Here is a 211,889-nt window from a genome sequence, read left to right on the forward strand (position 1 = left end):
TTGGTTCCATGTCTCTGCTATTGTGAGTAGTGCCTCAATGAATATATGCATGCATTTGTCTTTATGGTAGAACAACTTATATTCCTTTGGGTATATACCCAATAATGGGATTGCTGGGTCTAATGGTAGTTCTGTTTTAAGTTCTTCAGGAAATCTCTCCAACTGCTTTCAGTTGTAATTGTAATTTAATTGTAATTTTCTTTTTTTTTTTTTTTAGTTTATTTTCTTTTTTTTTTTGAGACGGAGTCTCGCTCTGTCACCCAGGCTGGAGTGCAGTGGCGCAATCTCGGCTCACTGCAAGCTCCGCCTCCCTGGTTCATGCCATTCTCCTGCCTCAGCCGCCCAAGTAGCTGGGACTACAGGCGCCCGCCACCACGCCCGGCTGATTTTTTGTATTTTTTAGTAGAGATGGGGTTTCACCATGTTAGCCAGGATGGCCTCGATCTCCTGACCTCGTGATCTGCCCACCTTGGCCTCCCAAAGTGCTGGGATTACAAGCGTGAGCCACCGCGCCCGGCTAGTTTATTTTCTTTTAGACTGAGTCTCACTCTGTTGCCCAAGCTGGACTGCAATGGTGCGATCTCGTCTCACTGCAACCTCCGCCTCCTGGGTTCAAGCGATTCTCCTGCCTCAGCCTCCTGAGTAGCTGGGACTACAGGCGTGCGCCACCACACCTGGCTAATGTTTGTATTTTTTTAGTAGAGACGGGGTTTCGCAATATTGGCAAGGCTGGTTTCAAACTCCTTTTTTTTTTTTTTTTGAGATGGAGTCTCGCTCTGTCACCCAGGCTGGAGTGCAGTGGCGCGATCTCGGCTCACTGCTAGCTCCGCCTCCCGGGTTCACGCCATTCTCCTGCCTCAGCCTCTCCGAGTAGCTGGGACTACAGGCGCCCGCCACCACGCCCGGCTAATTTTTTTTTGTATTTTTAGTAGAGACAGGGTTTCACCGTGGTCTCGATCTCCTGACCTCGTGATCTGCCCGCCTTGGCCTCCCAAAGTGCTGGGATTACAAGCGTGAGCCACCGCGCCCGGCCAGTGGTCTCAAACTCCTGACCTCAGATGATCCACCCACCTCAGCCTCCCAAAGTGCTGGGATTGCAGGCATGAGCCACCGCACCCGGCCTTCATTGTAATTTTCAATTACAATAGCTGAAGAAATTTACATTCCCACCAGCAGTGCATAAGCAGTTCTGGGGTTTCACTTTATTCTTGGAGGTGGGGGAAAACACTGTAATCATAATAGGTTCATTGTCTATTAGGCACATGAATGCCTAGAGATAACATGTTGCAGCAGAGAAAGAAGTTTAATCCTAGGGCCACCAAAAGAGGAGATGAGAGGAAACCTCAAATCCACCTCCTCACGGAATTCGGGGCTAGTGTTTTTTTGTTTGTTTGTTTTTTGAGACGGCTCTGTCTTGGTACTGGTTTCGCTGGAATTCAGAGATCTGAAAAACATCTTAAGGGTTCCTTAAACAAAAGCCTTATGATTCTAAAGTCAGAGATCCTGTCTATAGGAACAATGGAGATTCAAATCAGTTTTTTTTTTTTTAACCAGAGTCTCACTCTGTTGCCCAGGCTGGAGTGCAGTGGCAGGATCTCGGTGCACTGCATCCGCCTCCCGGGTTCAAGCGATTCTTCTGCCTCAGCCTCCCTAGTAGCTGGGATTACAGGCACCCACCACCGTACCCAGCTAGTTTTTGTATTTTTAGTAGAAGTGGGGTTTCACCCTGTTGGCCAGGCTGGTCTTAAACTCCTGGCATCAAGTGATCCACCCACCTCGGCCTCCCAAAGTGCTGGAATTACAGACGTGAGCCACTGCACCTGGCCGCAATCAATTTTTTTTTTGGAGACGGAGTCTCGCTGTGTCACCCATGTTGGAGTGCAGTGGTGCCGTCTTGGCTCACTGCAGCCTCCGCCTCCCGGGTTCAAGCAATTCTCCTGCCTCAGCCTCCCGAGTAGCTAGGACTACAGGTGCCCACCACCATGCCCAGCTAATTTTTTTTTTATTTTTAGTAGAGACGGGGGTTTCACAATGTTGCCTAGGCTGGTCTCAAACTCCTGACCTCATGATCCGCCCGTCTTGGCCTCCCAAAGTGCCAGATCAATTCTTGAACAGTCTTAGGACCCTAATGTCAGAAATCCTACCTGTAATCCCACGTTGAGGGATTGGCATTCCCATTGGAATGTTGACCCTATACATTTGGAATTGGTGGCTATCCTCAAGCTTTGGAATGTTTGAGGATAAATAAACATAGTAAACCATACTTAATCAGGGTAAGTGCAGTGGCGCACGCCTGTAATCCCAGGATCTGTCCTAAAACAGAATTGATTGGCATCCCTATTGCTCCTATAGAGAGGATCTCTGTCTGTAGAGACCCTGTCTCTAAGGGAAAAAAAAAAAAGATATGAAGCAATTAGCCAGGTTTAGTGATAGTACTTGGGAGGGTGAAACAGGAGGATCACTTGAGCCCAGGAATCAGAGGCCAGCCTGGGCAACATAGCAAGACCCTGTCTCTAACAACAACAACAAAAAGATATGGGATAATTCATTATAGCAATAGGTAATCAGAAAAACCTATAACCTGTGACAATACTATGAGTATTTTATACTCCCCATGAGTTATCTGCAACATATGTTGATAAATGAGTTGTGGAATTAAATAATTCAAACGTAAAGCTATTGGAGCTTTTTTGTTGATATTATTATTTTTTAGAGGCAGGGTCGGTGTGCAGTGATGCAATCATAGCTCACTGCAGCCTCAAACTGCTGGGCTGAGGCAATCCTCCAGCCTCAACATCCCTGGTACTGGGACTACAGGCACCAGCCACCACGCCCAGCTGCTGTTGGAATTTTAAATGATCCTGAAACTTGAGAGGAATGTAGTTATGCAGCATGAATCACATGGCGAGCAGCTGTACCTTCTGCCCCTTTTACCCTAGAAATAACTAAGACCAAACAGGGCAGAGATAAGACTTCCTCAGGCGGGTACACCCCTCACAGAGTAATAAAGCAATCTTCCTTGGAATGTAGCATCCTATAGCTAGTCAAGCCACTGTAAGGATTGTATGTCTCTGCCTATATAAGTGAAACCGTAACTTCTCCACTTTGGAATGCTTTTTTTGTGTTTTTGCTTTCGTTTTTGAGACAATATCTCATTTTGACACCCAGGCTGGAGTGCATTGGCCGGATCATGGCTCACTGCAGCCTTCCTCTCACCTCAGCCTCCCAAGTAGCTGGGACTTCTAGTTGACAATGCTCAACTAATTATTTTATTTTTTGTAGAGACCAGGTCTCACTATGTTGCTAAGGCTGGTCTCAAACTCCTGGGCTCAAGTGATCCTCCCACCTCAGCCTCCCACAGTGTTGGCATTATAGGCGTGAGCCATCATGCCTGGGCCCCACTTTGGAATGTTGACCCTATACATTTGGAATTGGTGTTTCTGGGTGGCTATCCTCAAGCTTTGGAATGTTTGAGGATAAATAAACATAGTAAACTATACTTAATCAGGGTGAGTGCAGTGGCGCACGCCTGTAATCCCAGCACTTTGGGAGGCCAAGGCAAGTGGATCATCTGAGATCAGGAGTTTGAGACCAGCCTGGCCAACACGGTGAGACCCTGTCTCTACCAAATGTACAAAAATTGGCCGGGTGTGGTGCCTCATGCCTGTAGTCCCAGCTACTTGGGAGGCTGAGGCATGAGGATCGCTTGAACTCAGGAGGCTGAGGTTACAATGAGCCGAGATCGTGCCACTGCACTCCAGCCTTGGTGACAGAGTAAGACTCGGTCTCAAAAAACAAACAAAAACTATACTTAATCACATTTTCCTGAATCTCATTATTTCAGATTGACAGAGCACAGCCAAGAGTGAGATAAAGTACACAGGATGCTTCCGTTTATGTTAAAAGAAAACATGAATAGCTCAATGTATTGTGGCTATTACAGCATGATGTATGGATACAGTAAGTACATCCACAAATATACTCTAATATACGTATTCTATCTCCAGTAAACTCCCCAAAGTAACAGTGGCTACCACTGATCAAAGGACACTAGGATGGGAGGATACATGTACCCAGCATTATACCATTAGAATTTTTTGTTTTTGCTGGGCTCAGTGGCTCACACCTGTAATCCCAGCACTTTGGGAGGCCCAGGTGGGTGGATCATTTGAGGTCAGGAGTTCAAGACCAACTTGGCCAAATGGTGAAACCCCAACTCTACCAAAAATACAAAAATTCGGCAGACGTGTTGGCGTGCGCCTGTAATGCCAGCTACTCTGGAGGCTGAGGTAGGAGAATCGCTTGAACTCGGGAGGCAGAGGTTGCAGTGAGCCGAGACTGCGCCAACTGCCCTCCAGCCTGGGCAACAGAGCAAGACTCCGTCTCAAAAAAAAAAAAAAGTCCAGGCACTGTGGCTCATGCCTGTAATCCCAGCACGATCACGAGGTCAGGAGATCAAGATCATCCTGGCTAATACGGTGAAACTCTATCTCTACTAAAAATACAAAAAAGCAAAATTAGCTGGGTATGGTGGTAGGCGCCTGTAGTCCCAGCTACTGGGGAGGCTGAGGTGGGAGAATGGCGTGAACCCAGGAGGAGGAGCTTGCAGGGAGCAGAGATTGCGCCACTGCACTCCATCCTGGACAACAGAGCCAGACTCCGTCCCAGAAAAAAAAAAAAAAAGAATTTTTTGTTTTTAGCTACATGCATGGTATTCTGTCCAAAACATTTTTGCTAGTGTCTTAGTTTTCATTTTGAAGGTTCTTGTATGTTTTAGCCCCTTTCCTGCCTTGAGAAAGGAATCTCCCTGCTTCTTGAAGCTCTACAGCACCCCAAGGTCATCATTTGACCATCTACTGTCATTGTGAATGTAAATGTAGATGTTTAAAGTAAAGAAGGTTGGGGCCGGGCATGGTGGCTCATGTCTGTAATCCCAGCACTTTGGGAGGCCAAGGCGGGCAGATCACCTGAGGTCAGGAGTTTGAGACCAGCCTGGCCAACATGGTGAAACTCCGTCTCTACTAAAAATAGAAAAAAATGTAGCCAGGTTTGGTGGCACTTGACTATAGTCCCAGGCACTCAGGAGGCTGAGGCATGAGAATCAGTTGAACCCGAGAGGTAGAATTTGCAGTGAGCCAAGATTGTGCCACTGCACTCCAGTCTGGGCAACAAAGTCTCTCTCTCAAAAAAAAAAAAGAAAGAAAGTAAAGAAAGTTGGGCGAAGTGGCTCAAGTCCATAATCCCAGCACTTTTGGAGGCCACGCTGGGAGGATCACTTGAGCCCAGGAGTTCAAGACCAGCCTGGGCAACATGCCAAAACTACCTCTACAAAAAATACAAAGATTAGCCAGGCATAGTGGTGAGTGTAGTCCCAGCTACTCCAGAGGCTGATATGGGAGAATCAATTGAGCCCGGGAGGCAGAGGTTGCAGTGAGCAGAGTTCGTGCTATGGCACTCCAGCCTGGGTGACAGAATGAGACACTGTCTCAAAGAAAAAGGAAGAGAAGCCAGGTGCAGTGGCTCACGCCTATAATCCCAGAACTCGGGCAGATCACCTGAGGTCAGGAGTTCGAGACCAGCCTGACCAACTTGGAGAAACCCTGTCTCTACTAAAAATACAAAAATTAGCTAGGCGTGGTGGAGCATGCCTGTAATCCCAGCTACTCGGGAGGCTGAGGCAGGAGAATCACTTGAACCCAAGAGGCAGAGGTTCCGGTGAGCCAAGATCATGCCATTGCACTCTATCCTGGGCAACAAGAGCGAAATTCTGTCTCAAAAAAAAAAAGTGAAGAAAAGAAAAAGTAAAAGAAAGTAAAAAAGACTGGGGACAAATTCATATATTCAGACAAAACACCCAAGTCCATGATTTTATTTCTGTATTACTCGTAATTTTCTTACTGCATGTAGCTTTAAAATAGGCAAAGAACACCCAATAACTTTATTTTATTTTTTTGAGACTGAGCCTTGTTCTATCGCCCAGTCTGGAGTTGCGGCATCATGGCTCACTGCAGCCTCCGCTGCCCGGGTTCAAGTGATTCTCCTGCCTCAGCCTCCCGAGTAGCTGAGATTATAGGTGCCACCATACCTGGCTAATTTTTGTTTTTTTCAGTGGAGACAGGGTTTCTCCCTGTTGTCCAGGCTGGTCTCAAACTCCTGACCTCAAGTTATCTGCCCTCCTCGGCCTCCCATAGTGCTGGATTACAGGCATGAGCCACCGCACCTGGCCACCACATAGCTTTTCTTTTCTTTTTTTTGAGACAGGGTCTCATTCTGTCGCTGGAGTGCAGTGGCACGATCATGGCTCACTGCAGCCTCAACCTCTCCAGGTTCAGGTGGTCCTCCCATCCCAGCCTCCCAAGTAGCTGGGACTGCAGACATGCACAACCATGCCTGGCTAATATTTGTATTTTTTGTAAAGAAGCAATTTTGCAGTGTTGCTCAGGCTGGTCTCAAGCTCCTGGGTGCCAGTGACCCTCCCACCTCAGCCTCTCAAAGTGGTGGGATTACAAACATAAGCCACCACACCCAGCCCACATACCTTTCCTTTCTTTCTGTTCTATTTATTTATTTTTTAGAGACAGGGTCTCAGTCTGTCACCCAGGCTGGAGTGCAGTGCAGCCTCGAACTCCTGGGCTCAAACAATCCTACTACTCTAGCTTTCTGAATAGCTGGGAATACAGGTATGTGCCACCAAGCCTGGCTAATTTTCCTATTTTTTGTAGTGACAGGGTCTTGCTATGTTGCCCAGGCTGGTCTTGAACCCCAAGGCTCAAGTGATACTTCTGCCTTGGCCTCCCAAAGCTCTGGGATTACAGGTATGAGCCATGGTGCCTGGCCTCTTATTTATGTATTTATATTTATGGCAGGGTATAATCCAATATATAGGATAGCTTTCTTTCTTATTCAGACATGCAAGAAAGTGCAAATCTCAGGACCTTATGAGGAAACTGTAGCTAGGAAGATGGGCTGAATCACCTGGGCCCAGTGTCATTCCTTCCTCTGGGTCCATGCATGGGTGCTGGCAGTGTGATGGTCACTCATAACATGCACAGAAACCCACCCAATGTGCTTTGAAAACAGTATCGCTCTTTTTTTTCTTTTTTTTTTTTTTGAGACTGAGTCTTGTTCTATTGCACAGGCTACAGTGCAGTGGCACGATCTTGGCTCACTGCAACCTCTGCCTCCTGGGTTGAAGTGATTCTCCTGCCTCAGCCTCCCGAGTAGCTGGAATTACAGGCACCTGCCACCACACCTGACTAGTTTCTTCGCATTTTTAGTAGAGACAGGGTTTCATCATGTTAGTCAGGCTGGTCTTGAACTGACCTCCAATGATCTGCCCGCCTTCGCCTCCCAAAGTGCTGGGATTACAGGCATGAGCCACCACACCTGGCCAGTATCACTCATTTTTATCTTTTTTTTTTTTGAGATGGAGTCTTGCACTGTCACCCAGGCTGGAGTACAGTGGCGCAATCTTGGCTCACTGCAACCTCCTCCTCCCAGGTTCAAGAGATTCTCCTGCCTCAGCCTCCCGAGTAGCTGGGATTACAGGCGCCTGCCACCACACCCAGCTAATTTTTTGTATATTTAGTAGAGACGGCACTTCACCATGTTGACCAGGCTGGTCTCAAACTCCTGACCTTGTGATTTACCTGCCTCAGCCTCCCAAAGTGCTGGGATTACAGGCGTGAGCCACTGCACCCAGCCCATTATTTTCCTTTTTAAAATATAACATGTATGTTCAGCAGGACATGGACTAAAATTTAAGAAAAAAAAATATAATGTGCATAAATCATGAGCACATGGTTCTATGCATTTTTGTTGTTTATTTATTTATTTATTTTAATTTTTATTTATTTATTTATTTTTTTTGAGACGGCGCCTTGCTCTGTCACCCAGGCTGGAGTGCAGTGGTGCGATCTCAGCCCACTGCAACCTCCACCTCCCAGGTTCAAACGATTCTCCTGCCTCAGCTTCCCGGGTAGCTGGGACTACAGGCATGTGCCACCATGCCTGGCTAATTTTTTGTATTTTTAGTAGAGATGGGGTTTCACCGTGTTAGCCAGGATGGTCTCCATCTCCTGACCTCGTGATCTGCCCGCCTTGGCCTCCCAAAGTGCTGGGATTATAGGCGTTAGCCACCGCGCCCGGCCCTAAAGAGATAGGGCTACTTGGGAGGCTGAGGCAAGAGAATGGCGTGAACCCAGGAGGCGGAGCTTGCAGTGAGCTGAGATAGTGCCACTGCACTCCAGCCTGGGCAACAGAGCGAGACTCTGTCTCAAAAAAAAAAAGAGATAGGGTCTTGCACTCTCGCTCAGGCTGTAGTGTCGTAGCGCCATTGTGGCTCACTGCAGCTTTGACCTCCTGGCCTCAAGTGATCCTCTCACTTGGCCTCACAAGCAGGTAAGACTACAGGCGGGCACCATCACGTCCAGCTAATTTGTTTATTTATTGTAGAGAAAAGGTCTCTTTATGTTGCCCAGGCTGATCTTCAGCTCCTGAGCTCAAGCCAATCTCCTATCTCAGCCTCCTGAGTAGCTGGGATTACAGGCACAAACCACCACACTGGCCTGGTTCTTCGTATTTTCACAGAGTAAACGTATCTGTGTAACAAGTAGATCAAGAAATAGAAAATTTCCAGAATCCCAGAAGCAAGAATCCCATAATGGGTTAGTTTTGTCTATTTTGTACTTTATATAAAATGGAGGCTGGGCATGGTGGCTCACGCTTGTAATCCTAACACTGTGGGAAACCGAAGCAGGTGGATCACCTGAGGTCAAGAGTTCAGGACCAGCCTGGCCAACATGGTGAAATGCCATCTCTACTAAAATTACAAAAAATTAGCCAGGCATGGTGGCATGCGCCTGTAATCCCAGCTACTTGGGAGGCTGAGGCAGGGGAATCGCTTGAACCCGGTGGGTGGAGGTTGCAGTGAGCAGAGATCTTGCCATTTCACTCCAGCCTAGGCGAAAGAGCAAAATGCAGTCTCAGAAAAATAAATAAATAAATACAAATAAGATGGAACGATACGGTATTTGTGTCTAGTTTTCTTTGCTCAATAATATTTTTGTGACATTTATCCATGATGTTGCACATAATAGCAATGTGTTAATTTTCATTGTGTGCAATTTTCTATTGTGTGAATATACCACCATTTACACTCATTTGTTCTATAGTGGACTGGCATTTGGGTACTTTCTAGTTAGAGGCTATTTTTTTTTTTTTTTTTTTTGGTTTTTAGAGATGGGGTCTCACTGTGTTGCACTGGCTGGTCTCATCAACTCCTGGGCTCAAACGATCCTCCTACCTCTGCCTCCCTAAGTGCTGGGATTACCGGCATGAGCCACCACACTTGGCCTGGCTATTTTGAATAATGCAGCTGTGAACATTCTGGTACCTGTTTTATGGTAAATAGATGTATGCATTTCTGTTGTGTATCTACCTAGAGTTGGAATTTCTGGATCATAAGTTGCATGCATATATTTTTTTTGAGATGGAGTTACACTTTTGTCTCCCAGGCTGGAGTGCAATGGCGTGATCTTGGTTCACTGCAGTCTCCGCCTCCCGGGTTCAAGTGATTCTCCTGCCTCAGCCTCCCGAGTAGCTGGGCTTACAGGTATCCACCACCATGCTCAGCTAATTTTTGTATTTTTAGTAAAGAGCGGGTTTCACCATGTTGGCCAGGCTGGTCTTGAACTCCTGACCTCAAGTGATCCACCCAACTCGGCCACCCAAAGTGTTGGGATTACAGGCATGAGCCACGGCACCTGGCCAGCATATGTTCTTTAGTAGCAAATGTCAAACAATTTTCCAGTGTGGTCATCCCAATTTACACTCCCATAAGCAATATATGAGATTCCACAGTCTCACCAGTACTTGGTATTGTTTGCCATCCTGTAATTCATTTATTCTTTATTTTTATTTTTATTTTTTTATTTTTTTTTGAGACAGGGTCTCCATCTGGGCTCACTGCAGCCTCGACCTCTCAGGTTCAAGCAATCCTCCTGCCTCAGCCTCCCAAGAAGCTGGGACTACAGGCACCTGCCACCACACCTGGCTAATTTTTGTATCATTTGTAAAGACACAGTTTCACCATGTTGCCCAGGCTCGTAATTCATTTATTTTTAATCCACAGTCACTTCCTCCCTATATGTCAAAACACTTTTCCTTTTAAGTAGTAGGGAACAGTGTAATACAGTATAGTGTATAACATAGCATCAGACAGCCCTGACTCTGCCACTTAGGAGGCTAGTGACCTCTGAGGCTCAGCTTCCTTCTCTGTAAAAAGGGGATGATAAAGTACCTACCTCATAGGGTTGTGGGAGAACTGAGCTAATGCATGCAATGTACTTAGGACAGCACCTGGCACGGAATAAGTATGCAGGAAATGACAGCTATGTGTAAGAATTTATTGTAGGCTGGGCGCAGTGGCTCACACCTGTAATCCTAGCACTTTGGAAGACCAAGGCGGGCAGATCACGAGGTCGGGAGATTGAGACCATCCTGGCTAACACGGTGAAACCCCGTCTCTAGTAAAAATACAAAAAATTAGCCGGGCGTGCCGGGCGCGGTGGCTCACGCTTGTAATCCCAGCACTTTGGGAGGCCGAGGCGGGCGGATCACGAGGTCAGAAGATCGAGACCACGGTGAAACCCCGTCTCTACTAAAAATAGAAAAAAATTAGCCGGGCGTGGTGGCGGGCGCCTGTAGTCCCAGCTACTCGGAGAGGCTGAGGCAGGAGAATGGCGTGAACCTGGGAGGCGGAGCTTGCAGTGAGCCGAGATTGCGCCACTGCACTCCAGCCTGGGCGACAGAGCGAGACTCTGTCTCAAAAAAAAAAAAAAAAAAATTAGCCGGGCGTGGTGGAGGGCACCTGTAGTCCCAGCTACTCGGGAGGCTGAGGCAGGAGAATGGCGTGAACCCGGGAGGCGGAGCTTGCAGTGAGCCAAGATCGCGCCACTGCACTCCAGCCTGGGCGACAGAGCGAGACTCTGTCTCAAAAAAAAAAAAAAAAAAAAAAGAATTTATTGTAGACTGGGCGTAGTAGCTCACGCCTGTAATCCCAGCATGTTGGGAGGCCGAGATGGGTGGATCACTTGAGATCAGGAGTTCAAGACCAGCCTGATCAATATAATTTAGCCTGACTAAAAATACAAAAATTAGCCAGGCATGGTGGTACACACCTAAGATCTCAGCTACTCGGGAGGCTGAGGCAGGAGAATAGCTTGAACTCAGGAGGCAGAGGTTGCAGTGAGCTGAGATCACACCACTGCACTGCACTCCAGCCTGGGGGACAGAGCAAGACTCCATCTCGAAAAAAAAAAAAAAAAAAAAAAAAAAAAAAAAAAAAAATATATATATATATATATAGTAAAGTGGGGAAAACTGAGACCATGAGGGCCAAAAGGGTGTGGCTGAGGAGACTTTGAGCCTGCTGAACTTGATGTGGTCCTCTCTAGTTGGTGTTCCTCCATGGCACCAAATGGCTTCAATTTCTGAGAATTTTAATTTTTTTCTTTTTTCTTTTCTTTTTTTCTTTTTCTTTCTTTTTTTTTGTTTTTTTGAGACGAAGTCTCGCTCTGTTGCTTAGGCTGGAGTGCAGTGGCGCCATCTCAGCTCACTGCAACCTCCACCTCCCAGGTTCCGCCATCCTCCTGCCTCAGCCTCCCCGGTAGCTGGGACTATAGGCGCGTGCCACCATGCCCAGGTAATTTCTTGTATTTTTAGTAAAGACGGGGTTTCACCATATTAGCCAGGATGGTCTCTATCTTCTGACCTCGTGATCCACCCACCTCGGCCTCCCAAAGTGCCGGGATTACAGGTGTAAGCCATTGCGCCTGGCCAATTTTTTTTTCTTTCTTTCTTTCTTTTTTCTTTTCTTTTTTTTTTTTTTTTGAGACGGAGTCTCGCTCTGTCGCCCAGGCTGGAGTGCAGTGGCGCAATCTCGGCTCACTGTAAGCTCCACCTCCCGGGTTCACGTCATTCTCCTACCTCAGCCTCTCCGAGTAGCTGGGACTACAGGCGCCTGCCACCACGCCCGGCTAATTTTTTGTATTTTTAGTAGAGACAGGGTTTCACCATAGTCTCGATCTCCTGACCTCGTGATCCGCCCGCCTCGGCCTCCCAAAGTGCTGGGATTACAAGCGTGAGCCACCGCGCCCGGCCATTTTTTTTTTCTTTCTAAGACAGGGTCTTGCTCTGTAGCCCAGGCTGGAGTACGGTGGTGTAATCTTGGCTCACTGCAGTCTTGAACTCTTGTGCTCAAGAAATCCTCCTGCCTCAACTTCCTGAGTAGCTGGAACTGCAGGCATGTGCTACCACTCCTGGCTCTTTTTCTTTTTTTTTTTGAGATGGAGTCTCACTCTGTTGCCCAGGCTGGAGTGCAGTAGCGCGATCTTGGCTCACAGCAACCACCACCTCCTGAGTTCAAGTGATTCTCTTGCCTCAGCCTCCTGAGTAGCTGGGATCACAGGCACCCGCCACCACGTCCAGCTAATTTTTTGCATTTTTAGTAGAGACAGGGTTTCACCATGTTGGCCAGGCAGGTCTCGAACTTCTGACCACAAGTGATCCCTCCGTCTCAACCTCCCAAAGTACTGGGATTACAGGTATGAGCCACTGTGCCCGGCCACTCCTGGCTAATTAAATTTTTTTGTAGAAATGGATGTTTCAGTATGTTGCCCAGGATGGTCTTGAACTCCTGGGCTCAAGTGATCCTCTTGCCTTGGCCTCCTAATGTGCTGGGGATTACAGGTGAGAGCCACTGGGCCTGGTAATTTCTAAGAATTATTTTTACAAAAATTGCAAAATGGGCCAAGCACGGTGGCTCATGCATGTAATCCTAGCACTTTGGGAGGCCGAGACAGGTGGATCACCAGAGATCAGGAGTTCAAGACCAGCCTGGCCAACATGCTGAAACCCCATCTCTACTAAAAATACAAAAAATTAGTGGGGCGTGGTGGTGCATGCCTGTAATCCCAGCTATTAGGGAGGCTGAGGCAGGAGAATCACTTGAACCTGGGAGGCGGAGGTTGCGGTAAGCTGAGATTGTGCCACTGCACTCCAGCCTGGGCGACAGAGGGAGACTCCGTCTCAAAAAAAAAAAAAATTGCAAAGTTGAGTTTACTATTTGCAGTGAATTTTATTCATTCAAGGATTATCTTATAATTTCTGCATTTAATTTGGCAAACTTCATCAGATTCCCCAAGAGAGGATGTATGTCAGGCTGCCCTCAAAAACCAATGTTCCTTTTGTCAACAAGAAGGTCTTAGGATGTGACACTTGAATTTTACTTGGAGGAACTGGGTCCCTGGACAGGCAGCCACCTGCTGACCTAAACCAGATGGTAAAATGAGACTTAACAAAACAGTTGTTTGCAGTTGAGATTTTAATCTTTTGCATAGCTCAGAAGTTCCCACCCAGCTCTTTTGTTAGTAGCACAGGGGCTTATGGGTGGTTCTTGTTGCACAGACCACCAATGGGGTTGACAAATAGGAGGTGAGATGCTGCTGTCCTGTTGGGTCAGCGGCAGCAGTTCTAATTTCCTGGTCAAAGTGAGATCAGAGATAAAAGAACAGACTTGTGGGTACCACTGCGATGAGTCATGAGAATGTCTAAAGATGGCTGGTTCTGTGCAGCTGTATCCCCAAGCACTGACACTCAGATGGCTCACATGGCCAGGAGATGCCCCGCTGGGACTCACACACAAAGAGGTGCCCGTTTTCCTCTGAAGATGCTCAGGAGGTAGTCTTTGGGTGGGCTGGTGTGTCTTTAATACCACGCGTCCTTTTCTTACTCTTCATCCTTTTTATTTTTTACATTATTTATTTATTTATTTATTTACTTACTTATTTGAGACACAGTCTCGCTCTGTTGCCCAGGCTGGAGTGCAGTGGCCCGATCTGGGCTCACTGCAACCTCTGCCTCCCCGGTTCAAGCGATTCTCCTGCCTCCGCCTCCTGAATAGCTGGGATTACAGGCGCATGCCACCATGCCCGGCTAATTTTTGTATTTTTAGTAGAGACAGGGTTTCACCATGTTGGTTAGGCTGGTCTCAAACTCCTGACCTCCTGATCCTCCTGCCTCGGCCTCGCAAAGTGCTGGGATTACAGGTGTGAGCTACCATGCCTGGTCTATTTATTTATTTATTTTATTATTATTATTTTCTTGAGACGGAGTTTTGCTCTTGTTGCCCAGGCTGGAGTGCAATGGCGCGATGTTGGCTCACTGCAACCTCCGCCTCCCAGGTTAAAGCAATTCTCTTGTCTCAGCCTCCTGAGTAGCTGGGATCACAGGCTTGTGCCATCAGGCCCAGCTAATGTTTTGATTTTTTAGTAGAGACGGCGTTTCACCATATTGGTCAGGCTGGTCTCATACCCCTGACTTCAGATTATCCATCCGCCTCAGCCTCCCAAAGTGCGGGGATTACAGGCATGAGCCACCGTGCCTGGCCTATTTAGTTATTTTTAGACGGAGTCTTGGTCTGTTGCCCAGGCTGAAGTGCAGTGGCAACGATCATAGCTCACTGCAGCCTCCACCTCCTGGGCTCAAGGAATCCTCCTGCCTCAGTCTCCTGAGTAGCTGAGACTACAGGCATGCGCCACCATGCCTGGCTTAGTTATTTTTATTTATTTGTTTATTTGAGACAGGGTCTCACTCCTGTTGCCCAGGCTGGAGTAGAGCGGTGTGATCTCGGCACTGCAGCCTGTGCCTGGTCTCTTCTTCCTTTTTAACAAAAGGAACAACTCAAAAAGGCAATGATATCTGGCTAGATTTAATAATATACTTTGCCCTTTATTGTATTCACTTTTATGTTTCTCCTCTAACAGGGAAAGTATCACTGGTTTTCCCCTTATGGTTGTGATATAGTTGCCTTTTAAAATAAAATTTGGGCCAGGCACAGTGACTCATGCCTGTAATCTCAGCACTTTAGGAGGCCAAGGCAGGAGGATCACTTGAGCCCAGGAGTTTGAGACCAGCCTGGGCAATATAGTGAGACCCCATCTCTACAAAAATTTAAAAATTAGCCAAGTTAGTGGTGCACACCTGTTGTCCCAACTACTTGGGAGGCTGAGGCAGGAGAATTGTTCAAGTCCAGGGATTGGAGGCTGCAGTGAGCTATAATCATACCAATGCACTCCAGCCTGGGCAACAGGGTGAGACACTGTCTCAAAAACTAACTAAATAAATTTAATTAAATTTGTTTAAATAAAGTAATTAAAAAAAGATTATTGGCCAGGCGTGGTGGCTCATGCCTGTAATCCCAGCACTTTGGGAGGCTGAGGTGGGAGGATCACTTGAACTCAGGAGTTCCAGACCAGCCTGGGCAACATGGAGAAACCCCGTCTCTATAAAAAATAAAAAAAAAATTAGCCGAGTGTGGTGGGGCATGCCTGTGGTTCCAGTTACTTGGGAGGCTGAGGTGGAAGGATCATCTGAGCCTGGGAAGCAGAGGTTGCAGTGAGCCAAGATTGTACCACTGCACTCCAGCCTGGATGACAGAACAAGACTGTCTTAAAAAAAAAAAAAGATTATTAAGTTAACAGTAGTACAAATGGCATTATATGTGACAAATTGTAAAGGCAATTTGAGCTTTAAGTTGGCAGAAAAAGATGGCAAAAATCCAAAGGCGGTAGGGAATGACCTCAGCCAGCAAGGGGACTGCTGGTGGCCACTTCATTGCTCTGAGCCTTGCTCTTCTCATCTGTTAAATGAAGGTTATTGCTTTTATTTGCAGAAGGGTCTCAAGAACGAAACATCGTATCTATAAACTCCCTGGCTAGAGTAGAGGCTCTATTATTGATAAGTTTATTAGTATTACAAAGGTAAGAGAGTGGCCCATAACTTCCTGATCCTTTAAACAGTAGTAGCTGTTTACAAGTAATAGTGTGACCTGCGAGTGGTGAAATTAGATTGATAGTTGCTTCTTCTTTTTTTTGTAATGTAATTTTTTTCCCCTAGAGGAGTTTTTCTTCATTCCTCAAGGCCTCAGCTCCTAAGGGGCTTTGGTGGAGGTCCTGGGGCAGCACCTGCAGGATTAAATCCGGATGCGAGTATTCTGTCCTTTCAGGCTACAGGAGCTAATTTCCTGATTAGATTTCTGTGACTGGCACAACTCACCCAGTAATTGCAATTACCTTTGGACCAACCCAGTAGCTTCATATGCAGTTTGGGAAGCACATAGGCTCGAAGGCACTGGCTTCAGAAATGTTCCTGACAGCTGCAACCTCTACTATGTTTCCAATGACTAACTTTTTTTGTTGTTTTGAAACAAGGTCCCACTCTGTCGCCCAGGCTGGAGTGCAATGGGCAGTCTCAAGGTCTGGGTTTGGCTTACTGCAACCTCTGCCTCCCGAGTTTTGAGTGATTTTCCTGCCTCAGCCTCCCCAGTAGCTGAGATTACAGGCGCCCACCACCACGCCTGGCTAATTTTTGTATTTTTAGTAGAGACGGGGTTTCACCATGTTGGCCAGGCCAGTCTCAAACTCCTGACCTCAGGTGATCCTCCAGCCTCAGCCTCAGCCTCAGCCTCAGCCTCAGCCTCAGCCTCGGCCTTCCAAAGTGTTGGGATTACAGGCGTGAGCCTCCGCGCCCGGACTTTTTTTTTTTTAAGATATGTTAACGCTGGGCTTGTTTTGCAGCACATTGCATTCTGTTCCACCTGTGACATCTATCGCGACCGCTGAGGGCGGTCCCTTTGCTGCGGGAGAAGCAGTTGTAACAGTAAGCAGCGGCTGGGAGGAGCATGGCCCGCGGGCTGGGTGTCCCTGCTTAGGTGGCAAGGTCCGGGCTTCACGTGCTGCCAGGTGTCTGCCCACAGAGTCTAGCAGCCAGCAGGAGGTTGGTGGGAGACTGATACAAACCCTGTCCCCATGGGTCACCCTTTCTCCCCTAAACTAAGTTCATTCCTACTTTCCAACACTCACTTTTGCCCTACTACCCTCCATCAGCCCGAGAAAAAAAGAATCCAAGAATAATAAAAGAGTCCCATTTTGCAGCCTAGAAAACTGAGGTCTGTAGTGGTGCTCTACGGCCGGGTGCGGTGGCTCACGCATGTAATCCCAGCACTTTGGGAGGCTGAGGCGGGCGGATCACAAGGTCAGGAGATTCGGACCATCCTTGGCTAACATGGTGAAAACCCCGTCTCTACTAAAAATACAAAAAAATTAGCCGGGCGTGGTGGCGGGCGCCTGTAGTCCCAGCTGCTTGGAGGCTGAGGCAGGAGAATGGCATGAACCCGGAGGGTGGAGCTTGCAGTAAGCCGAGATCGCGCCACTGCACTCCAGCCTGGTCAATAGAGCGAAACGAGGGAGGATCACTTAAGGTCGGGAGTTCGAGGCCAGCCTTGATATCATGGTTAGACTCCGCATCTATTTAAAAACAAAACAAAAGCTGGGCGCGGTGGCTCACGCCTGTAAGCCCAGCACTTTGGGAGGCAGGCTTAGGTGGGCGGATCACAAGGTCAAGAGTTCAAGACAAGCCTGGCCAACAAGGTGAAACTGTCTCTACTGAAGATTAGCCGGGTGTAGTGGTGGACGCCTGTAGTCTCAGCTACTCGGGAGGCTGAGGCAGGAGAATCGCTTGAACCCGGGAGGCGGAAGTTGCCGTGAGCCGAGATCGCGCCATTGCACTCCAGCCTGGGTGACAGGGCGAGACTCCGTCTCAAAAAAAAAGGCCGGGTGTGTTGGCCCGCGCCTGCAGTCCCCGCTACTTGGGAGGCTGAGGCTGGAGCATCGCTTGATCCTGGGAGGTCGAGGCTGCAAAGAGCCGAGATCGCAACACTGCTCTCCAGACTGGGCGACAGAGCGAGGTCCCATCTCTTAAAAAAAAAGAACTGTGCTCAAGGGCATCTGCCGTGTCTGGGGCACAAAACCCCTCCTGGTCTCCTCTCTCAGGGCCGTCCGCGAGTCCAGCGGATCCCACTCGTCTTTGCAGCGGGGACGGGGGATCGGCTGAGTTGATCCCATGCCAACAAGCCCAAGTAGTCCGGGCAAGACGCTCGGCGGCGCAGTCAACGCTCCCTCGGCCATGGGCTCCCCTCTTGGGAAAAGCTTTTCCAAACCGCCGGGCCCAGGGCCCAGAGCTCCAGCCGCGCCCTCGACGTGGCGTCGAGTCTGGCCCCTTCCACCGCGGCGCGCGGGCTTCACCCAGCAGGGACGCGCCTGGATCCACGCCGTCACCACTGACTCCCCGGGCTCCAGGGCAGGGCGCAGGTCCACAGCCAGGGCTTCGCTGCGGCCCCTGAGACCCCCGTGCCTTCCCTGCGCTGTGGCGGCATTCGCAAAGTTGAGCCAGCCACGACGCCCAGAGACAACCCCGAGGCGCCGCGCCCAGGGCGCAGGTCTCTGGGTGACGAGCCCCGCAAGGGGCGCGGGTTCGGGGCCCGCGACGGGGCGGGGCGCGGCGCGTCTCCAGAGCTCCCGTGCTCGGCCCCAGGCGGGGCTAGAAGGGCCGCGGGACGGGTCGGGAGTGGAGGGGCGGGGAAGGGCGGGGCAAGGGGCGGGGCCGCACGTCCTCTCCGGCCAGCCTCAGCCGCCGCGCCACAGTCCGCCCTCAGCGCCCGCGCCGCTAGCATGACCGACGCGCTGTTGCCCGCGGCCCCCCAGCCGCTGGAGAAGGAGAACGACGGCTACTTTCGGAAGGTGGGTGGCTTCGAGCGGGCGGGGACCTGCGGGCTCCAGACCTCCTTTCCCCCAGGCCCTGCAGGGGCCGTGGGAGCGCGCAGTCGGGGTCCACCAGGCTGGGAGGGGGAGGGGGCGCACTGGGCCGGCGCTGGCCGGACGGAGGCCGGCGGGGAGGAGGTGGGCGGCGATGTCCCCGGCGTCCCGAGCAGGTGGCATCCGGGACTGGGCGGGGAGTAGGGGAGGCGCATGTGGCCGCCCCGCGCAGGTGCGGGCGGAGGACCTGGAGGGGTGCTTGGGTCTCCCCCCTCCCAGCCCCCCGCCACCCCTCGCTTGCGATCCCTGGTGCCTGGGGAAAGGACCGGTTCCTGGCTGCGCTGGCGCCCTTGGCCTCTGGGCGCGTTGCAGGAGCGCTTGGTGGGAGCGCGGGTGGAGACAGACCATCCCAGGCGGGTTGGCGGTCTCATATTTATTTTAGGCGCTCTGTCGCCCAGGCTGAAGTGCAGTGGCGCGATTATAGCTCACTGCAGCCTCGACTTCCTGAGCTCCAGCGATCCTCCCGCCCCAGCCTCCCGAGTAACTGGGACTGCTGGCGCGCCACCTTGCCACGCTAATTTTTTGTAGAACTGGGGTATCGCTCTGTTGCCCAGACTGGTCGCAAACTCTTGGGCTCAAGGGATCCTCCCGCCCCGGTCTACCAAAGTGCTGGGATTACAGGCGTGAGCCACTGCGCCCGGCCGGCGGTCTCTTTTTTGCCTCCAAAATGCTTCCAACGTCCGCCTGTGGGACTTTTCAGGGAGCAGGGGAGAGCTGCTGGTGGGAGGGAGCCTCCGGCGTTGCCCCCTCCTCGGCTCCGGGTCGTCCAGGAGGGCGTGAGCACCGCAGGTGAGGCCCACGGTCTTGTGCGTCTCACTGTGTGTCAAAGCGGATTTGTCTTGTTGTCCGGGAGACTTGGCGGGGGCTGGCGGCGGGCGGCGGGTGCGGGCCTCGCGGGCTCTTGGCATGTCCAGGAGCTCTTGGGCTCACACTGCGGAGTTCTGCCCAGAAGATAACAGTCAGGGAGCTGAGTCCCTCAAAAGCGACCCCAGCCTGCGGAGCAGGGGCCCTGGGATAGCCGCAGGCGTCAGGGCCTGGGCTACAAAGATGCTTTGGAGCCCGGAGTCATGGTTATACCTTCCACGCCTTCCTCTCTCTAGGTCCCGAGCAAGTCTAAAAATAGCTTTTGGCCCTTGGCCAGGGATCACTGAGAGGGTGGAGAGATTGTTGTTGATTTTCGTTTTTATAATACATACGACAGTGCATAATTATAAATAGGGAAGTGAAACTTTCCCATAAACGAATCAATTCTTAATTGTTCAAAGCCTTAGGATCCAGTTCCTAAATGGTCTTGGCATCTTCCTCCTTCTCTCAGGTGACACAGAGAGACTGGGCTTTGCTAACTGGTGAGGAGCCCTGGGCAAGACAGTGTGGGGCAGAGTGGGAAAACTTAGTTTTTGTGAAGTTGCTTTTAGCATTAAAAAAAAAAAGTAGTTTTGAGGTATATTTAAGTTCAAAGATGTCATCATGGAATTACAGGATTATAACTTCTAATTATGTGTGGCGTTTGGGACAGAGGATCACAGGCCATGGAATTGCAGCAGGAGGCCTGGCCTGGGAATTCCTATGTCTGTCCTCAGGCCCCAGGGCCTGACTGCCACTCCCACAAAATTGCTGTGTGGCCTCCCCCAAGTTGCTGCCTCTTTCTGGGACATTTCCTCCCCAGACTGTTCTCTGAGCAGATGTAGCTCTGGAACTCCAGCAGCACCTGGGGGAAAATGGCAGCAAGAGGAGCACACCTGTGAGGGGTGGTCCCAAGCCTCCCAGAACACGTTTTCCTGTGGGAGCCCTCCATGTCTGTGAGCCCAGGGGAGGACTTCTTGCTCCACACTGGGAAAGAGTGGATGGCAAGAGAGCTAGGAAAGGCGCACAGTTGGATGTTTTTCATTTATTTATTTATGATGATGATGACGATGATTATGATGATGATGATGAAACAGAGTCTCACTCTGTCGCTTAGGCTGGAGTGCAGTGGTGTGATCTCGGCTCACTGCAACCTCTGCTTCCCGGGTTCAAGCATTTCTGCCTCAGCCTTCCAAGTAGCTGGGATTACAGGTGCCTGCCACCACGCCTGGCTAATTTTTTGTATTTTTAGTAGAAATGGGGTTTCACCATGTTGGCCAGGCTAGTCTTGAACTCCTGACCTTTAGCGATCCACCCGCCACGGCCTCCCAAAGTGCTGGGATTACAGGCGTGAGTCACTGCGCCCGGCTACAGGTTTTTTTTTTTTTTTTCCCCCTGAGATGGAGTCTCTCTCTGTCGCCCAGGCTGGAGTGCAGTGGCACGATCTCAGCTCACTGCAACCTCCACCTACCAGAATGAAGTGATTCTCCCGCCTCAGCCTTCCCAGTAGCTGAGACTACAGGCTCATATCACCATGCCCGGCTAACTTTTGTATTTTTAGTAGAGGCAAGGTTTCGCCATGTTGGCCAGGCTGGTCTTGAACTCCTGACCTCAGGTGATCTGCCCACCTCGGCCTCCTAAAGTGGGGTGTTTTTTAGATGCAGTTTCTCTGGTGTTGGATGAGAGAATCGGGGTGCAAAATAAGAGGAATCATTGCTTTACAATTAAAAGCATCAATTTTGAAAATGAGACCTTGTAACAATTGTTGTGCTACTCCATGTTAAGTCATACCAGTTCAAAGAGTCTATTTGTCCTAGGAAAATAAAAGGTGTTGATGCTGAATCTTTCCTGATCTCTGACCTGAACCAGTTTGATCTAAAGCAAATGAGGGCTGGGTGTGGTGGCTCATACCTGTAATCCCAGTAGTTTGGGAGGCCGAGGCAGGCGGATCTCTTGAAGCCAGGAGTGCCAGACCAGCCTGGGCAACATAGCAAGACCTTGGCTGTATAAAAAATTTTAAAAATAAAAATGAAAACAAAACAAAACCAAATGGCTGAATGAAAGGCAGGTGCTGACCAGGTGTGGTGGCTCACACCTGTAATCCCAGTATTTTGAGATGCTGAGGCAGGTGGATCACTTGAGGTCAGGAGTTCGAGACCAGCCTGGCCTACATGGTGAAACCCTGTCTCTACTAAAAATATAAAAATTAGCCGGATGTAGTGGCAGGCGCCTGTAATCCTAGCTACTCGAGAGAGTGAGGCAAGAGACTCGCTTGAACCCGGGAGGCGGAGGTTGCAGTGAGCTGAAATCACACCACTGCACTCCAGCCTGGGCAACAGAGCGAGACTCCATACCCCCGCAACCCCCATCAAAAAAAAGATCCCAGCACTTTGGGAGGCCAAGGTGGGCAGATCACGAGGTCAGGAGATCGAGACCTTCCTGGCTAAAACGGTGAAACCCCGTCTCTACTAAAAATACAAAAAATTAGCTGGGCGTTGTGGCGGGCGCCTGTAGTCCCAGTTGTTCGGGAGGCTGAGGCAGGAGAATGGCAGAGCTTGCAGTGAGCCGAGATCGCGCCACTGCACTCCAGCCTGGGTGACAGAGCGAGACTCCGTCTCAAAAAAAAAAAAAAAAAAAGGCAGGTGCTGTCCAGGTGAAAGGAGAGAAAGAGCCCTTCAGGAAGAGGGAACAGCTTGGACAGAGCTGTGGACTTGTGAGTGCTTTGTAGGCACCCCCGGGGTGTGGAGGTGTTAGTGGGAGCCAGGCAGTTCAGGGTCATGCATCTTGCTTGACCTGGGAACTGTGGAATCCATCAAAGTATTTAAAGCAGGACCAGACCTGTGAGATTTGTGTAAGAAAAAGACCACTTTGACACATGAATGGTGAAAGGGTGGTGGATGGGAAAGAAGCTATGGTGGAGCCAGGCAGGGAGGCATTGGGAGGATTTAGCTACTTGTAATACCTATCATCTTTGCCCTTCCTTCTCTGTTACGGACTACTGATGATGCAGTCAGTGACAGTGCTGTGAGTGGGGTGCAGTGCCTCACACCTGTAATCTCAGCATTTTGGGAGGCCAAGGTGGGAGGATTGCTTGAGGCCAGGAATTCAAGCCCACTCTGGGCAATATAGCAAAACCCCATCTCTATAAGAAGTTTAAAAATCAGCCTGGCATAGTGTTGTGTTCCTGTAATCCCATATACTCAGGAGGCCTAGGTGGGAGGATATCCGGAGCCCACGAGGTTGAGGCTGCAGTGAGCTGTTATCATGTCACTGCACTCCAGCCTGGATGACAGAGTGAGACGAGACCCTGTCTCACAAAAAAAAAAAAAAAAAAAGAAATAGCCATGTAAACACAGCCTCAATCACCCATTCTTTCCACCAGCTTGCACCCTTAGCTCAGAGCAGGGGTCCACACAGAAGGCAGAGATTCCAGTGATGAGGAGGTTGGAATGATAGAGCTGGAGAAAAGGCAATATCTGGCAGAGAGGGAAAGAACTGATGTGACAGGTTATGGCAGGGAAGGAGCTGCCAATGAGAATCCAAAATGCCTGCCTATTAGCCAGGTGTAGTGGCACCCAGCTGTGGTCCCAGCTACTCAGGAGGCTGAGGCAGGAGGATCGCTGAGCCTGGGAGGTGGAGGCTGCAGTGAGCCGAGATCACGCCACTGCATTCCAACTTGGACAGCAGAATGAGACCCTGTCTCAAAAAAAAGTCACAATGCCTGCCTGAGGCGTCTGGTCATGCGCCCCCTCGAGATCCATGAACGTGGGTGAACGTGGGGGCCAGTGCGTAGACTTGATGGCCCTCGTGGGATATCCATGTGGCGGTCCCAGCAGAGAGCCCACTCCATGGGCCCAGCAGCCATGCAGGCGCCCTGGCTGGAGATGCAGTTTTGGGTGGCACCAATTGGGAGGCAGTTGGGGTATTGAGTGAAAGGATCTGGGCTAGAAGGGAATAGTTCCTCCGCTTAAGAGATGGGTAGAGAGGTGGGAGGAAAGCCAGAAGGGTGGCCAGGTCTAGGAAGCTGAGAGGTCAGTCTTGTTAGTGGAGCGAGGCTTGACAAGTCAGAAGAATGCTGGAAGGTCCTGGATTTAGTCCTTTAGGAGTCGTTAGGAAATGCATGATTGGAGAATTGGGGACAAAAGTCAGTGTGACAGGGTACAGGAGGAGAAGGGCAGGGAAGATATTACTGGAGAAAGAGGGGAGCTGAGAAGAGAGAAGGCAGCTTTGTTTTAGAATGTGGAAGTCCAGAGCCGGTTAAAGACAAAGGTGTGGCAGGGCACAGTGGCTCACACTGTAATCCCAGCACTTTGGGAGGCCGAGGCGGGCAGATCACCTGAGGTTAGAAGTTTGAGAGCAGCCTGGCCAACACGGTGAAACCCTGTCTCTACTAAAAGTACCAAAAATTAGCAAGGCGTGGTGGCAGGCACCTGTGATCCCAGCTACTCGGGAGGCTGAGGCAGGAGAATCGCCTGAACCCGTGAGGTGGAGGTTGCAGTGAGCTGAGATTGCGCCACTGCACTCTAGCCTGAGCAGCAGAGCGAGACTCCGTCTCAAAAAAAAAAAAAAAAAAGATAAAAGAAAAAAACAAAAGTGAAGAAGTTGGGTGGGGAATGGCTGGAGATTCAGGGAGAAGGTGAGCTGGGGATGGGTCCCAGGAGTCGAGGAAGGGGTGAAGATTGCCAACAGCTGCTGCATTGATTGGGTGTCTGAGCCACCCGGGGGCAGTGAGTGAGAACCCATGAGGCTTCCGATCTTGTATTTTTTTTTTTTTTTTTGAGACAGAGTCTTGCTCTGTCCCCCAGGCTGGAGTGCAGTGGCACAATCTCAGCTCCCTGCAACCTCCACCTCCTGGGTTCAAGCGATTCTCATGCCTCAACCACCTGAGTGGCTGAGACTACAGATGTGCACCACCATGCCCGGCTAATTGTATTTTTTAGTAGAGACAGGGTTTCACCACGTTGGTCAGGCTGGTCTTGAACTCCTGACCTCAAGTGATCCACCCACCTTGGCCTCCCAAAGTGCTGGGATTATAGGTGTGAGTCCCTGCACCTGGACCTGTATTTTGACTATTGGGATTTCTTTGTTGTTGTTGAGACGGAGTCTCGCTCTGTCACCAGGCTGGAATGGAATGGCGCGATCTCGGCTCACTGCAACCTCCGCCTCCCGGGTTCAAGTGATTCTCCTGCCTCAGCTTCCCGAGTAGCTGGGACTACAGGCGCGTGCCACCATGCCCAGCTAATTTTTGTATATTTAGTAGAGTTGGGGTTTCACCATGTTGTCCAAGATGGTCTCAACCTCTGGACTGCGTGATCCGCCTGCCTCGGCCTCCCAAAGTGCTGGGATTACAGGCATGAGCCACCGCGCCTGGCGACTATTGGGATTTTGTGCACACTTAAGGATCAAATGAATTTCCACTGAAGTCAAGCTTCTCTTTCATCCTGTTCTCTGTGTCATGCCTTCCCTCCCCTTTTCTTTAAAATGACATTATGCTCCATTCATCCGAAAAGGATTTATGGAGCGACAGCTCAGTGCCTGACCCCTCCTCAGGTTCTGGGGCATTCCGGACCCTGACTCGATATGGTTTCTTTGACAGCAGTTCCCAGCAGGTCTCGTTTCCTGGAGTGCTGAGCAGTGCTGGGAATTGGTGCTTTGTTGGGATGGCTCTGGCCATGCTTGAAAAGGAATCAGCCTCTTGGCTTTTTTTGTTTCTGAAACGGGGTCTTGCTCTGTTGCCCAGGCTGGAGTGCAGTGGTGCACTCTCGGCTCACTGCATCCTCCACCTCCGGGGTTCAAACAGTACTCCTGCCTCAGCCTCCCAAGTAGCTGGGATTATAGGCGCCCGCCACCATGCCCAGCTAATTTTTGTATTTTTAGTAGAAATGGTGTTTCACTATGTTGTCCAGGCTGGTCCTGAACTCCCGACCTCAAGTGATTTGCCCGCTTTGGCCTCCCAAAGTGCTGGGATTACAGGTGTGAGCCATGGTGCCTGGCCTGGAATCAGCCTCTTGGCTTTAGTTTAGAGAGCAAAAAGTGGGGTGGTCCACGGGCCTTAATCAGAGCTTCAACTGTGCTTTGTGCACCTAATTGCTCAAAAGTCCCTTATGTGGGCTGGGTGTGGATCCTGAATGTGTAAGACAGTCACTGGTGGGAGATGGAGGGAGTCCCCTTTTTTTTTTTTTTTTTGAGACAGAGTTTCCCTCTTGTTGCCCAGGCTGGAGTGCAATAGTGCAATCTTGGCTCACCACAACCTCCACCTCCCGGGATCAAGCGATTCTCCTGCCTCAGCCTCCCCAGTAGCTGGGATTACAGGCGTGCACCGCCACGCCCAGCTAATTTTTGTATTTTTAGTAGAGACGGGGTTTCTCCATGTTGGTCAGGCTAGTCTCAAATTCCCAACCTCAGGTGATCTGCCCTCCTTGGCCTCCCAAAGTGCTGGGATTACAGGGGTAAGCCAGTGCACCAAGTCCAGGAGTCCCCTTGTTAATTGGTCTTTTTGGAATCAGGTAGGATGACTTGGCTGTACAGAGCCTCAAGACGTAACTTAGCCTCAGGTTGGAAATGGACACCCCCAGTACAGACCTCCTGGTCTGGGCTGGCACCTTGGGAGGTCTCTGAAAAAAGAAACCTTTCAGGTCTATTTTTTTTTTTTCTATCTTTTTTTTTTTTTTTTTTTTTTGAGACGGAGTTTCACTCTGTCACCCAGGCAGGAGTGTAGTGGCGCGGTCTTGGCTCACCACAACCTCTGCCTCCCCGGTTCAAGTGATGTGCCTCAGGCTCCTGAGTAGCTGGGATTACAGGCATGCGCCACCATGCCTGGCTAATTTTGTATTTTTAGTAAAGACAAGGTTTCTCCATGTTGGTCTCGAACTCCAGACCTCAGGTGATCTGCCCGCCTTGGCCTCCCAAAGTGCCGGGATTACAGGCGTGAGCCACCATGCCCAGCCTCAAGTCTATTATAAAATCATGTCTCTCACTTTTTTCTTTTCTTTTTTTTCTTTCTTTTTTGACAGAGTGTTGCTGTGTCATCCAGGCTGGAGTTCAGTGGCATGATCATGGCTCACTGCATCCTCAACCTCCCTGGCTCCAGCGATCCTCCTGTCTCAGCCTCCTGAGTAGCTGGGACAACAGGCATGAGCCACAAAGCCTGGCTAATTTTTAAATTTTTTGTAGAGACAGGGTCTCACTGTGTTGCCCGTGCTGGCCTCGAACTCTTTTTTTTTTTTTTTGAGACAGAGTCTGGCTCTGTTGCCCAGGCTGGAGTGCAGTGGCGCCATCTCGGTTCACTGCAAGCTCCGCCTCCCGGGTCAACGCCATTCTTCTACCTCAGCCTCTGGAGTAGCTGGGACTACAGGTGCCCGCCACCACGTCCGGCTAATTTTTTTTTTTTTTGGTGTTTTTAGTAGAGACGGGGTTTCACCGTGTTAGCCAGGATGGTCTCAATCTCCTGACCTCGGACTCCCAAAGTGCTGGGATTACAGGCGTGAGCCACCGCGCCCGGCCTGGTCTCGAACTCTTTGGGCCCAAGCCTCAGCCTTCCACAGTGCTCGGATTACAGGCATGAGCCACCGCACCCAGCTTTCCCTGGCTTCTCACTATATTTTTTCTTTCTCATTATGTTACTGTGTTTAAACAGAGGTACAGCTCTGTAAGATTACTATAAATTACTTTCTCAACTTATATTACTATAAAATTATTTCTCAAGAAGTGGAAATGCAACTTCTTTTCCCCAGATTTTTATGCTCTTCCTACTGAAAATCTTGGAAGAATTATTGTTCTCTGGCCTGTAGTTAAATGCAAAGTAATGTAATTTTCTAGAATGCTGCATCCTGATAGCAATTCCTTTTCTGCAACTGCCCCTGTACCCCATAGTACTAAAACTCACAGGAAAATCTGTTCTTGGCCATGAAGAAAAGCAGCTGGAAGGCCGGGGGTGGTGGCTTATGCCTGTAATCCCAGCACTTTGGGAAGCTGAGGTGGGTGGATCACCTGAGGTTGGGAGTTTGAGACCAGCCTGACCAACATGGAGAAACTCCGTCTCTACTAAAAATATAAAATTAGCTGGGTGTGGTGGTGCATATCTGTAATCCCAGCTACTCAGGAGGCTGAGGCAGGAGAATGGCTTGAGCCTGAGAGGCAGAGGTTTCAGTGAGCTGAGATCATGCCATTGCACTCCAGCCAGGGCAACAAGAACAAAAAACTCCATCTCAAAAAAAAAAAAAAAAAAAAAAAAAAAGAAAAGAAAATAAAAGCAGCTGGAAACAAACTAGAGAAAGCCTTTCCCCAGGGCCGTTGAAAGGCCCGAAATGAAAGGTCTTGGCACTATGTGGAAGAGGAGAGTGAGTACACAGTGAGGCATTGTCACTTCTTATCTCTGCCTCTTCATCCTTTGGGAATGCTAATGCCCCCAAATGAATTTAGCTCCATTGTTTTTACTCAAGAGCTGTAGGAGAAGTTGTTTCTTGTTCACAGAAACCTCCAGCCTGGACAGGGCCTCCGGGTTCATTGTGTCCTGTTTTATGGTCCCTGTTGACTCTGGGCTTCCTGGAGGCTCCGGCAGAGAAGGAAGGAGAATTTTTGTTTATTGTTTTTTTTTTTTTAACCCAGAAGCTCCTTGCAGTCTTCTCTCTGCAAGGAGCAGGGATCTACTCTTTGATGAATGAGCAGCATTCGTCTTAGGGAGGGCTAATTTCGTGTTAGACACTTGTGTGCATCTTTTATGAGCGCACGTGTGGATGAGGAAGCCTTCTGATGGGTTGAGTCCACCAGGCACAGCGTGGGTCATGTGGGATCAGCAGCTCCAGCTCTATTGGTACTGATACTACCCCTCCGGCTGTTTAGATCCATCCCCTTGGAGGCTTGAGTCAATTCCCAGGTGGAGAGGGAGGGAGGCAGAGGAGAGTAAAGGTTGGTGATGCTGACCCTACTCCTGATTCCCCATCATGGTCTAAAACGGTTTTTTTCTGTTTTCTTTCTTTTTTTTTTTTTTTTAAAGATGACAGAATCTGGCTCTGTCACCCAGGCTGACGTGCAGATTACTGTAGCCTTGACCACCTTGGCTCAAGTGATCCTCCTGCCTCAGCCTCCCAAGTAGCTGGGACTACAGGCATGATTAAAAATCGCCACACCTGGCTGATTTTTATTTTTATTTTTTGTAGAGATGGGGTCTTACTGTGTTGCCTAGGCTGGTCTTGAACTCCTGCCCTCAAGCAATCCTCCCGTCTCAGTGGTGGGCTATTACAGGTGTGAACCACTGCACCCACCCCTAAGCCAGATCTTGAAGACCAGGCTGGATCCAGGCTGACTGTGGCCTTGGAGAGGGTCTGCCCAGCTGCATGGTATCCGCCATCAGCCCCGAGGGCCTGCCTGACCAACAGTCTTCAACTGTGGGATCCTGGCTGGGGGGTATCCCCTGGCAGAAACAGAATTTTCAGGGTGACTCAGAGGAGAGACAACATGATGACCTGTAACACTGTAAATGTCCCTTGTTTCCTGGGGCCATTTGGATGGTTGCCACGACACCACCTGATGCTACTGGGCATTGGCTTTAGCCTGATCAACACTTCCTCCTTTGGCTCAGGTACCAGCGTCCCATGACACAAAGGCTGCATTGGAGGTAGCCATAGGACACAGTCGAACTGCAGGTACTGCTCAGCCAGAGGCTGGGTGTCTGGCAGAGCAGCAGTAATGGGTGCCAAGTGAGGACAAGGTTCCCCACTTGGAGCACCAGGGACGGAGACACCACGGTGAATGATATGAGTCCCTCAGGGCTGCCCATTCAGACCCTCGGAGTTCCCTATGGCCAGGTTTCCATTTGATTGTAACGAGAAAAGGGGACCAGCCCAGTGGCTCACGCCTGTGATCCTAGCACTTTGGGAGTCCGAGCCAAGAGGATCATTTGAGGTCAGGAGTTCGAGACCAGCCTGGACAACATGGTGAAACCCTGTTTCTACTAAAAATGCAAAATTAGTCGGGTGTGGTGCTGCATGCCTGTAATCCCAGCTACTTGGGAGGCTGAGGCAGGAGAATCGCTTGAACCTCGGAGGTGGGGGTTGCAGTCAGCTGAGATTGTGCCACTGCACTCCAGCCTGCTGGGTGACAGAGCAAGATTCTGTCTCAAAAAAAAAAAAAAAAAAAAAAAAACAAAGAAGAAAAAAAGGGCAGGTGGTAAAAAAAAGGCTGGATGTAGTGGCTCACACCTGTAATCCCAGCACTTTAGGAGGCCAGGGTGGGCAGATCACATGAGCTCAGGAGTTCAAGACCAGCCTGGGCTGCATCAACAAAACTCTGTCTCTACAAAAAATACAATAAAATTAGCCAGGTGTGGTGGTGTGGACCTGTAGTCCCAGCTTCTTGGGAGGCTGAGGTGGGAGGATTGCTTGAGCCCCGGGATGTTGAGGCTGCTGTGAATGGAGATCTCGCCACTGCACTCCAGCCTGGGCAAGAGAGTGAGATCCTGCCTCAAAAACAAGAGGCTGGGTGCAGTGGCTCACACCTGTAATCCCAGCACTTTGGTAGGCTGAGGCGGGTGGATCACCTGAGGTCTTAGGAGTTCAAGACCAGCCTGGCCAACACAGTGAAACCACGTCTCTAGTAAAAAATACAAAAATTAGCTGGGTGTCCGGGTGCAGTGGCTCACGCCTGTAATCCCAGCACTTTGGAGGCCAAGGCAGGTGGATCACGAGGTCAGGAGTTCAAGACTAGCCTGACCAACATGGTGAAACCCCATCTCTACTAAAACTACAAAAATTAGCCAGGCATGGTGGCGCGCACCTGTAATCCCAGCTACTCTGGAGGCTGAGGCAGGAGAATTGCTTGAACCTAGGAGGCAGAGGTTGTAGTGAGCCAAGGTCGCACCACTGCACTCCAGCCTGAGCAACAGAGCGAGACTACGTCTCAAAAAAAAAAAAAAAAAAAACTGTTAAAACTATTGTTGAGTGTGTCCTACCAGTTGAAATAAGCAGATCATTGGTCTGGAAATACAGTTGATTCATGGAAATGTTGACGATTTGATGTGGTGGGAGGCACAGTAAAAGCCTAGTTATTCAAGGCTAGGCGCAGTTGCTCACACCTGTAATCCTAACACTTTGGGAGGCTGAGGTGGGTGGATCACTTGAGGCCAGGAGTTCGAGAGCAGCCTGGCCAACATGGTGAAACCTCGTCTCTACTAAAAAAAAAAAAAAAAATATATATATATATATATATATATATAAATTAGCCAGGTGTGTTGGCACATTCCTGTAATCCCAGCTACTCAGGAGGCTGAAACAGGAGAATCACTTGAACCCGGGAGGTGGAGGTTGCAGTGAGCTGAGATCACACCACTGCACTCCAGCCTGGGCGACAGAGCAAGACTTCGTCTCAAAAAAAAAAAAAAAAGTTATTCAGCATATTGAAAAATAACTGTGATTGGCACACAGTAGGGGTTTACAGAGATTTCTGGAACAGACTGAAGGGAGCTCGTAACTAAAGATTATGGCTGTGTTGATTCATATCGAGCCCCCCTCCACCCCCGTGTGAATGGATTGGGATTCCCGGGGGAGGCGGCTGGGCCCTAACCTCCAGCCCTGACACCTGGCAGAGATCCTGGAAGGGCAGGAGGGCTGTTGACAAGTACTGAATTCATGTTTTCATTTTTATGGACATAGACAAGCTACATTCTTTCCACCCAGCCTGCCCCGAATCTCCATTCTGGTGAAAAGTTAAATTAGATGTATGTGTGTATTGCAGGGTACTGCATGCTATTTTCTGTGCTTTCTCATTAATTGCTCTGGCTGACTTATAAACAAGCAATTCTGTTTTCCAGAGTTTGGTGGTTGAGTGAGGGATTGCGTAACCAGGAAGGAGTGAGAAAGGCAGAGAAAATAATCTTTGCTGGAGAAGCAGCTAAAAACACCTGCCTTCCTGTATCCCATGGGAAGGTCTCTCTGGCTGGGAGCTGGCCCAGCCCTACCGTGTCGTCTCTCACTTAGTTTTATGCCTGAACCTTTAGATCCCAAGCTTGCACATTGTCCTAAATTTGCTGGAAACACCTCTGCATGTGTGAGCTTTATCTTTGGCTGTGCAGAAGAAGGGCCCATACTGTTACCTGTAGTGGAGGGGAAGCAGGCACCAGGGACTGCCCAGAATGGAGCAGGGCACCCATAGGGGAAGAAAAACTGCCCTGTTCCAGGAGTAGCTTGACCACCCTTTCCTTTCTTCCTAATTAAGTGCTTGCCTCCAGTTTTATTTATTTTTTTAATTTAACATAAATTTATTTTTCACAGTTCTAGAAGCTAGAAATCCAAGATCAAGGTGCCAGCACGGTCAGTTTTTGGTAAGGGCTCTCTTTCTGACTTTAATTCTTTTTTTTTTTTTTTGAGACAAGGTCTCACTCTGTCACCCAGGCAGGAGGGCAGTGGCGAGTTCTCGGCTCACTGCAACCTCTGCCTCCCGAGTAGCTGGGACTATAGACACACGCCACCACACCTGGCTAAGTTTTGTATTTTTTGCTTGAGACGGGGTTGCACCATGTTGGCCAGTCTGGTCTCAGACTACTGACCTCAAGTGATCCGCCCACCTCAGCCTCCCAAAGTGCCATGATTATACACGTGAGCCGCCATGCCAGGCTTTTTTCTGATTTTAGACAGCCACTTTCTCACTTTGTAAGAAACTTGTAACAGTGGCAGAAATGTCACTGTAGCTGTGATCTGTCTGTTCACTGAACAGATTTCACCTAGGATAACATTCTGAGGCTTTTCTCTGTGTACACATTTAGTTGTTACACCACATTATTTAGGTGTTTTATGAGCTCAAGAACAGTAGTTACAAGCAAGGTGAATCCGCATTTCTGCACTCAAAGCTTTCAGATAGGCGTGTGCCACACTAATATAAATGGTTGCTGTGCACATTCAGAGAAAATTCTCCAGTAACGAACTGTAGAAATGATCCCTGGAAGTACAGTCTTCCTGCCTGTGGGCTTTGTCTAGGTGCTGCTCTTAAATACTTGTCTTACAGGTGAACAATCTGACTGTACATTAAGGGCATGTAAGTGACCTGTAAAGAGAGTTTTCACTCTAGGCCAGTGCAGTGGCTCGCACCTGTAGTCCCAGCACTTTGGGAGGGTGAGGTGGGCAGATCAATTAAGTCCAGGAGTTTGAGACCAGCCTGGCCAACATGGCAAAACGCTGTGTCTACTAAAAATACAAAAATTAGCCAGGCGTGGTGGTGCGCATCTGTAATCCCAGCTACTCAGGAGGCTGAGACAGGAGAATCGCTTGAGTCCAGGAGGCGGAGGTTGCAGTGAGTTGAGATCATGCCGCTGCACTCCAGCTTGGGTGACAGAGTGAGACTCTGTCTCAAAGGAAAGAAAAGAGTTTTCACTCTAGGTAAACTTATTTGAGTTAGTACTTTTTTAGTTGCAGGTGCTAGAAAATTTAATCCAAAATAGCTTTGGCAGATAAACACACCCTAGTACGTTCCTCCAGTAGAATTCTATCCCACAATAAAAAAGGAACACACAAATTAGCTGGGTGTGGTGGCGGGTGCCTGCAGTTCTAGCTACTCAGGAGGCTGAGGCAGGAGAATCGCTTGAGCCTGGGAGGTGGAGTTTGTAGTGAGCCAAGATCACACCACTGTGCCCCAGCCTGGGCAACAAGAGCGAAACTCTGTCTAAAAAAAAAAAAAAGGAACAAACTACTGGTAAATGAAACAGCATGGGTGAATCTCAAAACATGGTATTGAGCAAAATAAACCAGACACAAAAGTCTGCATCCTATCTGATTACATTTACATAGTTCAAAAGCAGACAAAAATATGTGGTGATAGAAATCAGAGTATTGGTTGCCTGGGGATGATGGAAATGTTCTGTGTTCTGTATTTTGATAGGAGTGATGGTTACACAGGTTTATATGTTTGTTCAAACTCATTGAACTATATACTTAAAATATGTGTATTTTATTATATGTAAATTGTACCTCAATTCAGAAAATGGCTTAGGCAAAGAAGGGAATGAATTGGTTGCTGTAAATGAAAAGTACAGAGGGATGGCTTCAGGCCTGGCTTGATCCAGGGCTCAGATGACATTGCCAAATCTGTTTCTCAGCTCAGCCCACCTGCGGTTGGTTCCATGTCTAGGGAGGCACTCTTCTGCTGGTGGTAAGGTGGCTGCAACTGCTCAGTGTCACAGCCTCCCAGGTTCAAGGCCAATGAGGACCTCTTCCTGATGGGTTTTGATTGACCCTCATCTTCAGGCTTTCGTTTTCTAATGGGCCAGGCAGAAGTCAGATGTTCTTCCCCTTGGAAAGGATGTTGGGGGAGCATGGATTTACACACACACCCCTGCCCCCGACCAGGCCATCGTGGGCTATGAGGTGGGAGAGTGGGCTGGTGTCATTGTTCCCCCAAAAGATGTGGGGTGATGGTGGGCAGCCATCACCCATGAAGGGGTGTCTGGGGGTTGCATGCATTCCTACCGCTCACACCACCTCACCGCTCATCCTGGAGCAGCAGGAAGGACAGGGTCTTAAATCCCACCCTAACTTTTACTGCCCGCCTCTAGGATCTCAAGTTGCTCATATAACCTCCTTGCTGCAGAACCATGGCATCCGAGATGCTGTACCAGGGTCCACATAAGCAGGCCGACCCCAGGAGTTGCCTGTAAAGCTGGTGATGACACAGGGGTTCACTTAGTGCCTGCTTTTCTTGGGTGTTGGCTGTCTGCCCACTCTTCAAGTTTCGGGACTGACGGAAATGTGTGAACCTTAGTGTGGGAAGGGAATAGACTCTGTGGAGGAGAAAGTCTCACTTCACTGTAGAACTTGTCAACAGCAGACCCCGAGGTCAGGACAGCTCAGTTGGCCCCACAGGTGTGAGGGGTTTAGCCCCAGTCCCTGGTGCGAACCCTCACTCCAGTTTCAAAATGCCTAAGCCATTTTCTGAATTGAGGTACAATTTACATATTCTCAACAGTTTGTTCTGTTGAGAACCAATCCCTGTCTCTGAGTTGCAGAGGCTATTCTGGAAGCTGTTTGTTCAGGGCTAAGTTCTTGTTATTAGACAAGATAAGGGGTGGGGTGAGAAATGTATGGGTGGGGATGGTGGACCCGCCACCTTGTCCCGTTCAGAGCAGCCCCTGGCAGGGGCTAGTAGATGGCCAATAGTTTCTGATGATGCCAGGGAGTCTTTCTGACAGCCTTGTCCAGATTTACCTCTCAGGGAAGTTTCCACACACAGCCCTGTAGGTGTTTCTTGTGTTCCCCAGCAAAGCCCAACATTCCTACCTGTCAGGAATAAGTAATGTGGTTTCGGGCCCAATTACTCAGTCAAATCTAACCCTAAGTGTTCCTATGCCTTATCTAGAAACTTGACCACATATCTGTGGGCTGGTTAGGGCGTACTGATTCCAGGCCAGCAGAAGTTGGGGAAAGTATACGAACAGAAAAAAAACATTCTTATCCGTAGTTTGGAATAGCTGCTTATCTGAGCTCTGGGAATGTACGTAAAGGAATTAGTTATTCAAGCTTCCCTGTAAAATGAAACACAGCAGTGGTGATCCAGGTAATTCAGAGTCAAACTGAATCGTCGTCATTTTTGGAAGTGGAAAGGATAGAGACGAACAGTTATTTTAGTTCTTTAACATTTAATTATAATAACTTAACATTAAAGTTTTTTTTTTTTTTGAGACTGAGTCTCGCTGTGTCACCCAGGCTGGAGTGCAGTGGTGTTATCTTGGCTCACTGCAACCTCTGCCTCCCGGGTTCAAGTGATTCTCCTGCCTCAGCCTCCAGAGTAGCTGGGATAGGCGCATGCCACTACGCCCAGCTAATTTTTATATTTTTAGTAGAGACGGGGTTTCGCCATGTTGGCCAGGCTGTTCTCGAACTCCTGTCCTCAGGTGATCTACCCACCTCAGCCTCCCAAAGTGCTGGGATTACAGGCGTGAACTACCACACCTGGCCAAAGATATTTTAATCTTAAATCTGAAGAAAGACAAAATTGGAAACCGTTTAATGCTTTAAACGATATTAATTTTAAAATCCATTCCAGGGCTGGATGCCATGGCTCATGCCTGTAATCCCAGCACTTTGGGAGGCCGAGGCGGGTGGATCACTTGAGGTCAGGAGTTGGAGACCAGCCTGGCCAACACGGTGAAACCCCATCTCTACTAAAAATAGAAAGATTAGCTGGGTGTGGTGGCGGGTGCCTGTAATTCCAGCTACTCAGCAGGCTGAGGCAAGATAATCACTTGAACCCAGGAGGCAGAGGCTGTACTGAGCTGAGATTGTACCACTGCACTCCAGCCTGTCTACAGAAGCCAACTCGAATTCTGAATATCTGTGCAATTTGAACTTGGGGGAAGTGTCCTTGCAAGACAGGGAAAATTAAGTTGTGGGGCTATGTGGGGGACAGGTGGTGGTGACCTGATGGGAAATGAGAATGAGAAGTCTTTTATTTTTATTATTATTTTAAAATTTTTATTATTATTTGTAGAGACAGAGTCTCACTCTATTATCCAGGCTGGAGTGCAGTGGCACAATTGTAGCTCACCGCAGCCTCAAACTCCTGGCCTCAAGCGATCCTCTGGCCTCAGCCTCTCAAAGTGCTTAGGATTAGAGGTGTGAGCTACCATGACCATTCTGGCCAAGAATGAGAAATCTTTGTGGAAGGAGAATATTGGGATTCCTGAGGAGGTTTCCGCTATAGATAACTCACATCTCCCTCAGTGGGGTCCAGGCCATGGGTGTGGCTTGGGCAGAGGTCGGAGAGGCCAGGTGTGTGCAGGCCTGAGATGTGACTCAGTGAGAGAGAAAGGGCAGTCTCTTCACCACGTAATACTACCCGCCAGACCGCTCCCAGGGAGTAACCGCAGTGGGCAGGACCTAGAGATAAGCGTCAAAGAGGAATGTGGGCCTAACCCAGGTCCTGAGGCTTCTGCCTGTCTGGGGTGGGAAGAACACCATTAAGTTAAAATGCAACTTTTATTCTGATCTTAAACTTTTAGCATGAAACGCTGTAATCCAAATACACCAGGGCACAATGGTCAGAGAACACAGACAATTTGTTGAAAAAGAAATTAAAGTGTCAAGATTATATGGAAAAACCTTTACCTTCACTGTTATAATAAACATACAAATTAGAAGAATGAGCTATTTATTTTTGCATGTCAACTTGACAGAAATTAAAAATAATTTTCTTTTTTTTTTTTTTTTTTTTTTTGAGACGGAGTCTCGCTCTGTCCCCCAGGCTGGAGTGCAGTGGCGCAATCTCGGCTCACTGCAACCTCCGCCTCCTGGGTTCACGCCATTCTCCTGCCTCAGCCTCTCCGAGTAGCTGGGACTACAGGCACCCGCCACCACGCCCGGCTAATTTTTTGTATTTTTTTTAGTAGAGACGGGGTTTCACCGTGGTCTCGATCTCCTGACCTCGTGATCTGCCTGCCTCGGCCTCCCAAAGTGCTGGGATTACAAGCGTGAGCCACCGCGCCCGGCCTAAAAATAATTTTCAACTAGACAGTTAAAAAGACAATCCAGTTTAAAACTGGGCAAAGGAGGGCCGGGTGTGGTGGCTCACACCTGTAAGACTAGCAGTTTGGGAGGCCAAGGTGGGCAGATCACTTGAGGTCAGGAGTTCAAGACCAGCCTGGCAAAAAAATGGTGAAACCTTGTCTCTACCAAAAAATACAACAATTAGCCGGACGTGGTGGCATGCACCTGTAGTCCCAGCTGCTCAGGAGGCTGAGGCAGGAGAATCACTTGAACCCAGGAGGTGAAGGTTGCAGTGAGCCAAGATCACACCACTGCAGCAGTCCAGTCTGGGTGACAGACTGAGACCCTGTTTTAAAAAAAAAAATGGGCAAAGGATCTGAATTGATATTTCTTCGAAGAAGATATACAGTTGGCCAATAAGTTCATGAAAAGATATTCAACATCATTAACTGTCAGAGAGACACAATTCAAAACCACAGTGTGAGACAGCACACACATAAGATAGCTGTAATAAAAGGATAGACCAGCAGCTGTATTGGTGAGATGCAGATGAATTGGAACTCCCATGCTGTTAGTTGGATTGTAAAATTGTATAACCACTTTGAAGAGCCTGATAGTTCCTCAAATCATTAAACATAGAATAAATCGTATGATCTAGATGGGGTGCAGTGGCTCACGCCTGTAATCCCAGCATATTGGGAAGCCAAGCCAACCGGATCACTTGAGGTCAGGAGTTCGACACCAGCCTGGCCAACATCATGAAACCCCCCCCCTCTACTAAAAAGACAAAAATTATCTGGTCATGGTGGTGCACGCCTGTAATCCCAGCTACCCGGGAGGCTGAAGCAGGAGAATCGCTCAAACCCGGGAGACAGAGGTTGCAATGAGCCGAGATCGAGCCACTGCACTCAATCCTGGACGACAGAGCAAGTCTCTGTCTCAAAAACACAAAAACAAAATAAAAAAACCACCTGATCTAGAAATTTTATTTCTATATTTATAGCCAAGAGAAACAAAAGCATATATCCGTATCAAACCTTGTACGCACATAAACAGCCTTATTCGTAATAGTCAAAAAGTGAAAACACTCCCCATGCCCATCGTATGATGAATCGATAAAGTACACAAGTGTGGTGTATCTGTATAATGAAATCTTATTCAGGGACAAAAACGGACAAAGTTCTGATACATGCTACAACCTGGATAAACCTTGAGAACATCATGGCAAATGAAAGAAGCCAGAGGCAAAGGCCACATATTATATGATTCCATTTATATGAAATAATCTTGAATAAGCAAACCTGTAAAGACAGAAAGTAGATTTGTGGTTGCCTAGGGCTGGGGTTAAGGGGAAAAGGAAATGGGGAGTGATGCTAATGACTACTTGCTTTTTTTTTAGGGTGATGAAAATGTTCTAAAATCAGATAGTGGTTGATGGGCGTGGTGGCTCACGTCTGTAATCGCAGCACTTTGGGAGGCTGAGGTAGGCAGATCACTTGAGGTTAGGAGTTCAGGACCAGCCTGGCCAACATGGCAAAACCCTGTCTCTACTAAAAATACAAAAATTAGCCAGGCGTGGTGGTGGGCACCTGTAATTCCAGCTACTCGGGAGGCCGAGGCAAGAGAATCACTTGAACCTGGGAGGCAGAGGTTGCAGTGAGCCGAGATTGTGCCACTGCACTGCAGCCTGGATGACAGAGCAAGACTCCATCTAAAAAAAAAAAAAAAAAATCAGATAGTATTGATGGTTCTGTAACTCCTGAATATACTAAAAACCAATGAATTGTTTATTTTAAAAGGGCAAAATGTATGGTATATGGATTATATCTCCATAAAGCTGTTACTAAACAAAAAAGTAGGCCAGGCGCAGTGGCTCACACCTACCATCCCAGCCCTTTGGGGAGGCCGAGGCAGGTGGATCACTTGAAGTCAGGAGTTCAAGACCAGCCTGGGCAACATGGCGAAATCCTATGTCTACTAAAAATACAAAAATTACCTGGACATGGTGACATGCAACTGTAGTCCCAGCGACTTGGGAAGCTGAGGCATGAGAATCACTTGAACCCAGGAGTCGGAGATTGCAGTGAGCTGAGATTGTGCCACTGCACTGCATCCTAGGCACACTGCGAGACTCCATCTCAAAAAAAAAAAAAAAAAAAGTAGATACTCAGTAACAGTGAGGGGGAAAGCAGTCACAAGGGTGTGTGTGCCTTTCTGTCCTGGAGGATGATTGGGCTGGCCCATGGGTAGCCCTAAAAGGTTTGATCTTATAACTCTGCCCTAGAGATATGTCTTTAATTAATTTATTTATTTTTTGAGACAGTGTCTCACTTTGGTTGCTGAGGCTGGAGTGCAGTGACGTAATCTCGGCTCACTGCAACCTTCACCACCCAGATTCAAGCGATTCTCGTGCCTCAGCCTCCTGAGTAGCTGGGATTATAGGCGCCCACCACCACACCTGGTTAATTTTTTGTATTTTTAGTAGAAACAGGGTTTCACCATGTTGGCCAGGCTGGTCTTGAACTCCTGACTTCAGGTGATCCACCCGCCTTGGCCTCCCAAAGTTCTGAGATTACAGGCATGAGCCACAGTGCCTAGCTCAGACCTTGTCTCTAAAATAAATTAAAACAATAGATGAGAAGGAGAGACCAATTCACAGTGGCTATTTTGCAATTGTGTTGTTATGAGCGACTTTTCTTTATACTTTTCAATATTTTCTAGGTAGCTGCTTTGTTTTCAGAAAAGATTATTTTTAAAGTTAAACATTTTCCATTATATTAAACCCTGTCATCATTTTTAGAGTGGCCAACCTCTGAAGGGGCATCTCTTATTTTTCCTCAGGGCTGTAATCCCCTTGCACAAACCGGCCGGAGTAAATTGCAGAATCAAAGAGCTGCTTTGAATCAGCAGATCCTGAAAGCCGTGCGGATGAGGACCGGAGCGGAAAACCTTCTGAAGTAGGTGTCTTCTGGCTTCCCTGCCTCTCCCAAGTCCTAGCCATCTGTTCCCTAAACTCCCAGGCCAGGCTCTTGGTTTCAGCTTTGGGTTTCCTCCTCATTTCTGGCATCTGGAGTCGTCCCCTTCTTGCCTAGAGCTTGGTTATGTTGAAAACAGATATTTTACCCCGCCTGTTTGTGTGTTTGGGGATTGGGTGGGTGGGAGATAGATGCAGACGGTGTGGCGTTTGGCTTCAATTCAGTCAGCCATCTTGATGGGAAGCCCAATTTTTGTCTCGAGATTTGTTTTCTGGCTTTCTCTGGGACTTGTCTATTTTCTCCACTGCCTGACACTATGCCTGGTGCAGAATTTGCTTGGTAAATGTTTATTGAATATATAAAGGAAAGAAAAGCAGAAAGGAGGGAGAGGGAACATTTCTATTGCCAGTGTCCACCTTGCTAATGAGAGTGCTCAGTACACCCCTGTGCTCTAGGGCACTCATTAGTATGCTCTGGTGGTAAAACAGTTACTTATCCAGCATAGAACTCAGAGAAACCTTACCTGTGTCTAGACCTCTATAAACCCTCTCCAGGCAATGAAATGCAACAAAAGACAATGTGCCAGCTTCCTTCTGTTTACAAAGAGTGCAGAGTTTCTTCTTCCTTCAGAGTTCTACTGGAGACTATGGTTAGCCCCGTGCCACCTTTTTTTTTGTTTGTTTGGAGACAGTCTTGCTCTGTCACCCAGGCTAGAGTGCAGTGGCGCGATCTTGGCTCAGTGCAACCTGTGCCTCCTGGGTTCAAGCGATTCTCCTGCCTCAGCCTCCCGAGTAGTTGGGACCACAGGCATGCACCACCATGCCTGGCTAGTTTTTTGTCTTTTTAGTAGAGACAGGGTTTCACCATGTTGGCCAGCCTGGTCTTGAACTCCTGGCCTCAAATGATCCGTCTGCCTCCACCTCCCAAAGTGCTGGAATTACAGGCGTGAGCTACTGCGTCTGGCACCACGCCTCCTTTTTTCTTTTTTTTTCAGATGGAGTTTCACTCTTATTGCCCAGGCTGGAGTGCAATGGTGCAATCACAGCTCACTGTAGCCCCCAACCTCCTGGGCTCTTCAAGCAATCCTCCTAACAGCCTACTGAGTAGCTGGGACCACAGGCATGCACCACCATGCCCGACTAATTTTTTTTTTTTGAGATGGAGTCTTGCTCTGTCACCCAGGCTAGAGTGCAGTGGTGTGATCTCGGCTCACTGCAACTTCCACTTACCAGGTTCAAGTGATTCTCCTGCCTCAGCCTCCTCAGTAGCTGGGATTATAGGTGCCCGCCACCGTGCCCGGCTCATTTTTGTATTTTTAGTAGAGACGAGGTTTCACCATCTTGGCCAGGCTGGTCTCGAACTCCTGACCTCGTGATCCACCCGCCTCAGCCTCCCAAAGTGCTGGGATTACAGACGTGAGCCACTGTGCCTGGCCAATGCCCGACTGATTTTTTAAAAATTATTTGTAGAGACAGGGTCTTGCTGTGTTGCCCAGGTTGTTCTTGAACTATTGTCCTCAAGTGATCCTCCTGCCTTCGTCTCCCAGAGTGCTGGGATTACAAACATGAGCCCCTGTGCCTGGCCTGTGTTGCTTTTGTTACTCACAGAATACCTGATGACTTGAGGTCCTGGGTGGGAAGTTTGTCCGGGAATCTCTTCTCCAGCTCCTTTTGCAACTGGGTGCAAAGGAGGTTGTTACTGGAGGAGGCTAGGAAAAATACAGTAGCATTCTGGCCTTTAAAAAGTCAAGCAGTGTCCCTGTCCCAAGACAAGTCTGGACATGGGAATTGTCCACTCCCATAGCAGAGAGGAACTCATGTCGTCTGTGTAACGTGGGAGAGGCCCCCAATTTTGGGACTCCCTGTCATGTGCTGGGAAGGCTGTGGTGTGTTTTGTGGCCTAGGGTTCTGGTTGACCCTTGGACAGGCCTGCTTTGTGGCCAAGGGGGCAGGTGGGCAGCCTTGATGCTGTGTGGCTTTCCTAGGAGTGGACAATTGATTTACCTATTCATGGATTCATTGAGCACCTTTTTTTTTGAGACGGAGTTTCACTCTTGTTGCCCAGGCTGGAGTGCGATGGCGCAATCTTGGCTCACTGCAACCTCTGCCTCCCACGTTCAAGTGATTCTTCTGCCTCAGCCTCCCAAATAGCTGGGACTACAGGCACGTACCAGCACACCCGGCTAATTGAATTTTTTAAATTTTTAGTAGAGACAGGGTTTCACCATGTTGCCCAGGCTGGTCTCAAACTCTTGGCTTCAAGTGATCCTCCTGCCTCGGCCTCCCAGAGTGCTGGGATTTCAGGAGTGAGCCCCTGTGCCTGGCTATTGAGCACCTGTTAAATGGCAGGCACAGTTGAGGTGCATGAAGATCAGGCGAGGCCCTGCTTTTGTGATTTCTCGTGTTGGGGGATGGGAGGAGACTTTTATAGACAAGTAAACAAATCAGATCACCTAGGGAAGTGATGTTTTCTAGGGAGTAATGAACTCTGAATGTCATAGAGGTTGGCCCAGGGTGGCCAGCCTTAGAGACAGAGGGTGGTCGGAGAGGCCCCTGTGAGCACAGAACTTGGAGTTTCTCAGGCAGGAACTAGGGCAGTTTTGTGTGCCTTGTTTTCTTAATGACACCAGCAGTCACCCTTTCTGAGGCCCGAGCCTGACTCAAGCTTATTGTTAAACTGGCAGTGGTTGGGTTGGCAGGGGTAGGGGTTGGGGGTTGTTAATGATTCTCACAGTGGCCCAAAGGTTCAAAGTACCCCTTGCTGGAGAATGTTGTCAGAGGAAACCCTGAAGGTATTTATTAATCTGACTCAACAAGCACCAACGGTTTCCCGAAAACAAATAGGGCATTTTGCCAAGCTCCGCTCTGGCCCCTCAGTGTCCCTGGGCGACCCATTACGTGGCTGTCTCTGCAGGCCATGGGTGGTTTCAGTTGTAAATTAGGCCCTACTTTCCTTCTGTTTGTCATCTGGTTCCCAGGTTTCCTACCGCAGTCCCCAAAGGAAGGTAGATCCGTTGGAATAGGGGTGGGGGATGTTTGGAGACGTCCCCAGAAATGCAGGAATGGAAATGGGGGTGCTAAGCCCTTACCTGAGGACTGTCAGAGGGTATCGTGGCTAGGCAGGCACTTGAAAAACCAGATTTTGTGATCCTTCAAAGTCTTCCCCTTCTCTGATCATTCCAGCTGAGAGTCCATGAGCTTCCTGGAGTTTTGTTAGGAAGCCATCAAATATTTCAAATGCACTTTTTTCAGGTTTTTTTTGTGTTTTTTTTTTTTTTTTTTTTTTTTTGAGATAGAGTCTCATTCTGTCTCCCAGGATGGAGTGCAGTGTCGAGATACCAGCTCACTGTGCAACCTCTACCTCCTGGATTCAAGTGATTCTTGTGCCTCAGCCTCCCGAGTAACTGGGATTGTAGGCATGTGGCACCATGCCTGGCTAAATTTTATACTTTTAGTAAGATGGGGTTTCACGGTGTTGGCCAGGCTAGTCTTGAACTCCTGACCTCAGGTGATCTGCCTGCCTCAGCCTCCCAAAGTGCTGGAATTACAGGCGTAAGCCACCATGCCTGACCGTACTTTTTCATTTAGGCCAACCAGAGACAATATTCTGTCTTCTCCCAGCTTCCCTCCCTTGAGAAAAGCTAGGGTAGAAATGTGATGAAGTTTATCTGAAATTGAGGCAGTCCTTGTGAAATTTAAAGCAGGGCCGGGCATGGTGGCTCACTTCTGTAATTCCAGCATTTTGGGAGGCCGAGGTGGGAGGATCACGAGGTCAAGAGATCGAGACCATCCTGGCCAACATGGTGAAACCCCATCTCTAAAACTAAAACTAAAAAAATTAGCAGGGTGTGGTGGCACGTGCCCATAATCCCAGCTACTCGGGAGGCTGAGGCAGGAGAATGGTGTGAACCCGGGAGGCGGAGCTTGCAGTGAGCCGAGATCGCGCCACTGCACTCTAGCTGAGGCCACAGAGCAAGACTCCGTCTCAAAAAAAAAAAAAAAAAGGCAGGTTGCCTAGTTTTAACTAGTTTTAGCTAACTAGTTCTTTGAACAAGAGCAGGTCATTTAAGCTCTCTGGGCTTCAGGTTTCCCTGTTGTGCTGAGAGTTGTTGGGCTAGATCAGAAGTGACCTGCTCCGAGGTTTACAGGGATCAGGTGGGCTTTAAATGAGTGAATGGGGCTGGATTCTGTGCTGTGAGACAATAGGGAGTGGTGGGGACTGTGGTGAAGTGCACAGCATATGCCCTCTCTGGATGAGGCAACTGCAGTTTGCCTCATGGAGGGTAGGGCCAGAATTGCTGTATCTTCTAATTTTTTTTTTTTCCAGGAGAAGTTAGGAATTTTTTTTGTTTTTAATCTGATGGATTGTTGAATTTTTTTTTTTCTTTTTGAGACAGAGTCTTGCTCTGTCACCCAGGCTGGAGTGCAGTGGCGTGATCTTGGCTCACTGCAACCTCCGCCTCCCGGGTTCATGTGATTCTCCTGCCTCAGCCTCCCGAGTAGCTGGGACTACAAGCATGCACCATCATGCCCGGCTAATTTTTGTATTTTTAGTAGAGACAAGGTTTCACCATGTTGGCCAGGCTGATCTCAAACTCCTGACCTCAAGTGATCTGCCTGCCTCAGCCTCCCAAAGTGCTGGGATTATAGGCATGACCCACTGTGCCTGGCCGATTGTTGAATTTTTAAGTTTTGGGGACTCGTTTCAGAGAGAGGATAGTAACATCCTGAGAGCCAGGTGAACAAGTCCCTCAGGCCTTCAGTTTAGTTTGTGACCTCTGGACGGGGGTGATGAAATTCTGGGTCAGGAGTGATGTGAGGTGGCCTTGGCTGTCATGACAGTGGCTTGAGGTTAATGACAGCTCACACCGTCAGTTGTGGGAGGGCTGGTGTGTGTCTGTGGTGGGGTTTGCAGGCCCTCCATAGCCTTTGGGGCTGACATCAACATCAAGGCCCACCTTCCTCCATCGAGAGACAGGCTGGGAGCAGATGTCCTGCCGGTCTGGCTGATCAGCCACCTCAGCAGGGGATGGGACAGTCCTCACTCCAGCCTCCTGAAACCCTGGCAGAGTGGGATTTGGGATCAGATGGACTAAGGCTAAGCTGGTCTAATAAGGTCGAAGCTGCGGCAAGTCACTGTGTCAATGTGGAGCTTATTCCTGGAAGGATAGTTTTATTAAAAGACTTGGGAGAGAAATAATTACACGAAAACAAATGGGGACAGAATGCAAAATACACATGCATTACTTAAAAAAAAAAAAAAAAACTTTTTAGACCAGGCGTGGTGGCTCAAGTCTGTAATCACAGCACTTTGGGAGGCTGACGCGGGCAAATAATTAGAGGTCAGGAGTTTGAGGCCAGCCTGGCCAACATGGTTAAACCTTGTCTCTACTAAAAATACAAAAATTAGCCACGCGTGGTGGCACACATTGTAATCCCAGCTACTCGGGAGGCTGAGGCTGGAGAATCACCTGAGCCCAGGAGTTCGAGGTTGCAGTGAGCCGAGATCACACCGTTGCACTCCAGCCTGGGTGACAGAGTGAGACTCTGTCTCTTAACAAAAAGAAAAGAAAATTAGCGGGGTGTGGTGGTGTGTGCCTGTAATCCCAGCTACTTGGGAGGCTGAGGCAGGAGAATTGCTTGAACTAGGGGTATGGAGGTTGAAGTGAGCCACAATCATGCCACTGCACTCCAGCCTGGGTGACAGAGCGAGACTCAGTCTCAAAATAAATAAATACATAAATAATAAATAAAATTTTTATATTTATTCATTTTGAGGCAGGGTCTTGCTCTGTTGCCGAACCTGGAGTTCAGTGGTATGATCACAGCTCACTGCAGCCTCAACCTTCTGGGCTCAAGCTGTCCTCCCACCTCAGCCTCCACAGGTGTGTACCACCATACTAGGCTAATTTTTTTTTTTTGAGATAAAGTCTCGCTCTTTCGCCTCCTGGGTTCAAGCAATTCTCCTGCCTCAGCCTCCCTAGTAGCTAAGATTACAGGCACGCACCACCATGCCCAGCTAATTTTTGTATTTTTAATAGACAGGGGGTTCACCATGTTGTCCAGGCTGTTCTCAAACTCCTGACCTCAAGTGATCTGCCCACTCGGCCTCCGAAAGTGCTGGGATTACAGACATGAGCCACCACACCTGACTGGCATTCAGCTAATTTTTAAAATTTTTTTGTAGAGACTGGGTCTCCCTATGATGCTCAGGCTGGTCTCAGACTCCGAGGCTCAAGCAATCCTCATGCCTAGGCCTCCCAGAGTGCTGCGATGACAGGTGTGAGCCACCATGCCTATTTATTTATTTTTTGAGAGGAGGTCTCACTCTGTTGCCCACACTGGAATGTAGCAGTGCAATCCTAGTGTGTCCGGAATTGGTGGGTTCTTGGTCTCAGTGACTTCAGGAATGAAGCCGCGGACCCTTGTGGTGAGTGTTACAGTTCTTAAACGTGGCGTGTCCGGAGTTTGTTCCTTCTGATGTTCGGATGTGTTTGGAGTTGCTTCCCTCTGGTGGGTTCATGGTCTCGCTGGTTCAGGAGTGAAGCTGCAGACCTCCGCAGTGAGTGTTACAGCTCATAAAGGCAGTGTGGACCCAAAGAGTGAGCAGCAGCAAGATTTATTGCAAAGAGTGAAAGAACAAAGCTTCCACAGTGTGGAAGGGGACCCGAGCGGGTTGCCACTGCTGCCTCAGGCAGCCTGCTTTTATTCTCTTATCTGGCCCCACCCACATCCTGCTGATTGGTAGAGCTGAGTGGTCTGTTTTGACAGGGTGCTGATTGGTGTGTTTACAATCCCTGAGCTAGACACAAAGGTTCTCTATGTCCCCACCAGATTAGCTAGATACAGATTGTCGACACAAAAGTTCTCCAAGTCACCACCAGAGTAGCTAGATGCAGAGTGTCGATTGGTGCATTCACAAACCCTGAGCTAGATACAGGGTGCTGATTGGTGTGTTTACAAACCTTGAGCTAGATACAGAGTGCCGATTGGTGTATTTACAATCCCTTAGCTAGACATAAAGGTTTTCCAAGTCCCCACCAGACTCAGGAGCCCAGCTGGCTTCACCCAGTGGATCCTGCACCAGGGCTGCAGGTGCAGCTGCCTGCCAGTCTGGCACCCGTGCCTGCACTCCTCAGCCCTTGGGTGGTCGATGGGACTGGGCGCTGTGGAGCAGGGGACAGTGCTCATTGGGGAGGCTCGGGCCACACCGGAGCCCACGGAGCGTGGGGGGAGGCTCAGGCATGGTGGGCTGCAGGTCCCGAGCCCTGCCCTATGGGAAGGCAGCTAAGGCTGGGCGAGAAATTGAGCACAGCAGCTGCTGGCCCAGGTGCTAAGCCCCTCACTGCCCAGGGCCAGCGGGGCCGGCCATTGGCTCCAAGTGCAGGGCACGTCCAGCCCATGCCCATGCCCACCCGGAACTCGCGCTGGCCCGCAAGCACTACGTGCAGCCCTGGTTCCCGCCCACGCCTCTCCCTTCACATCTCCCGGCAAGCTGAGGGAGCCGGCTCCGGCCTTGGCCAGCCCAGAAAGGGGCTCCCACAGTGCAGCGGCGGGCTGAAGGGCTCCTCAAGTGCTGCCAAAGTGGGAGCCCAGGCAGAGGAGGCGCTGAGAGTGAGCGAGGGCTGTGAGGACTGCCAGCACGCTGTCACCTCTCACTAGCCCACTGCAGACCCAAACTCCTGGGCTCAAGTGATCCTCCTGCCTTAGCCTCCTAAGCAGCTGGGACTATACATGTATACCACCATTCCCAGCTAATTTTCATTTTCAAATTTTCTGTAGAGATGGGGGTCTCCCTAGATTGCCCAGGCTGGTGTTGAACTCCTGGCCTCAAGTAATCCTCCTGCCTCAGCCTCCCAAGATTGTGCCACTGCACTCCAGCCTGGGTGACAGAGCAAGACTCTGTCACCAAAAAAAAAAAAAAAAAAAAAAAATTGATTTTCTTACTTATTGTATTTTGCAGGAATCAATATTATTATCTTTTTCTTTTTTTGGAGATGGAGTCTGGCTCTGTCGCCCAGGCTGGAGTGCAGTGGCCTGATCCCCGCTCACTGCAAGCCCCGCCTCCCAGGTTCATGCCATTCTCCTGCCTCAGCTTGCCGAGTAGCTGGGACTACAGGCACCCGCCACCACGCACAGCTAATTTTTTTGTATTTTTAGTAGAGATAGGTTTTCACCGTGTTAGCCAGAATGGTCTATTTCTCCTGACCTCATGATCTGCCCACCTCGGCCTCCCAAAGTGCTGGGATTATAGGCGTGAGCCACGGTGCCTGACCAGATATTCTTATCTTTAAAGCAAAATTGAGGAATGCCTTTGTTCTCCAGATATCGGGATATCTGGACACCCCCAGGTCTGGGTCTGTTTTAGAAAACTATTAATTTGTTCCCTTTACTGTGAACATTTAGAGGCTAGGAACGGCTAATTTTCTGAGAATGCAGCCCAGCAAGTCTCAGCCTCTTTTTCCAGCCGTCACTCAAAATGGAGTCGCTCTGCTTCGAACGCCTCTGACATACACCTGTGCTAGCAATGAAGCTCAGACTCCAGGGTTGATTTCTCAATCATGGTTGCACCAAAGGTCAGCATTACAGAAACCAACGCTGAGACCCCACCTGGCTGCCAACAGTTTCAGTGTGACCCACGTAAAGAGGTCTACGTCTTAAGGGCAGCTCATTGATTTGTTGGAAATGTATTTAAAAAAATTTTTTAGGCTGGGTGTGGTGGCTCAAGCCTGTAATCCCAGCACTTTGGGAGGCCGATCCTCAAGAATCACTTGAGGCCAGGAGTTCAAAACCAGCCTGGGCAACATGGTGACACCCTGTCTTTACTAAAAATACAAAAATTGTCTGGGTGTGTTGGCTCACGCCTGTAATCCCAGCACTTTGGGAGGCAGAGGCAGGTGGATAACTTGAGGTCAGAAGTTCAAGACTAGCCTGGCCTACAGGGTGAAACCCCATCTCTACTAAAAATACAAAAAATTAGCTGGGTGTGTTGGCACACACCTGTAACTCCAGCTACTCGGGAGGCTGAGGCAGGAGAATCGCTTGAACCTGGAGGCGGAGGTTGCAGTGAGCCAAGATTGTACCATTGCACTCCAGCATGGGTGACAGAGCAAGACTCCATCTCAAAAATACTGCATCTCAAAAATAAAAACTAAAAAAAATACTTGTTTTAGTTAGAGACAAGGTCTCACTATGTTGCTTCGGCTGGTCTTGAACTCCTAGCCTCAAGCAATCCTCCTGCTTCAGCCTCTCAAAGCACTAGGATCATAGGCATGACCCACTTCACCTGGCTTTCTTGTAAATCTTTTTTTTTTTTTTTTGAGATGGAGTCTCGCTCTATTGCACAAGCTGGAGTGCAGTGGTGTGATGATCTTGGCTCACCACAACCTCCGCCTCCCAGGTTCAAGTGATTCTTCTGCCTCAGCCTCCTGAGTAGCTGGGACTACAGGGGTGTGCCACCATGCCCAGCTAACTTTTGTATATATATATATTTTTTTTTTTTTTTTTTTGAGACGGAGTCTCGCTCTGTCGCCCAGGCTGGAGTGCAGTAGCGCGATATCTGTTCACTGCAAGCTCTGCCTCCCGGGTTCACGCCATTCTTCTGCCTCAGCCTCCCGAGTAGTTGAGACTACAGGTGCCCACCACCACACACAGCTAATTTTTTTGTATTTTTAGTAGAGACAGGGTTTCACTGTGTTAGCCAGGATGGTCTTGATCTCCTGACCTCTTGATCTGCCCACCTCAGCCTCCCGAAGTGCTGGGATTATAGGCGTGAGCCACCGCGCCCGGCCAACTTTTGTATTTTTAGTAGAGACGGGGTTTCACTGTGTTGGCCAGTCTGGTCTCAAACTCCTGACCTCGTGATCTGCCCGCCTTGGCCTCCCAAAGTGCTGGGGTTACAGGCGTGAGCCACCGTGCCTGGCCTTGTGGCAAATCTTAAATCAAAAATTGTTGCCAGGCCAGGTGCGATGGCTCACACCTATAATCCTAGCACTTTGGGAGGATGAGGCAAGAGGATTGCTTTGTCTTAGCAGTTTGAGACCAGCCTAGGCAATATGTTGAGACCCCTGACTCTATTAAAAAATATATAAAATTAAAAAAAAACTATTTTGCCAAGCTGGGAGCGGGGAGACATGGCAAATTTATATATAAAGGTGGAAAAATAAAAAGTTGGCATTACGTGGAAGCTCTCCAGGGATTTTGGTGGGGTTCTTAGGGTCTCAGTTTTTATTTATTTTTTTCTTTTTTGAGACGGAGTTTCGCTCTTGTAGCCCAGGCTGGAGTGCAATGGCACAATCTCCGCTCACCGCAACCTGTGCCTCCCGGGTTCAAGTGAGTCTCCTGCCTCAGCCTATCGAGTAGCTGGGATTACAAGTGCCCGCCACCATGCCCGGCTAATTTTGTATTTTCAGTAGAGATGAGATTTCTCCACGTTGGTCAGGCTGGTCTCTAACTCCTGACCTCAGGTGATTTGCCCACCTCGGCCCCCCAAAGTGCTAGTATTATAGGTGTGAGCCACCGTGCCTGGCCTATTTTAATTTTTTATTTTTTTCTGAGATGGTGCCTCGCTCTGTCGCCAGGCTAGAGTGCAGTGGCGTGATCACTGCTCACTGCAACCTCCGCTTCCCAGGTTCAAGTGATTCTCCTGCTTCAGCCTCCCGAGTAGCTGAGAGTACAGGCGTGTGCCACCATGCCCAGCTAATTTTTGTATTTTTAGTAGAGATGGGGTTTCACCATGTTGGCCGGGCTGATCTTGAATTCCTGACCTCAGGTTATCTGTCCACCTTGGCCTCCCAGAGTGCTGGGATTACAGGCGTGAACCTCCGTGCCCGGCCTTAGTTTTTATATTTAAGTTGAACCTACTGTAGTGCTAAGAACCAATCAGCTCCCTCGCTGCCTGGAGAGAGTAGTCTTCACTCTGTCATTTGTTCTTCCATGAACTAAAATTTGTTCAGCGCCCCCATGATGTGGAAAGGGCTATGCCAGGTTCTTTTTTTTTTTTTTTTTTTTTTTGAGACGGAGTCTCGCTCTGTCGCCCAGGCTGGAGTGCAGTGGCGCAATCTCGGCTCACTGCAAGCTCCGCCTCCCAGGTTCACGCCATTCTCCTGCCTCAGCCTCTCCGAGTAGCTGGGACTACAGGCGCCCGCCACCACGCCCGGCTAATTTTTTTGTATTTTTAGTAGAGACGGGGTTTCACCGTGGTCTCGATCTTCTGACCTCGTGATCCGCCCGCCTCGGCCTCCCAAAGTGCTGGGATTACAAGCGTGAGCCACCGCGCCCGGCCATATGCCAGGTTCTAGGAAAAAAATACCAAGAGAAAGAAGACATGTCCTCTAGGAATTATAATTGAATTATAATTGTTTATCTTCCTTCATTTTAAAGTAGATTTGAAGTACCTTAACATATTCATACAACATGTAAGATTAAATCAGGAGTGAATGAAGATATGAAGGCAAGAGAAAGAAGAATAAAGGAGAGATTTAGCTGGAGGTAAGGCTAGTGCATGCCACAAAGTCCTATATACTTTGTGAAATGTGAGCCATGGTTTGTCTCTGAGCTTCCTAGCAGGCAATAGGGGGAAGGGAATATATTTGGAACACATTTTATATTCACTAGCCAAAAGGAATCCCATTTGTAAGAAGAAATGAACCCATTCCTGATACTGAGGGATGGGAGGATTCCCCCCACCCCAATCCTTGTGAACATTATCAGCTACAGAATCAGTCGTTTTCTCAATAAGCTCTTTGTAGCACAGGTTTTACAAGCTGCAGATTGTGACCTGTGGTGTGTAATGACATCAATTCAGTGCGTTGCTGTGGCATAATAAAAGATAAATATTTGGTCTTTGTCCTGCTCCTGTGTTCCTGGCACAGAGCTCCTGAGTGATAAAAGTATCTTTTGTATGCTAATGAGATCACTCTTGGTGGGAGGCTTTAGAATGGATGCTGATCCGCAGAAAGCACAAGCCATGGTGAGAGGGCTGGAAATTTCAGCTCCTCCCTACACCACCTCTGGAGAAGGGAGAGAGGCTGGAGATCGAGCTCAGTCACCAGTGGCCAATGATTTAATCATCTATGCGTAATGAAGCCTCCATAAAAAACCCTGCATTAGGCCGGTCACGGTGGCTCACGCCTGTAATCCCAGCACTTTGGGAGGCTGAGGTGAGTGGATCACCTGAGGTCAGGAGTTGGAGACCTGGCCAACATGGTGAAACCCTGTCTCTACTAAAAATACAAAAATTAGCTGGGTATGGTGACAGGCGCCTGTAATCCCAGCTACTCGGGAGCCTGAGGCAGGAGAATTACTTGAACCTGGGAGGTGGAGGTTGCAGTGAGCTGAGATCGCACCACTGCATTACAGCCCGGGGGAAAGAGCAAGACTCTGCCTCAAAAAAAAAAAAAAAAAAAACAAAAAAAAAGACCGGGCACGGTGGCTCACGCCTGTAATCCCAGCACTTCGGGAGGCTGAGACAGGCGGATCATGAGGTGAAGAGATCAAGACCATCCTGGCTAACATGGTGAAACCCCGTCTCTACTAAAAATCCAAAAAATTAGCCGGGCATGGTGGCGGGTGCCTGTAGTCCCAGCTACTCAGGAGGCTGAGGTAGGAGAATCACTGTCCCAGCTACTCGGGAGGCTGAGGCAGGAGAATCACTGGAACCTGGGAGGCGGAGCGTGCAGTGAGCAGAGATCATGCCACTGCACTCCAGCCTGGGCGACATCATCTCAAAAACAAAACAAAACAAAAAAAACCACCTACATTAGCCGGGTGCAATGGTGCATATCTGTAGTTCCAGCTACTCAGGAGGGTGAGGGAGGATCACTCAAGCCCAGGAGCCCAGGATTTGGAGGCCAGCCTAGGGAACATAGCAAGACACCATCTATACAAAAAATAAAATAAGGCTGGGCGTTGTGGCTCACACCTGTAATCCCAGCACTTTGGAAGCCTGAGGCGGGTGGATTGCTTGAGCCTAGGAATTGGAGACTGGACTGGGCAACATGGTGAAAAAAATACAAAAATTAGCCGGGTGTGGTGGTACATGCCTGTAGTCCCAGCTTCTTGGGAGGCTGAGGTGAGAGGATCATTTGAGCCCTGGAGGGCGAGGCTGCAGTAAGCCATGATCATGCCACTGCACTCCAGCCTGGGTGACAAAACAAGACCCTCTCCCAAAAATAGAATAGAATAGAATAGAACAGAATAAAATTCTAAACGATGAGGTTCAGGGAGCCTCTGGGTTGGTGAACACATTGAGGTGCCTGGAGTGAGCATGGAAGCCCTGCCCGTCTCCCACCATAACTTGCCATGTGCACCTCTTCCAATTGGCTGTTCCTGAATTGAATAACATGAACCAGTACTGGTCCATCAGGTGCTTTCCTATGTTCTGGGAGTCTTTCTGGTGAATTACCCAACCTGAGGAGGTGGCAGTGGGAACCCTTGATTGGCAGCTCATCAGTCAGAAGCACAAGTATCCCCCTCTCTCCCAGGATGTGTGACTGGTCCCTAAAATGGGGGCAGCCTCATGGGACCGAGCCCCTACTCTGTGGGGTATGTGCTTACCCCGGGAGCTGGGGTCAGAATCGAATTGAATTGTTGGATACCCAGTTGGTGTCAGATAATCAGAGAGTTGTAGGGTTGCAAACATAATTGTGTTTTAAAAAGAAGTTATTAGAGTAGACTAGAATATGCTGCAGTGGATCACGCCTGTGACTTCTGTGAGACTTTTGTTGGAGGGGCATGTGTCTGTGTGTGTGTGCATGCATGTACTGAGTTGTAAAATAAAATGTATTTCTTTTTTCTTTTTTCGTGACGGAGTCTTGCTCTGTCACCCAGGCTGGAGTGCAGTGGTGCGATTTCAGCTCACTGCAACCTCCACCTCCCGGGTTCAAGCGATTCTCATACCTCAGCCTCCTGAGTAGCTGGGACTACAGGCATGTGCCACTATGCCTGGCTAATTTTTGTCTTTTTAGTAGAGACGGGGTTTTACCATGCGGTCCAGACTGATCTCGAATTCTTGGCCTCAAGTGATCCGCGTGCCTTGGCCTCCCAAAGTGCTGGGATTACAGATGTGAGCCACTGCGCCTGGCCTAAAATGTATTTCTTACTGGTGCCATAGCCATACACGCACAAAAATCTCTAAATTGATGAAATTCACCAAGCTGAGCCTCCAGTATCTTATTTTCTGGGGGAGTCCAAATGTGCATGTGTGTGGACTTCCAGGGCCACAAGAGGAAGAGTGTTGTCACACGTGACGAGGGCGGAAACTTCGATTTTAAAAGTGTTCTCACCCTTCCCAGACTGATAAGATTGACTCACTGTGCCTGAACTGTTTGTACAAATGGTATGGTTTATGTGGAACCACTTGCCTTCCCTCTGGGAATCCAGAATTTTGGAGCATGCTAGGCAGAGGTGCCTATGCTATCAGCCCCCAGTAAAAACCCTGAACACGGAGTCTCTGAGCTTCCTTGGTAGATGGCATTTTGCGTGTGTTGTCACAACTCCTTGCTGGGGGGATTAAGCACGGTCTGTGGGATTCCACTGGGAGAGGACCCCTAGAAGCCTGGGCCGGGCCTCCTCCCAATTTCACCCCGTGTGCCTTTCCCTTTGCTCATTATGCTTTGTATCTTTTGCTGTAGTAAACCATATCCATGGCTTTTGCAAGTACTCCTAGATTAACACTGAACTTCGGGGTTGTTTTAGGGACCCTGACGTACCTATGGATGTCAACCTGCTTTAGCACTATTTGTTGAAACAATAATGTTTTCCACATTGAATTGATTTGGCACTTTTGTTCAAAATCAATTGTAAAGATTTACTACATAAATGTAAACATTTATTCCTGGACTCTTTTTTTTTTTTTTTTTTTTCTGAGACGGAGTCTTGCTCTGTCACCCAGGCTGGAGTGCAGTGGTGCGATCTCAGCTCACTGCAAGCTCCGCCTCCTGGGTTCACACTATTCTCCTGCCTTAGCCTCCCGAGTAGCTGGGACTACACGTGCCCGCCACCATGCCTGGCTACTTTTTTGTATTTTTAGTAGAGATGGGGTTTCACCGTGTCAGCCAGGATGGTCTTGATCTCCTGACCTCGTGATCTGTCCATCTCGGCCTCCCAAAGTGCTGGGATTACAGGCGTGAGCTACCACACCCGGCCTATTCCTGGACTCTTATTAGGTTTCATTGCCTATCTTTATGTCAGTACCATGCTATCTTGATGACTATGGCTTCTTAGTAAGTTTATTTATTTATTTATTTTTTTTGGGGGATGGAGTTTTGCTCTTGTTGCCCAGGCTGGAGTGCAGTGGCACGATCTTGGCTCACTGCAACCTCTGCCTTCCGGGTTCAAGTGATTCTCCTGCATCAGGCTCCCGAGTAGCTGGGATTATAGGTGTCCACCACCACGCCTGGCTAATTTTTTGCATTTTTAGTAGTGATGGGGTTTCACCGTGTTGACCAGGCTGGTCTCGAACTCCTGACCTCAGGTGATCTACCCGCCTCAGCCTCCCAAAGTGCTAGGATTACAGACATGAGCCACCATGCCCAGCCCAGCTTCTTAGTAAATTTTAAAATCAATATGTCTTCCAACTCTGTTCTTATTTTTCAAAATTATTTTGCCTATTGTAGGTTTTTTTTGCATTTCCACATGAATTTTAGGATCAGCTTGCCGATTTCTAATAAAAAGGTTAGTGGTGGCTGGGCACGGTGGCTCACCCTTGTAATCCCAGCACTTTGGGAGGCCGAGGTGGGCGGACAACGAGGTCAGGAGATCAAGACCACGGTGAAACCCTGTCTCTACTAAAAATACAAAAAATTAGCCGGGCGTGGTGGCGGGCGCCTGTAGTCCCAGCTACTCGGAGAGGCTGAGGCAGGAGAATGGCGTGAACCTGGGAGGCGGAGCTTGCAGTGAGCGGAGATCGCGCCACTGCACTCCAGCCTGGGTGACAGAGCAAGACTCCGTCTCCAAAAAAAAAAAAAAAAAAAAAAAACTTAGTGGGATTTTGATTGAGGTTGCATTGAATGAATGTACCAACTAAGGAGGCTTGACATCTTGACAATAATGAGCCTTCCCATCCATAAACATGGACTAGCTCTTCTTTTAATATATCTCAGCATTGTTTTGTAGTTTTCAGTTTACATGTGTTGTGATTCTTTTGTTTATTCCTGAGTATTTTATTCTTTTTGATGCTATTGTGAATGGAATGGTTTTCTCAATTTCAAGATTGTTCATTGCTAGTATATAGAAATAGAATTGGCCAGGCACAGTGGCTCATGCCTGTAATCTCAGCACTTTGGGAGGCTGAGGCAGGAAGATTGCTTGAGCCCAGGATTTCTGGGCCAGCCTGGGCAACATAGTGAGACTCCATCTCTACAAAAAAATACAAAAATTAGCCAGCGTTGTGGTGTGCACCTGTAGTCCCAGCTCCTTGGGAGGCTGAGGCTGGAGGATGGCTTCAGCCTGGGTGGTTGAGGTGGTAGTAAGCCATAATGGTGACATTGCACTCCAGCCTAGGTTACAGAGTGATACCCTGTCTAGAGAAAAAAAAAAACATTGATTTTTGTATATTGATTATACCCTGTGACCTTGCTAAATTTATTAGTACTAATATTTGTTTTATGGATGCCTTAGGATTTTCTATATATAAGATAGTGCCATCTGTAAATAAAGACAGTTTTATTTCTTCCTTTCTAATCTGGATGCCTTTAATTTCTTTATTTGCCTCATCGATTAGAAATAGCAAAAGTGGGCATCTTTGCCTTGTTCCTGGTGAGAAGAGGAAAGCAGTCATTCACCACTAAGTGTGATGTTAACTGTGGGTTTTTGTAGGTGTCTTTTATCAGATTTCATAAATTCTCTTTTATTCCTACTTTGCTGAGAATTTTTATTATGAATCTGTGATGGATTTTTTTTTTTTTTTTTTTGAGACGGAGTCTCACTCTGTCCCCCAGCCTGGAGGGCAGTAGCGCAATCTCAGCTCATTGCAAGCTCTGCCTCCCAGGTTCACGCCATTCTCCTGCCTCAGCCTCCCTAGTAGCTGGGACTACAGGCGCCTGCCAACACGCCCGGCTAATTTTTTGTATTTTTAGTAGAGACGGGGTTTCACCGTGTTAGCCAGGATGGTCTCGATCTCCTGACCTTGTGCTCCATCCACCTCGGCCTCCCAAAGTTCTGGGATTACAGGCTTGAGCCACCACGCCTGGCCTGTGAAGGATTTTGTCACATAGTTTTTTCAATATCTGTTGAAGTCACCATGTGTTTTTTGTCCTTTATTCTGTTATTATAATATATTATATTGATTTTCAGATGTTAAACCAACCTTGCATTCCTGGGATAAATCCCACTTAGTTATGGTGTATAATCCTATTTATATGTTGCTAGGCTTGGGTTGCTAATACTAGTCTTACAGAATGAATTGGGAAGCATTACCTCTCCCTTCATTTTCTCATTCATTTATTTTATTTTACTCTCTATCTTGTATGTATATATTTTTATATTTCATTTCATTTTATCTTATTTTAGTTTTTAGAGACAGTGTCTTGCCCTGTCACCCAGGCTGGATTGCGGTGGTGTGATCATAGCTCACTGCAGTATCAACCTCCTGGACTCAAGCGATCCTCCTGCCTGGGACTACAGGCATGCACCACCATGCCCAGCTATAATCATCCATTTCTTTCTTTTTTTAAAACAAATTTTTATGTTTATTTATTTATGTATTGTGATTTCTCCTACCGAAAGAAATCATTCATTTTTTTTTTTTTGAGAGGGAGCCTTGCTCTGTTGCCCAGGCTGGAGTGCAGTGGCACAATCTCAGCTCACTGCAACCCCTATCTCCCAGGTTCAAGCCTCAGCCTTCTGCATAGCTGGGACTACAGGCATGCACCACCACACCCAGCTAGTTTTTGTATTTTTTAGTAGAGACAGAGTTTCACTGTATGTTGGCCAGGCTGGTCTGAACTCCTGACCTCAGCTGATCCACCTGCCTCGGCCTCCCAGAGTGCTGGGATTACAGACGTGAGCCACCACGCCTGGCTGGAGTCATTCATTTCTTTTCAAGTGGGTATCTTACGGTATTCTAAGGCATGGCTGGGAGCAGTTTTGTTTTCTCTTCTCAAGACTGAGTTTTTGCAGGATGTCATAGAGTTCATGTCTGCAGCTCACAGTGTCATTGCCTGTGTCCCCAGCTCCACGTACTGGCAGGTATGCTGCAAGCTGGGCAGGTGCCCTGTGTCCCTGGGATACCTTACCTGACACTCCTGGCCCTCCTCTGCAAGCCATGCCCTGATCCTCCCTGCAGGGACTGGGGATTGGGTCTGCTTACCCAGAAGCCGGGATACCTGGCTGAGGGCACATCTCTCCCTCTTCTCTTTGAACAGAGTGGCCACAAACCCAAAGGTGCGGGAGCAAGTGCGGCTGGAGCTGAGCTTCGTCAACTCAGACCTGCAGATGCTCAAGGAAGAGCTGGAGGGGCTGAACATCTCGGTGGGCGTCTATCAGAACACAGAGTAAGTGGGAGCAGCACACCTTCCAGAAGCCTCTGAGCCAGAGATCCTTCGTACATCCAGGGTGCTGCACAAAGAGGCCAGATAGGGTTCTAGACTGGGGTGTGGCAGCCCCCACTTTCGGAAGTGAGAGAACCATCAGGTTTGGGGTTGAGTGAGGTGCTAGACTGGAAGGGATGAGCCCATTTGTTGGGAAATACCTGCAGTGTTGAACAAAAAGGCATTTGTGAGGCCGGGCACGGTGGCTCACTCCCATAATCCCAACACTTTGGGAGGCTGAGGCGGGTGGATCACCTGAGGTCAGGAGTTCGAGACCAGTCTGGCCAACATGGTGAAATCCCGTCTCTACTAAAAATAAAAAAAAATAGCCAGGCATGGTGGTGCACACTTGTAATCCTGGCTTCTCAAAGGCTGAGGCAGAATTGCTTGAACCCGGGATTTGGACGTTTCAGTGAGCCGAGATCACACTATTGTACTCCAGCCTGGCTGACAGAGCAAGACTCTGTCTCAAAACAGAGAAACAGACAAAAAAAAAAAAAAAAAAAAACAAATGAAGACAGTATAAAATCTAGTGTAAATATACGTGATGAACCAAGATAAGTTAACAGTTAGATGCCTTGGATTTTATAGTTAATTTTCAGTAATTCCACGTAGTCACATTTCATAGACACGCAAACATTAGCAAGATATGTTATTAAATTCAACTGAACAGACATTGAGCAAGGATATTTTAGTCGGTCACCATAATTTTCCTAAGAAACATTAAAGGGACATTTTTAGGACAATACCTTTCCAATGTTGGCTAATGATTTCCTCATTTATTTGCCAAGGAACAAAAAGCATACACAAATACTTTGGGATTAAGGCCAAAGGCCAAAATTGACCCTGTAAGGGAGGCCACTATGCACATACAGAGATTCTGTGCACCGTACTTAGGTTGGACTGCAGTCTGTTTCCTAGCTGGAGGTGACAAACTGAAACAGAAAAATCCAAATTAAAACAAAGTAACACACCAGTCTCCTTTTAAGGTTGTATTTCCTTTTTTTTTTTTTTTTTGACACAGAGTCTCACTCTCTCACCCAGGTTGGAGTGCAGTGGCGCGATCTCAGCTCACTGCAATCTCCACCTCCTGGGTTCAAGCGATTCTTGTGCCTCAGCCACCTGAGTAGCTGGGATTACAGGCGTGCACCATCACACTTGGCTAATTTTTTTTTTAGTAGAGACAGGGTTTCATCATGTTGGCCAGGCTAGTCTTGAACTCCTGGTCTCAAGTAATCTGCCCGCCTTGGCCTCCCAAAGTGCTGGGATTACAGATGTGAGCCACTGTGCCTGGCCCCTAGGTCAGTTTTGAAGGCACTCTATCGTATCATTCTCCATAACTCAATTTTAGAATCGATTTCTTCAAGGTGAAAGCCAACAACGTCCCTCAGAATTGCAATACATCTCCAAAAATGGAGATCTAACTATGAAAGAAATGCCCCTCTTGCCTCATGCCTGTAATCCCAGCTCTTCAGGAGGCTGAGGTGGGGGATCGCTTGAGCCCAGGAGTTCAAGGCCAGCCTGGGCAACATAGTGAAACACCATCCCTACAAAAAATAAGAAAATTAGCCGGGCATGGTGGTGCACACCTGTAGTCCCAGCTACTCAGCAGGCTGAGGTGGGAAGATCACTTGAGCCAGGGAGGTCGAGACTGCAGTAATGGCAACAGAAAGAAGTCCTCTCTCAAAAAACACAAAAACAAAACAAAACCCTAAGTGAAATGCTTCTTTTTAAGGAGAAATAACTTTGAGACAGTTCAGAGAAGGGTTTATGTGCTTTTTCAGTGTGGGCATGAGACTTCTCAAAAAGTAGGTGGGCCCCAGGGGAAACTCAGTTGGAAAATAGCTCCCTGGATTTGGGAACCTTGAGTCACCTATGGAATGTGTGTTTCCTGGTGCTGGTCCTCTGCAGGGCACCAGGGTGGTTTCAGAGCCGGAGGGGAAGCGTCAGTGTGTGAAACCTCGCTGGCTCTTCCCTTTGTGACACACCATGTCTGGCTTACCTGTGGGCTCCTGTACGGTTTTTATTGTTTGTTTGTTTTATTTATTTATTTTTTTGAGATGGAGTCTCTCTCTGTCACCCAGGCTGGAGTGTAGTGGCACGATCTCGGCTCACTGCAACCTCCGCCTCCCAGGTTCAAGCAATCCTCCTGCCTCAGCCTCCTGAGTAGCTGGGACTACAGGTGCATGCCACCATGCCCAGCTAATTTTGTGTATTTTTAGTAGAGACGGGGTTTCACCATGTTGGCCAGGCTGGTCTTGAACTCCTGACGTCGTGATCCACCCACCTCAGCCTCCCAAAGTGCTGGGATTACAGTCATGAGCCACCACACCCGGCCTCCTGTGCAGTCAGTGTGACAGCTAATGGAAGGTTCTCCCAGCCTATGCTCTGGTGTTCACTTCCAGTGTTTGTCCAAAAGGTTCAAGTTCTGGAGGAGGCAAGATGGGGCCAAGGTTTGGTAATAAATGTCGGCTGTTCCACACTCGCATTTGCTGTGCTGAAGAGCAGGGACGTGCAACACAGGGCTTCCCACAGAGTGAACCGACGGTCTCTGGAGTGGTCCCTGGGCTCTAGAGTGGCCAGTCACTGCCCTGTGTCATTGGGAAGAGGGAGAGCTGTGCAGATTCAACATGGCACCATGCATTTGGGTCCTGCACTCTTCTGTTTTCTTTTTTTTCTTTTTCTTGTTCTTTTTTTTTTTTTGTCTTTGTTTTTGATTCTACGCTGACGTCCCCACTGCCCCTTGGTGTGGGGCGCTGTTCAGGCCCAGGTGTTTGCGTCCAGCAGGCAGAGCTCCTGGGTGGCTGCTCAAAGCCACATGTGGTCCTAGGCCCTGGAGTTGGAACTCACAAACCGCAGACCCTGCTGTGAGGAGTGAAGAAGAGCGAGGAGGAAGACCAGAAGGACAGGCGAGGGAGGGAAGTGGGAGGTGGGACCGGCTTCCCAAAGAGCTGGGATTACAGGCGTGAGCCACCATGCCCAGCCCTGTTTTCAAAGTAGATTGTTTCTTTCTTAGCATGGTTGATCTTTTTTTTTTTTTTTTCTGAGATGGAGTCTCGCTTTGTCGCCCAGGCCTGGAGTGCAGTGGCGTGATCTTGGCTCACTGTTACCTCTACCTCCTGGTTGAAGTGATTCTCCTGCCTCAGCCTCCTGAGTAGCTGGGATTACAGGCACACACCACCATGCCCAGGTAGTTTTTGTAGTTTTAGTAGAGACGGGGTTTTACCATGTTGGCCAGGCTGGTCTTGAACTCCTGACCTCAGGTGATCTGCCCGTTTCAGCCTCCTAAACTGATGGGATTATAGGCATGAGCCACTGTGCCTGGCCTGCACTATTCTGTTTTCAAAGTAGACTGTTTCTTTCTTAGCATGGTTGATCTTTACAGTCTTCTAGGAGGTAGGCGGGAAAGAAATAACCTCATGGTGCAGATGGGAAAACTCAGGGAGGCTAGAGGGCACTGTCAGTGCCCCGTTGGGGCTGGGGTGCCCTGGAGCTGGGACTCAGGACACTCGCTCCTCCTCTTCTCGTTGCCTGGACAGCCGCAAACCTGGCTTCCCGCCCTGCGTAGCCTGGAGGAGCCTTCAGCAGGATCCGGCTTTCCATGCCCCCGGGATGGGTCTCACCTGGCCGTAGCACAGCTGCGCTGCAGAGCCAGGTTCAACTTAAAGCTGCATTGTCCCCTCGCCCTGCCCAGCCTTCCTGGCCTTCTTGTGGGGCTGGGCTGAGCAGCCCAAGGAGGTCTTCTGTTACAAGTCAGGGAGCTCCATTCACTTCCAGCCTGGGCTCCATTCACTTCCTGCTGGCCCTGCCCGTAGGAATGTAGGCTCAGGGAGCACTCCCCAGGCGACCTGTGGTTACGGAGTGGTCAGCTGGGGGAGAGGAGGTAGAGGGTGTCCGACCCTGGGCTGGGAGGCAGGTGCACTTCGGTGTCAGATGGGGCTCCTGCCCTGACGGCATCTCCTGTGCTGGTGGTGGGACGCCTAGACACTTCCCGAAGAAGAGGCCCCTAAGAACCCAGAGTTGCAAATGTGAGGGTGTTGGAGAGCTGCCACAGCTGTGGGGCCTGCTGAGGTGGGCAGAACAGGAGGGGGTGAGGAGCTGACAAAGGAGGCGCAGGGCAGCAGGGTGGTACACCCAGGTGGGAGCAGCAAGTGCACCAGGCACAGACCCTGGCACACAATAGACTCTCAGCACAGCTACCAAAAGAAGCATTGAGACTGAGCTGGGCGTAGAGGCTTGTGCCCATCATCCCAGCACGTTGGGAGGCCAAGGTGGGCGGATCACTTGAGGTCAGAAGACCAGCCTGGCCAACGTGGTCAACATGGTAAAACCCCATTGCTACTAAAAAAATATACAAAAATTAGCCAGGTGTGGTGTCATGTGCCTGTAATCCCAGTTACTCGGGGGGCTGAGGCAGGGGAATTGCTTGAACCCGAGAGGCGGAGGCTACAGTGAGCTGAGATTGCGCCATTGCACTCCAGCCTGGGTGACAGAACAAGAGTCTCTCAAAAAAAAAAAAAAAAAATTAAATAAAAAAGGAGCCATTGAGGCATTGAAACTGGAAGATAAATCAGTGTGAAGATGCCAGGGGCCTGATGTGTTAGGCGGGGTGGTCCAGCAGTCTTAGGGAGCGGGGTCAGTTTTAGAGCAGAGGGTGGGGCATGACCAGAGTCATCCTTATGGAAAATGAGCCTTTCAGCCAGGTGAGTACTGGATGGGGCAAGGAGGGGGCACACACCTGAGCTGGGTTGCTGAGGGCAAGGCCGTGGGTTGCACAGGGGTCCAGTTGGGGGTGTTCATACATACCTTGTTGTGTTCCTCATAGGGAGGCATTTACGATTCCCCTGATTCCTCTTGGCCTGAAGGAAACGAAAGACGTCGACTTTTCAGTCGTCCTCAAGGTAAATCTCAAAGCCATGGGCACCAGACTCAGTGTTTAAAATGGAAATAGGCCATTTGCAGTGGCTTATGCCTGTAGTCCCAGTTACTTGGGAGGCTGAGGCAAGAGGATCACTTGAGCCCAGGAATTGGAGGCTGCAGTGAGTTGTGATCATAAAACTGCACTCCAGCTTGGGCAACAGAATGAGACCCTGTCTCCAAAAAGAAAAAAAAGAAAAAAAAAAGAAAAAAATGGAGATTGAGAAAATATGTATCCCTTGCAATGGCCTTAGGCTCAACAGGCAGAGTCACTTGATATCTACAGAGTGACCCTGAGGCCCTTCTCAGCCAGCTACATGCATAATTTATATGTTTATTCCTGCCATATTTTTGTTGTTGCCTTTGATGGCTTCTGAAGCTCCTCCTGGGTCTTGGACAAGGCAGGTTGGAAACCCAGGAGGGCCTTCCCCGAGAGGCCAAGTCAAAGAGGGTCTGTAGTGGATATGCTTTGAAATTTAAAACGTATATCCTCTTTTATTAATAGTGTATTTTTTTCTTAAATCATGTAACCAGTTTAGGTTATGTCTTTGGAAGAGTAGCTAAAGTTTTTTCTCTAACATTTTATTATGAAAATTTCCAAACTTTTCAAAAAATTTTAAGAATTTTATAGCAAACCCCTGCATACTCACTTCTTCCGAGAACATACTGACAGCATTGCTTCCTGACATATTTGTCCATCTGTGCATTCTTGTGTCTGTTAGGTTGGTTTGAAGGTAATTGCAGTTTTTGCCATTGAAAGTAATGGCTAAGGCCGGGCACAGTGACTCACGCCTATAATCCCAGCACTTTGGGAGGCTGAAGCAGGCGGATCACTTGAGCTCAGGCGTTGAAGACCAGCCTGGCTAAAATGGTAAAACCCCTGTCTCTACTAAACGTACAGAAATTAGCTGGACATGGTGGTGCACACCTGTAATCCCAGTTACTTGGGAGGCTGAGGCAGGTGAATCATTCGAACCCGGAAGGTGGAGGTGGAGGTTGCAGGGATCCGAGATCACACCACTGCCCTCCAGCCTGGGCGACAGAGTGAGATCCCATCTCAAAAAAAAAAAAAAAAAAAAATTAGCTAGGTATAGTGGCATATGCCTATAATCCCAGTTACTCGAGAGGCTGAGGCACGAGAGAGTCGCTTGAACCCAGGAGGCAGAGGATGCAGTGAGCTGAGATTGTGCCACTGCACTCCAGCCTGGGCAACAGTGAAACTGTGTCTCAAAAAAAAAAAAAAAAAAAGAGAACGAAAGTAATGGCTAATATCAGTCTGTCTTATTTGTGATGCAATTTCAAAGGAAATCAAAGATGTCAATTCACTCCCCTTAAATATTTGAATAACCAGAGTCTTTGCTTGTGTGTCCCCCTGCCACGTTACTGGGTATCTGGACTCCTCTCCCATTTGGCAGATCGTCATAAGCCCACCTGTGCCTGGCACTGTGCTGGGTGCCAGAGGTGCCACAAGCCCTGCCTGCAGGGCCTTTGGGTCAGTGGGGGTTTCAAGTGGGAAGTGGAAGAGGTGCTTCAATGAAGAACACAGGAGAGACCGTGCCCCGAGGCTGGGGCCGGGAGACTGTCCTGTGCCTGGAATACCGTCCTCTTCCTTCCCTCTTCAACTGCATCCGTTTGAGTTTTTAACCAGTTGCCTCCAAATTCCGTCAAGGAGGGGAAAGGGGATGAGGTGCAGAGTGGCCCAAGTTTGCGCCATGCAGCCTAGGCATTGGTTATAGGAATTAATCCTAGCATCGTGAAAATTGCTTCGAAGAAATATTTTATGTTCTTCTTTTTTTTCTTTTTCTTTATTATTTTGAGACAGCGTCTCACTTTTTCACCCAGGCTGGCATGCCAGTGGCATGATCTTGGCTCACTGCAACCCCTGCCTCCTGGGCTCAGGTGATCCTCCCACTTCAGCCTCCTGAGTAGCTGGTACTACAGGCGGGTGCCACCGTGCCTGGCTAATTGTTGCATTTTTCTTTCTTTCTTTCTTTTTTATTGAGATGGAGTTTAGCTCTTGTTGCCCAGGCTAGAGTACAATGGCGTGATCTCGGCTCACCACAACCTCCACCTCCTGGGTTCAAGCGATCCTCCTGCCTCAGCCTTCCGAGCAGCTGGGATTACAGGCATGTGCCACCATGCCCGGCTAATTATGTATTTTTAATAGAGACGGGGTTTCTCCATGTTGGTTAGGTGGGTCTCGAACTCCTGACCACAGGTGATCCACCTGCCTTGGCCTTCCAAAGTGCTGGGATTACAGGTGTGAGCCACCATGCCCGGCCAATTTTTGTATTTTTTGTAGAGACAGAGTTTCCCACTGTTGCCCAGGCTGGTCTCAAACTCCTGGGTTCAAGCAGTCCTCCTGCCTCGGCCTCCCAAAGTGCTGGGATTATAGGCATGAGCCACTGTGCCTGGCTTATTTTACTTTCCATGATAATCCTCTTAGTTGGCTTATCTTGGACTACTTTTAGTTTAGAAAAGAACACATCTTATGACATTTTGACTATTACTTTTTTTTTCTTTCTTTCTTTCTTTTTTTTTTTTTTTTTTGAGCTGGAGTTTCGCTCTTGTTGCCCAGGCTGGAGGGCAATGACGGCATCTCGGCTCACTGCATCCTCCGCCTCCCAGGTTCAAGCAATTCTCCTACCTCAACCTCCAAGTAGGTGGGATTACAGGCACCTGCCATCATGCCTGGCTAATTTGTATTTTTAGTAGAGATGGGGTTTCACTATGTTGGCCAGGCTGGTCTCGAACTCGATCCACCCGCCTCAGCCTCCCAAAGTGCTGGGATTACAGGTGTGAGCCATCACTCCCGGCCAACTACTACTTTTAAAAGCAATTGGTTAATACTTTGGAAGCACTTGACCTTCATTCTCAGAGACGGTGAGTTGTTTGACATAAATAGAGGCCTTTTTGACTGCTTCCTTGTTTAAATCCTGTGAGTTTGGGGTTTATTTTGGAATTGGAGAAGGGAACTTGGTATTCTGAGTGTTTCAGGACTCAAATTTACCGGAAAGTTTAGATTCTGGGTAGAAAGCAATGAAAACAATCCAGGAATTGCAGCTTTATGCCACACTGTCACAGCCTGCCTAAACTTTTACGTGAGACTTATGCCCAGATGCAATGGCACACGCCTGTAATCTTAGCACTTTGGGAGGCTGAGGCAAGAGGACAGCTTGAGGCCAGGAGTTCGAGACCAGCCTGGGCACCAGAATGCGACCTTGTCTCTCTCTCTCTTTTTTTTTTTTTTTTGAGACACAGTCTCACTGTGTTGCCCAGGCTGGAGTGCAGTGGTGCAATCTCAGCTCACTGCAACCTCCACCTTCTGGGTTCAAGCGATTCTCCTTCCTCAGCCTCCTGAGTAGCTGGGACTACAGGCATACACCACCATGGCCAACTAATTTTTGTGTGTATATATGTATTTTTTTGAGATGAAGCCTCTCTCTGTCACCCAGGCTGGAGTACAATGGCGCGATCTCGGCTCACTGCAACCTCCACCTCCCGAGTTCAAGCAATTCTCTGCCTCAGCCTCCTGAGTAGCTGGGGTTTCAGGTGCTCACCACCACGCTGGCTAATTTTTGTATTTTTAGTAGAGACAGGGTTTCACCATGTTGGCCAGGCTGATCTCGAACTTCTGGCCTCAAGTGATCCACCTGCCTTGGCCTCCCAAAGTCCTGAGATACAGGCATGAGCCACTGTGCCTGGTCAGTTAGATAATTTTTTATCCCACTAAGTACCTTAATCTACCCTAGTTTACTAAGTTTCAAATTCAGGATCACATATATAATTTAATCAAAATCCTCTGTGACTTTTATGAGGTGAACATAAGATTGGAGTGCAGTGACGTGATCATGGCTCACTGCAGCCTCAACCTCCTGGGCTCAAGTGATCCTCCTCCTGCCTCAGCACGCCTGGCTAAGTTTTTATTATTTGTAGAGATGGGGTTTCACTATGTTGTCCATGCCGGTCTCAAACTCCTGGTCTCAAGTGATTCTCCCACCTTGGCCTCCCAAAGTGCTGGGATCACAGGCATGAGTCACTACACCCGACCCCTTTTAACCACCATGCCCAGCTATTTTATTTTTTTATTTTTTTAATTTTTAATAGAGTCGGGGTTTCACCATGTTGGCCAGGCTGGTCTGGAACACCTGACCTCAAGTGATCTACCTACCTCAGCCTCCCAAAGCGCTGGGATTACAGGTGTGAGCCACCATACCCAGCCCATGGCCAAGTTTAAAGAAAAGAGGCATAGTCAGCTGGGTGCAGTGGCTCATGCCTGTAATCCCAACACTTTGGGAAGCTGAGGTGGGAGGATCACCTGAGGCCAGGAGTCCGAGACTAGCCTAGGCAACATAGGAAGACTCTGTCTTTACGAAAAATAACAATATTAGCTGAGTGTGGTGGTGCACACCTATAGTCCCCTCTACTGGAGAAGCTGAAGTGGGAGGATGACTTGAGCCCAGGAGTTCAAGGCTGCGGTGAGCTATGATTGCACCATTGCACTCCACCCTGGATGACAGAGCGAGACCCTCATCTCTTAGAAAAAGAAGGCACAGCAAAATTGTATATTTAGTACAAATCCGTTTTTGTAAGACAAGTGTTTGTGTGTCTGTACGTTGAACACACAAAAACAGGAGGAGCTTTAATGTAGAAGTTGTGTAAAGAGGTTACTCACAGTCACTTGGGAAGACATAATTGAGCAATCTATGTGATCACCTTTCTTGCAGCTTGAGGGAGCCAGCACTTGTAGGGGCGGGGGTGGGGCGACAGGGCAAAACCCCATCTCTATTAAAAAATACAAAAAATGAAATTAGCTTGTGGCACATGCCTGTGGTCCCAGCTACTTGGGAGGCTGAAGTAGGAGGACTGCTTGAGCCCGGAGAAGTCGAGGCTGCAGTAAGCTGCGATCGCACCACTGCACTCCAGCCTAGGCAACAAAGTGAGACCCTGCCTCAAAGATAAAACAAAATAAAATAAACTAAAATGCCTTTATAACACGGTTAAGGGTCTTCTTGGCAAAGGAAACTTGTTTCTGGGGACTGTTATGACAGTCCTACCCCTCAGGGTCTGTGCTGGGAAACTGGTCCGGGTCCTGAGGGAGGCCTAGAATTGCAAGTATGAGCCCCTGAATATCTGCGGTGTTTGCAGTATAGTTGAATGTATAGGCCATAGGCTGGTCTCGAACTCCTGGGCTCAAGTGGTTTACCTGCCTGGTCTTCACAAAGTGCTGGGATTACAGATGTGAGCCACGATGCGCAGACACAAAGACATTTTTAAGCAAAAAATTAACTTCAACTCTCACTTTTACTGAAGCAACACAACATTTAAAAACATAGGCGTGGGGTGCAGTGGCTCACACCTGTAATCCCAGCACTTTGGGAGGCTGAGGCAGATGGATTGCTTGAGCCCAGGAGTTTGAGACCAGCCTGGGCAATGTGGTGAAACCCCATCTCTACTAAAAATACAAAAATTAGCTGCGCATAGTGGCACATGCCTGTAATCCCAGCTACTTGGGAGGCTGAGGCATGAGAATCACTTGAGCCTGGGAGGTGGAGGTTACAGTGAGCCAAGATCGCAAGATTGCACTGTAGCCTGGCCAACAGGAGTGAAACTCTGTTTTTTGTTTTTTTTGTTTTTTTGTTTTTTTAAACAAAACAAAAAAAACAAAAAACTATGGCCGGGCATGGTGGCTGACATCTGTAATCCCAGCACTTTGGGAGGGCGAGGTGGGGGGGATCACCTGAGGTCAGAAGTTTGAGACCAGCCTGGCCAACATGGTGAAACTCTGTCTCTACTAAAAATACAACAATTAGCCAGACATTGTGGTGGGTGCCTGTAATCCCAGCTCGAGAGGCTGAGGAAGGAGAATTGCGTGAACCCGGGAGGCAGAGATTGCGTTGAGCCGAGATTGAGCCACTGCACTCCAGCCTGGGCTACAAAGAGAGACTCCGTATTAAAAAAACTACATAAATTAAGAAAATAAATTCCCCCACTTTGAAAATCACTGTAAGTTTTTCTTTATTCTGCCTTTTTAAAAACGGGTTCATAATTGACATATTACTATTATGCACATATGTGGTTTTCAATCACACTTTATAATATCTGACCTCATTTTTCTTTAAGGATTTTATTCTGGAACATTACAGTGAAGATGGCTATTTATATGAAGATGAAATTGCAGATCTTATGGATCTGAGACAAGTAAGTTTTTGTGGGCAGCAGAGAGGGGAGGGTGGCTTTTCCGAGTCTTCAGGGAACCCCATTATTGCATGCTTGTGGTCTTAACAGAATTGTGGGTGGATAGAGGTGATGGTTGGGGGGTGCTGGAATCATCCATTCCACTTGCTGCATAAGAAAACCGTAGAAGGAGGCTGGGTGCAGTGGTTCACGCCTGTGTAATCCCAGCACTTTGGGGGATGGAGGTGGGCGGATCACCTGAGGTCAGGAGTTCCAGACCACCCTGGCCAACATGGTGAAACCCTGTCTCTACTAAAAATACAAAAATTAGCTGGGCGTGGTGGTGCATGCTGGTAATTCCAGCACTTTGGGAGGCTGAAGCGGGTGGATCACCTGAGGTCAGAAGTTTGAGACCAGACTGGCCAACATGACAAAACCCCGTTTCTACTAAAAATACAAAAACAAGCCAGGCATGGTGCTACACGCCTGTAATCCCAGCTACTCGGGAGGCTGAGGCAGGAGAATCACTTGAACCTGATAGGTGGAAGTTACAGTGAGCCAAGATCGCACCACTGCACTCCAGCTTGGGTGGGTGACAGAGCAAGACTCCTTCTCAAAAAAAAAGGAAAACCATAGGAAGGGAGAGACCTGCCTCCTGGCAGGGCTGGCACTGGATTCCAGGATTTCTGACTTCCTCCCAGGTTCTTTCCACCCCTCCCAGAGTTTACAATGCCAGCAGCGAGGTCATCATACTGCAGAAATAGTTACAGGCACCTGCTGGTATGTGCAGGGCACCTTCCGGGAAGGGCCGTCAGCTGTGACCTCCTCTGCTCATGCCCTCTGGGGTTATTTTCCTCGCAGGCTTGTCGGACGCCTAGCCGGGATGAGGCCGGGGTGGAACTGCTGATGACATACTTCATCCAGCTGGGCTTTGTCGAGAGTCGATTCTTCCCGCCCACACGGCAGATGGGACTCCTGTTCACCTGGTAGGTGCTTGAGGTCTGCGCTGGCACTTCACGTGTTATGGCAGCCACAGTTTCGGAGCCTCAGCATCACAGACGCCCCTCTGTGGGCGCCCCTGTGCACCTCAGCCCCCTTTCCTATCTTGCATTTATCCGGGGAAGTCTCGAAAGATGTCAGTACATTGGTATTTATTTATGAAGGTGATCTGAGGGGAGATGGCTCCAACAGACTGTGGCCTCTTGCTTCTCAGAACAAGCGAGCCAAGGAGAAGAGACATTTTTTTTGCTTGTTGTATCACTGGGGAAGCACGGGGGCTCTGAAGTGGAATTAGCCAGAAGCAAGATTCTTGTCTCAGATTGGACAGGGGCATGCGTGTGTATGTATGAGTGAGAGAGAGAGTAAATCAGGTCTTGTCCAGTGAGACAAAAGCACCAAACAAATAGATCAGGTTTCTTTTGAAACGGGGTCTCACTGTGTTGCCCAGGCTAGTCTTGAATTCCTAGGCTCAGGTGATATTTCTGCCTCAGCCTCCTGAGTAGCTGGGACTATAGGCATGAGCTACACACTCAGCTTAGATCAGATTTAAAGAAAGGAAGTAGAGCATTTGATTCTTCTCCACAATTGGTATTTTCAGACAAGATCAGGCACGTCAGGATGGTATGGCTGTAGACCCAGTTGGTATTTTCAAAGGTTAGTATAGTTTAAATACTTGGGAGGCCGGGTACAGTGGTTCACACCTGTAATGCCAACACTTTGGGAGGCTGAGGCAGGCAGATCACTTGAGCCCAGGAGTTTGAGACCAGCCTGGGCAATGTGGCAAAACCCCATATCTACAAATAATACAAAAATTTGCTGGGTATGATGGTATGCACCTGTTAGTCCCAGCTACTTGTGAGGCTGAGGCAGGAGAATCACTTGAGCCTGGGAGGCAGAGGTTGCAGTGAGCCGAGATCACACCACCGCACTCCAGCCTGGGTGATAGGAGTGAAACCCTGTTTCAAACAAGAAAAAAAAGGCTGGGCGTGGTGGTTCACACCTGTAATCCCAGCACTTTGGGAGGCCGAGGCATGCGGATCACGAGGTCAGGAGTTCAAGACCAGCCTGTCCAGTATGGTGAAACCCCGCTTCTAGTAAAAAGTACAAAAATTAGCAAGGTATGGTTGTGCGTGCCTTGTAGTCCCAGCTACTTGGGAGGCTGAGACAGGAGAATCGCTTGAACCTAGGAGGCAGAGGTTCCAATGAGCCAAGATTGCACCACTGCACTCCAGCCTGGGTGACAGAGTGAGACTCTGTGTCAAAAAAAAAAAACCTAAAAAAAAGTACTTTGGAGATGCTACACCCCTTCTCTGAGTGTCGTTAGGAGTGTCAGTGAAAGAACACATCCTAGAAGGTCAGGGGCATATCAGAATTGAATGTTTCTATAGCTGATGGATGGCTACTGATGCCTTCCTCATGGAAAGCAAAGAAAAAGGGGATGACTTTTCCTAACAATGCACCAGGCCGTCTGCATGGCCGAAAGGGCAAAAGGTGGTTTCTCCTTAGTCATGAATTAGGGAGAAGCTGTCTGCACACCCCCTGGTTCATGAGTAAACTTTAAAACAAGTCCTAGGGCCAGGAGCAGTGGCTCACACCTGTAATCCTAGCACTTTGGGAGGCTGAGGTGGGTGGATCACCTGAGGTCAGGAGTTCAAGACCAGCCTGACCAACATGGCGAAACCCTGTCTCTACTAAAAATACAAAAATTAGACGGGCGTGGTGGTGGGCGCCTGTAATCCCAGCTACTTGGGAGGTTGAGGCAGGAGAATTACTTGAATCTGGGAAGCGGAGGCTGCAGTGAGCTGAGATGGTGCCACTGCAGTCTAGCCTGGATGAAAGAGCAAAACTCTGTCTCAAAAAAATAAAAAATAAAAAATAAAATAAAAATAAAACAAGTCCTAGGCTGGGTGTGGTGGCTCATATCTGTAATCCCAGCAGGTTGGGAGGCCAAGGTGGGTGGATTGCTTGAGCCCAGGAGTTTGAGACCAGTCTAGGCAACACAGTGAGACCCTATCTCTACAAAACAATTAGAGAAAATTTGCCAGTCATGGGTGGTGCATGCCTGTAGTCCCAGCTACTTGGGAGGCTCAGATGGGAGGATCTCTTAAGCCCAGGCGGTTGAGGCTGCAGTGAGTCATGATCATGCCACCGCACTCCAGCCTAGGCAACAGAGTGAGACTTTGTCTGAAAAAATAAAAAGTAAAACAAATTAAAACAAATCCTGAGTTTTTAGATTTCAGAAAGAATTATGAGGGGTTAGTAATTGCCATATTTCATTTAGGAGAAGCCATACTGCCTTGGCCTCCCAAAGTGCTGGGATTACTGGCATGAGCCACCGCACCCAGCCCTTTTTTTTTTTTTTTTAAATAATTGAGGAACTTACCTGACAAATCATTATCACCCAGAGTCCATAGTTTCCATTAGGGTTCATTCTTGCACTTGTGTATTCTGTGGCTTTTGGCCAACATAGAATGACAGTGATCCACCTTTGCAGTGTCATACAGAAGAGTTTCACTGCTGGAAAAATCCTCTGTGCTCTGCCTGTTCCTCCCTCCCTCCCCCTAAGTCCTGGCAATCCCTGATCTTCTGTCTCCAGGGTTTTTGGCTTTTCAGAATGTTGGAATCACACAGCGTGCTATACAGTAGGTAGCAATGTTCAGGTTGGCTGTTTCAGTTAGTAATATTTCCTCTGCATCTTTTCATGGCTTGCTGGTTCATTTCTCCATTTTCAGTACTGAGTAATATTCCATTGTCTGGATGTCCCATGCTGTTTTTATCCAGTTACCCCATCAGATATTTTTGTGTGTGGCTGTGGTGGTCAGTGTGATTAGTCCTGTCATCTTGCTTGGAAACAAAAGCCTCAGTGCATGTGCATTCTTGAATTTTACTGAAGATATGAGTTTGTTGTTGTTGTTGTTGTCGCCCAGGCTGGAGCATAGTGGTGCAATCTCAGCTCACTGCAACGTCTGCCTCTCGGGTTCAAGTGATTCTCTTGCCTCTGTCTCCTGAGTAGCTCGGATTACAGGCACCCACCACCATGCCAAGCTAATTTTTGTATTTTTAGTGGAGACTGGGTTTCACCATGTTGGCCAGGCTGGTCTCAAACTCCTGACCTTAGGTGATCCACCCATCTCGGCCTCCCAAAGTGCTGGGATTATAGGTGTGAGCCACCGCACCCAGCCAACCCAGGAGTTTGACAGCAGTTTGGGTAACATAGTGAGACCCCATCTCTACAAAAATTAAAAAAAAAAAAAATTAGGCAGGTATGGTGGCATGCACCAGTAATCCCAGCTATTCTCATGAGGCTGAGGTGGGAGGATCAATTAAGCCCTAAAGTTGGAGGCTGCAGTAAGCTATGATCACACCACTGCACTCCAGCCTGGGCAACAGAGTGAGATCCTGACTCTTAAAAAAAAAAAAAAAAAAAAAAGAATTTTTTCCACTTGCATCCAAAAGTAGCATTAACTAGCCAAGTAATCTGTATTTTCCAAATGCATTTCTTTCACATAGGTATGACTCCCTCACCGGGGTTCCGGTCAGCCAGCAGAACCTGCTGCTGGAGAAGGCCAGTGTCCTGTTCAACACTGGGGCTCTCTACACCCAGATTGGGACCCGGTGCGATCGGCAGACGCAGGCTGGGCTGGAGAGTGCCATAGATGCCTTTCAGAGAGCCGCAGGTATGTCTCCTCCAGGGCTGACTGGACAGAGCCTTGGCCCCGCCGGTGGCACCAGGGGACCCCCACCCCCACCCACTGAAGAGGGTCTACAGGTCGTCTCCCGCAAGTGCCAGACCAGTCTCCAGCTCTGGTGTAACTTCCCATTAAGGTACTTGCTCCGGCCGGGCGCGGTGGCTCACGCTTGTAATCCCAGCACTTTGGGAGGCCAAGGCGGGCAGATCATGAAGGTCAGGAGATCGAGACCATCCTGGCTAACAGGGTGAAACCCCATCTCTACCAAAAATAGAAAAAATTAGCTGAGCCTGGTGGCGGGCGCCTGTAGTCCCAGCTACTCGGGAGGCTGAGGCAGGAGAATGGCGTGAACCCGGGAGGCGGAGCTTGCAGTGAGCTGAGATCGCGCCACTGCACTCCAGCCTGGGCGACAGAGCCAGACATCGTCTCCAAAAAAAAAAAAAAGAGAGAGTCTCAAAAAAAAGAAACTTGCTCGGTGGTTCAGACCTCAGTCTGGGATGGCTGATATACATGGTGAATCCTGTGGCTGACGATTGGTCTTTTCCAGACAAGTGGCCCCTGAGATGGAGTGCATAACTGTTTCTTTCAACACTGTCATGAAGAGCAGAATAACTTTTCCCAAATAGTGAAACTGTAGGCTTCTTTTTCTTGTATTAAGTGTACCTTATCTGTGCGTATTACTCTCCGTGCCTTTATTTATTTATTTATTTATGAGATGGAGTTTCGCTCTTGTCGCCCAGGCTGGAGTGCAGTGGCGTGGTCTCAGCTCACTGCAACCTCCCCCTCCCAGTTTCAAGCGATTCTCCTGCCTCAGCCTCCTGAGTAGCTGGGATTACAGGCACCCACCACCACGCCCGGCTAAGTTTTGTATTTTTAGTAGAGATGAGGTTTCGCCATGCTGGCCAGGCTGGTCTCGAACTCCTGACCTCAGGTGTTCCGCCTGCCTCAGCCTCCCAAAATGCTGGGATTACAGCCACTGCGCCCTGCCCCTCCATGCCTTTATATCACCTGCATTCTGCCAACTTCTCCAGCACGAGGTGGGTGTTCTCAATCCTTTGTCAAGTGATGCATTCAAAGGATGTCTCATAGCTCAGTTCCCTTCTTCTTCTGGGAACTGTCTTTTGTTATTTTATTTTATTTATTTGTTTATTTTGAGATAGAGTCTTGCTCTTGTCGCCCAGGCTGGAGTGCAGTGGCACAATCTCTGCTCACTACGACCTCTGCCTACTGGGTTCAAGCAGAGTCTTACTCTGTCACCCAGGCTAGAGCACAGTGGTGCAATCATAGCTCACTGCAGCCTCAAACTCCTGGGCTTAAGTGATCTTCCCGTCTTAGCCTCTGGAGTAGCTGGAACTATGGGCATACACCACCAAGCCTGGCTAATTTTTAAATATTTTGTAGAGACGGGGTCTTCCTGTGTGGCCCAGGCTGGTAGGACCAATCATTATAACATCAGAAATTTCACAATGAGTCGAAGTGGCAAAGCTATGGTTCTTCACAAGCTTGCAGGGCAAAAAAGTGATAATCAATGATCCACACAGGTGGAAGGGGATCACACCCCAAAGCAGAATGTTGATGATCAGCCCAGAAGGCAACATGCTATAGAGCTAGCATGGGGAACATACTGTGGTCTACACTGTGCCCTGCTCTTGCATCCATCCCCACGTGGAGTCTGACCCAGACACAGGCCCTGCTATGGGGGAGCAAGGCAGAACCCGTAGGCACGGTTGAGCCAAGCCAGGCTCACCCACAGCGCTGGGTCTGGTGACCCCGGTCTTCTATAGGTGTAAGCACTAGGCTGCTTTTCTCCGTGATCCCGCACCTCATTCTCATACTAAGATTACCTGAGATCAGGAGTTTGAGACCAGCCTGGCCAACATGGCAAAACCTCATCTCTACTAAAAATACAAAAATTAGCCAGGCATGGTGGCAGGCACCTGTAATCCCAGCTACTTGGGAGCCTGAGGTGAGTGGATTGCTGGAGCCCAGGAATTTGAGATCAGCCTGGGCAACAAGGCGAAACTCCATCTCTACAAAAAGTACAAAAGTTAGCTGGGCCTGATGGTGCATGCCTGTAGTCTCAGCTACTTGGGAGGCTGAGATGGAAGGATCAGCCAAGGTTGTGGTAAGCCAAGATCGCACCATTGCACTCCAGCCTGGGTGACAGAACAAGACCCTGTCTCAAAAAATAATTAATTAATTAAAAAAATAAAAGACTGGTCTCTTGGGATGAAGCGATATGCTAAGATTCAAAGTATGAGTTGATTTCTTTTGCTGTAAATCTTTTTTCTGGACCCATCTTTCTGAGGAATCTTAGGCAGGCACTCTGTGTCCTGTCCCTGAGATTATAGCAATGGAGACAAACTATAGATGAAATGAAGCAAGTGGGAGAACAGTGGGGAGTGTGAGGGAACCCCCATGGAGCTCACAGCTCAAAACAGCAGGTGCCATCCCTCCCCAGGGCGGGGCCTTTTTTTTTTTTTTTTTGCTCAGCAACAAAACCAGAGGAACCAGTTGGATGGGATTCATATGAGAGATTCTATTTCAGTTCCAGATTGATTGTCAGTTAGCGCTTTGGACAGTTAATTTTCTAAACTATAAAGAAGTCAGTGGAAGGCTGCAGCATGAAAATTTCTATTGGAGCAGACGGATTTTTTTTTTTTTTTTTTTTTTTTTTTTTTTGAGACAATCTCACTCTGTCGCCCAGGTTGGAGTACAGTGGCGAGATCTCGGCTCACTGCAGCCTCCGCTTCCCACGTTCAAGCGATTCTCCTGCCTCAGCCTCCAGAGTAGCTGGGATTATAGGCATGCACCACCACACCCAGCTAATTTTGTATTTTTGGTAGAGATGGGGTTTTGCCATGTTGGCCAGGCTGGTCTCGAACTCCTGATCTCAGGTGATCCGCCCGCCTCGGCCTCCCAAAGTGCTGGGATTAGAGGCATGAGCCACCACGACTGGCCAGAATAGATCTTTCTTGAGGTCCAGGGGAAAAGCCCTGGACTGCTGAATGACCCAGATCTTATGTGTGAGCTTGGCCCCCTGTGAGCCCCTCAGTCCTTCTGCCTGCTCTCTGCTTGCATCTCCATACCTGTCGTGATGGAATTTTGTCCCAGGTGACACAGGATTTGTGGGGAGCAGGCTAGTTTCTTTACTCAATAGAGATATAAGTGTTTTGGAAGATAATCCAATTTTTAAAAATTGGGTTAAAAGGCTGGGTGGGGTGGCTCACGCCTGTCATCCCAGCACTTTCGGTGGCCGAGGCAGGCAGATCACCTGAGGTCAGGAGTTCGAGACCAGCCTGGCCAACATGGTGAAACGCCGTCTGTACTAAAAATACAAAAATTAGCTGGGTGTGGTGGTGGGCATCTGTAATCCCTGCTAATTGGGAGGCTGAGGCAGGAGGATCGCTTGAACCTGGGAGGCAGAGGTTGCAGTGAGCAACTCTGTCACCCAGGCTGGAGTACAGTGGTGAGATCTCAGCTCACTGCAACCTCTGCCTCCTGGGCTCAAGCAATCCTCCTGCCTCAGCCTCCAGAGGAGCTGAGACTATAGGCACATGCCATCACGCCCAGCTAATTTTTGTATTTTTTGTAGAGACAGGGTTTCACCATGTTGCCCACGCTGGTCTTAAATTCCTGACGCAAGTGATCTGCTCGCTTCAGCCTCCCAAAGTGTTGGGATTATGGGCATGAGCCACTGCACCTGGCCTCCTATCTTTCTCTACAGCAACGTGATGAAGTAAATATAAACCCGAACTAATGGGCAAAACATTTTCCGCTTTTAGGGGTTTTAAACTACCTGAAAGAGACATTTACCCATACTCCAAGTTACGACATGAGCCCTGCCATGCTCAGTGTGCTCGTCAAAATGATGCTTGCACAAGCCCAAGAAAGCGTGTTTGAGAAAATCAGCCTTCCTGGGATCCGGAATGAATTCTTCATGCTGGTGAAGGTGGCTCAGGAGGCTGCCAAGGTAAGACTCCCTGGTTCCTGTGACTTTGGGGAGTGGGCAGGAAATGCTGGTACAGGAGCACTGGAAGTAGCGGGGCCTTCCCACGGGAGCTTGCCTGTGACCTGGGCATTGTGCCAGCTCCGGCCAGTACTGCTGGCTTGAGTTTTCTTGGCAAGTATTAGTGTTTCAGATATGGATCACTGATTCCATCTGCAGCTTAACCTAAAAACCAGCATAATGACAGTAGCCTGATCCCCCGTTAACTGTGACAGTGACAGAACGAGGGGTTGCTTGGACTTGCTCCCAGATTCTGGAGCAGCCCCTGGCAGGAGCTGTTGCATGAGAAGAAGAAAGGGCTCTTTCTCTGCAAATGGGTTCATGAGGGCCCTTGTGCCGGGCTGCCCCTTCCCAGTGCCCCTTCTATTTCAGGTGGGAGAGGTCTACCAGCAGCTGCACGCAGCCATGAGCCAGGTGCCAGTGAAAGAGAACATCCCCTACTCCTGGGCCAGCTTGGCCTGCGTGAAGGCCCACCACTACATGGCCCTGGCCCACTACTTCACTGCCATCCTCCTCATCGACCACCAGGGTAAGGCCTGGGAGGTTCGGGGGTTTGGCCGGGACTGTGGTCCAGCTGTCCCAGGGGGGATTCTGAGCTGAGTGAGAGCTAACTGCCTTCCCTGGAGATGCTCACAGGCTGAAGGCAGAGGATGGCAATGACCCATGACCAAGGCAGCTGCCGCAGAGGCCATGGTGGGGTTAGGGGTTATTAGCTTCTTTAGAGGGAGGAAGAAGAGGCACCTTTAATTCTGCCTGGGTGCAAGAGGATGAATTTTCACCTGGAATCTGGAATCTAAGGGAAGGCCAAAAATGCTGGCATCAAGATAAGTAACATTTTAAGGTAATATTTTAAAAGAATCAAAATTAATGCAGGCCAGGTGCAGTGGCTCATGCCTGTAATCCCAGCACTTTGGGAGGCCAAGCAAGGCAGGCAGATCATTTGAGGTCAGGAGTTTGAGACCAGCCTGGCCAACATGGTGAAACCCTGTCTCTACTAAAAATACAAAAATTAGCCAGGCATGGCGTGCATCCCTAATCCTAGCTACTCGGGTGACTGAGGCAGGAGAATGGCTTGAGCCAGGGAGGTGGAGGTTGCAGTGAGCCAAGATTATGCCACTGCACTCCAGCCTGGGCGACAGAGCAAGACTCCATCTCAAAAAAACTAGTAATAATAAAATAAAAATTAATGCAAAAAAATCTGTGATGATCGGAATTTTTTATTTATTTTTAGAGATGGGGCTGGAGTGCAGTGGTATGATCATGGCTCACTGCCTTCTTGAACTCCTGGGCTCAAGCAATGCTCCCAATTCAGCCTCCCGAATAGCTGGGACTACAGGCACATGCCACTACACCAGTTAATTAAGAAAAAAATTTTTTTTTGTAGAGATGGAGTCTCACTATGTTGCCTAAGTTGGTTTCAAACTCCTGGCCTCAAGCAATTGTCCTGCCTTGGCCTCCCCAAAGTGTTGGTATTACAGGCATGAGCCATGGTGCCTGGCCAGGGATTTTTGATCTAATGAGTACTAATCCAGGCATCCTCCCAAGGAATTAAAAAGACAGCCTCTGGAGCCAGACTTCCTGGGTTCATATCTCAGCTCTGCCATGAATGAGCCGGTTTACCTTGGGCAAGTTACTTAGCTGTCCTCTGCCTCGATTTTCTCATCTGTAAAATGGGTATATGGAGAGAACCTCCCTCACAGGCTATCATGAAAATGAAGGGCCTGTACGCAAAGCTCAATAATGCTTTATATACTATAGGTTCTCTGAAAGTGTGAGACGCCACTCCTAGTACTATATAGTCTATTAGGTGAGACAAGATGTGGAAACAAATAGAAATACCATATAGTGCCTCGGTGATTGCTGCAGAGACACAAATGCAGCAGCAGGTGGACTCCGTGGTGCAGTCATGGATGGCTTCTCAGAGGCGATGACATTTGAGTTCGACTTTTCCATCTGCACAGGAGGGAAGGGTCAGCCTAGAGGGGGTAAAGTATCTGAGCACAGGAACAGAGGCTGAGGGTGCTGGGGAAGTGGAGAGTGGTTTTGTGAGGTTTGAGAGCAGGATACGGCGCCATGAAGGGTGTGGTTGAAGCAGGAAGGGGCTCTGCTGCAGGTGTGCAGGCCCACAGAGGGGTGCAGGCCGGGCATGACAGGGTCTGGGCTATGCCAGGAGGTTCTGTGTGGTGGGTGAGTCGGGGGAGGTAGTGTGTGGGGGCTCAGGGTCAAATTACGAACCTTGCCGGGTGTGGTGGCTCACGCCTATAATCCCAGCACTTTGGGAGGCCGAGATGGGTGGATCACGAGGTCAGGACCAGCCTGGCCAAGATGCTGAAACTCCATCTCTACTAAAAATACAAAAATTAGCCAGGCATGGTGGCATGTGCCTGTAATCCCAGCTACTCAAGAGGCTGAGGCAGGAGAATTGCTTGAACCCGGGAAGTGGAGGTTGCAGTGAGCCAAGATCACACCACTGCACCCAAGCCTGGGCAACAGAGCGAAACTCCATCTCAAAAAAAAAAAAAAAAAATTATGAACCTCTGGAGTGTGACTGGTCCAATGAGCAAGAGCTTCAGGGTAGCCAGGCATAGTGGCTCACACATTTGATCCCAGCACTTTGGGAGGCTAAGGCAGGAGAATCGTTTGAACCCAGGGGTTTGAGACCAGCCTGGGCAATGTAGCAAGACCTTGTCTTTACAAAAAAGTTTAAAAATTAGCCTGGTGTGTGGTGGTGCATGTCTGTAGTCCTAACTACTCAGGAGGCTGGAGTGGGAGGATCACTTGAGCCCAGGATTTCAAGGCGGCAGTGAACTATGATTGTGCCATTGCACTCCAGCCTGGTGACAGAGTGAGACCGTCTCAAAGAAAAAAAAAAGCTGGAGGGTCAGACTGCCTGGGGTGTGTCCAGGGGCAGAAAGGAGACCCATGATCCCAAATGCCTTGTGAAACTGCAGAAAGAAGGAAGCTGGAGACATGGTAGAAAGAGAAATCTCTACGTGGGTCTGTGGCCAGGTCCATGAGAGGGGATTTAACCTGTGGTTCTCTTTGCAGTGAAGCCAGGCACGGATCTGGACCACCAGGAGAAGTGCCTGTCCCAGCTCTACGACCACATGCCAGAGGGGCTGACACCCTTGGCCACACTGAAGAATGATCAGCAGCGCCGACAGCTGGGTGCGTGTCCCCCTGCACCCAGACGTGGGCCCCACTTCGTGCCCAGCTGGTCCTGCTCACAAACAGCCACAGAGAGGTCCCTGAAGAGGGCCCGGGAGAGGGGGGTGTTCTGAGTCATCGTGGCCACTTTGGGTTCAGAAGTCATGAGGCGCAGTCCTGAGCCTCAGAGGGCTTCCCAGGCTGTGTTCTCATGGGTTCCATAGCACCCAGGCCTCCCACTGTGGAGCTAGGACTTTAACCATCTCCCTTGGGGTCGACAGAGTGGCTTGTATCATGCTAACAGGGAAGGAGACGTTTGTTGATTTCCTTATGCATGGCTGAATTACCAAGAATACCTAATGACTGGTAATGAAGTGTCCTGGTTTGGTCTCTGCCATGTCTCAGTGTGAATATCTCTTCCCATGTGCAGACCTCACCTCCACCACCCTAACCTGCCCCCCTGTGCACCACCCATGCACACATACGCAGCTTCCCCGTCTCAGTGATGGCAGCTCCCACCCCTCTAGGTTCTCAGGCCAGAAACCTTGGACTCACTCTCCACTCTTCTTTTCTTTCCTCCTCTTTCCCTCCCCTCCCCTCCCCTCTGTTCCCCTCCCCTCTCCTCCCCTCTGCTCCCCTCCCCTCTCCTCCCCTCTGCTCCCCTCCCCTCTCCTCCCCTCTGCTCCCCTCCCCTCTCCTCCCCTCTGCTCCCTTCCCCTCTCCTCCCCTCTGCTCCCCTCCCCTCTCCTCCCCTCTGCTCCCTTCCCCTCTCCTCCCCTCTGCTCCCCTCCCCTCCCCTCTGCTCCCCTCCCCTCCCTTCTGCTCCCCTCTCCTCCTCTCCCCTTCTCTCCCCTCCTCTCTCCTTCTCTCCCCTCCTGCCTCCTCCCCTCCTCTCCTCTCTCCTCCCCTCCTCTCCTCTCTCCTCCCCTCCTCTCCTCTCTCCTCCCCTCCTCTCCTCTCTCCTCCCCTCTCCTCTCCTTTCCTTGTTGCTTTCCTTTTCTCTCCCTTTCCTCTCCTCTTTCTCGTTTATTCTTTCCTTCTTTCCTTTCTCTCTCCTCTCCATCTACCCTTCCTCCCTCCTTTCCTTTTCTTTCATTTGCTTTCTTTGACAGCATCTTGCTGTCCCCCAGGCTGCAATGCAGTAGTGCAATCACAGCTCAGTTTAGCCTCGAAATCCTGGCTTCAAGTGATTCTCCTGCCTCAGCCTCCTGAGTAGCTGGGACTACAGGCATGCACCACCACGCCCGGCTAATATTGTAAAAAGGTTTTTGTAGAGATGCGGTCTCACTATGTTGCCCAGGCTGGTTTTGAACTCCTGGCCTCCAGCGATCCTCCTGCCTCTGTCTCCCAAAGTGCTGGGTTTACAGGCACGAGCCACCACACCTAACTTCTTGTCTTACTTTCTCACCCTACATTTGATTAGCAAATCCTTTTGGCTGTACTTAGAAAACACAACTCAAATCTGGCCACTTTAACCTTGCTGCCCTGGTGGAAGCCACATGTGTACAGTTCACAGTGTAAGTGAAAACATTCATTCACTTAAACCCCACACAACACTTGGAGATGAGTCTCGTGGCATCCCCATTTTACAGCTGAGGAAACTGAGACCCAGAGCGGTCACGTGACTTGCCCTGCTCATAGCTGGTTTTCTTGCTGCCCCTTCAGAGTCTGGTCACGCAGGCCAGATCACATCAGTCCCCTGCTCACACCCCAGTGGGCTCCCATCTCATGCAGAACAGGAGTGAGAGCCCTCATCTTGCACGCGTGAGGTCCGCCATGATCTGACCTGGCTCCTTCTTCCCTGCACTCATTCTCTCCCGCCCTCCCTGCCTCCAGGCATACCCTAGCTCCTCCTTGCCCTGGAACACCTGCATGTGCCCCTGCCCCAGGGCCCTCGCACCTGCTGCTCTTTCACATCAATCAGGACTCTGCTCAAAAAGAACCATATCACAAAGCTTTCCTTGGGCGGGTGTGGTGGCTCACACCTGCAATCCCAGCACTTTGGGAGGCCGAGGTGGGAGGATAGCTGGAAGTCAGGAGTTTGAGACCAGCCTGGGCAACATGCAGAAACCCCGTCTCTACCAAAAATACAAAAGCTTAGCCAGATGTGGTGGTGTGTTCCTGTAGCCCCAACTACTTGGGAGGCTGAGGTGGGAGAATTGCTTGAACCCGGGAGGTGGAGGTTGCAGTGAGCTGAGATCGTGCCACTGCATTCCAGCCTGGGTGACAGAGCAAGACTCCGTCTCAAGAAAAAAAAAAAAGCCTTTCTTGGTCACCCATCATAGGACAACCCCATTCCCAGTCTTCTTTTACCATCTCCGCTTGCCCTGCTTTATTTTTCTGTATAACCTCATCACCACCCCATCCATTACATATTTCTCGTCTTGTCAGTTATCTGTCTTCAACCACTACATGTAAACTCCATGAATGTGGGGGCAGTTTGTTTACTCGTTGCGTTATCTCTAGTGCCCAGCACATTTGGTAAATGTTTGTTGAGTGAACATCTTATGGACACAAGTGAGCTTATTACATACGCATTTAAGGGAGGCCTGGGCTGGGCGCGGTGACTCACGCCTGTCATCCCAGCACTCTGGGAGGCTAAGGCAGGCAGATTGCTTGAGGCCAGGAGTTTGAGACCAGCCTGGGCAACATAGCAATTATAATGAATTGATAATGATAATGAAAACATTATCCAAGTGTGGTGGTGCATGCCTGTGGTCCCAGCTACTCAAGAGTCAGAAGCGGGGGGTTCAGTTGATCCCAGGAGTTTGAGGCTGCAGTGAGCCATGATTGCACCACTGTACAAAGTGAGACCCTGTCTCTAAATATAAAATATAAAATGAAATAAAATAATATTTTAATAAAAGGCTTGTTGTAATCAAGCGAGTTATAGAGAAACACCACACTTTGAGACTAATTCAGGAGTCGTTTATTAGCCGGCGACTGAGAGACAGCTAATGCTCGAAACTCTCTCGGGCCCGAAGAAGGGGCTAGATTTTCTTTTATACTATGGTCTAAATAGGGGAGAGGGGTTTAACTAAAGCAATTTTACAGAAGCAGAATAGGCAAAAAGTTAAAAAAAAGTAATTGGTTATAGAAGCAGTTACAAAAAATAAACAGTTCCAGGTGCAGGGGCTTAAACTATCACTAAGAGATAAATGCAGGGGCTTTAGGTACCTGCCACTGAGTACATCCCTAGAAGCTGCTGGTACAGCCTGCTTCAATATATCTTATCAGCAGTTTGCATTCCTGGATGTGCTTGGAATCAGCTTGCACTAGTTATTCCCTTAAGGGGGATAAAGGGGGCTGCAAGTGAAGAAACTAAAATGGAGTCTGTCCAGCTCTCTCTGCTAGGAGAGAGTCACTCAGGTTAAAACAAGGTAGGGTATCACAGGCTCTAGCTATACAGGCAGATCCTTTAGAAAAGAGAAGGTCCAACCTCTTGGACTGCCCCTTGGGCCCTTATGCTCTGCTTGGTGGATCCGCAAGTCACGTGGGTGCTGGCTTCCGTCTGCAGGGAAGTCCCACCTGTGCAGAGCCATGGCTCATCACGAGGAGTCGGTGCGGGAGGCCAGCCTCTGCAAGAAGCTGCGGAGCATTGAGGTGCTACAGAAGGTGCTGTGTGCAGCACAGGAACGCTCCCGGCTCACGTACACCCAGCACCAGGAGGATGATGACCTGCTGAACCTGATCGACGCCCCCAGTGTTGTTGGTGAGTAACCTAGACTGTGTGCCCTCTGTGGGGGTGCCTGTGCCACGGAAAGAGCACGCCTGGCCTTTGGGGTTTGAGCAAGCCCTTGCTGTGCGCTTGGCACTGGGAGGGCTGCACAGGGCAGGGGCCGAGGTGCTGCTTTTGCCCTGGAGTTCTCTTTTCTTTTTGAGATGGAGTCTCGCTCTGTTGCCCAGGCTGGAGTGCAGTGGCGTGATCTTGGCTCACTGCAACCTCTGCTTCCCGGGTTCAAGTGATTCTTCTGCCTCAGCCTCCCGAGTAGCTGGGATTACAAGCGCCCACCACCATACCCAGATAATTTTTGTATTTTTAGTAGAGATGGGGTTTTACCATGTTGGCCAGGCTGGTCTCGAACTCCTGACCTCAAGTGATCCGCCTGCCTTGGCCTCCCAAAGTGCTGGGATTACCAGGGTAAGCCACCACACCTGGCCTAGATACACTTTTTATGCTGTTTGTTCTCGTGTAGAATCAGCCTGCCCTGGGATCTTTTGTTAGAAATTGACCAGCCTTATGTTAAGGGTAGTCTGAGCCTGCTGTGAAGATGCTGGTGGGGGTATGTAGCTGTCAATGGTCATGATTTGCCAAACCTGCTTTTCACTGGGAAATCCCCATACCACATTAATAATGAAAAGGTCAAGCACGGTGGCTCAAACCTGTAATCTCAGCACTTTGGGAGGCTGAGGCAGGAGGGTTACTTGAGCTCAGGAGTTTGAGACCAGCCTAGGCAACATAGTGAGACCCCATCTCTATAAAAAATTTAAAAAAATTCATCAGGTATGGTGGTACATACCTATAGTTCCATCTACTTGGGAGGCTGAGGCAGGAGAATCATTTGAGTCCTGGAGGTCAAGCTGCAAGAGAGCTGTGATCGCACCACTGCACTCCAGCTTGGGCAACAGAACGATACCCTGTCTCAAAATAGTAATAATGATGAAAACAGAAAGCACAGTATCCCAGGACTGTGTCCAGTGAGGCATGGAACTTCCTTAACAACAACACTTGAAACACAGATGACTTCTCAATAGGTTTTTTGTTTGTTTGTTTTTGAGAGTTTGTTACACTCTTGTCACCCAGGCTGGAATGCAGTGGCGTGATCTCAGCTCACTGCAACCTCTGCCTCCCTGGTTCAAGCCTCAGCCTCCCAAGTAGCTGGGACTACAGGCGCGTGCCACCATGCCTGGCTAAGTTTTTGTATTTTTATTAGAGATGTGGTTTCATCTTGTTGGCCAGGCCGGTCTTGAACTCTTGACCTCAGATGATCCTCCCACCGTGGCCTCCCAAAGTGCTGGGATTACAAGCATTAGCCACCGTGCCCAGCCTCCTCATTAGGGTTTTATGAGTGCCAGAGAAGCCCACTAAGCCCCTTAAGTATCAGGAAACCCCATGGGAATGTGTCTGGTTATCACTCCTTGGTTGCAGCTCAGGAACGAGTTATACCTCCTATGGCTCACAGGAGGTACCCAAATGGAAGGTAGAGTTCACCCTAGGTCGGGGGTTGAGCTGTGTTCCATCGTCTTGTACTACTTGTCTAAACCAAGGGGAAGGATGTGTGACTAAGAGAAAGCTCTGTACTGTCTCCTTCCCAAGGATCACTTTTTTTTTTCCCCCCCCGGAGTCTTACTCTGTCACCCAGGCTGGAGTGCAGTGGCATGACTTCAACTCACGGGGCAACCTCTGCCTCTTGGGTTCAAGTGATTCTCCTGCCTCAGCCTCCCAAGTAACTTAGATTACAGTCGCCTGCCACCATACCTGGCTAATTTTTGTATTTTTAATAGAGACGGGGTTTCACCATGCTGGCCAGGCTGGTCTTGAACTTCTGGCCTCAAGTGATCCACCTGCCTCGGCCTCCCAAAATGCTAGGATTACAGGCGTGAGCCACAACACTGGGCTATAAGGATCACTTTCAATTACAGAAACATTTATCCTCCCATTTCTAATCCTCTATTCTAGCTAAAACTGAGCAAGAGGTTGACGTTATATTGCCCCAGTTCTCCAAGCTGACAGTCACGGACTTCTTCCAGAAGCTGGTATGTTGAATGCTCTCTACATAAATGACCTAAGGGGACAGCTCTTCACTTTGGCGAGTATGGTGTCTTAGTCCATGTGGGCTGCTATAACAAAATGCCTCAAACTGGGGGGCTTATGAACAGCAGAAATATATTTCTCAGTTCTGGAGGCTGGGAAGTCCAAAACCAAGGTATGGGCAGATTCGGTATCTGCTGAAGGCCCATGTTCTGGTTTATAGGTGGGGCCTTCTACCTGTGTCCTCATAGCAGAAAAGGTGATGAGCTCCCTTGGGCCTGTTTTAAAAGCATGTATCCCATTCTTGAGGGCTCCACCCCAAGACTGACTCACCTCTCGAGAGGCCCCATTTCCTAATAATTACATTGATGATTTTAATATACATTTTAAATTTTAATAAATATTAATAAAATTTTAATATTTTAATATACCAACTTTGGGAGGGTACAAACATTCAGACCATAGCATATTTTATTTTATTCATTTATTTTTATTTATTTGTTTTTTGAGACAGAGTCTCACTCTGTTGCCCAGGCTGGAGTGTAGTGGCGCGATCTCGGCTCACTGCAGCCTCTGCCTCCCAGGTTCAAGTGATTCTCCAGCTTCAGCCTCCTGAGTAGTTGGGATTACAGGCCTGTGCCACTACGCTCAGCTAATTTTGTATTTTTAGTAGAGACAGGGTTTCACCATGTTGGCCAGGCTGATCTTGAACTCCTGGGCTCCAGTGATCCGCTCACCTCGGCCTCCCAAAGTGCTGGGATTACAGGCCTGAGCCACTGTGCCCAGCCCCATAGCATATTTTAAAAGTAGTTTTTAGGTATTGTCTATTTAAAATTTTTTTAAATATTTTAAAATTTTTTTTTAGAGACATGGTCTCACTGTGTCACCTAGGCTGGATTACAGTGGCATGATCATAGCTCACTGCAGCCTGAACCTTCTGGGCTCAAGCTATCCTCCCGCCTTAGCTATCCTAGTAGATGGGACTACAGGCACACACCACCACGTCCAACTAATTTTTATTTCTTGTAGAGATGGGGTCTTGCTATGTTGCCTAGGCTGGTCTCAAACTCCTGGGCTCAAACCATCCTCCTGCCTAGGCATCCCAGAGTGCTGGTATTACAGGTATGAGCCACTGTGCCTGGCCTGAGATTTTTTTTTCCTTTTTTTTTTTTTTAGACAGGGTCTAACTCTGTTTTCATCCAGGCTGGAGTGCAGTGGCACAATCATAGTTCACTGCAGCCTCGAACTGCTGGGCTCAAGAAGTCCTCCTGCCTCAGCAGCCTGAGTAGATGGAACCTTAGGCGTGCACCACCATGCCTGGCTAATTCTTTTATGTTTTTAGTAGAGAATGGTTCCCGCTATGTTGCCCAGGCTGGTCTCAAACCCCTGGCCTCAAGCGATCCTTCTGCCTTGGTCACACAAAGTGCTTAGGATTACAGGCATGACATGCCTGGTCTTAAATTGTTTATATTAGAGATTTTATTTAAGATGATTTTGGCCGGGTGCGGTGGCTCACGCCTTTAATCCCAGCACTTTGGGAGGCTGAGGCAGGCGCATCACCTGAGGTCAGGAGTTTGAGACCAGCCTGGCCAACATGGTGAAACCCCATCTCTGCTAAAAATACAAAAATTAGCCAGGCATGGTGGTTCGCACCTGTAATTCCAGCTACTCAGGAGAATTGCTTGAACCCGGGAGGCAGAGGCTGCAGTGAGCCGAGATCACACCACCACACTCTAGCCTGGGCGACAGAGCGAGACAATGTCTCAAAAAAAAAAAAAAAGAAAAAGATAATTAATACAATGTCTAAAAGATAATTTTATTGAAAATATATTGGGTGTGTTTGAGAAGATGGCTTTCCAGGTTCTCGCATGACTGCTGTAGCATGTATGCCCCCAGATGTGTCATTTGTCCCTGAACAAGGCCAAGTGAGATCTTCAAGGACAGCAGGCAAAATTCCCTTTAGCTTTCAAGCGTCTGATCCAGCCTTCAAATCCTACACCTAATGATGCTCTCTTCCAAAGGGCCCCTTATCTGTGTTTTCGGCTAACAAGCGCTGGACACCTCCTCGAAGCATCTGCTTCACCACAGAAGAAGGGGACTTGGGGTTCACCTTGAGAGGGAATGCCCCCGTTCAGGTTCATTTCCTGGATCCTTACTGCTCTGCCTCGGTAAGCACATGCTTTTCTTGGTTGGCAGCAAACACAGATATCTGGGTGATTGAATTTAGGGTGGGTTCACCCATGTCAAAAGCCTGACTTGATGTGAAAGGCCTCATGGGTGCTACATTCCCTAAAAGAAAAGGATTAATTTTTACTGTCTTTTTTTCATTTGTTTTTTGTTTTTAGTTTCTTTTAGATGTTGGGAGGTGGAGGCTGCAGTGAGTCGCGATCGTGCAGTGGCGCGATCTCAGGGCTCACTGCAGCTTCTGCTTCCTGGGTTCAAGTGATTCTCCTGTCTCAGCTTCCTGAGTAGCTGGGATTACAGGCACGTGCCACCACACTCAGCTAATTTTAGTTTTTGTTTTTGTTTTTTGAGACGCAGTCTCGCTCTGTCGCCCAGGCTGGAGTGCAGTGGCACGATCTTGGTTCACTGCAACCTCCACTTCCTGGGTTCAAGTAATTCTCCTGCCTCAGGCTGCTGAGTAGCTGGGATTACAGGTGTGTGCCACTATGCCCGGCTAATTTTTTGTGTGTTTTTAGTAAAGACGGGGTTTCACCATGTTAGCCAGGATGGTCTCGATCTCCTGATCTCGTGATCTGCCCACCTCGCCTCCCAAAGTGCTGGGATTACAAGTGTGAGCCACCTGGCCTGGCCTAATTTTTGTATTTTTAGTAGAAACGGGGTTTTGCCATGTTGGCCAGGCTGGTCTCAAACTCCTGGCCTCAAGTATTCTGTCTGCCTTGGCCTCCCAGAGTGCTAGGATTACAGGCGTGAGCCACTGTGCCTGGCCAATTTTGGCTTTTTTTTTTTTTTTTTTTTTAATTGCACCCGGGCTGGAGAGCAGTGGCACGATCTCGGCTTACTGCAATGTCTGCCTCCCGGGTTCAAGCAATTCTCCTGCCTCAGCCTCCCAAGTAGCTAGGACTACAGGTGCCCACCACCACACCTGGCTGATTTTTGTATTTTTAGTAGAGATGGGTTTCACCGTGTTGTACAGGCTGGTCTTGAACTACTGACCTCAAGTGATCTACCCGTCTCAGCTACCCAAAGCGAATTTTTGCTTTCTTGATGCGAACTTATGCAAATACCTATTTTGTTAATGGGGACTGATTCAAGGATTTGAGCAAACAAAACGTTGACTTATTTTCAACAATACTTTTTCAGGTGGCAGGAGCCCGGGAAGGAGATTATATTGTCTCCATTCAGCTTGTGGATTGTAAGTGGCTGACGGTGAGTGAGGTTATGAAGCTGCTGAAGAGCTTTGGCGAGGACGAGATCGAGATGAAAGTCGTGAGCCTCCTGGACTCCACATCATCCATGGTGAGCGCTGACACCTCCCTGGGCAGTCAGTAGTGGCGTGGAGTGAAATCTGCATGAGTTCAGCCCCAGAGGTGTTTACCAGACCCTCTGTCTGCTGCCTGTGTAACACGGTACAAATGACTAGACTCCCAGGCTTGTAATCACTGTAGTGTGCTCACCTTGGGTCAAAGAGAAAATTGGCAAACTTTTTCTTTTTAAAGACAGGGTCTTGCCCTATTGCTCAGGCTGGTTTGCAGTGGTATGATCATGGCTTACTGCAGCCTCTATCTCCTGGGTTAAAGTGATTCTCCCACCTCAGCCACACAAGCAGCTGGAATTATAGGCACCCACTACCACCCCTGGCTCATTCTTTATTTATTTATTTATTTATTTATTCATTTTGTTTTATTTTATTATTTTTTTTGAGACGGAGTCTCGCTCTGTCGCCCAGGCTGGAGTGCAGTGGTGCAATCTCGGCTCACTGCAAGCTCTGCCTCCTGGGTTCACGCCATTCTTTTGCCTCAGCCTCCCAAGTAGCTGGGACTACAGGCGCCTGCCAACACACCCGGCTAATTTTTTGTATTTTTAGTAGAGACGGGGTCTCACTGTGTTAGCCAGGATGGTCTTGATCTCCTGATCTCATGATCCACCCGCCTCAGCCTCCCAGAGTGCTGGAATTACAGGCGTGAGCCACCGTGCCCGGCCCATTCTTTGTTTTTTGTAGAGAGGTTCTCGCTATGTTGCCAAGGCTGGTCTTGAACTCCTGGGCTCAAGCCATCCTCTCACCTTGGCCTCCCAAAGTGCTGGGATTACAGGCGTGAGCCACTGCACCCTGCTAGCAAACTTTTAAAAATATCCTGTAGATAAAATAATCAACTGATCTATTTTTCTGATCAAATTATTTAATTACAAAAGTAATACATACTCATAGTGAAAAAAACAAACAAACAAACAAAATTCTAATAGTACAGAAGAGCTTAAGACAACCTGTGAAAGTTAAGACAATCCCTCTGTACGCCCTAGAGGCAGTGTCAGCCATGTCCTGGGAGATTTGGGAAGCATTTGAGTCTCTTCAAGTTCACCTACACAGTTACCGCTTTTAATTTTCCCACGTGAGGCCAGGCACGGTGCTCATGCTTGTAATCTGAGTACTTTTGGAGGCTGAGGTGGGCAGATTGCTTGAAGTCAGGAGTTCAAGACCAGCCTGACGAACAAGGCAAACCCTGTCTCTACTGAAAATATAAAAATTAGCTGGGCGTGGTGGTGCACGCTTGTAACCCCAGCTACTCAGGAGGCTGAGGCAGGAGAATAGTTTGAACCCGGAAGGTGGAGGTTGCAGTGAGCGGAGATCGCGCCATTGCACTCCAGCCTGGGCAACAGAGTGAGACTCTTGTCTGCAAAAAAACCCTAAAATTTTCCCCAAGTGCTAGGATTCATGCCACACTTAATGACGTTCTCCTCTGTACTTTGCCACACTTAATGACGTACCCTCGACCTTCCCTCTGTAACAACACTTATTTATTCATTCAACAAATATTGATTGAGGATCACTTGGGTGCCAGACACTGTCTTAGGTGTCAGAGCTCCAGTTTACATTATATAGATAAGGTCCCTGCACCCCCCTCCCCCCAACGAAGCTGGCACTAAGTCAGCAAATAAATGGTCAGGATTTTGATAAGTGCTGTAAAGGAAAAAAGACCTGTAATGGGGTGGAATGACTGGGGAGGGGGCGAGGCTCTATCTAGGCAGGGCTGGAACAGACATGAGAGTGACCAGGAGGTTCGAGCCAGTTGCAGAGGGACAAGAAAGGCCTTCTGGGCAGGGGCACTTACAGGTACAGAGCCCCTGCAGCAGAATAAGCTTCTCCTACCAGAGAGGCAAAAAGAAGGCCTTTTGGCAAGAGCACCAGGACAAGGAAGGGGGCATGGGAAGTGAGGTAGGAAGGAGGCCTTGGCGGCAGTGGTGGGAGCTTGGAAGCCACTGGGCCTTTTCAGAAGGCGAACGGCGTGGTGTGATGTTTGTTTTAGAAGGGCGTCTGCTGCCGGAGACTGGCCATGGCAGTTGTCCAGGCTGGTGACGTTAGTGGCTGAGGTGATGGGGGTGGCTGTAGAGTTGGAGAGACCTGAGTGTCCCTGGGACATAGTTTGGAGGTAGAGCTGATGGGGGATTTGTGGATGATTTGTGTAAAGGAGACAGTGGACAGGGAGGTGAGGCCTCAGTTTTTGGCTTGATCAATCTCATGGGTAGTGGTTATTTTTCTACCTTTAATTTCTTTTTTTCTGTTGTTGTTTCTTTGTTGTTGTTGTTGTTTTTTGAGACAGGGTCTCACTCTGTTGCTTGGCTGGAATGCAGTGGTGCAATCATAGCTCACTGTAGCCTTGACTTCCTGGGCTCAGGCAATCCTTTTGCCTCAGCCTCCCGAGTAGCTGGAACTACAGGTGTGTACCACTCTGCCTGGCTAATTTGTTTATCTATCTATTGTAAATTTTTTTTGGTAGAGATGGGGCCTTGATATATTGCCAAGGTTGGCCTCAAACTCCTGGCCTTAAGCGATCCTCCCACCTCCGCCTCCCAAAGTATTGGGATTACAGGCATGAGCCACCATGCCTGGCCTGGTTATTTTTCATAATGATGGGTAATGGGTGTGAGGGAGGTGAAGGAGAGAGAAATCAAGAGTCGTGTTTTGAATGTTTCAGATGCTATTAGTGGTCAGACGTAAGCATAAAGGAGGAGATTGGATGTGAAGTCTTCAGTTCGAGGAAGAAATCAGAGCTAGAAATAAATATTTGAGAATCATTGCACAGGGATGATATTTGAGGCTATGAGACAAAATGCAGCTCCCTGCAAGGGGGCTAGGGCTGAGGGCTAAACATTTAGAGATCAGTTGGAAGAGAAGCAAGTGCAAAGAAAATGGAGGAGAGTTCAGAGATGTTGGAGGAAAGGAGCTTCTCAAATTAAGAGGAGAAAGCTTTGCAGTGAGAGAGTGATGGGTTGCATTGAATGCAGTTGAGAGGTGGAGAATGAGGTCGGCTTAGCTGTGCCTGTTGTATTTGGCAGCAGGATGAAAAGACACTTTGGTGGAGAGGTGGCAACAGAAGTCAGTTGAGAGAGGGCCAGAGAGCCAATGGATTTTGAGTCCATGGATATGAAATGCTCAGCATAGGCAAATCCAGAGGCAGAAAGTAGATGGTGCTGGGGCTGGGCAATGGGAGTGGGGAGGGACTGCTGAAGGGTCATAAGGTAGAAGGTTTCTTTTTGGGGGGATGGAAATGTTCTGAAATTAGGTAGTAGTGATGGTCACCTAACTTTGTGAATATACACTAAAAATCACTGATGTCTTGGCATGCTGGCTCACACCTGTAATTCCAGCACTTTGAGAGGCTGAGGCAGTATGTTCGCTTGAGCCCAGGAGTTCGAGACCAGCCTAGGCAACATGGCAAGACCTTGTCTCTACAAAAAATAAAAAAAATTAGAGAGGCATGGTGGCGCATGCCTGTGGTCCCAGCTGCTTGGGAGGCTGAGGCAGGAGGATCACTTGAGCCCAGGGAGGTTGGGGCTGCAGTGAGCTATGATTGTACCACTGCACTCCAGCCTGGGTGTCATGTCTCAAAAATAAAAATAATAAATAAAAGCCACAGAAGGGTATTAAAATGGTGAATTTTATGCATGTATCTGAATTATATCTCAAAAAAAATTTTTTTTTTTTTTTGAGACGGAGTCTCGCACTATCGCCCAGGCTGGAGTGCAGTGGCATGATCTCAGCTCACTGCAACCTCCACCTCCCAGATTCAAGTGGTTCTCCTGCCTCAGCTTCCCGAGTGGCTGGGATTATAGGCGGACACCACTATGCCTGGCTAATTTTTGTATTTTTAGTGGAGACAGGGTTTCACCATGTTGGTCAGGCTGGTCTCGAACTCCTGACCTTGTGATCCATCCACCTTGGCCTCCCAAAGTACTGGGATTACAGGTGTGAGCCACCACACCAGACATACTTCAAATTTTAAAAGAAGATAAAGTCAAGGGACTCAGAGCATCTTGGGAGAAGGGATCATAAGAAATTATATTTTTAGGGACAAAATCCATGGAGTTTCTGGACAAGTGATTAAGGTCCCCAGCAGAAACAGAAAAGAAGTTTGTCCAAAAGGAGGTTAGAGAAAAGAGCCGAGCCACACACTGAAGGTTGGAGTAGGGACCCCGTCAGCAGAGGCCTGAGTTTATGGGGCATGCCCTGCCCCCTGTGAGAGGTGCAAAGGCTTGACTTTCAAGCCTGTGACATCTTTACACCAGTCCAAGGAAGGGGCTGCTGTAGTAGCTGAAAGCAAGGGTTCTGCACGCAGACAGCCTAGATGTGTATCCTGGCTTTCCACCACCAGTTGTGTGACCTTCAGCAAGTCAGGGAATAGCTGTGAGCCTCAGGATAAACTGAGTTTACATAAAGCCCTTACAAGAGGGCCAAACATAAGCTACATTTCAATTCACAACAGGCATTATAATGATGATAACTATGATCATGATGTTTATTCTTTTCACCCAGCAGGACCTCTTTAATTTTTTTAAAAATAATGTTTTTAGGCTGGGCACAGTGGTTCACTTCTATAATCCTAGCACTTTGGGAGGCCGAGGCGGGCGGATCACTTGAAGCCAGAAGTTCGAGACCATCCTGGCCAACATGGCAAAACCCTGTCTCTACTAAAAATACAAAAATTAGCGGGATGTGGTGGTGCATGCCTGCAATCCCAGCTACATGGGAGGCTGAGGCATGAGAATCGCTTGAGCCTGGGAGGCAGAGGTTGCAGTGAGCCGAGATTGCGCCACTGTACTCCAGCCGGGGCGACAGAGTAAGACCCTGTCTAGAAAAAAAAAAGTGTGTTTTTTGTTTTGAGACAGGGTCTCGCTCTCATTGCCCTGGCGCGATCTCAGCTCACTGTGGCCTTTACTCTTGGGCTTAAGTGATCCCCCCACCTCCGCTTCCTGAGTAGCTAGGACTACAGGCATGCAACACCACACCCAGCTAATTTTTCATATTTTTTGTAGAGACGGGGCTTCACCGTGTTGCCCTAGCTGTTCTCTAACTTCTAAGCTCAAGCAGTCTGCCTACCTTGCCTCCCAAAGTGCTGGGATTACAGGCATGAGCCAGCATGCCTGGCCAAATAATTTCTTTTGTTGTTGTTTTTTTGTTTTGTTTTGTTTGTTTTGAGACAGGGTCTCACTCAGTTGCCCAGGTAGGAGTGCAATAGTGCAATCATAGCTCACTACAGCCTCGAGTTCTAGGGCTCAAAAGATCCTCCCTTCTCATCACCTGAGGTCAGGAATTCGAGACCAGCCTGGTCAACATGGTGAAACCCTGGGTGTGGTGGTGGCGGGTGCCTATAATCCCAGCTACTTGGGAGGCCAAGGCAGGGGAATTGCTTGAATCTAGGAGGCAGAGGTTGCAGTGAGCCGAGATTGTGCCACTGCACTCCAGCCTGGGCAAGAGAGGGAGATTCCATCTCAAAAAAAAAAAAAAAAAAAAAAAAAAAAGGATCCTCCCAAATAGCTGGGACTATAGGCGTGTACCACTATACCCAGCTAATTTTTTATTTTTTTGTAGTGACAGTCTCATTTTGTTGCCCAGCCTGGTCCCAAACTCCTGGGCTTAAGCAATCTTCCTGCCTCCGCCTCCCAAAGTGTTAGGATTACAGGAATGAGCCACTGTACCAGGCCAAAAGTAATTTCCTTTTGTCTTTTATTTAATTAATTTTGTAGTGACGGGGTCTAACTAAGTTATCCAAGCTGATCTTGAATTCCTAGTCTCAAGAGACCCTCTTGAATCAGCCTCCCGAATAGTTGGGATTACAGGCGTGAGCCACTGTACCTGGTTTTTTTTTTTGGAGTTAGAGTCTTGCTCATTTCATCCAGGCTGGAGTGCAGTGGTGCAATCTTGGCTCACTGCAACCTCTGCCTCCCGGGTTCAAGCAATTCTCCTGCCTCAGCCTCCCAAGTAGCTGGGATTACAGGCACCCACCACGATGCCTGGCTAATTTTTGTATTTTTAGTAGAGGCGGGGTTTCACCATATTGGCCAGGCTGTTCTTGAACTCCTGGCCTCTGGTGATCGGCCCGCCTTGGCCTCCCAAAAGTGCTGGGATTACAGGAGTGAGCCACCATGCCCAGCCCCTGGCTTTTTAAAAATAATTTTAAAAAATTATTTTTGTCTATTAATTTTTATGATAAGGATTTTAGATAATGACAGCCAAGCACTGTTTTTAGCGACTGAGCCTTTCAAACAAAATCAAATAAAGAGAACATTTAGCCTAGCACTCTGGCTGAACTGATGACCTGCTGCCCTTGGCTACCCTCTTGACTACAGTGGGGATCCCTAGTTGAACAAATCTAAGCTTGGAATCAAGCTCTGGAATTAGGCCCTGACTGCTGTTCACAAGCTGTGTAACCTTCAGCACGTTCATACCCTCCCTGGGCCTCGGTTTTCTCATCCAGAGGATGGAAGAGTTAGGCCTACACAGTGGTTTTAAACTGTGCTCTGTAAAGCCCTAAGAGTTCTAGAGGAGGACCCCAGGTGGATTTGAGTGAGGAGTGGGTGGTGGGGAAAGAAATAGTAAATGGAGCTGGGCACAGTGGCTCATGCCTATAATCCCAGCACTTTGGGAGGCTGAGGCAGGTGGATCACTTGAGGCCAGAAGTTCAAGACAACCTGGCCAACATGGTGAAACCCCGTCTCTACTAAAAATACAAAAATTATCTAGGCATGGTGGCATGTGCCTGTAATCCCAGCTACTTGGGAGGCTGAGGCAGGAGAATTGCTTGAACCTGGAGGTGGAGGTTGCAGTGAGCCAAGATTGGGCCACTGCACTCCAGCCTGGTGACAGCAAGACTCTGTCTCAAAAAAAAAGGCTTTTCAAAGAAAGTAGTGGTATACATGGCAGGAGTGAGAGAGAGTGTGTGTGGGTATGATACTGGGGTGGACCTGGAGGGGAATAGGGTCAAGAAAGGCTTTACTTTTTTTTTTTTTTTTTGAGACAGAGTCTCGCTCTGTCGCCCAGGCTGGAATGCAGTGAATGGCGCTATCTCAGCTCACTGCAAGCTCTACCTCCTGGTTCACGCCATTCTCCTGCCTCAGCCTCCCGAGTAGCTGGGACTACAGGTGCCCGCCACCATGCCCGGCTAATTTTTTGTATTTTTAGTAGAGACGGGGTATCACCGTGTTAGCCAGGATGGTCTCAATCTCCTGACCTTGTGATCCGCCCGCCTTGGCCTTCCAAAGTGCTGGGATTACAGGCGTGAGCCACCGCGCCCGGCCAAGAAAGGCTTTTCAAAGAATGTGATGGTATGCATTGCAGGAGTGTGTGTGTGTGTGTGTCTGTGTGTGTGTGTAGAGATCTGGGAGGCAAGGGTGCCTGGAGGAGAGAGGGAATGGGATCCAGGCACACAGAAGGGCTTGGTCTTGGGGGATGGATGCCATGAAATATACGGCAGGGATTTCAGGAGGGTGCGTGAGTGGCTTCAGGAGGAGAGCAAAGATAAGAAACAAGTATGCAGGAGAAAAGGAAATGAAATTACTAGGGTCACACAGGAGTGCCAGGAAATGGGTGCCTATTAGAGGTTTGGGGTCAGGTTAGAATTCCAAGGGAAGCCTTGGTGAGTGTCCTCCAGCAATGCACAACCTTTCAGATACAGGCCCTAGGAGAGGCAGAGGGTGGAGATGAGCGAGTTAACATTGCTGGGGGCAGATGGAAGAGAACTGAGGGTATTTATAAGGCAGTGGTTTTGATACACAGTGGACTTTGAGCAGCTGAGGGTTGGGAAATGCTTTCAGGCCTCACATCTGTCTCCAGGATTATTCGTTTTATTATTGTTTTAAATGACATTGTGTGTGCTCCGTAAAACATGGTGGAGTTAGTGGTCAGTTTTCCAGAAAAGGAAAAGGCATCTCCATCCTTAGGGGCTCGAAGTACCCCCTACTTTATTGCTGCATAACTCAGATTCCTCTGAGGGTTTATTTTATTTATTTATTTATTTATTTATTTATTTATTTATTTATTTATTTATTTATTTTTGCGATAGAGTCTCACTCCATCGCCCAGGCTGGAGTGCAGTGGCGTGATCTTGGCTCACTGCAACCTCCGCCTCCTGGGTTCAAGTGATTCTTCTGCCTCAGCTCCTGAGTAGCTGGGATTACAGGTATGCGCCACCACACCTGGCTAATTTTTGTATTTTTAGTAGAGATGGGGTTTCATCATGTTGGCCACGATGGTCTTCAACTCCTGGCCTCAAGTGATCCGCCCACCTCAGCCTCCCAAAGTGTTGGGATTACAGGTGTGAGACACTGTGCCCAGCCCCTCTTAGGGTTTATATTAGGAACAACGTCCTTAACTATTGCAGCGATATATTGTATGCCTAATTTTAGTGCCAGAACATAGTAGACCATCAATAAACATGTGGCGAACTAAACAATCTCAATGTTAGGCAAACCTTAGAAGCCGGTGATAGCCCATGTGGAAGTCTTCAGAAAGCAAGCTTCCTTAGATTTCCAGTTTGAATCCTACATGATTCTTTGAAAGTTAATAGTAGAGAGTGTTTAATGGTACAAAGTTTCAGCTGAGGAAGATGAAAAAGTTTTAGAGATGGATGGTGGCAGTGGAGCATAATGATGTGAATGTAGTTAATGCCACTGAACTCTACACTTGAAAATGATGAAAATGGCACTCCAGCCTGGGCAACAGAGCGAGACTCCGTCTTAAAAAAGAAAAAAAGAAAAAGAAAAAAAAAGAAGAAAATCAGGTGTAGAATAGTGTAGTATATTCCTTTTAAGAAAATGAATGGTAATATACTTATGTACATATAGAAATACCTGTACATGCACATCATCTCTAGAAGTATAACACGGAGGGCCTAGAAGCCCAGGTGACAGGGAGACCTATTGCTCACTGCATATTCTTTTTTTTTTTCTTCCCTTCCCTTCTCCTTTTCCCTTTCCTTCCCCTCTTTCCTTCCTTTCCCCTCTTCCCTCCCCCCCACCCTTTTTTTTTTTTTTTTTTTTTGAGACAGAGGTCTCACTCTGTCGCCCAGGTTGGAGTGCAGTGGCACAGTCACAGCTCACTATAGCCTCAACCTCCTGGGCTCAAGCAATCCTCCCCTCTAAGCCTCCCAGGTAGCTGGGACTGTAGTTGTGAGCCACCACGCCCCACCCTGTACTTTCATATTCGTGACTATTAGTATTATTACTTTCTCAAACAGAAGAACAACCTTAAAATGTGAGTTATGGCTCCTAAGCTTAAATTGTTACTATTGAGTACATTCCTTAAAAATTATCCTTGTTGGGCCCGGCGCGGTGGCTCATGCTTGTAATTTCAGCACTTTGGGACGCCGAGGCGGGCGGATCACGAGGTCAGGAGATCGAGACCACGGTGAAACCCCGTCTCTACTAAAAATACAAAAAATTAGCCAGGTGTGGTGGCGGGCGTCTGTAGTCCCAGCTACTCGGAGAGGCTGAGGCAGGAGAAGGGCGTGAACCCGGGAGGCAGCGCTTGCAGTGAGCTGAAATTATGCCATTGCACTCCAGCCTGGGTGACAGGGTGAGACTCCGTCTTAAAAAAAAAATAAAAACAAAAAACAAACAAACAATTATCCTTGTTGGACCTGGTGGCGCACACCTAGAGCCCCAGCTACTCAGGAGGCCAAGGCAGGAAGATCACTTGAGCCCAGGAGTTCAAGACCAGCCTGGGCAACATAGCAAGACCCTGTCTCAAAAAAGAAAAAAAGTTTATCCTTGTTTTAAGAACCTAATTCTATATAAGCATTGGTCACCTGAGTTTCCGAATTATGTCTGTTTAATTTATTTTTTGGAGACAGAGTCCTGCTCTGTCGCCCAGGTTGGAGTGCAGTGGTGTGATCTCAGCTCACTGCAACCTCCATCTCCCAGGTTCAAGTGATTCTCGTGCCCAGCCTCCCAAGCAGCTGGGACTACAGACATCTACCACCGCAGCTGGTTAATTTTGGTATTTTAGTAGAGATGGGGTTTCACCATGTTGGCCAGGCTGGTCTTGAACTCGACCTCAAGTGATCCACCTTCTTCAGCCTCCCAGAGTGTTGGGATTACAGGTGTGAGCCACCGCGACTGGCCAAACTTCGTACTTTTTATCATCTATCTTGATGATGCCTGACACCCTTTTTCTTATTTTTCTATGTGCAGCATAATAAGAGTGCCACATACTCCGTGGGAATGCAGAAAACATACTCCATGATCTGCTTAGCTATTGATGATGACGACAAAACTGATAAAACCAAGAAAATCTCCAAGAAGCTTTCCTTCCTGAGTTGGGGCACCAACAAGAACAGACAGAAGTCAGCCAGCACCTTGTGCCTCCCATCGGTCGGGGCTGCACGGCCTCAGGTCAAGAAGAAGCTGCCCTCCCCTTTCAGCCTTCTCAACTCAGACAGTTCTTGGTACTAATGTGAAGAAACAAACACGTTCAGGCCCCGAACATGTCCGGTGCTGACTCGGCCTTAAACGTTTGTGCCATAATGGAAGATATCTATCTATTCTCAAATTCTGTTTTTCTCATAGTGTAAACTCACATTTGATGTGTTTTTATGAAGGAAAGTAACCAAGAAACCTCCACGAATTAGTGAAAAAAGTACTTTTTTGAGGCATGTTACTATACTGCTGTACGTTATTTATTATATAAAGTATTGTAAATAGAATAGTGTTGAAGATATGAAATACAGCTATTTTTAATGGTGACAATTATGAATTTTAGTCACTATTAAATTGGGGTTACCTATATTAGTACAATTTGTAGTTGTTTCCAGGTTTGGCTAATAATCCTTCCTTAACCTAGAATTCAGATGATCCTGGAATTAAGGCAGGTCAGAGGACTATAATGATAGAATTAGTGTCACTAAAAACTGTTCCAAAGTGCTGCTTCCTAATAGGAATTCATTAACCTAAAACAAGATGTTACTATTATATCGATATACTATGAATGCTATTTCTAGAAAAAGTCTAGTGCCAAATTTGTCTTATTAAATAAAAACAATGTAGGAGCAGCTTTTCTTCTAGTTTGATGTCATTTAAGAATTGCTAACACTGGCAGTGTTAGATGAAGATACTGTCTACAAGGTAGATAATATACTATTTGATACTCAAAACATTTTTCATTTTGTTTAAAGTAGAAGTTACATAATTCTATATTTTAAGTCTTGGGTAAAAAAGTAGTTTTACATTTTATAAAGATGTAAATGATTCAGGTTTAAAGCTCTATTTGACTTTTTTTTTTGTTTGAGATAGAGTCTTGCTCTGTTGCCCAGGCTGGAGTGCAGTGGTGCGATCTCAGCTCAATGCAACCTCCACCCCCTGGGATCAAGCGATTCTCCTACCTCAGCCTCCCAAGTAGCTGGGACTACAGGTGCCCTCCAGCATGCCTGGCTGATTTTTGTATTTTTAGGAGAGGTGAGGTTTCACCATGTTGGCCAGGCTGGTTTCGAAATCCTGACCTCAAATGATCCACCCACCTCAGCCTCCCAAAGTGCTGGGATTACAGGCATGAGCCACCACGCCCCTCCCAGTATTTTACTTTTTAAAATGACATTCCTACTGATTGATTTTTATCTTGCTATAAGTTGGATGACACTGTGAATCTAATAAGGTTCACTGTTGACACAGTACAAGTTACATAGCTAAAATACATAGCATTGAAGACTAATTTTAAGGATTAACAAGAGTTTATTTTCTATTGTGCAATATCTTAAAGGAAGCAACCACCTTTGGGAAAGTGTATCTGTTGCTCCTAGGGCCATGTTTGTATAAATATTTAAATAAACATATTCATTTACCTGAGTTAATATTTCTTTTTACTTTTCATTCCCTCCTCTTTCAAATTGTTTCTCCCCAATGCACAGTTTCTAATGTTTTGATTTTTTTAGTTACTAACATTTCACAAAGCAGAACTTAAAGAGCTGTCAAGTTATCTTAGTATTTTCTAAGACAGATGGCATCTTTGTGCTTATTTTTTGTTTTTGTCTTTTTTTCGAGACAGGGTCTCGCTTTGTCACCCAGGCAGGAGGACAGTGGCGCAATCGTGGCTCACTGTAGCCTCAACCTTCCAGGCTCAAGCAATCCCCCCACCTCACCCTCCTGAGTAGCTGGGACTACAGGCATGAGCTGCCACGCCTGGCTAATTTTTTAATGTTTTTGTAGAGATGGGGTCTTGCCATGTTGCCCAGGCTGATCTCGAAATCCTGGACTCAAGCAATCCTCCCACCTCAGCCTCCCAAAGTGCTGGGACTACAGGTGTGAGCCACTGTGCCTGGCCTGTGTCTATATTTTGAATGGGCAATTTGTACCTTTTGATCCCCAGCCCCTGGTTCCCTCACTGGATGCAGCTGCTGCCATCATTTTCTTGTATCCTCCCATTGTTGGGCCTTCCATATACAAACACAGCCTGTTCTGCCTCATGCACATTGAGTTTTCAACTTTAATTTTTTTTTTTTTTTGAGATGGAGTCTCACTCTGTTTTCCAGGCTGGAGTGCAGTGGTGCAATCTCGGCCCACTGCAACCTCCACCTCCTGGGTTCAAGCGATTCTCGTGCCTCAGCCTCCCGAGTAGCAGGGATTGCAGGTGTGTGCCACCACACCCAGCTAATTTTTGTATTTTTAGTAGAGACAGGGCTTCACCATGTTGGCCAGGATGGTCTGGATCTCCTGACCTTGTGATTCACCCCCCTTGGCCTCCCAAAGTGCTGGGATTACAGGTGTAAGCCACTGTGCCTGGCCGTCGAGTTTTCAACTTTAAGTGGGAACTTCAGACTCCATACTTTCTGTGTGCAGAAGACATATGCAGTGATTATAAACAAATTGTACATCTGCCAAAAAAAAAGGCAGGGGGGGAGGGAGGAACAAAGGAAAGGAGGAAGGAACTGTTTCACAGTTATTTATTTACATTGGAAGCAGCCCTCGCAGTACAGGTACATGAAGGCCAAACCTGATGAACAGCAGGTCAAACTCCAGGAACACAGGGCTTAGGATACACAGTGCTTCCTTGTACATTTGTTTCCTTCAGATGGTCACATCCACCACTGAAGCTTTTTAGAAGGCACTTTCCATGACAGATGCAGGTCAAGGTCGCACATTAAAATCGGCCCTAACTGGCTTTTTGTTGAGTGAGTCCCTGACTCTCTTGCGAAGATCCCACCAGCCCTTTTCATCTTAGCAGAATGAAGGCAGTGCCCTCTGCGGCCCACTAACTTCACAAGCTGAACTCAGACGCTAAGGCAGGACGACCCACAGGCTCCATTCAGGCCTCGCCTCATCTTTCACTAGTTGCTGCTAGAGGAAATCCTTTTTCTCATTTTTTTTGTTGTTGTTGTTTTCTTTGAGACGGAGTCTCGCTCTGTCGCCCAGGCTGGAGTGCTCACAATCTTGGCTCACTGCAAGCTCCGCCTCCCGGGTTCACGCCATTCTCCTGCCTCAGCCTCAGGAGTAGCTGGGACTACAGGGGCCCACCACCACACCCGGCTAATTTTTTGTATTTTTAGTATAGACGGGGTTTCACTGTGTTTGCCAGGTTGGTCTCAATCTTCTGACCTTGTGATCTGCTCGCCTCAGCCTCCCAAAGTGCTGGGATTACAGGTGTGAGCCACTGCGCCCGGGCTTTTTTTTTTTTTTTTTTTTTTTTTAGAGACAGGGTCTTGCTGTGGCACCCAGGCTGGAGTGCAGTGGCACAATCTTGGCTCACTGCAACCTCTGCCTCCCGGGTTCAAGTGATTCTCATGCCTCGGCCTCCCAAGTAGCTGGGATTACAGGCACCTGTCACCATGCCTGGCTAATTGTTCCTATTTTTAGTAGAGACAGGGTTTCTCCATGTTGGCCAGGCTGGTCTTGAACTCCTGACCTCAGATGATCCGCTGTCTTCGGCCTCCCAAAGTGCTGAGATTACAGGCGTGAGCCACTGCTCCCGGCCCATTCTCTTGGTTTTTAAAGCTGAAAACAAGATCCTGGTGTTTGTGGTCTCGGGAGAAGATGCCGTGGCCCCGAGGCCAGCCCTCACCTGGGCTGTGTGAAGAAGGCATGGATCTGCTGTGCCACTGCTTGTCCGACCACCTGCTCCAGTTCCCCAATGGAAGCATTACTCAGTTGCTGGATGCTTGGAAACTTCTGGAGGAGAAGGGGAGCTTTAACTTTTCCAACTCCTGGGATCTGCTGCACGGTTCGAAGGAGCGAAGGCTCAGAGAGCAGCAGGGCCCGTTTCTTCCTGAGAAGAGGGTTCTTACTGGGCTCTTTTGTTTGCTCTTGAACCTGAACCGCAATGAACGCAACAGCACGTGAGCGCCCTCTGGAGGACTGGCCATTTTCTTAAAATATGTTTTGTAGAAATTGCGTTTTTCCATTTGGCTCAGCTTGACTTATGGGAACAAATGTTTTCATATATCATGAATATAATTTCTCAGACATCAGTAAAATTATTGAAAGGTGAACCACATTAAGGAGTTATAATTTACAAAAACGTGCGTTTTCAGAATGTTTAGAAAAACACACTGAGGAATTCAAACACTTTCTGATGGTCCATTAAGAAACATTTCAGTTGTGCAGGATTAAATGATGGCTACACCTAAACTAGGCCTACTTCACGCAGGAGCTGCAGGAAGCCTGCCTCAAAGGAGAAACCTGGTCTGTAGTTAGTGGTGGTTATACTAAGGCAGACAACAGCGTTATATCAAGGAAAGTTGGGAATGGTGACGCAAGGGATATGGTAGAGAGGGATCTGTGAACCATTCATGGCTGCTTGCATCTCCAGTGTGGCTCTCAACTCTAGCTCCATATCAGAGGGGGTGATTTAAAAACAACACACACATAACAAAGAAAATAAAAGTGAAAAAAACAAAAACACAACACACACACACACACACACACACAAATTGATGTTCCCCATGCTGGGATCAGAGGTGTAAGCTACTAAACTGATTTTAAAAATAATTGTTGGCGGCCAGGCACGATGGCTCACGCCTGTAATCCCAGCACTTTGGAAGGCTGAGGCGGGCGCATCACCTGAGGTTGGGAGTTCGAGACCAGCCTGACCAACATGGAGAAACCCCGTCTCTACTAAAAATACAGATTAGCTGGGCGTGGTGGCGGGCACCTGTAATTCCAGCTACTCGGGAGGCTGAGGCAGGAGAATCACTTGAACTCAGGAGGAGGAGGTTGCAGTGAGCCAAGACTGCGTCATTGCACTCCAACCTGAGCAACAAGAGCGAAACTCCACCTCAAAATTTAAAAAAAAAAAAAAAGTGTTGGCTGGTGTGGTGGCCCAGAACTTTGGGAGGCCGAGGCAGGTAGATCACCTGAGGTCAGGAGTTTGAGACTAGCCTGGCCAACATGGTGAAACTCTTATCTCTACTAAAAATACAAAAATTAGCCAGGCATGGTGGTGGGTGCCTGTAATCCCAGCTACTAGGGAGGCTGAGGCAGGAGAATCGCTTGAACCCAGGAGGCAAAAGTTGCAGTGAGCCAAGATTGCGCCACTGCACTCCAGCCGGAATGACAGAGCAAGACCCTATCTAAAAAAAAAAACAAAAAAACTGGCCAGGTGTGGTGGCTCACACCTGTAATCCCAGCACTTTGGGAGGCCAAGGTGGGCGGATCATGAGGTCAGGAGTTTGAGACCAGCCTGGCCCATATGGTGAAACCCTGTCTACTAAAAATACAAAAATTAGCCAGGTGTGGTGGCGCGTGCCTGTAGTCCCAGCTACTCGGGAGGCTGAGGCAGAAGAATGGCTTGAACCCAGGAGGCGGAGATGGCAGTGAGCCAAGATTGTGCCACTGCACTCCGGCCTGCAGGACAGAGCGAGACTCCGCCTCAAAAAAAAAGGAAAAAAAAACTTGCACAAGGTGCTGATGCTAAACAAAAACACGGGATGAGACAAAGCAGCTTCTATTTGACATTTTCTTTCTTTCTTTTTTTTTTTTTGAGACCAAGTTTCACTCCTCTTGCTCAGGCTGGAGGGCAATGGAGCATCTCCACTCACTGCAACCTCCGCCTCCTGAGTTCAGGTGATTCTCCTGCCTCAGCCTCCTGAGTAGCTGGGATTACACGCACCTGCCACCATGCCCAGCTAATTTTTGTATTTTTAGTAGAGACAGGGTTTTGCCATGTTGGCCAGGCTGGTCTCGAACTCCTGGCCTCAAGTGATCCTCCCGCCTCGGCCTCCCAAAGTGCTGGGATTACAAGCGTGAGCCATCACGCCTGGCCTCTAGTTGACATTTTCACCAGCGAAAGGGCAGGATAATGACTGATGGAGCCATCACACCTGAGACTCTAAAAATCAGGTCTCCAACTTGTATACTTTGTGATACGCTTGCCTAGAGTGAGTGACAAGCTGAGCTGACTGCAGAGGCAGCTTCCACATTTAAATTCCTCAAAGAGATTTTATAAACCAACTCAGAGAATGACATAGATTGGATTGATGGTTGCTTCTGGAGGGCAGCTGAGTGTCCATGAGGACAGGACTACCATGAAGGTGTAGGAATCGGTACTCACCAACTGGATGACGAGGCAGGATGCTTCCATCTGGCTGGCCACTGGAAGCAGCACCATTCCAAGGTCCAGCACAGTAAACTTCTGTAGGGCTGGGAAGTATTGTTCACTCATCCGGGTTTTTTCAACGACTACAATTCCTTTAAGATTATTGGACTTGAAAGGAAAAAAGACAGTAAATCATTTTGCAACCAAATTGCTTTTCAGGTTAAGAATGCTATCACTTCGTGCCTGACCTGGCCAATGATTTTAAATAAATGATACCAAGGGATGGAGGGAAGGGTGGGGTGAGACAAGTCAATGTTTGAGTTTCTTTAATCCAATACTTACATTTCTTTTTTGTTTTTGTTTTTTGAGTTGGAATCTCACTCCGTCACCCAGGCTGGAGTGCAGTGGCATGATCTCGGCTCACTACAGCCTCTGCCTCCCAGGCTCAAGCAATTCTCCCGTCTCAGCCTCCCTAGTAGCTGGGATTACAGGCGTGCACCACCATACTCAGCTAATTTTTGTATTTTTAGCAGAGACAGGGTTTCACCATGTTGGCCAGGCTGGTCTCCAACTACTGACCTCAGATGATCCACCCGCCTTGGCCTCCCAAAGTGCTGGGATTACAGGCGTGAGCCACGGCACCCAGCCTAATACTTACATTTCTAACCCGAACAAGCCTCTTTCTGTAGCCATTTCCTGCCACCAAATCAGCTTCGGTGACATAAAGAATGCAGCATCTGTTCGACAGATAAAAGTCTGGTGTCAAGCCATCCTCGAAAATGAGCTTAATTTTCCCTTAAAATACAGAGGAGAAAATGAGTTCCATGAGCTTTGGATGAAAAGATGGCAATAATAGGCAGATTTTTTTTTTTTTAATATGTCAGGGGAGGAAAGGGCTGGCAGAGGGCAGCCCACCGACCTTGCATCTCCTGCGCCAGCTGTGACCCGCGCCATTTCTCATTGGCCACAATATGCCCCAAAGGCACGTGCACGGGGCCCGTATCCTCAGGGGGGTTCTTTTCCATGGATGGTCTCCACCTAAGGAGGGAAAAGCCAGGCGACACTTGAACAGGCTCTCCCGCACACGGCCCTGCATTCCACTCCAAGCCGGGGCCTCTGGGGCAGGATCCCCTCTGCAGACTGAATTATTTGTCAAAGAACTGTCAAATAAGATTCCCTTTTTAATTACTAATAAGAAAACACAAAGGCCTGAATGAAGGCCAGGGTGGCTGGAGAGGGGATGTGTGGTGGTGGAGGTGGTAATGGCACTGGATTCCAATAAGGCCAGAGGCACGATCAGATTTAAGTTTTGAAAGAATCCTGGGCTGGGCATGGTAGCTCACGTCTGTAATCCCAACACCGGGCGAGGCTGAGGCGTGAGGATCGCTTGTGCCCAGGAGTTGGAGACCAGCCTGGGCAATACAGCGAGATCCCGTTTGCCAATTATTTGTGGCGAAATAAATTCTCTAAGAACCAGGAGATTCCTGTCCTGGTGTCCGCGTCCTTCATTTTCATCACGTGCCTAACCCCTGATACCCCAGCTAGATCCGCACCGTGGCTCCTCAGTCCAGTCCAAGGCCCGAATACAGCCGGCAGGAACCCCGGCGTCCCAGTCTAGAGATCATGTTACTGGCTGCCGCGCCACTTCCGGGTTCACGCCCTCGGTGCTCGCCCAGTCCTTCATCCAGCCCGCCCTCTGCCTCCCGCGGCGCCGGATAGGCTGTGGCGCCAGAAATGGACGTCTAGCCTGACCAATAAGAGAACGGATAGGGCGGACGTTTCCGCCCTGGCGGGGATTTGAACGGGAACCCTCTGGTTGCCAAGAACGACCGGTGTGGAAGTAACCTTATCTCTGATTGGTCGAGGGCCGAGCTGAGCCAATGGCCGACGTGGTTGCTGCAAAGTCCATTGCGAAGAGAAAGCGTGAGGGGCTGGGCCTGCGGCGGGCTTTAGGGAGTGGTCCCTGGCTGTGGATAGATCTACTGATGAGTCCAGCCCCCGGTCCGTTCTCCTCGCGCTGCAAGGATGCTCCTGGGATTTCGGAGAGGCCGCAGGAGCCAGTTCGTAAGTAGATGCTCGCCTGCCGCGCACGGGGCTCTATGGGGCCGGGAATTAGGGGTAAAGGGTTGGGGCGGGTTGGGGTTTGGCCTGAGATCCAGTCAAGGCGGCGGCACAAAAGAAAGTGGTTTTCAGTTGAGGAAGCCTTGATTTTTCGTGTTCTAAACTTTTTTTTTTAAGAAACAGGGTCTCGCTCTGTCGCCCAGGCTGGAGTGCAGTGGTGCGATCATAGCTCACTGCATCCTCGAACTCCTGGGCTCAAGCGATCTTCCCACCTCAGCCTCCCGAGTAGCTGAGACTACAGGCGCGCGCCACGACTCCCGGCTAATTGTTCAATATTTTTGTGGAGACAGAGATCTTGCTATGTTGCTATGGCGGTCTTGAGCTCCTTAGCCTCCTAAAGTGTTGGTATCACATGCGTGAGCCACTGTGCCCGGCCTTAACAATCTTCTGCCCCAGGGTCGGCCACAGTTGGACAGGAGTACCCTGCCTCCCCTGTAGCATTCGTCCCCGTGCCCGGAGTTAACTCCTGGACGACGTACACCTGCTGCACTGCTGGATATAGTCATTCTTCATTTTTCCCTCCGCCACCCACCATGTACACCCCATCAGCAAATCCCGTCCGATCTACCCACTATATACATCTGCCAGCTATTCCCATCTCTACCCACACCCCGGCCTCCAGCATCTACCTGGACTATTGCGGCAGATCCTCACTGGTTTCTCTGCTTCCACTCTTGCCCTTCCCCTAGGTCCATTCTCCACGTAGCAGCCAAGGGGATTCTTACATTTATTTATTATTTAATTTAGTTTTAGAGACAGGGTCTTGTCCTGATGCCCAGGCTGGAGTACAGTGGCATGATCATAGCTCACTGTGGCTCCAACCTCTTGGGCTCAAGTGATCCTCCTGCCTCAGCTTCCTGAGTAGCTGGGACTACAGGTGTGCATCACCACACCTAGGTATTTTTTATTTATTTTATTTTTTGCCTCACACTCTGCCAAGTCTCAATGCCTGGCTAATTTTAAAAATTATTTTGTAGAGGCCACCCGAGGTGGCTCTCACCTGTAATCCAGCACTTTGGGAGGCTGAGGCGGGCGGATCATTTGAGATCAGGAGTTCAAGATTAGCCTGGCCAACATGGTGAAACCCCATCTCTACTAAAAATACAAAAATTAGCGGGCGTGGTGGTGGGCACCTGTAATCCCAGCTACATGGGAGGTTGAGGTGGGAGAATTGCTTAAACCCGAGAGGCAGAGGTTGCAGTGAGCCGAGATTGTGTCACTGCACTCCAGCCTGGGCAACAAAGCGAGACTCTGCCTCAAAAAAACATAATTTTTTTTTTTGTAGAGATGGGGTCTGGGTATGCTGCCCAGGCTGGTCTTAAACCTTGGCTCAAGCAATCCTCTCACCTTGGCCTCCAGAGTGTTGGGATTACAGGTGTGAGCCACTGCACCTGGCCTGAGTTTTTATTTAAAGCCCCAAACATTAATGAGTTCCTGCTGTGTGCTGATACTCACAACTGACAGCTTATGGCCACACGGTCTGTAGGATAGACAAGCCCATAAATAATTCTGTACACAATGGTAAAACAAGAACTGCTGTTGACGTGTGTACCAGAAGGGCAGCGACGTCAGCCTGGAGAGTTGGCCTGGGCCTGGCAGGGAGTAAAGAAAGAATTCTGGGTGCAGAAGACAGCAAAAAAGAATGAATTATTTGCTGTTTGGGAAATGGAAGCCCACGCTGAGTGCTGAAGCACAGGGACTCTGCCCAGGAAGAGGAGGGGAAGCAAGAAATGAATTTGGGTTCTTGTGATGGCAGTGGCTGCTGCCATCACGCTGTGTGGCTAGGGCTGCACACTTCACGGAGCCGGCGGAAGCCCCGCCCCTTGTGAGTTGGGACTGGAGTCGCAAACCGCTGCTGCAGACCCAGGCCTTCTGCTCTATGGAGCAGGCAGGAGCCCTACCCTCTTGGGCAGGGCTACAGCCACCCAAACTGCAGCTGTGGATCCGAGCCTCTCTGTGCTCTTGGGGGAGCCGGGAACAGGCAGAATTTGCCCTTCCAGATGCAGCTGCAGCCGCGCGCAGGCAGGAGCCGGCGACAGGCAGGAGCCAGGGACAAGCGGGAGCCCTGCCTCTTCCAAGTTGGCGGGATGAGAGCTCCCAGGTGCAGCTGTGGCTGCCCTCCCAGGCACAGGACCAGGGCGTCTCTGCAGCCTGCACCGTCGGCCGCCCCAGGAAGGACAGCCCCCTTCACCTTCCATCCCTGCAGGCTCAGGGGTGTCTGCTTCCACTGCCTGGCCTCTCTCCACTCCAGCAACTGCTCTAATCTTGGATGGGGGTCGGAGCCAAGCCCTGGGGCCGTGAATGGCAGCAGGAGGAAGGGGGCGGGGTCCCCAGTAAGGCCCCACCCTCAGGTCAGGGAGGGCCTGAAGGCTGGGGGCTGGGCTGCCAGTCCCTCTGACCAGAGTGGAAACTCGTGGAGCCTCTTCTGGGCCTGCCCATGGCCCAATCAGCATGCACTTCCTCCCCTCTGAGGTCCATAAAAACCCTGGGCTCAGCCAGAGCAGCACAGAGAACGGCCAGAGGACGGAGAGGGTAGAGACGAGGGGACAGGATGACCAGCCGCAGAGAGGAGTACCCTCTCTGCTGATAGCTGGAGACGGTGGGGTGACGGGCTGCAGAGAGGAGTACCTTCTCCGCTGAAAGCTACAGAGACCACCTGCCAGCAGAGAGGAGCTACACTCTGCTGAGAGCTTCAGAGACCTGCAGAGACATTGGAATGACTTGCCTGTGGAGAGGAGCCACTCTCTCCAGGGCCTCCTCTCTGTTGAGAGCTGAACACTTGAGCTCATGGGACAATCTGTCTCCAGAGAGGAGCTACCCACTCCTCTGAGCTCTTCTAACACTAAGTAAAACTCTTCTTCACCCTTTACTTGTCTGCATACCTCGTTCTTCCTGGATGCAGGACAAGAACTCAGGCAAATGCACTGTGGCCACAGAGATTCCGGCCAGAAAAATCGACACCCCAAAAATCCCATAATACTTGGTAGGAACCAACCTATATCAGCCTGATATGACATGCTTGACATTTGCCTGCCGTTGAGAGAGTGGTGCTGGCTGTGAGGGTTTTTATGCCCAGTGGAGACAGGATTGATGAGGGGACCATAGTTAGGAAATGATTGTGATGGTATGAGACATGTTTAGTGTGCAATGGGGAATTCACTCTTTAAAAAAAAAAAGTATTATGCAGCCTTTTTGGAGGACCTGCTGGACGCCAGCCCTTGGGATTCAAAGGTTAAGAAAACCTTTTCTGGCCAGGTGCAGTGGTTCACACATGTAATCCCAGCACTTTGGGAGGCCGAGGCAGGCAGATTGCCTGAGGTCAGGAGTTTGAGACCACGCTGGCCAACATGGTAAAACCCCGTCCCTACCAAAATACAAAAATTAGCTAGGCTTGGTGGCACATGCCTGTGGTCCTAGCTACTTGGGAGGCTGAGGCATGAACATAGCTTGAACCCAGGAGGTGGAGGTTGCAGTGAGCCAAGATCGTGCCACCACACTCCAGCCTGGGTGACAGACAAGACTCTGTCTCCAAAACAAGCAAACAAACAAAAACCCTTTCTTGTCGTTGTAGCAGGTGGTGGAGGGGGGCAGGGAGGAAACATGGAAACTGTGAAATCACTTGACAGATGCAGGGTGGCAGGCACCACACAGAGGTAAACAGAGTGGGGGTATTGGGTAGAGACTGCTTGGAGCTTCTGCTCCTGTGGGTGGCTGTGCAAGTCGGTGGCGGGGGCTGTAGGAGATGACTGGAAGGTGTGCCCATCCCTCACTCCTAAAAGATGCCCCCACTCTGTGCCACCCTTCCCAGCCTTGTGTCTCGTGCTGACCACTACCTAACATTCCTGGGGCCACTGTCAGTGGGTGTTCCTCACTAGGCCTTGGGATTTCCTCCATCTGCTCTGGAAGCCCTTCCCATGGGAATTGTCCCCACCATGCCCCCGAGCCCCACCCTCGCAGATGCCTCTATTCCAGCAAAACAGAGAACCGTGCTTATGATTTCCGAGCACTGCAACCAATGTCTTGCTCCATTCCTTTGTTCATGCTGTTCCCTCTTCCTAGAATGCTGTTCCATCACATTTCCAAATGTGGGACCAGTAGGCATCTCTGAAAGCCCAGTCTAAATGCCTGTGTGATTTTCTCAAGGGAAAGCATTTGAAATTCCCAGGCTGGCCCCAGACCTGGAGGAATCTTCCCTCCCTGCCTGCCCCAGCACTTTGTGCTAATTACTGGCTTCAAATAGAAAACAATAGTGTTTTTATCCCACATCTCACTGATGCTCTTTTTTTTTTTTTTTTTTTTTTTCATTTTTAGTGAGAGCCTTTCTCCCGGCTCATTCCATAATTCTATGTTCTGTAATAATTATTTGGGTGTTTTTCCTCCCTTCTCACCACTTTGGGGATGAAGACAAGGTTTCTTCATTGCTGTCATGGTGTTCTGCCTCTAGTAGGTGTGAATGAATGGCTCGTGCCAAGAAAATGATTGGACTAGACCCAGAAACATCTCAGAGACTCCCAGTTACAGTTACCTAAAGCGGGGCTCTCTGACTTTCATTGTGTATAGGAGCTAGTTTTAATTACTCTCATCTTGGAGATAAGCCACCTAAAAGCTTATATTAAGCCCCTATGAGGTGTGAGGCAATGTGCTCAATGCTAGAGTTCCAGGATTGTCTTATCTTAAAGATAAGACAGTGGGCCAGGTGCGGCACTCGCACCTGTAATCCCAACACTTTGGGAGGCTGAGATGAAAGCATCACTTGAAGCCAGAAGTTCGAGACCAGTCTGGGCAATGTAGTGAGATCCTGTCTCTACAAAAAAATACAAAAATTACCTAGGCATGGTGGTGAACATCTGTAGTCCCATCTACTCGTGTGGCTGAAGCGGGAGTTTGAGGCTGCGGTGAGCTATGATCGTACCACTGCACTCCACTCTGGACAACAGAGCAAGACCCCATCTCAAAAACAAAACAAAGCGAAAAACGATAAGGATGTCACTTGCTTCTCAGGAAGTCGCCCTGCTCTGCAGGGGGAGCCACATGAGACATCACTGGGGGGAGTGCTGTGGGACACATGGAAGAGCTAGAGGGTGACTCTTGGGGACAGCCAGGGAAGCTCTGAGGGGGGAAGGACAAGAGGGCCCCAAATGAGCAGCTGTCATGATGCTCCTTGGCTGTGTGCACTTGTCTGGCCTGATGGTGACTGGGGATGGCAGGGGAGGAGTGGGCTTCTGATGGGTTTGGATCCATGGGTGGCCAGTGCAGGTGTCCCCTTGCAGGCCCAGGGGGAGTGGTGACAAGACTCAGGTGATTCAGTGACTTCTGTTGGATTTCATTTGTGCAGAAACACATCATCCATGGCCTTTTACCTGCAGCCAGCATTGCTCCGAAGGCAGCTGTGCCACGCACACCTCCTCCCCGCAGCCCCAACCCGTCTCCAGAGAGACCAAGGTGAGTATCAGATGAGCAGGCACTGAGGTCACCCCTGTGCTCAGCCTCCAAGTACTGGATCCTGGAACTGCTCAAACTGCCCAGAAGAGTACAAGTAGGGTGGTTAGAATCATGTCCTTCAAAATGTTTGCCACGATTCCATAATGATGCACTTAATATGGTGTCTCTGAGGATAATGGACTGACTTGAGGTCTATCCCTTTCAGGTGCATGAACTTCTCACATTTCATGATTGAATGCAATGAGTATTTTTTTAAAAAAATGTAAAGCATTAAAGCCCAAGTATTCAGGTTAACAGGGAATTTTGATTTATACACATAATTTTCTTTCTTTTTTTTTTTTTTTCCCTTCGAGACAGAGTCTTGCTCTGTTGCCCAGGCTGGAGTGCAGTGGCACAATCTTGGCTCACTGCAACCTCCACCTCCCAGGTTCAAGCAATTTTCCTGCCTCAGCCTCCGGAGTAGCTGGGATTACAGGCGCATGCCACCACGCCCGGCTGATTTTTGTATTTTTAGTAGAGATGGGGCTTCACCATGTTGGCCAGACTGGTCTCAAACTCCTGACCTCTTTCTTAATCCGCCTGCCTCGGCCTCTGAAAGTGCTAGGATTACAGGCATCAACCACTGCACCCAGCCAATTTTCTTTTTTTAAAAAATTAATTTTTTTTTCAAGGCAGGATCTTGCTCTGTTGCCCAGGCTCGAGTGCAGTGATGCAATCATGGCTCACTGCAGCCTCCGCTTCCCAGGCTCAATCAGTCCTCCCATCTCAGCCCCCTGGATAGCTGGGACTACAGGCACGTACCACCATGCCCAGCTAATTTTTCTATTTTTTGCAGAGATAGGGTTTTACCATGTTGCCCAGGCTGAACACCTGGGCTCAAGGAATCCACCTGCCTCTGCCTCCCAAAGTGCCTGGGATTACAGATGTGAGCCACTGTGCCTGGCCAAAACAAAAAGTCTTTTTTGAGACATGGTCTCATTCTGTTGCCCAGACTGGAGTGCATTGGTGCAAACATGGCTCAGTGCAGCCTCAACCCCCTAGCATCAAGCGATCCTCCTCTCTCAGCCTCCTGAGTAGCTGGGACTACAGGTGCACGCCACCATGCCTGGCTAATTTCTTAAATTTTCTGCAGAGATGGAGGTCTCACTATGTTGCCCAAGTTGGTCTTGAACTCCTAGGGTAAACTGATCCTGGGAGGCTGAGGCACGAGGATTGCTTGTGCCCAGGAGTTCAAGATCAGCCTGGGCAACATAGCAAAACCTTATCTATGGCAAAAATTAAAAGAAAATAAATTATCTGAGCATGATGGTACATGCCTACAATCCCAGATACTCGGGAGGCTAAGGCTGGAGAATCACTTGAGCCCAAGAGGTCAAGGCTGCAGTGAGCTATGATCGAGTCACTGCACTGCAGCCTGAGCAACAGCGAGGCTGTTGTGAGTGAGGCCCTGCCTCTAAAAAAAATTTTTTTAAAAAGATAATAGGGTAGCTCCTGAAAAAGAAAAAAAGATAATAAATACATCTATCATTCTGACAAGTCCTCATGCTCCTTTGTAATTCCTTCCCCCTGCCCCTCTCTGCCACCTTTCATGCTCCTGTTCATGCCCAGGCAACCTCTCATCTCCTTTCTTGCACTAGGGATTAGTTTGCATTTTCTAGAATTTTATATAAGTGGAATTACATAAAATACACTGCCTTCTTTCACTCAGCATGATTATTCTGATTCACACATGTTCTGAAAGTCAATAATTCATCCTTTTCCTTACTGAGTAGTATTTCATTATATGAATATGCCACAGTTTGTTTATCCATTTGCCTGTTGATGGATATTTGGTTTGTTTCTAATTTTTGGTTACTAGAATAAGGCTGCTGTAAACACTTACACACTGGCTAAGTGTGGTGGCTCATGCCTATAATCCCAGCAATTTGAGAGGCTAAGGCAGGCGGATCACCTGAGCTCAGTAGTTTGAGACCAGCCTGGTCAATGTGGTGAAAACCTATCTCCACTAAAGATACAAAAATTAGCTGGGTGTGGTGGTGCACTCCTGTAGTCCCAGCTACTGGGGAGGCTGAGGCACGAGAATTGCCTGAACCCAGAGGCAGAGGTTGCAGTGAGCCAAGATCGCACCACTGCACTCCAGCCTGGGCAACAAAGCGAGACTCAAATCTCAAAAAAAAAAAAAAAAAGAAAATGTATACACAAATGTTTGGATATATACTTTCATTTCTCTTGAGTAAGTATCTATAGCTGGGCCTTATACTAGGCGGGTATTTAATTTATTAAGAAACTGTCAAACTGTTTTCCAAGGTCATTGTCCCATTTATGTTCCCACCAACAGTATATGAGTCCAGTTGCTTCATATTCTCACCAACACTTGGTTTGGTGCGTGTGTGTGTGTGTGTATGTTCATGTGCATGTGTGTGAGTGCATGTGTGTGTGTGTGTGTGTGTGTGGTCTTTTATAACTTGGACAGTTAGTGGTTAGTTTTCATCCACATTGACTGTAGGTTTTTGAAAGTGGTGACAGTTGCATAGCTAACCAATGTACAGAGCTTGTTTGATCAATCTTCATCTTCATTATGCTTTCTGGACAGTGGTACACAGATAGGGTGAGGGATATTCCTTACTCCTTTGTCTGAGACAGCTTTGTTGAGCCCGGCGTCAATGCACACATCTGGAGTTCCTAGCTCTTTCATGGGAAATTTCCAGATCTCTTTGTGTATGCCAGGTGCAGTATCTTAAAGCACACTCCATAGGTGTGCTCATGAGTGCTGATAGTGTGCTTTCTGGTCACAACCTTGTTGATGACAGAACAACCCTTCTTGTTGCCCTCCTTTGTGGAAGCCATTCTCATAGGCCCAGTTTAGAATAAAAGAGCTCAAGGGGTTGTCTTGGTCAGTTTTTTAAATTTTGGACATTTCATGAGTGTGTACTAGTATTTCATTGTGTTTTTTTTGTTTTTTGTTTTTTTTGTTTTTGAGATGGAGTCTGTTATTTTTGACCAGAGTCTCATTCTGTCACCCAGGCTGGAGTGCAGTGGAACGATTTCAGCTCACTTCAACCTTTGCCTCCTGGATTCAAGAGATTCTCATGCTTCAGCCTCCTGAGTAGCTGGGATTGCAGGCATGCACCACCACACCCGGCTAATTTTTGTATTTTTAGTAGAGATGGGGTTTCGCCATGTTGGCCAGGCTGATCTCAAACTCCTGACCTTAAGTGATCCACCCGCCTCGGCCTCCCAAAGTGCTGAGATTATAGGCGTGAGCCACCGCGCCCGGCCTTATTTTGCATTTCTCTAATGGCTAATGGTATTGAGCGTTTTTTTCATGTGTTTATTTGTCATCTTTATATCTTTTTTAGTGAAGCATCTGTTCACATCTTTTGCCCATTTATAAAAATTGGACATTCCTTGTTGGTCACAAGTCCTGTTGCAGATCTAAGAACCATCTTGGGAAGGCTGTTGGACTCAGGATCATGTTCAGTTGGAGGCAATGACATTTTTCATCCAGGAGACATAAGCAGAGACCTGGGTGAAGACTGTGGGTTTCCTGGAGACATCACAGCCCCGGCTTGTTTTCCATTATTGCATCCTGAGGGTTCGTTATATAGTATCAATACAAGTCTTTTATCAAATATGTGATTTGCAAGTCTTTTCTATCTATGGCTTGTCTTTTCATTCTCTTAAACAGTGCCTTTCAAAGAGCAGAAGTTATTAATTTTTATGAAGTCCAGCTTACAATTTTTTCTTTTATGGATCATGCTTTCAGTATCTCATATTGAAGAAATATTTACCTAACCCAAGGTCACAAAGGTTTTCTCTTATATTTTCTTCTAGAAGTGTTATGGTTTTAGGCTTTACAGTTAGGTCTATAATCCATTTAGAGTTAATGTTTGTAAATGGTGTGTGTATTAGTCCGTTCTCACACTGCTATAAAGATACTACCTGAGATGTGGTAATTTATAAGCAAAGGAGATTAAATTGACTCACAGTTCTGTATGGCTGGGGAATCCTCAGGAAACTAACAACCATGGCGGAAGGGGAAGCAGGCACGTCTTACATGGTGGCAGATGAGAGAGGGCGAGCATGTGAGAGCTCAGAAGAAACTACCATTTGTAAAACCATCCGCTCTTGTGAGAGCTCACTATCACAAGAACAGGATGGGGGAAACCGCCCCCATAATCCAATCACTTTCCCCCTTTGACACGTGGGGATTACAATTTGAGAGGAGATTTGGGTAACGGCACAAAGCCAGACCATATCAGTGTGTAAGGTATAGATCCATGATTTTTTTTTTTTTTTGCATATGGAGATTTGATTTTTCCAGCACCATTTGATGATAAGGCTATTAGTTATTTATTGCTGTGTAACAATTGCACCAAAATGTAGTAATTTAAAACAAAACAGCAGGTGGGTGTGGTGGCTCATGCCTGTAATTCCAACACTTTGGGGGCCTGGGGCAGGAGGATTACTTGAGCCCAGGAGTTCCAGACCAGCGTGGAGAACATATCGAGACCTCATCTCTCCAAAAAATATAAAAATTAGCCAGGTGTGGTGGCATGTGCCTATAGTCCCAGCTATTCAAGAGACTGAGGTGGGAGGATCACTTGAGCCCAGGAGGTTGAGGCTATACTGAGCTGTGATTGCGCCACTGCACTCCACCCTGGGCAACAGAGTGAGATTGTCTCAAAAAAAAGCCCCAAAACCAAAATATAAAAAATGGTGGTTTTTATCCCACATCTGATTGATGCTCTTTAAAAAAATTTTTTTTCCATCTCCATTTCATTTTGGTTGTTTTCAGTTGTTTTTGCCTTTAATTTTACTGATCTTCTGCAACATATAATCTGTTAATCCCATCCAGTATACTTTCTATCTCTGATGTTGTCATTTTTATCTCATGAAGTTCGGATCTTTTTGTAATTGTCCATGTCTCTAATTGGCTTTTTAATTATATGAAATACAGCTGTAATAACTATCTGAATGTGCTTTTCTGCCAATTCTAACATATGTGTTCAGTTCTTAGTAGGTTTCAGTTGATGGTTGTCTTCATTATAGGTCATGGTTTGCTGTCTTTTTGCATGCCTGCTTATCTAAGTGGATATAAGATCTTGTTGTGAATTTTACCTTAAGTGCTGGGTAGTTTTGTATTCCTTAAAACATCTTGACATTTGTTCTGGGATGCAGTTCAATTTCTTTGAAACAGATCTTTTGGGTCTTTTTTTTTTTTTTTTTTGAGACAGAGTCTTGCCTTGTCGCCAGGCTGGAGTATAGTGACGTGATCTCGGCTGACTGCAACCTCCGCCTCCTGGATTCAAGCAATTCTCCTGCCTTAGCCTCCCGAGTAGCTGGGACTACAGGCGCGTGCCACCACGCCCAGCTAATTTTTGTATTTTTAGTAGAAACGGGGTTTCACCATATTGGCCAGGATGGTCTGCATCTCTTGACCTTGTGATCTGCCCGCCTCAGCTTCCCAAAGTGCTGGGATTACAGATGTGAGCCACTGCACCTGGCCGGGTCTTTCTTATATGATTTGTTAGGTGGGGTGTGAAGCAGTGCTCAGCCAGGGCTAATTATTCCCCAGTACCGAGGCCAGACCTTTCTGAGTGCTGCACCCAGCGTCTTGTGGTTTCTCCAGTCTTCCTGGTGGGAGCAGCTGCCATCTTGGGCTATGTGTAAGCACCCGCTCCTCTGATCCTGGTGAATGGTTCTTCCTCCACTGTCGGGTAATTTCCTCACACTTGTGTGCTGCACTGTATTGCGCTGAAACTGGGGGACCTTCTGCAGATCTCCTCATTCTCTCTGGGCAGTTGTCTCCTTTCCGGCACTCTATCCTACACATTCTCTCAGCTCCATCTCTACAACTCAGGGAGACTGCCTGGCTCCACCCATTCCTCCTCCCTGTGCTGTGACCTGGAAATTTTCCTAGGCAGCAAGCTGGGATGGTGGTCTTTTGTTTTGTTTTACTATTTTTTTTTTTTAGAGATGGAGTCTTGCTCTGTTGCCCAGGTTGGAGTGCAGTGGTGCAATCTAGGCTCATAGTAACCTCCACCTCCCGGGTTCAACCAATTATCCTGCCTCAGCCTCCTGAGTAGCTGGGATTACAGGTGCACGCCACCACACCTGGCTAATTTTTTTGTATTTTTAGTAGAGATGAGGTTTTACCGTGTTAGCCAGGCTGGTCTCGATCTCCTGACCTCGTGATCCACCCACCTCGGCCTCCCAAAGTGCTGGGATTACAGGCATGAGCCACCGCGCCTGGCCTTGTTTTACTTTTTTAGGCAGGAGGGTAAATCTGTTTACTCTAACTTTACTGTAAAATATTCCTGAGTAATTTGCAAGTATTTTTAAAGTTCCCTTTTAAATCTTTTAGTCTTTCTGTATCTCATTTTCTTTTTCCATTCTGATCTTCCATTCTAATAAGAAAACTACTTGAATGTAGGCTTTTGTGTCTGCCTGGATTAGAGGTCCTGTTCTACCTCCTATTGGCTAGGTCATCTTTACAAGTCATTTAATTTCTATGGAAAATGGGATGACAATAATATGTAGTCATACAGTTGTGTGAGAATCAAATGAGATTGTCTGATGGCCTGTGGTAGACGATGGGTACAGAGTAAATGCTCAGTCGACACTGTCCAGCAGAAGGTAAGCCTTGATCAGTTCGTGTATCTTGTTCAGCCTTCACCTGGAATGTTCATGTCTCACCGTCTCTATGGGATGTTTTTGTCCGCAGATCTGCTCTGGCAGCAGCCATTCTGGCGACAACATTGACTGGGCAGACGGTTGCTATTCCTCAGCCTCGCCAGAGATCCCGGTCTGAGAGTGATGTGAGCAGTGTTGAACAGGCCAGCTTCATCGAGCCCTATGCCACCACCTCAGAGCTGAGGCCTCGGTAGGTACCAGATCGCCGCCTCTGCATCCTCTGAGGGTGGAAGAGAGGCAGCTCAGCCTGGTCTCTACGTGTGTGTGTGCATGAGTACATGTGTGCATGTGTACCTGTGTGGGTGCGTGGGTGCTCGTGCACGTATTTATGACTAGAGTCTTAGTCGCTGGGTTTTCATCACCAATGTCAAACGGACACTGTCCAGCGACCTAATTGCTCTGCGATCTGGATTTCCTCCATAGTGGATCTTGTTAGATTTTGACTTGTGTGGGTCCTGGCCATTTTCACAGCAGCACAGAGCTAATGAATTCAGCACTGCTTCCAACCCTTAGTAAGTTTCTTTGTGCAGCAACCTGAACAGTGAGAGTGGTCCCTCCTTACCTCTCACGTGTATCTCTGGACATTCCCATTAATTTGATCTTCTTGGCAGCTGCAATTTAGCCTTTTTTCTTTGTCATCTTTTCCTTTGTTGCTTGTCCTGGGTTTGAGCTGACACAGGGCTAGGGGGTGAGGAAGGTTTCCTCCTGAGGAAGAGAGGGTCGAGGGGAGAGCTTAGGATGTACAGGAATCATCTAGCAACAGCTCAAGGGCTGGGCATGATCTTTGTGGGGCTGGGATGAGCTTTCCAGACAGAGACGAGGGAGTGTGACGCAGGTGGCAGTGGAAGGAGGATGTTTGGGATGCAAGATGGGGCTGGAGGAGTGGGCAGGGGCCAGGCTGGGGGTGCCTTTGGTGTCCTGTTTAGAGGGTTGGTGTCTGCCTTTGGAGTGGTGGGAAGACACTGGAGGTCTCTCAGGGTGCATGGGGCAGGGATGGGAGTAGGGATCCATGATCACGTTTGTCTGGTTTTTTTGTTTGTTTGTTTTGTTTTGTTTTGAGACAGAGTTTTGCTCTTGTTGCCCAGACTGGAGCACAATGGCACGATCTTGGCTCACTGCAACCACCGCCTCCTGGGTTCAAGCCATTCTCCTGCCTCAGTCTCCCGAGTAGCTGGGACTACAGGCACACGCCACCACACCTGGCCAATTTTTGTATTTTTAGTAGAGACGAGGTTTCTCCATGTTGGTCAGGCTGGTCTTGAACTCCCGACCTCAGGTGATCCACCCGCCTCGGCCTCCCAAAGCGCTGGGATTACAAACGTGAGCCACCACGCCCGGCCACATTTGCCTTTTTAATTGTCATGTATATTCACCTTTGTGTTGGGTTGACATTTTTTTGAGACAGAGTCTCACTCTGTTGCCTAGGCTGGAGGGCAGTGGTGCAATCCTGGCTCACTGCAACCTCCGCCTCCTGGATTTGAGCTATTCTCCTGCCTCAGTCTCCCGAGTAGCTGGGATTACAGGCACGTGCCACCTTTCCTGGCTAATTTTTGTATTTTTAGTAGAGATGAGATTTCGCCATGTTGGCCGTTCTGTAACTCCTGACCTCTGGTGATGCGCCCACCTTGGCCTCCCAAAGTGCTGGGATTACAAGTGTGAGCCACTATGCCTGGCCTGTGTAGACTTTTTTGATATACTAAATATTCTGTATTTTATATGTAGTAAAATCTATCCATTTTTTCTTTACATTTTCTCTAATAATTGTAAATTTAGTAAGACCCTTCCTACTGTAGTATTATATAAATACTTAATGTATTTCCTTCTAGGGCTTGTTTTTATTTTTGTTTTGGCCAAAAGTATTGCTACCATTTTGAGATAGTTGAATTTAACCTTTTTTTTTTTTTCCTGGTAAGCATTATACTTTGGCTGAATAAAAACTAAAGATGAGTAAATGGTTCTAAAATTCAGTGGAAAAAATAATCACGTAAGACCATCAGAGGAGATGGTCTGACCCACAGGAGTGCTGGACTATCCCCATTGTATTTTATGTTTTTGGGTGGGACGGGGTTTGTTTTGTTTTGACACAGGATCTCATTCTGTTGCACAGGCTGGAGTGCAATGGCACAATCATGGCTCACTGCAACCTCCTCTTCCTAGGGTCAAGTGATTCTCCTGCCTTAGCCTCCCAAGAAGCTGGTACCACAGATGCTTGCTACCGTGCTTGGCTAATTTATTTATTTATTTATTTATATTTATTTATTTATTTTTGAGCCAGAATCTTGCTCTGTCACTCAGGGTGGAGTGCAGTGGCATGATCTCGGCTCACTGCAACCTTTGCCTCCTTTGGGAGGCAATTCTCTTGCCTCAGCCTCTAGAGTAGCCAGGACTACAGTTGTGCGCCACTACACCTGGCTAATTTTTGTATTTTTAGTAGAGACAGGGGTTCACCATGTTGGCCAGGCTGATCTCAAACTCCTGGCCTCAAGCAATCTGCCCACCTTGACCTCCCAAAGTGCTGGGATGACAGGCGTGAACCACTGTGCCCAGCCCAGGCTAATTTTTATTTTTATTTTGTAGAGACAGGGTTTCCTGATGTTACCCAGGCTGGGCTTGAACTTCTGGCTTCAAGAGATCCTCTCTCCTTGGCCTCCCAAAGTGCTGGGATTATAGGTGTGAGCTATGCTCATGCACGCATGTACACTCAATTTCAAGAACTATTTCCGATTAAATCCGCAACCACCCCATCTCTGACTTTTCCATCAACCTAGGTAAACCTACGCTTGCCAAACCCTAAAAACAAGAGACTAAAAAGCAACCCAGTCAGAGCCCAGAAATTATATTTTAACCACGAACATCCCAACAGCTACTCCTCAACTGATGCAATAAAAAGCCATTGTGCCCAGCCCTGTCATATTTTAAAACGTATAGATAAAGTAGCAAGAACAGTGTAGGACTAGTTGAGTGATACAGAGTTGCCCAGGAATGCCCTGAGGTGAACCTGGTGTTTCTACAAGCATACTGAATCTTTAATAAAGTCTGTCCCACAGCTCAAAAGGGGAAGGAAAGCATTCAGTGCTGTATTGATTAGCAGTATTAGAAATCAGCTTTGAGCCTTGCCTAAGTCATACACTAAAATTCCTATTGAATGAAGGACTGTACTGTATAGACACACAAATAAGACTATGAAATCCAATATCCAGTCTCATCACACCTCTTCAGGGATATGACTGCTATTTGCTTTTACACCAAGAATTTAGAAGGTAAAAAAACCTTTTTAATCACTTCTATGTTTAAGAAATTTATATAAGCAAGATAATATTAATAGAACAGAAAAAACATTTATAGTAAAAGCAAAGTCAGGATTTTAATTTTAGTAGATTAATTTTAGTAATTTCAAATTGGAATGGAAGCCAAGTGTGGTGGTTCACACCTGTAATCCCAGCACTTTGAGAGGCTGAGGTGGGGGGACTGCTTGAGATCAGGAGTTTGAGACCAGCCTGGGCAACGAAGTGAGACCCCCATCTCTACAAAAAAATACAAAAATCATCCTGGCATGGTGTTGCTCACTTGTAGTCCCAGCTGCTTGGGAGGCTGAGGCAGGAGGATCACTTGAGCCCAGGAGGTCAAAGTTGCAGTAAGCTATAATCTTGTCACTTCACTCCAGCCTGGATGACAGAGTGAGACCCTGTCTCAAAACAAAAAAACCCCAAAAAACAAAACAAGAAAAAAATGAAAAAACAGGCTGGGTGCGGTGACTTACGCCTGTAATCCCAGCACTTTGGGAGGCCGAGACGGGCGCATCACGAAGCCAGCAGATCGAGACCATCCTGGCCAACATGGTGAAACCCCGTCTCTACTAAAAATACAAAAAATTAGCTGGCGTGGTGGCGGGTGCCTGTAGTCCCAGCTACTCGGGAGGCTGAGGCAGGAGAATCGCGTGAACCTGGGAGGTGGAGCTTGCAGTGAGCCGAGATGGAGCCACTGCACTCCAGCCTGGGGGACAGAGCGAGACTCCATCTCAAAAAAAAAAAAAAAAAAAAAAAAGGAACCAAATTGGAATGGACATACGAGAAGTAAAACAGACAAGGGACCTGAACACAAGTATATGGAAAAACATTCAGTCTCAGTAACAAATGCAAATTTAGACAGTGGGTTTTAAGTTGTTTTGGCAAGTTTTAGAAAATTATTACCACGTATTTATAGCTTGGAGAAATGATTTTGTGCAGTATGTATGTAGACACAAAATGTTCACACCATTTGACTCAAGAATTTACTGTATGGGCCGGACACAGTGGCTCAGGCCTGTAATCCCAGCACTTTTTGAGGCTGAGGTGGGCGGATCACTTGAGGTCAGGAGTTCAAGGCCAGCCTGGCCAATGTGGTGAAACCCCGTGTCTACTAAAAATACAAAAATTAGCCAGGCATGGTGGCAGGCACCTGTAGTCCCAGCTACTCGGGAAGCTGAGGCAGGAGAATCACTTGAACCTGGGAAGTGGAGGTGGCAGTGCACTGAGATTGCACCACCACACTCCAGCCTGGGTGGCAGAGCGAGACTCCATCTCAAATAAAAAAGATAAAGAAAAAAAGAATTTACTGTGTGGTGGTTTGTTTTATGTGAGTAACCTTAAATACAGTAGAGGTTATCTGCACACAGATGTTTATTACAGGGTTATCTACAACAATGGAAAGTGAAGGAAAAAAAACCCACCTAAGCAGGAAAAATGGCTGGTTAAGCTGGTATATCTAGTGGATTCCTACCTTTTAAAATGTCGACTATAAAAACTTATTAATAGGCTGGGGACAGTGGATGATACCTGTAATCCCAACACTTTGGGAGGTTGAGGTGGGTGGATCACTTCAGCTCTGGAGTTTGAGACCAGCCTGGGCAACATGGTGAAACCCCTTTTCTACTAAAAATACAAATAAACAAACAAACAAAAAATTAGCTGGGTATGGTGGAGTGCATCTGTAGTCCCAGCTACTCGGGAGGCTGAGGTAGGAGGATCACTTGAGCTGGGGAGGTGGATGCTGCAGTGAGCGAAGATTGCACCTCTGCATTCCAGCCTGTGTGGCAGAATGAGACCCTGCCTCAATTTAAAAAATAAAAATACTTATTAATAGCAGGCTGGGGCCAGGCACGGTGGCTCAGGCCTGTAATCCCAGCACTTTGGGAGGCCAAGGTGGGCTGATAGTTTGAGGTCAGGAGTTCGAGACCATGCTGGCCAACATGGTGAAACCCCATCTCTACTAAAAATAGAAAAATTAGCCAGGCGTGGTGGCGAGTGCCTGTAATCCCAGCTACTCAGGAGGCTGAAGCAGGAGAATCACTTGAACCTGGGAGGCAGAGGTTGCAGTATACCAAGATTGCGCTATTATACTCCATCCTGGGTGACAGAGTGAGACTCTGTCTCAAGATAATAACAATAATAATAACAACAGGCTGGGCTCAGTGGCTCATGCCTGTAATCCTAGCACTTTAGGAGGCTGAGGCAGGCGGATCCCTTGAGCCAAGGAGTTCGAGACCAGCCTGGACAACATGGTGAAACCCCGTCTCTACAAAAAATACAAAAATTAGCTGGGCATGGTTAGTCCCAGCTATTGGGATGCTGAGATTGGAGGATCACCTGAGCCCAGAGAGATTGAGGCTACAGTGAACCATGATTGCACTGCTTCACTCCAGCCTGGGAGACAGAGTGAGACCCTATCTCAAAAACAAAAACAAAAAAAAACCCTTATTCATAACAAGGCAAACTGTATATGTATGCAGTAACTCTAAAAACAGAAACTAGAAGGATATGCTGGTGTACAAAGAGATGAGACGGTGGAAAATTTAATCTTTTGGCTTATGTGTACTTTGTAGTATCACACATTTATGGTAAGGACTTGGAGGCAGCGCATTTAATACATGATATTGGCCGGGTGTGGTGGCTTACACCTGTAATCCCAGCACTTTGGGAGGCCGAGGCGGGCGGATCATGAGGTCAGGAGATCGAGACCATCCTGGCTAACACGGTGAAACCCCATCTCTACTAAAAATACAAAAAAAAAAAAAAATTAGCCAGAGGTGGTGGCGGGCGCCTGTAGTCCCAGTTACTCGCGAGTCTGAGGCAGAATGGTGTGAACCCACGAGGCGGAGTTTGCAGTGAGCCGAGACTGCACCACTGCACTCCAGCCTGGGCGACAGAGCAAGACTCTGTCTCAAAAAAAAAAAAAAAAAAAAAAAAAAACATGATATTTATCAGTGTCAAGTGTTAAGTGACTTTTTGTTTGTTTTCCCCCTGAATGTTCTAATACAGACCCAATTGGCAGAGTGAGATGGGAAGAAGATCTTCTTTGCCATCCTTTGAAACACTGGACTATGGGGACGAAGAGGACACTGAAACTCAGCTGTCATCCAGCTGCAAGGAATTGGGGCATGTCAGTGCCCAGGAGGACAGAAGAGGCCACGGTGATGACCTGTACGCTGTGCCACACAGAAATCAGGTGTTTTCTATGTTCCCAGTTTTCTTCTTGACATTTATCCTGATATTAACTTTTGGTAAATTAGCGCATTGCTAAGGATTTCTTCTCTCTATTCTGCATTTGATAGCATTTGCTTTGGGGCTTATTTTTTAAAACGTGTCCAGCCTCATTTCTATCTGGTTAGGTTAAAACATAAACTTCTTTCCTTTATCTTGCAAAAACAAAGATGAACATCTTCATATTGTTAATGTGGACTTCCATTCACAGCTTAGCAATCTTGTTCTTTTCTTTGACCTTGGAAGCTAAATTTCCTATCACTTTTATGGTATCATTTTGCACACTGCAACCTTTCTTTAAATTCGTGCCTGACGGGGAAGATCGTCATGCGTCTCTCAATGGGAGCTGACGTGCTTTGAGTGCTTACTATGAGCGCTCCCGTTTCTAACTCCTGTGTGCATTTATCTTAGCTGACCCCCACTGACTCGTTGAGAAATTCCCTTCATTGCCCTGTCATACATCAGGGAACTGCACACAGAGAGATTCAAGGAAACATACTTCTCCACTGCCAGCTGCTTTGCGAATCCCGATTTTTAAACTGCTCCCAGGGTTTTGGAAACTAGATAATGACATTTTTTTAATGGCAAAATATAGCACCATATCCCTTTATCTTTTTCTTTCTTTCTTTCTTTCTTTTCTTTTTCCTTTTTTTTTCTTTTTTTTTTTTTGAGACAGAGTCTTGCTCTGTCCCTTAGGCTGGAGTGCAGTGGCACCATTATAGCTCACTGTAGCCTCAACCTCCTGGACTCAAGTGATCCTACCACTTCAGCCTCCCAAGTAGCTGGGACTACAGACACACACCACCATGCCTGGCTATTTTTTGTGCTTTTTGTAGAGACAGGGTTTCTCCATGTTGCCTAGGCTGGTCTCGAACTCCTGACCTCAAGTGATCCACCTGCCTCAGCCTTTCAAAGTACCTGCATTACAGGTGTGAGCCACTGTGCCCGGCCCCTTTTTCTTTTTTCGCCATTATTATAATGTGTTATTCATAGTGTCTGTACATATAGACCGGCAGCATTAAGCTACACCAGTATTGATTATATGTATATTAATTAACCTCTACTATATTAAAACACTTTTTTTTTTTAATTGAGATGGGGTCTCACTGTCCCCAGGCTGGAGTGCAGTGGCACGATCATAGCTCATTATAGCCACCTCCTCCTGGGCTCAAGTGATCCTCCCACCTCAGCCTCCCTAGTAGCTGGGGCTTTAGGCACGCGGCACCACAACTGGCTTTTTTTTTTTTTTTTTTTTTTCTATAGGGCCAGGGTCTTGTTATGTTAGCCAGACTGGTCTTGAACTCCTGGGCTTAAGCAATACTCTTGCTTTGGGCTCCCAAAGTGTTGGGATTACAGGCATAAGCCAATGCCCCAGCCTTAAAATACATTTTAAATGGTCTTCAGGAGCTTATTTTGAGGGATCCTTATGTGGCTGTTTCATGAACTCACCATCATTTTCCCACATATACAGACTTTCACACACAGAATTAGGTTTCTCATAGCAAGCAGCTCTGGAATAGGCAGACACTGCCCAGAGCCCCAAGGAGGGAGGTGCTCCTGTCGAGCTCTGCAGGGCTCAGAATCAGTCCCACTGCTCCTCACCCTCACACTTGCTGGCTGGTTATGGACCGATGTTATACATAGAGTCGTATCACTCCACTATTCTAGAGGGAAAGCTTGCTACAATATTTCCCTTGGAAGAAAGAGATACAGTGACCTACAGACACTCTTTCCTTGTTAGAAGGACAGATATTTTGTTTTTTAGGCAAGTCTGTTAGGGTGGCTTTAGGAACCATGTGTAGTAGGAAAATTTTTAAATTTTAACGTGAAAAGTAGAAAATAATAAATAATAAAATGTTACCATTAGGGTTGATGTTGCCTTGTCCCCTAACCCCACTCCCTCCTTGGAAACTCATCTTTTCTTGGATTTGGAGTGCATCCTGGAAGTTTGTGTTTTTATTCTTTTACTACAAGTTTAAGTAAACAACTGTAGTAGTGTGCATGTGTGTGTGTATATATATATATATATAATTTTTTTTGTTGTTTATTTCTTTTGAGACAGAGTCTTGCTCTGTCGCCCAGGCTGGAATGTAGTGGTGCAATCTTGGTTCACTGCAACCTCCGCCTCCTGGGTTCAAGTGATTCTCCTGCCTCAGCCTCCCAAGTAGCTGGGACTACAGGTGCCCGCCACCATGCCCAGCAAATTTTTGTATTTTTAGTAGAGATTAGGTTTCATCATGTTGGCCAGGATGGTCTCGAACTCCTGACCTCAGGTGATCCTCCCAAAGTGTTGGGATTACTGGCATGAGCCATTGCGCCCAGCCAAGCCTTTTAAAGTATGTTTATATAAAGTATCACAAATTCTTTATGAAGGTATGTTTTTAGTAGACTTATTTATTGATACATAAAATATGCACAAGAAGTGGATAAATCATAAGTGTACATTTCGATAAATTTTCAAAAAGTAGCCACCACTCAGATTTAAAAAAAAAGTTACTTGTACCCTAGAAATCCCCCTTCTTCTTAGTCACTACTTCCCACAGAGTTAACCATTGCCAAGATTAGCTTTAATCTTTAAAAATAACCTGAGATTAGCTTTGCCTATTCTGAAAATTCACATGCATTTAATTGGACAATATGCATTATTTGGAGTTTGGGAGTCCTCAGTTATTGTGTATAGCAGGGGCGGGTTCGTTCTCATTGCTGTATATTTTACTGTACAACCGTGCCACTCAGTTATTCATTTTACTGATGACAGAGACTTGATTGGTTCCAGTTTGGGACTCTTAGGAAAAGTACTGCTGTGAACATTTGGGGATGTGTCCCTTGATGTACATATTTGTGTATTTCTGGTGGGTATATACTGAGGAATGGTATGTATATGGTCATAGGGCATATGTACCATCAGCTTTAGTACCAGTAGATAACTGCCAAACAGTTGTCCATATTGAGCATCTTCTTAATGCTTTTTTTGTGGGGGGGAAGGGGGCAGAGTTTCACTCTTACTGCCCAGGCTGGAGTGCAATGGCACAATCTCTGCTAACTGCAACCTCTGCCTCTTGGGTTCAAGCAATTCTCATGCCTCAGCCTCCTGAGTAGCTGGGATTACAGGCATGTGCCACCACACCCGGCTAATTTTGTATTTTTAGTAGAGACAAGGTTTCTCCATGTTGGTCAGGCTGGTCTTGAACTCCCGACCCCAGGTGATCCGCCCGCCTTGGCCTCCCAAAGTGCTGGGATTATAGATGTTAGCCACCGCACCTGGCCCCTAATACTTTTTAAGTCATCTTATCCATTTCACATTTCCTTGAGAATAGTGAGTCACTTAATATTTTGACAGGTTGAACAAGGAAGTTTGTTCCTGGGAGATAAAAAAGCTTGAGGTCGGCTGTGCGCAGTGGCTCACACCTATAATCCCACCACTTTGGGAGGTGGAGGTGGGAGGATCATTTGAGGACAGGAGTTCAAGACTGGCCTGGACACCATAGTGAGATCCTATCTGTATTAAAAAAAAAAAAGTACAGGGTCATTTACTTTTTCTTTCTTCAAATGATGAGTATCTTGGGAGACCTGTTTGCTTCTCTTGAGCCAGGTCATCTTGGAACCATGTCCACAGAGACAGGTGGACATAGCAGCTTTAGCTCTTACCCCAAAATGCCCCTTCTCATGGGCGTCTTGCTAGTCCCTGCACCACCTCCTTGTCAGCCCCAGGGATAGCCCTTCCATTGCCTGCAGTGCAGCCTGGCTAAGCCAAACTGATCACAAAAGCAAGATTTTACTGAAGAATCAGGAGAGCCAAAGGGCAGCCCACCCAGACAGCGCCAGTCACAGTTTACCACGTAACACCTGGTTCAGGCCGAGTGCGGTGGCTCATGCCTGTAATCCCAGCCCTTTGGGAGGCCGAGGCAGGAGGATCACTTGAGGCCAGAAGTTCAAGACCAGCCTGGACAACATACTGAGACCCCATCTCTACAAAAAATTTAAAAATTAGCTGGGCATGGTGGCATACGCTTGTAGTCCTAGCTACTGGGAGGCTGAGGTGGAGGATTGCTTGAGCCCGGGAGGTAAAGCCTGCTGCAAGCCATGATTGTGCCACTGCACTCCAGCCTGGGTGAGAGAGTGAGATCATGTCTTTAAAAAAGAAAGAAAAAAAAGACCTGCTTCACTGTTCTTTCTCTTCCTCTTAGGCAGCCTCTGTCCCTACCCTCAGGCTCCTGCCAATGGGAATGTCTCCTCCTCATCAGCGTCAGGTCCCATTCCTGGCCCATGGGCCTCTCTAAGGGACACCTCTGTGTCCCTGCCGTGTTGGGATGAAACAAAATTTCAGTAGCTCCTATATAGCTAACATGAATCGTTACCTATATAGGAGTTACTCTCAGTCTGTAGAGGGGAGTCCCTCAGTAAATGAAATTTACAGTGGACTTACATAATTGGTGAACATAGCAGGCTTCACTGAGAGTCCTCCCAGGGGAGGTCAGCACTACTTATCCCACAAATAAATGATTAACACAGGCTGGGTACAGTGGCTGTCATCTGTAATCCCTGCACTTTGGGAGGCTGAGGCAGGAGGATCGCATGGGCCCAGGAGTTTGAGACGAACCTGGGCAACATAAGGAGACCTTGTCTCTACAAAAAATTTTTAAAAATTAATTTTTTAAAATTAATTTAAAAGGCATGGCTGTGGTGGTGCATACCTGTGGTCCCAGCTACTCTGGAGGCTGTAGTGGGAGGATCGCTTGCACGTGGGAAGTCAAGGCTGCAGTGAGCTGTGATCACACCACTGTGCTCCAGCTTGGGTGACAGAGGAGAGACCCTGTCTCAAAAAAAAGGGATGGGGGGAAATTAGTAACATGGTGTCAATACCAGAGTGGAATGGCATTGGGTGGTCCCTGGCAGGGATGAGGAAGGGAAGCTGCCCTGGCAACATGGCTGGGATTTGGAGCTCTCAGTGGCCTTAGCATAACTTTAATGGTGTTGCCTTTGCCCCCTAAGCTTTTCCTGAGGGCCTGGAAGTGTCATCCAGCCCCACCTGATATACCCCTTTTGTGTGTCACTGAGGAAAGCAGCTGAAGTGCCCATGGAGGGAGCTCCCAGTGGGGAAGGTTTGAAAGATGTTGGAATTTGTTAGGAGGATATGCTGTATATAAAGGTTACCTTTCTCATTTTTTTGCTCCTTTGTCTTTTATAACAAAAAGGTGCCATTGTTACCAAAGGTGGACAGTGAAAACAATGAAAATATTTCTGATCAAGATGGGTTTCCAGGCTCCCCTCCTACACCACAGCGGACACAACAAAAAGGTAGAAAAAAAAAGTCACAATTTTTATAAAATATAAGAACATTTTTTCATCATGAATATTGCTTATTTTTAGGAAAACATACCCATTGCCCCTTCATGCTGTAGCTCTGTGATTTTAACTAGGAATATAATTGAAATTTATTTTTTATTGAAAATGAGGGTCCAGGTGTGGTGGCTCACGCCTGTAATCCTAGCACTTTGGAAGGCCAAGGCTGGAGGATCCCTTGAGCTCAAGAATTTGAAAGCAGCCTGGGCAACACAGGGAGACATCGTCTCTACAAAAAGTAAAAATAAAAACATTAGCCAGGCAAGGTGGTGCACACCTACAGTCCCAGCTACTCGGAAGGGCGAGGTGGGAGGATCACTTGAGCTTGGAAGGTCAGGGCTGCAGTGAGTCATGATTGCACCATTGCACTCCAGCCTGGGTGACAGAATGAGAACCTGTCTCAAGAAAATAAGGCTGGGTGTGGTGGCTCACTCCTGTAATCTCAGTACTTTGGGAGGCCAAGGTGGGCAGATCTCTTGAGCTTAGGAGTTTGAGACCAGCTTGGGCAACATAGACTCTCTCTACAAAAAATGGACATCCCATCTCTACCAGAATACAGAAAAGTAGCCAGGCATGGTGGCATGTGCCTGTGGTCCTAGCTACTCCGGAGGCTGAGGTGGGAGGATCGCTTGAGCCCTGGAGGCAGAGGCTGCAGTGAGCTGAGATCGCGCCATTGTACCCCAGCCTGAGTGACAGAGTGAAACCACATCTCAAAAAAAAAAAAAAAAAAAAAAAAAGGAAAAGTTATTCCACAGTCAATTGCTTCTGGATATTAGGTTGTTTTTAAAGTACAAGGTGCTGTTTTTTTTGGTATGTTAGCTAGGCTGGTCTTGAACTGCTGGGTTTAAGCAATAAAGGTAGGGATAGGATAGGGTCTCCCTAGTCCCAATGCTTGGGGAAAGACCTGGCCCACAGTGGCCCACTAGGAAAGATCTGTTGGGTGAATGAGTACGTGGACATATATATCTATTTGATTATCACAATGAGAGAATTCAGCATGTTATAGCAAAGGTAGGGAAAAATTTTCAGTTTCCTAAGAGGTGGCTCACATTTGAGAAGTGACAAGGAGAGCCAGGCATCAAGTGGACAACCAATAACTGCTTTATCAGCAGCCCCAGAGTTGCTTGGGCTCAGGGAAACATTTCTGTAAATCATTTCTCAGGGAACACAGAACGCCAGCCTTATAATCCTGGGGCCAGAAAACACCTGTTGGTCAGTTGGCATATTTTTTAAATATTAGATTTATGTAAAAGGTGCATCTCTTTTTAAATTACAAAAGTAATACTGTCTCACTGTAAAAAAAATACATAAATATATAAAGGGCATTAGTCTGTTTTCACGCTGCTGATAAAGACATACCCAAGACTGGGTAACTTATCAAGAAAAAGAGGTTTAATGGACTCATAGTTCCACGTGGCTGGGGAGGCCTCACAATCATGGCAGAAGGTGAAAGGCACATCTTACATGGCAGCAGACAAGAGAGAATGAGAACCAAGAGAAAGGGGTTTCCCCTTATAAAACCATCAGATTTCATGAGACTTATTCACTACCACGAGAACAGTATGGGGAAACCGCCCCAGGATTCAATTATCTCCCATTGGGCCTCTCCGACAATATGAGGGAATTATGGGAGCTACAATTCAAGATGAGATGTGAGTGGGGACACAGCCAGACCATATCATAAAGCTAAACACACTTACTTCTGCTCCCACAGATAAGATTTTTAACAATTTAGAGAGTATATGTATATAAAGTGCACACTGTTTTGTTACCTTTCATCTCACAACACATGCCAAATGTTTTCTTATGTCCCCCAAATTTGGTTCTCTCCTGCCTTGTGTAACATCTGCATTGTGTGGCCTGATGTAGCATATATCAGTCAAAGTCCAATCAGGAGTCAGAACACACACAATGACTTGAAGAGGGAAATTTACTATAAAAAACGATTAATTATAACAGGTTTGGGAGCTGCGCATGGTGGCTCACACCTGTAGTCCCAGCTATGCAGGAGGCTGAGATGGGAGGATCACTTGAGCCCAGGAAGGAGGTCAAGGCTGCAGTGAGATGTGATAGTGCCGCTGCACTCCAGCCTAGGTGACAGAGTGAGACCCTGTCTCTAAAAATAATAATAATAATAACAAGATTGCCTACTAAGGAGTAAAGAGAATACTCAAGAATTCAGGAGTAGCAGCTCAAGGGAGCAGCCACTGCCCCTAGGGCTGATGCTTCAAGAGGAAGCAGCTCTGGAGGAGCTTCAGCCAGAACCAAGATCCACACCTTCCTGGAGAGGATGTAGCTGTGACCTGCTGGGTGGCCAAGAAGTTTGCTGAGGGGCTGCCCTAATGAAACTCACTGGGATAGGGGGCCAGGAGAAGCCACCATGGGGAGGTACTGCATGTTGCTGGCCACCCAAAAAATTAAAAAGAAAGAAAGGATCTGCGCATGAAATCCCACTTGTAATCCCAGCTACTTGGGAGGCCAAGGCGGGAAGATTAGTTGAGCCTGGGAGTTCGAATCCAGCTTGGGTAATATAGTGAGACCCTTGTACTCTAAAACCAGAAATTAAAAAAAGAAATTAATGCATGGAAGGAAGAGCCAGAGGAAGCTGGAATCAGAAAGCAAAGCCCCGGCTCCTCCAGCGCCTCTCTAGCGCCCCCTACAGAGGAAGCCTTCCATGGTGCCAACTGGCTGGGTGGAAATGCTGCAGTAACATGAGCTGGCCATGAAGGTGGATTTGGAGATGACAGGCAGTGGCCACCCACATACTTGGGAACGTGCACTTGGCACACAGGTGGTGGTTGGGAGGGATTGCAGCTCCTGCAGTGATGCCTGGTTTGTGGTGGGCATTAAAAGCCCCTGCATACTTCTGAAAAACTCCAAACCCCAAACTGTAATTTAGTGGCTCAGGGCTGGGCCCAGAGGTCTGTACTTTTTTTTTTTTTTTAAAACATAGTTTTGCTCTTGTTGCCCAGGCTGGAGTGCAGTGGCGCGATCTCGGCTCACTGCAACCTCCGCCTCCGGGGTTCAAGCCATTCTCCTGCCTCAGCCTCCTGAGTAGCTGGGATTACAGGCATGCACCACCACACCTGGCTAATTTTGTATTTTTAGTAGAGATGAGCTTTCTCTGTGTTGGTCAGACTGGTCTCGAAGGGTCTGTACTTTGCACAAATACACAGAGGAGTCTGTTGTGGGTGATCCTTGGACAACACGTGAGGAACCCTGGCTTTTGGTGGTTTGGTCCTTGACTCTGTCGTTTCCAGGCGTGGCTAAGTTACTTACCTCATCTTCTCATCAATCTGAGAGTGTCTGTCTCATAAATGAAGTGACAATGTAAAGTGCAGTGGCTTCCGTCAGCGCTAGTGATGATTAGTGTCTAAAGCCTGAAGCTTTCATCACCTGGTGCATCCCTCTGCACTCTAGCGAGACCCCTGCCAAGAAGACCAAACACACTTTGGGCAAGGCCCTTGTACCCTTGGTCAGAGCTGCCAGATTCATGCTTGTGGACGCTGTTCCCCTTTCCTAGATTCTTTGCAGACCCTTCTTTGATCCCACAGTCCCCTCTTGCTAGTACTTCCTCCTTCTCCTCCTTAACAGCCCGCTTTGTCAAGTGATACACTTCTCCAGGCCTTCTCCCTCTCCATGTCTCCTCATACCTCTCCAGCTTGGCTTCCCTCCCTATCGCACCACTGGACCAGAGACCTTCATGTAGTTAAGTGCACCGGGTGGTTTTCTGGCTTCATCTGATGATGTCTCAGGAGCATACCACGTGGTTAACATACCTTCTCCCTGGGCTCAGGACATCTTATTTCCTCCTGCTTTCCTGGGTGTCCACCCGTCATCTCCTCAGTCTAGGCCCTTTGCTCTTCGAAGTACTCACAGCCTGCTCCCCAGTTTGCTATCATTCGTTGTGTGCTGCGCCCAGGTTTCCTCTCCCAGCTTCTATGCCATGTAACCATTTGACTTCATTCATTCATCCTCTCAGAACAGTCTTTTTTTTTTTTTTTTTTTTTTTTTTTTTTTTTACAGGGTGTCACTCTGTTGCCCAGGCTGGAGTACAGTGGTGTGATCACGGCTCACTGCAACCTCAACCTGGGTTCAGTTGATCCTCCCACCTCAGCCCCTGAATAGCTGGGACTACAGGTGTGCATCATCATGCCTGGCTAATTTTTGTATTTTGTTAGACACAGGGTTTCACTATGTTGCCCAGGCTGGTCTTGAACTCCTGGGCTCAAACATTCGACCTGCCTTGGCCTCCCAACGTGCTGGGATTACAGGCATGAGACACCTCATCTGGCCCAGAGCCATCTTTTCAAATCACGAAGCTGGTAGTGTCCTCTTGCATGTCCATGGACCCCCACATGCGTCCCCTCATACCCCCACATACCCCAGACCCTTTTGAACTGGATCTCTTCCATGGTTTCCCACCACCTGCATGGCCTGCCAGCCCCTGCTGACTGCTTTCCAGCTACTCTGCTGTTCTTTTATTTCCTCAACTCTGTGGTATTCCTTCCTGCCACTGGACCTGTGTACATGCTACTCTCCCTCCCCACTACCTAATGTCTCTTATATGTAGGCATGTGAAACGTGGTGAGTTGTGGGGTTTGACTTTTTTTTTTGAGACAGGATCTTGCTCTGCCACCCAGGCTGGAATACAGTGGTGTGATCATAGCTCACTGCAGCCTCTACCTCCTGGGCTTAAACCATCCTCCCACCTTGGCCTCCTGCAGTGTTGGGATTACAGGCGTGAGCCACTACATCCTTATATGCTCAAATATATCTGAAAAGAACCATACCCAATTGATAACCATGGTTACCTCTGGAGAGGGGAAGGTTTCGAGGGATTATGGTCATGGGTGAATTTTGATTTATCTGTGTCATTAGAATTTTTGACAGCAAGAATGTGTTCATGTCATATGAATTTTCTTTCTATAAAGATTGGAATAGGGCCAGGCACAGTGGCTCAGGCCTATGATCCCAGGACTTTAGGAGGCTAAAGCAGGAGGATTGCTTGAGCCCAGGAATTTGAGACCAGCCTGGGCAACATAGGGAGACCCTGTTTCTACAAAAATTTAAAAAATTAGCCGGCATAATGGCACACACCTGTAGTCCCAGCTACTCTGGAGGCTGAGGCAGGAAGATCACTTGAGTCCGGCAACTGGAGGCTGAGGCAGGAAGATTGTTTGAGCCCAGCAGCTGGAGGCTGAGGCAGGAAGATCACTTGAGCCGGGCAGGTTGAGGCTGAGGCAGGAAGATCATTTGAACCTGGCAGCTGGAGGCTGAGGCAGGAAGATCACTTGAGCCCGGCAGGTTGAGGCTGAGGCAGGAAGATCATTTGAACCTGGCAGCTGGAGGCTGAGGCAGGAAGATCACTTGAGCCCGGCAGCTGGAGGCTGAGGCAGGAAGATCGCTTGAGCCCGGCAGGTTGAGGCTGCAGTGCAGTTTCCACCACTGCACTCCAGCCTGGGTGACAGAGTGAGACCCTGTCTCAAAAAAAAAAAAGACTGGGATAGTACCCAGCATGACACCTTGTATGCAGCAGGAGTACGCCCAGTATTGAAGCCTTTTGCTGTTATTGTATGTCTATCCCCCTCACCCATATAGGTAATAGAAATGAGGAGGGTGAGGACTCTGGAAATCATTTTGAGAAATGATAAATAAGAACACAGGACACAAAGTAGATTCACAGAACCAAGTGAACTGCGTGTACATTAAATGTACATTAAATACCAACATGAATTTGGGATGCTGTAAATTGTAAGTTTAATCTTTATCAGACTCTTTTTCTGAAAAGTTGATGACTAAGATAAAATAGCATGATTTCCTTTGGGAAAATTGAATTGCCCTTTAAAAACTTTTTATTGTGATCATTTTTAATGTGTACAAAAGTAGAGAGACTAGTAAAATGAACTCCCACCTATCCACCTATGCATCTCCCCACTTCTATAGCTGTCAACAATTTGCTTATTTTTTTGAGGCAGGGTCGCTCTCTGTTGTCCAGGCTGGAGTGCGGTGGCGTGATCTCAGCTCACTGCAACCTCTGCCTCCCAGGCTTGAGTGATTCTTCTGTCTCAGCCTCCCGAGTAGCTGGGACTGCAGGTGTGTTCCACCATACCCGGCTAATTTGGTATTTTTTGTAGAGATGAGGTTTTGCTCTGTTGCCCAGGCTGATCTCAAACTCCTGGGCTCAACCGATCTACCTGCCTTGGCCTCCCAAAGTGCTGGGGTTACAGGCATGTGCCAGTGTGCCCGACCAGCTGTCAACCTTTTGCCATTCTATTTCATGTAACTCCCTGCTCCCCCAATTTTATTTTGTGAAGAATTTAAGGGGGACATAGAAGACTCCATTAAATATGAAAGCAGTCAGATCTGAGGTAGCATTGTGTGATACCAAATCAAGACTATTGTAAAGATGTTATTAAAAATACATTTTTTTCTTGTTGTATTACTTTAAACATTTGCTCATTGGAAATTTGTTCAGTGTCAGCCGTGTGTCAGAGACGACAGAGCCACAGGCCTTTCCCCTCGCATCCAGCTGCAGAGGAGGAGGTGCAGATAGCAAACCGTAGTCTGGGGTGCTAAGGTAGGCAGTAGAGGTGGTTGTCTCTCAGTTAGGGAAGGTGGTAGGGGGAGGGAGGTTCATCAGGCTGAACTCAGAAGGACAGGGCAGGATTTCACCTGGTGTCCAACACAGGAGAGCAGTCCAGGCTGCCCCTGAACATTTGACTGAAAGCAGTTTGGTTAAAAACAGTTGATCAAGATGACTTTGGCCAAAAATGAGCTCTTCATTGATGAGTTGCTCAAGTACTGGTATTTTCAATACATCAGGAAGTAGATTTATTTATTTATTTATTTATTTATTTATTTATTTATTTATTTATTTATTTTTTGAGATGGAGTCTTGCTCTGTTGCGCAGGCTGGAGTGTCATGGTACAGTCTTGGCTCACTGCAACCTCTGCCTCCCAAGCTCAAGCAATTCTCCTGCGTCAGCCTCCCAAGTAGCTGGGATTACAGGCAAGCGCCACCACGCCCGGCTAATTTTTGTGTTTTCAGTAGAGATGGGGTTTCACCATGTTGGCCAGGCTAGTCTTGAACTCCTGACCTGAAGTGATCCATCCACCTCAGCCTCCCAAAGTGCTGGGATTACAGGCGTGAGCCACCGTGCCCAACCAGGAAGTAGATTTAGAATCTTGTATGTATCTCTAGCATTTTCTTCTGTTGTCTGAATTTTGTAGGGTTTTTTCACCTATTTTTTGCATGTGTTTCCAGTTTATTTTCAGCCAGTTATTTCTGCTCTGCAAATTAATAGTAGAAAGTTAAAAGCAACTCAGGGCCAGGCACAGTGGCTCACGCCTGTAATCCCTGCACCTTGGGAGGCCGAGGCGGGTGGATCATCTGAGTTCAGGAGTTCAAGACCAGCCTGGCCAACATGGGGCAACCCCGTCTCTACTAAAAATACAAAAATTAGCTGGGTATCGTGGCGCATGCCTGTAATCCCAACTACTTGGGAGGCTGAGGCAGGAGAATCATTTGAACATGGGAGGCAGAGGTTGCCGTGAGCCGAGATTGCACCATTGTACTCCACCTGAGGGACAGAGTGAGACTCCGTCTCAAAAAAAAAAAAAAAAAAAAAGCAACTCGATGTCCAACTTTTCACAACATGAATGTGCACAGGCAAACTGGGGTGTAAGATCACCTGCTTCCTAGGGTACCTGGATTACAGATGTGTGGAAGATGAGTTAACTGGGTGAGATTTGTTTTCCTTTCTATCGTTGAGACAGTTTGCTTCAAGGAACAACTATTTTTCTGACCAGGTTGGATGCTGCATCTAGGGAGGGTGGGCCGATAGGAGTATGCGACCATCCAGGGAGTGGTCGGCAAGATGTGTGGAGCATGATGGGGAGGGGTGTTGGAAGGAGAGGAGGAGCCCGGCATGGGAAGATGTGTGGAGAGTGATGGAGAGGGGTGTCGGAAGGGGAGGGGAGCCTGGCATGGGAAGGGCTTGGAGACACTGAAGAGTTTGGCTTTGGTTCTGCAGCCACGTGAGCCACGGATGGTGCTCAGGCATGGGTATGGGAGAGAGATGACAATTTAGAGTCAGGCCCCAGACTGGCTCTGAGACCCACTTGCCCTGTGACCCTGTGAATTTTATCCCTGTTCCGGGCCTTGTCAAGCTCCTCTGTAGAAGGTGAATTTCTATGATTGTACTTTCTGAGTTGTCATATTTCATTATCTACTTTAAAAGTTTCTCTCTCTCTCTTTTTTTTCATCAGATGGTAAACATCCTGTTCTGAATTTAAAGGTAAGATCATTTTTTTAAAAAACTGATTTTCTCAATAAATAGAGTTTTCATCATAATTTTTCATAAATTTTCGACAACCTTGGTGTTGAAACTTTGGCGGTGATTTTGGGGGAAAAATAAATCTTCCCTTAAGAGTTCTTTCCTGTTGAATATTTCTTTTAAATCCTTTTTTTTTCTTTTTTTTGAGAAGGGGGTCTCACTGTCGCCCAGACTAGAGTGCAGTGGCACAATCTTAGCTCACTGTGGTCTCTGTCTTTCAGGCTCAAGCGATTCTCCCACCTCAGCCTCCCGAGTAGCTGGGATCGCAGACGCATGCCACCACACCCAGCTAATTTGTTGTATTTTTGGTAAAGACGGAGTTTCACCATATTGCCCAGGCTGGTCTCAAACTCCTGAGATCAAGTGATCTGCCCTCCTCGACCTCCCAAAATGCTGGGATTACAGGCATGAGCCACTGTGCCTGGCCTTAAATACTTTTAAAACATGAGGAAATTGATATTTTCCATAGTTTAATGATGAAAGTAATGTATTAAAGGGTTAGAAACTACTTTATAATTAAAATGAATGTAGAATGAATAGACAATTTTATCTTTTGTTAAAATTATTTTTTGAGACAGGATCTCCCTCTGTGACCCGGGCTGGAGTGCAGTAGTGTGATCATAGCTCACTGTAGCCTCAATGTCCTGGGATCAAGTGATTCTTTTGCCTCAGTCTCCTGAGTAGCTGGGACTACAGGCACATGCCACCACTCCTGGCTAATTAAAAAAAAATTTTTTTTTGGAGATGGGGTCTTGTTATGGTGCCCAGGATGGTCTCAAGCTCCTGGGCTCAAGCGATCCTCCTGCCTTGGCCTCCCAAGGGCATTGGGATTGCAGGCATGATGTGACGTGCCTAGCCTGAGATTGTTTTTTTTGAGATGGAGTCTCGCTCTGTCACCCAGGCTGGAGTGCAGTGGCGCAGTCTCGGCTCACTGCAACCTCCGCCTCCTGGATTCAAGTGATTCTCCTGCCTCAGCCTCCCGAGTAGCTGGGACCACAGGTGCATGCCACCATGCCCAGCTAATTTTTGTATTTTTAATGGAGATGGGATTTCACCATGTTGGCCAGTCTGGTCTTGGACTCCTGATCTCAGGTGATCCCACCTGCCTCGGGCTCCTAAAGTGCTGGAATTACAGGTGTGAGCCACTGCACCTGGCCTTGCCTGAGAATTTTAATAACTAATTTGCAAACATGGAAATAGTTCTAACTTAAGTTTTTCATTGTGCGATGTCATAGGAACTTAAAAATTAAACATTTCTCTGCAGAGTTAATTTATAACCTTGTCTACTTTGTCAGCAGAAATTAGAAACTTAATATCACACCACCATGTAAGGAAAAATTAACAAAAGTTCACAGCCTTCCCTTTCCTCTAGGTTTGGGGTTGAGAAGCAATATCTTACTGTTCCTTTCTCAGCATTTTGCAAATGTGCTTCCCTGCAGTTGATGGGGTCCTTTTTGCCCATCCCAGTGAGAAGAGGCCTGGCTGGATTTTGCTGAGGGCATCTCTGCTCAGCACTTGCAGCCCTACCTAGCACATGCTTCTAACGTGAGCCCACAGCCCATTACTCACGGGATCTACCTGTAAGGACGGTCACTGAACTCAGTGCAGAAAGGCAGGAAGAAAGCTCAGGCAGGACTTCCTTTATAGCCTCAGAGAGCCCACCAGAGGGGAAGACACTTAAGGTCTCAGATTCAGGTATAAGAAACAGTGTAATCCCAGCATATTGGGAGGCCAAGGTAGGAGGATCCCTTGAGCCCAGGAGCTCAAGGCCAGCCTGGACAACAGAAGACCCCATCTCTACAAAAAAAAAAAAAAAAAATTAGGTGTGATGGCCCATGTGTAATCCCAGCTACTTGGGAGGTTGAGATAGGAGGATTGCATGAGCCCAGGAGTTGGAGGCTGCAGTGAGCTGTGATCACACCACTGCACCCCAGCCTCGGTGACAGAGTAAGACCCTGTCTTAAAAAAGGAAAAAAAGAAATAGTAGATATTAAAGTTTTGAAAGCTAAAACAAAGAACAAGACTCAATATGAAGGAAATAAAGCATGCTTATATACCTGCTGTCTAATGACCTAGCTGCCTGTGTCTACTTTATAAAACACTAATGCTCTGCACTTATTCCTCTTATGTTCTTTCTTTCCTAGGATGAAAAACCTCCATTATGTGAGAAACCTCCACCCTCCCCAGGTATTTGCCTTTTGAATTATATTATGATTGAAAAGCTTGTTTTGGAGAATATCCAGATTAATTTTATCTGAAAATAAAGATTACGCCTTCTTTTTCTTGTATTAGTTGTTGAACTTTCACCCTTGCCTCAAAAGAGAGGGTCCAAACACTAGGTAGTGGACGTATGTCCATACAGGATGTGCTTGGATCCTGGAAGGGTAGGGGTTGGACCTGGGGGGACGTGGACCTGTGGGATATGCTGGGATCCTGGGGGAAGGGAGGTGGACCTGTGGGATGTAATAGGGTCCTGGGGGTGGAAGGAGGACCTGTGGGATGTGCTGGGATCCCAGTGGGAGGAGTGGACCCATGATGTACTGGGATCCGTGCTGGGCAGGCAGGTGCAGTTATGGGCTCTGCTCTGAGGCTGAAGGCAGAGGGAGAGGTCCAGAGATGCTTTATGGGTTACGCCCCACTGAACAGTTTGGGGAGCTTCAGTGGCTTCCAAAATGGAGGTTATAATTTTTGCTGTTAGGTCTCACATTGTTACAAGATCTTTGGGGTGTCGCTTTTCTGGCCGGAAATGTCTGTGGTGCCAGTGTGCCTTTGCCTGAGTTCTTGTCCTGCGTCCAGGAAGAATGAGGTAAGCAGACAAGTGGAGGGTGAACAAGACAAAGAGGAGCTTTACTGTGTGTTAGGACAGTTCAGAGAAGACCCACAGTGGGTAGCTCCTCTCCGTAGGCAGGTCGTTAAGTGTTCAGCTCTCAGCAGAGAGGAGGCCCTGGAGTCGGTGGCTCCTCTCTGAAGGCAGGTCATCGACTGTCTCTGCAGCTCTCAGCGAAGAGGAAGCCCTGGAGAGTGTTGTTCTTCTCTGCAGCTGGTTATTCTGACCAGCTCCTAGCAGAGAGGAGGCCCTGGACTGGGTTGCTCCTCTCTGCTGCTGGTCCTCTGACATCTCCAGCTATCAGCAGAGAGGGTAACTCTTCTCTGCAGCTGGTCATCCCATCTGCTCTGCTGCAGCTAAGCCCAGGGCTTTTATGGGCCTCAGAAGGGAGGAAGTACGCACCAATTGGTCCATAAGTGGCCATGGGGGGGCCTGGAAAAGGCACCACAAGTTCCTACTGCGGTCCCACGGGATGGGCAACCCAGTCCCCAGCCTTCAGGCCCTCCCTGACCTGAAGGTGGGACCTGCCTGCTTCTGCCCAGGAGCCCATCTGCCTCCTGCTTCACAGTCCATGGCACCCAGGCTGCTTGCACCAAGAGGTACCTGGAGGCTAGTGCAGAGCCACCCTCAGCCCCACCTTGTCTTTCCCTCCTGCACTCATGGGTGCCCAAAGTCTGGAGGGGGCTGAGGCGGCAGGGTGCTGTCATGTCAGTGCTGCCCTGAGTGTGCACACTCCTGGCCGGGCTGTGACAGTGCCCAGGGTTGGTCTCAACCCACTCTGAGATTGGAGCAGGTGCCGGGAGCAGGGAGAGGCCAGGCAGCCAGAGCAAACGCCTGTGAGCCTGCGGGGACACGGGAGCTTTCCCAGGCCCCGGAGGGTGCAGACTGCAGAGACACCCAGGTCTTACACCTGAGAGGGTGACTGTAGCAGCACCCCATGAGCTCCTGTCCTGCCAACTCAGAAGGGGCGGGGCTCCCGCTTGTCCCCAGCTCCCAATGGCTCTGTAGAGCATGCAGCCTTGACCATACCTCTGGAGCAGGTGCCCACAGTGGGGTGAAGCCAGGCAGTGGGATCAGGCACTTCCAAGCCTATGGGGGGTAGGGGGGTCCTTCTTGGGCCCCCAAGAACACAGAGATTCTCGGGTCTGCAGCCAGGCTTGGGCAGCTGCAGCGGCACCCAGGGAGGGCCAGGGCTCCTGCCTGCTCCATGGAGCAAGAGGCTTGGGCCACACCTCCCGGCTCTAGAGTCTCTGCGGCGGCCACTCTAGATGGGCCGCTGCTGCCATCAGCATCACTGATCTGAAAATCCTGTTTTAAGTCTCCTCCACATCAGATTGACTTTATTTGCACCCTTTCAATCTCAGCATTTTCAGTGCTGTATTCTGGGTGATTGCTGGGGCTCTAACTTCTGCACCATGCATTCATTCTTCATGATGTGTATCCTGTGGCTCAGCCCATCCTTTTAGTTTACGGTGTTAATCAAACGTTAACTTCCATGATTTCTGTGACACTGACCACATCTCTCTGAAAGTTGTAACCGTGCACATCCAGTCTTAGGGTTTGTGTTGCAGCCCCTTCTCCTCTCTCACTTGCCATTGGTGCTTCTCTGGCTCTGCTGTTTGATGCCTCTTGGGGTCCCTGAGATTCCCTGTGGCCTGCATGGGGATGCTATCTCTGTTTACTGTACCCTGCCTGGAGAGGAAGAGCCAGCAGGCCTCCAGGCTGTACTGACTGCTGCCTCCAGCAACTGATGGGGATGGGCAGAATGTGAGGCCCGCCGGGATCCGTGGGGACCCCTCTTCCTCCTGGCTTTCTCCAGCCCCCTGGCCTGCCCTGCCTGTCTGCCCTCAGGGCCTGTGTGTTCTGCCTGAGAAGGGGCACACATTTCTGCTGTTGCTGCCTGGGTCAGGTGGGTTAACTCCTTGCTATTCCCACTCTGGTTATCTAACTCAACAGCTCATCAGCTGTTTCAAGCTGCTTCTTTTTAAATATAATTTTATTTATTGATTGATTTTTGTAGAGATGGTCTCTTGCTATGTTACTCAGGCTGGTCTTGAACTCCTGGCCTCAAGCAATCTTCCTGCCTCAGCTTCCCAAAGTGCTGGGATTGCAGGTGTGAGCCACCAGGCCTAGCCTTATTGGCTCTTTCTAGGCCACTTTGTGTCTCCTACCAGGAGAAGACATAGCCCTGGAGCCACCCCCCATTTTCTAGCTGCCCTCTCTTGGCACATTTCAGGCTGTGGCGTCCATCTTCAGTCTCATCCCAACTGTTTTCTCTCTGGGATTTCTCAGGATTCCCTTTTTTCCGTGCAGCTGTTGGGTTTTCCATTTCTGAGCCTCACCTTTCGCATGTTAGGGATTGGATGTATGTGTGTTAGGGGTCGGGCCACGCTCTCTGGAGCCACCAGCCATCCTGCCCTTGTCTGTGTGGAAACTCTGCTTCCGCCTCTCCCTCCCCTGGGAGGTGCGCTGGCCAGGGGCCCATGGGAGCCTCACCTCCTGTGACCTTTCGGAGCACATCTCCCTGTGGAACAGCGCTGGTTTCCACCCCACTTTCTTGCTGTTCCTTCTTAAGGCCCTATGTGACCTCTGTTTTCTCCTCCCCTTGTGCCTTCAGGTGCTGCCCACAGGCCAGCGGCTCATCAGTCTCCCCAGCAGAGGCTGCCCGTGGGACTCTGGGCCTGTGTCCCAACCGGAGCCTGCCTCCCCTCGTCATCCATCCCCACCTGCTCTTCACAGTGTGCTCCTCATCTGAGGGAGCATCTGCCAGACACAGACCTGGGTGGTCATCCTGGGTCTGCTTCTCTCTCACTGCCCGCACCTAGCCAGCCACCAGCCCCTGAGTCCTGCTCTCATGTGTCCCTTTCTCTCTGTCCCTACTCTAATGCTGCCCCTCAGCTGTTGGGCTGGGCCTCATTCTAACCTGCCTTCTTCCTTGCTGGCCTGAGGGATTCACCCAAGAGCAGAGCCTCTTCCTTCTCGCACCTCTGCTTGAAAGCCCTGCTGGCTCCTGCTGCCCTGCAAGATGAACTTTCCATGCCACATCACAATAGGCACGGCCTCCTGCAGCTCTGGCCTCCCTTTCTGGCCTCCCTTCAGTACCTCTCTTCCTGCCACCCGCTGTGACTTCATCAGGCCACTTACTCCTTTCCCAGGGACCAAAGAACATGGCACCAGGCCTGATGTGGTTTTTGGAACAAAGTCAGGTGATTTTGATGTAACATTGTCAACATCAATTAACATTGTAAAACTTTTCCCCTGAACCCTTTCAGATGTAACTGGTAGAGCACGTCAAAGATATACAGAAATAACCAGAGAAAAGTTTGAGGCATTAAAAGAAGAAAATATGCGCCTAAACAATATGAATCAAAGCCTTACCCTTGAACTAAACACAATGAAACAAGCAATGAAAGAACTACAGTTAAAACTTAAGGGAATGGAAAAAGAAAAAAGAAAGCTCAAAGAGGCTGAGAAGGCATCATCACAGGAAGGTGGGGACGGACAGTGCCTTTATTAGAGGAACGAGCAGGACTTCACTCAATTATTTTGAGAGTTAATATTTTATGTTATGATATTTGTGTTGGTAATTTATGTTGTAATATTTCAGGTTTTTTGTAAATACCCTTATGTTTGTTGAGATTTGATTTCATCTGCTATATCATTATTACACTAAAGAAATTCCTCAGGTTGGAAAGAAGCTGAATTTACAAAAACAAAACAGAGATTCCAATACTTCTTTTGGAACTTGATGCTTAGCTTACATATATTTCACTTCAGTTTTTATCCCCAAGAGAAGCATATAAAAGCTCCTCCTTTACCATAGACTTATCAATGATTATATTTTCCTTGCTAATTTGATAGGTTAAGAAAAGAAATAGTATTTTAATTTGTATTTCGGTTATTATTGAACTTGAATATTTTTTCGTATCTTTGCAGGTCATTTTCTTTTTCTTTCATAAAGCTGCCCACTTTATTTATTTTTTAGAGACAGCATCCCACTCTTGTCACCTAGGTTGGACTACAGTGGGGTGATCAGAGCTCACTATAACCTTGAACTCCTCGGCTCAAGTGATCCTTCCACCTCAGCCTCCCGAGTAGCTGGGACTAAAGGCGAACGCCATCAGGCCTGGCTAAGTTTTTTTTTTTTTAATTTTTTTTATAGCAATGAGACCTCGTTGTGTTGCCCAGGCTGGTCTCAAACTCCTGGCCTCAAGGATTTTTCCTCCCTGGCCACTCAAAGCACTGGGATTTTAGATATGAGCCACTATGCATGGCCCCACTTTACAATGAGACACTTGACTTCTTTTTATTGATTTGCAGGAACTCCTTACATATGAAAGATTTTATCCCTTTGTCATAGGTGTAATATTTTCTTAGTTTGTTGATAATTGGGCTAAATCTATAAAATATTTTTCTTTTATGACTTACATTCTTGGTATTAAGTCATTTTTAGCTCTAAGGTTATATAAATATTCACCAGTATTTTCTTTATACCTTTTTCTGTTTATATAAAACTAATATAGCTTTAAGTAAGGTGGTGTCAGTTTTTTTCATATAGACCCTGCATAATTCTTATCTTAGGCACATTTATTTTTAGATACTGTATATTATTTGTGCTGCTACCTCGTGGCATCTCTTTTCTGTTTTGTTTTCTAATAGGACATTGCTATTATGTGGGAAGGTTATTAGCTCTAATACATTTTCCATGTATTCTATATGATTTTTCTTTTTTTTTGAGATGGAGTCTCACTCTTTCGTCCAGGCTGGAGTGCAGTGACGCAATCTCAGCTCACTGCAAGCTCTGCCTCCTGGGTTCACACCATTCTCCTGCCTCAGCCTCTCCGAGTAGCTGGGACTACAGGCGCCTGCCACCACGCCTGGCTAATTTTTTGTATTTTTAGTAGAGACGGGGTTTCACCGTGGTCTCGATCTCCTGACCTCGTGATCCGCCCGCCTCAGCCTCCCAAAGTGCTGGGATTACAAGCGTGAGCCACCGCGCCTGGCCTTCTATATGATTTTTCAAAGCACATATTCTTATGTCATCTGAAACAATGACTATTCCTTTCCAACTTGAAATTTTTATTTTACTTTATTGTACATGCAAAAACTTCCACAAACTTCCAATATAATGTTAACTATTCAGTGTTAAAAAACGTTGTAACTTCTATTCATTCACACACACGTAGACATACATACACACACAGTTCATTGCCTCTGAGCCTGAAAGAGGGGGGAAAAGCAAACAATTTGCAATTTAAATAAAATCTGGGTAAATTGGACATTATTTCTTATAGTATAATATTAAATTTTTTTCCCTAGTTGCTGCACCTGAATTACTTTATCTGCGAAAACAAGCTCAAGAACTGGTGGATGAAAATGATGGATTGAAAATGACTGTCCATCGTTTGAATGTAGAACTCAGTCGATATCAGACAAAATTCAGGCATTTGTCCAAGGAAGAGGTAACGTTTCCGACTGTGAAAATCAGCTTTTCAGATTTTTTAGCCTTTACTGTTGAATTGATTTCCAATCTTGAGAGGTTCTTATTTATTATAATTTGATGTAAGAAAAGCTCTGTCCAAGGCACAATGTTTCTAAGGACCATTCTGTTTCTTGCCTTCTTCCCTTCCTTCTTCCCCGTAATAAAGGCAATAAAGACTGTAAAACATTGGGACAATACAGAAGTGTACAAAGTAAAAGAGGCCGGATGAGGTGGCTCGTGCCTGTAATCCCGGCTCTTTCAGAGGCTGAGGTGGGAGAATTGCTTGAGCTCTGGAGTTTGAGACCATCCTGGGAGACATGGCGAGACTTAGTCTCTACAAATAAAAAATTTTTAAAAATTAACTGAGCATGGTGGCACACGCCTGTAGCCCCAGCTACTTAAGAGGCTGAGGCAAGAGGACCTCTTGAGCATGGGAGGTCGAGGGTGCAGTGAGCTGAGATTGTGCCACTACACTCCAGCCTGGGCGACAGAACAAGACCCTGTCTCAAAAATTAAAAAAAAAAAAAATAACAAAAGTAAAAGAATGAAAGTGTGTGTTGGCTGCTCCCTTCTCAGTCATGTTCCTGAAAGTTGCAGCTGTTGTCAGTGCATTAACTTGGAAAGGAAAGCAGAGTTTTCAGTTCTAAGAACAGTTGCAGAGTCCAGCGCCACACACTCTGACTGAGCAGGTCACTGCATGAGATGCCGGGAGGAGTGCCAGATGAACCAATGCTCAGGTCCTTACTCTTACAGAACTTGGGGCTGTGAGGATGTGAGTGACACTGTGGACACAGAAGAGGGAGGCACCGCTGGCTGGGCTCTTGCTGGGGTAGAGGGCGGGGAGGCACACGGTGTTTTCCCGTGGCTCCTGGGAGTTCAGGCCTCATGGGCTTCTGAGTTGCTGTTTGAAGGAGGGCTTACGTTTCACTTTTTTTTTTTTTTTAATAACAGCTTTGAAATATGATTCACATACCATCCAATTCATACCCATTTTAAAAGTGTACCATTTAGTGGTTTTTATTGTAGTCACAGAATTATGCAACCATCACCACAGTCAATTTTAGAGCACTTTTGTTAAATCAAGAAATGTTGGCTGAGCATGGTGGCTCACACCTATAATCCCAGCACTGTGGGAGGCTGAGGTGGGCGGATCAGTTGAAGTCAGGCGTTCGAGACCAGCCTGACCAACATGGTGAATTCCCATCTATACTAAAAATACAAAAAAATTAGCCAGGCATGGTCATGCGCACCTGTAATCCCAGCTACTTTGGAGGCGGAGGCAGGAGAATCGCTTGAACCTGGGAGGCAGAGGTTGCAGTGAGCCAAGATCATGCCACTGCACTCCAGCCTGGGTGACAGAGAGAGTGAGACTCCGTCTCAAAAAAAAAAAAAAAGGGAAAAAAAAAGGAAGTGGCATACCTGTTGGGAATCGCTCCCTGCGTTCCCCTGCTGCCCACTTCCTCCAGCTCAGCCGCTGGTAACCACTAATCTATTTTCTGTCTCTATGAACTTGTCTGTTCTGAACATTTCATAGAAATGAAATCATGCAAGACATGACTTTGTGTGACTGACTTCTTTCACTTAACATAATACTAACTTTTAAACAAAAACAAAGTTCTTAGGGTCCTATAATTCAAAACATGCTTGCTAGGTCAGGGCCTTCTGCAGGACCATGGGGCGGGCAGACAGGCCCAGGGACAGCCTCCTCCCATGTTGTCTTCTGCCCTGTGCAAATGCCATGTTCTCCATGACAGTATTCTCTGATCACCCCAGCCAGAAGTGATTGATCTCTCTCTCTCTCCCTCTTTTTTTTTTTTTAAGACACAGTCTCTGTATGTCGCCCAGGCTGGAGTGCAGCATGCACAATCTCAGCTCACTGCAACCTCTACCTCCCGGGTTCAAGTGATTCTTGTTTCTCAGCCTCCTGAATGGCTGGGATTACAGGCGTGTTCCACCACGCCCAGCTAATTTTTGTATTTTTAGTAGAGATGGGGTTTCACCATGTTGGCCAGGTTGGTCTCAAACTCCTCACCTCAAATGATCCACCCTCCTCAGCCTCCCAAAGTGCTGGGATTACAGGCATGAGCCACCATGCCCAGCCCTCTCTCTCTTTTAAACCATTGCAGACTTTTGTTTGTAATCACTCTTAAGGCACTTATAGCATTCTACCCTATACTGTTTTTGTATATCATGTACATATGTGTTAGTGGAATTTATTTCTGTTACTAGGTCATAGAATCCTTGAAAGCAAGGGTTGCGTTGCAGTGTCCATAATGACTTAGCGAGTTGCCAATGTTTGCAGAGTGAGTGAGTAATTACATAGATATTAAGGTGTTCACATTGTAAAGCTTTTGTGAAATAAATATTTTGTCTAGGCCATTGATTCTGTACTAGATTTTCCCTCCTACTCTAAACAAATAGAAAACCAGACAGAATATGTAACGCAAATGTTTACAGATGTCAAGCAGTAGGCAGTACCGGCCTATGACCCTCAAGAGCAGCAGGATAAATAGATGAGCCTGTGATCTGCTTTCTGTCTGGAGGCAGTCTCAGATCACAGAGCAGGGGGGAAGGGCCTGAGCTGAGCCCTTCCCTGAGTTCAACAGAGATGAGAGTCTGGGGAAGCTGAGGAGACTAGAATTTGTAGGGCAAGAATACCAGAAAGAATGGAGTCCTGGAGAGAAAGAGCTACTTATATAAATCTGCATGGGGCTCCTTGGAGTCTTGTGGAATACCACCCTGCACACGTGTGGGATGAGACTCCAAGATACTGGGAAGAAAATAAGAACGGGGAGCTGTGAGCTGCATGGTTCCTGGAGCTCACACAGCACCAGGAACTTTCGAGTTCTGCCCAGCCACAATGGAGAGACCTTGCATTGAGTCAAGAGCCCAGGAGGGCCATGCCTGAGAGGTATGGCTAAAAGAGCTTTTTAGGAAAGGTTACTACAGACCTACCATGACCAGGGTGAAAAAAACAAGCCTCAGAAGCATGAAGGTGATCCACAAGCAACTTAGGAGCTGAAAGAAAGAGAGAGAGAGAGAGGAGGGAGAAAGGAAGGGCGGAAGGAAAAGAAACCAGTACTCTTTAAAGGAAGGTAACAAAATCCAGACACTCAACAATATGACATTAAAAAGTTCCATATCCAGTGAAAACAGTCACTAGATATGTTCCAGATTTTAAAAGACTAAAAAGGGCTGGAGGCCAGGTGCAGTGACTCACACCTATAATCGCAGCACTTTGGGAGGCTGAGGTGGGTGGATCACTTGAGGTCAGGAGTTCGAGACCAGCCTGGCCAATATGGTGAAACCCCGCCTCTACTAAAAATACAAAAATTAGCCAGGTGTGGTGGCACACACCTATAGTCCCAGCTACTCAGGAGGCTGAGGCATGAGAATTGCGTGAACCTGGGAGGCAGAGGTTACAGTGAGCCGAGATCATACCACTGTACTCCAGCCTGTGTGACAGAGCGAGACTGTCTCAAAAAAAAAAAAAAAAAAAAAAAAACCAAAACAAAATCAAAAGGCCAAGTGTGCTGGCTCACACTTGCAATCCCAGCACTGTGCGAAGCTGAGGTAGGAGGATCACTTCAGCCCAGGAGTTCAAGACCAGCTTGGGCAACATGGTGAAACCCCATTTCTACAAAAAATACAAAAATTAGCCAGGTGTGGTGGCATGCGCTTGTAGTCTGAGCTGCTCAGGAGGCTAAGGTGGGAGGATTGCTTGAGCCCAGAAGGCAGAAGTTGCAGTGAGCCATGATCTCACCACTACACTCCAGCCCGGGTGATGGAATGAGACCCTGTCTCAGAAGAAAAAAAACACAACAAAAAAAAAAAAACAAAAAAAAGGACATAAAAGACTTGACAGCTAAATGCAACGTGTGACCCTGAATTGGATCCTTGATTAGAAAAGAACATTAGTGGGAAAATAGATGAAATTTGAAGATAACATATAGGTTAGGTTAGGTTAACAAACAGTATTATAGGCTACTCTAGGCACACTGCCTATGGGGTACCCCTGCTCTGCAAGGAGCAGTAATAAATATATATATATATATGAAAATAGTATTGTTATCAGTGTTGATTTCCTGATTTTCATGACAGTACTGTGGTTAAGTAAATGAATGTTTTTGTTTTTAGGAAATACAAGTATTTAGAGGAAAGGGGGCATTATATCTGCAAATTACTCTCAAACATTTCAGAAAAAATATTTCTCTCATATATACATATATACATATAGATAGATAGATGGGTAGGTGTATGGGAGAGTGGATGGATGGATGGATGGATGGATGGATGGATGAGTAGGTGGGTAGGTGGGTAGGTGGGTAGGCAGATGGATAGACAGATAAATGCATAGATGGGCAATGCCAAGTCTAGATTAAGAATATCTAAGACTTGAAAATTCAGAGGAAGTGTGGTTTAACTTGTCTTCAATACATGTTTTGTTCTTAGAGCTTAAATATTGAAGGCCTCCCATCCAAGGGCCCTATACCACCCTGGTTGGTAAGTAAAAGTTATTTAATTTCAGGCCCATGTTTTCAGGCTATATTTGCATAGATATTAAAAACCATTTCAGGCCAGGCATGGTGGCTCATGTCTGTAATCCCAGCACTTTGGAAGGCTGAGGCAGGTGGATCAGTTGAGGTCAAGGGTTTAAGACCAGCCTGGCCAACGTGGTGAAACCCTGTCTCTGCCAAAAATACAAAAATTAGCTGGGTGTGATGGTGCATACCTATAGTCCCAGCTACTTGGGAGGCCGAGGCAGGAGAATCACTTGAACCCGGGAGGTTTAGGTTGCAGTGAGCTGAGATCGTGCCACTGCATGCGAGCCTGGGCGGCAGAGTGGGAATGGCTTCGGGCAACGGAGGTCATTCTAACCGCAGGAGGCCAAGCCTGTGCGGGTGTTGTAGATGACTCCTGTGCCTCCTGCATGCCTCTGGGTTCCTCATTTAAGTGGCCATATAGATCCCTGAAATTGGAAGGATCCAAGGAGAGAAATGTTGGTTGTTCTGGGATCCTGAGCTGGGAGGGTCCTTAAAAAACAGTAACAACAGCAACCAAAGAAACCATTTCAAAAAAGTGTAACTTCTTGCCATTTAAAAATTTGCTGGTTGTGTTTAGATGTAAGAAATATATTAACCTTCCTTTACTCTCTATCTTCAGTTGGATATAAAGTACCTGTCACCATTGCTGCTGGCTTATGAAGATATAATGAAAGAGAAGGACGAGCTCAATGCCACCCTCAAGGTAGGCTGGCAAATGTCTCAGAAGAGACAAGATTTATAAAAATATAGGACCGCTTCAAATTTTATAGAAACATTTTGAATGTAGGTATACCCAGCATATTATAGATAACCAAATGTTTATTAGAGGACAGAAAGGAGGAAGGAAGGAGTGTGGCAGGGTGGGATGGAGGGAGGGAGGGAGGGAAAGAAGGAAGAGGGGAGGAAGTAAGGGAATGATTGGCAGAGCAGGAGGGGTGGATAGGGAGTGAGGGGAGAGGTATGGAGGGTCAGAGAAGTGCTGCATGAGAAGCCATGGCTTTCTGGACAGCCAGCCCATATGGGCTGAGATCTTGGGGTGCAGGGAAGACAGCAGGGGGGAAGCGCTTCTTTCCTGGTACTCTGCAGCTGCAAATACCACCATTAGAAGGGCCATTTGGGCTCGGTGCGGTGGCTCACGCCTGTAATCTCAGCACTTTGGGAGGCCGAGGCGGGTGGATCACATGAGGTCAGGAGTTCAAGACCAGCCTGGCCAACATGGTGAAACCTGTCTCTACTAAAAGTACAAAAATTAGCTGGTGTGGTGGCACGTGTCTGTAATCCCAGCTACTTGGGAGGCTGAGGCAGGAGAATAGCTTGAACCAGGGAGTTGGACGTTGCAGTGAGCCGAGATTGCATCACTGCACTCCAGCCTGGCGATGGGGCCAGACTCTGTCTCAAAAAAAAAAAAAAGAAGGGCTATTTGGGCAGACATGGGAAGGAAAGGCTGGAGATGTTTTGGGCAAACTTAGATGCTTCTTAATTCTAGGATGAGCTGACCCCAGGGAAGTCTGATTGCTGAGCTATTGGAAATGGAGAAGTGAGGTTTTTATCCATTTCTGCGTTGTCCACCGCTGTTTTATGGGAATGGCTTCGCACAGCAGAGCTCATTCTAACCTCAGGAGGCCAAGCCTGTGCAGGTGTTGTAGATGCCTCTTGTGCCTCCTACATTCCTCTGAGTTCCTCATTTAAGTGTCCATATAGATCCCTGAAATTGGAAGGATCCAGCGAAAGAAATGTTGGTCATTCTGGGATCCTGAGCTGGGAGGGTCCTTTAAGAGGCTCCCAGCTTGTTCCTCGTCAGTGATGCTGTCCCGTGTCCATGTCCCATGGAAAGGAATTTTAATCCTTTTCATTTAGACTTAGTGTTGGACACTTAATTTTCTAAGAGCATGAATGAATCTTGTACTAATTGAATATATAACAATCCTAATAACTAATAATGTTATTATTTTGGTGCTCCTTCTAAATCAGGGTCAGCACACACTTTCTGTCAAGGGCCAGTTAATAAGTACTTTAGGCTTTGGAGGCCATGCAGTTTCTGTTTGCACCTGCTCAGCCCTGCTGTTGCAACATGAAAGCCGCTGAGGATAACATGTAAATAATGGCTGAGGCCATGCTCTAATCAAACTTTATTTATAAAAACAGGCAGCTGGTTTGCACACTTTAGTTTGCCTGACCCCTGTTCCAAAAAAGAGTCACATGGACTGCCAGCAGTGAGTGAGTGTGTCTGGGTGGAGAGATGAGAGGAGAAGTTACTTGGCAGTGCTGCTTTAAGTTAAAAGGGTGTAGGCATAAACATCTGACAGCTGGGAGTAGAATATTTTAGAGGCACACCAGAGTAAATATTGGCACCTCAGATTCTCACGAAAGGACAGCTCAGGACACGGAAGCTGGAAAAGCCCTGATGGAGGAGGCTCAGCTGAAGTGTCACAAACACAGACTGTTGGGAGCTGAAACAGACATAGACTGTTAGGCATCAAAACTGGCCCAGTGACAGACCTCGTGTTGCGGCTAATGGCCATTGAAGCTCTGCAGACTGATGACGCTAGTAAGACACTTTCTCATGGTTGTCATGGACAAAACTAAGAGCCTTGGCTGGACGTGGTGACTCATGACTGTAATCCCAGCATTTTGGGAGTCTGAGGCAGGAAGATTGCTTGAGCCTAGGAGTTCAAGAGCAGCCTTGAGTAACATGGCGAAACCTCGTCTATACGCAAAATACAAAAATTAGCCAGGCATGGTAGTACAGGTACTTGGGAAGCTGAGGTGGGAGGATCGCTTGAGTCTAGGAGGTTGAGGCTGCAGTGAGCCGTGATTGCACTACTGCACTCTAGCCTGGGCGACAGAGTGAGACCCTGTCTCAAAAAAAAAAAAAAAAAAAAAAATTAAGAGCTTCCTCCAACTCCCACACTAACTAACCCCTTCCCCACCAAATCTAGCTTTAATTAAGGATGAAAAGGTCTTATTTTTTATATTAAAAACCTCCAATATATTCTCCTGCATCTTCAAATAAAGGAAAAATGTCAGCGTTGATGGGCATCTCTGCCTTTTCTGTCAGTATTTGGCAGTTATAGAACAATGTTAGCAGATTAGGGATCTAATACTCGAAAGCCCAGGTTCTTTGCCTCTTGTACTTGGCCTTGCATTTGGTCCTAGTGCTTTCTCACTAGACCGTAAGCTCCCTGAGAGCAGGCACCACTGGTGCTGGTACTGAGAGTTGAAGGCTGGCCTGTCGTGAGACCTTGCTAAATGGCTGTTACCATTTGATTTTAGCCACAGCAGCAGCACCAGAACTGAGAAATATAGATGCGTGGGTATGTGTGTGTTATAATTTACGTACATTTTATTTCAGGAGGAAATGAGAATGTTTAGAATGCGAGTCCAAGAAGTGGTGAAAGAAAATGAAGAATTGCACCAAGAGTTAAATAAGAGTAGTGCTGTTACCAGTGAGGAATGGCAAGTGGCATTGTGTTTCTGCTCTTTTGCTAATTTAAAACAAAGGGTAATAGGAAAATATGTTATAAAATTATCAAATACATAATTATATTCTTAACTAAAATATTTTAAGGGAGAGTTTCTAAGAAATTAATAAGGTGCAATAAAACCCTAATAAATCATTCTAAACTTATATTTTCAAGATGACTTTTAAAATTCTAAGTAGGTTCTCAAACCTGAAATATGGTTGCTTTCTGCTTTTTATTTTCTGAGTTGGTATTTTTCTAGGGTGATTTTTCCATCTCAGACCTGGAGAGTCTCATCCCTTCTTAGGCCCCAGCGATGGCTCCCAGGGGTTGAGAACAGAAAGCTCAAAATGGCCTCCCAAAACAGAAAGCTCATGAGGCCTGCACGACCAGCTTCCATCCGCCTGCCCTGGCAGATTCCCTGACAACTGAGGTTGCCCCACTTCCAATCTGTCCTTCCTCCAAAAGCCCTTTCTGCACTCCTCATCCTCTAGGGTCCTACTCTAATGGCACTTGTCTATAGCGCTGCTTTCAGGAGAGGCCATTATTGCTCCCTTGTCTCTGTTTCTTTTCTTTTCTTTTTTTTTTTTTTGAGACAGAGTCTTGCTGTGTTGCCCAGGCTGGAGTGCAATGGCGTGATCTCGGCTCACTGCAACCTCTGCCTCCTGGATTCAAGTGATTCTCCTGCCTCAGCCTCCCGAGTAGCTGGGATTACAGGCACGTGCCACCACGCCTGGCTAATTTTTGTATTTTTAGTAGAGATGGGGTTTCACCATGTTGGCCAGGCTGGTCTCGAACTCCTGACCTCATGTGATCTGCCCACCTTGGCCTCCCAAAGTGCTGGGATTATAGGCGTGAGCCACTGTGCCCGGCATCTCTGTTTCTTATGTTTTTTTAGAGTTAGGATCTCGCTCTGTCACCCAGGCTGGAGTGCAGTAGCTCAGTCATAGCTCACTGCAGCCTCAACCTCCTGGGCTCAAGCCATCCTCCCACCTCAACCTCCCAAGTAGCTGGGACTACAGGTGTGCGCTACCATGCCCAGCCATTTTAAAAAATTTTTTGTAAATACAGAGTCTCACTGGGTTACCCAGGCTGGTCTCGAACTCTTGGGCTCCAGTGATCCTCCCGTCTTGGCCTCCCAAAGTGGCTAGGATTGCAGGCTTCAGCCACTGCACCTGGCCCCTTGTCTCCAGTTCTGATGTAGCCCTAAACACATGCCCTGTCCTGGTACCTGCCACACTGTGCCTGCCTATCCTGTCTGCCTCCACATCTGCCTCCATCTTCTCCTTTGTGAACTCCTCAGGGGCAGGAACCAACGTCCTGCTCATTTTTGTGTGTGGCCCCGCATCTAGCACAGCAACAGCAAATGCCTGTTAACTGAATTAGAGAAAGAACATGTCTTGAAAAGCCTAAAAGCAATATCCAGGCAGGACTAAGAAAACAAAAATTACTCACTTTGAATAGCTATGTTATATTTAATGTTTTCAAATGTCTTAACATCACTGGAAAAAATGAAGTATTTTTTATATGTGATGTTTAGAAATCTGGAATTGAGTCAACAGCATTCTTACCATTGGCTCTCCCTGATTTTGTGGTCACTGATGCGTCAGGTGGGACTGGCTCAGGCAACTCCTGGGTCTTGGTGCTCTGTGACCTCCGTGGCTGAGCTTGGATTTTCTTCTGTCAGGGTTCCTAGTGTGTCTCCCCTCACACCCTCCTTGAACAGTGGCCTGGAAAGCAGCTTAGCCAGGCTGGGGCTCAAGAGACCTCGTCAGATTCTGGAACCCCAGATTCCTTCCCTAGCCTTGTATATAGCCACAAATCCAACTTGTCTGCGTTTCCTTAAAATAAAATCAGTGAAACAAAGGAAAGGAAGGCAGGCCTTGCTTTCAAATCCACAGCCCTGCAGTGTTCCCTAATCCTGCGTTCGTTGGGATTTGAAATCTGCCCTTTGCTCTAGTGTGATGGCCCACGCCAGCATGGGGAGAGTGTTAGGCTTGCTCAGGGCCTCCCTGGCTGCCAACCCCTTACTTTGAATTCACTGCCCTCCAGCTGCAGAAGGGTCTCTGGGCTCTGGAGCATCACACTTGGTGGGCAGACCTCCTTGCTGCTCTCAGTACCTGCACACCTGCATGGCTGCTAAACCTGCACACAGCACTCGGTACACAGACTTCACACTTCAGCAGATGCTTTCTTTCTTTCTTTTTTTTGAGACAGAGTCTGGCTCTGCTGCCCAGGCTGAAGTGCAGTGGCGTGATCTCGACTCACTGCAACCTCCACCTCCCGGGTACAAGTGATTCTCCTGCCTCAGCCTCCTGAGTAGCTGGGATTATAGGCGCCCACCACCATGCCTGGCTAATTTTTTTTTTGATTTTTAGTAGAGATGAGGTTTCACCACGTTGGACAGGCTGGTCTCCAACTCCTGACCTCAGGTGATCTGCCCGCCTCCACCTCCCAAAGTGTTGGGATTACAGGCATGAGCCACCACACCTGGCCCAGCAGACGCTTTCTGCTTGGTTGCCAGTAATTTCTCAATGAACTTCTGCGGGTGCAACTAAATTTTGTATATTTCTTTTCCTAACTTCCCCTGAATCACTGGGTAACCTCAGGCTTAATGGGTCTGTTTCTTTCTCTATAAAATAAGAGGGAGGCTGGGTGCAGTGGCTCACGCCTATAATCCCAGCACTTTGGGAGACCGAGGCAGGAGGATCAGTTGAGGCCAGGAGTTTGAGACCAGTATGGCCAACATGGTGAAACTGTATCTCTACTAAAAATATAAAAAATAGCCAGGCGTGGTGGCGCACGCCTGTAATCCCAGCTACTCAGGAGGCTGAGGCAGGAGAATCACTTGAACCCAGGAGGCGGAGGCTGCCAGTGAGCCTAGATCGTGCCACTGCACTCCAGCCTGGGCAACAGAGTGAGACCGTGTCTCAAATAATAAAATAAATAAATAAATAAATAAATAAATAAATAAATAAATAAAACAAAATAAGAGGGAGTGTTAAACCAAATCTGAGATTTTGAACTTTTTTTAGGAATGGGGGATTGATCCCTTTCATTTTAAAAAGAAATGGCTCAGGCTCAGTGGCTCACTGCTGTAATCCTAATGCTTTGGGAGGCCAAGGTGGGAGGAGCACTTGAGGCGAAGAGTTCAGGGCTGCAGTGAGCTATGATCACACCACTGTGCAGCAGCCTAGGTGACAGAACAAGACCTTGTCTCAAAAAAAAAACAAAAACAAAAACAAAAAAACAACTAAAAATTAGCTGGGTGTGATGGCATGCACCTGTAGTCCTAGCTATTCAGAAGGCGGAAGCAGGAGGATTCGTTAAGCCCAGGAATTCAAGGCTACGGTGAGCTCTGATGGCGCCACTGTACTCTTGTCCTGCCTGGGTGACAGAGCAAGACCCTGTTTCTAAAAAAAAGTGAAATGAATGAAGGGAGGGAGGAAGGAAGGAGTAAACAAATGAATGAATGAACAAATAAAGAAAAAGTCTTATAAATTAGTCCAAAACACGGCCGGGATGGTGGCTCACGCCTGTAATCCCAGCACCTTGGGAGGCCGAGGCAGGAGGATCACCTGAGGTCAGGAGTTCAAGACCAGGCTGGCCAACATGGTGAAACCCTGTCTCTACCAAAAAATACTAATACAAAAATTAGCTTGGTCTGGTGATGCATGCCTGTAATCCCAGATACTCAGGAAGCTGAGGTGGAGGTTGTAGTGGGCCAAGGTCTCACCACTGCACTCCAGCCTGGGCAACAGAGTGAGACCCTATCTCTAAATAAATAAATATATAAGTCTCAAACATAAAACAGACCATCGTGGAGCTGCCCAGTTTGTGGCGGGAATGAGGAGGCTAGCACAGACCAGTTTTGGGTGAGCCCCCTCCCGACAGCATGGCAGCCCACTCCATGGGTGCTGGTAGCAGGCAAGAGGCACCCCCACAGTGCCCAGGAGCCAGTGCACACCACTGTTGGGGCCACACCGTTGTTACAGCCTGACTCCTTTCATCTTGTCTCTCTCCTTCCTCCTCCTCACCTGTAGGGTTTCAAGTGGAAAATCGAGATTATTTATTGCTTTATTAAGTAAACTTACCACCCAGTGTACTTTGCGTGGTCAGCATTTCACTAGATGATTTCTAAGGTCCCTTCAGCTCATTCTAATCAGAATTTGCGATCTTGAGGGCTGAGCTGGGCTGGGATTTACATTGCACTGGAAGGAGAGGATTTGCTTGTGCTGAGAGGAAGGCTGGGGCAGATTAATACAGTTCTAAGAAACCATTTTGGCCAGGCGCGGTGGCTCATGCCTATAATCCTGGCACTTTGGGAGGCCGAGGCGGGCAGATCACGAGGTCAGGAGATCGAGACCATCCTGGCTAACGTGGTGAAACCCTGCTTCTACTAAAAATACAAAAAAATTAGCCAGGCGTGGTGGCGGACACCTATAGTCCCAGCTACTTGGGAGGCTGAGGCAGGAGAATGGTGTGAACCCGGGAGGCAGAGCTTGCAGTGAGCCGAGATTGCGCCACTGCACTCCAGCCTGGGCGACAGAGCGAGTCTCTGTCTCAAAAAAAAAAAAAAAAAAAAATTTTTTTTTTTTTTTTTTTTTGCAAATATGCTACTGCTTACAAAGGAGTATTTTAAAATTGAAATGGGAACTTTCTAAATTCTTTAAACATGTTCCATATGGGCTTCAGAATAATATACTGGGTGGCAGGACTACAGGTTTATACAGATGAAACCTCATCAGCCATTTAGTGACTGTTCAAGCTGGGTATTGTGCACATGGGAGTCTCCTACTCTATCCTCTTTACTTCTGTACATGTTTGAAATTTTATATCTGAAAGCATTTCTGAAGCAGTCCATAATTCAGACTTCACGGCTGTCCTTCCCCAACTGACTGCAAATGGCAGGATTTGTTGCTGTATTAATATGTTTAACATGAAGACATGGCTTGATATTCATTACCTATAATGCACCCATTGCTTCCTTTTAGATTCCAGAGTGTTTCTGTAACCATTCAGCACCTGAATCACAGTATTTCATCTTGTAAATCAATTGCAGGTGTCAGCTTCAGACTCAAGCAAAACTGGTTTTAGAGGAAAATAAGTTGTTGCTGGAGCAGTTGGAGATTCAGCAAAGGAAAGCCAAGGACAGCCACCAGGAGCGCCTCCAAGAAGGTGAGGTCCTTCCAGCGAGGAATGGCCATGCGGTGATGTCACTATTGTCATTTTACCCTTCTATCTCCCTCCTGCCGGGACCCCCAGTTGAAAATGAGAGAAGTCATGTTTTACATTCTTGACTGAAATGTGGCTGTTTATAACCTTTCCACGTCATTACCCTCAATGCATAGATTGCTTTCTCAGACTCCGGTGTCTCTCATCATCCCATGGGTTTGTAAATCACTCGTAGGTGATAGTGCTAGACTCAGCACAACTGGTTTTGGGGTAAAATAGTACCTTAGAAATGGGAACGATCACGTGAGGTAACCATCTGAAATAACACAGGGTCTCTTCCCAGATGTTTGTTGGATGCGTAAGCAGAACCGTTCACTTTCTAAACAGTTCCCCTGTGTCCTTCCTTCCTTCAGAGCTGCGGGCCTGGGAGGCGACATCACTGCAGATTAGATTTCCGTCAGACACCTTCTGAGAGTGTCCCTCTTCCCATCTCTTCCCATGCATTCCCCCAACCCCTAGGAGCCTCACAGTCTGTGACAGTGCACAACTGTAAGGGGGCCAGGCTAAGAGTCATCGCTTCTGCTTTAAAACCACAATTCATGAGTACAAGATAGTGGCATTTTTTCCCTTTGCTTTACTGATTTTTCTTTTCTAGTGAGGAATGGCATAGGCTGGGAAACTGAAACACAAGCCATCTTGCATGAGGCTTTGGCACCCTGAGAAGCAGATGGAGGTTTTCCCCTCTCCAGCTGCTTTTGGAATGGCCGCCCCTTCCACACCATGGCAGGTCCATGAACAGCCCCTGCTGTTGCTGCAGTTGCGGGGCTAGCACTTCCTGTTTCTGAGAACCAGGTCGTGTTTAAAGATGAGAGCATCTTCCAAAGACATGCACAGGAGTTTCCTCCACGTGATTTCTCCTGAGATCTGCATGGCCCAGGAGTATTTGCCTTTACTCTGGCATTGTTAAGAGGAGAGGGGAAACAGAGTTGTGGAGCCTCTTATCTTTGTTTTCAGGGTTAGGGATGACATTAGTTTCCTATTTACTGAGCTTAATTTTCTTGAACATACCAGATCTGAACAGAAAGAGGATTTCTGGTCACATGGGGCAGGGAAAACCTTTTGACATCTATGATTCAGTGAGTTGCCTGTGCTATTTTCCCATTGCCCACAAACAGCCATTCACTTTGACCAATTAGATATTTTCTTTTCTTTTTCTTTTTTTGAGACAGGCTCACTCTGTCGCCCAGACTGGAGTGCAGTGGCATGATCTAGGCTCACTGCAACCTCCGCCTGCCGGGTTCCAGCGATTCTCCTGCCTCAACCTCCGGGTAGCTGGGATTACAGTCACGTGCCACCACTCCTGGCTAATTTTTGTATTTTCAGTAGAGGGGTTTTCACCATGTTGGCCAGGCTGGTCTTGAACTCCTGACCTCAAGTGATCTACCCACCTTGGCCTCCCAAAATGCTAGGATTACAGGTGTGAGCCACTGTGCCCAGCCACTAATTAGATATATTCATAGAGTAGAGAGATGTACAGTTTTATGCTATAATAAATACCTCTAAGTGCTAGTGTCAGCAGACGCTTGGGAATTATTACGTACAACCATGTAACACAGGATGAAAATATTTATGACTTACTTTAGATACAAGACATAAAATAAAAGTTTAATGAGGAGAGGGAAGGAAAATAATAAATCCGGTTCTCAGTTTGGCCATGTTTGATGTCCTTAAAAATCTTGAAAATTTTGCAGCTTTAAGGACAACGTTATGACATATGCTTGCACGCCTGTGTGTGATTTAAGGCTTTAGTCTTAGGAAAGTCAGTTCCTTGAAGACTGGAATCATGTTTGGTAAAATATTATAGTGGATTTTATTTTTAAAAGTATATATTTAGTGAGTGCTTAATGTAGAGACAGTAATTTCTTTTGGCTTTTTTGGTTTTTGTTTTTGGAGACAAGGTCTCGCTGTGTCATCCAGGCTGGAGTGCAGTGGCCCAGTCACGGCTCACTGTAGTCTTGAACTCCTGGGCTCAAGCAGTCCTCCTGCCTCAGCCTCCTGGATATCTGGGACCACAGACGCATGTCACCATGCCCTGCTAATTTTCAAATTTTTATGTAGAGTTGGGGGGTCTCACTATGTTACCCAGGCTTGTCTCGAACTCCTGACCCCAAGCAGTCCTCCCCTCAGCCTCCCAAAGGGCTGGGGTTACAGGTATGAGTCACTGTGCCCAGTATGGACAGTAACTTCTAAGGACAAAGCCTTTGGTGTTAATTTATAACACTCCAAAAGGTCTTTTTTTTTTTTTTTCTGAGAGAGTCTCACTCTGTTGCCCAGGCTGGAGTGCAGTGGTGTGATCTCAGCTCACTGCAGCCTTTGCCTCCTAGGTTCAAGTGATTCTCTGCATCAGCCTCCTGAGTAGCTGAGATTACAGGCACCCACCACCACACCTGGCTAATTTTTGTATTTTTAGTAGAGACAGGGTTTCACCAACTTGGCCAGGCTGGTCTTGAACTCCTGACCTCGTGATCCACCCGCCTCAGCCTCCCAAAGTGCTGGGATTACAGGTGTGAGCCACCATGCCCAGCGCAAAAGATCTTTAAAAGGTCATTTTTATCAGCTGACTCTCATTAGTATTTCCTAATAGCCAATGATTGTGTTTTGTGAGGTCTTCTGTGCCAAGTTTTTATCCTCCTCTTTTGATTTTCAGTTTCTAAGCTGACTAAACAACTAATGCTCCTGGAGACGAAAACCCAGGGCCAGGAAAAGGAGCTGGCGGAGAACAGGGAACAGCTGGAGATTTTACGTGCCAAATGCCAAGAACTCAAAACACACTCGGATGGCAAAATCGCAGTGGAAGTTCATAAATCAATTGTGAATGAATTAAAAAGGTAAGGATTTAATGTTTTGTCTTTTTTTTTTTTTTCGAGACAGGGTCTTGCTATGTTGCTCAGGCTGGTCCCAAACTCCTGGGCTCAAGCGATCTGCCCATCCCAGCCTCTCAAAGTTTTGGGATTACAGGCATGAGCCACCACACCCAGCTGATTTAATGACTTTTTGAGTATAATGAGTCACTCTGCCTGTGGTTATAGGCAGAACGGAGAGAGGTTGCTCAGTTCTTTCTGGGTTTCTTCACCTATGGTCATGCACGGCATAGCGGCACAGGTGTCTGAAAGTGAGAATGGGACTTTTTTTTTTTTGAGACGGACCCTCACTCTGTTGCGCAGGCTAGAATGCAGTGGCATAATCTCAGCACCTGAAACCTCCACCTCGTGGGTTCAAGTGATTCTCCTGCCTCAGCCTCCTGAGTATCTGGGATTACAGGGGCACATCACCACACCTGCCTAATTTTTGTATTTTTGGTAGAGACAGGGTTTCACCATGTTGACCAGGCTGGTCTCAAACTCCTGACCTCAAGTGATCTGCCTGCCTTGACCTCCCAAAGTGCTGGAATTACAGGTGTGAGCCATCACGCCCAGGCTGACTTTTTTTTCTGTTAATAACTTTGGTAATAAATGATAAATTAAAGTAGAGCCTGGCTCTCCTTGAGGGCTGCAGTCTGCAGTTTGGGTGTTTGTGATTTTTTTTCATGCTGTTTTGGCCTTTATTAGTTTTAGAACCAAAGGCAATTTAAAATAGTGGAACTAGGCTGGGGGTAGTGCCTCATGCCTGTAATCCCAACACTTTGAGGGGCTGAGGCAGGCAGGTCACTTGAACCCGGAAGTTTGAGACCAGCCTGGGCAACATGGCGAAACTGCCTGTCTACCAAAAAAAAAAAAAAAAAAAAAATACAAAAACCAGCCAGGCATGGTGGTACGCACCTGTGGTCCCAGCTACAGAGGAGGTTGAGATGGGAGGCACCTGAGCCTGGGAGATCGAGGCTGCAGTGAGCTGAGATCACGCCACTGCACTCCAGCCTGGGCAACAGAGTAAGACCCTGTCTCCTATCTCAAAAAATGATAAATAAATAAAATAGTGGAACTGGAAACCTAGATATCCAGTAATAAGGAATTAGTTAAATGAAAGGATACATCCTTGAAATGGAAGGAAATGCAGTCATTAAATATGAAATGACACAAGATCCTTTTTGACATAGGAAAATAGCCACCATGTATCTATGTTTTTACAATGTTGCCCAGGCTGGTCTGGTCTTAAACTCCTGGACTCAAGCAGTTCTTCTACCTCAGCCCCACAAGTAGCTGGGATTACAGGGGCATGCCCACCTGGCCACAATATATTTTTAAGTAAGGAGTTTAGGTTTTAAAACAGCACATAGAAAATGATTACAATTTTATTTTTTAAGAAGTGTGTGTGGCCGGGTGCGGTGGCTCACACTTGTAATCCCAGCACTTTGGGGAGGCTGAGGCAGGTGGATCAGCTGAGGAGGGGAATTTGAGACCAGCCTGGCCAACCTGGTGAAACCCTGTCTCTACTAAAAGTACAAAAATTAGCGAGGCATGGTGGCAGGCACCTGTAATCCCAGCTACTCAGGAGGCTGAGGCAGGAGAATTGCTTGAACCCAGGAGGCGGAGGTTGCAGTGAGCCGAAATACTCCAGCCTGGGGGACAAGACCGAGACTTTGTCTCAAAAAAAAAAAAAAAAAAAAAAGAAGTGTGTGTGTATGTGTGTGTGTAACCAACCATAACAGTTTGCCTGGGACTGAGGGGTTTCCCAGGATGTGGGACTTTTAGTGCTAAAACTGGGAATGTCCTAGGCAAAGTGAAATGAGTTGATCATTCTAGTATGTATGTATAAATGTGTTTGTATAATTACATATGTATGTGTGTGTATATATATACCTATGTATGGTATGTATGTAATTGGTAATTGGCCAATTGGTAATAGTCCGGGTGGGAGGATTGCTTGAGCCTAGGAGTTTGAGATCAGCCTGGGCAACACTGTGGGGGAAAAAAAAAAAAATATATATATATATATATATATATATATATATAGTGGCTATTTTCTCATGTTGAAAAATATATATATATATATGGTGGCTATTTTCTCATTTTCTCACATTGTATGTGTGTGTATGTAAGAGAGAGAGATATGGTATATATACATATGGTATATATGTTAATTATGTATAGGAAACATACATATGTAACTAATATATGTATAATTATGTATAAATCTTTTGTATGATTATATATAAATATTTTATATATTTATATTTATTATATATTTATATATTTTATATAAATTGTAAAATTATATGTGTATAGATATATAGAATTACATATATACTGTAAGTACATAGAAAAAAGATAGGCAGAATGGGAAAATATTAATAGAAAATATCTTTGGCAGATAAGATTGTAAGTGTTTCAACCAGGGTTTTCGAGAGAAGCAACCAATAGGTTAGTGAGAAAGAGAGAGAGTGAGATTTCTTTTAAAAATTGGCTCACACAGTTGTGGGGGCAGGCAAGCTCAAAATTCATATGGCAGGCCAGCCCATTGGAAACCCAGGCAGAATCTCCATCTTACAGTTTTGAGGCAGAACTCCTTCATTGAGAAACCTGTTTTTGCTCTTAAGGCCTTAGATTAGGCTCACCTACATTATCGAGAGTAAATCTCCTTTATTTAAACTCAACTGATTGTAAATGTTAACGACATCAACAAAATTCTTCACAGCAACGTCTAGTGTTTGAGCAAACAACTGGGCACCACAGCCGAGCCAAGGTGACACATAAAATTAACCATCACAATGAGTAATTTTTATTTTCTTTTTTTTTCCTTTTTTTTTTTGAGACAGAGTCTTGCTCTGTCACCCAGACTGGAGTGCAGTGGCGTGATCTTGGCTCACTGCAACCTCCACCTCCTGGGTTCAAGTGATTCTTATGCCTCAGCCCCGCTCATAGCTGGGATTACAGGCATGTACCACCACATCCAGCTAGTTTTGTATTTTGTTGGCCAGGCTGGTCCTGAACTCCTGGCCTTAAGTGATCTGCCTGCCTAGGCCTCCCAAAGTGCTGGGATTACAGGTGTGAGCCACCAGCCTGGCCTCTTGTATATTTTTATATTTCCAAGTGTCCTATTCACTTTTGTAATAAGGGGGAAATAATGTTTTAAATGATGAGCCTTTCAGCTCAGAATGGTTGACTGAATACACCTATTGACTTCTGTTTCTCTCCAACTCCTCCTTCTCCCTTCGTAGCGTTGGTGTGGGGCAACAAATGAGCTAGTGCATGTGAAGCTTGGTGCTTTAGTAAATGCTGGTGATTCCAATTACTAGAGCCTAGTTTGGACTCTGCTATTACATGCTGACTGGGCCAGACTCTTGCTTTGCTTTTCTTTTTTGAGATGAGATCTCCCTCTGTCACCCAGGCTGAAGTGCAGTGGTACGATCTTGGCTCACTGCAACCTCCACCTCCTAGGCTCAAGCCATCCTCTGCTTCAGCCTCCTGAGTAGCTGGGACCACAGGCACGTGCCATAGTGCCCGGCTATTTTTTGTATTTTTGTTACAGACAGGATTTCACCATGTTGCCCAGGCTGATCTTGAACTGGGCTCAAACAGTCCACTCACCTTGGCCTTCCAAGTGCTAAGATTCCAGGCATGAGCCGCCATGTGTGGCCAGACATGTGCTTTTCTGTTGCAGTAGAGGAAGGAAATATTTTTGAAATCATGTTCATCTTTATAATTTTATTTTTCTCAAACATCTGCTCCTGCAACTGATGTGTTTTTGTGGCTGTGTCATAACTGCATAAACATACAGCCATGTACCATGTAACAACGCTTCAGTCAACAATGGACCACATATACGACAATGGGCCCATACAATTATAATGGGGCCAAAAAATTCCTATCACTTAGTGATGTCATAGCCATTGTAACATCGTAGAGCAATGCATTACTCTCGTGTTTGTGGTGATGCTGGTGTAAACAAACCTACTGCACTGCTAGTCCTGTGAAAGCCTAGGATGTGCAGTTATGGACGGTACATAATACTTGATAATGATAATAAATGACTGTGTTACTGGTTTATGTATTTACCCTACTTTTTATTGTTATTTTAGAGTGTACTCCTTCTACTTATAAAAAAATAAAGTTAACTGTAAAACAGGCTTAGGTGGGTCCTTCAGGAGGTATCCAGAAGCAGGCATTGTTACCACAGGAGGTGACAGCTCCATGCACGTTACTGACCCTTGAAGATTTTCCAGTGGGATGAGACATGGAGGTGGAGGACAGTGACACTGATGATCCTGCCCCTCTGCAGGCCTAGGCTCCTGTGGCATTTGTTCTTCATTTTTTAAAAAAAGGTCTAGAAAGTTTAAAAAAAATTTTTAATAGAAAAAAGCTTGAGAGTAAGAATATAAAAATAGAAAATATTTGTACAATGTGTGTTTTAAGCTGTGTTATAAAAAAGTCAAAAAGTTAAAAAATTAAGTTTATAAAGTAAAAAGTTATAGTATACTAAAATTAATCTATTATTGAAGAAAATCTTTAAAAATAATTTAAATGTAGCCTAATAGTACAGTATTTAGTCTACAAGAGTGTACAGTAATGTCCTAGGCCTTCACATTCACTCACCACTCACTGACTTACCCAGAGCAACTTCCTTCCAGTCCTGCAAGCTCTATTCATGGTAAGTGCCCTGTACAGGTGTACCATTTTTTTCTTCTTCCCTTACCTTCCCTTCACTTCCCTTCCCTTCCCTCCCCTCCCCTCCCCTCCCCCCTTCCCTCCCCTCCCCTCCTCCCTTCCCTCCCCTCCCCTCACCTTGCCTTCCCTTGCCTTCTCTTGCCTTGCCTTGCCTTCTCTTGCCTTGCCTTGCCTTCCCTTCCCTTGCCTTGCCTTCTCTTCCCTTTCCTTTCCTTCCTTTCCTTTCTTTCTTTCTTTCTTTTTTGAGGCAGAGTCTCGCTTTGTCACCCAGGGGCTGGAATAGTGCAGTGGCACGATCTTGGCTCACTACAACCTCTGCCTTCTGGGTTCAAGCAATTTTTGTGCCTCAGCCACCTGAGTAGCTGGGATTATAGGAGTGTGCCACCACGCTTGGCTAATTTTTGTATTTTTAATAGAGACAGGGTTTCACCATATTGGCCAGGCTGGTCTTGAACTCCTGGCCTCAAGCATTCTGCCTGCCTCGGCCTCCCAAAGTGCAGGGATTACAGGCGTGAGCCACTGCACCTGGCCTATCTCATCAGTCTTGGTTGACTGGTATTTCATTAGGATACGTGTAGATGTGGGTGTCTTTTTTTCATTTGCTGCAGTGGGTACCTCTGCAGTGAATCCACCAAGGTCTTCAGAGGTCTGCAAATGCCCTTCAGCTATTCACTTCTTCCTTTCTAGTGTCTCTCGTATCCTCCCGAGGTTCCTGATGACCTAAGGCTGGACCTCCTGGATGGGTCCTCCACTTCTAGTACCTTTTCTCTCCATTTCCCAATCATTTGTTTCCTTAGTTCTGAGAGATTCCTCAAATATATCTTTCAGCCCTTGTGATATTTTTTAAATTCTGGTGATCATGTTTAGTCTGGCTCTTATTTAGTGACTGTACTTTCTTTTCTCATGGCATTTTGTTCTTTTAAAACCTCCTTAGTCCTCTGTGTTATCTCAGTTTCCCTTGAGCTTCTCTGCTTATCTGGATCTCTCTTTCATGTTGCAATTTCTTTCATCACACCTAATGACCCTTGTTGCTTGTTCACATCTAGTCATCTGTTCTGATTTTAGGAAGAGGAACTACTGGTACTTGGTGTGTACTGTCAGTTCAGGGATTTTCTGCCCTGGTGGTTACCTGTGCAGGCATCTCCCTGGCTGCTGAGCAGGCCTCTGTGTATATAGATAAGGTGCATGTAATGGTCAGCTTTACTTTATGATCCAGGTCTCCCAAAAGCCAGGGTAAAGGCTTCCCTTTGTAGATACAACCTGTCCCCTTAAATCTTTAGTTCTCCCCAAAAGTTTGCTAAATTTCCTTAGAGAAGTGGGTTGACACCTTGTTTTTCTCCCACCTTCATCTTGAGTAAGCCCAATCTTTCTAGAAAATAGTAAAAGCAAAGACAGCCATCTCTGCTTCCAGGTGTGACCGCCAGTCCAATCCAAAGCCAACTGGCAGCTCACCAGGAACATGAGCTTGTGCCATTTCCCGCATCACTGTTCCTTCCATGCAGGGTTGCCAATGGGCAGAGAAAGCAAGACAAAATACTCATTATTTGCCTTCCTTTCAACCAGGGTAGACGAAAGAACACATACACACCACACCTCGAGGCTTGCCCCGCACAAGTTCAATGAGCCCTTTTATCCCTGCACAAAAATCTTATCCTCATGACCTCACCTTTGCCTGAGGCATAACCCTTTCCCAAACTCCTCCCCAGACGTTCCCCCCTGCTGGTTCAGCAGCTGCTTTGCTGATAAATCAGTGCGTATTCTGCATGTGGCCTATCTCTGTTATGATGCCAACATGAGAAGGGGCTCCCTAGTGGAGGCTGTCGTAGGGCACTTCTGCCCTACGAAGCTCCAAGGTGTCCTCGGCTTCCGTAGCCAAAACAAAAACACTCAGTTTCCTGCTCCTCATTTTGTCTATTTTTCACTAGGTCTTCATGGAATTCCATATATTCTAGCTCTGATGAATTCCTGCCCCTCTTCCATGTTATAAATTCTCTCTCCAAGCACCGCCCCTTCCACAGGAGAGCCCATTAGGGTCACATCCCCGGCTCTATCCTTCTCATTCCTCTACCCTCAACCCACCTATCAACTCTGAGCCCAAAGCCGTTCAGCCAAAGCTGCCATAAAGGCTTTCCCTCCCCAGCCAGTTCATTCTGAGCCACAAAAGTCTTTCTCCAATTTCCACTGAAAACAGATTTGGTGGCATCTTTGTTATTTTAAAATGGTCATTTCTCCCCCTGCCTTCACCATTAGTGACTCCTTTTAAAGCTTTTTATACCTCCTTTACTTACATCTAAGGGGCTATCAAAACACAATCATGTGTCACTTAATGGGGATATATTCTGAGAAACTCATCATTAGGTGATTTCATCATTGTGTGGGCATCACAGAGTGTGCTCACACAAAGCCACATGCCATAGCCTCCTGCACACTGAGGCTAGATGGTGGAGCTGTTTGTTCCTAGGCTACAAACCTGCACAGCATGTTACTGTACTGAACACTGCAGGCAACTATAAACCAATGGTAAATATTTGTGTATCTAAACATATCTAAACGGAAAAAGTACAGTCAAAATACAGTAGAAAAGATAAAAATGGGGCCAGGCACGGTGACTCATGCCTGTAATCCCAGCACTTTGGGAGGCCGAGGCAGGTGGATCAGTTGAGGTCAGGAGTTCGAGACCAGCCTGGCCAACATGGCAAAAGCCTGTCTCTACTAAAATTACAAAAATTGGCCAAGTGTGGTGGCATGCGCCTATAATCCTAGCACTTTGGGAGGCTGAGGTGGGCAGATCACTTGAGGTCAGGAGATAAGACCAGCCTGACCAACATGGTGAAACGCCATCTCTACTAAAAATACAAAAATTAGCCAGGTGTGTTGGCACATGCCTGTAGTCCCAGCTGCTCGGGAGGATGAGGCAGGAGAATGGCTTGAACCCAGGAGGTGGAGGTTGCAGTAAGCCAATATCATGCCATTGCACTCCAGCCTGGGCGACAAAGTGAGAATCTGTCAAAAAAAAGAAAAAAAAAAATAGAGAAACCACAGACATGTTTGGAGGGAAAGCATTTGTGGACTGTCCTCAGAATGTTAGACTAAAATGTGTGGTCTTTATCCTCTTATTTTAGTTTAAGATATGATCTCATCCTGTCTCAGGCTGGAGTGAAGTGGCTCAATCATGGCTCACTTGCAGCCTTGAACTCCAGGCTCAAGCGATTCTCCTGCCTCGGTCTCCCCAGTGGCTGGGACTGTAGTCACACGCCATCATGCAGGGCTAATTTTTAAGTATTTCTGCAGAGATGGGGTCTTGCTGTGTTGCCCAGGTTGGTCTTGGACTCCTGGTCTCAAGTGACCCTCCTGCCTTGGCCTTCCAAAGTGATGGGATTATAGTCATGAGCCACCACGCCTGGCCCCTGGTCTTTATTCCTTAAGCCACAGGGAATAAAAGTGTTTCATTTCATCTGGGAGGGTTTTAAGAAAGTCCTGGGGTGAGGCCAGGCACAGTGACTCAAGCCTGTGATCCCAGCACTTCGGGAGGCCAGGGCGGGAGGATCTCTTGGGCCCAGGAGTTTGAGACAGAGAAGCTCCAAAATTTCTTCAGGGAACTACAAAACATGACATAGTGGATTTGAAAAAGAAACAAATAGAATTTTTAGAACTGAAACACCCAATAGCCAAAATTAATTCTTACTCTTAAAGATGTTGTTTATATTATATGTATGTATATATATTTATATATGTAACTATTAGTATTTTTTTTTTTTTTTTTTGAGACGGAGTCTCGCTCTTTCACCCAGGCTGGAGTGCAGTGGCGCGATCTCGGCTCACTGCAGGCTCCGCCCCCCGGGGTTCACGCCATTCTCCTGCCTCAGCCTCCCACGTAGCTGGGACTACAGGCGCCTGCCACCTCGCCCGACTAATTTTTTGTATTTTTAGTAGAGACGGGGTTTCACCGTGTTAGCCAGGATGGTCTCGATCTCCTGACCTCGTGATCCGCCCGCCTCGGCCTCCCAAAGTGCTGGGATTACAGGCGTGAGCCACCGCGCCCGGCCAACTATTAGTATTTATATATAAATATTTATATATATATATATATCTATATATAAGGATAATAAGATGGAGAGAGACTTGCAATCAGGAGGAGTGCTTTAGATACAATGTTCAAGGGAGGCCCCTGAGGAGGGGATGGTTGATTCAAGGCAGGATGCCTGAGAAGCAAGAAGGAAGTAAAATGAAAGTAAATGATAGTAGTAAATATATAGATAAATGTGATGAACACTGAGTCTATAAAATGATAATATTTTTGGGGATTTAAGAATACATAAAATTAAAAGGCACAATAATAATAGCATATAATCAGGCACAAGGCACATGGAGTTTGTGTTCTAAAGTCTTTATATCATTAGAAGAGGATAAAAGTGTTGACTAATTTTATAATTTGAAAATATACATGATGAAATTTCTAGAAACAATGTATATAACTTTTAAACTAGTATGGGGGTAAAAAGAATGATTAAAAAATAATCCAAATAAGAGCAGGAAAATGAAAGGTAGGCAAGGGGAGAATAGAAAACAAAAAGTAAAATGTTAGATTTAAAGCCAAGCATACCAGCAGTAGATACACTAAATGGACAAAATACCCCAGTTAAAAGACAAAGAATGTCACAGTGTAAACTAAAGCACAACTGTGTTGTCTTTAAGATATATGTCCCAAGCATGAGGATAGAGAAAGGTCAAAAGTAAAAGGGCAGGAAAAGCAGTACTACTCAAGTACAAACCAAAATAGAGATGGTAAATCTTGATCTCTAACAAGGTATAGATGTTAAGGTAAAAAATACTGCTTAGGCCAGGCATGGTGGCTCAGCCCAGAGGTTCAAGACCAGCCTGGGTAACATAGGGAGACCTTGTCTCTGCCAAAAATTTAAAAATTAACTGGGTGTGATGGCTTACCGTCTGTAATCCCAGCTACTCAGGAGGCTGAGGCAGGAGGATGACTTGAGCCCAGGAGTTTGCAGCTGCACTGAGCAGTGATTGCACCACTGCACTCTAGCCTGGGCAACAGAGTGAGACCCTGTCTCAAACAGAACAAACAAACAAAAATACTAAGCAAAGAGGATGATTCACAAAAATAAAAGGCCCAATTTACCAAGTAGAATTCACACAAATTTAAATTTGTGTGCACCTAGAAATAATTTATGTCAATATATTTGAAAATTTAGACGAAATAGTAAAATTATTTGAAAAACGTACCTTAAAACTGACTCAAGAAGAAGAATACCTGAATAGTCCTGTAATCAATTAAAAGAATTGAATTAAAAAAAAAAAATCTTCCCTTGAAAACTCCAGGCCTGGATACCTCACTAGAGAGCTCTACAAATATTCAAGGAAGAAATAATTTTAGTCTTACATAAACCTTTCTAGAAACAGAAAAAGAATTAATGCTCCTTAATCTAATGAGGTTAGTATAACCTTGATACCAAAACCCAACAGTGATAGTATAAGAAAGGAAAATTACTTTTCATTTCACTTATGAATATAGATGTAAAACTTCTATTAAATTCTAACATTCTAAAGTTCTATTTAAAAATACAACTACAATAAAGATCACACCAAATAGTGAAATGTTGAAAGCTTTCCTGTTGAAATTGGAAACAATACAAGGTTGCCCTCTGACACCATTTCTGACAACATTAACAGCACTGGTTACCAAGTGGTAACTGACACACATGGCATGAAAAACTTAGAAGGTTTGGAAAAAGGGAAAACAATAGTGTCATTATTCATAAATGATGCAATTCTATCTGTAGAAAACAAATCTACAAAGCATTAAAAATAATAAGAGATTTTAGCAAAGTTGTTCAAAACAGAAAATTTATAAAAATTGCATTTCTTTGTAGGAAAAAGATGTGTAGAAAATGGTATTTTGGGCCAGGCATGGTGGCTTATGCCTGTAATCCCAGCACTTTGGGAGGCTGAGGCAGGCAGATCATGAGGTCAAGAGATTGAGACCATCCTGGCCAACATGGTGAAACCCTGTCTCTACTAAAAATACAAAAATTAGCTGGGTGTGGCGCACATCTGTAGTCCCAGCTACTTAGGAGGCTGAGGCAGGAGAACCGCTTGAACTTGGGAGGCGGAGGTTGCAGTGAGCGAAGATTGCGCCACTGCATTCCAGCCTGGTAACAGAGTGAGACTCCGTCTCAAAAAAAAAGAAAATGCTATTTTGGAAACTAAGGTAATGATAGGCTATCATGATGAGAAATTTTTTTTTAATAAAAAGAAGGAACCATTGACAAAGCTTCACAAATAGATGTGGAAAGATTTACAGTACTTCTGTTGGGAAAATTATGAAACTTTATTGATTATATTATTTCACTGGGTGAAGAATTCCAAGCTGACAGGTTTTTGGTAGTTTGTGGGTTTTTTTCCATTGAGTTTTAAAGATTCTGGCTGTTCATGGTCTTTTGGCTTGCATCATTTATGATGAAAATCTGCTGTCACGGTTATCTGTATTCTTCTGAAGATAACGTGCATTTTCTCTGAGGCTTCTTTTAAGAATTTTTCAGTGTCACTGTTTTTCAGCATTTTAATTGGGATATGTCTTAGCATGGTTTATTTCTTTCTTTCAGACCCTTTTTTACACAGGGTCTGGCTCTGTTGGACAGGCTGGAGTGCAGTGGTGCAATCACTGCTTGCTCTGGCCTTGACCTCCTGGGCTCAAGTGATCCTCCTGCCTCAGCCTCTCGAGTAGCTGGGACTACAGGCATATGCCACTGCTCCTGGCTAATTTTTAAATCTTTTGCAGAGACAGAGTCTTGTTATGTTGCCCAGGCTGGTCTCAAACTCCTGGCCCTGAGGGAGCCTCCTGCCTTGGCCTCCCAAAGCGCTGGGATTACAGTGGGGGGCCCCACACCTGGCCAGCATGGTTTCTTTACGTGAAGTTCATTAAGCTTCTTGGGGCTATCAGTGTGTATTTTTCATCAAGTTTGGAAATCTTTCAGCTATTATTTCTTGAACATTCTCTTCTGTTTTTCCCTCTCACCTCTCCTGGACTGCTTGATGTTGTCCTGTTGATCGTTCGGTTCACTTTTTGCCCACACTTGTTTCTCTCTGGGCTTCAATCAGACAGTGTCTATTACTATGTCTTCAACTTCGCAAATCTATCCTTCTACAATCTAATCTGCTGTTAGTCCCATCCAATATATTGTTCACTTTGTGTAATGATTTTTCCCATCTCTGTAAGAAAGATCCATTTGAGTCTTTTTTGTGTTCTCCATCTCTGTCCCCAGCATGCTATTTTTCTCTTCTTTCTCAAATGTCGGAGCATGTTTTTCTAAAAACCTTTGTTTGCCAACGCCATCATCTCTCTCACTTCCGGATCTGTTCTGTTGATTTTTTTCCCTCCTGATCATGGATCATATTTTATTGCTTATTCTCGTGCTTGATTGGGTGCTGGATGGTGTAGATTTTATGTTGCAGGATGTTAGACTAATTGCATTGCTTTAAATAGTGTTGCATTTCATTCTGGTGCACACTTAAGCCACTAGAGAATTATTGGATTTTCTTTCTTTATTTTTTTTACTTTCTTTTCTTTTTTCTTTTTTTTTTTCTTTCTGTGGAAACAGGGTCTTGTTATGTTGCCCAGGCTGGTCTTGAGGTCCTGGGCTTGAGGGATCCTCCCACCTCAGCCTCCCAAAGTGCTGGGATTACAGGCGTGAGCCACTGCACTTGGCTAAGCTGGATTCTTTCAAAGCAGACTTTTGTTAGGGTGGGCCCAAAGCAACCTCTAGTCTTAGGGCTAAGTTAGCCCCACTACTAAGACAGTAACACTCTTCTAAGGATTCTATCCAATATCTCCTTTATTATAAGGCCTTTCCATTCTGACTGGTGGGTGCGTGAACTATTTCCTGTTCTTTGTGCATGTCAGAAATTATTCTGCCTACTATTTGTAGTGTTTCTTTCCTCGGCTTTAGGCAGTTTCTTCTCACACACGGACAGATCAGTACCCAGCCGAAGACCCTTCAAGATCTCCAGAGCCCTTTGTCCCTCCATGAAATGCCCTCTGCCCTGCCCTGGAAATTCCAGCTGCCTTGACCTCCCTGCTCTTGGATCTCTGGCTCCTGGGCTCAGCAGGTGTCTGCCAGACAGGAAGGTGGAGGGAGCAGTTGCAGCACTCACCTTGTTTTCTCTTCCCTTCGGGATCACAGTCCTGCCTCGCCTGTTGTCCAAAGTCCAAAAACTGTTGTTTCTTCTGTTTTGCCTGGTTTTCTAGCTGAGGGGTAAATCTGGTCTCTGTAACTCTATCTTGGCTGCAGGCAGAAGTCTCGGTATTTTCAACATTCTTTAACCTTTTGTCATTAATCCAGTTCAACAATTTATCCAATAAAATAATAGTTAAATAAGTTTTCAGTGAAAGAAATGAATCCTGGATTTTGTATGTTGTACAGTTATAGTTGACAAATCTTAAAATCATACATTGTTGTGTATTCCTGCTGTGCTGGTAAAGGATGCAGCCCCTATCCCAAGTTACTCTCTATGCAAATTTGGTAAAACCCAAGCTGGTGTTCAACAAAATAAGTGCCCCTTTGTTCTTTGTTTCTTTTGTCTTAAAAACATGTATTTATAATTACATTATTATGGAAAAAATTGTTTCAGCAGGTTTTTTTTTAAATCTGGCATTTATAACCATGTAAAAAATAGAGCTATCTTAGATTTTTTTGGAAGGAATAGGGTATACACACACACACACACACACACACACACACACACACACACACACACAGAGAGAGCAAGAGAGAGACAGAGACAGAGACAGACAGAGAGACAGAGACATAAGCCAAAACTGGGAGAAAAAGAGGTTAGATCATCACCATCAAAGAAATGTGTGGCCAGGTGTGGTGGCTCATGCCTGTAATCCCAGCTCTTTGGAAAGCTAAGGCAGGAGGATCACTTGAGCCCAGGAGCTCAAAACTAGTCTGGGCAAGATAGTGAGACTTCATTTTTACAAAAAATACAAAAATTAGCCAGGTATCGTGTGTGCATGTGGTCCCAGCAACTTGGGAGGCTGAGGTAGGAGGATCGCTTGAGTCCAGAAGTTCGAAGCTGCAGTGAGCCATGATTGTGCCACTGCACTTCAGCCTGGGCAACAGAGTGAGACCGTGTCTCACACAGACACACACACAGTGTGTGCCCAGCCACGCCCTCTCTGCCGTGGTCTAGCAGCCTGGTCCCAGGTCCTCTAGGGCCCAGGATGGGGAGATGTTTCCACAGAGGCCTTCCAAGTGACCCACCCAGGGGCTGGAGGGCTGGACTGTTATCACTCATCTGCCTCGATATGTGACTGCCCCATTTTAGCTTCATTGTGCTGGATACAAGCATGTAATGTTTTTGTCCTTCAGCCAGTTACAGAAGGAAGAAGAGAAAGAAAGGGCTGAGATGGAGGAGTTGATGGAGAAGCTGACAGTCCTGCAAGCGCAGAAGAAGAGCCTGCTGCTAGAGAAGAACAGCTTGACAGAGCAAAACAAAGCACTGGAAGCCGAACTTGAACGAGCACAGAAAATCAATAGGTTTGTGTCTTTTTTTTCTTTAAGTTGCTTTTATTTTCAATAGTTAAAAAAGACAAATGGGCTGGGTGCAGTGGCTCACTCCTGTAATCCCAGCACTTTGGGAGGCTGAGGCAGGTGATCATTTGAGGTCAGAAGTTCAAGACTAGCCTGGCCAACATGGCAAAACCCCGTCTCTACAAAAATACAAAAATTAGCCAGGCAGTAATGGCACGCACCTGTAGTCCCAGCTACTTGGGAGGCTGAGGCAGGAGAATCATTTGAGCTTGGGAGGCGGAGGTTGCGGTGAGCCGAGATCACGCCACTGCACTCCAGCCTGGGCGACAGAGTGAGACCCTGTCTCAAAAAAAAAAAAAAAAAAAAAAAGACAAATGAAGAATATTCCATTTCATTTCTTTTAATCTTTTCTTTTTCTAATAGTGGCTATAAAATGGAAAAGGGTAATTGAAATTACTGGATATCAGACTATAATAACTATTGTTTCTGTTAACCAAGTTAACCAACATTTCTAAAGTCTATAATTGAAATATGGTTGATAGTCATATTGATAACCCTAAGATTCAAAGTTCTAGGAGCTCTTTTCTAACCATTTCCTAAAAGTCTATTTTGGAATTTCTGGATCTTTTTTTTGAAAGTACCTTTTAGAACATGAGCCAGAAAGTTAATAGGATAATACTTAATGAGCCTATGGGCCAGGTGTGGTGGCTCACACCTGTAATCCCAGCACTTTGTAAGGCTGAGATGGGCAGGTCACTTGAGGTCAGGAGTTCAAGACCAGCCTGGCCAACATAGAGAAGCCCTGGCTACTTAAAAAAAAAAAAAAAAATATATATATATATATATATATATATATATAAATATGCATGAGAATCACTTGAACCTCAGAGGTGGAGGTTGCAGTGAGCCATGATCATGCCACTGCACTCCAGCCTGGGTGACAGAGCAAGACTGTGTCTCAAAAAAAAAAAAAAAAGAACCTATTTGTTGTTAGACATTTGCAACTCCTCTTATTTTTTTTTTTGACGGGTCCCCCCCCCCCCCCCCCCCCCCCCCCCCCCCCCCCCCCCCCCCCCCCCCCCCCCCCCCCCCCCCCCCCCCCCCCCCCCCCCCCCCCCCCCCCCGCAACTCCTCTTATTAATTTGAGTTGGGGTCACTAATTATGCTTGGTTTCAAATTAAATTCAGTTACCTCTTCTCACCTTGAAACTTAATAGAAGATTTAGGTTGCTGAAGAATAGCATTTAAGTACTAACATACTTGCTGTTTTTGTAATACAGATATTCACCATGCCCTAGCCATGTAAACTAATGGGTTTTTTATTCTACCATTTGGGGTAATTCTCTAGGAAATCTCAAAAGAAAATTGAGGTCCTCAAAAAGCAGGTGGAAAAAGCCATGGGGAACGAAATGTCTGCTCACCAGTACCTGGCAAACCTTGTTGGCCTGGCAGAAAATATAACCCAGGAACGTGACAGTCTTATGTGTTTGGTAAGTTTCCTGAAGGTTACATCAAGTAAACTGCAAGTTAATATGCAAATGTGATTTTAAGAGTATTTTTAAAAATGATCTATTAAAAGCTTTATCCAGGCACTTCCTGGATGGATGGTTCCACCTAGAAATTTTCGACTTTATGATGTATTTGTTGGGAAGTAATCTTATTATAAATTGAGGAGCTCCTTACAACTTATAAAGAAGTTACCATTTATACTGAATGCCCATAGCTTTTACACCATTATAAAGTTGAAAAAATTTAGATTGAACCATCGTAAGTTGGAAACCATCTGCTGTATTGCCAGGATTAAGTGCATTTTTGATATACAGTTTGTTCGACTTATGATGGGTTTATCAGGATGTAGCCCTGTTGTAAGTCGAGAACCATCTGTATTTTAAAATTTCAACTGTATTACCCTGGCATGGTGCTGTGTGCCTGTAGTCCCAGCTACTCAGGAAGCTGAGGCAGGAGGATCATTTGAGCCCAGGAATTCAAGACCAGTCTGGGTAACATAGTGAGATCCCATCTCTACAAAAAAAAATTTTTAAATTAGCTGGGTGTGGTGGCATGCACCTGTAGTCTCAGCTACTCAGGAAGCTCAGGTAGGAGGTTCATTTGAGTGTGGGAATTGAAGGTTGCAGTGAGCTATGACTGTACTACTGCACTGCAGCCTGATAGACAGAGAAAGACTCTGTCCCTAAAAAAAAAAAAAAAAAAAAAAGAAATGCTAATTAAACCAGTCTTGAGATACCATTCTCAAAAAATGTTACAAATCATTTTTTTTCTTTTTAAACAATTGTATCTTTTTATTAATGCATAATATTTTTACATTTTAAAAAATATTTTAAATATATTTACATACATACATGGGGGTACATGTGATATTTTGTAATGTGCATAGAATGCGTAACGATTAAGTCAGGTATTTGGGCTATCCATCACCACAAGCATTTATCTTTTTTTTTTTTTTTTTGAAGATGGAGTCTTACTCTGTCACCCAGGCTGGAGTGCGGTGGCATGATCTCAGCTCACTGCAACCTCCGCTTCCTGGGTTCAAGACATTTTTGTGCCTCAGCCTCCCGAGTAGCTGGGACTACAGGCACATGCCACCACAGCTGGCTAGGTTTTGTATTTTTAGTAGAGACAAGGTTTTGCCACATTGGCCAGGCTGGTCTTGAATTCCTGGCCTCAAGGGATCTGCCCACCTCGGCCTCCCAAAGTGCTAGGATTACAGGTGTGAGCCACCGCACCTAGCTAAGATTTATCATTTCTGGGTGTGGAGAACATTTCAAGTCCTCATTGCTAGCTACATTAAAATATACAATACATTGTTGTTAACTTGAGTCAACCTACTCTGCTGTCGAACATTATAACTTATTTCATCTATCTAACTGTATGCTTATAGCTATTAAGCAACCTCTCTTCATTCTGCCACCTGCCCCCCAGCTCCCCACAAACACACCCATACCCACATGCATCCTAGCCTCTGGTAGCTATCATTATAATCTCCACCTCCATGAGGTCAACTTTTTTAGCCCCCACATATGAATGAGTACATGCTATATTTATCTTTCTGGGTCTGGCTTATTTTACTTAACATAATGGCCTCCAGTTCCATCTGTGTTGCTGTAGATGACATGGTTTTGTTCTTTTATATGGCCAAATAATATTTCATTGTGTAAACAGAGCGTATTTTCTTTATCTGTTTGTCCATTGATGGACACTTAGGTTCATTTCATATCTTTGCTACTGTGAATTGTGCAGCAATAAACATGGGGGTGTAGATAGCCCTTTGATATACTGATTTCCTTGCCTGTGAATAAATACCCAGTAGTTGGATTGCTGGATCATATGGTAATTGTTTTTAGTTTTTTGAGGAACCTCCACTGTTTTCCATAATGGCTGTACTAATTTACATTCCCACCAACAGTGTATGAAAGTTCCCTTTTCTCCACATCCTCATCAGTGTAATAAAATAAAGTAAAATTTCAGGCCAGGCATGGTGGCTCACTCCTGTAATTCCAGTACTTTGAGAAACTGAGGTGGGAAGATCACTTGGGTCCAGGAGTTTGAGACCAGCATGGGCAAGATAGGGAGAACCTGTCTCTACAAATAATGAAAAACTTAGCCAGGCATAGTGGTGCATGCCTGTGGTTTCAGCTACTCAGGAGGCTGAGGAAGAAGGATCACTTAAGCCTAGGAGGTCGATCATGCCACTGTACTCCAGCCTGGGTGATAGAACAAGACCCTGTCTCAATTTTAAAAAAGAAAAGAAAAAAAAATTCAGGACCCTCTAAATGTATTATGCAAAGGGGGAAGTTAAGCCCTGGAGACTAAGCGATGTAGCTTGTTTGCTATTCTGCTTCTTACAGATTAGTTCTCTTCTTCATTGCTGTTGTTTTGTAAATGACTAGGAGATACCAGAGACCAGACCTTCTCCTCCTTCCAGTCACTCATCTATAAAGATGAACTGCTTGCTTCCTTTATTGTTCTTCTACCTAAGACCAGATGGCACCCATGATCCCATGACTGTTACATCTTCAATGTGGAATGTTAAATATACCTTTCCTGAAAGAAAAAGACCACCTCAACTAATTAGATTGTTGTAGCTATGCATTCAGTCTTACATAGAAAGACACTGAAATTCTGTTAAGCTTTCCTACATGTGGTCCTATTAGCCATTCCAAACTTGTGCACTTCAGAACACAGAATTCTGTGCTTCGGAATCTACTTCCTGGGTGGCCTGTCCTCAAACTTTGTGCTTGAATAAACTCTCTTTAAACTAGATTCTGACCCTTTTGATTATTTTAGGTTAACATCAGCATCTGTTATTTTTTGTCTTTTTAATAATAGCCATTCTAACTGGAGTAAGATGATATCTCATTGTGGTTTTGATTTGCATTTCTGTGATATTTGTGATGTTGAGCATTTTTTTCATATGCCTATTGCCCATTTGTATGTCTGCTTTTGGGGAATGTCTATTTAGATCCTTTGCCCACTTTTTAATGGGATTTTTTTTGTTTGTTTGTTTATTTGCTATTAAGAGTTGTGTTCCTTAAAAAAAAAAAAAAGAGAGAGAGAGAGAGAGAGAATTTAGTTCCTTGTATATCCTGGGTATTAGCCTCTTGTTGAATGAATATTTTGCAAATATTTTGTCTCATTCAACAGGTTGTCTCTTCATTCTATTGATTGTTTCCTTTGCTGTGCAGAAGCTTTTTAGTTTAATATAGTTCCATTTGTCTATTTTTGTTTTTGTTGCCTGTGCTTTTGGGGTCTTAGCCATGAAATTTTTGCCTAAAGTCCTGGAGTGCTTCCTCTGTGTTTTCTTCTAGTAGTTTTATAGTTTCAGGTCTTACATTTAAGTCTTTAATCCATTGTGAGTGGATTTTTTGCATATGATGAGAAAAAGAGATCTAATTTCATTTTTCTGTATATGGATATCCAATTTTCCCAGCACCATGTATTGAAGAGGGTGTCCTTTCCCCAATGTATGTTCTTGGTGCCTTTGTTGAAAAGCAGTTGGCAGTAAATATGTGGGTTCATTTCTGGGTTCTCTATTCTGTTCCACTGGCCAGTGTGTCTGATTTTGTACTGATACTGTGCTGTTTTGGTTACTATAGCCTTGTAATATATTTTGAAGTTAGGTAGGGTAATACCTTCAGCTTTGTTCTTTTTGCTCAGGACTGGTTTGCCTTTTCAGGCTCCTTTTTGGTTCCATATGTATAAAGTAGGATTGTTTATTCTATTTCTGTGAAAAACGTCATTGATGTTCTGATAGGGATTGCACTGAATCTACTGATTGCTTTGGGGAGTCTGGTCATTTTAATGATGTTAATTCTTCGAATCCATGATCATGGGATGTCTTTCCATTAGTTTGAGTCAGCTTCATTGTCTTTCATCAGTGTTTGTAGTTTTCCTTGTAGAAATCTTTAACTTCCTTGGTTAAATTTATTTCTAGTTATTTTTTTGTACCTATTGTAAATGGGATTGCTTTCTTGATTTCTTTTTCAGGGAATTCATTATTGGTGTATAGAAACACTACTGATCTTTATACATTGATTTTGTATTCTGCAACTTTACTAAACTTTTTTTTTTTATCAGATCTAAGAGTCGTTTGGTGAAGTCTAGTTTTTTCTAAATATAAGATCATGTCATTGGCAAAGAGAAACAATTTGACTTTCTCTTTTCTAATTTGGATGACTTTTATTTCTTTCTCTTGCCTGACTCCTCTTGCTAGGACTTCCAGTACTGTGCTGAATACGAGTGGTGAAAGTAGGCATCCTTAACTAGTTTCAGTTCTGAGAGGAAAGGCTTTTTGCTCTTCCCTACTCGGTATGATGTTAGCTGTGGGTTTGTCATATATGGCCTTTATTATGTTAGGTATATTCCTTCTATGTCTAGTTTATTAAGTGTTTTTATCATGAAGGATGTTGAATTTTTATCCAATTTTTTCTGTGTCCATTGGTGTGCTCATATGGTTTTTATCCTTCATTCTGCTGATGTGATCTATGATGTTTATTGATTTGCATATGTTGAACCGTCTTTGCATCTCTTGATCCCACTTAATCATGGCATATTATTTTTTTGATATGCTGTTGAATTTGGTTTGCTAGTATTTTGTTGAGGATTTTGCATCTGTGTTCATTAGGGATATAGGCCTGTAGGTTTCTTTTTTTATTGTGGCCTTATCTGGTTTTTGTATCAGGGTATTGCTGGCCTCAAAGAATTAGAATTCCTTCCTCTTAAATATTTTTGGAATAGTTTGAGGATAATTTGTATTAGTTCTTCTTTGTAAGGTTTGTAGAATTTGGCAGAAAAACCATCTGGTCCTGGACTTTTCTTTGTTGGGAAACTTTTTATTAATGATTCAATCTCATTATTTGTTATTGGTCTGTTCAAGTTTTCTATTTCTTCCTAATTCAATCTTGGTAGTGTTGTTGATGGGCCAGTTTGGGTTCTTGACTTCACTGCACAAAAGAATTTGAGAGCTAGTCCAAAGTAAGAGCAGGTGAAGAAGTCTATTGCAAAGCAGAAGTCACTCTGAGAGACAGAGGAAGAGACAGACCCTAATATTTTAAGGGAATGCCCTTTACAGGAGCTGTGCATGCATATTCATAAAGTATTGGTGAGGTCAAATGTGCAAAGGTGGACCTATGGTTGGTGCATGCACTCAGCATGCACATGCTCTGACATGTATCACATGTATAATTAGCATATAAAACCTCCACCTAGGGTATGTTTTTTACTATTAAAATGAGGAAAAGGTCACTGTAAGCTAAACCTTGTGCCTAGCTGTGCATGCAGGACCCTGCAGATATCTTTAGCCCTGTCCAGGCAGAAATTGGTAGTTAATAGCTTCTTGAGCTTTTGGTGTTGATTGGCTGGAGATTGGGGAAACTACATTATGATTAAGGGATTTTTGTTCTTTTTCCTAGGCCATATTGGGTATCAGGAACGTGTAACCACCTGGTAGTTGGCTGGGATCGTGTGGGACTACTTATCTTGCTAAGAGAAGTTAGGTGCTGACATACAAGGGTGCACATGAAAGGAGCCCACTGCGAAAGGAGCATGCGGGGCTTCACTAAAGGGGACAAGTCAGTATGGTCTCATAACTTTACTTATCCTGCCTCTGTTGGTTGTATGTTGTCCAGAAATATATCCATTTTCTCTAGGTTTTCAGTTTGTTAGCAGTGGATTTTCACTATGTTGCCCAGGCTGACCTTGAACATCTGGATTCAAGCAATCCTCCTGCCTCAGCCTCCTGCGTCACTGGGACTATAAGAACGTTTCACCCTGCCTCACTTAGTTCTGCTCTGATCTTTATTTTTTCTTTCTTTCTACTAATTTTGGGTTCTGTTTGTTCTTGTTTATCTAGTTCCTTGAGGTATATCATTAGGTTGTTTATTTTAAATCTTTCCACTTTTATGATGCAGGCTTTTATTGCTATAAACTTCCCTCTTAGCATTGCTTTTGCTGTATCCCATAGGTTTTGGTATGTTGTGTTTGGTATGTTGTGTTTCAGTTTTCATTTGTTTCAAGAAATTTTTGATACCCTTCTTAATTTCTTCATTGACCCAATCATTGTTAAGGAACATGTTCTTTAATTTTCATATGTTTGTACAGTTTCCAAAGTTCCTCTTGTTATTGCTTTCTAGTTTTAGTCTACTATGGTCTGAGAAGATACTTGACATGATGTCAGTATTTTTAAATTTGTTGAGCTTGCTTTGTGGCCTAACACACAGTGTATACTAGAGAATGTTCTATATCTGATAAGAATGTATATTCTGCAGTTATTGGATGAAATGTTTTGTAAATGTCTATTAGGTCATTTTGTCTAAAGTGCAGTTAAATTCAATGTTTCTTTGTTAGTTTTCTGTCTTGATGATCTGATTGCTGAGAGTAGGGTGTTGAAGTCCCCAACTATTATCGTATTGTAGTCTATCTCCCCTTTTAGATCTAATAATATTTGCTTTATATACCTGGATGCTGTGGTGTTGGGTGCATATATGTTTAGAGTATATGTCCTCTTATTGAATTTATCCCTTTATTATTATAATATTACCTTCTTTTCACAGTTTTTGACTTAAAGTTTGTTTTTATTTCATGCAAATATAGCTACTCCTGCTTGCTTTTGGTTTCCATTTGCATGGAATATTTTTTTCATCCCTTTACTTTCAGTCTGTATTGATCTTTACAAGTGAAATGTGTTTCTTGTAGGCAGCACATAGTTGGATCATGTTTTTTTGTTTTTTTTTCTGATATCCATTCAGCCAGTCTGTATCTTTTAAGTGGAAAATTTAATTAATTTACATTCAAGGTTACTATTGATATGCGAGGACTTACTCCTATCATTTTGTTGATTGTTTTCTGGTTGTTTTGTATGTCATTTTTTCCTCTTATTTATCTCATTATTCTATAGTGATAACATTTGAGTTCTTTCTGTTCCTCATTTGTGTGCTTGCTCTACCAGTTAGTTTTATCATTTCATGTGTTTTAATGATAGTAGATACCGTCCTTTCAATTCCAGGTGTAGGATTCCCTTAAGCATTTAATGTAGGATGGGTCTAGTTGTGACAAATTCTCTCAGTGTTTGCTTATCTGTAAGTCTTTACTCCTTCATTTCTGAAGGATAACTTTGCTGGGTATAGTATTCTTGGCTGGCTGACAGGTTTTTTTTGTTTTTGTTTTTTTTTTCTTTTAGCCCTTTGAATATATCATCTCATTTTCTCATGGCCTGTAAGATTTCTTCTGAGAAATACACTATTAGCTGGGCACAGTGGCTCACACCTGTAATCCCAGCACTTTGGGAGGCTGAGGCAGGCAGATCACCTGAGGTCAGGAGTTCAAGACCAGCCTGGCCAACATGGCGAAACCCTATCTCCACTAAAAATGCAAAAATTAGCTGGGTGTGGTGGTGCACATGCCTGTAATCCCAGCTACTTGGGGGGCTAAGGCCAGAGAATTGCTTGAATCCAGGAGGCGGAGGCTACAGTGAGCTGAGATAGTGCCACTGCACTCCAGCCTGGGCAACAGAGTGAGACTCCATCTCAAAAAAAAAAAAAAGAAAAAAGAAAGAAATATGCTGTTAGTCTTATGAGAGTTCATTATATGTAACTAGACACACACACACACACACACACATATATATATATATATATGTTTAGAATTCTGTATTTGACTTTTGACAGTTTGACTATAATATCATGGGGAGAAGACATTTTTAGGAACCTGAGCTTCCTATATCTGGATTTCTAAATCTCTTGCTAGACTTGGGAAGTTTTCAACTTATTTTGTTGAGTAGGTTTTTTATGCCATTAAACTTCTTTTCACCCCTTGGAACACCATGAGTCATGCTTCTTTTTTTTTTTTAATTTTTCTCTCTTTTGCTCTTTCTCTCTCTCTCTCTCTCTCTGTCTTCCTCTCTCTGTCTCTCTCTCTATCTCTCTCTCTTTCATCTCACTGAGTATTTCAAAAGCAAAAGAAATTCTTTCTCTTGCTTGATCTAGTCTATTGCTGAAGCTCTCAATTGTATTTTTTATTTTATTCATTGAATTCTTCAGTTCCAGGATTTCTGTTTAGTTCTTTTTTATATCTGTCTCTTCGGTGAAATCCTCATTCATATCCTGAATTGTTTTTCCGATTTCTTTATAGTGTTTATTTGTGTTCTCTTATATTTCACTGAGCTTCTTTAATATCATTATTTTTAATTCTTTTTCAGGCATTTCATACATTTCTTTTTGTTGTTGTTGGAATCTGTTGTTGGAGAATTATTATGTTCCTTTAGAGGTGTCATATTGCCTTGCTTTTTCATGTTTCTTATGTCCTTTCATTGATTTCTGCAAATCAAGTGTAACAGTCACTTCTTCTAATTTTTTGTATTGGTGTGTGTGTGTGTGTGTGTGTGTGTGTGCGCGCCTGGGGCAACCAACATGGTAGGACACTCCCTGCAGGCTGTGGTGAAGAGGATGGGGTGATCCCCAGGCCCCGGGTGGTGTGCTTGGATTGCTTTGGCAATGGAGGCATTGGGCAGGGGAAGCCTGTCTTCAGGGTACATGCACGTGTGCAGGGCTCTGTGGCTGGAGGGGGTGGGGTTGCTGTTAGTGACAGGGGCCCCAGGCAGGCAGGTTTCAAGATTAGGGAGCACTTGCTTCGGCTCCCTTGCTCCCATGGGCAGCCTTTTCAGTGCACTGCACCATACTCTCCTGGGTATGCAGGACACTGTAGGGTAAAGTGCTGGGGACCCACTGCTCCACTGGGTCCACCTGGCACCTTGCTGCTTCACCCTTCCGGGTACATGTGGGGGGACGTCCGTGGCACTCCAGGGATGTGGAGATGCAGGGGCTGCTGGGTCCCAGGGCAGGATGCAGTCTGGTGGGGGCTGGACTCTCAAAATGATGCCACTGTGCTGCAGCTGCCTGGAACCTGGGTCAGTGTGGGACCCAGCGTGAGCCCCCTCTCTGGAGCAGTGGGGTCTCACAGACTCCAGGGAGCACGCTGCACCAGTTTCAGGGCCTGCAGGAGTTGAGGGGCTCCCCTGGGGCTGGGATCACAGGAGTGTGCAGTGAGAATGTGGACCCCTGAGGTTCTCTCACCCTTTCCCCACACAGGGGAGCCTCTCCAGGCTCCCGACCAAGACCCATCCCGTCTGGGCTGTCATCTCCCTCTCCTTCATTGCACGGGTGCCGCCCAGCCCTCCCCTGTCGAGTTCCTGTGGTCTCTGTTAGATGTCCTCTGTGCGATGACTGACTCCTGTTTTGGTTCTCCTGTGTGGAGGAATCTGACATCCTGTGCCTCCAGCCAGCCACCCTGAGCCTTCCTCCTGAAAACAGGTTTTGTTTTTGTTTTTGGGATGGAGTCTTGCTCTGTCACCCAGGCTGAAGTGCAGTGGCACGATCTTGGCTCACTGCAACCTCCGCCTCCTGGGTTCAAGTGATTCTCCTGCCTCAGCCTCCTGAGTAGCTGGGACTATAGGCACGTGCCACCACACCTGGCTAATTTTTTGTAGTTTAAGTAGAGACAGGATTTCACTGTGTTAGCCAGGATGGTCTCGATCTCCTGACCTTGTGTGCCTCAGCCTCCCAAAGTGCTGGTATTACAGGCGTGGGCCACCGTGCCCGGCTGAAAATAGTTTTTTAAATTACAATAATTGCTGATAAGAGTGTGATCAGTCTGGCCATACTTTACTGGTGACTTCTGAGTCCTTTCCAGAGCCTTCGAGAAAGCAATTTGACTTTGACGCGCATAGATGGAGGCTTGAAGGCACTCAAAGTGTCTGGCCCAGCGCTGCCCCTCTGAAAGGCAGCCGAACGCTGGCACTCTCTGTGGTAGCATTAAGTGCCCATTTTCCCTTCCGCTGTGTGTGCTGGCCTTCCTCACCGGGACATGGAGAGGGCAAGAGAAAGCTTGCTGAAAAATCTAAAGGGCCGAACAAACCCTTTCATCCACAGATTTCCTGGGAACCTGCCCACCACATGTTCAGGCCACTGTAAACGCAAAGCCGTCTTGTTTGTAGGGCAGGATGTGCAGGGAATCCTGGTCCCTGGGATGCAGGCCCCATGCCTCTCACATGGGCCAGGGAGTATCACAGCCTTCCACGATGAAGTCAGGATCCTCCCAGACCCTCAGACACTCCCCTCTCAGCCCACCCCCAATATTTGTGGGCCCAGGACGGAAATACAAATGGAGGCCACTTACTGTCTCCTGATACTTAAAAGTTACTCGTTGAGCCAACAAACTGTTAGTAAAATGTGTTCCCTTCTCCTGCCTTGACCTTTATCATGGCCTGGCTGTCAAGTTTAGAATCCTCAGGCCCCTCAGAGTCAAAGCGGAAATGTAGGATGTGGGAGAGCTGCTTTCTTCCATCCTGGCTCCACCTGTCACCAGGGACTTTTGTGTCCAAGCAGACACCCGCTGTCCATGCAGGGAGAGGCATGGGAGCTGCCAGGATGTCTGGGCAGGGCTCTTGGTCCTGTGTAGCCAGGTCTGGAGTGGACACATCCCTACGGCCTTGCAGGCCCCTTGACCCTGGGAGTGCCTAGGCCAGCCCCTGTAGCCAGGTCCAGGGGTGTTACTGGCTGCTCTGCCAGTCTCTGCCCTGTCCTAGGACTGAGCCATGTACTCCTGCCCTACCCCTTCCTGGTGTCCAGGACCTCGTGAGAGCCCGCACCCAACCCTGTACATACACCAACAGTGGGAGGACTCCACTCTGCCTTGGGAAGTTTCTGCTGATGACCTCTGGCTACAAATCACTTTCGCTTTCCCCAAATTAGCTGGGCATGGTGGCGCGCGCCTGTAGTCCTAGCTACTCAGGCGGTTGAGGCAAGAGAATCTCTCGAGCCCAGGAGGTGGAGGTTGCAGTGAGCTGAGATCACACCACTGCACTCCAGCCTGGGTGACAGAGCAAGACTTTGTCTCAAAAAAAATAAATAAATAAATAAATAAATAAATAAATAAATAAAAACAAAAATCACTTTCAGTGTCCCCAAGTATGACCGCAGCATCTTGCATTTATCACATTTTTGTGGGAGACACAATAGTCTTAGGTACTGAGATCTTTTTTTTTTTTTTTTTTTGAGACAGAATCTCACTATGTTGCCCAGGCTGGAGTGCGGTGGCACGATCTCAGCTCGCTGCAACCTCCGCCTCCTGGGTTCAAGCCATTCTCATGCCTCAGCCTCTCGAATAGCTGAGACTACAGGTGCACACCACCAAGCCTGGCCTGAGAGCTTTTTAAATCCTGCTTCTAGGGTGGATTTTCCATGTGACCTGGAGCAATTTCTCTGTGACTTAGCTTTCCTTCTGGAAAATCAAACTTGTCACCACTAGCCTACCTTGGAAAGAATGCTCACCATTACTTATTTTATTTTAGCATCTGAAATAGTTAATTTATAGAATGTAGCAGGTCACGTCCAACCTGGATATTAGTTTAAATCATTCGACTTCAAATAATGTCATCTCTCCTGGATGTATTGCCCTTCACGTATGGCTTGGAGAAACGGCATTGTGCGTTCATATTATGTTATCCTTAATTTTGAAATTGTTCAAATGAGTCAAATTATGAGTTGATTGGCCTCTTGGCACTTATTCCTTGGATGCGATTGAAGGAAAGATAGATTCCATAAGAGTAGAGATGCATTCTGGAAACCTTTGCAGCCTCTCCTGTTCCCTTGGTCTGTGGGGCTGGAACTCTTCTCTTTGTGCGGAGCAGGGCAACCCACATGCCCTGTTCCTGCCCATCCTCATCTGTTGGCCTGAGGCCCAGGCCCTCACACAGTGGGCAAGGAAGGGGTTGAGGCAGGACAGGTTGCAGAATGAGGATTACTTGTGAGCAGTAGTAGTAACACTCTTCGCAAAATAATTGTTTGTTATTTCAATTTTTCTGTAAAACTGAGAGCCCATTTATCACCCTTCTCCTTAGGCAAAATGTTTAGAAAGTGAGAAGGATGGAGTGCTTAACAAAGTCATAAAAAGCAACATTCGCCTAGGAAAGTTAGAGGAAAAAGTCAAGGTAAGTGGTTTTTTGGCCTCGGAGATTTCGTTTTCAGATGGGAATGCAGGCTTACTGCTGTGGATTTTTGTGTTTAAGAAAATGACACCTTTTGCATGTGCATCACTAATAGTCCACAGAGTAAAAGTATTGTAAGGTTTTGCTGGCAGAATAGCACCTCTCACCTCATTCAATAAACTTTGGTTCATTCACACAATAAAATACTGCATAGCTGTTTAAGAAAAAAGGATATGAAGCAAGGCACAGTGGCTCACACTGTAATCTCAGTGACTCAGGAGGCCCAGCCAGGAGGATCGCTTGAGGTCAGGAGTTTGAGACCAGTCTGGGTAACATAGCAAGACCCCAATCTCTACAAAAAATTTAAAAAGTTAGCCAGGCATGGTGGTGCTTGCTTGTAGTCTCAGCTTCTCAGGAGGCTGACGGGGGAGGATCCATTGAGCCCAGGAGTTCAAGGCTGCGGTGAGCCGAGGTCACGCCACTGTTCTCCAGCCTGGGTGACAGAATAAGACCCTGTCTCAAAAAAAAAAACCAAAACCAAACCAAAACAAAAAAACGCCAATAAAAGGAGAGATAGGATCTCACTGTCATCCAGGCTGGAGTGCAGTGACATGACAATGGCTTACTGCAGCCTCGAACTCCCGGGCTCAATGGATCCTCCTGCCTCAGCCTCCCAAGTAGCTGGGACTACAGGCAAGCACCATGGTGTCTGGCTATTTTTTTTTTTTTTTTTGTATTTTGTTTGTTTGTTTAGAGATGAGGTCTTGCTATGTTGCCCAGGGTGGTCTTGAACTTCTGAGCTCAAGTGATCTGCCTGACTCGGCCTCCTAAAGTGCTGGGATTACAAACATGAGCCACCTCACCTGGCAGGGACCCTATCTCTTTAAGAAAAAAAAAAAAGTCTGAAAGGGAAGGAAGGGGATATGCCATGCTGTTTATGAGGGGACTTGGCATAGAAGTATCGAGTAATTTAAAATCCCCCCGTGGGGTTTTTTCTTTTCTTTCTTTCTTTTTTTCTAATTTTCCTGCTTTTTACTTCCAAAAGAGAAGGAGTGATCCTCGGAGTAGTTGGCCTTGCTTGGGGAATCCATAGCATTACCATTTATCTGAACAGGAGTAGTAAAACCAGCTCACCCGGAGGAGACACCTGTGAGCAGGCCCCAAGGTAGAGAGGCCAGGGCCTCTGGGGGAATGAAGAGAAAAGGCTTGAGAAATCAGAGGTGACATCTCAGAAAATCCCTGCAAAATATCACTCTTCAAAGGGAGGACATCACCTTGGAAATCTGGGGCTGTGACGAGAATCTGGGAACTGAGGGATGCAGGCAGAAGCCCCTCCAAACCAGGCTGAATTCAGAGCGGGAGATGGGGCTGCAAGGTGGAGGGTGGTGGGAACATGGGAAGTCTGGAAGGACACCCTGGCCCAACTGTTGCTCCCACCCTCCCAGGAACCTCCTCTCACTCCAGAGGAATTCAGAGGCCTTCAGATAAAAACAGTTTAAGGAAAAGGAAGAAAAATAGAAGCATAAGTTCCTACTGACGGAAACTGCTGAAAACTTACCAGGAAAAGTGTTGCCGCAAATAAGATCAAAACTATACTCCAAAGTGAACTGCTAGGTAGCTGGCTAGAGAGCTGGAGACAGCTGGAGACACAGCACTTCAGGAGGCAGTCAGAGCCAGGAAGAAATGTCACAGAGCAGACACAGGACCTCAGGAAGAGGCAGCAAGGCCTACGAGGGTGTGGGATGGAACTGACATGACCCAGGGAAGAAATAGAAGGGAAAGAGAAGCCGTTTAAGAAATGCAGTCTCCAAAAAAACAAACAAACAAACGAACAAAAAAACAAATGCAGTCTGAATTCTATGGAGACAGATGCCATAACAGCGCAATAGGGGATATGCAGCTAGAACCAAGAAAGACAGACAGGAAAGTGGAAATGGAGATGTGCAAAGGATTCGGTGGAAAGTGATGGAGATTTAAGAGACTGACTTCTAGAGCCTCCAAAGAAGAAACCAAAACAGTGGCTCATTCTGCTCTAAACTGTAACTAATAAAAACCTTTCTGAAATAAAAGAGGACTTGAATCTACGTCCTAAAAGGGCACATTATGTACCTAGGGAAAACTGACACAGAATGGACCCAGAAAATTGACACTAAGACATACGACTTTAAGATAAAGAAAATGGCCAGGTGCAGTGACTCATGCCTGTAATCCAAGGCCAAGGCAGGCAGATCACTTGAGCCCAGGAGTTTGAGACCAGCGTGGGCAACACAGGGAGACCCCAGTCTCTACAAAAAATACAGCAGTTAGCTAGGCTTGGTGGCACATGCCTGTAGTCCCAGCTACTTGGGAGGCTGAGGTGGGAGGATTGATTGAGCCCAGGAGTTTGAGGCTGCAGTGAGCTATGTTCGTGCCTCTGCACTCTAGCCTGGGCAACAGAGCAAGACCCTGTCTCAACAATGAGTCCTGCCAACCAAGAAGTAATTGGGGAAACTTCAGCAAAATTAACTTGTAGTGAGCGAAGAATATATTTAACTGTGAAATAACACTTACAGTGGGGATAAGGCAGATAGAATTGTATGTAAATGTTTTCTGACAATGTAGTAATAATACAACCAAGGAAACTGATGGGCAAAGGGGGAAGGAAGGTAGAAAGTAGATTGCACTTGCTGATTTCTTCGTAGGTAATAAGAATCAAGGGATATCATTAAAGCTGAAAACCAAGTGGTCCGAGCTTAAGCATACTTAAGCAGGTGAACAGAAGGAACGGGAAAGTGAAGAAAACGTTGTTATGAGCTAATGTATTGTTACTTTTGTTAGGGAACCAGTGGATACGATCTAAAAAGAGGGGACTAAGAACATGTAATATAAAGGCGTAAGAATAAAGCCAACCACAAGAATTAAGCTTTATTCCTAAATAGTGGAATTAGAGCTGGGCAGAGTGGCACATGCCTATAATCCCAGCTCCTCAGGAGGCTGAAGTAGGAGGATCGCTTGAGACCAGGAGTTCAAGATCAGCCTGGGCAACATAGAGACCCTATCTCTAAAAAAAAGTTTAAAATTAGCCGGGCTTGATAGCCAGCGCCTGTAGTCCCAACTCTGCAGGAGGATCTTGAGCCCAGGAGTTTAAAGCTGTAGTGAGCTATGATCGCACCACTGCACTCCAGCCTGAGGGACAGAGCATAGAGCAGGATCCTCTTTCTAAAAAAAATTTTTTAAATTTTTTTAAATGGTAGAATTTATAACAGTAAAAAAGCAAAGAGAAAGACTACATTAGTTTAAAATCTTTTAAAAATATGTAGAGAAAACAACCAAACATAAAATAACAAAATTGAGACCAAACAAATGTGTCCTATAGGTAAATGTAAATTAGCTTAATTCACCCATTAGGGAAAACAATATTTTTTGGATTGGCTCATAAAGCAAAATGCTATTCCACACTAGACCCAAGAGCCAATCTAAAACGAAGCGTTCATGAAGGATTTAAATTGAAAGGATGTGTAGCAATAACCCAGATTTCTACAAACACAAAGAAAGTAAACATCGAAATCTTAACATATGCCAAGATAGAATTCAGACCAAAAGCACTAAATGACACCAAAAAAAAAGGGGAGATTTTTATAATACTAAAGACTACAGTTAATAATATATAGTATGAGCTGGGTGTGTGGGTCCGTGTAGAGGAGGCTGAGCAGGAGGATCACTTGAGTTGAGTCTAAGAGTTCGAGGCTGTAGTGCAGCATGATCAGGTCTGTTAATAGCCACTGCACTCCAGCCTGGGCAACATAGTGAGATCCTGTCTACATCATCATCGTCATCGTCATCGTCATCATCATCATCATCATCTATAGTAATTGTGAGTATCTAATGTGCTAAATAACACAGCAGCAAATTTATGAAGTATAGACTACAGAAAATACAAAGAAAAATGGAAACTTCGTAATAGGAGCTATAATCCACCTCTCTTAATCCAAGACTGATCAAGATGTTAAAATAAGAAAATACAAGATTTAATAACATAATCAACAGAGTATATTTACATATATATAAAAGACACAAAAATTGATCATTGCTTGGCTATAAAGAAAGCCTCAATAAATCCCTAAAGTAGAAATAATGTAGGCATTTGTTTTTTGTTTGTTTGGTTTTAGATGGAGTCTCACTTTGTCGCCCAGGTTGGAATACAGTGGCGTGATCTTGGCTCACTGCAACCTCTGCCTCCCAGGTTCAAGCGATTATCCTGCCTCAGCCTCCCAAGTAGCTAAAATTGCAGATGTGCCACCACGCCCAGCTAATTTTTGTATTTTTAGTAGAGACAGGGTTTCACCATGTTGGCCAGGCTGGTCTCGAACTCCTGACCTCAGGTGATCCGCCCGCCTCAACTTTCCAAAGTGCTGGGATTACAGGCGTGAGCCACCGCACCCGGCCAGCATTTGTTGATCACAAATATGAGAAACAGAAATTAATAAGCAAAATCAGAAAACAAAAAGTTATTTCACTTGAAAATGTAAAAACTGTGCACTAAACAATTCTTGGGTCAGAGAGAATGTATGAACTGTCAGAGTTTCTTATAAAAAATGAGTCTGTGGAACTACATGTCAGACTCTCTGTGACAATAATTTTAGAAATGCTCAGCTGGGCGCGATGGCTCACGCCTGTAATCCCAGCACTTTGGGAGGCCGAGGCGGGTGGATCACGAGGTCAGGAGATTGAGACCATCCTGGCTAACACAGTGAAACCCCGTCTCTACTAAAAAAAATACAAAAAAATTAACTGGGCGTGGTGGTGGGCGCCTGTAATCCCAGCTACTGAGGAGGCTGAGGCAGGAGAATGGCGTGAACCCGGGAGGCAGAGCTTGCAGTGAGCCACTGCACTCCAGCCTGGGCCACAGAGCAAGACTCCGCCGTCTTTGGCCGGGCGCGGTGGCTCAAGGCTGTAATCCCAGCACTTTGGGAGGCCGAGATGGATGGATCACGAGGTCAGGAGATCGAGACCATCCTGGCTAACACGGTGAAACCCCGTATCTACTAAAAATACAAAATATTAGCCGGGCGTGTTGGCGGGCGCCTGTAGTCCCAGCTACTAGGGAGGCTGAGGCAGGAGAATGGCGTGAACCCGGGAGGCGGAGCTTGCAGTGAGCTGAGATTGCGCCACTGCACTCCAACCTGGGGGACAGAGCGAGACTCCGTCTGAAAAAAAAAAAGACTCCGCCATCTCAAAAAAAAAGAAAAAAATGCTCACAGGACAATTCAGAACCTTCAGTACTACACAGTAAAAACGAAAGAAGGAAAGTAAATGGTGGACTTTCATCTCAGCTGTCTGTTTGGTGACAGAGAGTGACAGCCCTTGTTGGATTCTTTGATGAGGCTGTCTTGTCAAGGTGAAACAGTGCTGACCAGTGGCAGCATTAGTTCTTAGGTTACCAGTTGATGCAGGGATAAAAGTTGTCCTGGAAAAAATACAGTTGTAGATTAATTTGCAAGAACATCCAGTTTGTTCTGTGATGGTAATTTTTTTTTTTTTTTGAGACAGGGTCTCACTGTGTCGCCCAGGCTAGAGTGCAGTGGTGTGATCACACCCACTGCAGCCTACGCCTCCTGGGTTCAAGTTATCCTCCCACCTCTGCCTCACAAGTAGCTGGGACTACAGGCATGCACCACAACGCCTGGCTAATTTTTGTATTTTTAATAGAGACAAGGTTTCACCATGTTGGCCAGGCTGGTCTCGAACTCCTGACCTCAAGTGATCCGCCTGCCTCAGCCTGTAATAGTACTGAGATTACAAGCATGAACCGCTGTGCCAGATGGTGATATTTTATGTTTTCATTTATTTATAGCATATAAAGAACTAGGCTTTATATACATTGAAATTTGGTTTTATTGTACCTGAAATTCTTTTATCACTTTTTTTTTTTTTTGAGACGGAGTCTCGCTCTGTCGCCCAGGCTGGAGTGCAGTGGTGCGATCTCGGCTCACTGCAAGCCCCACCTCCTGGGTTCACGCCATTCTCCTGCCTCAGCCTCCCGAGTAGCTGGGACTACAGGCGCCCGCCACCGTGCCTGGCTAATTTTTTGTATTTTTAGTAGAGACGGGGTTTCACTGTGGTCTCGATCTCCTGACCTCGTGATCCACCCGCCTCGGCCTACCAAAGTGCTGGGATTACAGGTGTGAGCCACCATGCCTGGCCTTATCACTTTTTATGACTTTTATGATCCAGACTTTCAATCCCAGATCAAACTTATCCAGAGTTACTAGATTTTAAAGGCTCTGACACACAAGGAGTGGGTAGGGAGCCCAGCCAGGAGGCACCGTCCACCCTGGCCTGGCAGCGTCCCCTCACTCACAGAGTCCTTCCCCCGACCAGGGCTACAAGAAGCAGGCAGCACTGAAGCTGGGGGACATCAGTCACCGTCTGCTGGAGCAGCAGGAGGACTTCGCCGGCAAGACAGCCCAGTACCGGCAGGAGATGCGGCACCTGCACCAGGTGCTGAAGGACAAGCAGGAGGTGCTGGACCAGGCGCTGCAGCAGAACAGGTGGGGCGTGCGCCCTGTGCCATGGCCCGCAGGGATGTCTGAATGTTTGATTGAGGGTTCTGCTAAAACCCTCTGGGCCTGTTTTATTTGTTCCGTTGTTTAATTTTGTTTCTACATTTTATTCTTATCTGAATGTAATATTGGTCTCGAGTTTTATTTGCTCCTCATCTTCTTTATTCTTTTAAAAATTCCTCTTGTTTGAATTGGACTTCTGGAATCAGTGCACACCTCTAATTGCCTTTCTCTTTTTTCTGCTGCCTTCCATCTCACTGATATTTTTATTTTGTCTCATTTTCTTTTTATTTTATTTTTTGAGACAGCATCTCATTCTGTCTCCCAGGCTGGAGTGCAGTGGCACAATCTCGGCTCACTGCAACCTCCGCCTCCCGGATTCAAGCAGTTCTCCCACCTCAGCCTCCTGAGTATAGCTGGGATTATAGGCATGAGCCAGTTTTGTTTCATTTTCTTGAGAGATTTTATTAATTTTTGATTAGGTATTTTATTTCTGTTATTTCTATTATTATTATTGTTACTACTTATAGACAGGGTCTGGCTCTGTTGCCCAGGCTGGAGTGCAGTGGTGTGATCATAGCTTACTGCAGCCTCAAACTCCTGGGCACAAGCCATCCTCCTGCCTTAGCTTCCCAAATAGCAGGGATTACAAGCATGAGCCACTGTGCCCAACTTTTTAAAACTCTTCATTCACTGCAGTCAGGGCCTGGGGATCCCCACTCATGGGGAACAGTGTAGACTCACACTCCAGATCCATTTGAGAGCAGGCCGGTGGCTCTGGTCCCCAGGCGATGCCTGGCCTTTCAGAACAGGTTTCCTTTGAAGATCTGCAGGTCTCCCACCCACCCCTCCTTTCTTTGAGGGTCCTTCACATCCTCCACTTACCTACCTTCACAGTGCCTCTAGTAGGAAGAGAAACTTGGACAAGGGTGGGCCCTGAGATTTTCTTGATCTGCATGATGTCTCAGTCTATAAACATCCAGGGTCTGGCATTGACTTTTGTCAAATGATACTTTGTCTGCCTCTTTGGTTTCAGTTTAGGCTTCATTTTTTCTGCCCTTAGAGACTGCCTGTTCTTTCTTTCAAGTTCAACCCTACATTTAAACATGATTGCTATAATTTACCAAATATCTTCAGAAAACCAAAGTCTGGGGATTTTTTTTTTTTTTAAATACAAGGTCTTGCTCTGTTGCCTGGGCTAAAGTACAGTGGCACAATCTCAGCTCACTGCAGCCTCAAATTTCTGGGCTCAAGTCATCCTTCTGCCTCAGCCTCCTGAGTAGCTGGGAATACAGGTGCATGCCACCACGTGGGCCCAGCTAATTTTTAAGTTTTTTGTAGAGATGAGGTCTCACATGTTGCCCAGGCTGGAGCTTTTTTAGACATAGTTTAATTAAGTTGTTCTCACCACACAGTGGGCATCAGGGGCCTTGGAAGGAAGGAACGTTCACAAGAAAAGTGACTCTGGCCAAGTGGGCACATCACTGGCCTCCCTGAACTTCAGTGTCCTGCTCTTTAAACCGTGGTACGAAGTCCACCTGCAAATCCAGTTTCCAACATTTTCCAGAACCATCTGGCAGTGTCCGGGCAGGAGCTGGCCTCTCCAGCCTGGCCATGCTCTCCGATGGGGCTTAGCACCTTGTGAGGTGTGGCTGGTGTCCTGGTCTATTCCCAGTGGACTGTGGCCCTGTGAGGATGTGGCCACCATCATCTGTCCTGTCTCCCCAGCACACCACAGGGCACTGCATCCTGGTTCTGGAAATGCTGCCCTGTGGCTCTTTCCAACCTCACATGCCTCGGCCCCTCAGGGCCTCCCCATCCCGGCACATGGGCCAGGCCAGTCTTCTCCATCTTGGCAATGAGTCTGTCTCCTCAGGTCCCCCACCTCACCCCCTGACTCGCTCTTAGCTCTGGGCTGTATGGAGCGGAAGACCTGTGGAAGGTCGCTGAGTGCTGGCCAGGTCACAGTGGACAGGCAGACGGGACACAGGCAGGGCTGTGTGGGTGCCTGCGGCCAGGCCATCGTGCTAGAGCGTCTGGCTGGCCAAGGCCGGCCCTGCAGTTCCTGCAGTTCCTTATTCGACACGCCCAAGTTCATTCTTGAGAGAAAACAGGGATTGCACTGGCGCCAAAGTCAAGGGCAGAATGTAGAGGGAAGAGCAATGCCTGTGCAGTCCTGCTGCTCCCCATTCCCAGGGCACTGGCTGCTTCATTCCACAGTGAGCCCCAGCCTGGGCTGTCCTGCTGCTCCCCATTCCCAGGGCACCAGACGCTTCATTCCGCTTGCTTCAGAATCCAGGCACCGAAGGCTCTGTTCCCTGCTGTTAACGTTCTTCTGTTTTGAGTTCTTGCTACTTTGGGATTCATATGGGCTCTATATTATTTTTAAAATTGTGCCATTTTAAACTTATTTCCCTCAGAGAAATGGAAGGTGAACTTGAAGTTATTTGGGAATCTACCTTCAGGGAAAACCGAAGAATCCGAGAACTTCTGCAGGACACACTCACGAGGACAGGTGTGCGGGACAACCCTAGAGCTCTGGTGGCCCCCAGCCTCAATGGCGTCTCTCAGGCAGACCTGCTGGACGGCTGCGATGTCTGCTCCTATGACCTGAAGACTTTTGCCCCCACCTGCCAGAATCTGCGGGAGCCCGTGGTATAGGCTCCTCTGGCCTGAAAAGTCTGCCTCACACAGGCCTTCCCTGGGGGGCAGCCCATGGTGGCAGCCAGAGGTGCGTAAGCCCACCCACAGCAGGGAAGAAATAAATGGTCTCAGAGTTTAATCCATTGATAACATTTTGCTTTATTTTTTTTAATTTTTTTTTTTTTTTTTTTTTAGAGCTAGGGTCTCACTCTCTTGCCCATGCTGGAGTACAGTGGTGCAATCATAGCTCACGGCAGCCTCAAACACGTTTGAGATCCTTCTGCTTCAGCCTCCTGAGTAGCTGGGACCTCAGGTGTGCACCATCAGGCCCAGCTATTTTTTTTTCTTTTTTGTTGAGATGAAGTGTTGCTATGTTGCTCAGGCTGGTCTTGAACTCCTGGCCTCAAGCTGTCCTCCTGCCTTGGCCTCCCAAAGTGCAGGAATGACACGTGTGAGCCACTGCACCTGGCCCATTGTGCTTTATTTTAATAACATGCTGCTGAAATATGTTTTAGCCAGGGCATGTTCTCTGGCCACATTGCCACTGAGATGAGCTTTATGACACCCACTGCTCTGGTGAGTAGGTGGCCTGCTGAGCGGGCCTGCCTTCCAGCTCCTAGATCTGCAGCTGGGAAGTGCTGGAAGGGTTGGGCGGGCAGCTGAGCCCTCGTGCCATGTGTCAGATGGGGAAGTGTCACCCGAGGAGCCAGGCCATGGCACCGGCCCTGATGATAGCTGTGCATGAGCTCTGGGAGCCTTTTCTTGTTTGGTAAAAAAAAAAAAACAAGGTGCTGCTGTTCATGCCCTCTAAGTTGTACAAACCTTTTCTGCCCTCTCCCCTAGCCCTTCTCTATCCTCCTGAGCAAGTACTTTATTCTCTTTTGTTCAGTTGTTATTTTTGTTTGTTTGTTTTGAGACAGGCTCTCACTCTGCTACCCAGGCTGGAATGCAGTGGTGCAATCACCACAGCCTTGACCTCCAGGCTCAAGCGATCCTCCCATCCCAGCCTCCTGAGTAGGTGAGATGACAGGCATACACTAACATGCCTGGCTAATTTTGTAAAAAAAAAATTTGTAGGCCAGGCATGGTGGCTCACTCCTGTAATCGCAGCACTTTGGGAGATCAAGGCAGGCAGATCACCTGAGGCCAGGAGTTCGAGACCAGCCTGGCTAACATGGTGAAACCCCATCTCTACTAAAAATACACAAATTAGCTGGGCATGGTGGTGGGTGCCTGTAATCCCCGCTACTTGGGAGGCTGAGGCAGGAGAATTGCTTGAACCTAGAAGGCAGAGGTTGCAGTGAACCAAGATCACGCCATTGCACCCCAGCCTGGGCAGCCTGGGCAACAAGAGTGAGACTTTGTCTCATAAAAAAAAATTTTTTTTTTTGTAGAGATGGGGTCTTGCTATGTTGCCCAAGCTGGTCTCAAATGTCTAGCTTCAAGCAATCCTCCTGCCTGGGCCTCCCAAAGTGTTGGGATTATAGGTATGAGCCACCGCGCCTGGTCTGGGAAGGTAATTTATTCTGGAGCCACACAGCTCCCCACCCGTGTAATGAGAGCACTGGCTTTGAGCTAAGATAGAGTCCCTGCCCCACTGCAGCCACCAAGAAACATACCAGGGGGCCATGGTTCTGTCCCATGTGTGTTAAATGACGTGCCACCTCCTCAGGAAAATTACCCCAGCCGCTCAGGACCATTCAGTCCCAGGCATGCTGGAGGGACTTGAGGACATTGGGCTACAAAGGACCCTAACTGTGGGACTCAAGGGTGGCACCCTGCAGCATCTCCTTTTCAGAGCCCCTCACAGTGAAGTCCCGCCTTGTTTCAGGTGGGAAGGAGGCCCCAGTACTCGTCCTCGGTCACGTGTAGAAGTTCTACGTGTGATCTTTGATTGCCAGCGGAAGGGTGAGATAGAAAGTCATAGTTCTTTTATGATTCTATAAGCTTGTTCAACAGTTGAATCATTGTAATTTAATTTTATTTTACAAGCGGTAGAAAGACTCACCGGGATTGAAAACTGTGTATCATCTTCCTAGGAGATGACCTAACAAATAACTGTGATGCTATTTCAAAGGCATTTACGGCTGCTCTGCAGCCTCCTGTAGACAGGCTGACAGGCGGCGGCAGCCCAGTGTGGCTGCACGGGGCAGGGTTCTTGCCAGCAGGAACGCTGCTACCATCGTGACCTAGAGAACCACTGTTGACATCCCTGTCTTTCTGCCTTTTATGCAAACATTTTATTCTTTTGAGAAGTGTCCACTTTTGTTCTTATGTTTCTGCTTTAAGTTTTTCACACAGCGCAAACATACTTTGCAAGTGTGGGGACTCCTGGATGGCACTGTGACCAGGGCAAGGGCAGGTGTCCCACAGACCCTATCTTCTGCCCAGCCTCCTGCTGGGTGCCATAGGAAATGGGCAGAGAAGCCACGAGTCCAGGATGCCAAGGAGGGCGGGGCAGGCAAGGCCGAGAGGCACCCGGGTGCTTGTGAGGTTCCAGGAAAGGACAGAAACATTGGGGTGCTTCTGGGAGGAACTGGCACGCCCCAGCCCTTGCAGAGTGGACAGGGTTTCAGGAGCTGCAGAAGAGTGGAGAGGCCCCCAGGAGCACAGCAGGCACTCAGAGCAGCAGGAGGGGCTTTGGCTGGAGCTTGGGTGGGAAATGAGGCCGGACTGCACAGCGGAGAACTGGGTCTGCTGGGAGGGGCTCCTCCTTCCCCACGCTGCAAGTGTCCAGTCTGAGCAGGGAACCCTTCTCTTTCTTGGTCCTGGTGAGGTTTCATACGGCACTGGAAGATTCCTGGTCAAGCAGCTGTAGAACATGACCCAGGCACTCGAGTGAGTCTTGCTGGCTTTGCCTGGGCATGGTGATGGCGCCTATGGGTTCAGCTACTCAGGAGGCTGAGGTGGGAGGATCACTTGAGCCTGGGAGGTTGAGGCTGCAGTGAGCTATGATCATGCCACTGCACTCCAGCCTGGGCAACCGGGTGAGACCCTTTCTCAAAAATAATAAAATAAAAAGTGAAAGCAGCCCTGGGGAAATGGAGACAGTGGACAAAGCAGGCTGGGGCACCAGGTGTGCGTGTGGGTGTGAGTCTGTCGTGAGAACTGTCCTGAATGCCCTTAATGCCACTGAACTGTATGCTGGAAAACAGTGACAACCGTGGATTTTGTTATATAGACAATTAAAAAAGGAATAACACCCAGGCCTGCTTCCTGAGTGTTTGTGTCATTTTACTTTCCCACCACCAACCTCTGCGCAAGTTCCGGTTGCTCCGCATCCTCATCAACGCTTGGTGGTGTTGTCAATAACTGTGTTGAGAGGACAGAGATTTAAGGCCAAGGGTGGCCTAGCATTTAGCCTCTGGAGCGCAGCTGTCACTGGCTCCTCACCACCTCCCCTACCTGTATCGTTGGCGGGAATGAAAGGCACAGTCCCCAGTGTGGGTGGCTCAGGAGAGCCCTCCCTGGGCCTGGGCAGCTCTTCCAGCAGGGAGGGCTTGAGCCGGATACAGATCCCACAGCAGGAGGCTGAGCCTCTTGGGATGGGGCTGGGCTGACATCTGAATTCTTGAGTAAGACTGGAAACATCATCCACTCAAAACTTGGCTGGGTGGCATGGGGAGGGCTCAGTGTGCCCAGGTTTGTGGTACCTCTTTGCTGGGTCACAGCTGGGCGGGGGTCCACAGGTAAGGAGTGGCTGCAGCCAGGCGTGGGAGAGGGGATGGGTACAGCTCGTTGGGCCTCTCTTGGTTTTCTCAAGGTGTGAGTCCATGGCCCTAAAGCTGGGCAGGAAACCTGCTGCCCTTCCAGCCTCCCAGGCTCGGCTCTTTTTTTTTAATTGAGACAGTCTCATTCTGTCACCAAGGCTGGAGTGCAGTGGTGCGATCTCGGCTCTCTGCAACCTCCACCTCCTAGGTTCAAGCAATTCTCCCACCTCAGCCTCCCGAATAGCTGGGATTACAGGGTGTGTCTCACCACGCCCATCTAATTTTTTTTATTTTTAGTAGAGACAGGGTTTTGCCACGTTGGCCAGGCTGGTCTGGAACTCCTGACCTCAAGTGATCTGCCCACCTCAGCCTCCCAAGGTGCTGGGATTACAGGCATGAGCCACCATCCCCAGCCTCAGGCTCGGCTCTTTTCCTCATTTTTGACTAGGGGTGGACTGGGTAGGAGGGTTTTGGAGAGAAAGAAGAAGGGCGGCTTTTGTAGTTGATATTCACCTGCAGGGCCCTGCTGGGCTGCTTTGCAGGCCCAATGTCTGCAAACAACAGGACAGAGGTAGTGAGGACCCAGGCTGGGCTATGGAGACTTCAAACCTACGGAGCGCATGAGGCTGCTTCCTGGAACTGGGCATGCCACCTGCTGCTGAGGACCCAGGCTGGCTCCCCGCGTCTGTGCTGGGTGCTCTGGGCCGCCATCCCCTTGTTCCACAGTCCACCCGTGTGTCAGCACTCTACAGAGGGTATAGATGAGACAGGAAGAGTGCACTGAGGTGAGGGCATTGCTGCCTTGGGTCATCAGGAGCCTGGAGCGTCTATTTCACCTGGTCAGGAAGGTCCTGAGTATTTTATTAAAGAATAATTATTTGAAAGTGAAGGGTCCGTGTGTAGTATATGTAGCATACCAGGGCTGGGTTGCAAGCAACAGAAACTATACTGCCCAATGTTAAGGGAAAGAAGGAAATATTTTGGAAATGTACACTCTGTGGCTTCCATCATGTTTTGAGAAGGACAGAAGCCGGAATAGCCTGGGGGGGTGGTCTCAGTAGTTGAACACTGTCAGCCTACCCTGTGCTTCACTCAGGTAGCAAATCCTGGGAGACAATGGCCTCTTGGCTGACCTGACGTCCTGAGCCCTCCCGTGTGGCCAGAGAAGTGAGGTCCTTTGGTTGGTAGCCCACCAGTGTCCCACAGAAAGGGACAGTTCCCCCAAGTTGTGGATGCTGGGCAGACAGAAACGAGATTACAAAAAATGGTAACTTCCTATGTTAGAGTCTCCATCTGTCACCCAGACTGGAGTCCAGTGGCACGATCGTAGCTCACTGCAGCCTTGAACTCCTGGACTCAAGCAGTCCTCCCGCCCCAGCCTCCCAAGGGTAGCTGGGACTATAGGTGCACACCATCATGTCTGGATAATATTTTTAAATTCTTTTCGTAAAGACAGGGGCTTGCTATGTTGCCCAGGTTGATCTCAAACTCCTGGCCTCAAGCAATCCCCCTGCCTCGGCCTCACAAAGTGCTGAGATGACAGGCGCACAGCCACAGCACCCGGCCCCCAAAATAGTAACTCTTTATTAAAGATGTTTGATGACACAGAACCCTCTTTCCCCAAAATCAGCAGCAATCACAACTTTCATCATGTGTGGCCACCATGGTTGAGAAAAGAGGCAGCGACCATGAATAGTGACAAGGTCAGTGGGGAAGGGAGCAGGATGGGAAGTCATGTTTTGACAGCATGCTGTAACTGTCTTCCCTACGCAGGTTATTTAATGAAAAACCATATTACTTGGAACACATAAAAATGATGGACAAAGTTCGAAGGCAGAATTGTACTATTCCAATAGTTGTTGGATATATATAGATTGTTCCTAGATAAGAGTTTTGAAATTATGTTTATGCTTTCCTTGCTAATTGTTTTATGGCTAGACCGCACGTCTCTGACATGGAAAGGCTTTGCACATCGCCAACTCATCACAAGTTGTTCCGGTTGGAATTCAGGTAGTAAGGGAACAAACACCTCTTCTATCTGTGGTAGTATGCCAGTTATTTCTGTCTTTTGGGTCCCCCTCCAAATCCCCAAGTGCTACTGTCAGCAGCAGTGGGAAGGAATACAAGACCGAGTGAACTTAATGAATAGGAGAAAGTGAAAACTTGAAGGCAGGTCTGGAACAAGCTTTCAGCGGTAAAGGAAGATTCAGCCTCTGCCTGAATGTTTGCCCAAGACCCTGCCTCTGTCATGAGGACAGTGAATTAGAGAACAAGACCCAGCGGGGCAGCCCAGAGGCTGTGCAGAAATGGACTGACACTATGGGATTAAAGATGTTTTTAAAACCGTCACAGGGGGCCAGGTGCAATGGCTTATGCCTGTAATCTCAGCACTTTGAGAGGCTGAAATGGGAGGATCGCTTGAGCCCAAGAGGTCAAGCCTGGAGTGAGCCGTGATCACGCCATTGCACTCTAGCATGGGAGCAAGAGACCCTGTCTCAGACACAAACCATCACAGGAGAAGGAAATGTTGGGGCTCAGGACACACCACCCCCAAAATATGACTGTAGGAGACCAGATATATATCACCCCAAATTACACTTCTTTGGAATATTTTGAGCTGGTTCATTCTGAGAAACTGCAGACACAACAGGTGTAGCTCTGAAAAGCTGCCCTTTGCAAAAGAAATTTATGTCATGAAGGAAATCTACATTAGTACAAGTATCTGTACCAGGAAGAGACAACTTTTATTACCCTAGAGACTTATATCTGCATAACAAGACGATCTTTATTCGCCATGCATTTCCTCCCCCCACCATCCCATTACTAGTCCCTACCTGCCCCAGAAGCCCCAAGCCCCTAATCCTTATATAGCTCAGGATGCTATATAGGGTTTAGTCATCTGGCCCTTCTTCAAGTCTCTTGTTTTGTGGGACTCTGTTGCATATACACATAATTAAAACAGTTTTCATCCCATTAGTCTCAATTCGAAGCCCAACCAAAGAACCCAGAAGGGTGGAGAGAAGCATTTTACCCTCCCCAACTGAAATCAAATGTGCACCAAATATAAGAAAATGTAGATGGTGTGAAGATCTTCACACTGCAAGCATTTTTGCAATCGGAAGGGAAAAGCACGGGTTGAAAATGAAGGTCAAGAGTCTTTAGCAGAAACTTAAGAAATAGAGTGGTTGGCTGGGTGCGGTGGCTCACACCTGTAATCCCAGCACTTTGGGAGGCTGAAATGGGTGGATTACTTGAGGTCAGGAGTTCAAGATCAGCCTGGCCAACATGGTGAAACCCTGTCTCTACTAAAAATACAAAAATTAGCTGGGTATGATGTCACACATGTAGTACCAGCTACTCGGGAGGCTGAGGGAGGAGAATCGCTTGAACCTGGGAGGCAGAGGTTGCAGTGAGCTGAGATCATGACACTGCACTCCAGCCTGGGTGACAGAGCAAGTCTCAAAAATAAATAAAATGGTAAAAATGACAGTAGGATTTGCACTTTGGGAGGCCGAGGCAGGTGGATCACTTGAGGTCAGGAGTTCAAGACCAACCTGGCCAACATGGTGAAACCCCACCTCTACTAAAAATACAAAAAATTAGCCAGGCATGGTGGTGGATGCCTGTAATCCCAGCTACTCAGGAGATTGAGACAGAAGAATCACTTAAACCCAGGAGGCAGAGGTTGCAGTGAGCCGAGATCGTGCCACTGCACTCCAGCCTGGGCAACAGAGTGAGACTACATCTAAAAAAAAAAAAAAAAAATTGACAGCAGGGAGGTGAAACTTTAGCCACATGGCAGAAGCACTGGATACACAATGAACCAATGGTCTTCAAGAACTGAGGAAAATTTTGCTTTTTAAATGAAATCTGTATTATTTTCCATGAGGAAGAGCTTATGAGAATTACTTGAATACTTTCTGTGTATTCAAGGGAGGGAGAGGGTGGGACTGCAGTGAAAAACACAACTTTAAGAAACAGGCTTAAGAAATGCTCACCGTGGACCCAAAATGAACTGAAGTGGAGGTTTCTGACTTACAAGGGACCCTCACACCCCGACGTTCCAGACTCGGCACTTGGAAGAGGCCCAGGAAGACCAGAGGGCTGGTCCTGGACATTCATGGAACACGCAAGTTCAATGTGTTCCATGAGGAGGCGCCTGTTGCTAGCCCCGCTTTGCAGATTCAGACCCTGATCCTGGCAGCGCTGCCTGAGCCCATGTGGGTAGTGGGTGAGGTTGCAGGGCTGTCTGGCCCCAGCGGGGGACCACTGCCCCACCCTGCCCTCCTCACGTGGTCTCCTGTCAGCCTGCCAGGATCACTTTTGACCCAGGGGGTATTCTGTGGTGTTTTGCCAACATGGATGTGCCAGGTGCTATGATGAGTGCTGCAGCATTAGGAGTGACCCCAGCAAGCCGGTGGGCAGGTTCTGTCTAGGGTGGCAGGACCTGCCGCCAGCCTCTCTGCTCAGGGCTCTGGGCATGGCAGGCAGGTAAACAGGCTGGGCCCTCCCAAGATGGGAGGTGACAAACTTCTAAATCAGGACCCTGCCTCTGGGACACCAAGGGTCCCTGTGCTCTGCAGACGGCTTTCAGAGAAACCTGTGCCTCTCTCAGGTCTGTTTGCCCCAAACTGCTCCTAAACTGACCCCCAGAGACTGGCCCAGCTCCTTCCATCTCTGACCTTTGCTTCCATTTGATATCTGGGATGCAGTTAAGTTTGGCCCAAGGCAAAACTACCAGAGTTTTGGCTGAAGGTAACAGCTACGATGCTTCAGACGCAGTGCTTATGCTGTGCCAGGCTGTCTCATAAGGTCTCATAAGGTGCTTCCTTCCCTATCTGAAAGGGCTTAGTGCTGACCCCTGAGGCTGCCGCCTGAGCCTAGGTCCAATCGCAGTGCGGGAGAACCTCTGCTCCCTCCCAGAGAGATCCAGACCCTGGCAGCCCTGGATGGGGACCAGAGCTTCCTGGCCTTGTGTTGCCTGTCCCCCTCCGTTTCCCCGATGGGGAAAGTTTTGTGTCCCTTGTGATGAGCCAGGACATGGCTACCTGAACAGCACCACAGCCAAACCTGACGGGCGTTTGGCCGCAGCTGCAGGGAGGACGCAGGGGCCTGCATTGCCTCAGGCCTGCTTGTGATTCCAAGTGGTGAAGCCCCATCACTGGTAAAGAGGAGTGGGATGGGTTCAACCGCTCTCACCTGCT

The 211,889-nt window shown here is 47.2% G+C and overlaps 3 protein-coding genes and 1 pseudogene across 4 annotated transcripts; 2 read left to right on the forward strand and 2 right to left on the reverse strand.

Annotated features, from left to right (window-relative positions):
- The first annotated feature begins 18,513 nt into the window (after window positions 1-18,513).
- On the forward strand, window positions 18,514-102,509 carry RHPN2 (rhophilin Rho GTPase binding protein 2). Its single transcript, XM_030820244.1, has 15 exons — window positions 18,514-18,638; window positions 39,863-39,978; window positions 58,361-58,489; window positions 63,351-63,426; window positions 69,566-69,643; window positions 70,481-70,605; window positions 74,129-74,295; window positions 78,093-78,280; window positions 78,689-78,845; window positions 81,365-81,484; window positions 84,981-85,175; window positions 87,144-87,220; window positions 89,237-89,383; window positions 90,540-90,695; window positions 100,863-102,509. Exons 1-15 carry the CDS (start codon window positions 18,570-18,572, stop codon window positions 101,121-101,123), a joined length of 2,061 nt encoding a protein of 686 aa, XP_030676104.1. The 5' UTR covers window positions 18,514-18,569; the 3' UTR covers window positions 101,124-102,509.
- Window positions 32,401-32,502, reverse strand: LOC115837184 (annotated as a pseudogene).
- Window positions 102,510-104,337: 1,828 nt separating the features above from the next.
- On the reverse strand, window positions 104,338-108,872 carry FAAP24 (FA core complex associated protein 24). The gene is made up of 5 exons (XM_030820245.1): window positions 108,744-108,872; window positions 108,110-108,228; window positions 107,849-107,985; window positions 107,206-107,358; window positions 104,338-104,966 (listed from the first exon to the last, which is right to left on the reverse strand). The coding sequence occupies exons 2-5, from the start codon at window positions 108,213-108,215 to the stop codon at window positions 104,715-104,717; spliced, it is 648 nt and encodes a 215-aa protein (XP_030676105.1). The 5' UTR covers window positions 108,216-108,228; window positions 108,744-108,872; the 3' UTR covers window positions 104,338-104,714.
- A 187-nt stretch (window positions 108,873-109,059) lies between these two features.
- On the forward strand, window positions 109,060-203,125 carry CEP89 (centrosomal protein 89). Of its 2 annotated transcripts, XM_030820246.1 has the most exons (19): window positions 109,060-109,254; window positions 114,647-114,753; window positions 121,481-121,639; window positions 127,746-127,932; window positions 133,163-133,265; window positions 141,582-141,610; window positions 143,794-143,836; window positions 147,749-147,967; window positions 149,796-149,938; window positions 154,411-154,461; window positions 155,122-155,205; window positions 157,855-157,958; window positions 163,026-163,141; window positions 165,846-166,026; window positions 180,132-180,299; window positions 181,641-181,782; window positions 193,704-193,793; window positions 200,151-200,320; window positions 202,753-203,125. In XM_030820246.1, the coding sequence occupies exons 1-19, from the start codon at window positions 109,216-109,218 to the stop codon at window positions 202,991-202,993; spliced, it is 2,376 nt and encodes a 791-aa protein (XP_030676106.1). In that variant the 5' UTR covers window positions 109,060-109,215; the 3' UTR covers window positions 202,994-203,125. The 2 variants fall into 2 exon arrangements, with proteins under 2 accessions (XP_030676106.1, XP_030676107.1); XM_030820247.1 differs by lacking the exons at window positions 193,704-193,793; window positions 200,151-200,320; window positions 202,753-203,125 and adding an exon at window positions 184,159-184,215.
- Window positions 203,126-211,889: the final 8,764 nt, after the last annotated feature.

Source organism: Nomascus leucogenys, chromosome 10, assembly GCF_006542625.1.
Source record: "Nomascus leucogenys isolate Asia chromosome 10, Asia_NLE_v1, whole genome shotgun sequence".
In the NCBI taxonomy this organism is placed as follows: domain Eukaryota; kingdom Metazoa; phylum Chordata; class Mammalia; order Primates; family Hylobatidae; genus Nomascus; species Nomascus leucogenys.

What these genes read in the sequence shown, in the direction of transcription:
- CEP89 (XM_030820246.1), top strand. Translation starts at nt 109,216, where the DNA reads ATGCTCCTGGGATTTCGGAGAGGCCGCAGGAGCCAGTTC. An exon ending in ATTGTGAATGAATTAAAAAG is followed by an intron (nt 166,027 to 180,131) that starts GTAAGGATTTAA and finishes TTTGTCCTTCAG; the next exon opens with CCAGTTACAGAAGGAAGAAG. An exon ending in AGTTAGAGGAAAAAGTCAAG is followed by an intron (nt 193,794 to 200,150) that starts GTAAGTGGTTTT and finishes TCCCCCGACCAG; the next exon opens with GGCTACAAGAAGCAGGCAGC.
- FAAP24 (XM_030820245.1), bottom strand. Translation starts at nt 108,215, where the DNA reads ATGGAAAAGAACCCCCCTGAGGATACGGGCCCCGTGCACGTGCCTTTG. An exon ending in GCTGGCGCAGGAGATGCAAG is followed by an intron (nt 107,986 to 108,109) that starts GTCGGTGGGCTG and finishes CTGTATTTTAAG; the next exon opens with GGAAAATTAAGCTCATTTTC. An exon ending in GGCTTGTTCGGGTTAGAAAT is followed by an intron (nt 107,359 to 107,848) that starts GTAAGTATTAGG and finishes TTTCCTTTCAAG; the next exon opens with TCCAATAATCTTAAAGGAAT.
- RHPN2 (XM_030820244.1), top strand. Translation starts at nt 18,570, where the DNA reads ATGACCGACGCGCTGTTGCCCGCGGCCCCCCAGCCGCTGGAGAAGGAG. An exon ending in GGCGTCTATCAGAACACAGA is followed by an intron (nt 58,490 to 63,350) that starts GTAAGTGGGAGC and finishes TGTTCCTCATAG; the next exon opens with GGAGGCATTTACGATTCCCC. An exon ending in ATGGGACTCCTGTTCACCTG is followed by an intron (nt 70,606 to 74,128) that starts GTAGGTGCTTGA and finishes TCTTTCACATAG; the next exon opens with GTATGACTCCCTCACCGGGG.